The 288,358-nt window shown below is 41.1% G+C and overlaps 8 protein-coding genes, 4 long non-coding RNA genes and 1 pseudogene across 19 annotated transcripts; 9 read left to right on the plus strand and 4 right to left on the minus strand.

Moving 5' to 3' along the window:
- Positions 1-15,916: 15,916 nt before the first annotated feature.
- Positions 15,917-31,977, minus strand: sbk1 (SH3 domain binding kinase 1). Of its 2 annotated transcripts, none has more exons than XM_088322900.1 (4): positions 31,543-31,977; positions 21,209-21,432; positions 20,941-21,143; positions 15,917-20,832 (listed from the first exon to the last, which is right to left on the minus strand). In XM_088322900.1, exons 1-4 carry the CDS (start codon positions 31,578-31,580, stop codon positions 20,008-20,010), a joined length of 1,290 nt encoding a protein of 429 aa, XP_088179026.1. In that variant the 5' UTR covers positions 31,581-31,977; the 3' UTR covers positions 15,917-20,007. The 2 variants fall into 2 exon arrangements, with proteins under 2 accessions (XP_088179026.1, XP_088179025.1); XM_088322899.1 differs by having other exon boundaries at positions 21,209-21,435.
- A 5,200-nt stretch (positions 31,978-37,177) lies between these two features.
- LOC148347047 (retinol dehydrogenase 13-like) lies at positions 37,178-42,595 on the plus strand. Its single transcript, XM_088322901.1, has 7 exons — positions 37,178-37,377; positions 37,562-37,680; positions 39,845-40,000; positions 40,072-40,176; positions 41,191-41,403; positions 41,473-41,574; positions 41,637-42,595. Exons 1-7 carry the CDS (start codon positions 37,313-37,315, stop codon positions 41,912-41,914), a joined length of 1,038 nt encoding a protein of 345 aa, XP_088179027.1. The 5' UTR covers positions 37,178-37,312; the 3' UTR covers positions 41,915-42,595.
- Positions 42,596-42,875: 280 nt separating this feature from the next.
- On the plus strand, positions 42,876-54,168 carry decr2 (2,4-dienoyl CoA reductase 2, peroxisomal). 3 transcript variants are annotated; one of them, XM_088323475.1, is made up of 10 exons: positions 42,876-42,936; positions 43,228-43,329; positions 44,700-44,768; positions 44,835-44,886; positions 44,960-45,095; positions 48,727-48,851; positions 48,929-49,022; positions 49,750-49,854; positions 50,957-51,209; positions 53,924-54,168. In XM_088323475.1, exons 1-9 carry the CDS (start codon positions 42,899-42,901, stop codon positions 51,175-51,177), a joined length of 942 nt encoding a protein of 313 aa, XP_088179601.1. In that variant the 5' UTR covers positions 42,876-42,898; the 3' UTR covers positions 51,178-51,209; positions 53,924-54,168. The 3 variants fall into 3 exon arrangements, with proteins under 3 accessions (XP_088179601.1, XP_088179602.1, XP_088179603.1); XM_088323476.1 differs by having other exon boundaries at positions 50,957-51,145; XM_088323477.1 differs by having other exon boundaries at positions 42,881-43,055.
- A 1,066-nt stretch (positions 54,169-55,234) lies between these two features.
- On the plus strand, positions 55,235-92,764 carry rab11fip3 (RAB11 family interacting protein 3 (class II)). Of its 2 annotated transcripts, XM_088324366.1 has the most exons (15): positions 55,235-55,398; positions 55,500-58,286; positions 73,100-73,193; positions 77,936-78,012; positions 80,867-81,039; positions 83,158-83,310; positions 84,150-84,287; positions 85,721-85,756; positions 86,535-86,628; positions 86,699-86,943; positions 88,810-88,891; positions 88,967-89,104; positions 89,183-89,338; positions 91,042-91,182; positions 92,321-92,764. In XM_088324366.1, the coding sequence occupies exons 2-15, from the start codon at positions 56,478-56,480 to the stop codon at positions 92,432-92,434; spliced, it is 3,450 nt and encodes a 1,149-aa protein (XP_088180492.1). In that variant the 5' UTR covers positions 55,235-55,398; positions 55,500-56,477; the 3' UTR covers positions 92,435-92,764. The 2 variants fall into 2 exon arrangements, with proteins under 2 accessions (XP_088180492.1, XP_088180493.1); XM_088324367.1 differs by lacking the exon at positions 84,150-84,287 and having other exon boundaries at positions 55,235-58,286.
- Positions 92,765-98,719: 5,955 nt separating this feature from the next.
- On the plus strand, positions 98,720-116,638 carry telo2 (TEL2, telomere maintenance 2, homolog (S. cerevisiae)). Of its 2 annotated transcripts, XM_088323365.1 has the most exons (21): positions 98,720-98,797; positions 100,357-100,673; positions 101,715-101,992; positions 102,666-102,734; positions 104,185-104,332; positions 104,407-104,509; positions 104,663-104,731; positions 105,972-106,113; positions 106,172-106,308; positions 106,379-106,464; positions 107,814-107,921; positions 107,983-108,071; positions 108,137-108,228; positions 110,310-110,426; positions 110,496-110,567; positions 111,786-111,947; positions 112,925-113,016; positions 115,379-115,478; positions 115,546-115,610; positions 115,672-115,787; positions 115,939-116,638. In XM_088323365.1, the coding sequence occupies exons 2-21, from the start codon at positions 100,357-100,359 to the stop codon at positions 116,055-116,057; spliced, it is 2,481 nt and encodes an 826-aa protein (XP_088179491.1). In that variant the 5' UTR covers positions 98,720-98,797; the 3' UTR covers positions 116,058-116,638. The 2 variants fall into 2 exon arrangements, with proteins under 2 accessions (XP_088179491.1, XP_088179492.1); XM_088323366.1 differs by lacking the exons at positions 98,720-98,797; positions 101,715-101,992 and having other exon boundaries at positions 100,571-100,673.
- A 1,083-nt stretch (positions 116,639-117,721) lies between these two features.
- Positions 117,722-180,131, plus strand: ift140 (intraflagellar transport 140 homolog (Chlamydomonas)). Its single transcript, XM_088324156.1, has 30 exons — positions 117,722-118,000; positions 123,094-123,249; positions 123,307-123,528; positions 124,824-124,942; positions 125,016-125,146; positions 125,221-125,396; positions 125,461-125,552; positions 127,939-128,045; positions 128,109-128,251; positions 128,748-128,951; positions 130,165-130,237; positions 130,297-130,388; positions 130,457-130,584; positions 130,649-130,766; positions 133,923-134,044; positions 134,101-134,248; positions 134,331-134,462; positions 136,193-136,392; positions 156,672-156,849; positions 156,912-157,102; positions 159,474-159,569; positions 161,949-162,081; positions 162,147-162,290; positions 162,349-162,477; positions 163,675-163,857; positions 167,150-167,353; positions 171,892-172,101; positions 172,163-172,314; positions 176,616-176,751; positions 177,767-180,131. Exons 2-30 carry the CDS (start codon positions 123,106-123,108, stop codon positions 177,959-177,961), a joined length of 4,302 nt encoding a protein of 1,433 aa, XP_088180282.1. The 5' UTR covers positions 117,722-118,000; positions 123,094-123,105; the 3' UTR covers positions 177,962-180,131.
- On the minus strand, positions 138,779-154,939 carry tmem204 (transmembrane protein 204). The gene is made up of 3 exons (XM_088324165.1): positions 154,147-154,939; positions 149,954-150,109; positions 138,779-139,549 (listed from the first exon to the last, which is right to left on the minus strand). The coding sequence occupies exons 1-3, from the start codon at positions 154,379-154,381 to the stop codon at positions 139,329-139,331; spliced, it is 612 nt and encodes a 203-aa protein (XP_088180291.1). The 5' UTR covers positions 154,382-154,939; the 3' UTR covers positions 138,779-139,328.
- Positions 180,132-185,664: 5,533 nt separating the features above from the next.
- On the plus strand, positions 185,665-251,469 carry LOC148347053 (carbohydrate sulfotransferase 15-like). The gene is made up of 8 exons (XM_088324157.1): positions 185,665-185,684; positions 194,567-195,068; positions 217,070-217,409; positions 231,854-231,997; positions 236,019-236,178; positions 241,234-241,390; positions 246,556-246,703; positions 251,124-251,469. Exons 2-8 carry the CDS (start codon positions 194,610-194,612, stop codon positions 251,309-251,311), a joined length of 1,596 nt encoding a protein of 531 aa, XP_088180283.1. The 5' UTR covers positions 185,665-185,684; positions 194,567-194,609; the 3' UTR covers positions 251,312-251,469.
- LOC148347054 (uncharacterized) lies at positions 225,814-273,107 on the minus strand. 3 transcript variants are annotated; one of them, XR_015848134.1, is made up of 4 exons: positions 272,682-273,107; positions 249,190-249,479; positions 246,832-246,927; positions 246,549-246,731 (listed from the first exon to the last, which is right to left on the minus strand). It is a non-coding gene; the product is annotated as an uncharacterized LOC148347054 (long non-coding RNA). The 3 variants fall into 3 exon arrangements; XR_015848135.1 differs by lacking the exons at positions 246,549-246,731; positions 246,832-246,927 and adding an exon at positions 225,814-226,717; XR_015848133.1 differs by having other exon boundaries at positions 246,549-246,927.
- Positions 263,016-266,748, minus strand: LOC148347055 (uncharacterized). Its single transcript, XR_015848131.1, has 3 exons — positions 266,584-266,748; positions 263,899-264,009; positions 263,016-263,163 (listed from the first exon to the last, which is right to left on the minus strand). It is a non-coding gene; the product is annotated as an uncharacterized LOC148347055 (long non-coding RNA).
- On the plus strand, positions 264,407-271,842 carry LOC148347056 (uncharacterized). Its single transcript, XR_015848136.1, has 3 exons — positions 264,407-264,539; positions 269,361-269,471; positions 271,807-271,842. It is a non-coding gene; the product is annotated as an uncharacterized LOC148347056 (long non-coding RNA).
- Positions 273,108-273,157: 50 nt separating the features above from the next.
- Positions 273,158-273,321, plus strand: LOC148347057 (U2 spliceosomal RNA; annotated as a pseudogene).
- Positions 273,322-279,848: 6,527 nt separating this feature from the next.
- On the plus strand, positions 279,849-285,805 carry LOC148347058 (uncharacterized). The gene is made up of 3 exons (XR_015848084.1): positions 279,849-280,088; positions 283,063-283,173; positions 285,625-285,805. It is a non-coding gene; the product is annotated as an uncharacterized LOC148347058 (long non-coding RNA).
- Positions 285,806-288,358: the final 2,553 nt, after the last annotated feature.

The raw sequence follows: 288,358 nt of genomic DNA on the forward strand, positions 1-288,358 counted from the left end.
TATATATATATATATATATATATATATATATATATATATATATATATATATATATATATATATATATATATATATATATATATATATATATATATATATATATATATATATATATATATATATATATATATATATATATATATATATATATATATATATATATATATATATATATATATATATCCATCCATCCGTTGTCTTCCGCTTCTCCGAGGTCGGGTCGCGGGGGCAGTAGCGTTAAAAGGGAAGCCCAGACGTCCCTATCCCCAGCCACCTCCTCCAGCTCATCCCACGGGACCCCGAGGCGTTCCCAAGCCAGCCGAGAGACATAGTCTCTCCAACCTGTCCTGGGTCGCCCCCGGGGCCTCCTGCCGGTGGGACATGCCCGGAACATGTCCAGGAGGCATCCTTATTAGATGCCCGAGCCACCTCAACTGGCTCCTCTCAACGCGGAGGAGCAGTGGCTCTACACCGAGTCCCTCCCGGATGACTGAGCTTCTCACCTTATCTCTAAGGGAGAACCCAGCCACCCTGCGGAGGAAACTCATTTCGGCCACTTTTATCCGGGATCGTGTTCTTTCGGTCATGACCCAAACTTCATGGCCATAGGTGAGGGTAGGAACGTAGATCGACCGGTAGATCGAGATATATATATATATATATATATATATATATATATATATATATATATATATATGCATTAAGGGGGTACCCAGAGTTGAACTGGGGGCCTCTTGAGCTGCAGTCAAGTGCTCCAACACTGAGCTACACCCCCTCCAAGTCCATATAAGGGAATGGTAGAAAAATATCCCAAACCTGAAATGCATTAAATACAAGGAAAAGGTTAAGGGGTTACCTAGAATTGAACTGGGAACCTCTTGATCTGCAGTCAAGTCCTTGGGCAAGACAATGAATCCCTAATGCCCCTAATAAGCAGGTTGGCGCCTTGCTTGGCTGCACGGCCGCTATTGGTGTGTGAGTGTGTGTGTGTGTGTGAGAATGGGTAAGTGTGAAGCTCTGCTGTTTTGAGTTTTTCCAGACATTGAGGCGAGGTTGTGGAGCCCACGTGGGGGCTTTCCTGGCACGCACACCAGCTTGCGGAAAACCGTGGGCCGAAATAAGAAACATAAAAACGAGACAGGAGGCTCGACAGAGACTCGAACAACACTTATTCAGCTAATTCGGCCATATTTGATGGAGTTCACTTAGTTAAATTGTTTAGGAAATTAAATCTGCCCCCGTGTGGAAATGCTGGTCTCTTGCCCATCTTTTCCATCAAGAAACAAGCGTGCATTGTTAGGTGAATGTAGGTTGTGTTTGGTCAATGGAGTCAGATAACTAATTCGAACAATTTGGTAAACGGTACATTTTAATATTTAATTCCTAACAATTTATATACATGTATATGGTTTCTCAGTCTTATTACGCTAGCAACTGTGTGGACAGCAAAGTAAGAATTTCATTGTGCTGGCAAACGTGGTTCTTTACTGTGCATATGACAATAAACACTTTGAATATGGAAAAGCTTCTTATGATTTGGATGTATGAAAAAGAGCTCGGAGGGACACAATCATGGTAGTGACGACAACAGAAATCAAGCAAGCGTTCGCCTGCAGGGAAAAAATCCTAGCTTTTATCACAAAAAAACATCCCGATAAAGCCAAAAGCGGACATTCAATGGAGACGTTCGATGAAAACTGAAACATTTAAAAAACGTTCTGAGATCTATCCAGAAACAACAATCGCTGGTTGCTATTTTATGCGTCCAGCGACCAAATGACAATGAGTGGATAAGAAAGCTCTACAGCAGGGGTCGGGAACCTGTTCCATAAAAGCGAATTATTTTGATTTTTTTGAGAGAGAGAGCCATTCTAAATATTTTAAGACAAATTTCAGAAAAAAACCCCAAACCCGCTCAACAGACAACGCATTTTATTTCACCGTGTGATACAATTTACGAAATAAGAATAATGCCAGAGGCTTTGTCCTATATCAACAAATATACCATGTTAAACTTGTCCCTCCCCCTAACTTAAAAAAAAAAAAAAGTTTCAAAACAAAGTGCAGGCAGAGTTCTTTTGTAAAAATGTCACCAAATACTGCAAACAAGGATACTGATGTATTTACCCTCGGTGCAACAACACGGGGAAGGGAGAAGTGTATTGTGTGCATAGCTTCGCCCACCCTTACCAGTCAGCTAATCAAATTGCTCCGTGTGCTTGGTTGACGTTTCTGGTATAATTCTTAGTAGGAGGAAACCACTACTAGCAAAAACAAAGCTGCTCAATCTCATAAAAACTCTTAAGCTTGGGACCAAAGTGCTAATCTTTGAAATGGTCTTTGGTCAAAGCACACGTGTGCCGCATTCATTTATTCTCAGCTGACATTTTGAAAAAGCGCAAGCACCGTCCGTCAGCAATTGATTTGCCAACCGTGAGTTCCACTTCAATCAAGGAGACAGCGGCTGTCACATCCGCCATTCACAATTTTACAAAGCAACCCTGCAAAAAATTCTTATTTGTAGTAAAGGTGAATTTGTTAAAACGTCGTCAGGTAAATTTTAAAGAGCTAATTGTGTCAGAACCCGAACACACACGCTTTATTTCAAAGGGAGACGGGCAGTCATGCGCAGGAACACAAACGCAACGATTCGGCGATCGCTGGGCAGAAGAGATAGAAAACAGATACAGGATACACGAGCAGATACCGGACAGGACGGGACAGACTGGATCGATACCGGATACTGGAGCAAGATACCAGACAGGACGAGACAGGCGGGATCGATACCGGATAATGAAGCAAGATACCGGACAGGACGAGACAGACGGGATCGATACCAGATACTGGAGACTGGAGGAAGATACCGAACAGTACGAGACAGGCGATCGATACCGGATACTGGATACACGAGCAGGATACCGGACAGAGTCAAAACACAAGTCTTGTAAGTGCAGAGGTTCGTTGACGGACTGACAAGGAGTGAATGAGAACACTGAGTTTAAATAGGAGGGAAGCCGATCAGTCACGAGCAACAGCTGGCGCCAATCGGGCGGGCCCAAGTGAGGGCAATGGGCAACCATGACAAAATGTCACAGTCAGTCTTTGTATCTCATTCACTGCCATCCCAGTTCATTCATGGACGGCCTACCTAAGTGGAAAAAGGAGTCTCGACTCCTAAATCCATCGATGGGACTGAGTTTAAAATGGATTTTTGACGTCTGTATCTTTTATTCCTGGTTAATGACTTATGCAAGTTATTCCAAAGTTAACCAGTTTGTTGTGGCATAACTCATCCTCTGCAAGCCCAGTTAACTCATTGACAGTCTATTTAAGTAGACAATTAAAGATTGTTGTCTAAATCCGTCAAAGGCTCTGGATTTACAGTCATTGGCATTGAAAGGGTTAAAAGGTAGGTTATGATATGTACTCCCCATATTGATTGTGCCCATTACAGCTCCACCGTGTTGCATTCTGGGTAATACATCTTATATCTGTCAACGGGCTAAGGCTCAAGAGAAAACTCTGGCCCATTTTCATCCTCTAGCTGGACATATTTATCTTGGAACAACACGGATGAACATGAACGTTTCTTTCCCTTATTTTAAATGTATATATGGATATTTTTTTTATTGCAGGATTTATTTTTACACACTTTTAAATCTAGTTTTATTTCCCCATGTACCTTACATTTTTTCTCATATTGCTTCTAGAATTACGTTAAATGTACACATTTGATTGTTTTATGTCAGAACCCGAACAGATGGTGGACCCAAACGCATAACGTTTTCACACCCAGCTTCATTTTACGGAAGCGGGGCAGTCATGCGCGGGAACACAAAGCGATTCTGCGATCACAGAAGAAGTGGGGAAGAGAAGTCAGACGTGGGAAAACAGGAAGTCAGTGGCAGACGAGCAGGATACCGAACAGGACGGGACAGACGGGATCGATGCCGGATGCAGGATACACGAGCAGATACCGGACAGGACGGGACAGACGGGATCAAAATCTGAAAAAGGATGCACGAGCAAGATACCGGACAGGACGGGACAGATACAGAATGCACGAGCAAGATACAGGACAGGACGCATGTTGCCCCATATTAATTACATTTTTAAATAGTGCTTCTTAGGGTCTGGTGAGCTTCCTTCCACCGGGGGAGCACAGAGTGGGTATGGTACTGGGCAACTTGTCACAAACCAGGAATGGAGACGGGACCCAATAGCGCTCGTTTTCTCGGTTTTTATTGATAAAAGAGGGAGAGAAAGGCTTACTTCCACGATCCGCGGATCCACGAATACGGGTAGCAGGTGGTGGCAACGCGGAAGTGGCACTTCCGTGTCGAACGAGGAGGATCGGAGACAGGCGGGAATACCAAGTCGTTGGCCGGGACTGGAGATCAAAGGCGATGTCGAGTTCGTAAGCAAGGTCGGTAGCAGGAGGCAGGCAGGTAATGGGGCAAATCAGGTCAGGTAACAGGCAGGCAGAATGGGGTGTAATCAGGTCTGGAAACAGGTTAGCAACAAAGATCAGAAAAAGCAGGACGGGAACGGAGTCGGACGAAAAGGCTTACTGAGCTGAAGGCAACAGTTCGCGGAACGATCAGACGGCTTCCTCTTGGAAGCCGGGGGTTTAAAGAGAGAGTGACAGCCAATCAGCTGTCCGGGCTGTTGGCGCCAATTAAGCCGCCGCAGCTGCGCTTAATCGGCAATCATGACACAACTAGAAACTGTACAATGCATGTCCCTAATAATACCCACCCTTCATGAGGATATTTTGGACAGTACATGTAGATGAGTCAATTTCATTTCCACTGCCACGCCAGGTTGGTTTTCTTTTGTTTCTGATTTCTTGTTTGGACTTTTCGTTGTTTTATGAACTATGTTTGTCACTTTGTACCTCCTTTTGTTATTAAATCCCATCCCTCTTTTTGAGCACATCTGCCTCAGTTCCTACTTCCTCCACATAGGTCTATCCCACCAAAACTTAACAGAATGACCCAACTGCCAAAGAACCAATGAGGTGATTTCCACATCCATGTCCCGGCGACAGCTTTTTGGTGTCCTGTCTTGGCGTAGAGGAGAAGCCCCTCGGCCACACCTGGTTTCTTGTTTCGGCAGCAAGGAGAAGGCCCCTCAGCCGCTCCTGGATGACTATTTCAGAGGCGACGGGCAAAGACCTTCAGGCGTCCTGTTGATGCAGGCTCTGTAAGAAAGGTTTTTCTTTTTTGTGATGTCTGGGAACCAGCCCTTGAGGGGAAGGTTAGGGTCTGGTGCACCTCTTCCTACCAGGGGGCGCTGTGCGGCTTTGGAATTGGGCAGAGGGAAGTCCAAAATAAACACACCTGCTCCTGTTCCAAACCTGCTTGGCTCTCCCTGGCGGAAGGAGGCGGACAAGACCCTAACAATTTCTACCCAAGTCTCCATCTTCTCCAGGCGGTAATGACGCGCAATTCCTCGGGAGTGGTGATCAACTTTAGTGAGTGCATGTTGTTCTTTCGAGTCCATCCAGAAAAAGTCTCAAAAGTGTAAACATGCTGACTTTACCGACATGCTGCCACAAACTTAGGCCGTAAAGAGGTTACGTCAGAATCCAGACGACATACCCTCACGTCGTAGTTCCATCACATATGTTTCTGTGATTATTTATAGTAACTTATGTGAGAAAGTGCACCAAAGCTGCTGAGCGGTGCTGGGGGCATATGGCGCTTCCTCTGGAAATCGCAGCTTTTCCAGTAAGGGACCTTGTATGGAATAAATGTGAAAGATAATTAAATAAATAATCAATAAAAGTATGATAGTTTTATAGAAAAATTACAGAAACCACCAGTAAGCACTTTGAATTTTTGAAATGTACAGTATGACTGTAAAGCATTTGTATCTTGCCTATGAATAGAAAAATGAGTATTTATATGATTTTTATCGCCTTATTTGCTAAATCAGGGGTGGGCAAACTACACCTTGGGGGCCACTTACGGTCTGCCAAACGTAACTGGTAACATTCTAATGCTTATATGAATAATTATTGAAAACAGATTACAGTGGGACCTCGGTTATCGCGGTTAATGGGGACCAAAACCACCCGCGAAAAGTGAAAATCTGCGAAGTAGCGACGCCCCTTCAAAAATGCTTACATTTTATTTATTTATTTTTTAAATTGTTTTTTATTATTATTAATGTTATTTAGACCTGCGAAGCTCTGAACACACAAACGTGGAACCACGAAGTAGCGACGCCCCTTCAAAAATGCTTTTAAAAAAAAAAAATTAAAAAATTGTTTTTTTTTAAAAAGTATTTTATTTATTTATTTTTTTTTCTTTAGGCCCGCGAAGCTCTGAACCCGCGAACGTCGAACCGCGAAGTAGCGAGGTCCCACTGAATACAAATAAAAAAGTGTTGTTTTGGTGCTTTATCTTCATTTGTCATTCGTGTGTCCCCATAAAAACTCGTTTCATTGCACTCATGGCCAACATTCAAATAAGTCAGGTTTGTTTATATGTGACGCCCTTAATCACAAGAAGTTTCAAAGGGCTGCACAAATCACAGATTGTTGTAAACCACAGACTATTATGACATCATCCCCTGAGCTAAAAACTCCATTAGGTCTGTCTTGCCCTGTCCGGTATATTCCTCGTGTATCCAGTATCAATCCAGCCTGTCCCGTCCTGTCCGGTATCTTGCTCGTGTAACCAGTATCCGTTATTGATCCCGTTTGTCCCGTCTTGTACGGTATCTCAGTGTTATATCCGGTATCGATCCGGTATCTTGCTCGTGTATCGAGTATCGATCCCGTCTGTCCTGTCCCGTTTCGATCTCTTCTGCCCAGCGATCGCCGAATCGCTGGCGTTTGTGTTCCCGCGCATGACTGCCCGGTTCCTGTAAAATAAAGCTTGTGTGAAAACATTACGCGTCTGGGTCCTCTGTCTGTTCGGGTTCTGACAAATTAGAAATTAAATGACAACAACACACTACATATTCATTCATTCATTATCTGCACCGCTTATCCTCAGTAAGGTCGCGGGGGTGCTGGAGCCCATCCCAACTATCTTCGGGCAGTGGGCAGTAGACACCCTGAACTGCCGATTAACCTAACATGCATGTTTTTTGAATGTGGGAGGAAATCGGAGTGCCCGGTGGAAACCCACGCAAGCACAGGGAGAACATGCAAACTCCACACAGGAAGGTTCGATCTCATGATCTCAGAACTGTGCCGCACACGCGCTAACCACTGCGCCGCCGTGCTACACTATACATTATATTACAAAAAATCCTTACCTTATTGCAGTAAATAGGACTCATTTTATCGATCATTTTCCTTTAAAGGGACAATGTGAACTATTTAGCTCGTTCTGGTGGTAAAACGAATTCTTTTTAAAAAGTAAAAAGAGATTTGACTTAAATAACAGGCAAAAACATATGAGCTATCATTTGAATATGCATTTTTGAAAGTGCTTAGCCTTAAAGAAGTTAGCATTTATTTGACATATAATGATCCTCACCTATAGGGAGCCACCATATTGCTGCTAAAGCTACTGTCAAAACAAAAAAAGCTTTTTCTTCGTCTCAGCCTTTCTCACATAATTTTAGTTATTTTTCTTCACAAAAAAAACGGAAAATATTTAAAACGTAGTGAAAATTGTTTTACTATAAAATATTTTTTGCTCCTTTTTTCTTTTAATTGTGACTTCTTTTTCTTTTAATTCTATTTTTATTTTATCAAAATGTCATTATATATTTTCTTCTTATTTTACTTTCTTCGATTTTTTTCTCCTTTTTTCTGGCTTTTTTTCTCTTTTCTTTTTAATTTTCTTAATCTTTTTTTTTTTTTTTTGCCTTTACCTTTTTCTCATTTTTCCCTTCCTTTTATCTTTTAATTCTATTTTTTTCCATATTTTTCTCTTTATGTTCCTTTTTTCTTCTTTCTCTTTCCTCTTTATTTCTTTGCAAAAGGCTAGGATAAAAAGGGAGGGAAAATAGGGTTGTGTTTCGGTAACTTTGAAATGAAATGAAATGAAATGAAATGAAATGAAATGATCTGCATTTATATAGCGCTTTTCAAGTCAATGACTTCCCAAAGCGCTTTACAATGTGCTCCACATTTCCCAATAGCGGCCCTGCAGCCATGTAAGGCGCTAACCTGCTTATTGGGGGTATTAAGGGTTCAGTGTCTTACCCAAGGACACTTCGACATGTAACACGGGCGAGACGGGATTCGAACTGGGATCCCTTGATCCAAAGACGAACGCTCTACCACCTGAGCTACTGCTCCGTAGTTTGTAATTTTCTTTGTGCTTTTTAGCACTACTTTTATGGTTGCACAACACCATATAGAAACATCTAGTAGTCAAATATCACGCTCTGTACCTCGAAGATTTTTTTCCTGAAATAAAACAAGAAAAAATAACTTAAAATATTTACAAAACTATTTCATCCAATGACTTAATTAAGAAATTAAATAATTATGCTGCTGTGTGAATGGAATGAATGTGTCAAGGCCAGAACAAGAGGAGAACCCAGATGCTTAACGTTTACTCACAAGTTTATTGAGATAAAGAGGAAAAACAAGCGCCAGCGATCCGGTGCTCACTGGGAGAGGGAAGCAAGCCGTTCACAAGATCGGCGCGTGTTCGGAATGCGGAAGAGGATCTTCCGGAGCGGGAGATCGTAGCGTGGTCAAACGGGAAAAAGCGGGTCGTTAGCCGGGACGGGAGATCAGCACGTGGTCGGGGTAAAAAAGGTGGTCGTTAGCCGGAGACAAACGGGGAAATCAGGAACAGACAAGTGGGAAACGGGTGACAAAAAGGGACCGACGGGAGTCAGAGTCAAAATGCTTGTAAATAGAGGTTCGCTGACGGACTGACTAAGGGAGAGTGAAAGCACTGACATTAAATAGGAGCGCCATACGAGCGGGCACAGGTGAATGTAATAAGTAATCATGACCGAATGAGAATGCAGAGAAAAAGAGAGTTAAACAAAGCCATTGCGAAAGGAGGAGGGAAAGAACAAAAACAGTTAAAACTAACGCCCATCGGACTTCAATATTGTCCCCTGTAACGTGCAATATAAAATGCTTTTAAATAACATTTTAATCCTGCAAAGTAATCCTTAATTTAGAAAATACCTGTAATTTGAATAGGTCTTTTTTTCTGTAACTGTAACAGAATACAATATTTTTGTATCCTGACTACGTAACGCCGTTACATGTATTCTGTTATTCCCCAAGCTTGTTAATAAGAAGGCGTGCAAATTATCTCAAGCGATGATATCACTGAGATGAGCAGGTTTCGCTTTCATCTCAATCCGTCCCAATTTCTTGCAACCCCCCCGGGATGCTTATTAAGAACCTCTGACGTATTTCCACCACAAGAATGACGCAGATGTGTTGGTGAGAGCGGGGAAGGGGGGTGTTGTTTTCCATGGGAGGGGTGAGAATTCAGAAAAAAATGAGTGAGAGAAGTGAAGGGGAGCTGACAAAGAGGAGAGAATGAATTGATGAATGACTGTTTGAGCTAAAATATAAACGACTATGTCCTACAGCAGGGGTCAGGAACCTTTTTGACCCAAAGAGCCATAAAAGCAAAAAATGTTTTCAAAAGAAGTTGAGAGAGCCACATCATATATTTTCAGACAAAATTGAAAAAACTGCCAAACACGCTCTCTAGACAAAAGCTAATTCTTCAGCACATTTGATTTCACTGTGTGTCATTTGATGATTTAATCAAATGTATGAAATGATGATAATGCCAAATCCTGTGTCCCAAATCAATGTAAATATGCCATTTACCATTTGTCTTCCACCTTCAGTTAACAGTGTTGGGGCAATTTTTTCCATGAAATTTGTCGGTTTCAAAACAATGTGCATGCAAAGTTCTTTTTTGAAAATGTCACAAATTACTGCAAACGATAAGCATATCGTCATATTAACTTTCGGTGTAGACTGCACTGATGGGATCCGCCCACCTGTACTGCTCACCCAATCAAAGTCATTTGCCAGCGTTTTTATTTATCAGTTTAAATTGCTTCTTATCAAACTTCTGCATTAAGTCGCTTCAGCTTTATATGGACCAAAATCGGGATGAAATCACTTGACTTTGGAACGCCACAGAGAGATGTGCAATAGTTACATTTTGTTTCGGAGCCATATGTACTCATGAAAAGAGCCATATATGGCTTCCGAGCCATAGGTTCCCTACCCCTGTCCTACAGTAAGCACTCTGTTATCGTGGTTAAAGGGGTCCAGAATCCCCAGTCAAATGTAAACATTTTTGAAGAAGTGACACCCCTTCATAAAAGCACCCAAGGGTCAAATTTACCTCGATTTGATGTGAGAACAGGAGGAAGACCCAGATGTGTAACGTTTCTCACACATGCTTTTTTTTACAGGAATGGGGCAGTCATGCATGGTAACACAAATGCCATTGATTCGGCGATCGCTGGACGGAAGAAGTAAGGCAGAAGTCGTGGAACAACAGGAAGCCAGAGGCTGACGAGATCGATACAAGTTACACGAGCAGGTACCGGACAGATGGGGTCGATACCAGACAGGACAGGACAGACAGGATTGATATCAGATACAGGAGACTGGAGACAGATATCAGGCAGGACAAGACAGACGGGATCAATACCAGACACTGGAGACTGGAGATAGATATCAGAACGGACGAGACAGACAGAATCGATACCAGACACTGTAGACTGAAGTCAGATATCAAACAGGGCGAGATAGACAGGATCGATACCGCACAGGATACATGAACAGGATACCGGACAGAGTCAAAACACACGTCTTGCGGGTGCAGAGGTTCGTTGACGGACTGACAAAGGGTGAGTGAAAGAACTGAGCTTAAATAGGAGGGAAGCCAATCAGTCAACGAGCCACAGCTGGCGCAAAACGGGCGGGGCCAATTGGGGGCAATGGGCAACATTGACAATGTCCTTATTGACTGAGAGTATACAACTGTAACAAATCAGCAACCGTGGATCTACAGATAACACACAAAACACATAATTGCAGTCGAATAAATGGTCTTTATTGTCACTATACAGGGCAGCACGGCGGCGCAGTGGTTAGCGCGTGTGAGAGATCAAACCTCCTGTGTGGAGTTTGCATGTTCTTCCCGTGCTTGCGTGGGTTTCCTCCGGGCACTCCGGTTTCCTCCTAAATTCCAAAAACATGCATGTTAGGTTAATTGGCCGGTCCAAATTGTCCCTAGGTGTGAATGAGTGAGTGAGTTGCCTGTTTCTGTGCGCCCTGTGACTGGCTGGCAACCAGTTTAGGGTGTCCCCACTGCCCGAGGATGACTGGGATGGGCTCCAGCACCCCCGCGACCCTACTCAGGATAAGCGGTGCAGATAATGGATGAATGGATGTCCCTATACAAAAGTACTACAAAATTGAAGGGCTTCCCCTTTCAGTGTAAGAAAGCGATCTAGAAAGCAGCTGGCTAGCCTCCTGCTAGCATCGGGTAACCTCGAAATGGGCCAGATCACCTCAATGATTAAAATACAACCGTCCTTGATATAGTGGTTTCCCAAGAGTTGTAGCTTTAGGTCATCAATCTAAATCTCAAAGTTATTCAATAGTACACATCCCATTTTAATGACAATTTAAATGAATAGCAAGATTTATCAAATAAGAAAATCACCAAGATTTTCAATGGTTTAAGTAATTAAGGAATATTCCACGGAGGGAAAAGAACCTGGCCAAAACTCATCTAGATCAAGGTTCTCATCCTTTATGAGTCAAACTGCCTCAATTGCTTCCTTAACCTGATAATAATAGCAAAATCTCATGAAGTCTCGGCAAAAGCAGACGTCATTGGATCGTTTTTTCAAGAAACGCGGGGCAAAACGGGAAATGAACATCTTTATTATTTCCTTTATTATTATTGTTTGTTTTTTGCATTATGCGCCTCTTGTTTTATGTTTATTGTGTGTTAATCTATTTTTACTCGTATTTGTTTCATGTTCTGAAACAAATACGGGCCATTATGATTTATTTAAAAAAATATATCATACTGTACTTTCACGGGGCTTGGAAAGGATTAGTGGATTAATATTCAAAATGTGTCACTGCTCACAAAGATTTCAGGTTACAAAGCTACTCCTAGAGTGTATTAAATTGGTAGGTAGATGTACCTCTATATTATTATTTTTTAAAAATAATTATTGCCACATTTTCAGAATGGTACACTTGTTATTGTACATTGATTGGGGTCTGAAAATACATTTGGATTGGATTCGAAGTACCGTAATTTCCGCACTATAGGGCACACCGGGTTATAGGGCGCACCCCCCAAAAATAGTTTTTGGTCGTATATCTTCCATACAAAAGGCACACCGGATTATAAGGCGCTACAATGGGAACGTCGACAAAACAGTCAGATAGTTCAGTCAAACTTATTACCCCCTTAACATTCCGAAAGCTTGCAAAGAAGCAAATACGTGTCGTAGACACGTGCGGATGCGGTGTCCGTACGATGTCACTCAAATGCATCGTTACAAATATCATTCGGAAGGTTAAAGTCTTGGGATTCAAGAAATGCCAACCATTCCTTAGTTTCTATTTTCTTTTTCGCTCGCAACTTTACTGTGCATATGACAATAAACACTTGGAATTGAGTTTAATTTAAAAAAAGACCCATCACAGAAACATCGATATCACTCTGAAACAAGATACTGGGAAAATATATAGCCGGAGTAGCTCACCGAAGTCGTTGCGTTCAATAATAATGTGCAACCATGGTCCTCTTATATCCGTGAGTGTAGTAAATCCAGGAGAGTAAAATATTTACAAATACAGAATGGTAAAACATCTTTTCTTTATGCCGTAGACAACCAAACATGCTATTCACATTCATCTTTTTCGGCCAATTGCAGGCTTTGTTTTGCCCCTTTAGCCTATGCGAGCCTGTAAATGATTAAAAGGATCCGCCCCCTTTACCTCCGAATAACTTTAGCCAATACTGATCGATTCAAATGATGATTGACACATAAGCTGGGAAATGAAACGCCGGCATATGTATCCCAGCATACACCGCGGACCACATCGCCTACGAGGAGAAATCTAGTCGGCGGCTGCTTGCCTTTGTTGCGAGACCTTGCGACTTAATATTGATCCACATATAAGGCGCACTGTATTATAAGGCGCATGGTCAGTTTTTGAAAAAAATAAAGGCTTTTAGGTGCGCCTTATAGTGCGAAAAATACGGTACTCCAGAAATAGATATGGAAAAACAAAATCTTAACTACAAGGTCAAGCCGACAAGCTGAAGCACTTAGAAAACAATTAAAATTTAAACAGTTTTTTTCCTTAATCCCTCTCGCTGATTTGAGTTCAATGAGGTAAGCAGCTCCAGTTTTAGTTTATGTAACAAACCCGGTGGAATTTAATCAGGTTTGTGTATAAACCTGGAAGCGTTGGCTCCCTTCTTTGTCACGTCATATTTTTTTGATTCATTTCGATGTAAGCAATACTTTTGCGAGGATTTCTCCTCTACCTGGGAAAATGAAGTCAGGCCTAGGTCAGAGCAAGAAATGGATAAGCGTTCTCATTTTCTTGCATACCCTTGAAGTAGATTTGTGCTGCAAGATAAGCTCCTATCTCCAAGCCATCTGATTGGAACAGAGTGTGTGAAAGAGATTCCGCCATTGATTCAAGGTGACCTTCATCCAAAACGGCAGGTGGTCAGAATACAAACAAAATGGACTTTGTATATATTAGAATATGTGTTTAGTAGTTTACAGGGTTAGCAAATACTAAAAACCTATCCTAAGAACAACATTTTTCTCTTAAAACTACAAAAAAATCTCAAGTAATGTTCATTATTTGCATTTTAACTGTAGCTGCTATTCATTATTTGTATTGTGGCTTATTTATTGCATGTTTGCACAGGAGGAAGAGGAAGTAATTTCATCTGTGCACTGTTGAGTTGAGTTGAATTGAAAGTGTTAATTGTTACAATATTTAAGAGTTATTTTCACACTGAATTCATATATTAAACACCTATATGCAAGCCAAATTTGTTCAATATAGTTGATAATGATCACTACTTTTGTCACGGTCGCCATGACGACCAGTAAGCCACGCCCCCGAACTCAAGCTGAAGCAGATCAGCTGATTGCTGGTCTGCTAATTAAGGCTGGGTTGTGGGTTTGGCGGGCGCTGGCTCATTATATATACACATTCCCGGTCTGTTATGCCTTGTCCTGTTTTAGTTTAAAACTTTGTCCGTTCTGTTATGCCTTGTCCTGTTTAGTTGAGTTGGAAGAATCAACTGTTTGTTTTGTCATGTCCCAGAGTTTTGGACAACTTTTATTTTTGTGAATAAAAGTTTTTGGATCGTTACGCAATTGAGTTCTTCCTTCCTGCCTGCTGCCTCCGTTCCGGTCCGGTCACCCCACTCCACTCCACCACGCCTCGTGACAGCCCCCTTCGATTTCGTGACAACTTTGTTGTTTGCAGTTTTATTTTCTGCTATTTTCCTTTTTTTCATTTCATTTGATTTTTTTACTGAAAAAGTTTTACGATAAACATAGAAAAATAAGGAAAAGAAATATAGTAGAATGTCACGGTTGCTCATTACACTCACTTGGCCCGACACGTTTGGCGCCAGCTGCGGCTCGTTGCCTGATTGGCTTCCCTCCTATTTAAACTAAGTACTCTCATTCACTCCTTGTCAGTCCGTCAACGAACCTCTGCTCTTGCAAGACTTGTGTTTTGACTCTGTCCGGTATCCTGCTCGTGTATACAGTATCCGGTATCGATCCCGCCTGTCCGTTATTTTGTTCCTTTGTCAGGTATCGACCCTGTCTGTCCCGTCCTGTCCGTACCTTGCTTCAGTATCCGGTATCGATCCCATCTGTCTCCTCCTTTCCGGTATCTTGCTCCAGTCTCCAGTATGCAATATCAATCCCGCCTGTCTCGTCCTGTCCGGTATCTTGCACCAGTCTCCAGTATCCGGTATTGACCCGTCTGTCTCCTCCTGTCTGGTGTCTTGCTCCAGTCTCCAGTATCTGGTATTGGTTTCGTCCTGTCCGGTATCTTGCTGCAGTCTTCGCTATCCAATATCGATCCCATCTGTCCCGTCCGGTATCTACTCGTGTTTTCTGTATCGATCCCATCCGTTCTGTCTTCTTTCAATCTCGTCTGCCTCTGACTTCTCTATCTCACTTCTTCAGCCTAGCGATCGCCTGGCGTTTGTGCTCACGCGCATGACTGCCCCATTTCCGTAAAATAAAGCTAAAGCTTGTGTGAAAATGATACGCATCTGGGTCCTCCGTCTGTTCTGGTTCTGACAGTAGAATACAAAATTACGAAAGAATAATATTCCAAAACACTTTAATTATGAGGAAAAAAATCGATTCCGTCCATTTTTATCAAATTTAGGCAATGTAACGTCCTGTACTTGGATTATAAAGTTTGAAAATGAAACCGAAATACATTTTTCTTTAAAGGGACAGTGTATAACGTTTAGTGCCTCGTCATGGTACAAAAAAAAACCTTCATACATTTAAAAAACAAGCAAACGTTGATTTAAATAATGGGCAAAAATACATGAACTGTCATACCAATTTTATTTTTTCTAAATATTCATAGGTAGAGAAATTTGTATTTCTTTTACGAGGCGGAATCCATACCTAGTAGTCGCCGCCATGTTTGTCTGGCAACTTCCTGCTGTTTGCATTAGACAATAAGCCTACAGTGTAATTTAGTATATATTACACTATATACACTATTTACCTTTAAATATTTTCAAAGGAAAAAATGTTTTGTGGCAAGAAAGCATGAAATGCACTAATTTATATTGGATTAGAATAAAACCTAATTTCCATTAAAAAAAAAATAAGTATTGTTAGAATAAGACATTATCCATTGTCATCTAGAAATACTGCAGAAAAAGTTCCAGGAGTCATCAAAGTTGCCTGATAATTTTATTAAAGACACGGAATATTTACAAAATTCTACAACAGCGGCAGGAAAAATAAAAGTTTCCTTATTGCAATAGTTCCCAACATCCCAACATGTGCTGTGGAAATTCAGCCAACGATTTTTATTTTCATCTTTGTTCACGATTTATAATGACAGGGAGGAAAAAAAACAATCATCTAATTTTGTATGGTAAAAACTAGAGGTAGGTAGTAACAAGTTACATTTACTCCATTACATTTACTTGAGTAAGTTTTGAGACATTTTGTACTTCTGGGAGTATTTTTAAATCACTATACTTTTTATTTTTAATGAGTAGATTTGTGAAGAAGAAACTGTACTCTTACTCCACTACATAAGGCTACATTGAACCCGTGACTTAGTAACATTACTTTTATCTTTTAGTAACTCGATGTAAATAAGCAAATTTTTCCGAGTCCTCTGCTAGTCTGTTTAATCTACTAGAGGCACCTGGCTTTGGCAACATCAAGTTGACATATTTCAACCTGCAGCTTGTTTTTCTCTTGCGCTTCTCTGAGTGTTGTCTCGCGGGCCGGATTCAATCCCTTAGCGGGCCTGATCGGGCCCGCGGGCCGCCTGTTTGACACCTGTGCACTAGAAGATACTACCACTTTATGAATAAACTTCAGCGACATATTGTGAATCCGCATTGAGATGTTGGCTCCTCTGTGAGTTACAAACTAAACAAGTGTTCATCTTCCATGAATGTTTGATTTAATGAGACTCCGGGTGTCATGATTACCGATGTTAATTACCTGTGCCTGCTCCTTTGGCGCCAACTGGACTCGGATTGGCTTCCTGTCCCTATTCAAACCCACTCTTATTTGTCCCCTTTTGTCAGTCTGTCTGCGAACCTCAGTTAACACTAGGAAAGCAGTTTTCGACTCTGACTCCCACCTGTTTTTTGCTCCCGTCTGTTCCCCTGGCTTCGACCCATTTTTTATCCTGACCCCGTCCACCTCTTTTTGTTCCCCGACCACTTCTACTCTCCTTTCCTGGCTTACGACTCGCTTACGACCCCGACCACGTTTTTGCTCTCCGACACCGCCATCGCTCGCCACGGAATATCCACTTCCGCATTCAGAGCGACCTGCTTCCCGTGTCCAGCAATCAAGGGCGCAAACCTGTGAAGCCCTTTGAGACTCTTTGTGATTTAGGGCTATACAAAAATAAAATGACTTGACTTGACTTCTTCCAATAAAACTTGTGAGAAACGCAACGCAAGTGGGTCCTGTCTCCGTTTTGGACCTAACACCGGGTTTCCTTCCGCAGTGGTTTATTCCTCCGCTTCGTATCACCTGGTTGAATGCTAAATAGTGATGTGATGATGACATGCAGGTCACATTTTTACACCGCTACATATCGGATTTAGGACCACACGTGAACGTGGCCTGGTTCTGGCGTGAAAAAAGCGGATATGTTCCGTTCCGACGGACTTTAACAGATCAGATACAGCTCGCGTCCGTGCAAAAAAAATTCCCTGCAGTGTGAGCCTAACGTAGTCATTTTGACAATAGGCTAATATTGATACATACAGCATGCGTTGCAATCATTATAAGGCTTATATAAGGTTTCTAATTTTTTGCGGCTCCTGACAAAATTTGTTTCTTGGGTCCAATATGGCTCTTTCAACATTTCGGGGTGCTGACTCGTGGGCTAGTTTGTTGTTCTGCCTGTGGAGCCTGTTAAAAAAAAGTACTTGGGCTTTTTTGCTTAGTTTATTCCTTCGATTTATATTTTTATAATTGTATTGTTTATTATTACTGAGTATTTGAATATACCTTGATTATTTAAATCTATTTTTAAATTTAATTTAATTCATTGTTGATTTTTATGATTTGATGATCTAATTGAATTGTTTAAAAAAAAAAAAGAAGACCTTGGTACAGTTACTCAGTAATTGAATATTTTTTTCACAAAGTACTTTTTTTTTACTTTGAATTACTACTTTTTTACTTGAGTCATATTATTCTAAGGAACTCTACTTTTACTCGGGTAAAATGTTTACCTACTCTACCCACCTCTGATAAAAAACACAATCTTCCAAAAGTCAGTTTGGCTTTAAAGTCACATTTATAGCTTTAAATCTGCTCTAAAACATATTTACCAGCAAAGTTACCCAAAGTTGAAATTGGTTTACAGTAAACCTTAAACTCCAGAGTTAAAGTAGAGTCAAAGCTTTAAACCTGTGTGTTCTAAAGTTAGAGCAGGTTTAAATTTTAAACACGAACTCTAGTGTTGAAGCTTGATACCGCTTTAAAGCATGTTTGATTTCAGAGTTATCAAAGATTGAATTTGATTTTAAGTTTAAACTGTAGAGTTAAAGCTCCAAACTCCGGGTTTAAAGTACAAAATTGAATCGGGTTAGAAGCTGAAACTATCAAGCACATTTGAGGCTTAAACTAGAGTAAAAGCTTTAAACGCCAGGGTCAAAGCCATTGTAAAGTTAAAGCAGTTAACTTGATCTCCTGAAATAAGCTCCGAGTACCTAACACAATAAGTGACTGTGTTTTGAACATTTTTCTTTGATCCTGGTTTGGGGGATGATATTGGACTAATATCCACTAATAATCTTGGGAAATAATGTAATAATAATAATAATAAATAAATATTATATTTCATTTACACCCAGTGGACATTCTTTCACATTCCTCATAAACTGAGATTTTTTTTCATCTGGGAATGAAGAAGGACAGAAGCCCGACGACAGCATCTGTGTGGCAGCGTCGCCGTGGCAACAGAGATGACCGTCTGTCAGCGCTAAAACTTGCTGATGATGAGAACAACAGCAACACAAGCAAGAACAAGCCACGCTGCTCATAATTAGATGTGACACTTTGGGGTCCCATCCAAGCCAGCTAGTGAAGCAAGCTGAGGTGAATTTAGCTCCACAGTGACCATCTTCTTTATCCTCATCCCATTTAGCTGCTACATACGATGTGTAAACCTGACCGTGAGCAGATCCCCTGATTGAGTACAAGAGTACAGCTACATTATTGGACTACCTGATAGAACATTTTAAAGAACACCCGATGATACCAATTGAAATTCCTCATCATTGAGGAACATTTTGTGCTTTGGAAACTCACGCACTCCATCCAAACACGCGGTAGAAAAGAAAACAAAAAGATTTAAACTGATTCCCTCACATTTCTGGAAATCGAGCTGAGCAGTCCGACAGCTGTAGACAAATGAAAACACTCCAGTGTCCAGAAAAAAACGCTACGTGGAGGTCCATTTTATGGTTCTTGGACCATCTGAGGCCTTTGAAGTGACAGGAAGAAATCCATGGTTCTGGAAAAACCTGTACAGTAAAGTGACAAGTGATGGAGAAGTCTTTCCCATGGACTGTTTTAAGTTTACAAGCATTAGCACCAACACCACAGTACTGATACAAAAATGACTATTCTACCAGGGAGGAAAAGTCTGAAGAAGTTGGGCATCACCACCCAGATTTTGTTCTTGTTCCTGTTCTGGATGATGCGCCATTTAGGGGACTCAAACCTGGACCACCTCTCATCTACTTTGGCCATCATGTTTCAGCACCACCTTGTATTTTTAAAACCAGAATATTTTCATCCGCTCAATTAGAAAAACAAAAACAAAAGGAACTGACTTGGGTCGTCAGATTCACACTCATATTGCACCTTTGTCCGAAACCCCATTCCTTGACCAATCGTAATTAGATTCAGCAGTATATTGTAGAAAACATTATGCTATACATCTCCTTTCATTCCATAGACCATGACTGTCCAGGCTCTGTTGGGGACTGAGTGGATGGACCTTTGGAGTTGAACTGGATGGTTTCAGGTGCCATAGGAGGCTAAAGGAGTCAGGAGTTGATAAAGAAAGGTTGCTGGTGCTAGTGCACATTCCCAAGCTGGACCGATCTCCTGACTTGGCATAGTTGGATGTTCAAAGGTCTTTGGAGGTCAATCTGGCGTCCTTGAAGATGTTAAACCCAAGCCCAGGATCTGAAGAGGTGTAGTGTTTCACAGATCATCTCTTTCAGACAGACGATATGTATTGGGAATACCTGGCCACTGCCCAAAGTAGTCTGGTTACACGCAAATTTCAATGGCGGTGGCCATCACCATCTGGCTTTTGTTCTTGTCCCGCCCTGGAGGCTGTTGCTGCCCTGCCTCCTCTCTGGGTTCAGAGAGGACGCTTCGTTTTAGGGGTGTCGGGCGAAGGCAGGAGCCTCCCGTTTGCGTGGAAGGCTCTGGCTGTCTGTGGGTGGTGCGCGAGGAGGAAGAAGAAGTGGACGAAGATGAAGAGCAGTTGCCGGTGCACACCCCTGAGCTGGAGCGTTCGCTTCTCTTGGCACGACAGGACGGCCTGCGCCGGAGTTCGCTCACCAACTCGTACTTGACGAAGCAGAAGACATCCTTGACCCCGCATCGTTTCTCGGGCTCAGCGGCCAGGAGCCTCTGGAACATCCGCAGGGCGTCATCTGTGAAGCGACGCCACTGGGATGGGTAGGTTCCGGCGGGACAACCGGCCTTCTGCCAGCGCCGGAACTCTTCGTAGAATGCATCGCTCAGCAGCGCTGCCTCCCAGGGGAAGTTGCCCGTTAGCATGCAAAAGACCAGAACCCCGAAAGCCCAGACGTCCAAACTGGCGTTGACCAGGAAGCCCTCTGCCCGGCCTGCCCGGCACACTTCGGGGGCAGTGTAGGGGATAGTGCCGCTCACTCTTTTGACCCGGCAGCCCACCCGTCGGGTCATGCCGAAATCGGCTAGCTTGACTCGTCGGCACTCACGGTCGAACAGCAGCACGTTCTCTGGCTTGACGTCCCGGTGCACCAGATTTTTGCCGTGCATGAAGTCCAGAGCAAGGCCCAGTTGCTGCATACAGCGTTTCACCATCTCCTCCGGGAGGCCCACCTGGAAGGGAACACACACCGGGAGATTATATTAAGTTGTAAAAAACTCGATAGATAACATTGAAGTATTGGCGATTTGAAGGAGAAAGGCCAAGAGCAAAGGTGCCACCTGTGGAGGAATGATATCGAAGAGGTCCCCGGCTGGAGCATATTCTTGTCCGAAGACGTAGCTGTCCTCTGTCTCAAAGAGCACGTCCAGGACTTTAATAATGAAGGGGCTGGAGCTTAGCGAGCTGGTCAGGCTGTATTCACGCAGAAAACTCTTTAGCTTTGTCTTATTCTTGGTGACAAACTTCAGCGCCATCTTGGTGCCTGCAAAGAGGAGACCCAAACAGGATAAAGCGCTGCAGGACAAAGGCAGCAATATCACAAATCACCTTGACTGGTGTGCGCCACCAGGTCCACTTTGCCGTATGTGCCCTTGCCAAGCTCGCGGATGTGCTGGAATTGCTCAGCGACGTCCGTAGCCGAGAGCGAGGTGATGGCCAGCGCTTGCATGTCCTCCACAGGGACACCAACCCCACCGGGGGCTGTTTTGGACGTAGGCGAGCCCCCGCCGCTGCCTGCCCTTGTCGGTGAAAGGGACAGGCTGGCCTTGACGCTGCTAGAATATCAAAAAGAAATCTGTGTAATTTTTTTTTGCTCCTATCTTTGTTGTTCTTTGTCTTCATCATTTATTGTCCTTTTATGAAATTATTGAAGTCATAAATGTGACATGGGTCTCTGTTTTCATTCCCAGTAAATTAATAGAGGAGTTTTGCTGGTGGATTTGCAGGTTGGCAATTTTCCACCACTGTGGCAAAAGAAAAGAAGGAAGAAAAAAAGAAAGAAAAATAGAAAGGTCTTTGACGTAAATAACTGTCCAAGGCGGGGATTGAGCAAAGTCCTCAATATTCATTCAGGATTTATTCATATTTATAGTATTTCTTTGTGTATAATGCACACGCCGAAATTCTTGTTAACAATCGCAATAAAATATTATTGAAATTTTTATCAGCTCATACTAACCAATGAAAGTGACACACATTATATAAGTGTGGCCATAACTAAAATTATTTATGCAGAACGTAAACTAGGAACACAATAACAAGATCAAATTTACAATGTATTTTTGTCCTTCAAAGTCCTATTCACTATCAGATACACCAAAAAGTTGTTTCCATTCTCTGGTACTGTGACTAAAAATTGTGTGATAATGAGATAAACTGCCTTTTTGTATGTCATCTATATTACTGGTGGAATAGTGGTTAAGATTTGGCGCTCTCACCACCGCGACCCAGGTTCAAGTCTCTTTGCATTCAATGTTTTGTGATAGTGTTCAGCGATATTTTTCAACTACCGTAAAACATCAATGAGTTATTTTTAGGTTAAACAAATGGTCCATTAAATTGAAAATAAAAATAATTAGTGTTTCTCAAATATTTTGTATAGCTATTTTATATTTACATAATATGTACTGTTTATTAAGAGCTTTATTCTTTTCTGGCTCTTCCAGGTGTCGCTTGACATGTTTGACATGCTTTATGGAACCTTATCATGTTAATGTTTTCAAACATTGTCAATCAAATACAAAAAAAGCGACAAATCAGAAAGATGTATAAATTAAAGGCATATGTTTGTTGTTTTTTTGTCCTGGATTAAACAAAGCCCAAGGAAAAGTGCCTAGCGAACAGCCTTTCTGCCAACAACAACTTTTCATTTCTCCATCTCGACTTTCCACTTCCAGGTATGAAGCAGATAACGAGCTTCACTTAATTGCTCTCTAGCATGATCTCGTTTGGTGGTGTTTTCCCGAAGGGGCACTAACAAAAGAGTGATTTCAAGCCAGCCTCATTAGTGGGAAATCCATTTGAGAGGGATGGGCGGTCAGAAAAGACTGGTAGGCCTAACTGGCTTTACTTACTGGCAAAAAGCATTTGGGCTAGGAAGACCGATGGTTGCTGTTTAGATTTTTACTTCTGGGAAAGCTGACTTCATCGCCTGTTGATTTTACAGAATCAATGGCGGGATTACGGGATTTCACTTGACTGTACCGAGAACGAAAATGACATTTTCAAGTCAATTTTTTTCTTTCGCCGGCCGACTATTTTTTTTACTTTGCAAAAATTGAATGGATTTAACGCAAGGAAGTTGAATGACTTCATGTCTGCGAATATTGTTTTTGAATTTATTAAGTTATCGTGACCAACGATCTTCTCTTGGCAGTGGACTCTTGGCTTAGACACTGTGGACCCCAACATCTTACTATATCGGTTGGAAAAAATGGATTGGTCTCTCAGGAACTGTCCAATCGGGTTCAGTTCCCACCTCTCAGGTAGGACGTACTGTGTTAAATATAGTGAAATGACATCTGAGCCATTTAGTGTTACCTGTGGTGTTCCGCAGGGCTCAGTATTTGGTCTCCACCTTTTCAGCATTTATATGCTACTGTCAGATGATAGTCTTTTTTCTTCGTTTCCATTGATATGCAGACACTCAACTATCTGCCCAAAAAGGAAACTGCATCATTTTGCAACAGCTGCAAACTTTTGATACTATACTTCAGGAGCCTGGAGAGTTGTACATTACAATAATTGAGACTGGAGGTGATGCCGCACAATGTACATTGCAGCCTGGTCATCCTGGAAGGGGGGTTACCTCATGTGCGTCCCCTTCTCAAGGTTTCTACATTTTCTCGTACTGAGGTTTTTAGTTTTTACTTGCCCTCACGTAGGCTTTAGATGAAGGTTTGGTGTAATGGTAGTCGGTACAGCCATTTGAGACTTTTTGTGATCTAGGTCTAATAAAAATTAGCATGACTTAACCTGTCTTGGGTTTAATTTGTTTCCACAATTTACACCTTCAAGGGGAATTCCCCAAAATGTTTCCTCATATACAATGTATTTACATTTTTATGCCACGATTACCTTAGAGAAATGTATAATTGGAGTTCATTCAAATATAAATTGAATAAAAACTGTAAATATAAAATAAATTTAATTAAACAAAAATAAAAATGTCAACTTAAGAATTAATCTAAAAAAAGCTTAAAATACTTCACGAGGGAAAATATTAAAAATAGCTTGTTTTATTTCAAAATAAACTATTGTAATACAAGGGCTCAGGTTTGGTCTGGGCATTGGTGAGTACAAAACAATAATAATAATAATAATAAAGTAGTAATAGTAATAATAATGATAATAATGTAGGTAGGGCTGCATATGTACTTTGAAAACATCTTTCAGGACACTCAAGGTCGATGTACATATGGTAGGACACGGAAATAACACAAGTGTAAAACAAGCAAGTTATAAATAGCAAATAAAACACATTAGAGTTAAAAGGGGGTGGTATGTGAGGCAGATGGTCAAGAAAAGGTAAGTCTGAAGTGGTGAGTTTTGAGTGCAGATTTGAAGGTGGACAGGGTCGCAGAATTTCAGAGGTCAGGCGGCAATGAGTTCCAGAGCTGGGGGGCAGAGCGGCTGAAGGTTCTGCTCCCCATAGAGCTGAGGTGGGCAGGAGGTATAGTGAGATGGAGGGAGGAAGATGATCTAAGGGTGCGGGATGGCGTGGCAGTGTGAAGGAGATCAGAGAGGTAGGAAGGGGCAAGGTTACTAATGGCCATGATTGCTACATCTTCAATGGAATACCGCTTATCCTCAGTATGGTCGGAGGGGTGCTGGAGCCCATCCCAGCTATCTTTGGTCAGTGGGCAATGGACACCCTGAACTGGTTGCCAGCCAGTCGCAGGGCATGATGTAATAACAAAAATGCTAATTAATTCCAAAAATTAACGACTAACGACTTTGGTAGATGGGAACCGGCAATTCATATAATTTAAAAAAACGCATATGATATATATAGTAATAATAAAAATCCATTAATACCAATGAAATGAAAAAGAAATCGCCTTGAATTTGTGAATGCAGGAGACAAAAATCTGGCTAAGACTTTTTTTGGTCCCTGTAGGCAACACTCAGTCTGGTGTGCACAGTTGGCGCGAGCTGGCAACAGGATTTTCTTACGTAACATAATGTCGAAGTGTGATATTCGGCGCTACGCGCTCATAAAAATATTTCTATTTTCTGCAACAATCTTTATTTTCCTCCTTGACTGAAAACGGATGGAAAAGCCAAAAACAAACTTTCCACCTACAACTAGATCCAAATAGAATATAAAAAAAATGCAAATAGTCACATTTGTTGCTTTCTGTTTGCTGCTCTTTCTGTGCTGAGGACAAAGAATAAATGCAAGTGAGTAATGTGTTTGGAATATTTAGTGCCTCTTAGTAGTACAAAAAAACTCCCATTCAATTAAAAATAACATTGATCTGAATACTAGGCTAAAATACATGACCTATCATACAAAAAAAAAAAAAAAGTCGTGGGTAAAGATATTTGTATTTCCTTTACATAATGAAGTCGCTGACATGTTTGTCTGGCATCTTACGACAAAAAATACTACAAAAGAATACAAAACTAAGTATCAAATTTAATGCTTCAATACAGGGACATCATATATAATTTTGCTTTCCTTCTGAAAAAGAATTACTACATAATTACTACACAGATACTGCAGTCGAAATACAATAGTACAGAAATACTACAAAAAAACAACCACAGTAATATCACAACAATACTAAAGAAATATAACAAAAATGCTACTATGGAAATCCTACGAAAATCCTACAGAAATAATTTGAAAATACTTTTTACAGAAATGCTACAAAAATACCACTACAGTTATACTGAAATACAAAAATACTCCTCCAGAAATAACACACAAATACTAGTACAATAATGCCACCAAACGAAAAGCAGAAATACTAATACAGAAATACTAAAAGTACAAGAAAAATACTACTTAAGTAATACAACAGAAACACTACAAAAATACTGCAGAAATACTACAAAACAAAACATCAAACTAATTGCTTGAACTAAGGACCTAATATATTATTCTGCTTTAATTCTGAAAAGAAAAAAAGGAAAAAATACTATTACAGAAATACTAGAGTAAAACGATGAATCATTACTACAGTAATACAAGTCAAGTCAAGTCATGTTTATTTGTTCAGCCCTTAATCAGAAAGAGTATCAACGGGCTGCAAAGACCACAGATTATTGCAAAATCACAACAGAAATACTACAACAGAAATACCACAAAAATACACCTACAGTAACACTTTATGTTTCAAAACCAATTTGATGAAAGTAATCTATTAGAAAAGTAATATAAGAATGAATATAACATGTACAGTGACGAAAATAAGTATTTGAACACCCTGCTATTTTGCTATTTCTCCCACTTAGAAATCATGGAGGGGTTTGAAATTTTCATCGTAGGTGCATGTCCACTGCGAGTGAGGTAAACTAAAAAAAGAAAAATCCAGAAATCACAATGCATGATTATTTTTCAACAATTAACTTGTGTAATACAACTGCAAATAAGTATTCGAACACCTGTGTATCATCTAGAATTCTAACCCTAAAAAGACCTGTTAGTCCACCCATTAGAAGTCCACCTGCACTCCATGTATCATGCTAAATCAGATGCACCTGTTTGAAGTTGTGAGCTGCATAAAGACACCTGTCCACCCCATACAATCAGGAAGACTTTAACTCTTAACATGTCGAAAAACCAAAGAGCTGTCCAAAGACACCAGAGACAAAATTGTACACCTCCACAAGGCTGGAAAAGGCTACGGAGCAATCGCCCAGCAGCGTGGTAAAAAAAAGGTCCACTGTTGGAAAAATCATGAGAAAATAGAAGAAGCTAAACATGATGGTCAATCTCAATTGGAGTGGAGCGCCATGCAAGATATCACCTGGTGGGGTCTCAATGATTCTAAGAAAGGTAATGAATCAGCCCGAAGCTACACCATGGGAGTTGGTCAAGGACCTGGAAAGACCTGAGACCACCGTTTCCAAGGTTACTGTACTTAATACACTAAGACGTCATGATTTGAAATCATGCATGGAACAAAAGGTAGCCCTGCTCAAACCAGCACATGTCAAGGCCCGTCTTACCATTTGGAGAAGGTTTTGTGGTCAGATGAGACCAAATTAGAACTTTTTGGTCATAATTCCACTAAGCGTGTTTGGAGGAAGAAGAATTAAGAGTACAAGAATACCATCCCTACGCTGAAGCATGGGGTTGGTAGCATCATATTTTAGGGGTGTTTTGCTGCACATAAGACAGGACGAGTGCATTGCATTAAATAGAGGATGACTGGGGCCGTGTAGTGTGAGATTTTTGACAACAACCTCCTTCCCTCAGTCAAAGCATTGAAGATGGGTCATGGCTGGGTTTTCCAAAACGACAACGACTCGAAGCACACTGCCAGGAAAACCAAGGAGTGGCTCTATAAGCATATCAAAGTCCTCGCAAGGCCCAGTCAGTCTTCAGACTGGAGGGAGCTCAAACTCTGTGTTTCTCAGCATCAGCCCAGAAACCTGACTGATCTAGAGGAAAATCTGTGTGGAGGAGTGGGCTGAGATCCCTCCTGCAGTGTGTGCAAACTTAGTGAAAAAATACAGGAAACGTTTGACCTCTGTCATAGCAAACAAAGGCTACTGTACCAAATATTAACATTACTTATTTGCAGCTGTATCACACAAATAATTTTTTTTTAAAAATCATGCACTGTGAGTTCTGGATTTTTCTTTTTAGTTTATCTCTCTCACAGTGGACATGCACCTACGATGAGAATTTCAAACCCCTCCATGATTTCTAAGTGGGACACATAGCAAAATAGAAGGGTGTTCAAATACTTATTTTCTTTACTGTAAATGTCTGCAGGCTATATTTCTTCATGAATGAAAATAGGTCCCCAGGATCGGCCCCTCGGTCACATTTTTTTAACCCCTGACTCCAAACAGTTGCCCAACCCCTGCCCTAACCCTATAATATCTCGCTGCTAGATAAGAACATTTTGCTCATCAATTTGAAGAGGCTCAAATGTGGAAAACAACAACAAATGACATCAAAAGCATGCTTCAGGAACACACTGTTCCAACCCCCCCCCCCCCCCCCCTCGCTCCCCCACAATCATAATCCAGTAGCTCCACAAGGGAGCAGAACTGTTTGATTGTGGGGAATCCGAGTGTCCCTTTGTGCCACTTGCTTTCATGTGGAACACATATCTGGGGAAGGGGTGGTAAGAATGGAAGGGGAGCGGCATGGCAGAAATTGGCTCTAATAAACGAGAAGTTTCAGCATCCACATCAAGGCCTGCCTTATAAAAAGACTGCAAAATCCGAACAACCCCCCCTCCACCGTCTCATTAGGAAGTATCCGACTTGATTGCGGACACAAAAGAGGGCAGCCTGCTGTGCTCGCTGTCCTAATTGGAGAACTCTGCTAGCGCCAATTACGGATACCATTTCTCTGAATCAATCGGATCATATTTAACAAATGGTTCCTTTCTAGACGCTTGAAAGCTGTTGACATGCGCTAAAGCAGTGTTTCTCAACTGGTGGGTCGGGACGCAAAAGTGGGTCGCGGACCCTTTTTAAGTGGGTCGTAGTACTTTGCCTTGGCAAAATAACACAGAGAGAAGGAACAATATAACTAAGAGCCAATGAGAGTCACGATCTGCTGCGCTATCTTCCCTAAGAGGACGCCAATCGGCTATGGAACCGGACACACCAATCAAGTCCAATCGCGACAAACCTGTCCCTGATTCTACAAATAGATTATAACGACTGTTAGGACAGCTCTCTGATTGTGGTCTCATTGACATTTTCAGGCCCCTTTCATCCTGCTGTCTGTCACCATGTTATGTTTGGTTTCTTGTTTCTTTACTCCTTGCATTTTTCCAGTTGCAGGTTTGGTTTGGTTATTTTCTTAGTTGCTCGTTTTTTGGTACTTTGGTCCTAGTTTTGTAAATAAATACTTTAATTGTTTTTAGCACCCCTAGCTCCAGTTCCTGATTCACCAACATGGGTCCACTCTATTCAAAACATGATAGAATGACACAGCCCCCGAAGGACCCAGCAGGAAGCGTCCATATCCTTTGTTTTGAGCATCAAACCAGGGCATCAAACCATCTCAACCAGTGGCCAGAAGGTACTTGGCTGCTTCTTTTACATGAAGCCTGCGTGGCAAAGAGAACGTCCGTCGGTCACTTCTAGTTCCTGTCCCGGCGGCGAGAAGTTTGCTGTCCTAGCAGCAAGCTGAAAGTCACTCGGCCGCTTGTGGTCCCTAGAAAGGACAAAGACCCTCGACCACCCAAGTCCCGGTGGAAAGAAGGCCCCGGTCCTGGCGGTGAGAAGAAGAGTCCTCTGCTGCCTCTGGCCTAGTTTTCGGCGGGACCGACAAGGATCTTAAGCCGTCCCCTGTTCCGATAAAGGTCTGTTTGACGCGGCCTCCATCTTTTTGTTTTTGTTTATTTGGTCCGTTTAGCATTTGGCCCTTGAGGGGGAGGAAATGTCATGACCTGCTGCGCTGCCTTCGCCCAGAGCGCGCCAACTGGCTTTGAAACTGTACGCACTTGAGTCCAATCACGACACACCTTTCTCTAATTCTACAAAGCATTTATATTGAGTGTTGGGAAAGCTCTTTGATTTTCCGGTCATTGCCATTTCCTTGTACCTTTGTTACTTTACTCCTTGCATATTTCTAGTTCCGGGTTCGGTTTTTGTTCCTAGTTTCTTGTTAGGGCATTTTGTTAGTTACTTTGGTACTAGTTTTGTTAGTAAATGCCGTCCTTGTTTTGAGCACCCTTGCCTCCAGTTTCTCATTCCCCCACATGGGTCCATCACCTTCAAAACGTGATATTGACACTTCTTAAGAGTAGATAGGAATAATGTCCTGCAAATGTGAGTTCACACCTGCTATTTCAACCCACAGGAAAAATGCTGGTTAGGCTTGTTTACATATGCTAAGTATGGCCAAACGCAGATACAGTGGAGAATATATGAGACACAAGTTTTATTAAATTGGAGATAAAGTCAGTAAAGTGAAGCATTTCGGAATTCATAAAAATGTTATGTGAGTATTATTTTAAACTAGATGTCGCCGTATTGTGTAGTGCAACCGAAAACAAGTGTTAATTTGTCTTTCTTTTTTTTGCCCAGCCTTTCACGGTGCAATATATAAAAGAAGAAAATAATGAAGAAAAAACAAAATTAGGGAAAGAAAGGGGTTGGAAGAAAAAATGTGAAAGTATGAGTAAAAAGGAAAAAGTGAGAAAATTCAGAAAAAGAAAAACAGATTAAAAAGATAGAAAAAGAAGAAAAGAAGGATAAAGTGAAAATAAAGAATAAAAGAGAAAAAAAGACAGGAAAAACAGGGGGGGAAATAAAAAATGTGGGGAAAAAAAGAGGAAAAATAAGAAAAAAGCTAGACATAAAGAAAAGAGGGTGGAAAAAGACAGGTTTTTGTGTACCCCGAGCAGCAAGATGGCCACCAATGGTCAGCTTTTTAATCAATAAATTGTACCATGATTTGGGTCAAGACTTGTAATTAGGGTGGGGTGCTGGGTTCTCAAGTAAGACCAGTTGAAGACGACTGCACTAAAGTCTGCTCATTTTCTATTGCGGGTCAAAAATAATCAGACTCAAAGCTGCTCTCGAACAGTTTCTCAATTGATGGGTTGGAACCCAAAACTGGGTCAGGAACCCGTTTTCAGTGGGTCATGGGCATTTTGCTTCGCAAAATACTGCTAATAAGAAGAAAAACAGAAAGTCAATTACACTCCTTAACAGTAGATGGCGATAAAACTCTGCTCGATATCTTGTACCTGTTTGGTCAATTGGCGTTTTTGAAAGGGATCACATCTCACTTTATATTTTGTTTTGTTTCATTTCCTCTTTCTGCCCCTAACACTTCCCATGGGAAAGAAAATTGGAAAACAGTGACAACAACAATCAAATGGCAGAAGTAAATGATTGCGAAATACCAAAATATTGTATGGTTTTAAAATATTATATTTTTAGCCTTTTACCAGTATATTTATCTTTACTAATTGCATTATTAAATAATTATTGATGTTTATATAGAAGCGTTATATTATATTTTGAATTTTCTTTTAGTATGTGGCTGTTTTAAAGCAGTTTTAGGGTTTTTCTCTTTTTTCTCTTTTATTTGTCCTCATTTTATTTCTTCTTTTTTTGTTTTTTCTTTCCATTTTCTCTTCCTTATTTTTTCCTTTTTCTCTTTTTTCCCTATTTCCCTTTTTATCAGCCTTCTTTACTTTCCAAAAGGCCGGGCCAAAAAACAAGACGAAAAATGGTCCAGTTTGGTTGCTTTCAGTCTCCATAGCTTGTATTCTTACTTGTGCTTTATAACACTCATTTTTGGTTGCACCACACAATATATATATATATATATATATATATATATATATATATATATATAACACACTGTCCCTTTAAGTCCTTTATTCCATGGCTATCCTGGTGTGCCACTTTGTCTAACCTCGGTGTAAACTAGGTTAACTACGTTGCTATCAATCAGTCTTTTATTGTAGATTATTGTAATTCTTATTAATTATTCAATTCAATTAATTATCAACAATTAATTTTAATTGAATTGTAATTTCAATAGTGACTGAGGAGATTTTGGAGAGCAACCAAGCCTCACTTCTTCATCCTCAATGCAATACTTTGTATGCACTCGATTCGATTTTTAATACCATATTCATCTAATAGTAGTAAGAGAAAACAAAAATCATTGTTTTAAACAACATCACGCAAAGAAAAATGATGTCTTTGGAGAAGGTTTTGACCTGCTAGGAGCTTGTCTCTCTCCTCCATGGTCCTGCATCCTCCGCACGACGAGACGGACGGAACCTCGAGCACTCAGGTAAGCCTCCCCCCGCTTACACGCACAAAAAATAGACAATGAAAATCCTCTGCCGACGTTCTCCTTCAGTGGACTCTCGTGAGGTTCTCGGCTGGTCCGGAAGAGGCTGTGGCAGCGATGGTATCATTCTGAGGGGGAAGATGCGGGAACTCGGATCATCTCAGAGAGAGGAGAAGCAGGGAGGGGGAGGGAGGATGTGTTTATTATCCGCTCCTCCCGCCTGACCTACTCCAGCTTCAGTCATTCAAAAAATTAAATAAAACACACAAAAAAGGCAAAAGAAGCTTTTGGCATCTGTGTGAAGCGTCTAGTTCAGCTCTGCACTTGTGTCCGAGGGGGAGAGAAGGGTGATGCTTTGTGGCCGAGATGTTGTCCCCCACTACTCTGCTCTCCTCATTGTTTACTGGTCCTCACATGGTCCTAGTGCCTCCAAATTCATATAAAAGTGACCCTCCTCTTGTGATGTTTTCAGGTAACACACACGATGTTGAAGGGTCTTTATTATCTTGTGACGTGACCATACCACTGAAGTTCCCCTCTGCACACAGATGACAAATCTTCATAGGGTCCAAATACACTCTGTGGCAATGTTCCCTCTAAGCTACGTGTGTGCGCAATTGCGCACTGCCCAGAGCTTTTCTGCGCAGAAAAAAATCTAGCCAGCTCACAAAAATCAGGGATCGAATTTGCTAAATAAGAAGCGAATTAAGTCAAAGTTACAGTGCATGAAGGTAAAAATGCAAGGGTTCCCCTGACGTTGTGTTCTAAGTGCGGTATTTGGAAGTCGAGGTCGAAGTAGAACGAAGTTGAGTAAAGTCAGTAGAGTTTTTCGAGAACCGGCTTCTTCAGCCTGGCTCACTAAAAAGAACCGGCTCTTTCGGGTCCCACAGCTCTTCAGGTCGTTTTTGCTTCTTTAATCCCAACATGACCAAATATTATGTAAAATTGTGCACAAAATGACTTAAAGGAAGGGGGGAAATAGAATAAAAAAGAAAAAAATACCAAAAATAAAAAAGTAGAAAAGCTGAGAAAAAAAGAAACAAAGGAGAGAAAAAGAGAAAAAAAGCAGGACAAATTCAGAAAAAAATAAAGAAATAAAGGGAAAAGGAATTAGAGAACAAAAAAGCAAGAAAAATGTAACAGCTAGGAAAAAATAAATACAATGACATTTTTAAAATGAGTAGAAAAAAAAACTGGGAAAAAGAAGAAAAAGTTTGTATTGCATTCAAATAATTTCCAATTATATCAAGTCAATCTTGTTGCAAACATTGTACTTCCACTAAAAAAATATGATTAAATACAGTTCCGTATCGTGCAACCGACTAAATAAGCTACCGAAAATTTTAGTATTATGTGACAAAAGATACCAGGAAAAAAAAGAAATGGAAATCTTGTGAAAAAAATTGTAAAAACAAATGACGTTTGTAGACCCTACAACCTTTGCAATAGTACATTAGTCAATTCATTCAAAAGTGAAAAATAATATTGCATTGCCGGAAACTCAGCAAAATGTAACCTGACGTCAAGTTTTGGACATGTTTAATGTCAAGTCAAGTCAAATTTATTTACATAGCCCTTTAATCACAAAAATGTCTCAAAGGACTGCACAGGATTAAATAAATTTGACTTGACTTGACTTGATATTGATAATGATTTAGTTGCCACACTTAGGATTGCTGTTGCTCACCGTTGTTTCAAGCGTTGCTCACCGACTTTGTGTGAACGCTCAGACCCGTGCAAGATTAGAGGTAACATTGCTCTGTGGTGTTGCTCACTTGGGCTAAGTAGCTGATGTCTAGAACTTTCCTGTTGAAATCGCATCGCCGTGGCCTGGATTTTCTTTTCCAGTTTTGCTGTGAGAGTCCATGTCTTGCAAGCGTAGAGGAAAATGGAAGAAACCAGCGCTTATATGAATCTGATCTGCTATGCTCTTGTCCCTCCAGATGTGTTTAAGTCTGGCAAGTGCGGCTGTGGTTTTAAGCTATTCCGGCCATTATTTCTGGTTCTGACCCCTCTTTTGATATATCCAAGATATTGAGGTTCTAGCTCTCTGTGGTTGATGTTGATGTTTGTGGCGATACCTTGGGGATTGTTGGTCCAAGATTCAGGCATATTTCACTTTTTTTTCTATTCTTTCCTTCTCTAGCCACTCAAGTTAGCCACAGGGTATGACTTGCAACTATAATAATAATAATAATAATAATTTCCTTTGTATTGTCATTCTTTGTAACAATGTACACAGAACGAAATGTCGATACACCTGACCCGTTGTAGCGAGTCGATGCAGCCGCAGCCAACAGAGGGCGCCGCCATTTTACCAGCAGTTATTGTTAGCTGCTCCTGCTTTGTCCCTCAGTGTCACTTGTATTTCTTAGCTGTTAATGCAAGCAAACGTAGCCGAGTTCCAAGATTCAGGCTTCTTTCACTTTTTTTCAATTCTTTCCTTCTCTAGCCACTCATGTTAGCCACAGGGTATGACTTGCAACTAGCAGTTATTGTTATTGTTAGCTGCTCCTGCTTTGTCCCTCGGTGTCACTTGTATTCCTTAGCTGTTTATTCAAGCAAACATAGCCGAGTTCCAAGATTCAGGCTTCTTTCACTTTTTTCAATTATTTCCTTCTCTAGCCACTCATGTTAGCCACAGGGTATGACTTGCAACTAGCAGTTATTGTTAGCTGCTCCAAGTTTGTCCTTCAGTATCACTTGCATTCCTTAGCTGTTTATGCAAGCAAACGTAGCCGAGTTCCGTGTTTCGGGCATTTTCCACTTTTTTCCCCTTCTCCATCTATTCAGCTTAACAACTTGGCTGTAGGCTACATAATAATAATAATAATAATAGGTGAATTGGCCGGTCCAAATTGTCCCTAGGTTTGAATGAGCGAGTGAGTTGTCTGTCCCCGTGTGCCCTGCGATTGGCTGGCAACCAGTTCAGGGTGTCCCCTGCCCACTGCCCGATGATTGCTGGGATGGGCTCCAGCACCCGCGCGACCCTACTGAGGATAAGCGGTGCAGCTGATGAGATGAGATGAGATACTAATAATAATAATAATACAAGTATAAATTAATTAATGTTTTTATAAGAATAATAAATAAAAAAACATTCAATTTTTTTTAAATGGTAAATGGTCTGCATTTATATAGCGCTTAAAGTCACTGAAGACCTCCCAAAGCGCTTTACAATGTGCTTCACACTTACGCATTTGCACACACACACTCATACACAGATAGCGGCGTCAGCCATCCTTTAATCGCCTCCTTATTTGGAAACAATATTATTTATAGGCCAATTTGGAAATCCATGCCCGATTGGGTTTTGAACAGGAGATTTTATTTGCATTCTTTTTTGGGGGAAAATAATTCTGAAACCACTCTACAGAAGGATACGTTTTTTTTTAATTCAAGTGAATTTCATTGTTACTGACTGATATATTTTTATATGAGTTCTTATTGTAGGATCTTATTGTAAAATCTACTTTCAAAAAGAGTGGAATCGCTTTCTCTCGTGGAATCAGCCCACTCATGTTTTTCTTAAACATATTTCAAATAGGATTAGAAAGTAACAATATGTAAAAAGAAAGTCTGATTTTATTGATATTAAATCCCACACGACACAGTTAAGCAGCCAAGTCTTTCCACCTTTTATTTTAAATTCGATCAAGGATGGGAGAGAGACGGTGCTGCTATTAATCATACTCAAGGTCAAGTGTTCTTGCTGACAAAAGGGAGCAGCCAAGGTCACCTTGAAACTACAAACAGATGCTGCAGTAACTCCTTATTTAAGCTCCTTTTTGTCACTCGTCAGATCTTTGACCTGCTTTCACAATTTTTGAGTGTGTTGCCTCAAGTTTTCGTTTGGCCTTATTTTGTCAGAAATAGAACAGGAGGAGGACCCAGACGCGTAACCTTTACTCACAAGTTTGAGATATAGAGGAAAACAAACGACAGCAATCCGGTGCTGTCGTTTGTCGAGGGAAGCAAGCCGCTCACGGGATCAGAGCGTGATCGGAATACGGAAGTGGAGCTCCCGGAGCGGGAGATCAGAGCGTGGTTGGTGGTCAAAAACGGGTCGTTAGCCTGTAGCGGGAGATCAGATCATGGTCGGAGGTCAAAAACGGGTCATTAGCCAGAGCGGGAGATCAGCGTGTGGTCGAAAAGACAAAACGGGTCGATACCGGAGACAAACGGGAAATCAGGAAAAGACGAGTGGTATACGGACGAAAACGGGACAGACGGGAGCCAGAGTCAAAGTGCTTGCATTGCGTATGCAGAGATTCGCTGACGGACTGACAGGGAGAGAATGGCGTACTGGGTATTATTAGAAGGGAAATAATCAGGCCACAAGCAACAGCTGGTGCCAAACGAGCAGGCACAGGTGAGGGCAATGAGTAATCATGACACATTTCTTATTTTTGTTCCCAAATCGTCACGTCTTTTGTCCTATAAATGCCAGTGAAGTGACGCAAGCACAAGTTAAAATCACTTTTTTCATTACAGCATTGTGTGACATTTACCCTGTTACATTTATTTAACAGTTGTGGGAAATGTACTTCTGAGAGTATTTTTAAATCACTACAGTTTTACTTGAGTAGCTTTGTAAAGAGGAAACTGTACTCCTACTCCACTACATTAGGCTACATTGAACCTGTTACTTAAGAAAGTACGGGCATTCATCCTTTGCTTTTTTTCATCTCCTCTTCTTCTATGAATCTACAATGTGTATTTCAATGAGAGCCGGGCTGTGCATCCCAAGCAACGCAGGTAGCAAAACCGGCGCGTGTGTGTGTGTGTGTGTGTGTGTGTGTGTGTGTGTGTGTGTGTGTGTGTGTGTGTGTGTGTGTGTGTGTGTGTGTGTGTGATTCGCCATGGACCCCAAAATTAAAGAGAGAAAAATAACTGCAAAGAAATCAAACCTAAACAGTATTAATGTGATCGTATTTACTTTATCTTTTCAAAATGTCACTAATATATTTCTATAAATGGATGCTGCTTTTTATTGTACTCTTTTTGTTGCTTGGTAAGGGTCGAAGTATGCACCGTTGTTGTTGGTTCTTTTCAATCCCCGAAATAAAAATGACATCAAATATTATCAAAACAACGAAACATTCTGTAAATCATTAATATAGTATTGAAGTTAAAATTGAGGCGGAATCATACAAGGGAGAAGTCACGTCATTCTCCACAGGATATGCTACATCCAACATAGTCATTTTAATAGTAGGCTAATATAGCTACATACAACATGTTTTGCGTTCATTGTAGGGCTTGTATAAGGCTTTTGATTTTTGCCTTGTGTGTGTGTGTGTGTGTGTGTGTGTGTGTGTGTGTGTGTGTGTGTGTGTGTGTGTGTGTGTGTGTGTGTGTGTGTGTGTGTGTGTGTGTGTGTGTGTGTGTGTGTGTGTGTTTATTTGGCCAATTCAGTCTTATATCTAAGGTTATATATAAGTTGAGTGTTTTTTGAGTTGATTTTTTTGTGTTTGAAAGGTGCTGCCCAGTATAAATACATTTGGACTTGAATTACTCTTGTGACTTCCAACGGTTGCACTACGTTTCCCAGAATGCCAATGTCAACTCTGACGTCATCTCTTAGCGCCCATAACCTTGCCCTATCGTGGTAGTGCAGTGTTTGTATCCCCTGACAAAAACACACTTTAAACCTTTCATTTAGGATTAATATTTGTTGTTGTTTATGCGCAATGAGCAAGTATGTTTTGCCAGTTTCTATATTTGGAACTGTATTCGGAGGTGCCGTCTTACTAAAGTGAGTGGTTCTTATATAGACAATAAGTCACATTAACGTTGATCGATTTCTATGTATTTATTTAGGTTTTAACACTTATATTCATTAATGAATATTAAGTATACATTATGTTCACTCGGGAAAATCTATTCGAATTATGTTGTAAATGAGGTATCAGAACTCTTGATTTTTGTTTTTGTTGCAGGAATTACGTGACAGGCGGTCGCTGTCCCAGCAAAGCCAAAATAAACGGAAAAACTGTCATTATTACCGGGGCCAACACCGGGATCGGCAAAGAAACTGCTCGGGAACTGGCCCGGAGAGGTTTGCAAATTTTGGCCCGTAAATATTCATTTAAAATAAAATTTAAAAAAGCAACATTTTGCCTAACGTGTTTTTTTTAAACAACGTAAGTCTCCTGTAACCTATCTGCACTTAGTAAATGTACTGTAAATAATTACATGTATTATGTTTTTCTTGTTAGATTGCTAATTTATTTGAGCACTTGTTCTGCACACCGCTAGAGGGTGCCCGCACAAAACTAGCGCTATTAAACTGTTGAATTAATAGCTTGATTTTGTTCACACCAGTTGTAGAAACCTTTACTAGTATTATGTATTGAATGCAAAAAACCCAACCCTTTTTACAGACTCAAGTTTTTTTAACCAAATAAATGCACAGAATTTGGACTTGCCCCTGTTTAGAGAAATTACTCATTCCTCCCATCCTGCCCTGATCAGGCTTTTGAATCGTGATCAAAAATATGCCTAAAGTCCCTTGACAATCCGTATAATGATTGTGTATTTCCCTCATTTGCTACACTCTCAGTAATGTTCTCAGTAAACTCCCCTGCTCTCTTTTCTTTCTTACTTTCACACTCTGCATTTTATTCAAAACCAATTTCCTTGTTTCCCGAACTTACCTCCAGAGACCTTGATGGACTCCTTACTATCTTTTGACACCACTCAAAAATCCCTATTCTCAAAACTTAATACCTCAAATTTTAATTTTAATCCAACATCACTCATTTCTTTAAAGCCCCAATGTGTAATAATTGAACTCTAGATGGCACTGTGTTCTTTGGTACGAGCAAGGGCCAGTAATACATGGCACAGTGTGGTGGCGAGATGCCGGACAAACATGGCGCCGACGTAAGTGGGGATTCCAGTGTAAAAGAAATAATTTCTCTACCTAAGATTTATTCATTTTTTTATATTAAAAAAAAATTGGTGTGATAGTTCATTTATTTTTGCGTATTATTAAATCAATGTTTTATTTTTACTGGATGGATTTTTTTGTCCTACAAGGGGGCACTAAATATTACACATTGTCCCTTTAAAGTCTGTCTGGGACCAGTATCTCAAGATCCCAATTGAGATAAGCAGTGGGACCAAAATAATGTCCATTTTTCATCTATTTGCGCGAAACACTGACTCCTCCAATGTATGCACAGAAACCATTTTACCAATGCGAGATTAGCAAAACATTTCCCGGATAGGCCAGACTCTTGCAACAGATGCAGTCACCGGGCGATTACCTAAATATGTTTTGGTCTTGTCCCAAACTTAATTTTTTTGATTTTTTTTTTTTAACATTGAGTAAAGTCCTTGGCTTTCCAATAGACCCAATCATTGCTCTTTTCGGAGTACCGCCACCACCGTGCCAATTTAAACTATCATAAACTGTCATTTCCTTTTCTATGCTACTTACGAGAAGACTCGTACTCCTTAAACGGACACATACATTCCCTTAGACACACATGAGATAGATGTGAATCCTGAGAAAATAAGATTGTCCCTTAAAAGTTCCTTAAAGGCATTCCACAAGACCTGGCAACCCTTTTTATCACACATAAACACCCTGCAGGTAGGCATAGATGATCATTACCTCTGAGCTACCGCCCCCCTTTCATATATTTTATTTAATTATTATAAATGTATTTATTTTTTTGTTATAATCATTTATTTATTATCATTATTAAATTAAATTATTACGGTTCTTAACTATTGAATTTGTTTTATCATAACTATACATCTATCACCCCTTTTCTTATTGTATTTATTTAATTAATTGGGTATTTCAGTTTTCTGAATGGTGTGAATGTGTGACTGAATGTGTTGTTTAAGTGGGAATTGGGATATGTACACATTGTTTTTCAATGGACACACCTATATTTACAACCTGCTCAGTGTAAGTCCCCTCTGTCTCCCTTAATTGTCTGTACTACCAGTAAAGAGAAAATATAAATAACAATATTTGAGCACGAATAAAAGTGCATTATATACATTTTTTTCAATTAACTACTGTTCTGGCAAGTAATAGTTTTGATCAATCTGAACTAATTGTTTAGCCAAAAAGAATGCAGAACACAATGCACCAGGCGAATCAGGGAAGTAGCAAGCCCGTGATAAGTCAACAGCATTACAGCCATTATGTTAATTTATTTAATATATTTCTAATATGGTTTGACCTTTCCTTTCCTGAGCAGGCGGTCGAATCATTCTGGGATGCCGAGACATGGAAAAATGCGAGGCGGCTGCCAAAGAAATCCGCGGTGACACCCTCAATCCTCATGTTTACGCTTGCCACCTCGACTTGGCCTCCATCAAATCCATTCGGGAGTTTGCCGAGAGGATCAAAGAAAGTCAGTTCATTAAAATAAATGAAAAACATGTTATATTTGCAGTTTTGTGCTATTTTGAAGTTGCTTTACAGAGGAGCAACGTGTGGATGTGTTGATCAACAATGCTGGGGTGATGAGATGTCCTGCCTGGAAAACGGAAGATGGCTTTGATATGCAGTTTGGAGTCAACCACTTAGGTAGGGAAAAAATGTAAAAAAATAAATGAAATTGCAACTACGGTGGTACCTTCTTTTACAAGCTCCTCTAAACATGAACATTTCTGTATACGGGCTACAAAAATCTTGCTCACTATACGATGGAAAATCCAGTTCACAAGCAGTCCCAAAGGCTACCACTAGAGACCACCTACCGCTCGTGACTGCATCTGCTCGTCCAGTTAGCGTATGCAAACTATGACAGGCGAACTAATAAAAATATGTGCTGAAATTGTTTTGTTTTTACATACGTTTAAAGTTACAGTAACTGTAATTTTAAGTGTACAGTAAGTGCTTGCGTATCATCAAGTCTCTCGATCTCATACTTGTCAACCTCTGACAATTGCTCCCCTTGTCAATGTTTGGTATTCCCCTTACTACATGAAAATAAGACTTACAAACACAATGCGGCACCTTATTTTCAGCAAGACAGACTATGTAGAATACCGTAACCATTAGCAATCGACAATGATGTCGTCCTCTGCTACCTGTGACCGAGACGATTCAGATTAGAGATGAAATTGGCAAGACGAGATAAGTCTTTTAAAAATGTTTTCCCCCGTATAGAAATTGTTATACGGCGTAAAAAAAATGTAAATGATCAAAACACGTTAAAAATACCGGGAAAATATATAAGTTGACAGGTATGCGATCTCCATGACTCCTCCTTGCACCCCTGCCCTCTTCCTCTGCACCATGCGCACACATTCATTACGGTACTCTCAAAAAACTCGCATTTTGTTTCGTCAATATTATTTCAATGATTTTCTTCCTATATTGTTTATGTTTAATTACTATTTGAAAGTTTTTTAGTGATCAGAAAGATATTTTATAGCTGTTCATTTGAATGCTTTTTGGAGGACGGGAGCGGACCAATCAGTTTTTCTTTATTTCATATTTGGAAAATGTGCTCAATACACAAGCAAATTGAGTTACAAGCACGATCCTGAAGCAAAGTAAGCTCGTATGAAGATGTACCATTGAATTTTCTTCCAGGACACTTCTTCTTGACCAACCTCCTGCTGGATCGTTTAAAAGAATGTGCCCCCAGCAGAATCATCAACTTGTCCTCGCTGGCTCACGTCGTCGGCAAGATGGACTTTGAGGATCTGAACTGGGAGAGAAAAAAGTTTGATACCAAGCGGGCTTACTGCCAGAGCAAGCTTGCTAACATACTCTTTACTAGAGAGCTGGCTAAGCGTCTGCAAGGCAAGTGTAGCATATCCCTCGCTTTTATTGATTAAAAACTGCCCTGAAAAACCGCCATGTTTGTTGCAGGCACGGGAGTGACGGTCAACGCCATTCACCCTGGCGTGGTTTCCACCAAACTGGGCCGGCACACCGGTCTGCACCAATCCCAGTTTTCCACTACCGTGCTCAGTAAGCTTGACTCTTTTCCAAAATGAAAACTTGACGCTCCCTGATTGTTTTTTCTTCTCCAGGCCCTTTTTTCTCCTTCTTGGTGAAGAACCCAGAGCTGGGAGCCCAGCCCAGCGTCTACTTGGCAGTGGCAGAAGAGCTTGAGGGGGTGACTGGTCGTTATTTTGACGTGATGAAGGAAAAGGAGCCGGCACCCCAGGCCACGGATGAAGAGGCCGCTCGGAGGCTGTGGGAAATAAGCAGCAAGATGCTGGGCCTGGACCAGGACCAAGGACAGGAGCAAAGTCAGCACATGCATGGACAGAAGACTAGAGCGGTTCTCACAACGACAGGGACGTAGCATATCCCGGAGAAAGGACGGCAGAGGAAATAAATGACTTAGACACTTGTTCTCAAGACATCTTCTACTTTGGAATGAATTGAATGTCATTGATCAATTTAGCCATCCGGGAATATGTTCAAATATAATTTTATTCACGTTTCTGTGGTTTCCCGTTAGCCCAAAATTCAAGATATCGGTCTTGTACAAACATGCCAGAAGTGGGGAATTTAATGAATTACAGTGCTTGCAAAATATCTGGTGGCCAGTCTTTGCATCCAAATAACTGCAGACATTTTGATGTTATGACTGGAGAACTAAAAATTTTTGGGGGGAGAGCGCTGTGATGGCAATTTTTCCGTTTATTAGAGTAACACTGCAACTCTAAAAGAAAGTTATAATTGACTACATCGTTCTAAGGAAACGAATTTAGTTCGTATAGCAATTTGTTGTACGAGTAATGTTCCGAATTATTATTATTGTTTTAATGTCAAAAGCTTTACAAAAATAGAAATAAAAATTCAATAAAATATGCTGTATCAATGCCAAACGAGCCTGGTTTGGTAAAACTTTAACCAGTAGCGCCACCTGCCTGTCAAGAACTAGCCATATTGTCTCCTATTCTACGGGATCTACCTCATTTTTTCATTTCACTGTATTTTCAAATAATTATTACATGTTAATAAAACTTGCCAAGTCACACTTGTTTGTATAGCCCTTAATCACAAAAATCTCAAAGAACTGCACAAGACACAATTAGATAGATAGATAGATAGATAGATAGATAGATAGATAGATAGATAGATACTTTATACAACATCCCCTAACCTGAAACCTGCATAGTTGTTTTTAAAACTTTTATAAATGTAGAATTTTCTCATGTTAATAATGTTGGATATACATTCAAAACTCTTGTAGTTGTTATAAATGAACGCACCATATTTACTTAATAAATGTTCAACAGTCAACGCTACAATAAAACTCTTGCAAACTACATATCCCACAATGCCTAGAAGCAGTCTTCCGAAAAACTCGAGTCCAAGGTACAAACTAATCTTCCAACTTGACTAGTTTGGGGCACAAGAAAAAAAGTGTCATTGTTGGTTTAAGATCAAGCATTTCCTGTGAAAATTGACAGAATCAAATTTCTGCTTCTCGACAGGTAAGAAAAAACGGACGAGATTGAGTTAGCTTCGTTGTTAATGCTAACTTCAAGTTTACTTCGAAAATTTGGTAAACTTTTGTAATTGTAAGACACTTGGGGCAATCATCACCAAACAACACTTTATTTTCTATCGTTGAATTGATTTTAAGTTGTCCCATTTCTTCTCCAGAATGTCAGAACCTCAACGAATTTGTGATGCACTCCCTGAAGATGTTGCTTCTGACGACTGCCTGACTTCATATACTCACATTTACAGCCCAGATTTACTCAAGTAAATTCAACAATTATTGGATTAGGATCCTCAATTTAAGACACAGCCGTCCCTTGCCATACAAACGATAAAGAGATTCGAGGCAAAAATAGAAAAAAGTTTTTCCATAAAAAAAGTGCTAAGTATAGCAGGAATCTAAATAAAGCGGTTTTACGTTGATTTAGCAGAAGGAGTAGGGTTGGGAGAGAGTTCAGAATCCTCACAGCCTGATAGAAGAAACTGTCCTTAAGCCTGCTGGTTCTGGGTCTGAGGTACTGCAGTCCTTTCTGCATTCTGATTGGCTAAGCAGTCCCAAAAGAGTAGATATTGGTCGAAAATTAATCAACAAAAGTTTACAGATACAGTACAATCCACTTTTACTTGTTACAGGGACATTGTGTATTATTACGCACCCCCTAGTAGTAAGAAAAAAATAACAATATTGATTTGAATGGTAGGCAAGAATACATGAACTATCATGTCAATGTGCATTTAAAAATATATATATATTCATTCATAGGTGAAGAAGTTTGTACTTAGTTGAACATAACATGAGGCTCATTCACAGGGAGCTGACATCATTGTTGGCCATCTTGCTGTTAAGGGTAACCCCAAAAAACAAAGCTTGTTTCTCCATACCCCCTGCTTTCCCCCCATTTTCCTCTTTTTTTCTTGCTTTTTTTCTTTCATCCCCTTTTTTTCTTTCTTTTCTTCTTTGTGTCTGGCTTTTTGTTTTTTATTCCTTCTTTTTACCCTATTTCCCGATTGCTTTATATTCTTTCCTCCTTTTTTTTCTTCTTTGGGAAAGGCTGGGCAAAAATGAGAAGCAAAACGGTTCCGTCACTTTGAGTTCTCTATAGTTTGTATTCGTCATTGTGCTTTGTAGCACTCATTTTCGGTCGATCAACTTGGGTTACCCCTGACGACAGCTGAGGTGGCCGCGGACCTGTTCTGAAAATAGCTCACCAGTGCTCGATCATTGTGATTTTCTATTAAAATTATTGTTAAAGTGGTCAAGGGTGCCTAATTACCCTTCTTCCAATAATTAACCTGGTAATAACATAGTAACAACATGGTAATAAGATGATGAGTTGTTTTTTTAGATATGCATATCAAACTGAGTGCCCTTTGCCACTAATTAGTATTAAAAAGTAGCTCTTGGCTTGAAAAAGGTTGGAGACCCCTGCTCTAGACAATGCCGCGGCATCTAGAGGTAAAATATTATACACTATCCTTTTAAACAAATGATGGCTTGTTTGTTCTTTGCTTTCAGTGTATTTTATTTTATAATAATTTTAAAAAGTACTTGAAGTATTTGGCCTATCTTTGGGTTATTTTTGAAACGCTCCAATAAACCAGGCTTTACGGTTTTATTATTTTTTTCCTCCCAGAGATCAGGTAGCCTTCATCACAGGTGGCGGATCAGGAATCGGACTACGGATAGCGGAAATCTTCATGAGGTGACCAAAATAGTCCTCAGTAAAATTCAAATTATTCAATAACTTTTTGAGGGACTCTTTCCTCAGGCACGGCTGTGACACTGTCATCGCCAGCAGGAAGAAGGACAAACTCGAGGAGGTTTGAATCGATTTTCCGATGACTGTTGTATTCTTTCTTGGACGATGATGGCGGAACGTTAAGTATTCTGCAGGCGGCCAAAAAGCTATCGGCCGTTTCCGGACGTCGCTGCCTCCCTTTGTGCTTGGACGTCAGGCAGCCGGAGAGCATCTTGGCGGCAGTGGAGGAGACGCTCAAACAATATGGCCGCTTGGACATCCTCGTCAACAGTAAGACCAAAAGACAAAGTCACATTTGTTGAATTGAATGGAATTGTTTTTATCGTCATTGATATCAACATGGGGCAGCACAGCAGCGCAGTGGTTAGCGCGTGTGCGGCACAGTTCTGAGGTCATGAGATCGAACCTGCTTTGTCGAGTTTGCATGTTCTCCCCGCGCTTGCGTGGGTTTCCTCCCAAACTCCCAAAAACATGCATGTCAGGTTAATTGGCCGGTCCAAATTGTCCCTAGGTGTGAATTAGCGAGCAAATTGTCTGTCCCTGTGTGCCCTGCGACTGGCAGGCAACCACTTCAGGGTGTCCCCTGCCCACTGCCAAAGACAGCTGAGATGGGCTACAGCACCCCCGCAACCTTACTGAGGATAAGGGGTGCAGATAATGGATGGATGGATGATATCAACATAGTATGGAACAATATTAGACATGGCACTCCAGGGTATACACGTACTAAAGAGAAAAAGAAGAAAAAAGACCATCGGGATAAATAGGAAAAAATATTTACAATGGTCTCTGAACCTTTTGACCCAAAGAGCCATGAAAGAAAAAATGTTTAGAGAGCCACACCTACAAGTAAGACCTTGGGAAGGACCCGAAATTCCGGCCGGATATGGGCATGAAATGTCAAACATGAAGTCTGCCCGGGCGGGGCTTCGGTCTCTCGTCTCTCGTCTCCCATCGCTCTTCTCTCTTCTCTCTTGCTGATTTTTCTCTTTAAAAACTATCCACTCTTCATTTGTTCTGTTTCTTTTTCTTCGTGCAGGATATGCACAGCTCGCACCCCTCCTTGACGACCTCGGAAAGGGGATTTTTCTCTGTCTCCGACAAGCCATTTGTTATCAGAAACGGCAAATATCACGTTTTCGAGGTAGTCATGTTAGCGTGCATGCTGCGCACCTCAGGCTATTCGTTATCAGAGGCGGCCAAAATCACCTTTCCTCCCCACAAATAAAATGTGAAAAATTCAGGTTTTTGTCGCGCTCAGTCCCTTAAATCAAGTTAATCTGTGGGCCTCGGGCTGATACAGGCTTTTATACCCTCATACAGGCTTTTATAGCCACACCATATATTTCAAGACAAAATTCAACAAAACCGCCAAACCTGCTCTACGGATAAAAGCTAGTTCTTTAGCATAAAAACTAAGAAATAATATTGCCATAGCCTGTGTCCCATATCAATACAAATACAGGTATACTACATGTGTCGCCCTGTCGCAGTTACTTCAAAGCGTTGTGGGTCATTTTGATCGTCATTTTTGTCAAGTCAAGTCATATTTATTTGTATGGCCCTTTATCACAAGGAGTCTCAAAGGGCTGCAGAGACCAGATTATTGCAAATTACAGACTCTTATTACACCATCTTCTGGTACGAGCAAAGTTTTGAAAACATCACGAAATACTGCAAACGAAGAAACTGATATATTTACCTCTGGCTCTGACGGTGAGGGGGAAAAGGGGCTGGTGCCCTCTGCTTATAGTTCTGCCCATTACTACCACTCACCCCATCAAACTGCTCTGGGTGCATTGCTGGCGAATTTGGGTGTTTACAGTTTTTACTGTGGGTTTTCATTATAAAGTGTCTCAACAGTGAACATACATTGTTTAATGAGGCTTCCATATCAAGAATGCCTTAGTGATGTACAGCCAAAACAGGGTCTGTTCGTGTTACTCTTTGACTGTAAAGACTGTGTCTTGTATGGACAGATCCTCGTGATATCACAGTATTGTGCTGGCTCAGCATGTGCTAAAATCAGATTAGCATGTAACAATACAGAAAATATTCACACGAGATCAAGTTTATCTCCTGGCCAGATGAATTTATGTAAAGAGCCATATATAGCTCATGAGCAATAGGTTCTCGACCCCTTGCTTAGAGACTGGCCTATGTTATAATGGCAGTGTAATGAAAACAGTGCATCGTAACAATAGTGCCGGGAATTCCATTTTTTTCAGTGTTTGTTAAGTGTGGTGATAGCCCTTGGGAAGAAACTGTCCCTGAAACTGTTAGTCCTTGTTTTAAGGGACCTGTAGTGCAATACCAAAAGGACAACAGGTCAAAGGGGTGGTGGCCTGGGTGAGAAGAGTCCTTTATAATGTTGATGGCTATGCTGCGGTATCGCAAGCCGGAAAATTATCAAAGACTGGATTTTTCTTTGATGTTTTTTAAGGGAACTGTGTGTATTATTTAGTTTCTCCTAGTAGTACAAAATATTGTTTTAAAAAAGCAGTATTTATTTAAATAATAATCAAAAATAGATGGACTACCAGGGGGAAAAATTTCAGTAAAAGATATCAAAATATGTTTTCCTTTTTCAATTTTCTTTTACTGTTTTTTTTACCGGCATTAAAAAAAAAATACCAACACAGCCTACAAAGTGTTCTACACGTTATACAGCTATGTTAAAGAAAAACAGACCAAAGAGTATGTCAGTAAAAAAAAGTCACAAAACAAACAAAAAATCTCTCAGTACATTTTCAAATTTTTCAATACATTTTCATAGCTTTGAGTAGGATTTTTAAAAAAAAAATACTTTCAATACTTTTCAGTACTTTTTTAGTAATTTTCAGTAATTTTTGGCACTTTTTAGTACCTTTTTTGTACCTTTTCAATAATTTTTTAGATACTTTTCAGTACTTTTTATACCCTTCCGTATGCTTTAATTTTCTTTTTTTTTCATACATTTCAGTACTTTTTCATAGTTTTGAGTAATTTGTCATACAGTACTTTGAGTACTTTTAACTTTTTGTACCTTTCAGTAGGTCTTTCGTACTTTGCTGTACTTTTTTTATACAATTCAGTACGTCCATAATTTTTGTAGTTTTAAAAATATATATTTTCAGTACTTTATATTTCTTTTCAGTACTTTTTCATAGCTTTCTGTAGTCTTTGGAATGCTTTTCAGAACAGTTTTCATGCTTTTCAGTAGTTCTGCAGAGCTTTGAGCAGTTTCTCATACTTTCAGTACCTTTCATTAACTTTTTTGTACCTTTTAGTACTGCTTTTGTACTTTACTGTACTTTTTTCATACTTTTCAGTACTTTCATAATTTATATATATATATATATATATATATATATATATATATATTCAGTAGTTTTCAGTGCTCTTTCATAACTTTTTTGAAGTCTTTGGAATACGTTTCAGAACTGTTTTAATACTTCTCAGTACTTTCATAATTTCTGTATTTTATTTTACATAATTGTAGTACTTTTCAGTTATTTTCGTACTTTTCATTTCCTATTAGTTCTGCTCTGTACTTTTCAGTACTTGTATATTCTCAGCACATAGCAAAATGTTTCAATCCCTCATTCAACCCTGTTTCCAATAATTCAACCAAATTGTTTCAGCCTTTCTGCCTTCACATGCAAACTCAAGAAATTACATATTTTTAGTTCAAAATATTATTACAAGACTCTTGATTCCAGAACAGACCATGTCCAGTTTATTACGGTGCACAAGGTTGACTGCATGCAACCGGACTTGGAACAAAGATTGAGTGAGAGAAATGTTGGCTTAATCATCAACTTTCTTTTATTGTTTTCCTGCCAAGTGTCCCTTTATCCTTCTCCGCCAAATTGCTCATCTGCGACTGTAAACTAACACCAGATTTGTTGTCTTTCCACAGACGCCGCCGGAAACTTCCTTTGCCCCGCCTCGGCGCTTTCCTTCAACGCCTTCAAGACGGTGATGGAGATTGACACCATGGGGACTTTCAACGCCAGCAAAGTCGTGTTCGAAAAGTGGATGAAGGTACGAGTGTTGCCGCCTGAAGGCACAAAGCTATAAAGCTATTTTGATTCAGATTTGTGTTGGGTTTATCTTTTCAGGATCACGGCGGCAACATTGTCAACATCTCGGCCACGTTGGGTTACAAAGGACAAGCGCTCCAGGTGCACGCCGGCTCCGCTAAGGCTGCAAACGGTAATGTCTCCTTTTCGATTATATTTTTTATTTTTAGCCATTTTATCTTTTACATTTTTACCATTATTTATACCGCTGCCACTATTTGCTGCTGCTTAGAACATTTTATTATATGTTGTGTCTCATATGTCAATTGTTTACTGTATACTTCAGTATTAGCTGAAAAGAGTATTTTTTATTTTTATTGAGTATTATTTTAGGTCGGCAGCACAGCAGATGGGTGGTTAGCGTGCAGCCCCACGGTGTAGTGGTTCAGGGTTCAAGTCCAGCCTCCCTGTGTGGAGTTTGCATGTTCTCTCCGTGTTTGTGTTGGTTTCCTCTAGGCACGCCGGTTTCCTCCCACGTTCCAAAAAAACCATGCATGTCAGGTTAACTGGCCAGTCCAAATTATCCCTCGGTGTGAATGAGCGAGTGAATTGTCCGTCTCTGTGTGCCCTGCGACTGGCTGGCAAACCAGTTCAGGGTGTCCCCTGCCCACTGCCCGAAGATAGCTGGGATGGGCTCCACCACCCCTGCGACCCTACTGAGGATAATTTGTGCAGATAATGGAATATTTTAGTTACGGACTATTCTGTGCATTAGCACATTATTGTTTTTAATCGTTGTCTGCTCATGGGAGTGTGGGAAACAGAATTTCGGTTTCTTGTGTACATTTGAGAAATTGACAAATAAAATTGACTTTGACAATCATTGCTTTTCTCCACGCATTCTCCTGTTGCTTTTTTAGACGCCATGACTAAGCATTTGGCAGTGGAGTGGGGGCCAAGTGGCGTGAGAGTCAATGCCGTGGCCCCTGGGCCCATTTCTGGAACCGAGGGCTTCCGAAGACTGGGTACGGATATTTTGGATTTCAAAAGTGCCCCTTGGCGGCCATATATGTCCCAGAAACTAATTGAACAAGTCCCATTGCCGGCTACATACAGTAAATCAATTTGACTAAACTATTATCATGAAATATTATATTTTTCTCATTCTGAAAGGAAAAAAGAATTGTATCGAAAGAAAACTTAAAAAAAATATTTTAAAAAGTAGCATCGTCGTTTACATATGTCCAAAATTTATTTTTAGTAAACTGTTGAAGTGAAATGTTTTTTGTTACCCAAAAAAATGTTTAAAAGAAAAAATGCTATTGAAAAAAATTTTTTTTTTGACAACTGCCGTAAAGGGCTACAAAAAAAATAGTTTTGACAACCCAATAAACAAATGTTCTTTTTCTTAGGCTCAAAAATTGAAAAATGTGTTCCAACACGTGCCATTAATACAGGCTGTTAATGGCTACATAGGTAAAAAATAATTTAAAATGAGCTGTACGGAATTTGGAACTTGTTTTAGCCACAGCAGACATGCTTCTGTCAGTTTGTTCATGATGTGCATGCAAATAAGTGCATTTGCTAAATGCGCTCAATTTAACTCTTCTTTCATGTTTCTCGTGGTTTGGGTTGGTGTTTGGACTGAACTTGAAGCAGGCCTTTTCTTACTTTCACCATTTTAATCGTACACGAGCAAATTGAAAGAAAACAAAAAACCCTTGGGGAAATGCATGATATCACTCTCCAGCACTCCCACCCGGCCCCCATTCCTCATACCGAATTTGTTCTCCCCCAAACAGGTCTTCCAAACGTATAATAGGTGCACAAAGGCTCTTTGAGCCCAGGTGGGCATTGTTAACACAAACTTAAAAGAGAAAATATTAACCTTTCAACTATTTAAAGGATACTTTAAACAATGCACCACACCTTTAACTAAACGGACAAAAATTAAAATTTGACCAAGTTCCATAAAGGACTTCACAAATTAAAAATTGTTTTTGACTGCGCTATTAAAATAAACTTTTTTTTTCTCATAAATTGAAAAAGAAAAATTAATAAGTGCCATCGATGGCTACATGCGTCCAATATGAACTTAGACTTATTCCCTTTTCCAAATTACTTGAGGCGGTCCTCGAGGGGAGTCGGCCGGCCTGTTCCAGTCCATCCCCCTGCAGCGATCAGGCAACAAGACGGAGATGGCCCACTGCGCGCTCTTCCTGGCAAGCCGGGCCTCATCGTACGTGACAGGCGCCATCTTGGTGGCGGACGGCGGCTCCTGGCTTACTTCGGCCAACGACCTCTCCCGGCTGATGGGTACTGCCTCCTCTAAATCTGCTAAACTCTGAGCAGGGGCTCTCCTGTCCTCCTCCTGGCCCAGGTGTGTGGGAGGAGGGGCTCACTTTTAGGTCAAGAACTTCATTTGATCAGTGTCTCTTAAAGTAACAGTGCGTACTAATTAGCACTGAAAAACAGTACAGTTTGGTCAAGTTGCCTTAATTTTTCCTTGTGCTTCGTAGCACTCGTTTTTTTCTGTTGCACGATAGGATACAGCCACATCTCATGTTCAAATCATAAACTCTGTCCCTTAAAGCCAGGGGTGGGCAAAGTACAGTCGACAGGCCACATGCAGTCCGGCAGGCTTTTTGATCCGTCCCGCTGAACGAAAATAGTCCAAGTATAATTGAAATATATGTTTATATATAATAATAAAGTACTAAGAAGAAAAAGTAGTTTATTTTGGTGCCAGCTTGGTTAATCATTGTCCCTATGTGTGTCTACAACAAAAACACCACTACAGAAATACTACATAGTTACTACAAAACTATCCAATTTATTGCTTAAAAACAGGGACAATATATATTATTTTGCTCTTATACTGAAAGGAAAGAAATACTTCATAGATACTACTACACTATTACTATAATGCAGAAACACTACTATATAAATACTACCAAAATACATGGTCTGTAATTCTACAAAAATACTATGGAACTACTACAAAAATCCTACTACATAAAAACAGTAACAATATATATTATTTTGTTTGCAATTTGCAAGGAAAAATAATTATATAGAAATACTTCTACAGTAATACCAGAATTGAGTGACACTAGAATACAGAAATACAGCTACAAAAATACTCCTGCAGAAGTACTACAAAAATACTAGTACACTAATACTAGAATACAGAAACACTACTAAAAATGCTACTACAAAGAAATTGTAAAATATTACTTAAATACAGAAGTGCTACTACTGAAATACTGCAGGAGTACTGTAAAATACTGCCAGAGAAATAAAAAAAAAAATATGACTATCTACCCTGGTCATATCCCTCGAGGGGGGTGACCGACAGCAAGACAAACACATACAAAAACAAAGAAAATAAATAAAGGGAAAAGTAGCAAAAAACACACACAAAGATTTTTTTGACCCTGGCCAACCCAAACAAGTTAAACACCTCGGCACCCAAGTTGGTCATGCTTTCGTCCATCCAGATGAAACAGGACACAAGAAAGCGGCCATGTCACTCAGGGCAGGGTGACACGACACACTCTTCTGTTCAATAGCAGGGCCCGACAGCTTTCACTGGTTTACCCCTGCCGCATCATACAGGTGCCCCGCCCATGCCTTAGAACACGTCCAATCATCCCACTATCTTTTCACAACACTTCTCCACTCATTCCTATCACCAACAAGAACCCTAGCTTCCACTATATTTGGACCTCTTTCCTGCAGTGCACTCATATAACGCCATCCATCCACGTCAATCACGGCCTTCCTCTTGGTCTCCTTCCATTTACTTCTGCTCTGTAGATCCTCTTCAACATTCGCTCCTCATCCATCTTCTCCATGTGTCCAAACCAACCAAGTACTCTCTTATCCACACGCTTGCTCAGTTCCACGACTACTCCAGTTCTGTCTCTCACAATTTCATTGATCAATATATCCAATCTTGTCACTCCTAACATGCTCCTTAAACACTTCATCTCAAAAACATTTAATTTCCTTCTCAAATCTGCGTTCAGAATCCAAGTCTCTGCACCATACAACACAGTCGGCACAATCACACTCTCATACAGTCCTCTTTTAACATCCATACTCATACTCTTGTTTCTCATCACTCTCCTCAGAGCACCCAAAACCTTGCTTCCTTGATTCACTCTGTGCAATACCTCGCACTCCATTCCACCAACTGCAGCCACATCACAACCCAAGTACCTAAAGCTTTCAACTTCTTCCAGCATCTGTCCATGCAACCATATTTCTAACGCCATACCCACCACATCACTTCATCTCCTTACTCTTCCCAACATTCACACATAAACTTCATTACCAACCTTCTCAAATAATATGACACATGAACTATAATACAGAAATACTACAAAAATACTGCTACAGTAATACTAGAATTCAGAAATACTCCATAACTCTACGTAAATCTTATTAAAAACAAATAGAAATATAACTTGTAGATTTGTCCATACTGTCACAAAGCGGGTCGGGAAGCAAGAAGTTGGAACTCATTTGCGTAGACGATCTGTCACTTTAATTGAGAAAGAAAAGATGTCCAGCACACAAAGGGACCAAAAACAAAACAAAGCAGGCCCAAATGCAGGCAAAACTACAGACTAGGCATTTAACGGGATTAAACAGAACTTGTAGGAATCTCTCAGAATGTTACAACAAAGTCCAACAAGCACAACAAGAATAAACAGGTATCAAACAGGCATGAACAGGTTTTCAACAAGGGTAAACAATGATCTGGCAAAGGGCAGTTCCAAAAGGCACATTTAAGTACCCATAGGAATAATCATGAAAATGCAGGTCAGTCGGTGTCAAGGGGCGGGGCCAGCTGGGCGCCATGACAACCGTGCAGGACATGAAACATACATATATATGTATAAAATGTATGAGTGAAAAATCCGATATGTCTCCAGGATCAGCCTTTTCAATTAAGTATGGAAGCATATAACAGCAATTAGGAAATACATGAAAATGTTTTTGGTTCGTCCCGGAAGACTTTCATTTGTTAAATTTTAACACAATTTGATTGCAAATAATGTTATGTTTTTTCATCTTCTTTTTCAGGTTACTGGGCATCTGAAAAGCGAGACAAATAAAAGTGAACAAAAGACGAAGCTGACATGTTCCATGCTACACTATTATCATACAAGACTGAAAATTCAACTGGAATATGAAGATATGAATTTCAACGTTTCAAATGTTTAATTACTTTTAAATATGACCTGTCATTCATTTCATGGACGTTTTTCTCTCCACATTCCGACTTTTAAGTATTCATTCTGCAGATAAAACTACATGACTATTGTTCATTTTTTGTGTACATGTTTACTAAATGAGTACCGAGGTACGGTTACAAGTAAAGTTAACACAATCATTCCAGTGCAAATTATTCATCTTTAAATGTTAAAGCCACAGTGTGTAATATTTGACCACTAGATCACACTGTGTTGTCAAGTGCTAGTGAGGACCACGGCAGAGCGTGGCAGCGGTAAAAATAAAATACAATTTATCGACCTATGATTTCTTTTTTTTTATAAGAATTAACATTGGAATGATTGTTCAAATATGTTTGATTATTCATATCAATGTTTTTTTTTACTGGATGAAAGTGGTTTTGTAGCACTAAGACGCACTAGATATTACACACTGTCCCATTAAGCAGGTCGGCGCTTTGCAGGGCCGCTATTGGTGTGTGAGTGTGTGTGTGTGTGTGAATGGGTAAGTGTGAAGCACATTGTAAAGCGCTTTGGGAGGTCTCCATTGACTTGAAAAGCGCTATATAAATGCAGGCCATTTACCATTTAAGCTTTTGATTTGGTGTTTACACCATTGGAGGTGCAGTCCCTGTTCTAGCCATGTAACGGCGCTATAGTACTACAATTGATACACAATCCGCATTTGTGTTTGCATTTGTATAAAATTCGTCAATTTATTTTCATGATGCAGTTTAATTAATTAATTTGTTTATTTGTGGGAATACAATGAGCCGATTTTTGTAATATCCGGTATGAATTCTGCTGGTCGAACTAGCACAACAATTTTTAGTCAAAATGTTACAAAGACTCCATAACAAATGACCTAAATGGTGTTGTTTATGTTTGATCCCCTCTAAAAAATTATTTTTGCCGTTTTCCCAATTGCTTTTAGGAATGTGGCAAAAGGATTTACATTTTTAAATGAATGCATCCACACTTGATAATAATACAATTGATTTAAACGTCCCAGGAAAGGTACAATTCTTAATATAAACTACAATTCTGCATTCAGATTGAATAGATTTCGTACTTGGTTCGCAGAACATAAAAAGTGACATTGCGGAGGTTTTTCTAAGCGTCATCCGCGTCAGGGGGATGATGACGTACAGGAAAAGGAGGAGGAAGGTTGTCTGGATGATGCTGATGCGAGAAGACGCTCGACGTCAAATCATTTTCATGTTTTAATTCTATGTCAAATGTTTTTTTTTTCATCGGAGGCATTTTGTGCTAGGGTGATTGTAATTTACAGGACGGAGGGAGCCGATTCGTCACGTTTCGACACAGGTGGATCCCCGTCGCCTTAACAAAACAGAACCAACGACTACATCTGTGGCAATCAATTTATGAGGATTGTTTATTTTGCTCATTTCGATTTTTTTCTTCAGAACCGAAGACTTGCCAAATGACATAGCCCGCCGGGCTAACAAGCTAATTTGAGCTAGCTAAGCAGCTAGCCAATGACATCGAAGAGACCCGCAGGGATGCTGGAAATTAATCCTCGTCTTTTTCTCATTCCTTTCTGGATAAACGCTCCAAAATCGCTCAGCGAGGCTATTTAAATACCACTTTGGACTTTTGTTTCCCTCCTTGGACCGGTTTGGGTATTTTTTTCCTTTTTTCTTGATTAGAGGAGAGGACAACATGATGACTTGAACCAGCTAAGCTAATGTTTGAAACACTGCTTCCGATTTGAGACGCAATCAATTATTTAAAATATATATATATACGTTTTAACATCGTATTCTTGACGATGTTTAGGTCGAGACGGCAATATTTGGCAAAAACTAAGCAGACCTGCCAAGCAAGTCAAACCAGATTATATATTTCAACATTTAAAATGGCTTAGATCTATAAACGAAACGAAAAAAAATGGATTTAATATTCGTAAATTATTTCATGAGGTGTGCCTATCGTGTTGTTACCCAGCCAGCAATAACTGCTTGATAAGATGCTTCAATGTTCATCCAAACGACGTCTTAATTTGGTTGAGGAAATCGTCCTTTTTAAGACATCGAATATATGGTTTTGGAAAGTTCAGGTGGTAAGAATTTAGCCCCAAGTGGGGTTTTAACATGTTTTTTTAAACTAGGATGTCTCCAACGAACGAGAACCGATTTAGCCCTAAATTCAAAGTCCAAAAGACGCCTTGATTTGGTTGGGAAAAACGTCTTTCTTATGACTCCAAAAAGACGTCTTTGGGAGGTTCATTTGGGATATTTTAAACCCAAAACCAATTTTAAACAAATCATTTTGGAAAACATGACATTTCAACAGAAGCAGTTCAGATATAGCCCCCAAATTAATGTCCAAAATACTCATAGTGCTGTTTGGGAAAGTTAAAGTTTCTCTTCATCCATCACGTGATGGAACCCACGGTGGTGTCAAGCCCTCCGTGGGAGTCGGATCAAGCCTTTCCTCTCGGGTTCCTCAGCCTGGATTCAGACAATGGAGGTGTCCTATGTCAAAAGACCACTGGCCAGACTGGTTTGTGTTTTGACCAACCTGATCTCAAGTCCCAACAAAGCCCTGTGGACAACCTCTACCAGGATCAACTGTTGTACATCTCCGATTATCCCTGCCGAGATTTGTTTTTGGAGGATCCGGCGGATTCTGGGACTTCGTCTGGGTCAGAAAGAAGCAGTGAAGCTAATGAAAGCGGCGATTTGATGCTCTCGTGGCTTTTTTCACCCAATCTTGATGATGTGGTTGGGGGAAAAAAATCCTTTGAGGTGGGACACAATGGACAGACTGACATGATAGGTAGTGTTGCAGCACTCTCTTCCTCATCCAAGTGGACTTCTGAATTAAAGCCAGGAAATATTTCCATTGACCAGACACTTATCACCTCAGAATCTCCGGGATTGTTACACAATGTCAGAGACGGACTCGCAAACCTATCACAAGAGGAGCACAGTGCGACTTTGTCACGTGAAACCAGAGACAAAGGTTTATCCCTAGATCAAGTGACACCTCTGCCTGTAAACAGAAGTATGACTTCGCCAGGGCAACCTGAGAACAGTGTCACACTTAACCACATCAGCATAGCCCTGGCTTGTCCTCAAGGCTCTTTATTGGATTTTGGGGGTCCACAAACTGGCGACAGCCTCACCCTGCCTCTTGAGAGTACGATCGATTCACAGCTGGATCCAACCCAGGAATCTGACGTTGAATTTCTCACCCAGGCGCTGTTCAGGACTTTAGACAGCACACACCTGGCTTGTCCTCATGGATCTTTGTTGGATTTGGATGATACAGAACCTGGTAAGAACCCAATCCCGCCTCCTGAAAGTCCTAAAAATGTACAGCTGGACCCAAACCAGGAATCCAATGTCGAACACGTTAGCCAAGGGCCATTCAATACATTAAACAGCACACTCCTGGCTTGTCCTGAACGATCTTTGTTAGATGCGGAAGGTTCAGAACCTGGTAAGAACCTAACCCTACTTCCTGAGAGTCCAACAGATGCACAGTTAGACCTTACCATAGAATCGAATGTAGAACATCTCACCCAAGCGCTGTTCAGGACTTTAGACAGCAAACATTTGGCTTGTCCTCAAGGTTCTTTGTTAGATTTTAAGGGTACAAGACCTGGTGACGTCCCAACCCTGCTTTTTGATGGTTCTAAAGATGCACAGCTGGACCTAACCCAGCAATTGGAGGTTGAAGATATTACCCAGGGACTATTCAGGACTTCAGAACTCCAAGATGAATATGTCTTTGTCCACAGAGATTTTGCTGAGGAAAGTACTTCAAATGATTTGATGGAACCCTATATCTGCTCCAATGCAGAGCATCAAAGCAATGAGGAAATGGATTTGGATTTTTGCCAAATCACTGAGGAAAAAGACACTTTTACACTAAAGGAAGGAGAAAAACATGAAACCCATTCTGATGACACAAAACTGAGGAAAGAAGAAAAAGAGTCGCCACATGTTGACGATGTTCAGGATTTTCCGTCTCTGGAGTTGGGGAATTGTACTGATAAAACTGGATGGATGATTGAGCAGAACGTCACGCAAGCAAATGTTTCACTGCCATTGGTTACGGTTGTCAAGACCAGCGAAGATGCCTCTCCTCTGAAAACCGTCTTCGATGCTTTGGACCAGGACGGAGACGGATTTGTTCGCATCGAGGAGTTTATGGAGTTTGCTGCTGCCTACGGGGCAGATCAGGTACAATCCTTACCATATATTAATTATTGGAAGTTAAATAAAAACCTGGCAACTTTACTGAAATCGGTCAAATGCTCACTTTGGGGCAGGTTCAGAATTAACGATAAATGATGTTGGGTTATAATGGACAAGATTGTGGTGACAAAAATGGTAAGATTCGTAGATTGTCTCTTCTGTTCAAGCAGTCTCTGGACTGCATTTAGCTGCTATTTTGGTTGATGCAGCTGCTAGCCACATTAGAAAATAGCATTGCTTTTGTGGCTAGGTTTGCTTTAGCACCTTGCATCACTGTAGATGACGCTATTAAAAAGTGAAGGACTTAAACAAGATTGTGATCCTAGATCATCTTCTGTTTCAGCAGTCCTTGGACTAGATTTAGATCATATTTCCACTAATACAGCGGCTGGCATCATATAGCAAATAAACTCGCTTTTGTGGCTAGCTTTTCTTTAGTTGCTAGAATCATTGTATCTGACAATACTTAATTGTAAAGGTTTGAAACCAAATTATGTTCTCCAAAAATCAAGGGCTTGTCAGAAGGTCCCTCACTGTTCTCGCAATCTCTGGACTGGATTTAGCTCATATTTCCGCTAATGTAGCTGCAAGCCAGTTAAGAAAATAGCACAGCTCTGATGGCTAGCTTTGCTTTAACTGCTAGGGTCACTTTAGAAGTAAATTCTTAATAATATACAGGGATCAGAATTTTCCGCGGATCCGCGGATTTCCGCTGTTTTTGAACCCCAAAGGCATTCCGACTTTTTCACTTTTTCTCTTGCGTAGCAAACAAATTCAAAATCCGACTGTCTCACTCTTTCCTTTATTGCTCTGGCGCACCCTGGCGGCCGTTAGAAAAATTGGCCGCATTGTTGCTCAAGCTGCAGGGACTGAACTGCATTTGAACTTATCTTGCAGTATTTACAAAAAAATCATTTATGTGGGCGCCCTGCTTTATTCCTGGACCCTGGCTATTTCAGCTGAAAATGAAAATCTCCATTCTGATCCCTGAATATAGTATACTGTATATTTTACTATATATTTTTTAAAAACAGTTTTAATCATAACAGCATATATAAATCATCTTAAAGACGATATTACAAAATTGAAAAAGGACAATTTGTGTTTATGGAATCTAAATTTAGCAGGAAAATCAACCTCAGGTATGACCATTTTGCAACAGTATCATTTCTGAAATGAGTTGAATAGGAATTAGCAAGGTAGCATAGGCGGCACTTGTTTCTATTGGCTCCCGTTCTCTTCCTTCGTATGACTAGAACCACTACAGGATTATTTTTTTTTATGGATTCATGAACGCTTTCAGCGTGAGGATTTGCGTCTAAATGTACCCGTCAGGCATATTGCTTTCATTGGCCCGGCCATATGTCTCATAATGAGTGCTCATCTTCTCATTTGCATAATATTTCTGGGTGGATTATCCCCTGTCTAGAGTTTGATGTCCCCACCACCACTACTACCGTGCATGAGCCTTAAAGGTTTATTGCATTACAGAAATTATCCATCCATTATCTGCACCTCTTATGCTCAGTAGGGTCGTGGGGGTGCTGGAGCCCATCCCAGCTATCTTCAGGCAGTGGGCATGGGACACCCTGAACTGGTTGCCAGCCAGTTGCAGGGCACACAGAGATACACAATTCACTCGCTCATTCACACCAAGGGACAATTTGAACCAGCCAATTAACCTGACATGCATGTTTCTGGAATGTGGGAGGAAACCGAAGTGCCCGGAGGAAACCCACCCAAGCACGGGGAGAACATATAATATAATATATTCAATTGACTAGTTTTTGGAAATACATAAGAGTTTTTGGTTTGAACAAATTTATTGACACTAAAAACAGAAAACAATCATGACAATCTCAACAGCAATTAAGCACATTCACAATATTATATTCCAATATTACGTTTTTAACAGCAAACACAAAGTGAGGTTTGAACAAACCTTCTCGAAAATCAAACATATTCACAATTTCATTATATAACATCTTTGTTAGTGTCAATAGATCCGTCCAGGCCAAAGTCGATTGTCCTCGGTCTGAACAAATCCACCGACACCAACAGCAGCAAAACACAGCCATCAAGCATATTCACAATTTTTTATATTTGACAATATGACGTGACGATATGACGTTTTAACATTTTTTCCTGACATTTCCAACATCAATTAAACAATTTCAGAGTTATTTTCTTTTAACAGTAGTTAACCAGCGTGTAAAAGGCAATACTATTGTGCAAGGGCATAGCTCTGCCATCCCACCCTCCCAAGCAGCATTCTTCCAGTCCTCTGTGTGGGTCCTTTCCCTTCTGCGTGGGTCCTCTCCCTTCTGGGTTCCACAACCCAGGCCGTTGCTGCCGGGACTCCCACAGCGTAGCTCCGGCTCCCCCCTCCGGGTGGGTACAGACGAGTCTTCTTTATGGCTGCGTCCTAGGCCCGCCGCTCGCAGATTGTATGGTATCTGCAGCCATTTGGAGCACAGCCACGGGGGGGATCTGCCTGCACCTCCATACCAGCAGGTTTCTGGAGGTCCAGATGGCGTCCTTGATGGCGGCGAGAGTGAGCCAGTCCCTGGCAAAGTCGTTCCGATGCCTCCTCGACCGACTCACCCCGTAAAGCACGTACTGTGCATCAGGGACCTCTCCTGCTGGCAAGTCCGGGAACTTTCCTAGTTGTTCGGCCATTGTCCACAAGACCTTGGCAGCGCTGCACTCACAAAAAAGGTGCCTCACCGACTCCTGGGCGCCACAGCCAGGTCGAGGGCACGTCGAAGTCGCTGACATTCCTCGGTGGTGCATTACAGCTCTGACTGGGAGAACTTCATGAGCCACCATCCATGACAAGTCTCGTAGTCTGTTTGGGAGGGCAGGATGATTGACGTTGCTCCAAACCGTTGTGGAATCGCCAAACGCAAGCCCCCGCACAGGGCTTACTGTAGCTCGCTCTTGCACAATAGCAATAAGGGCCCTGTGGTTTTGTAAAGTGTGACATTCTTGTGTTTCCAAATCAAACTTCTTCAAAAAAACCCGAATAAAGAGATGTGTTGGTGGCAAGTTAAACGAAACTGGAATCAAACGATTGTTTGGTACAAGCTTTAGCTTCCGCAAATATGAGCCCATCCAAAAACGGGTCATTGCTTGACTTTTCGGGTTGTTGGGTGGGCCCACAGCGTTTTGGAAGTGGAGAGAGACATATTTGCTTCCCAGGAAAAGCTGGAGGTCAGGCACTCCTTTCCCCCCTTTTTCCTTTTTCTTTTTCATTGTATCTCTTTTTATCCTTTCCCACTTTGAGCCCCAGACAAAGCGAAAGATGGCTCGGTCCATTTGTAACAGCACGTTTCTTTTAGGCATAAAAATTAAACTGATTGACAAAAGCATTGGGAGGATGATCGCTTTGATGATTAGGACCTTCCCCTCTATTGTCAGTTTTCTTAGTGACCAAAAAACAAGTTTTTGCTTAACTTTCCTTGTCACGTCATCCCAGTTGGTCTCGCCTCCTCCATCCGCATTGAATTTTACCCCTAGGATTTTCTGGTCTGTCTTTAACACCGTCAGCGGGAGTCCTGCCTTTTCTGTCTCTTTCCACATTCCATAAAACTTCACTTGCGATTTTTCTCTATTTAGCCTTGAGCCAGACGCCCTCCCAAACAGGTCAGTCAAGTCAAGGGCTCTTTCAACAGATGCGCGGTCAGTACACAAAATATTAAAATCATCCATGTACAAAACACACTTGGTAATTTGTCCCCCACTTCCTGGGATATTGATGCCTTCGACAAATCTATCTTTTCTTAACATTTGTGCCAAAGGTTCAATGCAAAGAACATAGAGAAGGGGAGACATAGGGCAACCTTGACGTACACCGCAGTTGATCTCGATTGCTTCCGATAAATTCCCGTTAATCATGAATTTGCTGTAGATGTCTCGGTATAGCAGTCCTACCCAATTGATGTATTTTTGGGGGAAACCACATTTTTGCAATACCCTGAAGAGGTATTGGTGCGAGACTCGATCAAAGGCTTTTTCAAAGTCTAGGTTTAGGACCGCTAGTCGCATGTTTCTGTCTCTTGCATAACAAATGGTGTCACGGATCAGCATGAGACTGTCGCTGATCTTCCTTCCCACAATGGCACAGGTTTGGTCTGGATCAACCAAGTCTCCCAAGACAACAGACATTCGTGTTGCTAGAAGCTTGCTGAAAATTTTACAGTCTACGTTTAAAAGCGTTATGGGTCGCCAGTTTTTTAAGTCAATTTTGTCTCCTTTTTTGTGCAATAGAGTAACTATCCCGATTCTGAAACTGTCTGGCATATGGTCTCGACTGGAAAATTCGTTAAAAACAGTTAACAGATCTGGTGCTAAAATATCCCAAAAAGTCCGGTAAAATTCGAGGTTGAGTCCGTCCTCCCCGGGTGATTTGCCTTTTTTCATAGTCTTTATGCAATCATTCAGTTGGTCTTGGGTAAAGTCCGATGTTAAAAAGGGGTCTTGACGCACTGATCTTGAAATATGATCTAATACATGCCCCATTTCATTCTCATATGTTTCTTTCTTTTCAAATAATTTTTTGTAGTAGTCTTCGACCAATCTGGTTATTTCACTACTTTCCTTTGTTATTTGCCCGTTTTCGTTTTGAAGTTTAAAAATCCCCTCATTTTTGCCCATAATTTTTTTAAAAAAGTAGCGTGTACATTTTTCCCCTTCTTCTATTTCTCTTTCTCTGCTTCTTATTATGATGCCTTTGCTCTTTATTTCCGCCAAAGCGTTTAGTTCTTGTTTGGTCTCTTTGATTTCATCATTAAAGTCCATCCCCTTTTCTGTTAGGATGAAATAGCGTTGGAGTCTTCTTTGTAGTCCCGACATGCGTTTCATCTCTTTGAGTTTCTTGTTTTTCCCTGCATTTTTAAAAAAGGTCTGTGTTCGTTTCTTTGTCATTTCCCACCATTGTGCTCGTGAATCATACGAGTCTTGAAGGGTCTGCCAGTCTTTGTACAGCTCCCTGTATTGTGCGGCTAGAGCCTCATCCTCCAGCAGGGAGCAGTTTAACTTCCACAAACCCTTCCCAACAGTCATACCTGAAGGAAATGAGAAAGAGCAGGACAGTAGCAAGTGATCCGAAAAAAAAACTGGAATTAATCTTGCATCACTCTGTGCTAAACCCCTCGTAAATATGTAGTCTATTCGAGAGGCTCTGGCATTGTCACTACTGAACCAGGTGAAGCCCTCCTCTCCTGGATGTATGGATTTGAAACAGTCCACCAGTTTAAATGTCCGGCACATGTCTTGTAATAAAGTTGATGTTTTATCTACTTTAAACTCCTCATCATTCCTCTTTCTATCCTTCCTACTTAAGATGCAATTAAAATCTCCTCCCACGATTAGTGGTTGATGGCCTAGCATATACGACTGGATGTCCTCTAAAAGTTCGTACCTGAGTTGTCTGTCGGCATGGCCGTATATGTTAATGAGGTTAAAATCATTCCCTATATAAGAAAGTCTTGCTAAGATTGCGCGTCCGTCTCTCATCACAGTACTCCCCTTTATGATGAGTTGAGGGTTGTTTATTAAAATGGCTACCCCATCGTTACGGTTTTCATTCGAGCCACTCCATAATGACGGATATGGCCAAATCTCTTCCCACTGTTTATAATTTTTTAGAAAGGGGATGCAGCATTCCTGTAGTAAAAACACATCCGTTCTGATAGTTTTTAAGAACGATAAAACACTGTGAGCCTTAACCTTTGATCTCACACTTCTTACATTGATAGTAGAGAATGTAATGTTCATAATTGTTGTAAAAGTATTTAAACTAGTTAGACAAAACTGGGGGATCTGAGTCCATTCTTTGGTGATCATCGAGATCATCGAGGGTGTCACCTGTGTCAGACACATCACTTAAGAGTAGTACCTCATTTTGAGACTCACCGGGGAAAACTCTGGGACCCTCTGACTCTCTGTCTGTGGTTCCAGGTCTTCCCCTTTTTTCTGGGTTAGGGGGTGAGCCAGAGGACCTATCAAGGGGTCTCTTACTTCCTTGCCCACTAAGGGTCAGGTTTTTTCCCTCCCCGACTTCCTCCGTCTCAACTTCATACAGTTCCCTTGTGGGCTTATTCACCGGCAATCGGCTTTCTTCTAAATCTCTTATCTTTGTTTCTGGTTTTTTCACCACTCCCAATTTTGTCTTACTTTTACTCCTCTTTCCAGTGCCCGTATGGGTTTTTGGAGAGTCATTCGCCTTTTCGATTTGTTTGTCTTCTCCAAATCCCGGCAATGGCGTAGCAAACAAATTTGCTAATTTGAACTCTCTTCCAGGCCCTTCCTGATTAATATGTGTTTTCGGAGTGGCAGTTGCTTTTTCTATTCGTTTGTCATGTCCAAATTCAGGTATTTTATGAGAAATCGAATTAGAATTTCCAGGTTCTTTCTGTTTCAATTTTGATTCTCTGGTCTCTGCTCCAGGGGTTTTGGTAGGTACATCTGTTTTTTCAATTTGTTTGTCTTGTCCAATTTCTTTGTGCATTTCTTGATCAATTTCATTGGGTATTTCCATAACTTTATTCATTTCCTGTTCATCTTCATTGGGTATTTCTATAACTTCATTAATTTCTTGTTCATTTTCATTTTGTATTTCCATGACTTTATTAATTTCATTGTCTTTGTTATCTTTATTCACTTCATTGTCTTTGTGACAATTATTCATTTCATTATCTATGTTGTCTGACATAATTTCATTGTCTTTGTTATCTTTATTCACCTCATTGTCTTTGTGACATTTATTCATTTCATTATCTATGTTGTCTGACATCATTTCATTGTCTTTGTTGTCTTTGTTAACTGCCTTCCTAGCTTTCAATTTGTTAGCAAACGAATTCGGGCAGTTTCTAAAGAGGTGATTCGTTTCTCCACAGAGATTGCATTTTCTGCTATTGCTACATTCCTCAAAGGAATGTCCAATTGTTCTGCACTTTCCACAAAAAATTCGATCACATACCTCAGCCAGATGCCCATGCTCACCACATTTGCGACAGAGTTTTGGTTGCCCTTGATAGTGGATAAAGCCACGGTTTTCCCCCAGGAATATAGTCGACGGAATTTGTTTCAGTCCCTGAAAGCCCTGAGGATCTTGCCGTAGTTGGACTGGTACCCTCCAGGCACCATTCCAATAGCCTTTCTCACACCTCACCTTCATAGCCTGGCCTTTTACTGAGCAGTATCTACTCAACCAATAACAGACGTCATCAGCACTGATCATTTCACTAAACATTCTAACAACGACAATTTTGTTAGTATTATCAGTCAGCTTCTCCACTGTAAATCCTGAAAACTGGGACCTCACTCCCTCAAAGCGATTCCAAAACTCTTGATAAAGAGCTGCCGTTTCAAAACTCACATCAAAGCCTTTGCCAGAAGTCATTTTTATGACAGCATATACCTCCTCCTTTTTAAACTTCAGAATCTTTTCAACAAACTTGTTAATAAAATCCGTCCTTGACATTCCCTCCGAAACTGCCACAACATCTTTGAGCAAGAATCTCACGCAGTTACGTCTCCGCCCGCCGGTATAATGCCCGGCCATGGCAGGACTCGGCTGCTTTACTTCTAACTATGTTAAAATGGTTAGAATTGTAAAATTAATAATTAACAATACTCTTATAACCGACGCCAATGACAGTATAAACGCATAGAACGAGCAGTGCTAACCTGATGCGTCCACCATCAACCTAAGCGCCAATATGGTTTGCAATCATCTGTCTGTCCTTGTGATTAATTCTGTGTGCTAAGGCATGCTATTGTTAAGGAGTTAGTCGACATTCCACTCCATTTATCTTTGTGTTGTTGACTATTTAAGTTGAAAGGTTTAAATGAGAAATCGAAATGGACCTGCCCGATGTTGACACCATACTGACACTTATAGAACCTTCAGGCCTCAACAGCATCAATTAGCATGATTGTGAAGTTGAGCAGAGCGAAAACACGCCGTTATTTTACCCAGGAACCACAGAACGGTGACTTTTAGTTGTTCCATCTAGCACAAAGCTGGGCAAAAATTTTTGTTTTGTGGGCCACATTGAGATAAAGAATTTGGCAGAGTAATCGGGTTGATTTTCTTGTATCCACCGATACTGACTTGCTCTGATACCTCAGCCATGTGTGAGGATTTTTAAAAAATGTGTATCTATGAATGACTAATCATACTGACATTCATATGTACACATTACATTTCTATTCTATAGCATAAGAATAACCTATATTTTATGTTGACATTATCTTTGTATAATTTGTTATTGCAGCACGGTCAACCCGGAAGGGGCATTACCTCATGAGCGGTCCCTTCTCCTGGTTTCTTCATTTTCCTCATGTTGAGGTTTTTGAGTTTTTCCTTGCCCTCATGTAGGTTTTAGATCAGGGGATGGTGTAATGATAGTCTGTGGTTTGCAATAATCTGTGGTCTGTGCAGCCCTTTGAGACTCTTTGTGATTAAGGGCTCAACAAATAAACACGAGTTGACTTGACTTGGCTTCATTTTTGGGGCGGCAGTAGCTCAGGAGGTAGAGCGATCGTTTTAGGTTTAAGGGATCCCAGTTCGAATCCCGGCTTGTCCGTGTTACATGTCGAAGTGTCCTTGGGTAAAGACACTGAACCCCTGATACCCCCAATAAGCAGGTTAGCGCCTTACATGGCTGCACAGATCACGGCCGCTATTGGGAAATGTGAAGCACAATGTAAAGCGCTTTGGGAAGTCATTGACTTGAAAAGCGCTATATAAATGCAGATCATTTCATTTCATTTTATTAATAGACTATTTCATCATGTGTATGCAGTGAGAAGTTTTCATATTTAACAGTTTTTAAAAGTCAGAACTAAAGCAAATACTATGCACTAAATTTCTCAACATGCAATAATGTATTTAAATAGATCACATAATATATGAAAAGAAAAATTGCAATTAAGGAAAAATGCGCAATTAAAAATATACATTTAAAAAAAGATCCAGATGATAACTATGGAAACCAGTACTATCTGTTTCATGTGGTGGAGAAGACCCCTACCCCCCACAAAAATGGCTTCGAAAGCAACTGGCGCCACCAGGCTGTACTTGCCTGAGATACACCACAGAAAGTGGTGCCCTGACGACCCTGCCGGTTAAGGGATCCGTGAACTGTAGTCACATTGATGCTTTGCAAAAAAAAAAAATTTATTTAGTACGATGAAGCCACAAAGGACACTCGCTTCAAGACTGATACCGAAAACAAAACTTTGTATTCAGCTGGATGGATTAAAAACCTGGTATTTGGCCCTGCAGGCCTCATATTGCACTTGGCAGAATTTGTAAAATGAAAATGAAATGATCTGCATTTATATAGCGCTTTTCAAGTCAACGACTTCCCAAGGCGCTTTACAATGTGCTCCACATTTCCCAATAGCAGCCTTGCAGCCATGTAAGGCGCTAACCTGCTTATTGGGGGTATTAGGGGTTCAGTGTCTTACCCAAGGACACTTCGACATGTAACACGGACGAGCTGGGATTCGAACTGGGATCCCTTGATCCCAAGACGAGCGCTCTACCTCCTGAGCTACTGCCGAATATTGTAGGATAGGATCTAAAAAGCGTTGGCCAAGTAGAGCATTGTGTTTACATCCATCTTTGGCAGAGGATTGTGACTAGAGCTGCAGATTTATGTCGAGAGATAAACTACTAATCATTCAGATAAAAAATCGATGGCCTGGTTGCCAAACGGCTGCAGTTTGACCCATTTCCTTCATCATGAATCTGGCTGCAAGACAACAGTATTTTTACCAACGACTCCAGGACACGATAAACTGTAGAATAAAACAAGAGGTGGCCCTGTTATTTTAACAGAAAAATGTAGTAATTCATGACGTTTTTTTCCAATTCTCCAACTTCAGTTTGTGTTCTGTATTTGTGCTTGGCGGTGCCGTTACTACCGTTGCGGGAAAAGTATGCCAAGTATTCCTTGAAACGTGGCCACATTTGGAGTTCCTTTCAAAGCCCTCCTGGCAGCCCGCCGGCTTTGACCCCGATGGCGCACAAAAGCCAAACCGGACGGTATTGTGGCGGCAACTCCGTCCCTCCCCTCTGCTTTTATGCGCTGCCCCTTTAATCCGCAATGGAATGTTGAGTGGCCTGAATTTGGAGCTCTTCTCTGGCTTTTTTGTCTTCAAAGCTTGTCTTGTCTGTCAAGCTATTGATCTCTTGATGCGCTCGGGCGTGCCGCTACGCTGATTACATTCGAATACAGGAACGAGAAAATACACAAATTGCATTTGACTTGGGGCTTTGCATCATGTTTACTTTGGACGGCGCCTCAGAGCTTTGCTGTCAATAATTTACCATTGAATAGTAAAACTGTATTCCCTTAACCACTAGGGTCATAGGGGCACCATTTCTGATGGTGTGTCCTGGGCAAGTACAACATGATGGCACCCAAATGTTTCCACCCGGTCTCAAACCAGGGACTTTTGTCCTATTTTATTTTTAAAAAGGCACACCTAAAATCTACTCAAAATTTTTAAATGTGCCTTATAATACGGTGCGCTTTATAGAACGGAAATACGGTGAATAAAGTTGTAAATGCTTCATTACAACTAAATGCTTGTACATACGGTTACCATTTATGAATGAATCCATTTATTTTAGTTGAGAAACTAGATTTCCTAGTATTTCTTTTTAAAATATGTTCTTTTATTTTTTCAATGTAACTCCGGTTTTACTGTAGTCTAGTGCAGCTTTATAAATGAAAAATCTTTCACAGAGGAATCTTTTTGAATGTGCGCCTTTTAGTCAGGAAAATACAATATATGATTTAAGATACAATGAAAGAGATAACAGAAAATACAGTATTTTAGGACTTGGCCTTTCTAATAGCTAAAAATATTAATATTTGACCTTGATCAGCTTCAGTAACACTAAGACATCAACAATCCAATATTTATTTTTTTCCATTGATTAGTTAATTGAATTTATCAAAAATAATCTGCTTCATTTGATGTATTTCATTGTTTCCTATTGAATTTTGCGAGACCGTGGTGGGTGTACAGTCCAGGGGACCATGCCCCCAGATCACCAGGGGTCGGGAATCTTTTTGACCTAAAGAGCCATAAAAGTAAAATAATTTTGATATTTTTTGGAGAAATCCACACCATATTTTAAAACAAAATTCAACAAAAGCGCTAAACCTGTTCTCCAGACAAAAGCACATTTTATTTCCCTGTGACATGTTTGATGATTTGATAAAATCTATGAAATAATAATAATGCCAGAGCCTGTGTCTCATATCAATATAAATATCCCACTTAAAATTTGTTTCCCTCCCGCAGTTCCTTAGGAGTGTTAAGGCTTGTTTTGACCATCATTTTGTCCTAAACAGTGGTTTCAAAACGAGGTGCAAACAAAGTTTTTTGTAAGAATGTCACAAAATACTGCAATGCATTTACCTTTGGTGCAGTTCAGTGCTGGATGAGGGGGAGGAGTACACGTGCTGTGTGTATAGCTCTGCCCATTCCTACCACTCAACCAATGATATTGCTCTGTGTACTTTGCTGGAGTTTTGGTATGTTTACAGTTCGTTCCGTGGGTTTTCATCATAAAGTGTCTCATCAGGGAACATACATTGTTAAATGAGCTTTCATACCAAGGATTCTTTAGTGATGTACAGCCAAAACAGGGTCTATTGGTGTGCCACCTTGACTGTAAACTATAGTTGACTGTGCCCTGTATATACTGGACTGAACCCAATGGTATTTCAATCTAGGTCGTCCGTAGCAATACAGTAAATAACTGTGCAAGCTGTATCTTTGTGCCAGATATTCTCATGAAAAGAACTATATATTGCTCGTGAGCCATAAGTTCCCAAGCCCTGCCCTAAGAAAATGTTTTACATTTCACATTTAACTACATCACTCTAGTTCATTTTTAGAGCAAAATCAAGAAGATAGCTTTATGATCGATTTGTGCCCTTCTATTCTGATTGTAGGTGACAATTTGTCTCTGGTACCTGTCTAAAAATAATGTGATAATGAGATAAAACCGACTGCCTTGTCAAATGTTATTCATACCACTGGTGGTCTACTGGTAATAATTTGGTACTCTCACTGCTGCGCCATTGGTTGGATTACTGTTACATCCAACAACAACTTTTGAGCTGAGAAAAAGTGGGATGGATTTTAGGCTGATTGGTAATTTAAAAAAATGAAGGGTACGTGTCATGATTGCTCGTTGATTTTTTATGAATACAAGTTTGGGACTGGTGGGTCTGATTAAACTCTGGTGACCCGTTAGATTCTAGCGGCTAGAATCTTCCCCTGATATGGGAAACACTGTATTTGATAAGTAAATATACATTCATGAGTTTTTAGTGACTGATTTGACCTATATCGAAAACCTTTTTCATTTATATTTATATTCCATATTATAAAAAGCTAACGGGCTGCACAGTGGTTGGGTGGTTAGCGCGCAGCCCCACGGTGCAGAGGTTCAAGGTTCAAGTCCAGCACCGCAGCCTCCCCGTGTGGAGTTTGCATGTTCTCCCCAAGCCTGTGTGGGTTTCCTGCGGGCATTCCAGTTTCCTCCCACATCCCAAAAACATGTTTTTCAGGTTAAGTGGCCGGTTCAATTTGTTCCTAGGTGTGAATACGCGAGCGGATTGTCTGTCTCTGTGTGCCCTGCGACTGGCTGGTAACCCGTTCAGGGTGTTCCCTGCCCACTGCCCGTAGATAACTGGGATGGGCTCTAGCACCCCCGCGACTTTACAGAGGATAAGCGGTGCAGATCATGGATGGATGGATGGATGGATAAAAAGCTAACAGCAGGAGTCAAACAGGCAGAATCTAAATTGAAAGTCATCTTAATCTGAAAGATCAACTTGATTGCCATCTGATACCAAGTGATCCCCGAAAAAGTGTCTGAATTTAATCACGGTGTTTGTCATTTTCTCCACGTTCGGCCTTTGTCAGGCTGTTATTTGTGTGTGGATTCCACTTGTTTGCAAAAAAAAAAAAGCGTAGGCAGGTCGCTGCAAAGTGTTCACTGGCGATGGAAGCTGAACTTTTTCCTCACGGCCAATCTGCTCCCTTTTCACGTTATTTTTATTCTCCGAGGTGGCGCTGCGCCGGAAGCATGCTCTTGTTGCTAGGCAACGGCCTGCTGGAATATACAGTATGTAGGTGCACTTACGTAACCCATCTCATGCGAGCATGCAGGATTGTTTTTTTCTTCCTGTAATCTAGCGTATGCAAAAGGTTGTACATTGCACATCTCAACTACCTTGTAAAGTCTCAATTTTGCCATAAAATTCAACCTGCATAACAACTGTAACTTCCTTTTTATCTCTGGGTCATCTTGTGTTTTCGTCTGCCCGATAAACATGCATCATTTCGTTAGTCTATTTCTTATGTTGTTCAAAACATTTCTTTTTTGTAAATATTTTGAAATTGTTTCATTAATTACTATTATTTTTTTCTTTTTTAAAAACACCTGAATTACTCATTAGCTATAGGGGAAATTTGGGTGATAGCGTTAAAACGTGCCTTCTAACCTTAATTGGAAATACAGGCCTGGTTGTATTCCTGTTGGGCATTTTTGTCTGACAGGTGGAGACTGATATATTAACTCTTATCATAACATTGGTTCATCAATCAAGCGTGTGTGTTTGTGATTGAGAGAGAGCATAAAATGGACGCTAAAGTGGAAGGCGGAGTGATTAGCTGCTACCGTAACATTAATTACCGGTAGTCAATCTGGCTCTAAAACAGGAGTCCTCACACTTTTTAATTTTCGAGTGCCGTTAAAATTTCGTTTGCCTTTTCATTTTATGAGGTTTTTTTTTGCGATGCCTCGACTTTAATTAAGTCATGTTGGTTGTATTGACATTTTTGTCTAGTTGAAAAAAAAAACAGGGAGCTGTTTAAGTTTTATGTACCTTTGTATGATTTGCTGTTGAACCTAATTTTATTTCCTGCTGTGTTAATTTTTGGTTTAAGTGAAAGAATAGTCATGTTAGTTACTGTAAAAAGTTCATAGAGCTATTATTAGAACATTATCGGGGACCCCTCTCACCCCCATCATGGACTGTTCACTCTGCTAGCCTCTGGGAAGAGGTACTGCAGTGTGCGGTGCAGGACCACCAGGTTCCGCAGTAGTCTAGTCCCCCTGGCCATTAGACTGTTAAATGGTCAATCTAACATATACTGGTAGTTAACCTAAATCTAAACGGCTGCTAATTTGACTTTTTGCACTACTGGCAGTTCTTTATAGCTTGCCACTCCTTGCACAATTGCTCTCTGCACTATTGTACTTACAGCGTTATTGTTACAGTGTTAATGTTACTGTTTACCTGACTTGTTAACCTGACTGCCCATTTTGCACATCTGGTTAGCTACTCCTCTTGCACTATCGGCACTATGGTAAAATACTATACGTAGCCATAATACAATACAACTTTTACTTATATCTGTACATTCAAGGAAACTGGGCGGGTCAGATGTATCGACATTTCGTTCTGTATACACGTGTACTAGAATGACAATAAAGTAGATCTGAATCTGAATCTGAATCTATTAAAGTTACATTCGAATTTCTAAAAACATTTCTTTTGATTCTTTTTGCATCATTAACAATTTTAAGGCTTTACAGCAAATAAATACATCAGCTCATAATATCGGTTATTGGCCGTAAAAGGAATCGACAATCCAATACTGATGAAAGACTTTTGTTTGTTTTGTTTTTTTATTCCTGCCCTTCCAACTTCTTTTACATTGAATAGTTTTTTTCTGTGTTTGCCCTCCAGGTGAAAGATCTAACCAAGTTCTTGGATCCCAGCGGCCTGGGTGTCATCAGCTTTGAAGACTTCCACAAAGGAATTTCCGCTATCAGCAACGGAGGCAAGTGGGGCAATTTGTCAAGGTCATCTCAAGTACATCAAAGGTCCACATTGTCCTCCTTGAATCAATCCCCCGCCCCACTTTGATAGCAGTCGACTTTTTTTCCAGAGCCTTTTAGGTTGAATAGGTCCGGTTACTGCTCGGCATGAATAAGAGATGCGGTTGAAAGCCTGAGCTGCTTTTAGAGGAGGGCACTTGCTCCTTTTTGCTTCAATTATTGAGTGTGCCCCCCTCCTCCCTCTTGGGCTTGTCCAATGTTTTTTGGGCTGCCAAATACATGAGAAATCTCAGTTGTGCCTGTGCTCTGCTGTTTTTAGTAACAATTAGCAAAATAACTTGAGTTTGAAATTCACTGCCAGGCCATTTACACATTGAGCGCCACTGACGCCTAAATATGTCAAGAACCATGATTGCTAGGGATGCACTCAATATTCATCACCGAAAATGATTCTGCCAAAAAGTGCATTTTCAGTGTTGTTAGAAAAAATCAAACCGAAAACTGGCTTCGGAAAGAATGATGCTGTGATGACGTCACGACTGAAGTGCAGCAAGCCATGTGAAGCTGGCTTTCACTTGGGGTGGAGTTCGTGGACGTCACAGTTGCTTAGTTTTCATTTGCGCACAAGGAGATGGAGGACGCTTTCTCAAACGTTGGTGTGTCCCTGTCCTTCCACGTATTTGTTAGCTGCTAGCCAGACTTTGGCTAATGTTTACATGCTAAAACTACATACCTAACTTACTACATTTGAGCCGTTTTTATTGGTAAACACGTCATTTGTGTGTGACATTCATTCAGTTTGTCGCTAAAATTGATTAGCCGCTGACCCACATGTGAGAGAAATTTGATTTACTATTATAAATAATTCGTTTTGGTTTTTATGCAAGTGTGACCAGCGCACCATCATTATCATCAGATCCTGCCTTTCTGTAATTTTCTTGTCACTACCCAATCTACTGTCCATAATACTCTGCATCCATCCATTCATTATCTGCACCGCTTTTTCTCAGTAGTGTCGCAGGGGTGCTAGAGCCCATCCCAGCTATCTTCGGGCAGTGGGCAGGGGACACCCTGAACTGATTGCCAGCCAGTCACAGGGCACACTGAGACAGACGACTCACTCGCTCATTCACACCCAGGGACAATTTAGACCAGCCAATTAACCTGTCATGCATGTTTTTGGAATGTGGGAGGAAACCGGAGTGCCGGGAGGAGACCCACCCAAGCACGGGGAGAACATGCAAACTCCACACAGGAAGGTTCGATCTTATGACCTCAGAACTGTGGCGCACACGCGCTAACCACTGCTCTACCGTGCTGCCCTAAAACTCTACAATGCCCCCCAAAATATGTACTGTTCAGCGGAGCAGCTAGACGCTATTTATTTTCCTCATAAGCAGCCACTTTATTCTAAATACTAAAGTAGAATAAACTTGCTTGTGTTATTTGTATTTTTTCCTGCAGTTTTACTACATCCGTTACACTTTCTCTTACAACGAGTTTATTAAAGCCCTAAATTAATTTTACGAGAATTTATGAAGGTAGCTGAAGTCAAATCTAATATAAAAAGGATTACAGTACTAGAATGTTTTTTTTGCATCCATGACTGGAAGCTTTTCAATATCCGAGGTTGTTTGTGAGCGGGGAGGTATTTGTTTTTAATAAAAAGCTAGCTTGTGCCCTGCCAGCAGGTAATGGAAATGTCTCCTTCCTGAATGTCTCCAGTGTGTATGAGTATCACTCATGAAAGCACAGTCTACATTTCTCTTTTCTCTTTCACCTTTTTAACAGTTTCACTGTCTCAGGTTACATCACTTTTTGTCTATTTTTCCGGTACTTTTGCCTGTGCCCCGGTCACGTGGCGCTTTCTATATTTGCTGAAATTTGAGCGTCAATGTTACATAACGGGCTTTGGCTCCAAGGACGTAACCTCCAAAATATGCTGATTGGATTGTTTACTTGAGCCGTAGAATAACGAACAGTATCCATTTGTCAAATTGGAATTCCTCACACTTTAACAATGGATTTCTTGTTCTTGTTTGATTTTTTTTCTCACTCTGTTCATTCATAAGCAAGGTTACTATCAGTTGAAAAATTCTACAAGTTCACAATATTTGAAATGGGAAGAAGGGCTGACAGGGAAAAAGCTGAAGCGTATCTTGGTCCTGTCTTCTCAACTGTCTTGACGCCTGGTATACACTGGTATATTTAAGAAACATAATATCAGGGAAAAAGCTGGAAGAATGCTTTTTATCTCAATAGAAATTTAGATTCCCATTGACGGCTGTCTAACAGAGATTTCTTTTAATTAATTTTGAATTGAATTGTATTTGTAATTGTCTTTATTGTCATTGATAACAACGTAGCAAACACTGTACAGTATGCATCGAGATTAGACGTGGCACTCGAAGGTAAACAGGTAATAAATACTTAAAGGAGAAAAAAAGACAAGACTATCAGGATAAAAGACAACAAAGTGCTTAGAGACTGGCCTAAGTTATAATAATAAAAGAGATTTTATTAATCAATTTTGAATTGAATTGAAATCAATTGAATTGAATCGGCTTTATTGTCATTGATAACAATTTAGTAAACATTGTATGCATCAAGATTAGACGTTGCACTCCAGGGTAAACCTGTATTGACTAAGACTTAGAATGAGAAAAAAAGACATAACACTATCAGGATAAAAGGCAGAACAAAATACTTACAATAAAGTGCTTAGGGACTGGCCTAAGTTATCATACTAGTGCAATGTTTGTGAAAAACAAAGAAGAATAAGTGCGATAACATTTAGCAGCAACCAAATCCCCAAAGTAAGTCACAAAGTATATATTTTCACAGTTTTGTGCAATAACATTAAGCAGCAACAAAAAAGAAAAAAAAAACACAAAAAATAAGTCGCAGGATTTCACAGTTTTGTGCACTCGTCTAGTCTGGTGTTGGCCCTCAGGGGCCGGTCACACAGATATTTGCGGCTGAATCACGGCCAGAAATTTCTGCCTTTGGGGCGGACGCTATTGGACGCATTGAGATCGCCATTCAGACGAGATACAGCAGTGCTTAACACGAGGTCGGAAATTCGCGCGCGGGTGGCAGCGCAAATTAAATTTGCGCTGCTCAATTCTACAGAGCGCGGGTACACAGCCTTTCACGAGCGTATCAAGGCTGAACCACGGCCAGAATTTTCAGATGATGCTGTTGGGCGCAGTAGGACGTTTTGAGACCGCTATATAGACGAGATACAGCAGTGCTTTACTCGCGGTCGGAAATTCACACGTGGTTGGCCGCACTCAAAACTTTTGAGCTGCTCAAAAGTTTGAGCACGTGTTAAACCGCGTGCCGCACACGTGGTCAACACGAGGTAATGACGCGGAAATGACGTGCTATGGTCGCGGCCAGGGCGCGGTTACACATGGGTAGGACGGGAAATTTCAGCGGGTAATAGTGGGTGGAGCATGGTAATAGCATGTTCTGCGCCTGTATCGTGGTGTTATTACGTGAAATTAGCGTGTTACGCGTGTGACAGTCTTTCGCCTTTCTCTGCGTATATACAGCGCGATTTGCCGAGCACAAGCACACGTCAGTTGTGCTGGAGACGTCAAGGGGGTGAACATGGATCCCCGTCAGCGTAGTGACCTCGTCTTAATCCATTTTTATTTCTTGACATTTCTTTTCAAGATAATAAAATAAAAATGATGCCATAGCTTGAAATCTTGATCTTCACGGGACTGTGTCTTGAGCGGTAATGATTTCTACAGCCCGGTGCATCCCTGCCGAGATTTGCATACCCTCGCTACTACAACCACTTTTACCTCGTTTTATCTCACTTTTAGGGAATGTAATGGCGAACATATAACCAAAACCACTTCGTCTTGCATTTATTGGGAATTTAATACAACTTAAACCATTCCGTCTTTGTTTTTGTTGTGAACGTAATCGAACGCAACACGCCCAACCCCCCACCCCCTCGCGTGAACGCGCATTCTGCTGCGCTTCCAACAAAAGCGATCGTATTCTATATAAAACGCTTATTAAAACAATAAAGTGAGCTAATTATAACAATTGGGAGATCCTAGTCTATATAACGCGTTTATTTAAACATTAAGTGCGATTGTATTCTACAAAATGCGTTTGTTAACGCGGATGACAACAAAAGCGATCACAGCAGAATGTGCGTTCACGCGAGGGGGTGGGGGGGGGTGTCTGTGTTGCGTAGGAGTCGGATTTGGGCACAACACCGGCTCGGGAGCTTTTATATCCGTGGTCCACACGAGAAAATGACGCAGAAATGACGCGATGAGGAAGCGGAACAGTCGCCGGCGTCTTTTTTGCGGCCATACACCGATGAACAGCGGGGTGGCCCGTTTTGCGCATTTTCCATCGCGGGCAACCACGGGCGAAAAAAAATCGCAAAATTTTGGCCGTGATTCAGCCGCAAATGTCTGTGTGACCGGCCCCTGACATACACAATGGACAAGCAAGGGTTTTCCTCAGCTCTCTTTTCCCTTCAGGCTTTTTTGCTATCTTTTGATGAGCCTAGGACATTGCTTGAAAGCAAAAGTGGAGAGTTTGGAGATGAAAAAATAAATAAAACTGCACCTTCTTCTTATTTTCAAACTCAAGCACTCAAGTGTTTTTTATGTGGTTTGAAGAAGGCTGTTTGTATTGCTTCCCTCATCTGTTTGTAGAGCTTCCTTTGCATAACGACGTCATGTTTACACACAACGTGTTTTATCTGCAGGTCCTGAGCTGCAGCTGTACGGCACCAACTACAGTCCAGGAGACGGGGCTGAGGGCTGCCCTGAAGAATATGACGAGGTGAGGCCTGTTTTGCAGCCACTTTTTCCGAAACGCCCACCTGCTTCGGCATCTGGCAGGCTGACCTTCTCAGGATTCCTTGAACTGGGTGGATCACAAAAGTGTGTTTTTGCACTTGCGGTTAGCATATCTGACATTCCCTTACCCTTTATTTGTGTAGTTGAGTATTGTATTGTTGCTGGCATCTGCAAAAATGTTTCTGTGGGCATTTTGCACTATCAAGTGTTGCTTGAACCTTCTCCTAGTGTCCGTTTCGGATTTTGCTTTATTTAGCCAAGCTGGATATGACTCATTGCATACTGAGATGGCAACATAGGATGGATGGTCTAATTAAAAATGTTAGCTTGATATGAGTTAGGTCAGTCTTTTGGGGGCCAATTTTGATATTTAGGTTGATTTTTTTTTTTCCATTTCTTTATTCCATGGGTTGGCAAACAACAGCCTGCAGGCAACATACACCTTTTAAATCCAGCTTGCAAACGAATATGTTGAAAATATTTTCTAAAATGGTTTTAAAAAGTACCATTCATAAAAATGGGTTGGGTTGGTGCCACTCTTAGTGCCCCTTTGTGTGTTTTCCCTACATAAAAAATATGTTTTACATTCAACAATAATGTGTACTGCACTTAAAGTCAATATTCACATAGCGAGCTGCATTCTTCTGTTCTTGCTAATATTTCTATCATGCATTTAATATTTCTCAAGATATTTATAACATTTAATGAAAAAAACAACTTTGAGCTAGCCCTAGGGCATTTTGAGTTTTTATTTCTATCCACACTTTCACATTTAGTGCCTTAAGAAACGGTCATAGTATATTAGTTTTCTTTAGTTCAGAGTCTTTCAAAACTAATTATAATGAAATGCTCAAGCTATTGCTAACATGTAGATTGTTCATTACTAATAAATGCCTATAATATCTGCTATTCAACAAAGTTTCTTCGCCATTTTTTGTATTTTTATTTTTATTTGCACTGTTCGTACAGGTGCCTGGAATCCTTAAAAACGCTTGAATTTTAATGTTGTGTTTTGAAGGATTGAAAAATGCTTACATTTTGGTGAAGTTGTCAGGACCAGAACAGAAACACAAGTTTTATTTAAAGAGAGAAGAAGGGCTGCGCCCACGATCCGGTGTTCGCTGGGTGCGGGAAGCAAGTCGCTCTCGCACTCTGATTATGATCCGAACACTGAAGTGGATCTTCCGTAGCGAGCGATGGCGGTGTCAGGGGAGGAAAATTGGTCAGTAATTGGTCATGACTGAGAGAGCAAGACATGGTCGGGGTCGGAAACGAGTCGTAAGCCAGAGGAGACGTCGTCGGGAACAAAAAGGGGTCATAAACTGGGACGGGAGAGCAGACGTGGTCAGGATCCAAACAGGTTGTAGCCAGAGACAAACGGGAGCAAAAACGGGAAAGGCGGGAGTCTGGGTCGAAAAAGGCTTGCCCAGTATACACGGAGATTCGCAGACGGACTGAAAACAGGGGACTGACAGGACTGGTTTTAAACAGTGACAGGGAGCCAATCAGAACCCGCGGAGGTTGGCGCCAAATGAGCGGGCGCAGGTGATTCCCATCAGTAATTATGACAGAAGTGCTTGTAAATGCTTGAAAATCTTGCCATGTTTCTCAACAAGCCTGCTTAAAAATGACAGCCGACACTCCGATCTGGCTGCTTGGGTTTGCCATTGCATTTCTTTTTCCCTCGTGATTAACGGCAGCTGTTATTAGTTTGTATGGCATTGTCCTATGAACCATCATCACCCTATACGGGACACGTGCATGCGATACCTAATCAGGGCGCTATGGAATGTGTATTATTGCAAGGATTACTTATCAATTTTGGACATTTATTATGAGCCATTCAAAAAAAAGGTAGCGCTACCCAGTGGTAAATTCAGAACTTCCTGCACCTGAAAAGCTACAATTTATTTTTCATTTTACCCAACACTCATATGGGAAGAGATTTGTCTCAAAAACAGATATATTTGCACTTTACTCAAGATCTAAATATCATCTGTCGAGATTAAAAATTGCACATGTAAATCATATATTTGTGGCTCTGCAAGAAATATATTTTTTAATAGTGTTGGCGAAATTGGAATATTGACTTTGAAACTCCTTGCTTGAATTTTCCCATGAAAAGGGTGCACGCTGTATGTGAAATGAGAAAAATGTGTTAAAGCTACATGATCTTTGTCCTCAATGTTGACATAAAGAAAAATACAAATGGCCAGAAAAAACACATTTTTCAAATCAAGGGAACCATTGATCAGTTGCCGATGCCATTTCTGAGCATCTTTTCCACAGACTTGTTTTTCTGTCTCCTCAATGGCAGCAGTGTTCTGCCACTGTTGACTTTCAAAACAAGCCTGGTGGTAGACTGCGTGTATCCCAGGGCACAAGGCTCCTTCGACTGCCGTTTTTCCTTTACATTTTAGAATCAAGTTTGTTTATAATGTGTAACACGCCAGCATACGGCAGCGGCGGTTATGTAACGTGTTAATTTTATAGTTTTAAGTGTAAATCCGGTCAGAATTATCAGGAAATTATATTGTTGTCATGGTGTTTTAATGGCGTCTGATTACCGAACGCTGCTCTTTTGGACTTTGGTCTCCGCCCCTTTGGAACTGACTGTGCAGATACTACTTCCCTCTTTTTCAAAACAGCTCAGTTTGCAAAGGATAAGGAAGCATTTTAGGATGCTTTCCTGTTGGTGATTCTGCCCTGGGAGAATGCTTTTGGACACGGTGGGGGGATGACTTTAAACTCAATTATCATCATTATCCTATTTGTGTTCTCTAGCTTTATAGAATCAAATGATTTTTAGGTTGAGCAGAGCTTTTTTATATTTCCAGCAAAACGAGGTGACGGACAGCGCCTACCTGGGCTCGGAGAGCACTTACAGCGAATGCGAGACCTTCACTGATGAAGACACAGGTGCCCTAGTGCCCCCCGAGATGCACGAGGATGTGGACACCGACAGTGGCATCGAGGCTGCGCTTCATGACCCCGAAGAGGCCGTCAATAGGTCGGTTTCGAGTCGCATGAAATGTTCTTGTATCTCTACCTGTTCTGACCAAAAAGTCTGTACTGCTGTAGGAACTGCCAGGATCTCTTTCCTCTTATTTGTTGTACCTTTCGCTATTCATGCTTGCATTTATAGATGCAAATATACGTGACTAGATGACTTTATAAATGTAATTGGAGCATGACCTTTTGTTTGCTGGGAATATGCCAGCTAACAGCCAAGCTTAGAAGAGCCACTCTACTGACCCTTCACACTGATCATGTGATGCTGGTGCTTCCCGAGTTCGATTTGGGTCAGCAGACCGGCAGAATAATGAGAGACGGTCGCTGTTCTTGTGCCATCACAGCAAAATCAAAGTGAGAGGAAGCCAGCAGTGCCCAGATGCTTTGCTATTGATGTTTTTGAGATACCATTTTCCCAAGATCACTTGTAATGGAGGACTTTGACCAAAGAGCTTCTTTCACTTGTGTTAAACGAATACATCTGTTGTATTGCTTTTTTTTGAGAATATAATAAGATGGAAAGATGCAAAGGAAAAAAAATGTTTTCAGTTTGGCTGAGATGTTTGTTTGAAAATAGGTTGTCTCTATTGTTAAAACACTAACGACAAGTGCTGACTTTGCAGTACGTCCCTGATGACTGATGTTTCAGTTTGGCCTTTTGTCCTCCAACCTTGAATTCCAGGAAGTGTTGAGCTAAGCTCTTTGCCTGTTTCCCATCTTTTTTTCCCTTTTTTCTCTCGGAATAAGCCGATTTTCCCCTATTGAGCTGACGGGAACATTTTTCCTAAGTTTTGATGTCACCTCTTGTTCCTTGGTGCCAAGTATAGAACCTCATTGCTAGATTGAAAATCAATTCCTTGTTGATTCCTTTCTGGCAGCATCCTCCCTCGGTTGATGTTCTGGCAAGAAAATTCTCAGGAAAAGTTTTTTCCCACTTTAACCTCACACTCGGGCGATTGAGGTCTTGCTACTCAACTTTGTTAGCTAGGCCTTAAACCGGTCAAAAAAGCACAATGTGTGTTACTATTGCCTGGCAGGAATTAAGACGATAACAGGATTAGTCTCTCTGTGTTGGGCATCAGCTGGACTGTCTGTTGGCTGTTGCTCAGCCTCAAATCTGATTAGCCCACTCGGCGTCCACCCCGGACTCGCTTGCCCATCTTGACTTGAGTCTGGGGTCTGGGGAAGCTCGCTTTTGTTGGAAGTGAAGACTTCAGAATTCCGCTCTGGTTGGCTGGGGTTTTACCCCCAGTCACCCTTAGGGTTTCTCGCCGGAGAATCGGAGGGTGCTTGGCAATGCCTTCTTTGTCTTCATCTAGCTTTAGTTTGGAGCCGTGCCCCAGGAACCTGGCTAAAGGGTGAGTGCCTTGGAACCATTGATGTGTTCTTCAAGTTTTTTCTTGTAAATCATGATTGTTTGGGTCCTCATGGCTCACTGGTTCGGTTGAATTATTCGAATCCTATCTCATTAAATTACATGTTAAAATGCCTATTTTTTTCTTGGACTATATAGTTGCGTAGTAGTAAGAAAAATAACCTCAGAAAGTGTCAAATTTATTTTGCGATTCAAACCATGCATCCAAAGTTGTTTCGAGGGATACTTCTCCTATAATAAACTTTTGGCTTCAACCCGTCATCCCGTTATCTTTTCAGATGATTTGTTCTTTTTGTGATGTGATGTTTGCTGCAACATGCCTGAAAAGAAAAAATGTGAAAAAAACAAAAAAACTATTTTTGGGGCTGTTTTATCGCAAAACAACATTGGCAATACTTTTATTTGTATCCTGAGAGCTAGGTTTTCTGTTGATTCAGACATCTTCATCTTTATTTTCAGTGTTTTTTAGTCAACATATTGCAGGACAATGAAGAAAGCGCCTTATTTATCGACATCGAACCTCCGCAAAGACTCATTCATCCGTTTTTCATTCAGGAAGGCGACATGTTTGGTTCCAGGCAAAGCTGCCTGGCGGATTATCGCCATTTAGCAGATTAGCCATCACTCCACTTGTCTGTATTAATTACACTTGATTGAAATTATTCTCTAAGGTTTGTCTTCTTGAGTCTTCAAGTTAAAAAAACAACTACTAAATCAGTGTCTCGTGTTGTTGTTTTGAAGGTTCTCTGTGAACTCTGAACCGGTCATAGGCGGTGAGGAAGAGCATTTTGAAGATTTTGGGGAAAGCAACAACTCTGAGCTGCTGGAGGATGCCCCGGATGTGGCCAACGACTCGCCTCAGCAAATGGACGTGGCCGCTCTGCTCTCGCCCAGGTATGCTCTTCAAACACTTCTTGCATTGACTCCATTAGGAAATGCAACGTGTAAATATTATAGATCCCCACATATGTCTGAGATAAGACAACTTGTGTGAGAACTCAACTTTTCCCACAACTGATTTCTTGAGTCTGAGGTCAAAACATGATAAGATATCTACAGGTGTCCTGTCCTGTTATGGTCATGGCCAAGATTAGAGAAGTTCATGATTTCCATTGAAACTCTTCAAATTCAGCAACTCTAATCTCTTTTCAATGACGGACCAATTTATTATGTCATTTTTCTTATTTTAAATGGTTATAGAAGTTTTGTTATATATAAATTGACTTTGATGAAGTCACGGGCAAAGGTGACCCATAGATGTTACTAATTGGGTGTGAATGTGTCACAGCCCGCATTTCTTGCTATGTACATCGTGAACTCTGTCTCTCAGAATTTCCAAGGCATGTTTTTTTTTGTCAGCGGGACGAAAATAACAGGACCAAGTCGCTGTTTACATCCGCCAAGCGACCAGCGTCAATTTTGACGCTGCAAACTTGCAGACGCTCGCATCCTAGGAAAAGCTGACACACTCCTCGAATCGACAATCATCTTGTAGCATGGCCATGAGGAGTGTGCTCAGGCTTCACTTCTTTTTATTTCTACTGAGGAAGAGTTTGAGTGTGAGCAGCTCTTCTCAATTTATTCCGACCCCTCAGCAACAATAAGAAAGGTTATCTCCTCTGGAAAGCTTCCTGCCACTTTTCCCTCGTTCTTCATTCCTCTGCAATTCCTAACGAGTCTTTTCCCGTCACTCACCTCTTCTGTCCTTTTCCTTCCTTTGCTCCTTCCTTCAGTTCACCCGCTCCTCTTCCTGACTGCTTCCAAAGCTTCCTCAAGAAAGAGGCGCTGGATTTTTTCTGTAGCCAATGTCACAAACAAATAAGTCGCCTGGAGGACCTCTCCACACGTCTCAATTGTCTAGAGATGACTAGGTAACGCGCTCGCTCTCCGCTTGCCGTGTTGCCATGCCGTGGTGTGTTTCATCAGTGCTTCTCAATATTTTCCTTTGAGGCTATTGAAGACAAAAAAACCTCTCTAGTTTTAAACAATCATTATTCTTTTTGCTGGTTGTGTTGATTTAAGATCAAAGATATGGGGAAAACATGAAAAAATACAACAAGATGTTTAGTTTTATAAAATGCTTTCTTTTGGTTCTACAAAATTCTATGCTCTTTTGACCTTTTTTGGTTTTGTTCCTTTACCAACGGGAATATTGATGAAACAATTCTAATTTAATTGTAAACTTCAAATTACTTAAAATAATTATCTATTAGTTAATGCTATCTATTGGTAGACGATTTTTCTCATTTTGAAGCTTATTCTTACAATTTACAATTCATTTTAATAACTATTTGTAAATAATAAATTTTTTTTAAAAATGAGCTTCTGTCTAATTTTTTTAATAACGATTATTTTAAAGGTGGGGTGTGTTGTTTGAGATGTCTTTTAAAAGTATCAAATTAAATATTTTCTTGATTATGTATGTGTTAAGAATGCCTAACTTAGTTCAAAGTATATCTATTTTTTCACCGCGCCTTTCTACTTTATCATCGGTGTTTCAACCATCTGTAAACAGATGGTAATTATTGTGAATACATATTTAAACACTACTACTAGAATACTTGTATGTATTCATTTTCTTATTTTACATGCAAAGTAAGTTTAAAATATGTTCAAATAAGAAAAACGTTTATCCATCCATTTTCTGTACTACTTAACCTCAGTAGGGTCACGGGGGTGCTTGAGCCCATCCAAGCTATCTTCGGACAAAATTAGCAAAACGATCTGGAATTCTTTTTCCATGTACGAGTAAGATGAATACCGACGTCCTCAGTGTATTAATTTTAAGAAATGCCCTTCTTGGATTTGATTCAGAATAGTCTTCCGAATATAAGAATTATTTCCCTAAAATAATGATGACACAATCCAATGCCAAGAAGTTGGATGACTTCATTTGGGAATCACTGATGTTGAGGTCGTGTGCATGCTATGATGGAATAGCTGACCTTCGACCTGAAACTTTTTCAGCTAGCTTTGGTGTCTTTTATTTTTAAGATCCTTTCAGCTTCTCCATCTTCATGCTGTTTTGTTTATAATTGTAAAATACTTCATGTATCCCACCTTTTTTGTAGTTTCATATTACAGGTGAGTTATACCTTTATTCCTCATTGACTGAAGCTTTTCAAAGAAAAAAAGACTTGATTATCCAGGCTTACTGGCAAGTAGCAGACTTCCAGTAACCCTGAAATGCTCTCTAATCCGCAGTTATAAGAAATATGTACCAGACTCCATTCATATAGTTTTTTGTTCTCTTTTTGTTGAAAACCTACTAAGCACTTTCCTGTTGTCATTTTTCTCCCTGTAGTGCTGGCAAACGGCTGTCCAGCAAGAAGGTGGCCAGGTAAGTGAAAGCGGCATATTTGAATTCCATACCTGTCAACCTCCACAGCTCCATGCCCTTACATATTCTTAACAATAAAATAGAAAATAAAATAAGAAAAAACTAAAAAAAATCAGGAACAATTTTTATCAGCGTAACTAAAATATCCTTTAATAACACTTTAAATTTAAATTTGTAAATAAAGATATTTTTGGAGGAAAAAATTAATTGGCATTTCCATTTTGTAAACCAAATCACAATTTTAACCATTGATGCTTGTATTTTAAATTTGAATGAATGAATGAATGAACACTAAAATAAAAACAGAACAAAAACAACAACACAACAACAAAATAATGTTTTATTGTTTTAATAAGCTTATTATATAGAATACGATTGCTATTGTCGGAAACGCAGCAGAATGCGCGTTCACGCGAGGGGGGGAGGATTTTGCAGGGGAGTTGGAATCAGGCACTACAGCGGCAGACGCATGCCCACAGTAGCATCAAACGCTCGCTTCGTTTGCAATGAAATTAAACGATACCAAAATAGAGGCTAGTGCAGCGAACGCGTTTGACTTTATTGATTTGCCGTTCCGTGATAGTCGGTGTATACCAGATGGTACCCATAATTGTCAAATTTGTGTTTTTCCATATAGATTTTATTGTACGTCTTACACGTCTTAAAATGCATAAAAAACGTACTTTGTACGGCAAAAACGTACAAGTATGGACAGGTATGGAATTCAGTTTTCCGTTGCCAACATCTGATTTGCCAATTTACCCCACTTCACGTTTAGACATCTTCTGCAAAACAACTCCATTACACTGGACACAGTGAGCGACCTGACCCGGGACATTTTGGAGCTGGCTGACAATGACATCACGGACAAGGTGAGCAAAGAAACGTCCGATTTGAATCACTGGACAACACCCCAGTAAGTTTCCCGGTTACTCCTGTCAGATGCTCCTGCTGGAGCGCCGCGTGGCCGAACTGGAGAAGGAGTCGGAAACGTCGGGGGAGCAGCACACTCGCCTTCGGCACGAAAACTTGCAGCTGGTGCACCGCGCCAATGCCTTGGAGGAGCAGCTGAAAGAGCAGGAGCTGATGGCCGACGAACAGCTGCAGCAGCAGAGCCGCCGCCACAAGGAGGCGCTTGGCAAGTTGGAGAGGGAGACGGGCTTGGAGCTGGAAAACCTGCACGCCAGGTATGGACCCTCACATTGCAAAAGCACTGCAAACAATTTGGCAGCACATAGATTATGCCAAAAATAGGAATCAGTATCTACAGCAGAACGAAGAAATCTTTTTTAGGCTGACAGCTACTTTTTTAGCACGAAGGGCTACCAGTTTAAAGTATGTATGTTCACGTTTCAGACACTTTATGATGAAAACACACAGAATAAACTGTAAACACCCAAGCAGAGCAATTCAAAGATCCGACAGCGCTTGTTCCAATCAGAAAGTGAGGCAGACGACAGCCAGGGGCTACCGATTTAGGTCGACCATCTTTGTATCACATTTGATCAACAGACTTGTACAGTGGTACCTCTACTTACGTACGTTTTTTAGTTTTGTAACCTGAAACATTTGTAAGAAAAGTGTTATGTATCAAAATGGTTCGAAGGTGTATTTTGGGCTCTTGTTGATCGATGGTATCCGGGACAATTGGTCGGGGTGAGGTTTTTGTCCGTTTTCCCCAGCCAACAACTAATTTGGTGTGTTTGAAATGGATAAAGGGATGCGGGCACCCTCACACTCAAGTCAACGTGCCAAGGATTGATGAGAACTGGAACAAAATTATTTGTTCTTCAGTAAGTGTTTTATTTTTATTCAAATAAAGTTTACGCTGCTGTCGGGTCGGTTACTTTTCAGTAAGAGAATAGGCTTCTTGACGTCACGTTAATTTGGTATATTACAATGAAATAGAAACCTAGACACGCCATAAAAAGTTACTTAATGGGTTCGTTCTGTCATTGACCATTTTCTACTGACTATTGAGATAGGTTTGCATAATAAGGAAGACATTATACGGCAATGCTATCAGAAATAGCGACTAAAGAATCGCTCGCTGTGGTTGGTTTGGCCGCCATATTTGGTCAGCTTGTGATTTTTGGATACTCTAATTAAGGTGGGCGTGGCTTAGTGCTCTGTCGGATTTATGAATTTGATTGTGTGAGCGGTAGGGGTGGGTACACATAGTGCGCTGCCCAGCGCCCCCTGTATCCTTGTTTGCAGTATTTTGTCACATTTTTACAAAAAAACTACCTGCACCTTGTTTTGAAACTATTACTTACGACAAAAATGACGGTCAAATTGAGCCTCAACTATCTTAACTGCGTCACAGACACTTTTTAAGTGGTATTGTGGTTGATATGGGAAACAGGCTTTGGCATTATTATTATTTCATCAATTGAATCAAATCATTAAAAGTCACACTGAAAAATTACCTTTTGTTTGGAAAGTGTGTTTGACGTTTTTGTTTTTCAATATATGGTGTTGGCTCTTTGGGTCAAAAAAGTTCCCAACCCATGCACTAAAACATCATGCCAGTTTGAAATCAGCTTTCCTAAAAAAACACAAATTGACTAATGGCTGGTGAGCCATTCTCGGAACGAGTCTGCAGGTTTCTAGGTGTTCGGGGGCGCCACCTTTTGCCAACGGACACCACCTTGGTGACCTATGAACTATCAAATACCATACCAAAATTAATCTCACTGTAAATGTAAATGTACACCACCTCAATCCCACCCTTAGTCCAGGCCTGGCCGCAGCCGGTTCGGGTGCTAGCCCCCTCTCGGTGCAAGCTGCCCTTGCAAACCTAATGTCACCCGCTGTCCCACATCTATATGCCAGAATCTGTTCGAGATTGGTCTTGAATTTCATTGGATATGGTTTTGAAAAGGCCTTAAAAGGTCTTAAGTATGAATGGAAAAATCTTGGCGGAACCCTGGTTATGACAGATGGTTGCACCATAAATGTGTTTCTTTTTTTTGAGGGTGGGATTACAATAAACTAAAATATTGGGGGAAAAAAACATTTCTTGGGCGCTAATGTTGAAATGTTCTCCCCAGGTTGCAGCAACTGGATGAGGAGAACAGCGAGCTTCGGTCCTGTGTTCCTTGTTTACGGGCCAACATTGAGAGATTGGAGGAGGTCGGTGAAGTGGCTTAAACTTTTTTTCTTTTTCAACCACATTCAAGGTTGATCTCTTTTTTTTGCCTGTTTTAGGAGAAGCTGAAACTGGAAGATGAGGTAGACGCCACGTCGGACAAGTGGCGGGAAGAGATGGAAGCCCGGCAGAAGATGGCCGACAAGCTGAGCCACGAACGACACCTAAACCAAAAGGAGAAAGAGAGCATGCAGGAGGTGGTTGGCCTGGCCTGCCTGTCTGTAAGATCACATTTGAGGGAAAATCAAGTGAGCATTTTTTTTTGTATCCTGCAGCTGATCGAAGACTTGCGCAAGCAGCTGGAGCATCTGCAGTTGTATAAACTGGAAGCGGAAGCCAAACGAGGGCGAACTCCCGGCGCCGGCCTGCAGGAGTACCAAACGCGGACTCGGGAAGCCGAACTGGAGCAGGAGATCAAACGACTCAAGCAGGTTTGACATTCAGATTTGTTTTCTTTCCCCTAAAGCAGTGGTCCCCAACCTTTTCTGTACCAGAGGACCGGTTTAATGTATGACAATATGTTAAGAGCCAGGCCCAAGGGTGGGATTAACTTATTTAATGCCAGACGTTTCAAATGGGAAGAGCCAGACAATTACTGCCATTTTGACTCATTTTTGAAGGCGAACAGAAATTTTAGTTCGATCACCGAAAATCGTTTTTCCCATTAAAAGTAATGTAAAATCGTTTTAATCCGTTCCAACACCCTGAATGCTTACCATGAACGTAAACATGAAGCTAACCCAGGCTTATCGTACATTCGTGTTAGCGTAATCTTCCGTACGAAAGATTACGCTAACATGAACGTGTACAACTAAAAAAATCAGGTTGTTTACACGTCATTTAGCACCCGGGTCTCCACAAAAAGTGGTGAGCGGTTAAAGGATAAAGAAAAGAATTATGAATAGGATTTCTTACCTTTGTGAAGGTCTGCAGAAGCCATGCTCTATTCCCTCGAAAGAAGGGAAACCCGCACACCTTCTTCATATTTTGCTATTGTTTCTTTCTTAACTGCAATAGTTGTACGCACTACCCTTCTTTTTTCACGTGTAGCAACTTTGCTGCTTGCACCGAACTTCTTCGGAGGCATAATTAGGGGCTAAAACACTCCATTCACCGATATCTAAAGCGAAAGCAAAAAGAAGTGCGCGCACGTCATAACAGTTCTTCACGAGGGGTGGGGGCAATCTACACCCGTACGTCGCTCAGCATCGCCCCTAGCGTTCCGGCGTTCGAACTCTGATTTTTTGAACGAAAAGTGAAGCAAGAATTTCTCGAAATTTTGGGTCGAGAGCCGATCTGTTCGAACTGAGAGGCGTTCGAAAACCGAGGTTCCACTTTATTAGAAAAAAGTATGTTTATAGCTTTTATTTTTCTTTAGCAGACAACAGTTGAACATTGATAATTTTTTTGTGAAAATACTCGTTCCCAAGAAAACGTCTGAGAAAAATGGCTTTTTGTGGAAGAATGCATTTCAAGCAAGACTTTCATTACAATGTTTTTTCCATTTGTGATACCTACTATATCTAAATAAACACAAGGGCACATTGCTTGCCAAATACATTTATTTGCAAGAACACTGAACTTATGCATGAACGATGCATGAACTTTGCAAGAACTTTTCAGCGCCAGATGTTTCCGGTGACGTGATATCCTGATTTTGGTCACCATGGTGATGCACAAAACGTCATACTTCACTTGGCCTGATTATGACGAAGGGTCATCCTTTTAGAAAGAAAAGAGCTCGAAGCGTTAACAGTCTGTACCTATCCATATATTTGCTACTCTGACCACACTGCTTCACTAAGTCTATACTTGCCATTCAGTCGCTTGATACAAGAAGCAAGACTAGGAAGTGGGGGCTCACTCGAATTGTGGACGGAAAAAACTGGGACAGGTCGGCCAATATCCCCCTACCTCCTCAAATTGTCCTCATAAATAAAATATTACATTTCCGGGTTTGCTCTGCGCTCGGTTCCTCAAATCAGTCTCCGGCTGGATCGGGCTTAAATACCTGCAGTTATTGGGCTGAACTTTATAGACCCAATCTTACCTCTGCCCTGCGCTAAAGAACTATTTTTGTTAAATGCTATAAAGTCTGCTTCTTTGTAAAAATTATGACTGACTTTGCGTGCAGGACAACCGCATCCTGAAGGAGCAGAATGACGAGCTAAATGGGCAAATCATCAACCTGAGCATCCAGGGAGCAAAGAGTCTCATGTCCGCTCCCTTTTCCGACTCACTGGCTGCCGAGATCAACTCCGTGTCCCGCTCTGAGGTCATTTATAAAACATCTGTTAGAGATTTCCAGTTTTTTTGTGGCTTTTATCGATTTATTTTAGATTTAGGCACAGCGCAAATTTTTCATTCAAGATATCATGCATAAAACTGACAGTAAAGTACCTGTAATAATAAATATATGTAGAAAGTAGTTTAAGAACAAATCAATTTGTTTCCAAACTGCTTAAGCTTTATAAAGTTCAACCTTTTACTAGAATCAATTATAAAAAACACACTGTAAAATCAGAAAAAACATGCCTACTTTAAGTGTTTCTTTCTTTGCCTTCATTTTCTCACAATCGTTTAACTGAAGTTTTTGCAATGTTTTTCAGCTCAAACGTAAATTAATAAAGAAAATCAGTGACCAAAATCATTCCAGAGGTCTATTATAATAGGAAAAAGATCTTACTGAAATGACAGATATTTTCCGGAATTTTAAACCTATTTCTTACGTTGAATATTTAATGTAATTCTTAAAAAATGCTAAATTGGTCGTTCACTGCCACACGAGATGGTTTTCTCATTTTATGGATTTTCTTTTTTCTTTTTAAAAATAAGCGAAATGAAAATTCATTTTGCAGAGGAAATTCAGGTTTTTGCAAATCCACACTACTAAAAGTAATTATAAAAAGAAATATAGTAACCTAAGAACACATATTTTAAAGGTATAGTAAAATAAGAAAAAAATCTTTAAACTTAAGTTTAAATTTAAGTATACACTCAAAATAAGGAGAAATAAAACTGACAGATTTTGAACTTTGGGCAGGGAGGGAAAGCCTTCATATTAGTTATTTCAACCCCGTTTTAAAGTGCGGTCATCCCTCTTTTTGTTTAGTATTCAAGGTTACAAAAAGTAAATAAGCTCTCTGGGGTGTGGAAAACAAAAAACAGTAACACGATTGGCCGATAGCGAAAGTAATGTGATGGTCAAAACAACAAGCGTTGCACAATAATATCAAAATAAGGAACTGACATCCTATGAAATCTCCTTTGCAGGCATCCTATATTAAAAATACAATAAACTTATCAGAGAAGAATGTCAGATTCTTTCAACTCCACACTGCAAAATTTCAAGTTAAGAAGAAATATAATCCTGGAGATAGATTTTTTGATGATTTCTTGTGTTTAACCTGCAGTTGATGGAGGCTGTCCACAAGCAGGAGGAGATCAACTACAGACTACAGGACTACATTGATAAAATCATCGTGGCCATCATGGAGTCCAACCCTTCCATCCTGGAGGTCAAATAAAACATCAAGTAACCCCACATTTTCACACCAGACCTTTAGATTAGCTCCCCAGGTGGTGCTAAACCTGAAGGAACCAGTAATATCACCCTTAACATTTGGACTGGAGCAGGTAACGACAAACCTCCAAGGCCTTAAACTCGCACTCGGGATTCGGACCAAGATGCTGACTTGAGGGATGAAGCTATGGTCACCTTCTTTATGATTTTTTTTGTCAACCCATGTGAGGGACATTTCATTCCTGAGGGGTTTCTGTTGTGTATTTTTTTTTTCTGTGAGTAATTCATTGCATCAGACAATGAAACTAAAAGAGAAATATAATAGAAAGATGAATTTATGCTTACTGACATTTATTGAGCCAAAGCGTCATTAGCTCTAACGAAGATCTTGCTCAAAAAGCAGCTTCAGATCTTCTAATCCAGTGGTCCTCAACCTTTTCTGTATCACGGACCGGTCTAATGTTTGACAATATTCTCGCTAATAATAACATTAGTGATAATAACCATTATTATAATAATCATAATACAAATAAGCCTAAATCCACTGTGTAATCAATCACTAGATCAGTGGTTCTCAACTGGTGTGACTTCAGGACCCACCATCCCACCCTAATGACAAGTTGCTAAACAAACCAAGAAAACATTTCAACCTCTCCAATTTATTGGATAAAGGATTGTGCAGTTTCAAGCGGAGAAACTGTTGTAATATATTTTCACCTTTTTTTTAAAAAAAGAAAAAAAAAAAGAAAATGACCAGCAAAATCAAAATGACTCCCAAGTTCCATATATACTCACATACAAGCCTAAATCATATATAAGAGACCCCATAAAACTGCTTTAAATTAGCCACATTCTAAAAGAAAATCAAAATAATAATAAAACATATCCCTAAAAATGATTAGTATCAAATTGTGCAGATAATAAAGCTGAATATACTGGTAAGGGCCAAACACTTAACATTTTTAAACCATTGTCTGCACCTTCCAGCAGTGCTTCACTGGCAGACACCCGTTCACTATTCATTTACTTATTCAACTCGATTGTTTTGTCACTTTTTTCCACTTATCCTTACCCTTAAAATTAAATTTCTGACCCATTATTATGTACAGAAAAAGGGAATAAAACCAACCAAATCGCAAAAGAATTAGATTTGGTCCCTTTCAAACACAATTGAGACTGCGCAGATTGACTGCCAGAAAGAAGAGATTGAACAAGACATTATCACCAACTACGGTAAAGGAGTGTAATTGACCCTTTTCTTTTAGCATTATTAAGGCCGGCAACCCGCTGAATATGGGTCCGGTACCCAATTTTGGCTCCCAACCCACCAGTTGATAAAAACTGCACTAGATTACTAGGGATGTAGATGACATACGAAAAGGCATTAGGTTTTATCTCATTATCATAACATTTTTTGTCACGGTACAGTCCTGAGAGATATAATAACCGCAAAAAGGATGTTGCATCGGACTGTCCTAGTCCACTTAGAGGACAATTCTAGTATTGTTATGCTCTATACGTTAATACAGGATTTTAAACTGGTTCTCAACTGGTCTGACTCTAGGATTCACTATCCCACCATATTTATAAGACTTGACCCAAATTAGGAAGACAAATTCCACTTCTCAAATGTATTGAATAAGAAGCATTTTAAACAAAGATAATTGAATATATTAACATGTTATTAAATAACAAAATGACCAGATAAACCAAAATGATTTCAAGTAAATGTATTCCCTCCAATGCTCAACGAGCTGAATTTTGAATGAAATCTAAAATGCTTCCACTTTAGGTACTTCAGCAATTTTTAACAGACTCAACATGCACAAACGTGAGATTAAAAAGTTGCGGCTCTTCTGCTGTTATGTCCACCAAAAAATTAACTGCAATCATGCTGCTGTGATCCATCATCCACTATCTCGTATTGCTGCGACCAGAGACCAGCAGGAACGCACTTTTAGCAGGCCTGGCGGCTCTTTTTTGCCGTTACTCTATTTCAATCTGAATTTAACTGCACTCATGCGGCCACAATCCATTATCCCCAACTCCAATTTCTACGAAGAGGCCAGCACTAGGAAATGTTGTCAAGGGGCATCCCGTCCAAAATTGAAATGCGCAGATGTTGCTGCGATCGATTATCCCCAATCGACTATTGCTGATGGCGGGGGCCGAGAGAGCAAAATTGTATCACGTGTGGCAGCTTGTTTTTATATATTCTTTCCGCTTAAACACAGAGCACCTCTACACGATTCATTGTCTCCAGAGTGCATGTTTGAAATGCTACTTGGTGCATTTTTACAATATCGAGAGGCGTTCCGGTCCTCAATAACTGAAGGCAGATCCGCAACCCACCAGTTGAGAATCACTGATATCAAAAAATTGTGAAAACTAATCCTTTTGTTTTTTGGTTGCGATTGTGAATTCTTGTCAATGAAACTGTAAAGAAGTCGAACGGTGATGTGAAGAGGATGAGGAGTGATTGAGCATTTCATTCTTTCCGCTCTACACGAAAGCTTCAAGTGCAGAATTTTAACTGCAAAAAGTCAACAACAAAAAAGAAATGCTCTAACGTTGTTGTTTTTCATGCTGACGGTTGCACTTTGCACAACATTTTGTTTGTGATTTTGTTTGATTTTTATTTCATGAAAGGGATCAAAATGGGGCTCATGCAATGACCAGATCACAACTGCCACATTTCACACAAAAAGACTGAAGAGATATCTTGTTTTTCCCCTTTTAACCACAGACTTTGGGGGACAGACAAAAAAGGGAGCTTCTTCATGTAATGTGATTGCAAATTGGAAAGAAAATGGGGAGGGGGGGACAGTCTCGCATTTGCTTTGTGCACAAAACGCTCACCTGGTTGTTGCTCCTCGGAAGGGAATTGTAAATGACTTGTAAAGTTTTTTTCTACAGGCGCTCGATGTAGGTATTTTTTTAAGTCACAACAACAAATCGTTTCACATCTTTAAAGGCTGCCTAGGTTTTCTTTTCTAGCATGTAGCGTGTACAGTTTGTTTTTTCTCTCGGATATTTATTCCAGATTCGTGTTGGGTTTTGAGGCAATTCATCTCGGTGTGTAAGAATAATTTGCTGCAAAATCGGAGGTATTGTGTGAATCTCCTTAACCTCTTTTCTAGTTTTGTCTTCCCGTAATGGAGTCAGGTACTGCATGAAGATTGATTTTCTTCTTTCTTTACTCGTTTTAAAAACAATTTTGCCCTGACTTGACTCACTGAGAAGTTCTTAAAGGGGCAGTGTGTATCATTTAGCGCCTCATAGTGGTACAAAATCGTTATTTGTAAAACATAAACAATATTGATTGGATAATAGTCGAAATTACATGAACTATCATGTGAACATGCTTTTTTTTTAAATTAAAATTTGTATTTATTTTACATAAAATGAGGCTCAGCAAGAGGGAGCTTACATAATTGTCGGCCATCATGTTTCTACGGGACCCCAAAAAAACAAAACCCTGTTTTTTTGTCTTATTTCCTTTTTTCCCTAATCTTTTTCTCAATTATTGGTTTCATTCTGCGACGCAGTGGTTAGCGCGTATGGAGCACAGTTATGGGGTCATGAGATCGAACCTCCTGTGTGGAGTTTGCATGTTCTACTCGTGCTTGCGTGGGTTTCCTCTGGGCACTTTGGTTTCCTCCCACATTCCAAAAACATGCATATTAGGTTAATTGGCCAGTCCAAATTGTCCCTAGGTGCCCTGCGACTGGCTGGCAACCAGTTCAGGGTGTCCCCTGCCCACTGCCCAAGGATGGCGGGGATAGGCCCCGCGACCCTACTGAGTATAAGCGGTGCAGATAATGGATGGATGGATGGTTTCATTGTGTCAATTTTTCGTTGTTCTTTTTTTCCTTTTTCCTTTCCTTTTGTTATTTTGTTTTCTTCTTATTTATTTTTATCTTTTATTTTGGTTGCCTTTTTTTGTTTTTTTTTCCCCATTTGCCTTTTTTTCCATCCCTTTTTCTTTCGAATGAGAAAATAAGTGCTGTTTGGTCACATCCATAGTTTGTAATCTTGTGTTTTTTAACACTCTTTTCTACTTGCACTACACAATACAGGGACATCGAGTGGTCATATGTTACACACTGCCCCTTTAAGCTGTTGACACCAAGCAATTCTCTCACCTGCCGCTAGAGAGAGCCCTTCTTTTCCGCATTCTTTTTAGAAATTTGGTTTAAAGTCAAAACAGCTCCACGATTATTTTTCAGAAATGGATGCACTTTATTTTTTAATTATTTTTTTGGGAACAATTAAATCCCAATGTAACCCCTGATGATCTGGTTCCACAAATATCACTCTGCTAGTCAAAATCACTGCGTCTGTGTTTCAAAAAATGATATTAAAAGCACTGAGCATACTACAGCCACATTGATAAGTAATCAATCTGTTGTAAATAAGAATTTGACTGACTTTCTGTGTCCAAAGAAAATTGAAAGCATCACTACATGACATGGGAAATTGAGATATTGTAAAAAAACATATCCATATTTTAGAAATAAATTATATCAGTATTGCTTAAAGCTCTATTTTATTTTTATGTCTGGTCGAAACGACGAAAAGGGGTGGGGGCATATTATTTCTGTCACTGTAAAAAGAGAAATTATTCAAGTCAACGTTGAGAATATGAGTAGGAAAATAAAAAGTATACAATAATGTCTGAGGCTAATTATTTCATTTGCTTTTGAATTGATACTTTACTATGAGGAAGAGAGTAAGCGACTCCACTTCCTGAGGGTTCTCAGGAGGAACGACCTGGAACAGAAGCTGCTTGTGTCCTACGACGTCATCAAGTGGTATGCTGTGAGCACGGCAGTGCAGAGGAAAAACATACGGAGAGTAAACAACACAGCCCCAGAGATCATAAGCTGATCTCTGCCCATTTAAGACAACATTGGCAGCCTGTGATTCTGTAACATAGCTATCGGCATTACAAGAGACACTCCCCACCACCTATTAGACTTGCTGCCCTTTGGTAGGCGCTACAGCTCCCTTGAAACAAGGACAAACCTGCTCACTGACATCTTTTTCAACAGGGCGATAACCACCCTAAACAAGGGCAAAAAACTGAATACATATTGCAACTTTTTTTTTTCCTATTTTGTTGCTGCCAAATGCTTTTGCACGAAATGGTAAACGGTGTGCATTTATAAAGCGGTTTTCAAATCACTGAAGACCCCCCAAGCAATTCACAATGTGCTTCCCACGTACCCATTCACAGACACACTCACACACCGGAGGCGGCGTCTGCCATGCAAGGCACCTACCTGCTTATCGGGGGCATTAGGGGTTCGGTGTCGCGGCCAATTAAGGATACTCAGACATTGAAAATATTTTGATTTTTTGTTGTTGCTGCTAGATGTTGTTGCACTATTTTTATTGCACCATTCTTTTTCATTCATAAACATCGCTCTATTATTATGATTTAGGAAAGTCTCTTAGCACTACGAAGTTCGTGTAAATATTTTTTCTGCCTTTTATCCCAATTGTCTTTTATCCTATTTTTCTCTTTGAAGTATTTATGAAGTGTTTATCCTGGAGTGCCAAGTCTTATCTCGTTGCATAGAGTGTTTCACCACGTTAATATCTCATCTCATCTCATTAGCCGTACCGCTTATCCTCATTAGGGTCGCGGGGGGGCTGGTGCCCATCCCAGCCATCTTCGGGCAGTGGGCAGGGGACACCCTGAACTGGTTGCCAGCCAATCGCAGGGCACACGGGGACAGACAACTCATTCGGTCATTTACACCTAGAGACAATTTGGACCGGCCAATTAACCTGAAATGCATGTTTTCGGAATGTGGGAGGAAGCCGGAGTGCCCGGAGGAAACCCACGCAAGCACGGGGAGAACATACAAACTCCGCACAGAAAGTCTGGAGCTGAATTTGAACCCACGACAGGTTCCCATGACATGAACTGTGCCGCACAAGCGCTAACCACTGCGCCGCCGTGCTGCCCTCAAGTTAATATCAATGACAAGAAAGAAAATATAATTCAAACGCGTCAAAGTGCAGAAAACGCGATTTTGTAGTTTGTCAGACAGTTGGAAATTATTTTAGAAAATATCTGTATTTAAAAGTTTTGACTTATGGTAGGTCACGTCGACAAAAATCCATTTTTCAACGTTAACAAAGACAGTTAACTAAATATGTTCTAACGTAAATAAAAATGGTGCAGATGACTGTCACATGGGGCAGTAGCGAGCAGCAGACTGAAAAAAATAACAGAAGAAGGCAAGCGGAACTTACTTTTCATTTCCTTAGTACCACGAGCTTATTTTGAAGAAGCACAGGATCGACATGTCGTCTTTCTGCCATTTTTTCTCAAATATTTTCTGAATACGACCAAGTAAGATATTATTTTTGCCGTAATCACTCAGACGAATTGATTATCTTTAATTTTATGAAATAAATTGACATTTAATTGGAAAGTTTTGCGGGTACGAAGATGCTAAGGAAATTTAATATAAGCATAAATTAGTGCTACTGCTGTTTAAAACAATAGTAACTGTATTTGTAGTATTTCTAGATTTATGTTTGGTTACCTAACAAGTTAAATTTTATTTTTATCAAACTAAATTTTCTCAATCCCTTTGCAGTCTTTCCAATACAATGCTACCATTTTTTTCATTCATTCCTCTCAAGCCTAAAACGCACACGTTTTCGACATATTTTCATTATATTGTTATAGGAACACAAACATAAATATTAAATATTGTCATATAAAATGCATATCGGTCATTTGTTTGTGTCTCTTTCTAGTACTTTTAAGGTACAGTGTGTGTTATTCAGCGCCTCTTGGTAGTTAAAATAAACCTTAATTCATTTTAAAAAAAACACACAATATTGATTCGAATAATAAGCAAAATACTTTAATTATCACATAAATGTGCTTTTTTTAAATACTCGTAAGTTGAGAAATATTCGATTGATTTGACATAACATGAGGCTCACCTAGAGGGAGTCAAGTCATGTTTGTCCAATGGTCTGCATTTATATAGTGCTTTTCAAGTCACTGAAGACCTCCCAAAGCGCTTTACAATGTGCTTCACACTTACCCATTCACACACACAAACCGACAGCGGCGTCCCGCACGCAAGGCAACTATCTGCTCATTGGGGGCATTATGGATTCAGTGTCTTGCCCAAGGACACTTCGTCATATAACACAGAGGAGCTGGGAATGGATCTTTACCTCCTGGCAAACCTGTCTTATTTGGTTTTGATTGCACTACACAAATATTCAAATATTGCACACTGTCTCTTTATAGGGCACAGTTTCAACTCTTATAACATTTTTTTTTTCATTACACACTTTTTCACTCACTAAACGTGGAGTTTTCTTTCTGACCTGCACACATTTTTGACACATGTTTGAGTTATTTTGACATGAAACCACTCATAAGTATAAAACAATTTTATACACAATGCACAGAGACAACTGTGGTTATTTTGGTGTCTGTGTAAAGTGTGTTTAAAGAGTCATTGTTTCAAATAACATAGTAACTAATATTTTGTTTTCATTTTGAACCATTTTTTTAAATCAAAGATTGAGTTTTTTTCTCTATTTGCACAGATTTGTGACACATTTTTTTATTTATTTAAAATAATATCATGTAAAATGCCCAGAGACAACTGTATTTATTCTTGTGTTCTATTTAGAGTGCCTTTAGAGGTGTGGTTTAGACTCAGATAATTATTTTTTTTCCTTTATTATGAACTTTTTTTTTTTAATTCCTCACATTTTCTACACAATTTTATGTAATTTTAATATAAAACCCCAAATGTGTATAAAATTATATCATATAAAATGCATGTGGGTATTTTGTTTTATTTATGTTTCTATAAGAGGCGTTATTTGAACTATAATAACGATTTTTTTTCATGGTAAACTCTTTCTTCACAAAAGATGGAGTCTTCTTCCCGACTGGAAGTGTCCCAGTGTCTGAGGAGTTTGACCTTATCAGCATCAAAAGAAGATGCCCTCCAGGCCCTTGGATGTCTGCGCTCTTACTTGGACCCAACTGTCGAGAACTCCATGGAGAAGGCCGATTTCCGAAAGTCTCATTTTACCCGCACTCTTCAGTTCCTGGTCAAGAACATCCAGGCCGACTGGTTCCATGGGCTAACAGTGGAGCAGCGCTCAGAATTGTGGGATGCTTTCTTCTTGCTGGGGCCTCCTGATCAGGCTCTGCTGGTGCTAATGGACGGCATTTGTCAGCTCAGGTACAAAATTCTTTGTAACAGATAATTCTAATGCAGTGGTCGATAACCCTTTTTAATTGGAGCGCTTCTTTTGTTATTTCTGGCACGGGAGGTTACCAGTTTGATATGTTAAATGATATCGAAAATGACAACTTATTATGTTATAACTATGTTGTTTCCGGAGCGTAAAGTCACAAAAACAAAAATAATACGTAATGAACAGGAAAAATAACAGAAAGGGGTCCTACTGGAAGATCATATTTCTCATTTTTTGTCCTTTTTCTCATTTTACTATTAAACAAAAAGATCAAAAATCTAATAAAACTTTAAAAAAGGTTCAAATAACTTAAAAAATATGACAAAATTAGTTTCCAATATTATTTCCCGAGACAAACGTTGCAACAAAGAAAAATCTTAATAACTAAAAATGTAAAGTGGTCCCACTGGCTGATCATATTTATAGTTTTCTATTCTATTCTATTTGTATTTTTTCTCTTCTACTAGAAAAAAATAAAAATTTAGTAAAACTAAATAAATAGATGTGTGTGATAGCAAGTTTTTAAAGAATTGGAAGTGCATATTTCTGTGATTCCCAGTGCTGAAGGGGACTTTCAACTCAGAGGGCACTTCTTTCCCGCTTTTTTTTCGAATAACACTCAAAGCTAGCGAATAATTTACTAAATCAGTCATGTAGTACATTCGCTTTCGCGAGACTTTTAAACGTCACCGCTTACATCATCAATACACACCTCGGCTTGCAGTTCATGAACCACTCATCTAAAATACTCGGGAAACGCTTCAGGGATTCGAGCTGCGTAGCACATCTCTAGATTGCAACAAAAAATTCTAGCTTTTGAGGACAATTGATAAGCACAAATTGCTATTTTAATTCCCTGTTTTAACAAAAAAAAAATGGGGGGCGGAGATTGAAAATATTACAAAATGAGACCGGAGACAAGAAAGACTTTTTTTTCAACATTTTAAGATTTTTTGTCAATGAAAAATGTACGCCTTGGATCAGAAAAGTTTGAGAGAGACTGATGTAAACGCTTTCCTTTCCAGTCCGAGTTCAAATCTGGACCATTTAGTCAACGTGATGGAGAGGTTCCTCAGGGAGGGTCGACTGGCCGAACTGTTGTGGTCCTTCTGTGGGGAAACCGGTCCCGTGGACTCCCCCCAACTACGAGAGACACTTTTAGCTCGTATTGTGGCGCTGCCTGACATCACCGCCAACAAATTGCAGCTCCAAAACAAGCCAGACTTTCTCCCACAGCGATATTTTCCTCTGCTGGCCCGAGAGATGCTCACGATCTTGGAGCGGACTTGCCAGGCGCTCAAAGGTCAGGCCCTATCTTCTTTGTAAAACATCGACTAATTAAGGAGTTGATAACGTATGGTTCACGAGACAGATATGACTTATATGACTTTATGATGCAAACCCACAAAATAAATTGTAAACTCCCAAAAACTTCAACCAAGCACCCATAGCAATTTGATTGGGTGAGCAGTAGGGACTGGCGAATCTCTGCACACATAGCGCACACCCCTTAATACCACACATCCATATCCTTCCAAAGACATGGCTCATTTCATGAATACAACTGGCTCGGGGATGTAAATGGATTCAAGCATATATTATTTGTGTTGTAAGAATTATTCAGGGGCAATTTAAGCACATGCAAAACCAAAGCATCAACACGATCAAATTGGGTTTGGTCAAGTGTCCATATAGGGTACAGTCTCAACTACAGTTTACAGTCATGGTTTCACACCAACAGATCCTGTTTTGGCTGTACGTCGCTAAGGAATCCTTTATACGAAAGCTCTTTAAACAATTTATGTTCACTATTGAGACACTTTGTAATGAAAACCCATAGAACAAACTGCGAATACCCTTAAACCCCAGCAAACTACCCAAAGCTATTTTATTGATTGAGCGGTAGAGATGGGCAAAAAAGTTCCTTACACTTGGATTTATGCAACAACCTGACTTTCTTGTCTTGAATTTTCCAGGCGGTACTAGCTGTACTTTAACTTTCGTGGCTCAGACGCTTGGAAAAGCATGCGCCCAAGGACATAGCGGTAAGTGTTTTTCAGTATCGGTACTCAACCTGTGAAATGTTACCAATAATATCAGTAATAGAGAACCAAACCTGATGTGGCAACGACAACAATCTTACAACTTATGCTGTAGAAGCCAGACAATAAATTTAAGGAGCTGTAATAATCAGGTGCAGGGACACTGAGTAAGCACAAGAGGACGCTCTCAGCTACACTCCTCCAGGTTGGTGCCCTCTAGGTGTGCCAGATCGTGACAAGTTGAGTCATATATAGATAAACAATCAACGATCATTCCTAATTTGTATGGTAAAATTGCATAAGATGATTTATAAATTGTCTTATTGTGTCATTTTTAGTGGGAAACTTTTAAAAATTTGATATTGGTCAAAGATGATATTGAAAGTATCAATCGATACCTCAAAAAATCCTCATACTTAAATCTTCTTTGGCACAAGTGCCTCATTAATATATCATCCAAATGATGAATCTTTCTTTCCAAACACTAAAGTAATGAAATGTTCCAGATTTCCAGTGGGGAATGATGATGTGATTGGCCAGAGGTTTTTTTTCATTGGCTCATTCTGAAATTTGGCAGTATAAAATTAATCTTGAATACAATGAAAATAAATAATATAATGAATTAAACAGAATAACTATAAAAGTGAACACATCCATCCATTTTCGCCAAAGGTACCATGTTCAAGACCAGGTGGAAACAAATGTTGGCTGGAAAGAGGCGGGCAATACCAGGCTGTACTTGCCCAAGACACACCACAGGAAATGGTGCCCCTACGACTCGAGTGGTTAAGGGATCCATCAAACCAACCATCCATTGTATTTTTAGTGTGTCTGTAGTGCACGTAAAAGGTCCCCGGCTCGAAACCAGGTGGAAACATATGTTTGCCTCGAGAAGGATGGACGCCACCAGGCTGTACTTGCCCAAGACACAGACTAGGAAATGGTGCCCCTACAACCCTAGTGGTGTGGTTTTAGTGTGTCTGTAGTGCAGTGGTTAGCACATTCACTTAATACGTGTAAGATCCTTGGTTTGAGACCAGTTGGAAACACATGTTTGCCTGAAGAAGGAAGGATGCCACCAGGCTGTCCGTGCCTAAGACACATCACAGGTAATGGTGCCCATATGACCCTTGTGGTGAAGAGATCCAACCAACCAACCATAAAACAAATGGAAACAAATGAATGGAATCAAAAATACTACAAATAATAAAACAATCAATAATTTTATTTTTATGAAATGTACTTAAGTATTTTTATAAAAATGAACTACAGGCAAATTATTTTGACGATAAAATATTTAATAGTTAAAGAAATCAGCTTTTTTGCATGAGGGTTGAAAGATTTGATTTCTTAAAGGTTTTAATGTATTAATTACAAGAAAAAAAATATGCGTTGTCACCTGCAACCTAATTGATGAATTTTACAAATCTGTCTTTTTGCACTTTTTTTGCAGGTTTATTGTTGGCTGTGCTTACTCCCAAAATGTCGCGTTTGACCTGCACAAACATGTTGTGGCAAAGAGTTTGCCGGAAGTTGCTAGAAAACGTTCCCCAACGCTGGATGGAGAGCGTCGTGTCTGGCCTGGTGCGGGCCGTCCGCGGGTGAGGGCGCCAGACTATAAGTAAAATATAAAAATCCCCCAGAAAAAGATGGAAAATCATTTTATTTTTCTCAGGCCTGGCGCGCTTTCGCGAATCCTGGGAAACCTGGTGTTGACCAATCAAACGGCTCAGTTTGTTCTCACGCATAAAGTGCTTCTGTTGCAATACAAATATGAGGTTAGTAAAGACTTGAGGACTTTATAGGAATCACATCAGCTCAGGTAATTTTTTGTCCGTCTGTGTAATAACCTGTGAAGCCTTTTGAGACTCTTTGTGATTAAGGGCTATACAAATAAAAATGACTTGACTTGACTTGACTTGTGTGTGCAGACTGCCACGTTAAGAGTTGTTCTGGGTTACCTGGCAGCAGACGAAGACAGAAGACATCTGCTCATCCAAGTCAGTTTTTCACAGATGATGTTTCTGGTTGTGTCTTAATGGGATGATAATCTTTAATCTCTAAATTATCGCAGTTAACGCAGACCAAAACCCCCCATACAATGTGAAAAAATCTGTAAAGCTGAGTCACTCCCTTCTATTTTTAACATACACTCTGCCGTGCCCTGATTGCAGCAACAGTTGACTGGGGATCGCGGCCAAAACTGTGCAGCTCATATCAGGCAGGAAAAAAAAGTGCCAGCATACATGACGACTTTGGTGTCTCTGGCCTCCCCTCTCATTTCACTAGGGGTAATGGGTCACGGCCCAAAAAGTGCAGTTCATTTTAGGCGGAAAGAAAGAGAGACCATGCATTATATAAATTTGGTCTCTCTGGCCCCGCTCTCAGTTGACCATGAATAATGAATTGAGGCCCAAACACCACAGTACATTTTAGGTGGGCCACAATAGCACGTTCCAGCGGCCTGAACCGTTGATAATGACTCGCTGCCAAAACAGTGCCGTCTACTTTAGGCGGAATCAAATAACTACAAATCATGACAAAAAATATGGTCTCCCCGCCCTCACTTTCAGTTGACTGAGATATCGGATCACGTCCCAAAAAAATGCAGTTAATTTTAGGTGGGCCACTGTGGCACGATTCCTGAAGTGAAAACAAAAGAGTTCTGCTATCCCCTGCTCTCATTATTTGTCGCCCGAGGATAACAGATTGCGGCCAACTTCATTTTTGGTGGACCAGAATGGCAGGCCTCCTAACAAAACTGTCTTCTGTCTATCCTTTCTTGTAGCAGTATGCGATTAGGGATAACGGATTGTAGCTGCATGAGTGCATTTCATTTTAGGCAGGCGACAAAGGCACTCCTGACAAAAGCGCCTTCTAGCTGTCCATACATGCAGCAATAGTCGACTGGGGATAATTAAATACAGCCCAAAATTTTTTTAAAATAGACGGGCCAGAACAGCAAAAAAGAGCCGCCATGCCAGACAAAAGTGCGCTCTGACAGTCTGCATTCACAGCAATATCCAATAAGAGATAATGGATGGCAGTTGCATGAGTGTCTTACATTTTAGGTGTAATTAACAGCAAAAAAGAGCCGCCAAGCCCCAAAAAATGCGCTTTTCCCACCCCTGCTCTCAACAATATGCGATTGGGAACATGGACTGTTGAATATTTTGTAAACCAGCGATGCACATAGGGCAAGAAGTAGCAAAGGGTTACAGTTTTCTGTTGTCGTCTCAGGCTCTGCGTTCCCTGTGCCAAGCGTGGGCCAACCCGAGCGCCGTCAAGCACACGCCCGTTGAGCAGCAGCTACACGTTAGCAAGGCGCTACTGCTCTGCGTGGCCATGCTCAACGACGGCGAGCTGCAGCAGCTGCAGTCAGGTAACACATTGGACATTTTAAGTCCTGAAGGTGTGATTCCACTTCCTTTTCGTCTCAGAGCTCCTGCAGTGCATGCTGGGAGGCATGCAGAGCCACCTGGACAGCAACGTGGTGCGCGTGCGCCACATGGGCATGGCGGTAGGCGAGTGCCTCAGCGCACGGATCAACATCCACGGGAACAAGCTTTCCTTTCAGGTTGGTCGTCTAGAGTCATCTGTGGCAATGCTTGAAATCAGGACGAAATGAATTTTGTATTGCACTCTAGTATGAACAAGATGAGGAAACACGAGAGCTGCTTTCTCTTCTGACACCCGTCAACTTGGAGGCAGAAGAGCTTGAATCGGAAAACGGGTAAAATTATTTACATTACTATTCCATTTAATTAATCCATTAATTATTTCGTTTATTGCACTTGAGAAAGGGGATATTTTAAAATCATTTTTCATTGATGACCATATTTTTAGGGATATGAGGCACACCTAAAAAAAGTGACAGAAATTAGAAAGTGCGCCTTGTAGTCAGGGTTGCCTTATAGATCTGAAACACATTATATCAAACAGAAATCCATAACAATATAATAAAATGCTTATACATACGTTAACCATTTATGAATTTAGTGAAATTAGATTTCCTTATATATGGATAATATATGTATTTTTAAATGCAACCCAGTAGTTTTATTCTCATGCACCTTAAAGTCAGGTGCGCCTTATATGTGGAATAAATTGCTCACAGTGGAGTATTTTGAGGGTGTGCCTTATAATCAGATAGGTCTTGTAGTCCAAATGGATTGGGTTATGCTATCCATTTTCCTCACGCATATTTCCCCAGGTGAAAAAAAAGCAATATGCTTCTGTAAAATATGTTATAAATTGTTTTACTTTAAATCTTCTTTTTTGGTCTGTTGTATTCAACACGTGCAGCACGGCAGCGCAGTGGTTAGCGCGTGTGCGGCACAGTTCTAAGGTCATGAGATCGAATCTTCCTGTGTGGAGTTTGCATGTTCTCCCTGTGCTTGCGTGGGTTTCCTCTGGTCACTCCGGTTTCCTCCCACATTCCAAAAATATGCATGTCAGGTTAATTGACCGGTCTGAATTGTCCCTAGGTGTGAATGAGCAAGCGAATTGTCTGTCCCTGTGTGCCCTGCGACTGGGTTGCAACCAGTTCAGGGTGTTTCCTGATAGCTGGGATGGGCTCCAGCACCCCCGGGACCCTTTGGAGGATAAGCGGTGCAGATAATGGTTGGATGTATTCAATACTGTAATTGTATTTGTATGTTTTGGAATTTTTTTCTTTGTTTTTTAAAAATGTATTTTAAGAAATAAATCTTGAGAAAATACCATAAAACAAACATTTTCTTCCCCCATTTTCTTAAGTGAAACTTACTAGCCAATCTTTTTACTTTAAAAAGTTGTAGATATTATCACATACTCTATTTAAAGGCATGAAAAATAATCTGTCTCCAAAATATTAAAAAACAAATCGCTTGTTTAAAACCAAAAGTTTTACCAGAATGGAAATCTAATGTGATGGCTGGAGCCATTTATTCACGTACACTTTGTCTCGCTTCAAGATAAGGCAGCCATAGACTAAAATACTGGTGTCAGGTTAGGATTTTGTTGTTGTTTATATTTTAAAAACAGTAGTGTTGGGGAGTATGAGTGTAATAAGTTTTATTTCTTTTTAAACATAACATACAGGGTGGCATCTCCTGACAAAATCCCAGAAAATCCAAATCCTACAAATTCCTCATCAAAGGAAGAAAAGTGCGAATCCTCCAAAGCTACGTCCGACTCTGACCTGGACAGGTAAGTATGACTTGTTTTGTTTTTTCTCTCTGGTCTCCATCCAAAGCTTTTCCAATTTTAGCGACGACGAGTTGACGCCGTACGACATGTCCGGAGATCAGGAAATGAGGAAAGTGTCGCCGCCACGCTACCTGCGAGATTGTCTGGAAAGTAAGCGTTTTCATTTTTTTTATCGATGCTACGGCATCATCAGTTCATCTGGTGACTTTTCTTAGGTTTGATTTCTTCTGAGGATCCGGAGCGGGTGGAGCTCAGTCTGCGGGCTGCCGAGGGCCTGGTGAGGAAGAACACTTTCGCCGCCAAAGAGGTAACACTATAGCAGAGAACGGCTTACTTTCACCCTTGTCCTGTAGAGCACTGGTCAGAAACCACTGCGCCGTGGGAAGTTTGGTACCGGGCTGCACAGAAAGAAAGAAAAGTTGCCTTATTTAAAGAAGAAAAAACTGCCTTTTTTTTTTGCTTATACCATGTACAGACGCTCCCCTATTTACGAACATTCGAGTTACAAAAAAAGTCGCCTAACTGTTGAAGCTCATCTTCCAAAAGTAAGTTGAACTTAACTTTATTTATCTTTATAGAGAATATTATTTTATGAAATGTTTATTTTGTAGTACAAAACAATACAGGTTACTTATACAAGCCTTAAACATACAAAATATAGCACTGAAGCAACTTAAAAACAAATTCAACTTACGAACGATCGTCTCGTAAATAGGGCAGCGTCTGTATAACGCAGTTTTCCTTTACCCACAACAAAATGTCAAGTTTGGGTGCGCATTATACACAAGCTTTTAAGATAGTATATTATTGTACTTGAGCAATGATTGATTATTAAAAAATATCGATTGCCACATTTGCACAACATTGGATGCAACAGGAGTCAATCCTGGATCAGAGCTGTGAGAGTGCTGAATCCTAACTATTACGCACTAGGAATTTACAAACAAGGACAAACGGGTTCAGAGACAGTTTCTTCCCCAGGGCTATCACCACCCTAAACAAACACGCAAAACATTGGAAAAAAATCTTGCGACTTAGTTGGAAATTTTTGTTGCTGTTAAATACTATTGCACCATTAGATCTGCAACCTCAGCGGAACTGTTGAAATCTAGGCTTAAAACACACTTCTATTCTATAGCATATGAATAACCTATATTTTATGTTGACAATATATGTGTATTATTTGCCCTCATGTAGGTTTTAGATCAGGGGATGGTGTAATAATAGTCTGTGGTTTCCAATAATCTGTGGTCTGTGTAGCCCTTTGAGGCTCCTTGTGATTCAGGGCTTTACAAATAAACGTGTTTTTACTCTGCACTATTCTGAGCTAAAATAGTGTGATGATGAGATATATTCTAATGCCTTTTCATATGGCATCTTCAATTTTTCATCCCCAGTGGTATAGTGCTAGGGTTCTCCAAACTTTAAGAGTTGTAGGGCCACATTTGTTTGAAAAATAGCTGATGTATTTTATTTTTTTGTATACGCTGAGAGTCTTAAATATAATATGAAACCAAGATACATGAGGAAAATGGATAGCATAAGCCAATCAATTTTTTCACCTTCGCATTTACCTGCTAAAGTTGTATTTCATTGTGTATTTGTTTATAAAGGGACCATTTAATCCAATTGGTTTTGAAACACACAAATTATACAAATACATGTATTCATTTTCAAACACAAACACTATTTAGGAGTAATAGCAGAGCAATATCTCCCTTTTTAAGCCCTAAATTTGATTATTTGCATTGGAAAAACTCAATGCAAAAAGGGCTACTTCAGAAGTATTTTTTCGCATGAAATTCAATATTTTGATTAATGAATCTGATATTAAAAACATTTACTGAAAAAAATGTATTTGAATGCTGGCAATGAGCACACAATGAAATATATAGTTTTATGGAGTAACAAAGGGACACAGGCTAGGAAATCCAGGTTGGTGCGTTTGTATTAATTTAAACAAAGACTTCTATTTTAAATCAAATAACATCTGAATGAGCGTTTGCACAAATGTCTTTGTTTGATAAATGGTAGTCAGATTACAGTATTGTATGCAGTCCAACTACAATGAGTGGCTTTGGTGACATCCAGTGGACATATTAAAAACTGAAGGTCATTGATGAGAAGTGGCTTTTTTTTAATTACACACCCCTCAGCATCATCTTGTCGGCCGGATTAAATCAGTTGGGGGGCCTGATACGACCTGTGGTCTTAGTGATTACACAGTGAATTTAGGCTTATTATTATTATCATTATCATTATTATTATTATTATTGGGCTGGGCCGCTAGAATATAGTCAGATATTAAACCCGTCCGTTGTTCAGAAAAGGTTGGGTACCACTGCAGTTTGGGACAGCATTTCATGACTCTTGTCCCTGATTTTACAGGTTAGTGTCCAGCTCAGCAAAGTCCTTCTCCACATGGAGGATAAATACAAGACGATGGGCTTCCTGGCACTCAGGCAGGCCGGAATGGTGGCCCTCGTGGTCTGCGACATCATCCCAGTATGTTTAGCGACTTCTCACATAGAAAAGAAGCATATTTTGTCTTCTAATTTGTTTTGTTTTTTCTAGGTGACGGAGTTCCTCATCACAGAGTTCTACTCCTTAAACTACAGCCTGCGCCAGCGACTAGATATTTTAGAGGTTGGTCAAGTCAAAAAGGCAACACACAAAAAAAACATTCAGTTTATTTATCAGAGTATTTTTTTCAACGTTTTATTGAATGATTGGTTAATTTTTTTATGTTTTGCAGGTACTTTATGCGTTTTTTCCTGAAAATTTGTCCCTAATTTTTTTTTTTTTTAACTATTTTTTTCATAATTTGTTTTTCTGTATTGTCATTTACTGCTTTGGGAATTTATTTCTGTATTTAATAAAATATTTTTCAATAAAATTATTTTGAAACACAAAAACTGAGAAGGCATTAAAAATGGAAATAAAACTGAAAACTGAAAACAATTACACTCAGAATGAAAATAACAAAAAAATATAGACATTTAATGAAACACAAAGAAAACTATCTAAAAAATGAACAAAAAAAAACTGTAAACAATGCTACTGAAAAAAAGAAAAAAAATACACAAATCTGAAAATAATATTCTACAAAAAAAAAGGATCTGCATATATGACAATTCTGAAAACTAAAGAAAAAGATATTGAAAAGAAAAAAAAATTAAAACAAAATTATCAACCTGTACAAAATAATACTCAAAAGGAGAACAAATTGTAGACATCTAAAGGAAGATTTATTATAACTGAAAAAAGTAAGTATCTGGGAAAAATGATACAGTACTGAAATGAAGAACAAAATTTTAGAAATTTCCCAAAATATTGGAGAAAAAAAAGGAAAAAACACAAAGCAATTATCTGAAATAAAACTGAAAAATAATACTGAAGAAACACTTGAAAAATGTTTATAAAGTTCAATACTTTTATTTGTTGTTTAAGAAGGTTTTTTTCCACCTTAACATTTTTACGCCACAAAGTTATTTTTCAATGACGTCCACATGATAATATCACCTTAGGTAAAAAAGTGGATGGTGTCCTAAAAGAATATAACCCCCTATTTCATATCAAAAGTGCAATATAGCAGCCAGATTGTTTTGAAATATTTTAACTTCTGTGCTGTCAAATTATTTGTAAAAAATAATAAAAATCTAACAGTTATTTTATTTGTTCGACGAATGTTTGGACCGGTAAATAGGGTTTGTTTTTTGGTTTCAATTTATAACAATTTTTTTAATAAATTCATTAAAAATATGTATACTATTGACTATCGTGGGTCCAACCCCTGCTACTATACATTAACACCCCCAAAGAAATGCAAATTAATCGTGTCGAAAATAATATGTTCTCCTCCAGGTTCTGGCTTTAGCAGCTCAGGAACTGTCCAAGCCAAACTCTAGCAATTCGGTAGTGAGCTTGGCTTCCGATGTGATGCAGAACACAGCTTCAAACGACACCGCCCACTGGCAGACGGTTGTTGAGCGGCGCATTCGAGCCAAAACAAGGCGGCTCCGGAAGGTATAACAAAGTCACTAGCGCTGAAAATTCAGGTCATATTTCTATGTACAGCCCTTAATCACAAAAAGTCTCAAAGGGATGCAAAGACCACTATTACAATGTCCCCTGATCTGAAACCTTTGTCTTGAGAAAAAGATTAGCTGGATATCTTGAGGAAAATACCCAGAAAATGAAGAGTTTGTCGTGTTTGGAGAGGGAATAACATGGAGTGGGTGACCGGAATATCTATAGCTAAGGGTGGAAAATTGGCTGATTGGGAGCACCTAGAGTGGAGAGTGACACTGGAAAATAAGGCAATGCTGCCATTACTTTATAGAGGGGAGGGACTGCAGTCACTGAACCATGACAGTTGACCAGCATTTTTTGAGCGGAGGCTGAGAGTAGGAACATTGGAGGCATTTAGATGAAAAATAGCAAGTCCATGCAGAGACTGCTGGTGATTAAGGGCTATACAAATAAACATGACTTGACTATGTGTTAACAAACAAGGAGCTCTTACGATTTATTTTCCAACGCGCCTATTTGCTCATATTTTACTTTAAGCAAAGCTGTTCGGGGCGGAATACATTAGGTAGGACGAATGTAGGTGGTGGCGGAATAATGGAGTGTGAATTTATACTTGTCCCCGTGGATTTTTTTGTTTCTATTTCTTAGTGTAGCATGAAAATGGTCCAAGTAAGAAAAGGCCTGCTTCTAGCTAAGTCCAAACACCAACCCAAACCCCAAGAAAGATGAAAAAGAGAAGTGTCTAATAAATGCACGTACCTGCATGTGCATCAGGAACGAGCTGACACATGCTGCAATGATGAGACAACCCAAAGGTGGTAGCCGCGAGTAAAAACGTTCCAAATTCCGCACGGCTCCTTTAACGTGTAACAAATCAAGGTCAAATGTGACACCCCATTTTTTTTACCTAGTCACTCAGTGTGATATTGAATTGACGTTTCTTATTTTTGTATTGGCATCCGTTTTTTCAGGGCGTGTCCCAACCTGCAGCTCAAGCCAGCCCCAACCGTTACGCGGCCGTGGCCGGCTACTTCTTCTTCCCATTACTCCGGAATTACGACAAGTGAGTCCCTGATTGGTTTTTCACCTCCTTTTAGCAATACAATAAACCAATATGGGCTCCAGCACCCCCGCGACCCTACTGAGCATAAGCGGTGCAGATAATGGATGGATGGATAGGTGAAGTTGATTTAATCATGTGTCAAATGATAATAAACAAAAGGAAACTTGATAAAATGAAAACTTCTTCTTTTATTGAACCTACTGCAGATCTGTACTAAAATTAGACATAAATGCTCTATCTAAAACCAGTTGTGCCCAAACCATGGTCAGTGGGGACATCCATCTATCCATTTTCTGCACCTCTTATCCTCACTAATGTCGCGTGGGTGCCGGAATCCATCACAGCCAAATTTGGCAGTTTCAATTTTGGACGTGCCAATCAACCTGCCTAGCATGTTTTTGGAACGTGGGAGGAAACCAGAGTGCCTGTGGGAAACCCACACAGGAACAGGGAGAACATACAAACTCCGCAAGGGGACCCGGTAGCTGTAATTTACCCCTGGACCTGCGCACCGTGGGGGTGCGCGCCAACCACCTGAGGTGCCCCTTAGAGACATAAATCCCTGAATCAATTTTTAGGGACAGGCAAATAAATATTAGACTAAAATTAAGTCAACATCTTGTATCCCTTCACACCAAGAACAGGCTCATTAGCAGCAGTAAAACATTGAATAAAATAAATATGTGCATTTTGTGAAGTGCATTTACTGGTCAACTGCCAAGTCTGTTTTAAAAAGAATAATTCAAAATTAAATACTTAACAACTCACGTTTGTCGTTTTTAACGTTTTATCAAATTACGTTTGTTCTTTGGACTATATGCATTTAATTTCAAATACGTTTGTCAGGCACAGTCTGACATCATACTGAAGCTCTTTAAAACGAAATGTGCGCGCATAAAATGTACAGTGCATGTCATCAAAACCACATTGGATCTAATGTTGCTTGAATCTTACTGAGGCAGGTCAGTCTTCGTTTTGTTCAAAAGTCCGACTTGATACTTAAATGTTCGTGTGTCACCGTGCTACTGCCATGATACGCAAGGTCTGCTTTGCAAACTTTGCATGTACAGACGCTCCCCCATTTACGAATATTCGAGTTACGAAGAACGGTAGATACCAAAATGTTTTTCGGGGTGACGTAAAATATCTGGACATTGCTGTAAGTTCGATTTTGTATTGTGTGTGACTTTTTCCAAATGGAGGACAGTACTGTAGTGCTTCTTTCCACCGCTACCGGCTTGTGGCGATGTTAGAGCTCACCCGGCATCCACCGGCTTTCTACTCCTAGTTTGTTTGTAAATATACTGTACTGTATCTCCAACGCTAAGAACTTTGACATTTTTGTTGTTAAATATCTTGTGCATCAATTCAATATGGTTGGTGTAAAGTGTAAAGAAGAGGTGAGCCATTTCAATTGAAATGAAGGTGGAATAAGAAAGATTGATGTGGTTGAGAAAATGGTAGGATCGCTTTTTTTTGGCCACTTTCTACCACGGAGGAGTACCTCTTGAAGCGCATCTTCCAAAAGTAAGTTAAACTTAACTTTATTTATCTTTATAGAGCATATTATTTTATAAAATGTTTATTTTTTAGTTCAAAACAATACAGGTCATTTATACAAGCCTTAAACATACTTGTATAAACCTTAAACATACAAAATATCGCACTGAAGCAACTTGTGAACAAATTCTACTTACGAAAGATTGTCCGGAACCTATCTCGTTTGTAAATAGGGCAGCGTTTGGATAACGCCGTTTTCTTTCATCCACAAAAAAATGTCAAGTTTGGGTGAGCCATTTCAATTGAAATGAAGGTGGAATAAGAAAGATTGGTGCGTTTGAGAAAATAGTCTGATCGCTTTTTTTGGCCACTTTCTACCACGGAGGAGGACCTCTTGAAGCGCATCTTCCAAAAGTAAGTTAAACTCAACTTTATTTATCTTTATAGAGCATATTGTTTTAATGTATATTTGTCAGTACAAAACAATACAGATCACTTAAACAAGCCTTAAAATACTTATATAAACCTTAAGCATACAAAATGTTGCACTGGAGCAACTTACGAACCATCTTGTTCGTAAGTAGGGCAGCGCCTGTAGTCTTTTCATTTGCCGTATCCAGGCTAAAATGCTCCCAAACTCTACAAGTTCGGGTACATTACTTCATTTTGATACGTCTTGAGCGACTTTCAGCAGAGATTTCAAACATGTACAATGCTTCACTCTGTTGGAAAAACGTGTCTGGCGACCACAGCCAAAAATGGAATTAATTGTTGACTATTTCTATTTTCGATTTCTGTGGACAAAGTCGACTAATCGTCACAGTCCTACCCCTTTGACGCTTTTTGACACGTTGTGTGCTAGGCCTCAAGTAACCTTCGACCTGCTGGGAAAGGATCACTTGGTGCTGGGCAGGTTGATCCAGACTTTGGGCGTCTTCATGCATTTGGCCGTCAACGCACCGGTGGGTAGCAATCAAAAATCGGCGTTTCAAATCCAAATCCAGTCCCATGTTCTGCTTTTTCTGTCAGGTGGCTGCACAGATGGGCCGAGCTCTGCTGGACTTTGTGTGGTCGGTGCGGTACCACACTGACCAGTAAGTCATTCTGAAAAAGTCTCCTTTCATTCAGCAATTCATATTTTTTATGTTTTTGAAGGATGGTCAGACGAGGAATCCTCTTTGCCGTTTGCGCCGTCTTCATGAGCACGCCCGGTCAAAACCTTCTGGTGGACCTCGCCGACCAGATTTTAGAAACCAGAAGCTGGTTGGCAGGTCATTGAAAAAAAATATATCCTTTTAGTATAACAGTTGTGTAAATTTCTGGGATTAATTCAAAGAACCGTCATTGATTAATTTCTCTTTGATTTATTCTTTTGCCACTCGAAGTAGTTTCAATATCGTAACCAGCATTTTCTGTCTCAAGACGTGGCAGAGGGCGACGTAGACGCAGACTGCCGAACGTTAGCCATGCAGAGCCTGGTGGTCCTCGAGAAGAGCCTGAAGAACCAGCTTCAAAGTCCCCAAGGCCCCGGCATCAAATAGTGACAGAAAACAAAATCAACCAGCAAGACAGCATCTGTCAATCGTGACAGTCCAGTAGGCGAAGACGCCATCCCTGGATACAGGCTGACCTTTTCACTTCCTGGAAACATCAAGCAAGCCAAAAAAGATTTTCTGTATTTTGAGACGTTAAAATCTTGAGGTAAAAAAAGACCCACTATGCATTTTGATGTGTAAACAAAAGCCTTCCCCCAGTGTCTTCCCTGTCCAAGTAGGCCTCGTTTTTGGTCTTGTTTGCTGGCGAAGGACATAAGACACACTTCTATTCTATAGCATATGAATGACCTATATTTCATGTTGACAATATCTTTGTATTATTTGTTATTGCAAGGTCTGTTGTACCCTGGTCATCCTGGAAGGGGATTACCTCATGTGCGGTCTCTTCTCAAGTTTTCTTCATTTTCCTCATGTTGAGGTTTTTGAGTTTTTCCTTGCCCTCATGTAGGTTTTAGATCAGGGGATGGTGTGATAATAGTCTGTGGTTTGCAATAATACGTGGTCTATGCAGCCCTTTGAGACTCTTTGTGATTACGGGCTATACAAATAAACATGACTTGACTTGACATCCTATGATTTCTTTCTCGAAGTTACGTTTGTTGTAAGTGCACTGAAAAAAGAAATCTTAAAAGTCCCATTCCATTCGTGATTGCTCAGATAGTGCCAGCTCAAGATTTTTTTTTTTTTATGATGTCATGTTTTCGATTGGGGCAGCACGGCGGCGCAGTGGTTAGCGCGTGTGCGGCACAGTTCTGAGGTCGTTAGATCAAACCTTCCTGTGTGGAGTTTGCATGTTCTCCCCGTGCTTGCGTGGGTTTCCTCCGGGCACGCTGCTTTCCTCCCACGTTCCAAAAACATGCATGTCAGATGAATCGGCCGGCCCAAATTGTCCCTACGTGTGAATGAGCGAGTGAGTTATCTGTCTCTGTGTGCCCTGTGACTGGCTGACAACCAGTTCAGGGTGTCCCCTGCCCACTGCCCGGGGAAAGCTGGGATGGGCTCCAAAACCCCTGCGACCCAACTGAGTATAAGCGGTGCAGATAACGGATGGATGTATTTGATTGCTATTATTCAAAAAAAGCATTCAAGCGTTTTTAGTTGGGTTTTTTTTTGCTTGCGTGAGCGCATCGAACTTACATTAATCACAAATGAATGTGACATGCAATGAGGGATTGGCAAGTACAGATATGTTATTGGTATCAGTGCCTATTTTTGAGTACAGTATCGGCACTCACGATGGTGGGCTTACATTTAACAATCAAGAACTTAAAATTCAAGAATTTATCATATGGAGATAGTTTGTTCACCGTTGCCGTCACCACCAATAACAAGCGAGCTAATCGGAAAATATCTTAATCGATGTTACCACACTCCGATTCGGACGCATAATAAACCTTGTCAACAAATAGCGGGATTTATGATTTGTAAAGAATTCCAATAATATAGATTTGACGCTTTTTTTTTTTTGCATAGTGTGACATTTTTACGTGATAATTGTGACACAAAAATATTATCCTATTTAAATTTGCCCCTTATAAATATTTTGCGTACGGAAAAAAATCGCTTCTGTTATCAGCACTTCGGGCCTTTCCGTTAACTTCCGTAATTCTTCCTCTCGGTTGTTGTCAGGGGCAACAGCTAGGGACGCCGTCTTTTGCTGTACCCGGGCGGGCAAAACATGATCCTGGTATAACTGTTACCCACAAATATTTCTGTCGCAAAATGTAGGTATTAGTGGTGGGTTTTTTTATTTAGAAGGGCGCCACCGGTGATTTGGGCTCAGTTTATATAATTTTCCCAAACCAGCCGAGGTGAGAAAATCCAAAATGGACGCCGCCTGGAGAGCAGTTTTCAGGCTAGCTTCTTGGACGTAAATGACGACTTACATACCTTGGAAACATTTTTAGGAAGCAGAGAAACTGCCGGGGGTAAGTTTGTTTTCTCTGTGGAAAAACATAAACTTATGAGCACTTTGGCGTTTTATTAGGAATAGTTGTTTTCCCCCTTCTACTATCGTAATTTGCCAACATCGATTTTATCATTCCAAGTCATTTGTATAGCCTTTAATTGTCGCTTTATTTTATTTCTCTCAGTTCACCCAAATGCAATGTTTCAATGATTATCAGTCCTAAACAAATAGCTTAATAGCAGTTTAAGTGTTAAAAGCGAACTATGAAAACGAAGTTAAAAAAACAATGAACATTTGCTGATTTTGAAATAGTGATTCAATTCATAAGAGCCATATGTGGAAAAAGTAATTCCCCCTGGACCTAATAGCGACTTGGGTCACCTTCCACAACGATAACAGAAATCAGTCGTTTACGATAATTGGTAATGAGTGTTTCTCGACATTGTGGAGGAGTTTTGGCCCACTCTTCTTTGCAAATTTGTTTCAAATCTGCCATATTGAATGTTTTTTTTAAGCGTGAAATGCCTGTTTAAAGTCATGAAGCATTTCAATTGGAAGAACCTTAGTTTTTTTTAACAATTCAGAGGTGGACTTGCTGGTGTGTAGTGGTTTGTTGTCCTGCTGCATGTGTAGCGACCCTCTTTCATGCACGACACAAGGTTTCACAGTCTCTGTGTTTATTGCCTGCATCCAGTAAACAAAACAATACAAAAGTCAGGGGCATCTGTTCACGACTGCAATTATCTTCAGCGCTTACAAATTCACTTAAGCTACAGCAAGCAGACAACATGCGAGCACATTAATAATGAAACTTCCATAATAACAATGAACATAACTTTCCCACGTACCTGCATTCAGTAAACAAAACAATACAAAAGTCAGGGGCATCTGTTCACGACTGCAATTATCCAAAATATTAAAGATACAAAAAAACGGGTCATCACTCAACAGGCCGCACCTCGTGGCGTGTTTGCATCAAAACACGTTGCATCATCGTTTCAAGCTGTATTGCTTTACTTCTTATTTAGTGCTTTTTTTAATATACATCATTTAGCACAACTTATATATCTTTATATACAAAAATAATTTACGAAAGCAGCTTATATGTCTTGCAAAATATGCATTTTTTATCCAACTGATATTGGGCACATCTTACCTTCAGCGCTTACAAATTCACTTAAGCTACGGCAAGCGCTGAAGCCCATAAAGTGCCAAATGAAAAAGACAGTCGCAGACGCCCATGACTTAACAACTGAATGAGGTACCGGAATATTAACAGTAATACAACAAAAACACAGATTTTGTGAGAATTCAAAAAAACATTCAAAACAATCAAATTTCAACTCTGTTACACATGATCCAAAAGCTTTAGAGTTTGAGGGCACAAACTACTAGACGGAAGTTTTCCATTATTCTGTCAACCACAGCAGGTTGTCCTGGTCATGTGGTAGCAAAGCAACCCATGACCATCACACTGCCACCATCATTCTTACTGTTGGCAACATGTCCTTTTTGTCAAATGCTGTGCCATCTTGAATAGTGCTATATAGTAGAGCAAACACGCTGGTAATTTCGCTTGCTGGCTATTTTCATCCTCTCACTCACTAGATAGATAGATAGATAGATACTTTGTTCATCCCCGAAGGGAAATTCACATTTCCAGCAGCATCCCTGAGCTGAGAACAAACAATCGAGAACAATCGAAAATCACTATTTGGGTGTAATTGGTTTATTAGCTAATAAACATGTTTATGCATAGTCTATTGGATGATAAACATGGTTTTGTCTTGCCCCTGCGCACCTACATTCCCTTAAAGCACAGGTGTCAAAGAGGCGGCCCGCGGGCCAGATCAGGCCCGCTAAGGGATTGAATCCGGCCCGCGAGACAACACTCGGAGAAGCGCAAGAGAAAAACAAGCTGCAGGTTGAAATATGTCCACTTGGTGTTGCCAAAGCCACGTGCCTCTCACAAAGACACTGTACTTGTATTTAATTATTTATTTCTCTCTCTCTCTCTCTCTTCCACCCCTTTTCTCCCACTCTGTCTCTTTCTCTCTCTGTGTCTTAACCTCTTTTGCTCTTACTTCCTTTTTTTCCTTTTCTCTCTTTTCTCTTTCTCTCTTCATACCCTTCGCGCTTTGTTTTCTCTTTTCTCTCCTTCTGTCTTTCTATTTCTCTTTGAATTTCTTTCTCTCTCTCTCTCTCTCTCTCTCTCTCTCTCTCTCTCCCACACCTTTTCTCCCACTCTGTCTCTGTCTCTTTCACTCTCTGTGTCTCTCTTTTTCTCATCCTTTGTTGCCCTCTGTCTCCTTCTCTCTCTGTGTCTTTTAACCTCTTTTGCTCTTACTTCCTTTTTTCCTTTTCTCTCTTTCTCTCTTAATACCCTTTGCACTTTGTTTTCTCTTTTCTCTCCTTCTGTCTTTATATTTCTCTTTAGATTTCTTTCTTCCCCTTCTTTTCTTTTCCCCCTCTCTCACAACTTTTTATCTTTTGTTTCTCACGCTCTTTCCCTCTTGTCTTTTTCTTTCTTTGTCCCGCCCTCTCTTCTTTTCCCTCCCTCTTTCTCTTATTTCTTTATCTCTCTTTTTCTTTCTCTTTAATCGACTAGTCCGGCCCCCGACAGAATGTTTGTTCTATGGTGTGGCCCCGAGTTGAAATGACTTTGACACCCCTGCCTTAAAGGGTTGAGGGAGTAGTTGAATGATCTACAGTGAACTTTTACCCATCGCCTGTCTTTTTTTGGGGGTTTTTTTTTGGAGGGGGGGGTCTCAAGCACCCCTAGTTTCAACCCAACAACCCCCAAAATAACATAATTAAAAAAAAAAAAAAACGTTTTCTTCATACAGGACAGGATAGGTTTAAATATGATGAAAAACGCTTGATAAAAAATATTTTAAAAAAGCAAACAAAACAAAAATGTGAACAACGCAGCATCGGAAATACTCCCAAAAAATACAGCCCAACCTGACCAGGGTTGCGATTTAGCCCAACCCCGATTCATTTTCTTGTTTTGAGGGATCAAGCCTGAATAAAAGACCAGAATTTTCACATTTTATTTGTGAAGAGGAAGGAGGGAGAGGTTTTTTTTTTTTGTTGTCCAATGACTGCGTAGACGCGGAACAGGATGAAATCCATCGCACAGATCCTCATAAAAAAAGAAACTAAGAACAATGGCAGGTGTGTCATGAATTTACAGATTCATGGAAATCAAGTCAATTTCATGTTATTTGTAGAGCCCACAAAAAGTCTCAAAGTGCTGCACAGATTTGAGGCAAATTTAAACGCCGCACCCCTCCTTTTAACTGCTATTTTCAAGGGATTTTACATTTTAATATCTGACAAGCAGATCGGCGTTTTGCATGGCCGCTATTGGTGTGTGAGTGTGTGTGTGAATGAGTAAGTGTGAAGCACATTGTAAAGCGCTTTGGGAGGTCTTCATTGACTTGAAAAGCGCTATATAAATGTAGACCATTTAGCATTTACCTCCCACCAGGGCCAACTGTTTTTTGAAATTGATATTATTTGGGGCTGCTTGACCAGGGATAAAACAATTTAAGTAATTCACATTTTATTTCAATAAGCAAATGAATTAGATAAACATAGGTTCCATCCTGTTGAGAGGCATCTATCAAATAACACATGCATGTGTATTAGTATAACATACAATCATTACATTGCAATGCTTCTGCATGTAGACTGACTTACTTAACTCGGTCAATGCCATTACGTATAAGTCTCATCTCATCTCATCAGCTGCACCGCTTATCCTCAGTAGGGTCGCGGGTGTGCTGGAGCCCATCCCAGCAATCATCAGGCAGTGGGCAGGGGACACACCCTGAACTGGTTGCCAGCCAATCGCAGGGCACACGGGGACAGACAACTCACTCGCTCATTCACACCTAGGGACAATTTGGACCGGCCAATTCACCTGAAATGCATGTTTTTGGAATGTGGGAGGAAACCGGAGTGCCCGGAGGAAACCCACGCAAGCACGGGGAGAACATACAAACTCTAAGTATGTTTACAAAAGCATTGTCCCGTAAAGAGGAACACTTGTTTATTACACGCAATAACCAACATGGCAACGCATTCAACTGTATTTGAATAACGTCACAAAAGAGAGTCGTCACTGCCGTAAACAAGCAGTGGCGCTCATTCTTAAAGCGAAAGTAGTAGTTAACAACACTAACATTTAATCACACCACAGGCAATGTTCCCTTTAATTTTCCACGGGTCTGAGCGTTCACACAAAGTCGGCGAGCAACGCTTGAAACAACAGTGAGCAACAGCAATTCCAAGTGTGGCAACTAAGTCATTAGTAGTACGATACACAACTGTATTTAATCACATTTTTTAGTGGAAGTACAATGTTGGCAACAAGATTGACTTGATATAATTGGAAATTATTTGAATGCAACTTTTTCCCTGTTTTTTCTATTTTTTTTTTTTAATTCCTTTAAAAAATCTAATTGTGTTTATTTTTTCCGAGCTGTTACTTTTTTCTTTTTGTTCTCTATTTACTTTTTTTTCCTTTGTTTCTTTCTTTTCTTTCTGACTTTTTTTCAGAATTTTTCCTTCTTTTTTCTCTTCCTTTTGTTTCTTTTTGTCTCAGCTTTTCACTACTTTTTCATTTTGGTATTTTTTTCTTTTTTGTTCTATTCCCCCTTCCTTTAAGTCATTTGGTGCATAATTTTACATAATATTTGGTCATATAGGGATGAAAGAAGCAGAAACAACCCGAAGAGCCGTTTAGGACCCGAAAGAGCCGGTTCCTTTTAGTGAGCCGAGCCGAAGAAGCCGGTTCTCGAAAAACTCTACTGACTTTACTCAACTTCGTTCTACTTCAACCTTGACTTCATAATAAAATAAAATGGATAGATTTTCTTGTGCGCTGAGAATGTGCGGGCAGTGCACGATTGCGCACGCGCGCAGCTTAGAGGGAGCATTGACCACAGGGTGAATAATTTTTTCAAAAGTCAGTGAGCGAGAAATCTGGTCAGGCCCAAACGTCATGATTGACATTTTAGGCTCGGTCTGAATTAAGGGACGTGCTTGGGCCTATGATCTGACCTCTAATCCCTCGTGATATTTTCTGCTCACAAATCGGTCCAGTGAGGAGAGTCCATGGCGGTGTACTTCGACCACCGAGTGGACAAGCCAGAAAAGTGCAAGGAGCCGTCTCTCTTCACGTGGCACCCGGCTGTGCCCTTGCTGGCCGTGGCCTGCACAAGTGATCAAGGAGGAAACGTCAACGTCTACCTGCAACAGGTAAGTACGAGTCCGGACAGCCAATCGTTCCCCCAGTGAAATATTTTGACGATGCAGGGAGAACATGAAGAAAGATGCCAGGTGGAGCGTATTCAGCGCCCCACGGCGCTTGGCTGGCATCCGGCCAAGGCCGTGTTGGCGGCCGGCTGGGAGAATGGCGAGGTGCAGCTGCTGCAGCACCCTGACGGAGAACTGAACGTCCTGCCTTTTGCGCACCCCACCGCAGTCACGATGCTGGTGTGGAGCGGCGCCGGGAGCCGATTGGTCACCGGTGACCAGGTGACTCTCACATTCTCTTATTCAGTGGCCTCGCTCTTTTTCTCTATAAATATTTCTGTCTCTCTGGCTTTCTTAGTTTTGCTCTCTCTCTCCTTCACTATTTCATTCTTTGTTCTTTATTTTATTTGACTCTCTCCACTTTGCTCTTTCTTTTCAATTGTTCTTTCTCTCTCTCTCTCTCTGTCTCACTTTCTTTTCTTTGTTTATTCTTCCTTTCCCCCCTTCTATTGCTCTCTTTTAGTCACGCCCTTCTTATATCTATCTTTATTCTTTCTTTCTTTCTGTCACTCTCTTGCACCATTTTCCTGACTCCCTCTTCATCTCTCTCTTTATAAGAAATAAAGAGATATTCTTTCTTTCGCTTTCAGTTCCTTTCTATGGCTCTCTCTCTCTCTCTCGCCTTACTTATTTTGCTCTCTTTCTCCCTCACTCTTTCTTTCTTCATTCTTCGTTTTATTTCACTTTCCACTTTTCTCTTTTTCTATCTTTCTTTTTCTTTTGCTTTCTCTCTCTTTTTTGTTTGTGTGATCCCTCACTACCTCTCTAATTCTCACCCCTTCTTTTCTTTGTTTATTCTTTCTTTCTCTCACCCCCCAATTGCTCGCTTTTGGTCTCTCCCTCACTCCCTTCCTACTCCAACGCTTGTTCTTTCTCTCTCTCTGTCACCCTCTTGCACTATTTCCCTCACTCCCTCTTGTCTCTCTCTCTTGATTTCTTTATTCTTATTTTCACTCTCACTTTCTTTTTTTGGCTCTCTCTTTCTCACTCTCTCACTTTAATTATTTTGCTGTCTCTCCCTTCCTCTTTTCTCTATCTTTATTTCTCTTTCTCACTATATCTCTCACACTTATTCTTGCTCTCTCTACCACCCTCCTTTTCTCCACCTTTTTCTTTCTCTTGTTCTTTTGTTCGTTAGCACTTTCTCTCTTTCTTTTTTTTTACTCCTTCGCTCTCCCTCCCTTTTTCTCTCTCGCTTTCTCTCTTTCTTTCTCTCCCTCTCTATCCCTCCTCTATTTCCCGTTGTCTTTATACGGGAGCGGCCATTCAAGTTCCTATCAAATACCGTGTTTAAAATACGCTGCAGATGGAACTTGTGTTGAACTAATAAGTTGAGATAGCATAATATCTATCTTGTGCTGGCCATGGTAACATTAAACTTACGTGTTACCGCAAAAAAAAACCAAAATATCTACATATGACCCAAAACAAGTTCGTGGGCTGCAAGTTTGGAACCACTGTCTTATGAGTCATTTGTCAGCAAAATCATTTTTATTTTCTATCTAATTTTTTTTCAGAGCGGTGCGTTAGCGGTCTGGAAGATGGACGCTAGAGGGCGACTTCAAGATCATCAAGTCAAGCACTCATACAACTCCCCCGTCACTTGCTGCATTTTCCAGCCTGGTTCGCCCGGAGAGTAAGTCGACAACTTTCACCTAGAGAAAAAATAATCTCATCGTTTTTCCATTTTTCTTTTTTTATCGCGACAGCGACGTGAAGACCCTGGCCCGAGCGTCGGTAAGCGGAGACCAAGAGGCCTTAGACATGTTCAGCTGGAAGGGCGCGCCTCTCAAAATGGGGCCGCAGGAAGGACTGGCTTTCTATGTTGGCACTGAAGATGGTAGGGAAGAAAAAAACTGTTAGGTTGAGTGCCACCGACGGTTATTCAGGTCGTAACGCGCCGTCTCCCACCAGGTAACGTGCACGGTGTGGACGAACACGGCAAAAGCAGCATGCTCCTAAGCATGGACGGTGCCATCAAGAACATGTTCTACCTGGTGAGCGGGGAGGTCCTCACCGTCGTCACGGAAACCATGATGCTGTCGCAGTACACCCTCAGAGCAGAAGGGGGCGCTCAGGAACTCCGCAAGGTGAGCTGGGAAAATTCCCGCTGTTGCAAATGCCTTTGACTTTGACCTTTTTGAACATTTCAAGGTCAAGCTGAGCAGCAAGAGCGGTCCGAGCGTGGACATCGTGCAAGCACAGGACGGGCTGGTCGTCACGGCGTCGGGCGAGCAACTCATCAGGTTGGTGAATGAAGAAGTCAAAAATCATTTACCGTATTTTCCAGCCTATAAGATGCAAATAAAAGCCCCAAATTTGCCAGAAATTTGAAAGTTCGCCTTATAATATACTGCAAAATACAGTGGATAGATTAATAATGCATTCAGTGTTTTTACGTGTGCATTACACGTTACTACGTGAGCTTTTATGGTATTTGTGCAATGATTGATCAATCAAAAATATCGCCGACCAAAATCTGACCCAAATAGCAAATTATTTTATGCAACAGGAATCGAACTCAGGTTGCTGTAGTGAGAGCGTCGACACTTAACCAATTGACAATTAGTGACCAAAAGGCATTATATTTATCTCATAATCACATTGTTTTTATGGTGCCAGAAACAAATGTTAGAGAAGCGAGAAAACAAATAGTTGTCCTGAAAGATATGAATAAATGCAAAGTCCAATTCATAATCAGATACTCCAAAGAATTGCTTTTACTTTTTTGCGCTTATTCAAATCTTTCAGGACGACTTTCTGTTTCTTCCATTCTCTAACATTAGTCTCTGTAACCGTGAGTAAAAATAGTGTGATAATGAGATAAAATCTGACGTCTTTTCATATTGTATCAGTAACACCAGTGGTCGTGTGATTAAGTTACAGTGCTCTTGTCACCGCAACCCAGGTTCAATTCCTGTTGCATACAATGTTTTTCAAATTTGGTAAGCAACATTTTTTAACTGATCAATCATCGCACTAATATATACCATAAAATGTGCTACAGTATACACCATTAAATACGGTATGTTTTACTGAAGATTTAAATCCATGTGCTTTATAATCCACTGCGCCTCACGTATGAAAAAACAATGATAGACCATTTTTTGGTCTTGCGCCTTATAGTGCGGAAAATACTCAACTTTTCGAACAGAAATCCACATTCTTAGGGGAATACTTTATTTATTTTTCTATTAAAATAAAAACAAATAATATTAGCAAACTTTGTTTTTTAACATACAATTAAACATATTTTTCTTTATTCTACAATTGTTTTATTATAACATAAGAAAACGACTTAAAATGATCATAATTAGCCACCATCTCTTCCATATCAAACAATTGTGCTAATTTCAAAGAATTTACCTTATTTTTACTACTAGAACAAAATGTATTAAAATAGTCATTTTAGGTTTTCTTTTAATGATAAAAAAAACCCACCAGTTAAGATATTGTAAAATAAGAAAAATAGCACTTAAAATAGCCGTAGGAGATTGTGTTTTTGGCTACATAATCCATCCATTATCTTCACCGTTTATCCTCAGTAGGGTTACGTGGGTGCTGGTGCCCATTCCAGCCATCTTCGGGCAGTGGGCAGGGGACACCCTGAACTGGTTGCCGGCCAGTCGCAGGGCACACAGGCACGGACAATTTGCTTGCTCATTCACACCAAGGGACAATTTAGACTGGCCAATTAACCTAACATGCATGTCTTTGGAACGTGGGAGGATACCGAAGTGTCCAGAGGAAACCCACGCAAGCACGGGGAGAACATGCAAACTCCACACAGGAGGTTCGATCTCATGACCTCAGAACTGTGCCGCAAACGCGGTAACCACTGTTCCGCCATGCTGCCCTGGCTACATAATATTCATGTTAATTTTATACAGGATTTTTTCAAATAATATTTATTATTACAAAATTTATATATTGTTATGTTATAAAATCATACTTATCATTAGATCAAGTTTTGACTAAAGGATGCAATATTTTTTGGGCAGTGTCAGGTTGTGTTCATAGTATTATCTTCATTTATCATTTGAGTACTATGTAAAAGAAATAACCAAAGCTCCAAAATGTATTCAAATTAAAAAAATAATGTCAATATTTTTTAACTTTAGTTAGCCAAAAATCTTTCTGCTCATCATGGGTCCTGGAAATTTTTTTTAGGTATTATTTTAATTATTTTACAAGAGAATTACTGCGATTGGCTGGCAACCAGTTCAGGGTGTCCCCTGCCCACGGCCCGGAGATGGCTAGGATGGGCTCCAGCCCCCCCGCGACTCTAATAAGGATAAGCGGTACAGCTAATGAGATGAGATGAGACAAGAGAATTAACAGTTGAGATATTGTAAAATAAGTAAAATAATACTTATAATGGGACCAACTTTTGCTCAAAAGATGTAATCCTTTTTATGCAGTTTTTGTTCATAATATAATTTCAATTAATTATAATCTTAAAATAAAATACCTTTTTAGTTCCAAATGTTTAGATTAAAATTATATTTCTTAATGTAACACAAAATGTCTTACTGATAAGGGGTCAATCAAAAAAAGACACAAATAAATGAAGAAAAATAATTGTTCTTTCCAAAATATATAATACTGTTCTGTCGTGTTTGTTTCTGGTAGGCTGTGGGACCTGGAGGGAAACGAGAACTACGCCTTGTCCCTGGACGAGAACTTGGGCTTCGAGACGAACGAGACGCTCAACTGCGTCTCGTACTGCGCAGCCAAAGGTAAGGAGAAAAGTCTTTTAACATCAGTACCCAGAAGTGATATTTGCTATGACTTTGGCACAGAAATTCTGGCCGCCGGCACCAATCACGGGCGCATCGCCATGTGGAAGCTGGCACGGTGTCCCGAGGGTGACCGAGGTCACGCTCAAGCCCGGTGGAAGCTACAGACCCCCACCGACATAGAGGGCGAGGTTATTCAGCTGCAGGTAGCTCTGATTGTCATTGTTGGAACGCAATTACTGTATTCGGTAACGAGGACTTTAACACGTTAATAATAAAGTTTTGTAACTTAAACGTCTTTGCAACATGGTGCTTATTAAAATAGTTCACACATTTCGACGTCATCTATCCACTTGTTCTCTACTCGTTTGACTTAAGGAACCCACCAGAGACAAAATAAAAGTAGTGTCTCCGCTAAGTGTTTGTTTGCAAGCTCTCAAGATGACACAAGACAAGGAATATGAAGGCTTCACCGCTTCCGCAGATTGGTGTACCGTTTTTTTTTTATTTCTTTAGCGATGTGACCATTTTTAAGCAGTTTCATGTGGTCGCCTTAAGGCAGGTATATACAGTCTATGTAACTACAGAGGGTTTCACTATTTCGGAGGTAACAAAATTGTTTAAATGAAGTCATATGTAACTGGAACTCATTTCTTTTTTTCTGTAACGTGCCCAAATGGCTGATGGGTGGCGTTCTCATAGTGGGGCGGCGGCCTGGACCTGTTGGCGGCCAACAACTCCAAGACTGTGGTGATCCTGCACCAGCACTTGATGTCGGCCCACTGCAGCCAGCAGGTTGCGGCCGTGCAGCTGACGCCAACGCAGCTTAGCATCACACTCTTCCACACAGCCGCTCATCTGGCGCTGCACTCCCAGAATCACATCCGGGGCGTGTGCGTCACACAGGTGAGGTGACTGCTGCGGGCTGTGGTCCAAAGCCGACTTCCCAATAATTGGTACCATTTTATACAAGCACCTCTAAACACGAGAATTTCGATATACCAGTTTTTTCCTCGCTGTACAAAATAAAATCCAGGTCACGAGCAGTCCCTGATGCTACTGCTTGAGCAGGGTTCTTGAATCTTTCTGACTCAAGAGCCATAAAAGCAAAAATATTTAGATTTTTTTTTTAAGGGAGCCACAACATATATTTTAAGACAAAACTCAACAAAACCGCCAAACCCACTTTTCACACAAAAGCTAATTCCTCAAAACATTTATTTCACTGTGCCATGTTTTATGATTTGATCAAATCTATCAAATAAGAACAATGCCAGAGCGTTTGTCCCATAATATAAAAATACCACTTAAAATGTGTCTCCCTCCCACAGTTACTTAAAAGTTTTGAGGTTCATTTTGTCATTTCTGTCCTAGATAGTGGTTTAAACAAGATGCAAGCAAAGTTTTTTGGTTAAAATGTCACAAAATACTGCAAGCAAGGATACCAACGCATTTACTTTTAATGCAGACTGCGCTGGGCATTCTATATAAAAGTAAAAACTTTTTTTGAGACCTCCATCCAAAAATTTCCTTTTGTTAAATAAAAGCCCAACTCAAAATGAATTCCTTTTTAAAGGAGGAGTGCGTATTGTTTCAAAATTCAATGTTGCTATATTGTGTTGTGTAACTTAAAACAAGTGCTAATAAACACATGGAAAACAAACCACGAAGACTCAACATGATCTGAATGTACCATTTTACTTTTTGGCTGTCCCCATAAAAAGGACAGCGGGTATTATTGAGTGCCTCTTATTTGTATCAAAAACTTCCCAAAAAAACAATAATTTAAAAAATAAGCCAAAATGCAGTACAATGCAATACTCTTGTATAAAACTTGCCTTTTGTAAATAATCAAGAAATGTGCATAACTTGAGGCTCACCTAAAGGGAGCTGTCATTATTGTCTACCACCTTGCTACAAAGGCTACCCCCAAAAAGGTGAGAAAAAGGTGTGCTTTGGTCATTTTGAATCTCCGCAGTTTGTCTTCTTCAATTGTGCTTTTTAGCACTTGTTTTCAGATTGGCTAACCTATACAGCAACGTCTAGTGGTCAAAAAATATACACTGTCCCTTTACCCTCACGACAAAATGGTTGACAAAACATCAAACTGATTTGACAGGATTCTGCAACGGTTTGGAGCGGCAAGCAGGTGACTGTCTTCGAGCTGTCCAAGTCTGGCCTTCAAAATAAAGGTACGCCGCAAACTAAGATTTATTTTTCTCCCAATTTATTCATTTTATTTTCTGTGCAGGATCTTTCCCTTGTGAAAGCCACTTGGTGGCCGTCCACTGCGACAACCTTTATACTGTGGAAGCCAACCAAGTCCAGATGCGGTCGCCACAGGTTGGTGTTCTATTTTCGGAGAATCTGCTGAACTTTTCACTCTTCAGCGTCCTTTTTGTCCTCCTTAGGGCAACGTCAAGCAGACAATGGCCTTCTCCAAGGTAGAGGGCAAGCCCATTCTACTCAGCATCTGCCAGGCCTACCTGGCGGTGGGCACCGACATGGCGCACATCAAAGTCTTCAGCCTCACGCGAAGGTTGGTGCTCTCCGTTGGTGTCCCATGCGACATTTTTATTTGCTTTGAACGGTCTTTTTTGTAGACTGGCCAAAGAGCACTGCACCGCCAAAAACCTGACCGAAAAAATTCCCAATTTGGGAGCCCTTCGCTCCATTAAATGTAACGCCAACGGCACCCGAGTCAGCATCTTGATCACACAGGTGAGAATTCCCACTATTCTTAGCAACTCAAAAAGTAATGATTCCAAGTCCTCTTCTTGGGGTCTTGTTCAATCCAGAACAATGAAGACAGACACACACGCTCAATTGACCCATGCGGGACAGTGGCATTGAGCACTTATACTGATTTGCTGCTCTCATGGTCTTTTATCGAGAAAGTTTGAAGCATTTTAATGTGATCATAACATGTAATACAGGTAATCCCTGAATGGGAAATTTCACAAGCTGTATCGCACATCCTGCATGTCTTGACACACCAGGAAGAGGCCCCAAAAATGAAGCCCTTAGTTATACGAGAAATTAGTAGGGGCGGCACGGAAGCGCAGTGGTTAGCACGTATGCGGCACAGTTCTGAGGTCATGTGATCGAACCCTCCTGTCTGGAGTTTGCATGTTCTCCCTGTCCTTGCATGGGTTTCCTCCGGGCACTCTGGTTTCCTCTCACATTCCAAAAACATGCATGTTAGGGTTAGGGAGACACAAAAACAAAATCAATGGTAAGATTGTGGATGATCAAAAAAACAAAATCAACGTGTAACCAGGAAGAGACCCCCCCCCAAAAAAATAAATAAAAATAAAGACCCCACATGTCTTGTGACATAATGAAGAGGCCCTAAAAATGCTAGAAATGAGTAGATGGTTGATAACTAGAAGCATCACGTACTCTGAATGTCTTGTGACATCAAGAAAAAGGAAAAAACAAAAATCAATAGTAAACCCCCACATGTCTTGTGAGTCCAGGAAGAGGCCCTAAAAATGAAATCCACCCTGCATTTTTTGTGACACCAGGAAAAGGCCCCCCAAAAAATCAGTAATAAGACTTAGCGTGTTTTGTGACACCAGGAAGTGTCCAAAAAACAGATATTAATTGCAAAGAGTATAGTTTTTTTATCGTCGTACTTAAGTTAGTTAAGTTAGTTAGTCACTCCACAATAATGATGTCAAATACAGTCAGCCATCTAGTTAGTTTATTCATTGACTCAGTTTAGCCTAGAGAAACCTAATACAAGAGACCTAAAAGATTAAGTCTCGCTGCATTGAACACATTATTTTCTTTGATAATATTAATAAAAGGTTGTTTTTGAAATTACATGCATGCATTAATGTATTTTTTGTTGAAGAAAATAAAATTATCAACAATTACTTTTCATTCTTTAAGACTTAATTGCAACATCACAATAATACAGCTGCAATACTGTACTACTGCAGCAGAGATCAGTAGGGAGATGAATGAAACACTAAGTTGTGAAACATTGTGTGACACATAGTATCATTTTACTCATCACTAGTTGACAGTCTTAAATAAGGATCGGGGAAGTACTGTATTTTCCGCACTATAAGGCGCACCGGGTTATAGGGCGCACCCCCAAAAAATTGTTTTTGATCCTATATTTTCAATACATAAGGCGCACCGGATTATAAGGCGCTACAATGGGAACGTCGACAAAACAGTCAAATACTTCAGTCCAACTTATTACCGCCTTAACATTCCGAAAGCTTGCAAAGAAGCAAATACGTGTCTCAGACATGTACGGAAACAGTGTCTGTACGATGTCACCAATCACTCAAATGCATCGTTCCAAATATCATTCGGAAGGTTAAAGTCTTGGGATTCAAGAAATGCCAAACATTTCTTAGTTTTCATTTTATTTTTTGCTGGCAACTGTGTGGACAGCAAAGTAAGAATTTTATTGTGCAGGGAAACGGGGTTCTTTACTGTGCATATGACAATAAACATTTTGAATTGAATTTAGTTTAAAAATAGACTCATCACAGAAACATCAAGATCGTTTTAAAACAAGATACCGGGAAAATATAAAGCCGCATAGCTCACCTAAGTTCTCTTGCAGCCATCACGTACAATAATGATACGTAACCATGGTCTTCTTATAACCGTGAGTGTAGTAAATCCAGGAGAGCAAAATATTTACAAATACAGAATAGTGAAAAAATGTTTTCGTAATGCCGTAGTGCAACCCAACGTGTGATTCACATTCATCTTTTTCGGCCAATTGCAGGCTTTGTTTCGCCCCTTTAGCCTATGCGAGCCTGTAAATGATAAAAAGAATCCGCCCCATTTATCTCCGAATAACTTTAGCCAATAGTAACTGATTCAAATGATGATTGACACATTAGTTAGGAAATGAAACGCCGGTATATAAATCCCAGCATACACCGCGGACTACTTCGCCTTCGGGGGAAAATCTAGTCGGCGGCTGCTTGCCTTAGTTGCAAGACTTTGCGACTTAATATTGATCCATATATAAGGCGCACTGTATTATAAGGCGCATGGTCAGCTTTTGAAAAAAATAAAGGCTTTTAGGTGCGCCTTATAGTGTGGAAAATACGGTCACTAAAGGAACTCCGAGGAGGACAAGAAAAACAAAAACCCAGTCCATAAAAAGGCACGGCTGGAATAGAGTTTTACTAAAGCAGCGAGGCGGAGAGGGTTTTTTTTTGGGTAGTGCGGCCCGGTATAAACATCAGACAACCCTACAAAGAAAGTCAGTCAAAGCTGTCTTCAAAGGAAATTAAAAAAGACCGGTTTCCTTTTTTCAATCAGGCATAGAAATTAATTCTCCAAGTAGACACTTTGACAACATATCCCCTAGAGCTCCGACGTCACGTAAGACAAAATGGAACAAAACAATGGCGAGTCCCGTTGAAAAACAGACAGCAACTGCAGTAATCAGCGCTCATTTTTGCTTGGAGTAATCGGAACTTTGCCTACAGTGTCGCTGGGGTACTATTTTGTCTGGGTTTCGTGCTTTGATCATAAAAAGCTGCGTGGGGTGAGTTTACTTGCTGTCATGTACAGTGTGCATTCTTCTTTTTGTCTTTGTCTCCTATTAGGTTTGTGATTGTGAGTTTTCCTTTTGTGTTTTTCGCTGCGTGTCTTGTAATTAATATAATATTGTCCAAATAGCTCCCCCGTTATTGTGCGGGCTCCCGAAGGCTGCCACGTTAGCCCTGTTATCAGTCGGCTAGCTGGCTAGCCTGCCGTGCTAATAGTATTTGTTGCAGTAATGGTTTTTAGTTTTTGACTTCCGGTTATCCTAGCGGCTTACTGCATGTACTTGGAGTATATGATCAATGAGTTAACTCATCCGAGTTAATTGCCATTTCTTTTTCTCGGCAGGCGAACGGTCGCCCTGACCACAAAGTTTACTTTTACGACATTGAGATGGACACGCTCATTTACTTTGACTTTTCCAGCGGCCGACCGTCCAGCGGCCCCTCGCAACCTGAAGAAAACCGAAGGTCTGTCAAATTGTTTTTTCACCCTTGACCGATTTCACCGATTTATTATTTTGTAGGCGCTCCAGCAGGTCACCGTCAGAGGAGAGGGAGGTGAGCGGGCGCTTTCCTGTCTCGCAGTTCTGGGACGAAAACGAAGCCCGATTGTTCGCCTGCGAGACTGTGCCGCTCGGCTCAGAGGCGTCCTGGTCTGGCGACTGGGACATGGTAACGACCGTGGGAATAATCAGTGAAAATCAGCAAAATTAGCAATCCTGTTTTAGATTAAAGGCACCTTTTCCATTGGCAGGAGGACGTTCTGGTGGTAAGCTTTTTCTGCACGGAAGAGCACGGCCTCCTCCTGCAGGACCGTTACCCCAAACCAGCAGAACTTCAGGCCATGCTGGCCCTCCATGTGCCATATTATTATTTTAGCTGCAAGGTGATTGCCCACAAACGTCTCAAAAACCTTTGGCAAAAACAAACCTTTTATTCTCCTCTGATATCCCAGAAGAGGCGCGGAGTCTTTCAAACCCAAGTACCATATAATTTCGGACTAAAAGGCGCAGCTTAGACCTGGAAATTTGCAAGCATTCCTAATTATTTTAGCTGCAAAGTGAGCACTCAAAAAGGTCATCTGTGATTCCCTTTTGCCGTATTTTCAGGTCCATTAAGGAATACTTAGAACCTGAATATTTACAAGGTGTTTACACCTTATAATGTCATATATTTGTCAAACAGACCCAAATACAGGACAATATCGAAATACATTTAGGAACATGGTTTTCTCTGGATGGATCAGTCATCGCCACTCTGGACATCTTTCTCCACTGTTGACGGTTCCTGAACTGTTTGTGGGTTGTGGCAAAGTTCTTTCTGGTATTTCTCTCTTCTTGATCCATGAACTTTGCCCTGGAGAATGATCTTGGCCAGTCCTGATGATTTTGTGACGTAACGATACAATTTAAGTTTTTGTCTGCATACTGTTGAAAACAGTTCTTCGTAGGGTCCGATGTGCCCTCTAATGGTGTTGCGCGATGTTTTGTCTGCCACATGGGCTAAGTAGATGATGTCTAGAAGTTTCCTGTTGAAATCGCATCTCCATGCCCTGAATTTTCCCTTCTAGCTTTGTTGTGAGAGTCCATGTCTCACAAGCGCAGAGGAAGATGGAAGTAAGAAGCGCATGCATGAGCGTGATCTTTGATGTCACTGCTATGTTCTTGTCCCTGTAGAGTCTGGGAAGTGCGGCTTTGGTTTGAGCTATCCTGGCCCTGACTTCTGGTTCTGACCCCACTTCTAATATGACAGCTCCAAGATATTGCAATTTGATGACTGGGTCAAGCTCCTGGTTGATGGTGATGTGTGTGGTGATACCTTTGGGTGTATTGGTCATTACTTTAGTTTTTTCTGTTCTGATTTTCATCCCATACTGGGCTGATGCTTTGTCCAGGCGATTGACCAATCTCTTAAATTCCAGTTCGCCTCATGTCAATCCGGCAATATCATCAGCAAAACGGAGGTTGGTTATGGTGTGTCCCCCAATGCTGACTGTACCTTCATGTTACTCCAGAGCTTCGGACATGATCCTCTCCAGGAAGATGTTGGAGAGAGAATACAGCCTTGTCTCACACCGACTGAGGTTTGAAACCACGCTCCAATGATGGCATTGGCATACAGCTGTTTAATGGCTTAAGTTAATTTCTGGCCCATGTTGTACTACCGCATGGTGCCCCATGAAGTGGCTTACCAAACACCTTCTCAAAATGCATTAAACGAGATAAAGGTTCGTCTGGTGTTGTTGAAACTTCTCACATAGGATCCGCAGATTAAAAATCTGTTCTGTGGTGCTGTTTCCCTCCGTGAAACTGCCTGTTCCTCAGCTAGGATGTTTTCAGCATGTGATTTCAATCTGTTCAATAGGACCTTTAGCATAACTTTACTTGCATGGCTTTGACACTAATGGTTCTGTAGTTTGACCATTAATGGTTTCCTTTCTTTTGTAGCATTCTTGTGATTTGAGCCATGCAGATGGCCACTGTCCTTTTGCCAGATCTTTCTCCAAATCTTTGTCAAGATGAGCTTACCACAATTTCACGAGTTCTGACGGGATGTTTCCATTTCTGAGACTTTCCGGAGAAGTTACTAAAATGTAATTTGCCATTTTTTTTCAAGGAAGTTTCCACCCCGTCGGCAGCGGCCAATCAGGAGCAGACGTGGCTTTTCCCGCAAATGGTGTCCAGGCGGCCATTGCGGGACTTCCAAGGCCTGGAGGACTGCGAGCAGTCCACGAGGGACGCTATGCTGGACTTCAGCTTCTACCTGAGCGTGGGACACATGGACGAGGCCTTCAAGTCCATTAAGCTCATCAAGAGGTAAGGACAAATTTTGTCCACTTTTGTCCACTGTCCTCCAGGTTTGTGCTTCAGTTTTGCGGCAAAGGGGGACTGTACGATTGTGCGTCGGTTTCCAAACAATGGGATTCGGAAAAATGTCCCTGCAGATATGCCATGGACCGTAATAGAACCGACGACAGTTTTATGGAGCTTTTCGTTGAAGGAATTATTTTCCAAAAAGAAAAAAGAAGGTCAAGAAATGTGTATTTATTCGACATAAGATAAGGCTCACCTTGGCCATCTTGCTGCTAAGGATACCCCCATATTTTCTTTTTCTTGTTTCCAGTTTTCTTTTTTTCTCTGTTTCTCTTTTTCTTTTTATTCTTCTTCTTTTTTTGCTTAAATTTTCCTTCTTTTTTGTCCTTTTTTCATTTTGTCTTCTTTTTTCTCGTTTTTCTCGTTTCTTTTTTTACTTTGTCTTCATTTTTCTTATTCGCTTTTTTTCCTCATTTTCTCTCTTTTAAATATTTGTAGCAGTATTGACACATTGGTTAAAATGCCAAAGCTAAAATAAAGCTTTAGTTAAGAAAGGTTGAACTAGTTCAGATTAATTTACGTGAAACTCAAAGCTTTAAAGCAGGTTTAATTCTTGAGTTATAGATCTAAAGCTGCCTGAACGCAAGCGTGACAGCTTTTTAACTACATTAACCCATTGGTTAGAGTGATGAAATGCTTAAAGCTTAATTAAAAAAAGAGATTGAAAGCTTTAACAAAGTTCAAGTTAATTTATGCAAAAGTTAAGGCTTTGTAACTGCATTACCGTAACTCATTGGTTAAAGTGCTAAAGCTAATTTAAAGCTCAAGGCAGAAAGTTTTACGTGGAAGTTAAATCTTTAACTTGGTACAAGATATTTTACATCATGGTTAAAGCTCTACGGGTGCTCGGGTTATATATCTAAAGCAGCCTAAATGCACAAATTAATTCTTTAAACCTGCAGATCTACCTAAAGATCAAAGCGGCGCTGCCAAGAGCGGCTGCCTTTTCCAGCAGCTGCCCTGTTGTTTTATTGTCTGCTCCTATCTTCGGTGTTTTTTCTTCCCGTTTTGACAACTACACTATGGATTACTTCTATCCTATGGACATGGGTTTCAACGCACAAGAAATGCGTGTATTTCAACTCCTTGCCCTGAGGAATTCTCGTGCCGGCGTGATGAAGGGGCCCATGGTGGAAGAAAAGCCGAAGCTAGCGAAGCGGCTAGCGGCGTTATAAGTCTTCGGTACCATCCGTAATCATGGTAAATGCGAACTCACGACCAAATATGATCATCGAGTGCTTTTTGAAATACATCGAAGCGCACAGGGAGCGCAGTTGCTGTGTTTTGCGGAAACGTGGCTCACGTTTAGCATTCCGGACGCTAACGTGTAGCCACCCGGAGCCACCTGGAGAAATCCGGCTTCAACGTCGCTAAACAGAGACATGAAAGCCGGGGGGAATCGGAGAGGAGGCGGACTTGCTAACACGAGGTGGTGTATCCCTGGATTCTCACAAAGAAAAGATTTCCATCTGCCGCAGGAATGTCGAACTTTTGGACTGGCGTGACGTCATCCACTCCGCTACAAGCACCCTCGGGCATCATGTTAATCTGTTAATAAACAACGGGGTAGACTGCTGGAAGTGTGAATTTCCCTACGGGGATGAATAAAGTATCTATCTATCTATCTATCTATCTAACTTGTTGGTAAAAGCTCCTCCATTCTTTGACATAAAAAAAAGTATATTCTCAAAGTTTCTGAGTTTTGGCACAGGTTGTCTTGGTCACATAAATGCTTTTTTTTATGTCAGACATTGTCTGGAATGTGACGGTTATTTCCGCTCATTGACGACGTCCTTGACCTGCCAGGTTATCGCCCATTTAAGTCTCAAGGAATTTCCAGGAAATAGAAATCAATGTGCCCACCACAATTGACAACAAAGAATATAATTCAAAAGATATTATTTTATTACACACGTCTAGGATTAAAAAAAAAAAACCCTCCATAATACGGCACCTTAATGACGTGCTTAAAATACTATGAAAGACTGATCCTGCCAGATATAGAAATAAATGTATAAATAAATACCTACAAATCTATGTCATACAAATAAATCACGTAATACTGCAATAAATGACATAAATGCAATTTATTCATTTATTGATCCATTTTATCATTTCTTTTGTCTTTTTTTCTATTTTGTCGAGCATTTTGTTCTTTACTATTTTGTCAAAACATAGTTTTATCCAAATGAGGGGGCGTGTCGAACTAGTGGAGCTTTTCACCTATTGGTTGATTGACAAGTGCACTGATCATTTGTTATGCCTTTCTTCCAATAGGTGTAAAGTTTGACCCCCCCCCCCGTCATTTGAATATTTTGTTGTGACAAAATACATGACCACAAAAAAGACAAAATACATGGAAAAATACACTACTAAATACCCGAGAAAATACATGACTAAGTACACAACAGTATACATGACAAAAATAGTGAAAAAGTAAATAACAAAATGCAAAACTTTATGAATAAATTGCATTTATGTCATACATTTAGGTATGATGTGTTCATTTTATTTATCTGGCATATACTTGTTGCTATTTGTTATTCATACATTGTTCTACATATGGCATGATCGCTCCTCCATATAATGCAGCATACTAATATTAATATTAAATTAAGATATCAATGTACCACAAATAAATGGATTACAAGACTGAGTCCCTCCTGAAAAATCGGGATGTGTATTTTGCCTGTTTGTAATACGTTTTCCATCAACATATCCGGTGCCATTGACGGATTAAGACGTCAGAAGTTCCACTTCAACTGAAGGAAGTCTGTCTTTTCCTCCAAACCCCGAATCCTAAAAAAAGTGCCAGTCACAATCAAGGTCCAGCTTGATTTCCTGCCGCCGCATCATCAAAAGTCGGGTTGATTTAGCGCTCAACAGGGCGAGTCCACGTAATCATTGTCCACGCGCGCCACAATGATGACGGGCGGCGCTAGCGTGCATTCTTCACGGCGCTGCAAAATGTCCCAGATGAGCACGGCGGCCGCTAGCGTTGCCAGCAGGCAGGCGGCGATTTCGGCGTAGCACGAGTATGATAACGTCGTGTACGGCCCAATCCGGTAGAAAGTTACCAGACCGATCACCAGCGAGAAACCTGGAGCGGGAAAGCGGCGGAGTTAATTTTCAGATCACATTGAAATGTATTTGGAAGGCAATTTTCAGTCGGCAAAGTTCTGTAATCCATTAATGCTTGAAAAAAATAGTAAACAAAGTCCAACAAATAATTTCAAATGATAAAATTCATTAGTTCAAGTAGGAATGGCTGAGTAGTGAGTACCGATACCAGGTGTTGATATCAGGCTGCAATCTGAAGATCGGTGCATTTACTGCTGTTTTATGATGGAGGGAAATGTTATTGTTAGGAATCTGGGTCTAGTTTGCTTTTTTTGTCATGTATAAAAAGTGATATCATTGGAGGTATCGCTAGCAGGGGCTATTTGTCGTGGTATCAGTCTGAAGAAGGACTTGTTTTTAACATTTTGGATTTTGAGCTCCACTTGTCCATAAGCAACCATTAACGGTAGTGTGCATCATTTGAGGTGAAGCGTTCTCTCTATAAAGTATGTGTTAACAATTCCCAACTTAGTTCAAAGAGCCCTTCGACTTTTTTTGCACCACCCACTCTGCTGTTAACTTATGTGTAGCAAAGCTGTTCGGGGCGGAACACATTTAATAGGAGGAATGGGGCGTGAGGGGAATGCAGGAGAGAGATGTCATGCTCGCCCCTCTGGGTTTATTTTGGGTTTCTATTGTTGATGTAGCTGAAAACGGTGTAGGTAAGAGGCCTTCTTTAAGTACAGTCCAAACGCCAACACAAACCCCAAGAAAGATGGAAGAAAAGAAGAGCTTTTTCAATCGCATTTAAGAAATGCACTTACTTGCACCATGCATACTGAATGAGCTGACAGAGCCTGCAATAATGACACAAGCCAGGAGATGGCGTTTGCGAGTAAAAAAAAGTTCACAATTCTGTACAGCTCCTTTAAAAAACAGAACGTCGATTTTCCTGTGGGATTTCCCATGCTTGCAAAATTTTCTCGGGGCGAAAATAAACTCAAGGCTGCTATTTTTTTTCAAAAACTTTCTTAGATCGCAGGTTTGCTTTTGTAGTCTTCATCTTTGAAGACTGGCTCCATTCAGAAAATAGAGCCGTTGATGAGAACTTTACAGTCCCCTTTCCAAAAGAATCCCTGGATATCCGAGCTCCACTGTTTAAGATTGTTGGCGCGAGGATGTAAAGGGGAGCGATCTGACGTCCAAGAAAAGGGCCGGGCTGTGTCAAACTCTTTTTGGCAGTCGCTTATCTGGTCCTCTTCCTTGACCCCCCCTGTCTTCCTCTTTTCATCGTTCCGTCTTACCCTGCCCCCCGCTGGAAGCTTTTACTGGAAGTTCGATGTACATCAATGGGTCCCGCCAGCCCTTTCAAAACGGATAATGGATGTCTATAACAGTCACTGGCATTATCTTGAAGCTGAAAATTCAATCCAATTCCAGTAGCTCAGGAGGTAGAGCGCTCGTTTTGGGATCAAGGGATCCCAGTTCGAATCCCGGCTCGTCCGTGTTGCATGTCGAAGTGTCCTTGGGTAAGACACTGAACCCCTAATACCCCCAATAAGCTGGTGAGCGCCTTACATGGCTGCAAGGCCGCTATTGGGAAATGTGGAGCACATTGTAAAGCGCTTTGGGAAGTCATTGACTTGAAAAGCGCTATATAATGCAGATCATTCATTTCAAACATTTCAACTTTGGAATGGACAAAAACAGAAAACTGAAAGGACAGAAATCTTTTCAGTTCAATGTTTGGCACCTATCAAAATAAAAGAAGCCGATGAGAGTTTAAAATAATAGGCATCGATACCATAACAAAAGCCCCTTATATTACCTTAGACTTCGGACTAAATAGCCACATGATTAAAAGCCGCGTACGAAAATCTAAGAAAGCCGCACTGGAATTCAACCTTAAAAAGCCACACAAATGAACTCGTTCCCATCCATTTTTTACATTTTTAAAACTCAGTGGGTAAATGTCTAGTACAGAAAAGTAGCACATTAAGTCCATTTCAAAAATGGACGTGCCTTCATTTTATGGCAATGGTTCCTGCTTGTAAAATGGCTTCTTAGATGCAGATGAAACAACTCCTATCCCCAGTAAAATTACCTGTATTTTGATTCTGTATCTATTTGAAAATGTGTGATGATATATTCCTTATTCTGGGTGTGGAGTGACGTCTCACATGTTAGCATGAAGCTAGCTGATTTTCAGGTATGATTTAGCCTTTCTGTGTGGTAGAATAATTTAATTTATTAAAAATACAAGTATCGATTCAAATAGTACTCAAAAATACATGAATTATTATACATACATGCATTTTTTAAAATATAAAGGAATTTGTATTTGTTTAAAAAAACATGAGCTTCACCTAGAGCAGCAGTCTCCAATATAGTGCCCACGACCACAAACTGGTTCTGAAATTATCTCCTAGGTCATCTTGATTTTTAAGGAAATTTGATTTCTAACTGGCATGATGTTTAGTGGTTTACTGCGCCTATTTTGACTCCTAATAATTACAACCTGGCAATAACAGTAACAAAATAGTAACGACATTGTAATAGATAGATACTTTATTCATCCCCGTAGGGTAATTCACACTTCCAGCAGTATCCTTGTGTTGAAAATAAAACAATAATAAAGTAAAAAGAATATAATACATAAATACCCAATGCAACATGTTGATACATACAGGGAGTGCAGAATTATTAGGCAAGTTGTATTTTTGAGGATTAATTTTATTATTGAACAACAACCATGTTCTTAATGAACCCAAAAGTCTCATTAATATCAAAGCTGAATATTTTGGAAGTTGGAGTGGGGCTTTTTTAGTTTTAGCTATTTTAGGAGGATATCTGTGTGTGCAGGTGACTATTACTGTGCATAATTATTAGGCAACTTAACAAAAAACAAATGTATACCCATTTCAATTATTTATTTTCATCAGGGAAACCAATATAACAGCTCAACATTCACAAATATACATTTCTGACATTCAAAAACAAAACAAAAACAAATCAGTGACCAATATAGCCACCTTTCTTTGCAAGGACACTCAAAAGCCTGCCATCCATGGATTCTGTCAGTGCTTTGATCCGTTCACGATCAACATTGCGTGCAGCAGCAACCACAGCCTCCCAGACACTGTTCAGAGAGGTGTACTGTTTTCCCTCCTTGTAAATCTCACATTTGATGAGGGACCACAGGTTCTCTATGGGGTTCAGATCAGGTGAACAAGGAGGCCATGTCATTAGTTTTTCTTCTTTTAGACCCTTTCTTGCCAGCCACGCTGGGGAGTACTTGGATGCGTGTGATGGAGCGTTGTCCTGCATGAAAATCATGTTTTTCTTGAAGGATGCGGACTTCTTCCTGTACCACTGCTTGAAGAAGGTGTCTTCCAGAAACTGGCAGTAGGACTGGGAGTTGAGCTTGAGTCCATCCTCAACCCGAAAAGGCCCCACAAGCTCATCTTTGATGATACCAGCCCATACTAGTACCCCACCTCCACCTTGCTGGCGTCTGAGGCGGACTGGAGCTCTCTGCCCTTTACCGATCCAGCCACGGGCCCATCCATCTGGCCTATCAAGACTCACTCTCATTTCATCAGTCCATAAAACCTTAGAAAAATCCGTCTTGAGATTTTTCTTGGCCCAGTCTTGACGTTTCAGCTTGTGTGTCTTGTTCAGTGGTGGTCGTTTTTCAGCCTTTCTTACCTTGGCCATGTCTCTGAGTATTGCACACCTTGTGCTTTTGGGCACTCCAGTGATGTTGCAGCTCTGAAATATGGCAAAACTGGTGGCAAGTGGCATCTTGGCAGTTGTACGCTTGACTTTTCTCAGTTCACGGGCAGTTATTTTGCGCCTTGGTTTTTCTACACGCTTCTTGCGACCCTGTTGACTATTTTGAATGTAACGCTTGATTGTTCGATGATCACGCTTCAGAAGTTTGGCAATTTTAAGACTGCTGCATCCCTCTGCAAGATATCTCACTATTTTTGACTTTTCAGTGCCTGTCAAGTCCCTCTTCTGACCCATTTTGCCAAAGGAAAGGAAGTTGCCTAATAATTATGCACACCTGATATAGGGTGTTGATGTCATTAGACCACACCCCTTCTCATTACAGAGATGCACATCACCTGATATGCTTAATTGGTAGTAGGCTTTCGAGCCTATACAGCTTGGAGTAAGACAACATGCATAAAGAGGATGATGTGGTCAAAATACTCATTTGCCTAATAATTCTGCACTCCCTGTAGTATTTAAATAGTGCTATATAACTGTAATAAAAATAGGGTGATATGCAATGTGGGGGTGTGGTTTATTGTGGGCTTTTACTCCCCCGGTGGAGTTAAAGAGCCTCATGGCATGAGGAAGAAATGATCTCCTCCAGTCTGTCCGTGGAACAAGACTGTGACAGCGGTCTGTCGCTGAAGCTGCTCTTCCGTTTGGAGATGATGTTATCTTAGAAATGCATATCAAACTGGTAGCCCTTCCCGCTAATCAGTAACACAAAGAGTAGCTCTCGGCTCTCGGCAACACCTGACCTAGAGGAATCTTATGTGATTGTCGGCCATCTTGCTGCCAAGGGTACCCAAAAACCTAGCAAAATATTTAAAAGAAAAAAATTGCAGTTTGTTCACTTTGATTCTCTGTAGTTTATATTCTTACTTGTGATTTGTAGCACTCGTTTTCAGTTGTACAATATGGGTGTCAAATCTTTGTAGCTCAACCTGGTTGAAAAGAAAATTGCTAGGCCTGACTAACAGATTAAAGAGAAAAGAAAGGACAATACGAAGGGGAAAAAAGAGAGAAAGGTAGAAGGAAAATGAGGGCAAGCAAGAGAAAGAAATAATTTGAGAAAGAAAAATGAGAAAGAAATAGGAATAGAGAGAGAGAAAGGGAAAACGGAAAAAAGAGAAAAAGAAAGGGGGAAAGAAAGAAAGAGGGAAAGAAACACTAAAAGAAAAAAATAGCAAAATAAACTCAAAGAGAGTGAAAGAAAGACAGCTAGACAGAAAGGGAGTAAGAGAAAGACAGAAAGAACAAGAGACACAAAGAGAGAAATGAGGAGGAGAGAAAAGAAAAGGAGAGAAACGAGGCAAGAAAGAGATAGCGGAAAGAGAGTAAGGAAAAGAGAAAAAAAGACACAGAGATAAAACAGAGAGATAGCAAGAGTACGTAAGACAGAGGGAGATACAGAGTGGAAAAAAGGGGAGGAAGAGAGAGAGGGAGAGAAAGAGAGAGAGAGAAAAAAGGAAGCAAAAAGAAAAAGAAACACAGAAAGAAAAAAAGACACAGACTGAGAGATAAAAACGAGAGAACGAGAGAAAAACACAGCTCCAGTTTTTGAGAGTGGCGCCTGGCTTTGGTGACATATTATTAGAAACCTGGAGTGGGCGTGGCCTAATCTTAATGATACATTTTATCGTCTGGATTTTTCAAAGCCAACTTGGAAGTTAGATGAGTAACGACAATCGGGCTAAGTGTTGTAGTTTTTTTCCTTTCTAAATTGATCCGGGAAATATTTGCACGCTGTTCCCGCGCTACTTCAGGGTTCCCGCGGACTCTTTGAAGTCTTAAAAGGCATTGAATTCATTATTTTAAATGTATTAAAAATGTGAACACAACTATATAGTAATATTTAACTGTTCTCATTCAGAAGTAAAAATGGTTTTCTTCCCAAGCACGAGTTTTTATGATGCTACACTCAAAATTAGTCACGAATGTAGCAGTTTTGTTTTGCACTTAAAAAGTCTTTAAAAGTCTTTAATTTAACTTGCCTTAAGCTAAATGAGCTCTGTATTGTAAACCCTGGCAAAGACGTCGCCATTGATAGTCAGCTAAACTCAAAATAGGCGTGTGACATTGTCCACTCGCATCTCAGCATTGAATGGGGAAAAAACAGGCATTTGTTACTTTATGCCTTCTGGGTTTCTGAAAGAAATCAATCGAGTTTTTCTTTCCCGTCGCATTTCCCTGTTGATCTCGGCGGCTTTGCATAACAGGTAGTCGCAGACGTTTCCTGGTCCCGAGCGAGCGAGCGGGGAGGGATATCCTGGCGCCCGCCAGTCGCTCGCCGTTTGCCCAAGGCCGAGCGCTCCCCATCTAAATTTAGAAGACGCTTTTCTCTGCTCGGACAAAAGTTTTATAATGACCCTCGCAAGATCTTTGTGGCACTCAAATTTCCATTCCCGGGGATAATAATCCTCTTATAAATCAATTCCAAAATAGCTTATAAATATAATATGCCTAACAAGTGTCAAAATAGGGAACTTCTTTTACACCAACGGTCGGCAACCACAGGGCCGGGGACCGGTACTGGGCCGTGCATGGTTCGGTACCTTGCCGCAGCGAAAGACAAAGCAATTTTTTTTATTATTTTGCTCAAACTGTATTTACAGTGCCATGAAAAAGTATTTGCTCCATCTATCCATCCATCCATTATCCGCACTGCTTATCCCCAGTAGGGTCGTGGGGGTGCTGGAGCCCATCCCACCTATCTCCGGGCAGTGGGCAGGGGACATCTTGAACTGGTTGCCAGCCAGTCGCAGGGCACACAGAGACAAACAATTCGCTTGCTCATTCACACCTAGGGACAATTTGGACCGGCCAATGAACCTGACATGCATGCTTTTGGAATGTGGGAGGAAACCGGAGTGCTCGGAGGAAACCCATGATCCCACGATGCCACCTTGTACAATGTTGCAATGGAGATCTATGGGAAACAGTTTAGCCAAAATAACGTTGTACAATGTGGTACTGTGAGTAAAAATATTGTGATGTTGAGATAAAAAGAAATGCCTTTACCTATGTTATCTAAATCCTTAGTGGTCTAGAGATTACACAGTGGATTTGTTGTTATCTGTACTAATGTTACTATTGTGCCAGGCCGCAAGAATATAGTCCTGTCCAGCATCTTTCTCCAGTATCCGGTATCGATCCCGACTGTCTCGTCCTCTCGGGTATCTTGTTCCAGTATCCGGTATCGATCCCGTCTGTCTCGTCCTGTCCAGTATCTTCCTCCAGTCTCCAGTATCCGGTATCGATCCCGTCTCTCTCGTCCTGTCCAGTATCTTGCTCGTGTATCCAGTATCCGGTATCGATTCTGTCTGTCCTGCCCTGTCCGGTATCTTGCTCCGATATCAATCCCATCTGTCTTGTCCTGTCCGGTATCTTGCTTGTGTAATCAGTATCCGGTATCAATCCCGTCTGTCCCTCCCTGTCCGGTATCTGCTAGTGTATCCTGTATCTGGTATCGATCCCTTCTTTCCTGTCCCGTTTTGATCTCACCTGCCCAGCGATCGCTGAATCGCTGGCTTTTGTTTTCCCGCACATGACTGCCCCGTTCTTGTAAAATAAAGCTTGTCTGAAAACGTTACGCGTCTGGGTCCACCGTCTGTTCAGGTTCTGACAGGCAGTGATAACAGAAATCAAACGTTTACGATATTTGGTAATGAGTCTTTTGCAACGCTGTGGAGGAGTTTTGGCCCATTCTTCTTTGCAAAATTGTTTCAAATCTGCTATATTGGAGGGTTTTCTCAAATAATGTGCCTGTTTAAGGTCACACCATAGCATCTCAATTAGATTTAAATTTGGACTTTGACTTGGTCACCTCAGAACTTTCATTTTGAGTATTTTGTTATGCCATTCAGAGGTGGACTTGCTGGTGTGTGTTTTGGAAAGTTGTCCTGGTGCATATAACAATCAGTGCTGTTTTTTTTTTATCAAAGACTGTATGAAGAAATCAGCACGTTTTCCAATACAAAGCTTTACACTGCTCCTTAGCGTAGTGAAAGTGTAATTGCACTTGATGCAAGGAGAGTTAAAAAAGTTACCCGATGTTAAACACGCACGCGCCCCCCTTGACAGAGCCTCGTGCCACCCCAGGGCACACGCCCCACTATTTGAGAACCACTGGAATATAGTATTACGGGTTCGTACTGGAGCTTAAAATCCTTGAATTTTAATGTTGTGTTTTCAAGTTTGGAAAAGTACTTGCATTTTGGGCAAAGTGCTTGTAAATGCTAAAAATTGTTGCCAGCAGCCTTCCTCGATACACCACGCATTAAAAATTGAAAAAAGTGTCTGCTTAAAAATGAAAGACAAAAATAGAAGAGTTTATTCCAGAGCATTGAAGAAATACACGTACTTTCACACGCATCATGAATGATCTGACTGCAATGATGACACAACCCAAGGGAGTGACAAAGTTCCAAATTCCGTACAGCCCCTTTAAACTTTCGAATAATTGATTTTCTTTGCCTAGCACCCTCCTTACAGACATTGTTAGCGTTTGTGGGATCAATAACAATAATGATAACAACAATTAATCTTTAATCATTATTATTCACAATAATGTATTGTTTATTCTTTGAATGGTACTGGAGAAATTGGAAAATTGGTTTTGAAAGTCCTTAAAAAGTGCTTGAATTTGGACATGAAAAAGGTGTACGAACCCTATGTAATCCCTCTGTTATCGCGGTTAATGCGGACCAGAACCCCTTCCTGAATAAGTGAAGATCCGCATAGTAGCGTCGCACCTTCATGAAAGCCCTCCTGAACCTGCCCCTGTGATCGCATTTGCTGCTTGCTCAGAACGCAATGCGCGATACGTTGACATCAATGACAATAAAAACAATTGCAAAATCTGTGAAGGAGTGAACCAGCGATAACTGAAGCGCGACATAGCGATGGGTCTCTTTTCACGTTTATTTTTTTTTTCACCCAAACAAACCTAAGAGTTTGGGTGCGCTTCATAGCAAGGGTTTACAGAGGTATATCAAATATTGCTGACTTCATTTGCTCAGAATTAGATGCAACGAGAATCAAACCCGGATTGCCGCAGTGAGAATGCCGAATTATAACTACTAGGCTACTATGATTGTAGATGACTTAGGAAAAGGCATTACATTGTATCTCATCATCACACAATTTTAACTTACGATGCCACCTTGTACAATTTTGCAATGGAGATTTATGGGAAACAGTTTAGCCAAAATAACGTTGTACAATGTGGTACTGTGAGTAAAAATATTGTGATGTTGAGATAAAAAGAAATGCCTTTACCTATTTTATCTAAATCCTTAGTGGTCTAGAGATTACACAGTGGATTTGATGTTATCTGTACTAATGTTACTATTGTGCCAGGCCGCAAGAATATAGTCAGACATTAAACCGGTATGTGGTAGAGAAAAGGTTGATTTCGATCCGAGTGCTGATACCATTGGTACTCAAAATAACTCAAATTTATGAAAATGTTATATCTCCCATTATGTTTTATTTGTGTGAAATGGAATATTTGACATGTGTATCACGTAGTAAATTGTTATAGTTCAGAATTATCTTTTGAACGATACCACTGCAGATAGCTGTGATAAATACTGATTCTTCGAAACTCAGCATTGTCTCGGTTCAACACAGACACTTGGTAGTAGTACTGTTTATAATATTAGTAATTAAAGTTTCCCCAAACGACATGTTTATAAATCGCAAATGATACTAATTTGAGATCTAGAATGTGGATTGATGTTGGTCCGATACAGATTGGGTACTCGTCTTTAGATACAAGTTCTCAACTGTTTGGGGCTATACAATAGTGATCCTTAATCTTGTTGAATGGTATTATTTTCCAAATAAAAGCTGTAGAATGCATTTGGAAAATTATCAGCTTCATTATTGTTTGGGCCACTAACACGGTGACAGATAGCAGTACCGATAGCTGATATCTTGGATATAGCCTGGTCTCAGTGTGATACATATATCGGTACGGTAAATACTTTGAAATCAATAAAATTACCCCAAAATTAAATGTCCATAATCTCAAATAACGCTCATTTGAGATCTTGAAATTTAAGATCGCTCCTTTGACATGATTAGTTAGGGCTAAACAATTTTGATCCTAAAGTCTTTTTATGATATTTCTTCTCAAATAAAAAGTCTAGTTTTGGTTATAACACCCAAAAGAAGGAATTTCTGGCTCATTAAAGGGTTTGATTGATACAGTACCGGTATTGATAGCAGCAATAATTACTGATATGTTGATAATTAGTCTCGTCTATGTTTAATACTTCGTATCGGTACAGTTAGTACTTTTAATAAGAACATCTATATATCTCAACTAATATCGATCTGGCATCGTGAATTGTAGCCCAGTCTTTTGCCGATACCGATAGCTGGTATCTGTATTCAACCTTAGATTTGAGTTGGTTGGTTAGTTGGTTGGTTGGATCTCTTAACCACTAGGATCGTAGGGGCACCATTTCCTGCGGTGTGTCTTGGGCAAGTATAGCCTGTGTACTCAACTGTTTGGTGCTCAACAATAACGATCCTGAATAAAAGCCCTATTTTGTTTAAAACACTTAAAAGGAGGTTCATCAAAGGCGACAACCGATAATGGCGCTGATAGCAGTTGCTTCGCATACGCCCCCAACGGTTAGAGCTTTTGACTTACTGGCTAGCTGGAAGAGCGCAGCGACGGCCTCCTCCCAGCAGGGGGAGCGTGGCGCCAGCGAGGGCGGTTCCACCAGGCCTAGCAGGAAAACCAGCTGGCCTGCCGTCAGCGCCACCGTGGCCAGCAGGTTGCACGCCCGCATCATGTCCAGCTGCACTTGGGGGCCACAAAAGAGAAAACATTAGCTTAGCGTTAGCATCCGTGTTTTTTTCGCGCTCCGAGAAAAACGGCGTTTTGAATCTGCTGGCCTCAAATGAATTTTTACTAAACCTTAAGCAACTTCAGTGCAATTCAAAAGGTAGCTTAAAATAAGAGAATATTCCTTCTTTAAAATTCTTTAAGAGTATTAAATATATTTTTTAATTCTTATGCTGTTTTTTTATATTAATTTGCCTCATTTTGTTGTTTATTTTTCTTATTTTACTACATATATTTGTAAATTTATTTTTTTGCCGTTTTAAAATATATTTTTTTTATTCATCTCCAGCTGCACTTGGGGACCCCAAAAGAGAACAAATTAGTATTAGCGTTAGCATTAGCACTTTACTGCTTTGCACCTTCAAAATTCAAGCCATGTTTATTTGTATAGCTCGTAATCACAAGGAGTCTCAAATGGCTGCACAGACCACAAACTCTGCAAACTATAGACTATTATGACAGCATCCCCTGATCTAAAACCTACATGAGGGCAAGGAAGAACTCAAAATCCTTAACATGAGGAAACTTAAGAAACTTTATAATTCTGTAAAATATATTTATATTTATATATATTTTTTTTATTTCTTATAGTGATTTTTTTAATCAAATGGTTTTCATTCATAATATGTTCTGCTTATTTTCTTATTTTACAATACTTTCCAATTATGCTTCATATCACACCTTTTTAGTTTTTTTATTATTTCTAATTTTCCTACAATTTCTGTTTATTTTTCTTGTTTTACTACATCGATATTGAAATATTTTATTTTTATTTGAAAATATATTTTCAAATAAGCTGCACTTGGGGGCCACAAACAAGAACATAAAAGCATTGGCATCCATGTGTTTCTCAGTTGCGTTTTCTTCACAACTTACTTTCCAATTATTTTAAATAATGTAATTTTTTTAAGGGTTTTTTTTCCTCATTTGGATGGGTTTTTTATTTTTATTTTACTGTATATAAATATAATGTATTGTAAGTTTTTCATTCATTTTAAGCTGCACTTGAGGGCCACAAATGAGAACATTTTAGCGTTAGCATGAGCATTCACGTTTTAAACCTGCTGGCCTCAAATTCGCAAGTTTCTAGACAATTGGAATTGGTTTTTTTTCTTACTAAACAATATTTTTGTAAAAATTTGAGATTTGGATAGTTTTTGATTATTTTTTTCTCCTTTTTTTATTTTTCTATTTACTACATATTTTAAATAGTTTTCTTACCATACATTTTCTGTTTTGTTTTTTTATAGATAGATAGATAGATACTTATGTTACTAGATATACAGTGGGACCTCGCTACTTCAAGCTTGGACGTTCGCGGGTTCAGAGATTCGCGGGCCTAAAAAATAATAATAATAAAATATTTTTTTTATTTATGTTAATTTTATTTTTTTTTATTTTTTTAGCATTTTTGAAGGGGCGTCGCTACTTCGTGGTTCCACGTTCGCGGGTACAGAGCTTCGCAGGTCTAAATAATAATAATAACAGAATAAAATAATTTAAAAAAAAAAAAATATATATATATATATATATATATATATATATATATATTTATTTTATTTTTTTCTAAGCATTTTTTAAGGGGCTTCGCTACTTCGCAGATTTTCACTTTTTGCGGGTGGTTTTGGTCCCCATTAACCGGGTCCAAAAATAATAATAATAAAATAAAATAATTTTTAAAAATATATATGTATTTTTTTTTTTTTTAGCATTTTTGAAGGGGCGTCGCTGCTTCTCAGATTTTCACCTTTCGCGGGTGGTTTTGGTCCCCATTAACCGCTATAACCGAGGTTCCACTGTATATCAAGTGTTTTTTTCCAAGTTATAAAATATATTTGGGTGCCACTAATGACAACATTTTAGCGTTAGCATCAGCTTCCACATTTTTCCTGCATTTTCTTGGTACTCTACTCTTATTTTTTTTTTTTTAAATCCTTCATTTATGAATAATTTTCTTACATTTTCTCTGTACTTTTCTTTTTACTACATATCGTTAAGTATTTCATGTATACATATATACATTTTTCATTCCCAGTATCTTTTATGCAATAGCATATATTTTTTTATTAATATCGAGCTGCACTTGGAGGCCACATATGAGAACATTTTAGCATTAGCATTAGCATCTGCCTTTTTCCTGCTTCTTGAAAGACGGTCTTTTGCCCTTGCCGGCCTCAAATTCTCAATTTTTAACCAAACCTTTGGTTGTTGACGTGCACTTCAAAACTAGGGAAAATTCTTACTTAAAATTACTGTAAAATTAAAAATGATACGATAAATTAAGAGGAATGATACTGGTTTGAATGAAGTACTGTACTTTGGAGGTCCCCCCCAAAAAGAAAAAATAATGTATATGCTAAAAATATTTCACCCATAGTTAGATATTTTAACTTGTTTAAAAAATATTGAAAAATGGGAAAAATAATTAAACATATTATAAATCTAAAACTTAAACGAGTAAAAATATTTTTTTAGGAAAACATTCCAAAAGAAAATAACGCAATATATATAATATATATATATATATATATATATATAATCTTATATGTACTAAAATAATAAGAAAATGGGAAATATATGTTTATATAATAGCTCATGAAATTTATCTTATTAATAAAATCAATTTTACAACTTTTTTTTTAATAAATAAATATATTTTTTTACCACTAGGAAGTGTTAAATAATACTCAATGTCCCTTTAACTTTTCTTATCAACAAGCTCATCGCTTTCCCCCACAGTGTTTCCCGTAGAATGTTGTGAGACCCTGGTGGGTGGACAGTATAGGGGAAGAAAATGCTGTACAATTTAAATTCAAACACTACTACTGCATTTTTAGATAAAATCAAGAAGCTGGATCTATGATGAATGAGTTATGAAAGCATGGTAAAATGAGATGGGTGTAAAAATATGTTCATCACCTAATTAGACTGAAAATAACTACTCTTGTTCTGATGCCGGCGCTCTACTATTTTATTATACCGGCAAGTAAACAGACCAAATAACCGATATGAGTTTTACATTTAATTAAGTGTTATACTTCCATAGGTGATTTGGTGGATTGCAGTATTAGATATCAGTACTGCTGCTTTTATGATTGCTGCTCTTACAGGAAGACAGTTCTTCTTTGATGGTTTACAGGAGGTTTTTGTAACATGCAACTTAGAGCTTCTGTTAGGGCCTGTGTTCACAAAAGCGTTTTCCTGCTCTGAACAAATGTCTCCTAATTTCAATGGTCAAGGTTTTACGCTCACCGGCAGTGCAACAAGGCGCTGGGCAAGTTTTCAACGCGGAACATTCGGTCACTGAGAGTTGAAAACTGTTCCTCTTGGCGAAAATGCAACCCCTGTCAATGTCACATTTTACCCAGCCCTCTAAACACAGTGCAGGTGGGGCGGGACAAACACAGTAACAACTGAATGTCATCCTGGGTGAAGAGGTTGACCGACAAAGATTCCTGCTGTCTGTCAGAGATACGTAGCACAGATGCACACTAATGGCGTTTGCGATCATTTATATAATGGGAAAGTTATTTTTATTAACTTTGCTTTTGATTGAAAATATTCTCTTACTTCACTTGACCTAGGCCAAAAGGCAGAGAAGTGCGTCAGCCCCACAGTTGAGAGGCCCTGGGTTCAAATCTAGCTACAAAAATTCCCTGTGTGTTGTTTGTATATTCTTCGGGCACTGCGGTTTTATCTCACATTACAAAAACATGCATGGCAGGTTAACTAGCAGGTCCAAATTGCTCCTAGGTGTGAATGGGTGAGCAAGTTGTCTGTCTCTGTGTGCCCTGCGACTAGCTGGCAACCAGTTCAGGGTGTCCCCTGCCCACTGCCCAAATATGGCCAAGATAGGCTCCACCACCACCGCAACCCTAGTGATGGTAGGCGGTGCAGAATATTGATGGATTATATATTTTAATAATAAAAGTTTATAAGACTCTGGTGACACCAATCAAACATTTCTATGTTTCGGAAACACTGTCCCAACTTACATTTTACGGAGCTGCGGGACTCTTGATATCCGGCATAGTCGGACCCCCATCCCAGACTCTGGCACTCCTGGCGGCCCCCAGCAGCCGGGCACATCCTCCACAGCCCCACGCTCCTCCTGCGCCCATCCTCTAGCGCCTGCAGGACCCAACTGGGGGTGAAGGCCGCCACGTTGTTGAGCACCAGCGACAGCAATGCCACTGCTGCCGCCGCCGCGACAAGCTTGCGACCCCCCATACCCGCCAGGCCCCCCCCCTTCGGCCCAGAAGCGAGCCTGTCCTCCTCGTGACCTTCAGCTAGAGGACATCACCGTTCATTCTTAACCGGGACCAGTCAGCCTTCCTCTTCTGACCGCACCGACGGGGACTTGGGATCGGTCCTAAAGGCTCCCGGTTCCATTTCACCCACTAAGTCCTGGATTTCTCCAATACAGATCCCTGTAAACAGAAAATTCCTGAAACCACCTCCTTCTCACGATCCCCCACCACGGCAAATTCTGGATTAGTTGCAGATGGTGCATAAGAAGCCAGCTGCAAATGCGCTCCCTAAAAGACGTCAGTGTTGCCGATTTCTTTTGTCTGCAGCTCAGGAGATGAGATGGGGGGGTCTGAGGGGGGCGTTGACTTTTTATCCTCTCCTGTGTGCAACAAACACGTCGCTTGCCCGCTCGACAGGATGCCTTTCCTGAGAGGAAGACTAAAGTGGATGTGGACCTCCTCTGCTCTTTCCTCTCTCTAGATGTTCTTTCTTTTTGTTTTCCGTCTGGTTCTGGTGCAGAACTCAAAAGATCCGATTGTAATGATTTTGGCCCCTCAAGATTTTTCCCTTTCCTGTTACTCACATCTGTAACTGCTAAAGAGAGGCGGGGGCAGTTGGAGTCTCCAAATAAAGAACAGATGACTCAGGAATTCCCAGTATGAAGTCCTGTTTTTATCAGAAAGTAAACAATCACACTGTTAAAGAGCAATTCTTTCGAAATCAGTACTAATGATAATGTCTCATACCAGTATTGGCAATCCTCCTTTTTACAATCAGGAAGTTGAAATTAAAAAAAGGAAAACTTATTTATTTTATGTCATTTTAATATAACCTTTTTGATTTGAAACAAAAACAGTGTTACAGTTGTCATCATTGCAATATTACATGGGTTGGTTTGGGTTGGATCCCTTAATCACTGGGGTCGTAGGGGCACCATTTCCTGTGGTGTGTCTTGGGCAAGTACAACCTGGTGGTACCCATTCCTTTCCAGGCCAACAAATGTTTCCACCCGGTCTTGAACCAGGGACCTTTCTGTAAAGATCCTTTCCACATGACATGATTTATCCTGCATTTTTAACAACTTATTAGATAGATAGATAGATAGATACTTTATTCATCCCCGAAAGGAAATTCACATTTCCAGCAGCATCCCTGAGCTGAGAACAGTACAATAATACAGCCAAAAGAATACAATATACAAATACCCAGTGTGACGTGCAAATGCCCACTGTAGCGTGTTATATAGAGTAACTAAATAGTGCTACACAGAATACATAACTAAATAGTGCTACACAGAATACATATTGCAGTAAGATTCGGTAATATCCAATGTAGGTGGTGTGGTTTAATTATGTTGTTACTATGTTATTACCAGATTAACTATTGGAAGTCGGGTTAAAGAAACTCAACCACGGAAAAAAAATCTTTTACTAGAAATTCACAGCACTGGCACTGATACCAGATCTCAGATTTGAATCGATACCTGGGCAGATTTGATGATATCAGTACTTGCAACATATTGTTTTTTTAGTTATGTCAATTTATTTTGTATGCGTTTTATACCAAAAGAATTACTATTTTATAAATATAATGGCTTTGCTTTGGGCTATTTGTTATGTATTAATAGCGGAATTGAATACTCTTATTGGTATAAAGAACGGGTATAAAATATCCCCTAAAGCATGGGTCACAAACTCAGTTTAACCGGTGGCCGCTAGAGATAGGGCCTAGGTGAGGTTGGCCAAACTAGGGTTTTCTACCCTTTCATTCTGATGAAAACATTCCACTGTTCTCAGATATTGATCAATAAAATTGAGCATGTGTGTCACCAAAAAGTTATCTAAAATACAAATCAAGATTTGGAATGCCAGGGTCAAATGATTGCAAACACTTAAAGTGATTAACTAAGTAGTTTTTAATGCAGATTTTAGATAAAATGCAGACATGAAATGTTACTACAAACAGAGTAATAAGTAATACATTCAGAGTTATTTATAATGAAGGAATAGTTACATTTATTTGATATACCAATCGGTTACATTTAGGTACATTCATAAGTTGCATCGATACCACTTTCTCCAATCTGATATCGATACATAAAACCCAAAGTCTTAATTATGTGAGTTATTTCCACATATACTTTTGACTCAAATATGATAGTCTTATAAAAAACAGCTTTCCTACTTTTGGGGGGAAAAGGAACGGTTTCAGTATCTATAGCAGCTTTCATTGTATCTGATTACTAATGTGCTTTTTTTGTTGTTGCCAGCAAAGCGGTGTGGGAAAACATGGCACGCATGTGCGTGAAGACGCGTCGCCTGGACGTAGCCCGGGTGTGTCTGGGCAACATGTGCAACGCCAGGGCGGCCAAAGCCCTGAAAGAGGCCGAGGCCCAGCCGGAGCCCGAAGTCCACGTGGCTGCCCTTGCCGTGCAGCTGGGCATGCTGGTACGTCGCCTGCTGCCGCCCGCTCATCGATTTCTCTGAATAACATTCCCATCCCACCACAGGAGGACGCAGAGAAACTGTACCGGAGCTGCCGCCGCTTTGACCTCCTGGGCAAGCTCTACCAGGCGACCGGACGATGGGAGGAGGCCATCGAAATTGCCCAGAACCACGACCGTATCCACCTTCGTGCCACCTACTACAATTACGCTCGCTACCTGGAGGCTTTTGGTAGCAAGAGCACCGCTCTGGACAAGTAATATGAATTGTATTTGGAATATTGACTGTTTGACAACCTTATCTGAGCCACAGACCGATTTAACGCTTTACAATATACTTGAGGCCTGGCCCAATAATAAGATTAGTAAAAATAACAATAACTGTATATAATGAACCTAAATCCACTGTTTGATCACTAGAGATGTAGATGACATAGGAAAAGGCACTAGGTTTTATCTTATTATCACACTTTTTATGAACGGTACCATCCTGAAATATGTAAAGAAAAGAAAGAAACAACACGGGAAACAGCTCTTTGGTGTATCTGCTGATGAATTAGACTTTAAAAAGTACTGCAAGTATACAAAAACTACTGAAAAATATGGTCAATGTTGCTGAAAATGATGGATACATACTGAAAATCCAAAGAACTGGAAAGTAGGAAAAAGTATGAAAGGTCACCAAAACTACTGAAGTTATAAAATTACTGAAAAATATGAAAAAGGTTGCAGGAAAGTAGTAAGAAATGACAATGATAGAAAAGTACTAAAACATATTGACAATAAAATGTAAAGTGCAAAAAACATACTAAAAAGTAGAGACAAGTACTGAAAAAAAATTGTACCCTAAAAAGTAAAAAAAGGAATGAAATTATAAAAAAACATAAGGAATGTACACTATTTTTACTTACAGTACCAGATACTGATGTTAGAGTTGTCCTAAAAGATATAAACAAACACAGAAATGACATGACAAGGGGAAACAATTATTTGGTTCATCTGACTCTCTGACTTTGAGGGACATTTAATAAACACATTGTAAATTTTATTTCAGTATTGTGTTAATAGTTGTCAATAAATGATTGTAATCATGGCCCCATGTGTTCAACAACATGGAACCGCTAGTAAAAATAACCTGATGATGAGATATAATCTAAAGCAGGTTTGAGGCAGGCCATATAAGTTAATAATTAATTTTTAATTAATTTAATTTTTAGCTTTTTTTCAGTATTATTTTTTGTCATTCTGCCTACATTAGTAACTTACCATACATTTTGTCACAACAAGGGATCTTTTCTAACACATTTATTCCAAAACAATGGGAAAAAAAGATTGGCATTGAATGCATTAACTGCTTTAACAGTTGAGCGAATGCAGTTTTACTCCTGAAGCAACTCACCTCGCTATACAAACTCAACACTGCCCTCTCGCAGGTTTACATTTAAAAAAAAATCATAGCTTTTGATAAAAATTACTTAAAGATTCGCTTTCTTTTTTGGCGTACTCCGAAATATATGGTGGGCTGGATCAAATCCTCAAACGTGCCGGATTCAGCCTGCAGGCCATATTGTTGACATGATTGATCCAAAGCCCTTTCCCTTGTCATCCATATCCCCTGTGGTCTAGTTGTTAAAATTTTTCATTCTCACCACCGTGAACCGGATTTGATTCTCATTGCATCCAATGTTGTGCACATTTGGTCAGTGATATTTTTTTATTGGTTAATCAATGCTTAAATGCGGTAATATACTACCTTAAAACCTTGTGTATAATGACCACCCAAAGCGTTGAGTTCTTTTTTGGGATTCAAAAAAATGTGTGTTATGTCAGGTTCAAAGCAATGTCAGGATGAAATAAGCGACTCTTTTTGTGTTACAAACAAACGTATTTTTTCGAGAAAAGCAAGCACAAAACACAAAGCGACCGCACTCTTAGATTACTATGAAACAAATTTTACGGACTGAAGCGTGAGCACCTTTCTTATTTTGTTACAAGGATTTTGATTGGAGGATAGAATAAATCACATGCACGTAAGAGGCATTCTGATTGGACGGTTTCTTTGGTTACATGGTGCGATATACACTGCTGGCCTCTAGAGGGCACTCTAACCTAGACTTTTCTAATAGGGGGCAAGCTAACATAACAATATACATGGAAGGCCGTACATTTTTAAGCGGATCACAGACTTCCTTTTTATCTAACGGTTCCCAGGAGCAGAATGATTTATGTGATAGGATGGCAAAAGGAGTTTTGGAGACCACAGTAGTGAATTGTCTGATAACAGATAGGAGTAGCCTAAGAAGCTGCTAGTGGCCTTTCAAGTTTTAGCTTTTTAATTAGAGGCACATTTTTGGTGCCTGGGAACTTATTCTTTTGAAGGTGCTCGTCTCTGAACACAACTCGAAATTGTAAAATCACACACTTATTGAGTATACTACAAAAATATAAAGATATAATTATATAAGAGTGCAAAAGTTAGAGTATCTAAAGGGATAAGAGTATAAAATATTGTATAAAAGGCACATTTAGACCATAATTTCCCTTAGAGTTATTCACAAATACCAAACTAGTGCGGACCACTAGTTTACGTGACAGAAAGGGTTTCATATTTTTTTTTTCTATTTGCAGTTACGAAAAGGCCGACACACACCGGGTAGACGTGCCCAGGATGCTTCAGGATGATCCGTTGTCCCTCCAGATTTACGTCAATACAGTGAAAGACAAGTAAGTCCCAAAAAATTCAAATTAAAATCTATAGAATGGTATGAAAAAGTATCTGAACCTTTTGGAAACGCTCACATTTAATTCACTCATCAGTGATCGGGAACATACCTTACTTAAATTCTTTGGTAGAAATTGGTTGAATAGCTCTTTAAGTCTCCTTAGACAGAGAGTTCAGTTACTTATTCCTCCCCTTTTTGTCTTTGTTTACTTGCTATTCTCATTATAATATGAAAACCAATAAATGTTTGGGTGGTTTTAATAAAAGCATTGTTTTGTTTTTTTCATCTGTGTGATGTTGACAAAGATCAGATTATATTTAATGGTGATTTCATTAACCACTGTACATTCAATATTCATCATATGCTCATTTCAAGTGTTATAATTCCTCAACTTCCAAATTTAAATATCAGAAAATAGGGGGGAATGGACTCCAATCCTTTTGCTCATTCCACGTAAAATAAAACAAGACAAATAATAAAATAATAATAATAATAATAAATTAAATTAATAATAAAATAAGAAATATTTTATTTCAAATGATAAGATAGGGCAGACAACAACTCATATCTCTTAATTTTATGTTCTTTTTCTTAATTTGAAAACTCAAAATAAAAAAACTAGCCTTTTTTATTAAAAAAAGATACAATAAAAATTATATTATTGAAATAAATAGCAAAATGATATACATTATTTGACGATGTAGCTTATTTTATTTTTGAATAATTAAAATAGATAACCGCGATCCTAGTGAGAAAATGGATGGATCAATTAAAAAGATGAAGAAAAAAATAGCAAAATGATAGATAGATAGATACTTTATTCATCCCCGTAGGGAAATTCACACTTCCAGCAGTATCCTTGTGTTGAAAATAAAATAATAAAGTAAAAGGAATATAATACATAAAAACCCAATGTAACGTGTTCATATAAAGTATTTAGATAGTGCTACATAAAATACACCCTGTAATAAAAACAGGGTAATATACAATGTGTGGGGTGTGGTTTAACGTGGGCTTTTACTCCCCCGGGTGGAGTTAAAGAGCCTCATGGCATGGGGAAGAAATTATCTCCTCAGTCTGTCGGTGGAACAAGACTGTGACAGCAGTCTGTCGCTGAAGCTGCTCTTCCGTTTGGAGATGATGCTGTGTAGTGGATGTGATGAATTGTCCATGATTGACCGTAGCAGTTATCTGCATTATCAGACAATTTAGCTTTTTTTAAATTCATATATTAGAGCATATTTTACTCTTTAAATAAATAGAATAGATAATAATTTTTTTATTTAAAAAACAACAGAATGATCTGCACTATCAGACAACATAGCTTACTTTTTATTTCTAAATAAGTAAAATAGTTAAAAATAGCTCAATGATCTTCTTTATGAAACAATATAGCTAATTTTATTTTTATTGAACAAGTCACATAATTAATGAAAAACGCAAAATAATATCCATTAGCAGACAATATAACTTATTTTATTTTGAAAAAATTAAGATAGATAACCCCCACCATGATTAAGATAAGCAGTGCAAAAAATGGATGGATGGATAAAATAAATAAATAAAAATAGCAAATCATGGGGATTTTTTAAAAGGTAATTAAATAGATATTTTCAAATAGAGATTAAAAAAATAGCAAAATCATCTGTATTATCACACAATATTAAGAAAATAATTAAACTGGATGATTTTTTAAAAAATATATAAAATACCCATATTATCACACAATATAGCTTATTTTATTGTTTGAATAATTAAAATAGATAATAAAATATAACAAAATCATCTGTACCATAAGACGATATAGCTTAATTTATTTATTCCAAAAAGTAATTAAAATAGATCATTTAAATATAGCAAAATGATCTAACGTATCAGACAATTGACTCGACTTGACAATATAGCTTTTTTAGAAATAATTAAATAAATTAAATAAAATGGAAAAATGATGCATTATCAGAAAATATAGTTTAAATTTTTTTTTTTTTAAATAGATAATTAAAAAATAGCCAAATTATCCACATGATCACACAATATAGTTCATTATCACTTATTATTATAGTTTTTATTGTTGAAATAATTAAAATGGATAATAAAATAATATCAAAATTATCTGTAATAGCAGATAATATAGAATAATTTATTGTATCTAAAAACAAAATAGATAATTTAAAAAAAATGCAGACAAGAATGTATTTTTTAAATAATAAAAATAGTAAATAAAAGTGGCAAAATCATCTGATTCATCAGACGATATAGCTTATTTGAAATGTTGGGGTAAAACTTAAAAGAAAAAAGTAATACCAGAAATGAGCGAGATGTTTAGCCAATGAAAGGTTATTATTTCATTTGATTTTTTTATTTAAATGTTTGACGGCAGGATCCTGTACAAGTGGTGGGCGCAGTACCTGGAGAGCCAATCGGTAATGAAGCCGGCTCTGGAGTTTTACGAGCGGGCCCAGGATTATCTCTCGCTGGTCCGTGTTCACTGCTACACGGGCGATGTGGAAAAGGTGAAGGACGTTCGCCAAGGTCGCACGTGCCAAATCAAACTTTTTCCCGTCACTTTTCCCATCAGGCCTGCGAGATCGCTGTGGAAACAGGCGACCGTGCGGCGTCCTACCACTTAGCCCGCCACTATGAAGCTCACGAGGACGTCAAGAAGGCCGTCCACTTCTACACGAGAGCTCAGGCCTACAACAACGCCATCCGCCTCTGCAAGGTGAGGATTTGCCTTCAGTCTGTCTCGACCTTGAAGACTGATCCAGTGACCTTGACAGGAGAACGGCCTGGACGAGCAGTTGATGAACTTGGCTCTGCTCAGCAACCCGGAGGACATGATGGAGGCTGCCTGCTACTACGAGGAGAAAGGCATCCACCTGGACCGTGCTGTCTCTCTCTACCACAAAGTAGGGAACCTCCCGACACAAGAGGGCGCTGTCCGTTGACATTACTGTGGTACCTCTACATGGGTCGAATTGTTCGAGTAGCTAGCAAATTTTTCCGTTTTGCCCTTTCCTGACCTCCCAAATACAATAAAAAACACATCTTTCTGATCAATAAAAATACATTTAAATACATTGGCTTGCAAAAGTATTGCCCCCTCAAGATTCTTTTCACATGGTGCAGTATTACAGGGTTCAAACTTATTGATAAAAAAATATATATTTTCTAAGAATCATCAACAGATTTATTGAAGATGTTGTATCATGCTATTAAATGAAAAATTGAAGGTAGGCATTGTAAAGGTATTGGTCCCGTTAGAGTTAATACTTTGTATAACCAATCACAGCCACAAGTCTTTTTGGGTATGTCTCTAAGTTTTGCACATCTTGAAACAGATATTTGCCCATTTTTCCCAACAAAACAGCTAAACTTAAGATATGGGGGTGATCATTTGTGCTGAATATTTTTCAGATCGTTCCACAAATGCTTTATAGGATTGAGGTGTGGACTTTGACGTGGCCATTCTAACACCTTTATATTGTTAGTTTGAAACCATTCCATTGTAGATTTTGCTGTATATTTAGGGTTGTTGTCCTGTTGGAAGATGAACCTGAGCCCCATTTTCCACAGATTTTCTTTTCTTTTATTTTGCTCCATCCTTCTCCCTTGAACTCTTAACGATCTTTCCAGTCCCTGCTTAAACTAAAGTATCCCTAGAGCATGATGCTGCCAACATCAAGTTTGGTAGTAGAGATAGTGTTTTCAGGGTGACGTGCATTGTTACTCTTACGCCAAACGTTTTTCATCCAGGATGCCATTGTCATTGTAGATGACAAGCAAGCATACATAGCTGAGGTGGGACATTCTTTGCAAAAGAAAACTTTAATTCATACTCTGCATAGATCTGCCCTTTATGGAAGAGTGGCAAGAAGAAAGCCCCCTTTGAAAGAATACCATAAAAAGGCCTTTTTGGCATTTTCAAGAAGCCACATGGGAGACACAAATAACATGTGGAACAAGATACTCTGGCCAAATGAGACCAAAATTGAACTTCTATTGGTAGCCTCTGGGACTACTCGTGAACTGGATTTTATTGAAATTCTCATGTGTAAAAGTGCTGTTACAAAGACGTCCCACTGTATTTCTGCCCCCCCCCCTAGGCAGGTTACGTCTCCAAAGCCCTGGAGGTGGCCTTCGCCAGCGAGCAGTTCGAATCCCTGCGATTGGTCGCCGAAGACTTGGACGAAAATTCAGACCCCGCCCTCCTGTCGCGATGCTCCGACTTCTTCGTCCAGCATTCTCAGTATCATCGGGCGGTGGAGCTTCTTGTTGCCGCCAACAAGGTACACTGAAGAAAAAAAAAATCTTTTTTATTATTTTGAGTATTGTTTTTACTATTTTTCCGAGTTTAAAAATAAAGCCCCTAATCATTTTACTAATTTTAATAAGTTGTTTTCTTATTTTGCTATCGTGAATTAACAGATGATCGGTTTAATCATTTCAAGTATTAGTTTTCTTATTTTTCTTTTTCAAAATAAACTTGATAAATTTTCTTATTTTAGGTATTAGTTGTCTTAGTTTTCCATATAGAAAAATGGGATAATTTGACTTATTTTACCTATTAATATTCTTATTTTGCTATATTAAAAACAGCCTGTCAGTTTAATAATTTAAGGTATTAGTTTTCGAATATTTTTTAGTTAAGAAAATTATCATTTTACTTATTTTAAATATTAGATTTCTTATTTTGTCAAATAAAAAAACAGCTGATCAGTTTAATCATTTAAGGTATTGTTTTTGTTTTTTTATATTTAAAAAAAAACCCTGATTAGTTTACTTATTTTAAGAATTAGTCTTCTTATATTTCTATGTTAAAAAACTGGATCATTTTACTTAGTTTAAGTTTTGGTTTTCTTATTTTGCTGTTATAAAATCAGCCACTGTAATTATTGTAAGTATTAGTTTTTTGTTTTTTTTTAGATTAAAAACAGGACCATTTTATTAATTTTAAGTATTATTTTTCTATGTTTTTTTTCTATAATTAAAAAAGGATCATTTTACTGGTTTTAAGTATTATATTTCTTATTTTGCTATTTTAAAAAAACAGCCGATCATTTTAAGTATTAGTTTTCTTATTTTTCTGGATTTAGAAAAAAACAGGTTCATTTGAATTATTTTAAATATTAGTTTTCTTCTTTTTCCGTTTAAAAAAAACAGGATCATATTACTTATTTCAAATTGTATTATTTTGATATATTAAAAAAGGTAATTTTACTTTTTTCAACTATTAGTTTTCTTATTTTGTTGTATTAAAAAAACAGCCCATCAGTTTAATCATTTTAAGTATTATTTAATCGTTTTTATTTCGAAAAATATTATTTTACCGTTTAAAAGAAACCGCTGATCATTTTACTCATTTTAAGAATTAGTTTTTTTGTTTTTCTATTTTAAAAAAAAGGTTTCATTTTACTTATTTTAAGTAGAGGTTTATTTATTTTGCTCAACAAAAAAAAGAAAATGTTTAATTGTAAAATAGGAGAAATAATATACCAAATATTTAGTTTTATCAAAATGATAACTGAAATGGTCTTTCAACATAAAAAGGTTTTACTAGAGTAAATATATAACGACATTTTTAACACAAGACACATTTTTCTTATTTTAAGTATATTTTAATCAAAAAAGGTTATTTGTAGTAAAATACAAAAACAATTCCACCAAAACCTAGATATAGTAAAATACAATTACTATCTTTACTTTTTTCCGAGTAAAATGAGAAAAATAATATGAAAAAACAATGGGATAAAATAAGTCAAGTAATTGGATTTAGCAGATTTGTAATTAAGCTGATTTATTCATATAAAGTATTTCTTATTTTACTTAAATGCAGGTTACATGAAAATAAAATACAAAATATGATACTTAAATCTTATATGCCTTATTTTCTTACTTTGTAAATAATTTATATCATCATATAGCAGTTTTGTCAAACTCTTGCGGCCCTCGAGAGCTCAAAATTTGCTTTGACCAAAAAATACATTTCCAACAACACCTGTCGACTATGATCCCTGTGAAGTGCCACTACATGGCACTGTTTCCATATTAATGCCAATGAGCTATTTTACATGAAGGAGTAAATAGTATATGGTCTGCATTTATATAGCGCTTTTCAAGTCAATGACCTCCCAAAGCGCTTTACAATGTGCTTCACACTTACCCATTCACACACACACACACACACACCAATAGCAGCCATACATGTAAAGCGCCGACCTGCTTATTGGAGGCATTAGGGATTCAATGTCTTGCTCAAGGACACTTCGACATATACCACGGAGGAGCTGGGAATCGAACCTGTGACCCAAGACGAGCGCTATACCTCCTGAGCTAATGCCGCCCCAGTAGTCACATTTGTTTTACATAAATTATATTGATTATTATTAATATTTCTCATTAATGTTAATCAATATAATGTTTCCGTTTTTTTCTAGATGTCATATTTATTTTTACAGGATTTGTACAGGTGCTTGAAATCCTTAAAAATGTCTCAGTTTTAATGTTGTAATTTCAAGGAATCAAAAGTGCTTGAATTTTCAGTAAAGTGTATGTAAATGCTTGAAATTTTGGCCATGTTTCTCAACAAGTCTGCTTAAAAATGACACCGACACTGCTCTCTAGTGGCTTCATTTTGCCGTTACATTTTTTCTTCCCTCATGATTAACTTGCATTATTTTTTTATGGCATTGTCCTATGAAGCGTCGTTGCCCCCTACGGGTTGAAACCTACAATACAGGTGCATGCTACACCTAAACTGGGCACTATAAAATGTGTACTAATGCTGTGACATGTATCAATTATGGACATTATCCATTATCTGCACCGCTTATCCTCAGTAGTGTCGCGGGGGAGCTGGAGCCCATCTCAGCTATCTACGGGCAGTGTGCAGGGGACACCCTGAACTGGTTGCCAGCCAGTCACAGTGCACACAGAGACAGACAACTCACTCGCTCATTCACACTTCGGGACAATTTGGACCAGCCAATTAACCTGACATGCATGTTTTTGTGGGAAGAAACCAGAGTGCCTGGAGAAAACGCACACAGGCACAGGGAGAACATGCAAACTCCACACAGGAAGGTTTGATCCCACGACCTTAGAACTGTGCCGCACAAGCGCTAAACTCTGCGCCGCCGTGCTGCCCAATTATGGACATTGATTTTAGGCTAATGTGAAAAATTAAGGTAGCGTTTGCCAGTGGTAAATTGTAATGGCAAAAACATTTTTACCCAACACCTATATGGGGAGATAATTATCTGAAAAACAAATATATTTACAACTTACTCAAGATTTTAAAATATTATGTCTTGATAAATTCACACGCAAGATTATAATGTGCATGCGAAAATCGCAGATATATTCGTGGCTTTGCAAAATACATGATTCATATAGGATATTCTTCTTTTCGTGGTCCTGGAGAAATTCGAAAATTGTCTGCAAAAGTCCTTAAAAAGTGCTTGAATTTGTCCTTGGAAAAGGTTTACCAGCCCTGTTTTATCTTGGCACAGAAAAAGCAAAAGATTTGGCTTACACTTTTTTATCATAGGCTGAATTTGATCAGATGTTTTTGTTTTTTAGTCCTCGGCAGCTCTGGAGCTCTGCATCCAAGAGAACCTTCCTATCACGGAGCAGTTGGCTGAGAAAATGGCGGCGGCCGATTCCCGCGTCTCATCGGAGGAGGCTCACAAGGAGCTGCTGGAGAAGATGGCTGACTGCTGCGTGCGGCAGGCCGACTACCACCTGGCCTGCAAGCTTTTGGCACAGGCAGGGAACAGACTCAAGGTAAAAGTCACAGAAAACTGCCGTCAGGTATGACCCAAAAAAGAAAGTATCTAGGTCGTTTCTATCAAAAGTTATGATTTTTCAAATAAATACGTACCAAATTCTCCCTCCAGCCAATGGAGGGCAGTAAATTTGTAATAAAGCTCATGCCCACCATGCGGACTCAGTGTTTCGCATCGAATTTTGTGAGGCCCTGGTGGGTCTAGACGAGACTGGGAAATGCTCCTCCGAAAGAAAAGTGTGTAAATTTCAAATTAAAACACATCAATTTGGAGCATTTTTAGAGCAAAATCGAGAAGCTTGATCGATGATGAATATGCGCCCTTGTAACTTATTGAATTATGAATACACTAGTTATCAAAGGCGCGACGATCCCCGGCTACAGAAACTGGCTTTTGAGACATGGAACGTTACCTCTCTGGCAGGGAAGGAGCCCGAGTTGGTGTGTGAGGGTGAGAAATTCCGACTAGATATAGTCGGACTCACCTCTACGCACGGCTTGGGCTCTGGTACCAGTCCTCTCGAGAGGGGTTGGACTCTCTTCCACTCTGGAGTTGCCCGTGGTGAGAGGCGCAGAGCCGGTGTGGGCATATTAATTGCTCCACGGCTCGGCGCCTGTACGTTGGGGTTCACCCCGGTAGACGAGACATAAGGGTGTCCATATGTGCACTTGGCACCAGGACACCCTAGGCCGTAGTTCGATGATCGACTTTGTCATCGTTTCGTCGGACCTGCGGCCGCATGTTCTGGACACTCGGGTGAAGAGAGGGGCGGAGCTGTCAACTGATCACCACCTGGTGGTGAGTTGGCTTCGATGGTGGGGGAAGATGCCGGCCCGACCCGGCAGACCCAAGCGTGTTGTGAGGGTCTGTTGGGAACGGCTGGCAGAATCTCCTGTCAGAAGAAGTTTCAATTCACACCTCCGGCAGAACTTCTCCCATGTCCCGAGGGAGGCGGGGGACATTGAGTCCGAGTGGACCATGTTCCGCGCCTCCATTGTCGAGGCGGCTGATCGGAGCTGTGGCCGTAAGGTAGTCGGTGCCTGCCGCGGCGGCAACCCTCAGACCCGTTGGTGGTCACCGGCGGTGAGGGATGCCGTCAAGCTGAAGAAGGAGTCTTATCGGGCCTTCCTGGCCTGTGGGACTCTGGAAGCAGCCGGCAGGTATCGGCTGGCCAAGCGGAATGCGGCTTTGGCGGTTGCCGAGGCAAAAACTCGGGCATGGGAGGAGTTTGGCGAGGCCATGGAAGCCGACTTCCGAACGGCTTCGAGGAAATTCTGGTCCACAATCCGACGTCTTAGGGGGGGGAAGCGGTGTGCCATCGACACTGTGTATAGTGCCGATGGGGCGCTGCTGACCTCGACCCGAGACGTTGTGAATCGGTGGGCGGAGTACTTCGAAGACCTCCTCAATCCCACCGGCACGTCTTCCTCTGGGGAAGCAGAGCCTGAGGACTCTGGGTTGGGCTCTCGTATCACTGGGGTTGAAGTCACCGAGGTTGTCAAAAAACTCCTCGGTGGCAGGGCCCCCGGGGTTGATGAGATCCGCCCGGACTTCATTAAGGCTCTGGATGTTGTGGGCGTGTCATGGTTGACGCGCCTCTGCAACATCGCGTGGACATCGGGGACAGTGCCTCTGGACTGGCAGACTGGGGTGGTGGTTCCCGTCTTTAAGAAGGGGGACCGGAGAGTGTGTTCCAACTACAGGGGAATCACACTTCTCAGCCTCCCTGGTAAGGTCTATTCAGGGATACTGGAGAGGAGGGTCCGCCAGGAAGTCGAATCTCGGATTCAGGAGGAACAGTCTGGTTTTCGTCCTGGCCGTGGAACACTGGACCAGCTCTATACACTCTTCAGGGTCTTTGAGGGTGCATGGGAGTTTGCCTGTCCGGTCTACATGTGTTTTGTGGACTTGGAGAAGGCATTCGACCGTGTTCCTCGGGAGGCCCTGTGGGGGGTGCTTCGGGAGTATGGGGTACCGCACAGTCTTATCCGGGCTGTGCGGTCCCTGTATGCCCGGTGCCAGAGTCTGGTCCGCATTGCCGGCAGTAAGTCGGATTCGTTCCCGGTGAGGGTTGGGCTCCGCCAGGGCTGCCCTTTGTCACCGATTCTGTTCATAACTTTTATGGACAGAATTTCTAGGCGCAGCCTTGGCGGGGATGGAGTCCGGTTTGGGGGCCTCAGCATTGCGTCACTGCTTTTTGCAGATGACGTGGTGCTGTGGGCTTCCTCAGGCCGTGATCTTCAGCTCTCGCTGGAGCGATTCGCAGCCGAGTGTGAAGCGGCCGGGATGGGGATCAGCACCTCCAAGTCCGAGGCCATGGTTCTCAGTCGGAAAAGGGTGGTATGCTCCCTCCGGGTCGGGGAGGAGGTCTTGCCCCAAGTGGAGGAGTTCAAGTATCTTGGGGTCTTGTTCACGAGTGAGGGTAGGATGGAACGGGAGATCGACAGACGGGTCGGTGCAGCATCTGCCGTCATTCGGACCCTGTACCGGTCTGTCGTGGTGAAGAGGGAGCTGAGCCGAAAGGCAAAGCTCTCGATCTACCGGTCGATCTACGTTCCTACCCTCACCTATGGTCATGAACTTTGGGTCATGACCGAAAGAACTCGATCCCGGATACAAGTGGCCGAAATGAGTTTCCTCCGCAGGGTTGCTGGGTTCTCCCTTAGAGATAAGGTGAGAAGCTCAGTCATCCGGGAGGGACTCGGTGTAGAGCCACTGCTCCTCCGCGTTGAGAGGAGCCAGTTAAGATGGCTCGGGCATCTAATAAGGATGCCTCCTGGACGCCTCCCTCGGGAGGTGTTCCGGGCATGTCCCACCGGCAGGAGGCCCCGGGCGCGGCCCAGGACACGTTGGAGAGACTATGTCTCTCGGCTGGCTTGGGAACGCCTCGGGGTCCCGTCGGATGAGCTGGAGGAGGTGGCTGGGGATAGGGACGTCTGGGCTTCCCTTTTAACGCTGCTGCCCCCGCAACCCGACCTCGGATAAGCGGAAGACAATGGATGGATGGATGGATAGTTATCAAAGGCAATGACAAGTCACACTCACAAGCCTGGTAAACGAGAAAGGAGTTCAATGAATTAAAAAAAATCTGCTTGTCATCTATCCATCCATCTATTATCTGAACCGCTTAACCTCAGTAGGGTCCCGGAGCCCATCTCAGCTATCTTCGGGCAGTGAGCAGGGGACACCCTGAACTGGTTGCCAGCCAGTCGCAGGGCACACAGACAGACGACTCGCTCACTCATTCACACTTAGGGACAATTTGGACTGGCCAATTAACCTGACATGCGTGTTTTTGGAATGTGGGAGGTAACCGGAGTACCCGGAGAAAACCCACGCAGGCATGGGGAGAACATGCAAACTCCGCACAGGTAGGCTAGTAGCTGGATTTGATCCCATGACCTCCGACATGTGCCGCGGATGCACTAACCACTCAGCCGCCGTGCTGCTCGTCATCTAATAAGATTAAAATAAGAAGTGTTGTAATACACATATTAGCGATTTGGTCAATTACAGTATTAAATATCAGTACAGCTGCTTTTGTGATTGCTACAATCACAGATGCCTGTTCTTCTTTATGGTTTACAGTTGGTTATTGCAACACACGACTTATGAGCTAGGAGTAGGGCTTGGGTGGCATTTTCCTGCTCTGAGCGAATTTTTCCAATTGCTTCCATCAGTAGGACTGCGTTTTTACATTCCCCGGCAGTGCCTCGAGGCGCTGGACAGGTTGTCTACGCGGAACGCTGGGTGCTTAACCTTTTTTTCTGTTCGTAAAAAATGTAAAAAAAAAAAAAAAAATGCAGTGCTCATCAATGTCACATTTGACTTAGCCCTTTAATCCTAGTGCAGGTGGGGCGGTACAAACACAGCAGCAACCAAATAGCATCACAGGGGAGGGGCTGACTGAGCAAGATTCCTTCCGACTGACAGATTCATAGTGCAAATACACACTATGGTGTTCCTGATCATTGATGTAATAATGTAAATCTAAAAGTTATTTTGATTAACTTTGCATTTATACACAGTGATCCTTAGGTTATCGTGGTGGGACCAGAACCTCGCAAAAAGAGAAAATCCGCAAATTAGCGATGCACCTTCATAGAAGGCCCAATGGTCAAACTTACCTCAAGCTAACATCCTTACCGACTGAGAGTATATGACTGTAACAAAATAACAACTATAGAGCTACAAATAATAACAGAGAACACAGAACTGCAAAAGTAAGACCCAATTGAAGGGCTTCTCCTTTTAGTGTAAGAAAGCCATTCAGTTTTCCTTAAAGGACACACTGGTGCCTGCGAGCACCACATTGGAGAACCCTGATCTAGATTCTAGAAATATGAAGTGAACTTTAAAGCCTCACCCCGCACCGAAACCCCTCCCCCGGCGAAGGTACATAGGGCGGCCGGACCGCGATGGCACCGGGCCGCGGACTAAAGGTTTTAGTTGAAATTATTTAAGTGATTCGGCCGAACAGTCTGAAAGTCTGAATACGGCCCCAGAGCCAAATTGAGTTTGATATCCCTGCCCCAGGCCATGCGGGCGCTCCTGAAATCAGGCGACACGGAGAGGATCATCCTCTTCGCCAACGTGTGCCGGCAAAAAGAGCTCTTCGTTTTGGCCGCCAACTACCTGCAGTCGGTGGATTGGAGGAAGCCAGACATCTTCAAGACCATCGTAAACTTCTACAGCAAGGGCCGAGCGCCGCACCTGCTGGCCGGCTTCCATCAGATGCGAGCTCAGGTGAGGACGTGGCGCCATCGCCGTTTCCAACTCGTTTGAGAATTTTGCCGATGTGTTTTAGGTGGAAATCGACGACTACCGCAACTACGACAAGGCGGCAAGGGCCTTATTGGAGGCGCTGGAATGCTTCTCTAAAGTGCAAGACTCTGAGGCCAAAATGGCCGAACTGCAGTTAAAAGTTCGACTAATTGAGAGATTTGTCAGCGCTCGCCAGTAAGTCTCGTCTTATGAACAAATGACTGAATGAAACTTTATTTCGAACATGGTAAAAACAAAAGCAGTCAAAAAACAAAAACAATGTGGTATATGTCCGAGAAGCAATAGGAAGAAGCATATGCTTATTTAATCCTACCCCCAGACTCCCTAATAGTTGTGTCTAAATCTCTTGTCAAGTCATGTTTATTTGTATAGCCCTTAATCACAAAGAGTCTCAAAGGGCTGCACAGATCAAAGACTATTGCAAACTACAGACTATTATGACACCATCACCTTATATTGTCAACATAGAATATAGGTTATTCATATGCTATAGAATAGAAGTGTATTTTAAGCTTGGATTTAAAAATGTCCACTGAAATTGCAGATCGAATCTCAGGGGGAAGAGCATTCCACAGCAACGGGGCCCGAATGGTGAATGCTCTCGAACCTGCAGATCTCTTCTTGGCTCTTCTGATCACTAGTAGACCAGCATTTTCAGAGTGAAGGCTCTGGACAGAAACATGGGGGGAAATTAAATCTGAAAGATATGAGGGAGCAAGTCCATGCAATAATACCAACAGAACCTTAAAAACACATCTTAAGCTAACAGGGAGCCAATGCAAGTTAGCTAAAATCGGGGTAATCTGGTCAAACTTTCTTGTCTTAGTTAAAAGCCTCGCTGCAGCATTTTGTCCTTGCTGAAGGCTCTTGATTTTGGACTTCAGGAGACCGGAGAGTAGTTCATTACAGTAATCGAGACGGGAGGTAACAAACACATGAATTATAATTTCTGCTTCCGACTGAGACAGCATAGGGCAAATTTTAGCAATGTTGCGAAGATGGAAAAAAAGCTGTTTTAGTAATATTCTTAACATGTGTTTGAAAGGACAGATCTGGGTCAAATATGACACCTAAATTTTTGACTGAGTCACTCTGGGTGATATTACATTTGTCAATGTTCAGAGCTGTTTTTGAGAACAAGTCAATGCATTTAGATGGACCAATAACTAGCATTTCGGTCTTCAGAGTTAAGGCGCAAGAAGTTGAGTGAAATCTATTCTTTTATCTCAGTAAGGCAGGCCTCCAAATTTCCACAGATTAGTGAAGCAGATTCCTCCATCGGAAGATATAGTTTAGTGTCATCTGCGTGTCAATGAAAACTGATATTATACTTGCGAATAATACCACCTAATGGAAGCATGTAAATGCTGAAAAGAAGGGGGCCAAGAACTGAACCCTGCGGAACACCACAGGTAACACTAAAGGGCTCAGATGTCATTTCACCATAATTAACACAGTAAGTCCTATGTGAGAGGTAGGATCTGAACCATAAGAGGACGGTTCCTGAGAGACCAATCCATTTTTCCAAACGGTCTAGTAAGATATTATGGTCCACAGTGTCAAAGGCAGCACTAAGGTCCAGCAGCAGCAAGAGTGATGAAGCGCCGGAGTCCATTGCCAGTTGTGTAATTTTGTGTAATTACATGTATTAGTTATCTTTCTCTCCTTGGATTAGAATTAAAACTACCATGAGAAGTCATTGATCAATGTCTGCAAATATATAATCAATTCCTTCCAAATTATTTTACAGTAATCCCTCGCTCTATCGTGGTTTACTTTTCACGGTTTCATGACTTAGCTAATTTTTATTGAGTGTTGTTAGTTAAACAGCCCCCCCGTCCCTTTCCTCCCTCTATCTGCCTGTACGTATAAAATGATGCAGTCTGGTCAAAGTTTCACGTAATATTTTTCAATTTCAAGTTTCTCTCAAAGCCGATATGTCAACAAAATGCTTTAAAATCCAGAGAAAGATGTTTTTTATCGCAGGAAAAAGTTGGACTTGTCGACACATTAGCAGGGGTCAGAAACCTCTCTGACCCAAAGAGCCATAAAAGGCAAATATTTGGATTTTATTTTTTTGGACAGGGCCATACCATATATTTTTAGACAAAATTTAGCAAAACCCCCAAACCCGCTCTCATTTTTAGCGCATTTTATTTCACTGTGTGACGTTAGATGATTTGATAAAATGTATGAAATAGGAATAAGGCCAAGGCCTGCGTCCCAATATTAACAAATACTGTATACCTTGTTAAACTTGTCTCCCTCCGGCTGTAACTTAAGATTGTTGAAGCTCATTTTGACTTTCATTTTTTTCATAAATAATGTTTTTAAAACAAAGTGCAAGCAGAGTTCTTATGTAAAAATGTCACAAAATACTGCAAACAAGGATACTAATGTGTTTACCTAGGGTGCAGACAGCCCTTTTTCAGGCCGATGCTGAAACCCAAATAAGAAAAAAGAAAACAACTGAGAAGGAAAAAATAAAATAAAGAAAAGAAAAAAGAAGGCAAAAAGAAAAAAGAAAGTAAATAAAAAAGAAGAAAAAAAGGCAGATTTGTGGGTCCCAGGAGCAGAGGATGGCTGATAAATATGTTAAGCTCCCTGTAGGTGAGGCCCCAGACAAAAGTGAGTACATGAGCTGTGTGCATAGCTCAGCCCACCCCTTCCGCTCAGCTAATCAAATTGCTCTGTGTGCTTGGCTGATGTTTCTGGGTGTTAGAGTTTGTTCTATGGCCTTTTATCATAAATTGCCTCAACAGTCATCCTAAATTGTCTAGTGAGCTTCCATATAAAGGATTCGATAGCAACATGCAGCCAAAATGGGGTCTGTTGGTGTGACACCTTGACTGTAAACTGTAGTTGGGATTGTGCCCTTTATATACTGGACTAATCTTCTGTATACCGGAGTTACGTCGGTTATGCACTCACCAAACTTGACCTTAGCTAATTAGGAATGGAATGCTTTAGATTACTTTTGCATGATCAGAATTTTTTTCTCTGAGCCATAGGCCCCGGACCCCTGTGCTAAATAAAGGAAGGTTAACATATTTTTATGTCCACATGATGGAGACAAAATATCATCTGAAGTAAAAATAAGTAATGTTTGAAAATCATTTATACCCCTTTTTGGAATCCTTAAAGCAATACAGTTTAGCAGCAAAATTATTTTAGAATTAAAGTTTGACAGTAAACAAGTTATATTTGTTTTTTCTTAAAAAACGTATTAAGTTCAATACAGTACTTCTGTTAACCAAATTCGATTCCCGGCTCCTCCACGTTATATGTCGAGGTGTCCTTGGGCAAAACACTGAATCCCTAATGCCTCCGATAGCAGATAGTTGCTTGCATGGCTGACGCTGGTATTTGTATGTGAGTGTGTGTGAATGGGTAAGTGTGAAGCACATTGTAAAGCGCTTTGGGAGGTCTTCATTGACTTGAGAAGCGCTATAGAAATGCAGACCAATTGCATTTACATTTACAAATGATTGAGTCTGTAAATATGAGGTTTGTTCTTTGGTTCCAATGTATAAGTAATCTATAGTTTTTAATAAATAAACTAATAAGGGTTTTCTAGCACTATCTTGGATCCTTTTTGGAACCCAACCCTGCGAGAAATGAGGGATTATTGTACAAGAGTCCCTTAAAAGGACATTGAGTTTTTAGCGCCTCTTTGTAGTCAAAAAACTTGGTTCCTTAAAAAGAAAACCTACTGATTTAAATAATAAGGGAAAAAAACAGGAACTATGAGATAAATATGCATTTATCTAGGTGAAGAAATTTGCATTTATTTTATATACTGTAACATGAGCCTTACCTACAGGTAGCTGACATATTTATCCGCCATCTTTCTGCTCCTGGACCCCTAAAAGTCTGCCCTTTTATTCTCCTGTTTCATTTTTTTCTTTTCTTTATTTTTCTTTTATTCCTTGTTTTTCTTTCTTACTTTTCTCTTTTTTTTCTTTTTGTCATGTTTTTTCTCTTCTCTATTGTATTTTTTTCTTCTTCGTTCTTCGTTTTGTCCCTCTTTTCTTTTTTCTTCTTTGGGTGTCAGCATCGGCCTTAAAAATATGTGGTATTGAACTGTCTTTTTACCTAATTCTTTTCTATTAGAAGTCTTAATTACGTGTTTATCCAATGTGCAATGTTGTCAAATATGCTTTATGCACAGCAAACAGCGCATATGAAATTACTTTATTTTCCCCGCGTGGAAACAGGCAATAAATAGGGCACAATATAAATAACAAATAGCAGCAAGGTCAATAAAAAAGGATGCATATAAAAACATATAAGGTTTGGAATAAAGAATATGGGGGGGTAGTTCAGAGAGAGTTCAGAGTCCTGACAGCCCGATGGAAAAAGCTGTCCTTGAGCCTGCTGGTTCTGGCCCAGAGACTCTACAGTCTATTCCCTGGTTGTAAAGAATTTTCACCTATTAATAACAATAAATACAATTGTAATTGTCTCTTGTGCAGGTCGGACTCAGAAGACGAAGCGCTGAGCATCTGCGAAGCTTTACTGGAGGAACCCGAATTGGACGGCGCAGTCCGGCTCGGTGACATTTACGGCTTCATTGTCGACCTGCACTGCCGCAAAGGGAACTTCCAGGCTGTAATTGTCTTTATTTTGACTAGATCTTTTATGTTTTTTTTATCTATTATCATGCTTTCCCTTGGAGTTGCCTTTAGAAGACACAAAGTCAATTGCCAAAGTAACGCAGACGTCACCCAGCTTTAAATCGTTGTGTCCCCTGATGACCTAAGTCCTATAGAGACCCTTTTAAAATGCATTTTAGATATTGAGTCATGGATGGCAGATAACTTCCTCCAGCTCAACCAGGACAAAACAGACGACTTAGTCATCTGTCATTTCTGTGCATTAATTTCTCATATTATTCTATTTACGATACATTTTCTTAATCTTTATTTATGTTGGTTTCATTTGTTTTGTTTAATTCGAATTGACGCAGTAGCCTAGATGGTAGGGCGCCCACTTTGAGACTGGGAGGTCGCTGGTTCGCGCCTCGGCCGAGTCATACCTAAGACTTTTAACATTGGTAAAATGGCGGCGCCCTCTGTTGGCTGCGGCTGCATCGGCTCGCTACAACGGGTCAGGTGTATCGACATTTCGTTCTGTGCACATTGTTACAAAGAATGACAATACAAAGGAAATTATTATTAATTATTATTATTATTTAGTGGCTACAGTTTTGATTTTTTGATTTTTTTTTTGCTTTTATTTTTGATATTGGGGTGGGGGGGTTATCTTAAGTTTTTATACGTTTTTATCATATTTTGTATTTATTTCTTAGTATATGTTTTTTTAAAACGATTTTTATTGTTAATATTATAGTATTACATAATATATTAAATCTTAGTCATTGTAGTGCATAGATTTTAAATGTTTTATCTATTTGGTTTTATTTTTTGACTTTTTTTCTTTTTTGGTTGGGAATGTTTTATTTTTGTATTTTTTATTAGATTTACTTATAATACATTTAACTTTTGATTCACTGTTGAATGAGGTTACTTGTTTATTGGCTGAAAACTCAGCTGGGTTTATAGCTGGGTTTATTCTCCAGTTGCTGTTGAATCCTAAATGTGTTTTTTTTTTTTTTTTTATTCAGGCAACTATGAAGTTGAAGGATCTCCGGAAGGTTTTGCCATCGGGCAAGGTGACTCATTTTGTACAGAAGGCCAGTCTGGAGGCCTTGCGCAAGAATGGCGGCTTCAGCGATCCGTTCGAGGATCAAGAAAATCTCCCACATCCCCACGAGGAAGGCGATGACGAAGTGGAGGAAGACTTGCCCTTGAGTCCCTAAAATCCCTGAGCTCTAAAGAAATGTTTCTCAACTGGTGGGTCTTTACCCGAAAGTGGGTCGCAGAACCCTTTTCACTGGGTTTCAGCATAAAAAAGCATAACTGAGTGTCATGTAAACTCCTTAACAGTAGATGGCGACAGTTCGATGCAAATGCGAGTGGGCACTCACCGTTTCACACCCCAGAAAAAACATGGCCGAACTTTGTCACAGAGGAAAAAACAATGCAGTGCAATCTGACTAACCAGAATATCTCTAGTTTTAGTATATTTTTTATTGTTACATGCCAAACAAGTTACCAGTACTTGTAGTAGATTCTCAGAAAACAAACAAGACCCAGCAGTCATAATAGGCTTGTCGGAAGGCTGTGCAATTGGGCAAATAGTTCAAAGGAGTGTGTTCAAAAAAATTCAGTGTAAGCTGTTGACTGTACAAACTCAAAACTATTTTGTATTTCAAAAACAAAAAGGTTGGATTTAACTGCATGACCACAATTTTTTATAACTGCTTCATATCTGTGTGGCATAGTCAACCAACTTATGGCACCTTTAAGTTGATTTTTTTACTCCATGATTGCTTAACAACATTCCACAATTCATTTACACGTCTCTGTTTTGCTTCACAAACAGCATTTTTTGGTATTACCCGACAAGTTCTCGAATGGATCAAGATCTGGGGATTGGACTGGCCACTCCACTTTGCTCGTCTAGTGGTGTGTTTGGGGTCATTGTGTTGTTGAAACACCAACTTCGAGGACATGTCCTCTTTAGCATCAGGCAACAAAACCTCTTCAAGTATCTTGACATACACAAACATACGGGAGAGGGATGTGAACCTTTTGGTGGTCGGGTCATTGCCATTGTCATCCATATTGCCATTTCCCTACCACTCTCTTCCTGCTTTCTGTCACCACTTCAGGTTTGGTTCATGTTTATTGCTTGAACACTTTTCTGGTTGCTCTAAGAACAGGCTTTTTTTTAAACTTTGTTATTCCTGTTTTTTGTTAACATATACAATCCTTTGTTGACCTTCCTTCTTTCCGGCTTCCCTTGTTAGGGTCCACCACCACATATGTGACAAAAAAAATTGAGCATTAAGGAATATTATTACTTGAAGTCGTTTTGGTTTTGCTGGTCTTTTTTATGTGAATATATTTTATCTATTGGTTGAACTGCACAACCCTTTTATTCAATACACTTGGACATTGGAATTTCTTTGGGTTGCGGCTTGTCATCAAGGTGGGATTGTGGGTCCTGAAGTCAAACCAGTGGAGAACAAATCCCTCTAAAGGAAATATCTATTTCTTTCACTGGGTGACGCTGTTGTCTGCAGTGCTTGCAGCGTAGAAGATAACCAGTGACTTGCGGTTGGTGCCCGGTGAGGCACATCTACAAATAAATGTGTCTTTTAATTAGTTGAGCAGAAAAAGAAATATATAATTTTTAGCTTAGAGTACAAGTTGTATTGTTTTACCTTGTAAAAGGGTAGACGAGCTGTTCCTTTAAAATAAAAGTAACAATAGATTGGAAATCCTCCATTATGAAAAAATGACTTGATGGCTTGACTTGCAGTGGGCATACCTGAGGAAATATTTGTTTTCCCTGTATTTCATGTGTGTTTTTTTTATCATTTAAAATTGTGTATGTCGTATATACATTTTTATGAGGGAATATTTAAATGTTATTTGGTTTCGATTTTTTACTTGTTTTTTGTTCAACTGATCTTGTCTTTCCCATTTCAACTCTGATCTGGATCATCCCAGTCACTGGTAATAGAAGACATCATTGTAAATTGCTAATATCGTTGTACTAAACTAGCAATTGTTATCGCCGATCAAGCATTTATTTTTCATGTGTATCGTTTGCCTTCCTCACTCAAATGCCAACAGAAATAGTTTTCATCCATGTGACTGCAAGGAAAGCAAATACAGAGTATAAGACAAAGAGGACTGATATTCTGACATCTTTGTTGGAAATTAAACTATATTGTGAGCGTTTTTGTTACATAGAGTAAAACCGTCTGTAGATCAGATGAAGTCTGTGAAATGCTGCACTGCTATGAATAATAAGCAACACATTATTTTCTGCAAGTGGGGAAAGAACTAAGGAAGATTCTGAAATAATTATTTGTGTTGTTTATTTTCTAAATAAAAAACTCATTTTCTTTGCTTTTATTCTATATAGTCTGTCTTGCTGTGAATAAGAAGATGCTGCATTGTGTTTGTAATGATTGTTATCGTTTAATAACAAGAATTGTGATCATATAACAGCAAGTGAGTCAGGTTGACAGGTATGGAACTTAAAACATGTAGATGTTTAAAGGTGTCAAGATGCATTTGTCAATTCCTTACTTCCTACCAATAGGTGTCCTGATACTTTTGTTATTCCCTAGTTCCAGTCTATAGGTGGCCCAATACTTTTTTAGATTCCCTTATTCCTGCCTATAGGTGTACACTTACTAGTGTTGATTCTCCTAATCCTAATGCTTGTCTACAGATGTCCGAAAACATTTTTTTAAATACCCACTCCCTGTTTATAGGCGTCCCAATACTTATGTTATTTTTAATCCTAGTTCCGGTCCCTGGGTGTCCCAATATTTTTGTAAAATCCCGAGTACTTTGGTCAATTCCCTACTTCCTGTGTAGATGAGTCCCAATACTTTTGTTTACGTCTTTCTATCCCTCTCACACACACATCCATCCATTAGCTGCACTGCTTATCCTCAATAGGGTTGTGGGGGTGCTGGAGCCCATCCAAGCTATCTTCGGGCAGGGGACACCCTGAACTGGTTGCCAGCTAGTCGCAGGGCACACAGACAACTCATTCGCTCATTCACACCTTGGGACAATTTAGACCAGCCAATTAACCTGACATGCATGTTTTTTGAATGTGGGAGAAAACCGGAGTGCCCAGAGGAAACCCCCACAAGCACGGGGAGAACATGCTAACTCCACACAGGAAGGTTCGATCTCATGACTTCAGTCAGAACTGTGTCACACACACGCGCTAACCACTGTGCTGCCGTCACACACACATAAACATGTATAATCTGAAATGGCCAATTAATCTCTCTCTAACTATCAATGTATTTTTTTATTTTTATATTCCCTTGATGATAAGGGAGGCACTGCCGAACCTGCCTCCCCTGACGGCACATCACTGAATATGTATAATAGTGAGATACTCTGATGCACTTCATTGGTGTATGCAAATTTGGACTTTTCATGAACGTCCAATAACCTCCACTCATGTGTCAATAAATATCTTCTTACTTTGGTACAATGTTTTGTTGTGGAGACTCTTGTTGTCCACGGTAACCTTCTAATCCATAAGATGGAGCCAAAGGGGCCTCGGCCGTCTTCAAGTCCACTACCAGAGGAAAAAGTGAGTCCGTCATTTACTAAAAATAAAAATCAATGCAATACTGTAATGTAGCTTTTACTTTTAGAGCAAGCATCAAGATTCCATGCGAGTGTCCTTGGAGAAGAAAGTGAGCCGTCTGTCGGCTTCCAATGCCGACCTTTCGGGCAGCCTATTTCACTGCCAGAAGGAAAAACTGAAGGTGGACCGCTTAGTTGTTTTGCAAATAAAGCCAATTACCGTATTTTCCGGACTATAAGGCGCACCTAAAAACCCCAATTCGGCCAGAAATGTCAAAGTGCGCCTAATTACTTGGTGTGCCCTCTATATCACAAATACTGGTGGCAATACACACAGAATGTATTCATATGCGTTTCTACACATAGTTTTGCAGTATACTGTATTCATGCAATGATTGATCGTTCGAAAAACATTGCTTTGTATGCAATGGGAATTGAACCCAGGTCCCGGTGGTGAGAGTGTTGAACCCTTACCATGAGACCACTAGTGATACAGACAATGTCTGACAAAGCGTTAGATCTTATATCATGACAATATTTTTTTTACTCGGTTCCAGAATAGAGAAAACAAAAAGTCATTTGGTGAAAAAAAGATAATTAAAAAAAAAATTATATATATATATATACATACGAAGTCCGATTCATCATCAGATACACCAAATAGTTGTTTATATTTCAGGACGACTTTCTGTTTCCTCCATTCTCTAACATTCGCTTCTGGCAACATGAGTGAAAATAGCTTCAGAATATGAAAAAATCTATACCTTTTCATGTGTCATCTGTACCAGTGATGGCCTAGTGCAAGCCTGTCAAATAATTTTCCCTGTTCTGTTGTAGTATTTACTAAAGTGGTATTTTTGCAGTATTTTTCAAGCATTTCCATGGTATTATTTTTGTCGTGTTTCTGTAGGATTTCCATAGAAGTATTTTCGTAGTATTTTTATTATTTCTGTAATAAAACTGTAGTTGTGTATTTATAGTATTACAATCGTAGTTTTTCTGTAGCAGTATTTATGTATTATAGTATTAATGTTGTAGTATTTTTGTAGTGCTTATGTAGAATTTTTTCTTTTTAGAATGATAGCAAAACAATATATGTTTTAAAGCACTAAATTTTATATTTAGTTTTGTAGTATTTTTGACATATTTCTGTAGTAGTAGTTTTGTTGTAGACACCCAAAGGCACAATGGGGACAAACATTTTTTTTCTTAGTATATTGTCATTATATTTTGACCATTTTGGGTTGGCGGGCTGGATAAAAAATCCTGGCGGGCCACCTGTGGCCCGCGGGCCGTAGTCTTTTCACCCTTAAACGCAGTTTAAGGTACAGTGTACGGTAGGTCTCACTGTAACTTTAAGTAAATGTGCCTTATAGTCCAATAAGTTTTGTATTTGAAAAAATATGACAAAATGCTATTTTTGAGGGGGGGGTTCTACATAATTCGGTGCGGAGAACTTTCTTGATGAGCAGATCTCGAAGGAGCTGGTGGAGGAGAAGCTTTAGACGGACAAAGTTCGAGCCCAAATGGAAGAAGAAACATTTAAGCTGAAAACTAAGGTCAAGTTCTGTCTCGTTAGTACAATGTGCTATCAATCATTTGAAAATATTTTAAAAGGGTCCAGTCAAAAAAAAAGAAAAGAAAACGTCATTGCATTTATTTAAATTTATATTTTTATACTTTAATATTTTCTAAGGTATTTTTGCAGCGTGAAGCCTAAAGCACACAGAAGAAAGAAGAAACATGTTTTTGAATTGACTGTATTTGAAAAACAACATTCTTTTTTAATTCTGTAGTTAGGACATACTCCAAAAAGTAAAAAAGATTGTTTTCGTTTAAAGTAATATATACTTTTGTGTGTGTGTGTAAGGTTACAAATAAGGTCCTTGAAAACATAATAAAATACAAGTCATTTTATAAAACATAGTAAAGTAAGAAGGCAGCACGGTAGAGCACTGGTTAGCGTGTGTGCGGCACAGTTCTGAGTCCATGGGGTCAAACTTTCCTGTGTGGGGTTTGCATGTTCTCCCATTGCTTGCGTGGATTTACTCCAGGCACACCGGTTTCCCCCAACATTGCAAAAAAAATGCTTGACAGGCTAACTGGTTGGTCCAAATTGTCCCTAGGTTCGAACGAGCGGGTGAATTGTCCCCTCCCCACTGCCCGAGGATAGCAAGGATGGGCTCCAGCACCCCCGCGACCCTACTGAGGATAAGCGGTGCAGAAAATGGATGGATGGATAGTAAAAAAGGGAAAACAGTATCTATTCTGTATTTAACTACAGTTGAAAAAATACATACATATTCGTTTTTCTTTTTTTTTAATTTTATATTTGTAGCATACTTAAAAAAATGAAAACAGGGAAAAAAAAGTTAAGAAATACATGAAATACAAAATATGTATTGAAATATTATTAAAAGAGTAGAAATGAGAAAAGAGAAAAAATGTCTCCAAAACGAAAGAAAAATATTTTTTAAAAATATATTTTTTTCTGGGTTTTTTCTAAATTTTATGTATGAAGCACACTTAATAATAATCCAAAAAATGAAATATAAATAAATCAATACCAAATATATGGCAAATTTATAGTGAAGGTGAGCAAATGTTGTGCCAAAAAGAAAAACATTCATCCATCCATCAATCCATTATCTGCACCGCTTATCCTCAGTAGGGTCGCGGGAGTGCCGGAGCCCATCTCAGCTGTCTTTGGGCAGTGGGCAGGGGACACCCTGAACTGCCAGTCTCAGGGCACAGAGAAACACACACCTCACTTGCTCATTCACACCTATGGACAATTTAGACTGGCCAATTTACCTGACATGCATGTTTTTGGAATGTGGGAGGAAACCGAAGAGCCCGGAGGAAACCCACGCAAGCACGGGGAGAACATGCAAACTCCGCCCAGAAAGGCTGGTCACTGGATTTGATCCCAATTTTCATGACTTTCAACAGGAAAAATATTTTTGTGTGGAGTGTAAAGAAATGTATTGACATTTGAATGAATCAATGGCCTTTATAGTCATTATACAATATTACAATGAAAATTCTTCTTACAGTGCAACGTAAGGCAAATAAGTTAGATAAAATGCGTCAATGTATAAAAATGTACAAAATAACAATATATAATAAATTTACGTATATTCACAGTGGAAGTTGTGCTGTTGTGCAACTTCTCTGCTCTTCAGATCTTCAAGCAAACGGAAGAAATAAAAGAACTGCGAACTGAGCAGGAAAATCTTCTGTCTAAACTGCAGTCAGCTGAGGCCGGCCTCAAAACCGACAATCCAGACTTTTCCCGGCTCAAAGGCAGCTACCTCGCCCTGGCCGAGGCCCACCACCAACAACTAGCCCAGGGCCAGGAGCTGAGCGCCGAGCTGGGTGGGAGTGTTGTATTTCTTCACAAAGCGGAAAGTAGAAAATTGGAAATGGCCACACATTTCTCTGTTTGTCGAAAAATATGCACAGAACGCTTACGCCTATTATGTTGCCCGGTGAACATTACGTGGCCAATTTTTATGGTAAAGGTGTAATTATGATGATGTTGCGTTAGTTGAAATCAGACATGGGGACTTGAGACTTAGTGACTTGGACTCGAGTCGACTCGAGTCGCTGTTTTTATGACTTGTGACTTGACTTGGACTTGGCAATCTAAGACTCGGGACTTGACTTGTGACTTGACTTGCCCAAGAAAAAAATACTTGGGACTTACTTGGGACTTGAAGGTGAAGACTTGAGACTTACTTGAGACTTGCACATGTGTGACTTGGTCCCATGTCTGGTTGAAATAGGCTAATGTGTATTCGGAGATTTGCATTGGATTACTGGGGACACTTAAACGGCGTAAACGGCGCCCACGTTTAGCACACTGCGTGTTGAGTTGCATCCGCTCTGTGCAGCTGCTGCTGACTGCGATAATGATAATGGTTAAACAACAAAAACTAAGGGAAAACATAGTTTTTAGATGGAAAAATGACTAAAATATGACTCACGGACGTAGTCGATTGTTGTCTGTTGTTGTTGTTGTTGTTGTTGTTGTTGAGTCACTCAAGGCGCCTAAGGATAATCCTCAGTAGCGCTAGACTCGCTTGTGGGAGGCTCCTTAGTTCTCCGAAGGAGAATCCCAGCTGGCGGTGGTATCGGGCAGACTGGAGTGCTGGGCACCGCAGCCAGAGATGCTCGGCCGATTCTTCGTCCTCACCGCAGAGACGGCACCGATCGTCTTCGCATTTCCCCGTCAAATGTTGCCATCTTCGGAGGGAGAGGTGATGACCGGACCGGAATCGTATAAGATCGACAAGGTCTTTCTTTGAGAGCTGGGATTCTTCCTCCGGGTTGTGGTGGGAAGAGGTAAGAGAAATGAGACGTCGGTGGGTAGATGGGGGGGGTTTGCAGCTCCTGCGAATAATGGCGAGCCAAGTTTGTGGGTCTAGCGGGGCGGTAGGTTGAGGGAGGGCTGAGCCTAATTTAGCCTGCTCGTCTGCAAGGTCGTTAGCCGGGAGGTTGCAGTGACCCGGGACCCAAATAAGCCGGATGCTCTTGGATGGGGAGAAGGCCGCAATTGAGGAGTTAAGGGACAGGAGGGAGGGGTCTGTTATATTAGGGTTGGAGAGAGCTTGGAGGAGGGACTTGCAATCCGTGATGATGGAGGCTGAGGACAGGTCGTTATTGTGGTCTAGCCAGGCGATTGCAGCGATCATGGCAGACTTTTCGGCCTGAAAAGAACTGCTGAAGGCCCCGGTTGGCGCATGCCAGGAGTGGATTAGTGTGTTGCCTTTAAAGATGACAACTCCATTCTCCGTACCGTTGAGGGTGGAACCATCGGTGAAAATATACAAGTCGGTTGGGCCCAGATCCGCAAGTGTTTCCTCTGCAGTGGCAAGTTGTTGGGCAGGGGATGCGGACTTTGGGACGGGGGTGAAATGAATGGGTGGTGGGGGCGCCAGAGGCCACGGAATAATAGGGTCATGTACAGACTCCGAGTCCTCTGGCGTGAGGTTGAGAGAGGATAAAATGGGGGTTGTGGAATTACGCCAGTCCTCTCTCTTGAGGCGTTTAGGACTGTGCTTTTGGAGGAGTACTCTCCTGTGATCGTTGGGAGGGAGGTGGAACCTTTCCTAAGGCTGGCAAGCTGAAGTCGGAGGAGAGCGGTGGGAGCTGGGCTTCATGGAGGACAGCGTCAATGGGAGTAGATCGAAGTTGGCCCGTAATTGCTCGAGCCGCGTCCGATTGTGCCCTCTCCAGTTTCTGGATATTGGTGTTGGAGGCCCAGGGCGCCCAGGCAGGAGCTGCATATTCAGCGAGCGATCTGATGGTGGCAATGTAGTTCGTCCGCATCTCCAAGGGCTGCCATCCCCAAGACGTGCCGGTCAGTTGTCGCAGGAGATTGGATCGTTGCTTCATGACTTGGCTTAAGTGCCGGACATGCTCATTGAAGGTCAGTCGCCGATCGTATCGAACCCCCAGGAAAGTAGGAGTAGGATTCATCTTGAGTCTCAAACCCCCTACAGTGATGTTTGGGCACCAAGAGGATTCCGCAGCGTCCATGGAAAAGAAGGCGACTTCTGACTTCGCCGTGTTGAGGGTGAGATGATTAATAGTGGCCCATTGGTTGACTTTGGCCGCCTCTGACTCTAGTCTCACCGCCACTTCTTCTTTATTACGGCCGCTACAGACCAGCGCCGAGTCATCAGCATAGCCGGAGACGAGGGTGGAGGATTCGAAAGGGTCAAACAGAGTTCCCGAATGTTTGATCTTACATTACACAGTCCAGCGTTTTTCCGAATTGCTCAGTCCACAATTAGTAGATTGGGGAGTCCACAATTGAAAGGATTTGGGAGTACAGTCAATAAACATGCCCGATTAAAGTCGCCGTCGACGATAAAGCTCCGTTGGGGTAGTGCAAGCTGATGTTTAGCAGCGGGCAGGAGATATAGCGCTATGCTAACGTTAGCATCTGGTGAAACTGTTAGCGGTGGAAAGTATACAGCAAACACAAAGACCACAGTTAACTCTCCTGGTACATAACTAGAAACTCCATATCGAGTGAGCATTGTGTATCAATGGTTCCGCTATTATTGTAGCGCGTAGTCTCCAAACCCTGTTTTTACCGGAGTCTTCGTCTCGTTCGAGCCGGTGATGTAATGCGGCGTCGGGAAAGCCAAGACTCCGTGATGGCAAAAAAAAGTCCTCCAATTCCGGACGTTGTTGGTGGCGATCCGCAGCTCAATTCACTCATTGTGGACGGATGGATCTGGCGTTGGTTGAACATGCTTGGGAGCGCTGGTCTGTGTGGTCGCCTTCTTAGCTTAGCTCAGCCTTTTCTCCGTCGTTGTCATTGTCGGCAGGCAGCAAATCTTCCAGGGAGATCCGGTGGTCTCTGTATATCCCTCGGGATGTAGTGGATATTATTGTAAGTGCGAAGGGAGTCGAAGGGAAAATAAGAGGGATCAGGGGACACTGAAAAACAAAAGACGAACTGGAGCCCGAGCCGCAGCGTCTAGTAGACGCGCCGCCATCTTGACTTGTTTTATGTGGATTATATGTATTATTTGCCCTCATGTTTTATGTGGATTATATGTATTATTTGCCCTCATGTAGGTTTTAGATGAGGGGATGGTGTCATAATAAAGTATCTATCTATCTATCTATCTATCTATCTATCTATCTATCTATCTATCTATCTATCTATCTATCTATCTATCTATCTATCTATCTATCTATCTATCTATCTATCTATCTATCTATCTATCTAGTCTGTAGTTTGCAATAGTCTTTGATCTGTGCAGCCGTTTGAGACTCTTTGTGATTAAGGGCCATACAAATAAACATCACTTGACTTGACTTGACTATAAAAACGGCCTTGGCAACTGCTGCTGGACAAAAGTGGTACTACACCTCTCGGCGTCTCAGCAGACTTTTGAGCATTCTTATTTGCATTGATGTGGCTTATAAATCACGTGATACAATGAATCAATGATCCAATTAATTGCCAACACTTTAAATAATCAATTTGAATTGATTTTATTGATTAATTGATGCAGCGTACAGTTCTGATGTAATTAGTTCAAATCCAGCCACAAGCCTTCCTGTGTGGAGTTTGCATGGGTTCCCCATGCTTGGGTGGGTTTCCTCCGGGCACTTCGGTTTTCCTTCACATTCCAAAAAACAGCATGTCAGGTTATTTGGCCGGTCTAAATTGTCTGAATGAGCGAGTGAGTTGTCTGTCTCAGTGTGCTCTGCGACTGACTGGCAACAAGTTCAGGGTGTCCCCTGCCCACTGCCCGAAGATAGCTGGGATGGGCTCCAGCACCCCCGAAACCCTACTGAGGATGAGCGATGCAGATAATGGATGGGTGGATGATGCAGCCGTACTCAAAACACTCAATAAATCAATATATTTTTAATTTTTAATTCCATGATGACAGGTGAGGTCACCCGCCTCCTCTGCACGTCAATGACTTTATCCCAGGTGCAAAATAAGTTGAGCCTGCTAAATTATTAATTGGGAGAAGCGGATGCATTGTTTTGCACGCATCCTTGAAAAAACACACCTTATTTTTATTTAGCTGATTAATTATGCTGTTCTTGCACGGGCCTCCAGTGAAACAAAGGATGAATAAAAGATAAGTTGGAAGCCAAGTGCCAAATGCGGGGAGCCACCTGAGCCGTCGTCCTCAAACACATCCTAGTTTCGAAGCAAAGAGGCCGACAGTGAAAATAAAGGTGCCAATGGGATTTCTGTCTTTTTCAAAAATAGAAAAGATTAGAAAAATGGTGTGCTTTCTTTCTATGCCCACTTCCATTGTGTGTTGTTTGCCCTTTCCCTGCCAAAACTATAAAAAGAACTGCTCTTGCATCCTTTTCATTGTTTCTTTCGTGCAGGTCAGTCACATGACCACGGCCTACTGAAGAACTTCTGATCGTAGCAAGCGGTGGTGCAGAAAAAAACAACATTTTTTCTTAGTTTTAATAGATTTGAGTACCGTGTTTTCCCGACCATAAGTCTTTCCCAAGTATAAGTCGCACCAACCCAAAAGTGACTGGTGCGACTTAAAACATATTAGTCGCAATCAGGTATAAGTCGCATTTTGGGGGGAATTTTATCTGATAAAAATTCAACATTAAAAACATACATGCCATCTTGAAAGGGACGGTATACTAAAGTCAAACGTACGTGCAAATTTTAGACATGCTCTTTTATATCAGTTATGAGGTGAAATATTAAGAGTTATTCAGATAAATCTGGTATATAGAATAGAAAATGCCTACCAAAATATTAGCTTCACTCCAATCACAAAATCCTATGAAATCCTAATGTACTATTGCAGGGGAGTCCAAACTTACGGTATATAAACTGGTCCAGGTTTGAACAGCCGAAAATGTGTCAGGGCCGAATATTCAAGCCTGGCATTCTTTGAACAGTCTTAAACAAATACAACCTTTTGTAAAGGTTGCAGTGCTTGGCGATCACCGTTGCGACCTCGAAGCTCGCCTTGGTAGCATTCTCTTTTGACTCTCAGAATTCCGTAAAAAAACGCTGTTGCGCCGTTAAAACAGCTGCTTGTGGTTTCCTCTTTTCACAGTATTTGTTTCCAGTTAGCTTTTTGTAGTCACCGTGTTTCCTCTAGAAGTGGCTCTTGATATTATCTTTTAAAACGGCCACAGTCCCTTGGAAAATTAGGCAGATGGTGTCTTTTTCAATTTCTACTTGTCCTGGAAGCAGCGGTCCTTAGAGTCAACCCTTCCTTTTTTTTAACTCATAGTCGCAATGTCGGAAATGGCTAAAATTCTCACAGCCAAAGAACTACTTTCATCATCGAGGAGTGTAGGCAAAAAGATTGACTTCGATGATATATTTGTAAATCACTCGAATGGAACACCAGATTTTTCAGCAACCGCCAACCCAGGAAAAAGAGAATTTTTTTCATGTAAATGTGAACCGTCAGACACCTGTGACGTTTGACAACACAAGAGAAGCAAAAACATGTCAATAACTATCGTCGAGTATAAGAAACTTACGTACGTACAAGTTGCATCCAACAGTTCAAGAGCTGAGACGATCTCCTCCATTACCCCTGCTTCTCCAGTACTACCACAGCTCCAGCTCACATATGCACTTTCTTTGTTTTACTCAATCTTGTGTTGGTATTGACTTCAAAATACCATATTTAAAACACACAGAGGGGACCCGCGTTGTTTTTACTTGCATGCACTGTAATTCTGGTCAAATTTGCTAGGGAACTAATTTTGCAATTTCCAGCCCCGATTTTTATGCACTGGATAGATTTTCTTGTCTGCTGAGAAGGTCTGGGCAGTGCACAATTGCTCGGAGGGATTATTGGTCATGAGTCACCCCTACATGGTCTCTTATCTTGTTGATAAATGAGAACTAGTATAGCAGTGTCTCGTCACTGCCATCACGTCCGCAGAAAGGACATATGCGGCTGTTGCGTTCACTGACTTCCATTATCTGGTAGTTTTTTTCTTTTGCAGAAATTCCTTTTTGGATGATGGATCTGGGTAAGAAATACAATTTCCTGATGGTATAATAACTCTTCCGACTCACACAGATTTTGTCCGATTGAGTCTCCGACCAAAGCTTGCTGCCCTTGGGAAATTGTCTCATGTTTCCTCATCACTTTTTCCAGATCGTGTGTGAATGGAGTAAAAGTGTGGCACAAAAGAAAACATTCCCCCCTCCAAATGTAAACTCTAAAAACACTTGTTCATGAATAAAGCTAGATAAATTTGATCAGATTGTCTGCATTTCAAAAAGAAATGACATTTTTGGGGTTATTTCAGCCAACCCTTCAAAAAATATAGTAAAATCCAGAATTACTCCAAAATTAGTCACCAAAATTAATTACCGTATTTTGTGCACTATAAGTCTCTCCGGAGTATAAGTCGCACCAGCCAAAAAAGTGCATAACTAAAGGAAAATCTATATGTAAGTTGTACTCAGAGAATAAATTGTATTTTGAAAGCATATACAGTGCATCTGGAAAGTATTCACAGCGCTTCACTTTTTCCACATTTTGTTATGTTACAGCCTCATTCCAAATTGTATTAATTTAATCTCTTTTCTCAAAAATACTCCATTATGACAATGTGAAAACGTTTTGTTTTTTTTACTTTTTTGGAATTTATTAAAAATAGAAAACTAAGAAATCACATTTACATAAGTATTCACAGCCTTTGCCATGAAGCTAAAAATTGAGCTCAGGTGCATCTTTTTTCCACTGATCATCCTTGAGATCTTTCTACAGCTTAATTGGAGTCCACCTGCAGTAAATTCAGTTGATTGGACATGATTTGGAAAGGCACACACCTGTCTATATAAGGTCCCACAGTTGAGTGTGCATGTCAGAGCACAAACACCAAGCATGAAGTCAAAAGAACTGTCTGTAGACCTGCGAGACAGGATTGTCTTGAGGCACAAATCTGGGGAAAGGTACAGAAAAGGTTCTGCTGCTTTGAAGGTCCCAATGAGCACAGTGGCCTCCATTATTCGTAAATGGAAGACATTTGGAACCGCCAGGACTCTTCCTAGAGCTGGCCGGCCTTCTAAACTGAGCGATCGGGGAAGAAGGGCCTTAGTCAGGGAAGTGACCAAGAACCCGATGGTCACTCTGTCAGAGCTCAGCGTTCCTCTGTGGAGAGAGGAGAGCCTTCCAGAAAGACAACCATCTCTGCAGCAATCCACCATTTAGGCCTGTATGGTAGAGTGGCCAGACAAAAGCCACTCCTTAGTAAAAGGAACATGGAACCCCGTCTGGAATTTGCCAACAAGCACCTGAATGAGAAACAAATTTTTTTGGAGGAAACCAGGCACCGCTCATCACCAGGCCAATACCATCCCTACAGTGAAGCATGGTGGTGGCAGCATCATGCTGTGGGGATGTTTTTCAGCAGCAGGAACTGGCAGACTAGTCAGGATAGAAGGAAAAATGAATGCAGCAATATATAGAGATATCCTGGATGAAAACCTGCTCCAGAGCGCTCTTGACCTCAGGCTGGGGCGAAGGTTCATTTATCAGCAGGACAACGACCCAAAGCACACAGCCAAGATCTCAAAAGATTGGCTTCAGAACCACTCCGTGAATGTCCTGGAGTGGCCCAGCCAGAGTCCAGACTTGAATCCGATCGAACATCTCTGGAGAGATCTGAAAATGGCTATGCACAAATGACTCCCATTCAACCTGATTGAGCTTGAGATTATTGCAAAGAAGAATGGGCAAAACTGCCTAAACATAGGTGTGCTAAACTTGTGGGATCATATTCAAAAAGACTTGAGGCTGTATTTGCTGCCAAAGGTGGATCAACAAAGTATTAAGCAAAGGCTGTGAATACGTATGTAAATGTGATTTCTTAGTTTTCTATTTTTAATAAATTCAAAAAAAGTAAAAAAAAACAAAAAACTTTTTCACATTGTCATAATGGAGTATTTTGTGTAGAATTTTGAGATAAGAGATTAAATCAATACAATTTGGAATGAGGCAGTAACATAACAAAATGTGAAAAAAGTGAAGCGCTGTGAATACTTTCCGGAGGCACTGTAACTGACCAATTTTTCTTCCACTGTTCTTGTTCATCAATAAACTAAAAAATGGATGTGAGCAACATGTGGAAAGGACTGTAGCCATCCATGACTTCAACATTTTTCCACTAAAATTAACCAGAATCAACCATTCTTCATCAACAACGTATTACAATCAAAAACAAGTGATATGGACAGCTACCATACCATTCATCAATGAAATCTTATTGCAGAATGTATTAAAACTTGAAATAACCGGATCAAGGCAGAAGGTTACTTGAAAATTAGTGCGACAGAAATAACAGCTGATTTGGTCGCAGATATAAAATGGTTTTCCGTGCTTTGCTATGCAGTGAGCAATGTGATAACTTGCTTCATGGTGGTGATTTTAGCAGTGACAAAGGTTTTCAGAGACTGTGTTTGTTGGCCGTACTTGTACACAGCGTGTTTTAATGTATCCACCTTGTCAGACTTATCCTTGAATTCACGTTCATGTTTTGTCTCGTAATGACGTTTAACACTTGATGCGCGAGGTACAACACTCTTGAGGCATAATGCACAAACAGCACGGTCCTTTTTTGCACAAAACCCCAGTCATTTGTCCACGCTGGCTGAAAACAACGAGATTTTTTCGCTGGAGGAGCCGTCATGATAGTTTCTGTGGCTGCGTTAAAACACAGATCTTTCCTCCTCTGCGAGGTGCGGCGCAGACACGCACTCACACACGAAGAAGAAGAAGAGGGGCGCTACCGTAAACAAGGCGCGCAACTGAGAATGTCTGAATTTCAGGTAAAAATGCGCTTTAAAAAAAAACACCTTATTATTTGTATTATTTTGCCGTGCGCTCGCATGCCTATGGTTAACCCCTCGCGTGCCACTGCTGGCACACGTGTCATAGGTTGCCGACCCCTGCTCTACACAGTTAAACATGTCCTTTCTTTCAGGTTTATTAATATTATTTGGTTATTTTCTGATTTATTCCCCCTGTACTTCTACACAACTTTCTGTTCCCTTGAAAATGGTTCTCTTTGTTTCATAATGAAACAGTCGAACACTACAAAGTTAAAGATTGTATGCCAATTTTGTTGGTAGTGATGCAATGTTCAGTCAAAAAATAAAAAGATGTAAACAAAAATCAGATTTTTTATAAAAACGGAATTTTATGCACTCCTTTTCGCATTGATTTAACATAATTAATGGCTCATAAATTATGTGATACAGAATCAATGATCTAATTAGTTGCTAATACTTTAGTCATCGATTTTAAACGATTTTTTGGGTTTAATTCTTGCAGCCCTAGTCTGTAAAATACGGTATAAGACACAAAGGAGATAAAAAAATGTCAGGATGAATGACAGTGATCAGCAGTAGTCTAAATAAAGAGGTGCCATTTAATCTCCTTTGCAAGTGTCCAAAAATGTAAAATAGAATAAACGTATGACTTTTGAAATAGGCTAAGGGTTAAATAAGTGAAAATGAGTAATACTGCTTAACCCCGTCGCTCGTGGATATCGAGAATCTTTTGCAACTCTTACAAACGTCTTCTGGCACTGAGTCACAAGCTTGGTAACATTTTTTACACTGTCAGAACTGCAACTTCCTGTTTTTCACTGTGGATTCCACCAACTGGACTTTTATTGCAAACGCACGTTGCGGAACACATCAATCAATCAAACTTTTTATTATGTTTCAGAGAAGCATCCGCGGATGAGGCAGCCCTTGGTGACTGCCTCAATATGGACAGTCACATGAACTTCTCGAACATCTGGGCTCCGAGGCAGCAGTCACGGACTCTGACCCACATGGACTACAAGTACACCTTTCTAGGCTCAGTAGAGGACCAGACAACCATGAATCTGTTTGCATTCCTGCAGGTGAAACCTGAGATTCTGAGGAACTTGCGAGCGCCGGGGCGGTTTTGCAAGTTCTGCCAGTGCGGGGTCCTTCTGAGCTTTGCCATCATCTTTGTGGTCATGGCCTCTTACATTCTGACGGGGGACCGGAAGGATGTGGTGCTCACGCCATCGCCTTATCACCACTTGGTTAACCCTCCGGGACCTTTCATGTCCAATCTGTCCTCGGCCAAGAATTTGGCGCAACTTCAGATGGTGGTCAGTTCCATCGAGTCCAAGGTGCATTTCCGGAGAGGTCGGCGGCTACCTGAGCTCAAGGCTCTGGTTCACAGTGAGCAACATGTAAGTTTCCATGGCCACTTTTCACAAAAATAAATTAAAGCGTGATTATGATCTAGAACAGGGTTTTCCACCTTTGTCAAGCTGAGAGTTACTTTTTGGTCCTAATTAACACAAAGGGCACCAGGTTTGATATACATTTCTAAAATAGCAACTTAGCTAAATGGCTTGCTAAATAGCTAAAAAGGAAGCTTGAAAGTTAGCCGGAAAGGTAAACAGGTAAAAAACTAAAAGGGAGCTCGAAAACTAAATAAAAGAGTACAGGACAACCTACTGTACAATGTATGTGACACGATTAAACATTGGAATTCAGGATGAACAAGATAAATGGGTAATAAAGACTGAAAACAAAAAAAAAAAGAGAAAAGAGTATCACGATGAATACCCCAAAAATATTTACATGGTAGCACTTTGAGTCTTGGTCAAGTTGTAAGTGCAATTTCTTTTATAATAATAATTGTGCAATTAAAAATAATTCATCATAACAATGGTGCAATGAACAGAAGTGCAATAAGATTTAGCGGCAACAAAAAAAATCCCAAATAAATCTCAAGGTATTCAGAGATCCCTTGGTACTTTGCGTTCCAGTTTTTCTAGTTCACTCTTTCGCAGGAAAAATAAATAAATAAATAAATAAATCAAACTGCCAGCCTAGTTTCAAGCCGATTGGCCAGCACCTGTTGACTTGAGATCGCCGATGCCTTTTGGATGATATTGTTTTTTGTACTGTTCTGTGAGCGGACACCTGCTCCGCGATCCTCTGCATCTCACTAAAAAGAGTTTGTGTCCCAGGCCTTTGTCATGCTGCTTAAACCATGCGTTTCTCTCTCCATCTCTCTATCTTTTTCCATCTCTCCACTCTCTCTGTCTCACTCACACTCTTGCACGCACTGCTTCTCTCTCCCTCACTCAGAAAAGCTTTTAATCAGGATGCGGCAAAAAAAATAACATCGACTTATTTAACATCTGACCAGTATCAATTTGTTCTCTCTCTCTCTCTCTCTCTCTCTCTCTTTCTCTGTCTCTCTGTCTCTCTGTCTCTCTGTCTCTCTGTTGATAAGTTGGTAAGAAGGCATGTCCACTTAAATGAAGCATAATGTGGCCATTGTGGTAATTGTGGTAATTGTCATTTATGATGTTAATGTCTATGCAATTGTATCGGAAGCCGTTAATATCTTCTAGGCTGGGTAGAGAATAGTATAATAAAATAGTATGATATTTTGGGCTCTGTTGATTACTCGCTGTATGTTTTTCCTGTCTGCTGCTGTGCTCCCAGCATATTACACGGTGATACCTTATGCGAGAATGCTCTTCACTATTGCTTGGTAAAAGGACACCAGCAGCTTCTATTCCAGGTTGTTCCTCCTGAATGTCCGCTGGGCCTTCCCTGACACAGCCCTGGTGTTGGCAGACCAAAATAGGTCATCTGCTGCACCCACCTGCAACACCACCCCTAGACATTCTCCACAAAAACTGCCAAAACTTGGATGAAAACACTCGTAACCTATTTGACTAATTAACACATAAAGGAATATGGTGACTGGCTTGGGAGTTTGCTGTGTTACCCGGATTGTCGCGGTTCCCATGGCGCCCAATTGGCCCGCAAGTGTGGCGCCAGCTGCAGCTTGTTGACAGATTGGCTCCCTGTCAGTATTTAAACTCTGTCCTGTCAGTCCCCTTTTGTCGGTCTGTCTGCGAATCTCTGTTTTCACACGGCAAGCCCTTTTTCGCCCATCCCTTATTTTTGCTCCTGTTTGTCTCCCGCTATGATCTGTTTGATCTCGACCACGTCTTGTCTCCTGTCCTGAATTACGACCTGCTTTGATCTCGACCACGTCTGTTCTCCCGTATCGAATAATGACCCGTTTTTGATATTGATCCCGTCTACTCTCCTCTCCTGGCTTTCGACTTTTTTCCTTTCCCGACCATCGCTCGCCACGGAAATACCACTTCCGCGTCTGAGCAACCCGCTCCCCGCGACCAGCGATCTCCGGATCGTGTGTGCAATCCTTTCCCTTCTTCCCAATAAAACTGTGAGTAACGTTACGCGAGTGGGTCCTGCTTCTGTTCTGGTCTCTGACATGGATGACATCACAGCTCATGAAGTCAAAGACGTGACAGGCTGTCTTCAAAATGTATTATCTCGAAAAATAATCGAAATAGAGCATAAAATATATAGATATCATACAAAAAACACATAGTTTGTTCGCATTTAGCATGTTTTAGACTGGATATCCACATTTATCATTTTTCTTTGAATTAGTGGAAACAATGATGCATTTGGCTTGAACATTGATGATTACAATTTTTGGGTTTCCAGGGTTTCGAGCAACCTGTACGGAACATGGCATACAGAAAAAAGAGAAATCTCAAAGTCATTGTAGGTCTTGCATCAGAGCTGCTGGCTTCCTGCCTACCCGAACTTCATATCAGATCGGCCATTAATTCCAATGATAATGACTTGTGCTTTGGCTGTTTGCGACATAACTCAGTTCAACTTTGATGCGCTAATGAAACGGAGCACGGCGCCCTCACAGGACAATCAATAATCCGCGTCTGACGTGCCGTTAATTGCGCTTGGAGGAACCTTGTTAGAATTTTGATAGGGAGGCAATCCGGTATGTAAGGAAAGTGGGGAAAATGTCAGTTCAGCACTATGGAAATCATTTTCATTTATATTTATTGCATATGAAATGAACCAGATCGATCTAAACATGATTTTACCTGGTTGGGAGGGATATTGATCAATGTAGTGTAATTGATAAGTTTATGGCGTAGTAGATAAGCAAAATAATGAGGGAAAACATCAATCAATTTTGAGCTTGCAAAGAGAACAGAAGAGAACCATCAAGATGCAAAAAAATACAACATGCTCGGAGGGTCCTCTCTTTGACCTCTCTATTTTTACTTGGTTGGGAGCGATGTCAATCAATAAAAGTGTAAGATAAGATGGTGAAGTAGATACTCAAAATCAGGAGAGAAGACATCATTACATTTTGAGCTTGCAAAGAGAACAGGAGAGAATCTTCAGGATGCAAAAAAATACAACATGTTCGGTCCTCTCCAAGATCTCTCTTTTCATTAAATATCCTTGGTTACGAAAAGCATATCCATCCATCCATCCATTATCTTCACTGCTTATCCTCAGTAGGGTCGCGGGGGTACTGGAACCAATCTCAGCTGTCTTCAGGCAGTGGGTAGGGGACACCCTGAATTGGTTGCCAGCCAGTAGCAGGGCACACAGAGACAGACAAGTCACCCGCTCCTTCACAATTTGGACCGGCCAATTAACCTGACATGCATGTTTTTGAAATGTGGGAAGAAACCGGAGTGCTAAGTCAAGTCAAGTCAAGTCAAATTTATTTATATAGCCCTTAATCAGAATAATGTCTCAAAGGACTGCACAGGATTACAATGACACAGTTACCTGATCTTAAACCAACATGTGGGCAAGGAACAACTCAAAAACCTCAGCGTGAGGAAAAAGAGAAACCTTGAGAAGGGAACTCGCAAGTAGTATCCCCCTTTCAGGATGACCAGGGTGAATTATATTTAGTATTACAGTACACAAACATAGTAAACACTAGGTAACATGTTAAAAAATTGTCCGGAAAGTGACAGGCTGCAGCAACGCCCCCATCCTGTAAACTAGTTCAGAAAGTCTATGACGGCCATGACGCAACTTCCCAACTCTGCCAGCTGGTCCATGCAGGCGTTCACATGCTTCAGGTCAAACGCTGGTCCGCTGACTCATCTCCATTCGTCCTTTTCCTTGGTATCACCACTAGGCAGGCAGTCGGAAAAAGACAGGACAATACAGAATATGTGGTGGGCATCATAAGCTTTGGAATAGAAGTGTGTCTTAAGCCTTTATTTAAAAACTTCAATTGAGGTTGCAGATCTAATCTCCGGAGGCAGGGCATTCCATAGCACCAAGGCCTGGCTGGAGAACTCTCAAGAAGCTCTCAAGCCTGCAGACTTCTTGGCTCTCTGAGTCACCAGTAGACCGGCATTTTCCGAGCGCAGACTCCGTGCAGGAACATAGGGGGAATCAAATCAGAGAGATAAGAGGGTGCAAGTCCATGCAAACATTCATATGTTAATAAGAGAACCTTAAAGTCACATCTTAAGTGGACTGGGAGCCAGTGCAAGTTGGCCAATACAGGAGTAATATGCTCAAACTTTTTGGTCTTAGTCAAAAGTCTAGCTGCTGCACTCGGAACCAGCTGCAAACTTTTGATGCTAGACATTGGGAGACCAGAAAGCAATACATTACAGTAATCAAGCCGAGAAGTAATAAACGCATGAATTAAAACCTCTGCATCTGATTGGGACAGCATCGGACTAATCTTCGCAATATTACGGAGGTGGTAGAAAGCTATTCTAGTAATATTTTTCACGTGTGACTGAAACGACAGATTAGGATCAAATATAACACCTAGATATTTGACCGAGTCACTATGGGTGATATTACATTTGTCTAGGTTCAGGGTAGTGTTTGAAAACAACTCACAACAGTGAGCTGGACCAATAATTAACATCTCATTTTTTTTCTGGTTTAAGGCGCAAAAATTTAAGTGACATCCATCTTTGAATATCAGTAAGGCAAGCCTCCAGATTTCTACAACTTAACTGTCCAGTTGTCTCCAGTGGCACATACATTTGAGTGTCATTTGCATAGCAATGGAAACTAATATTATTGTTGCTCACCAAGCGGGATCATATAAATACTAAAAATAAGGGGGCCAAGTACAGAGCCCTGTGGAGCACCACAGGGGACATTAGATTGTTTAGAGGTCAGATTGCCATAGTTAACATATTGCATCCTGTCTGACAGGTAGGACCTAAACCATGAGAGTACAGTTCCTGAGATACCAATGTATTCCAGACGAACAAGTAATACATTGTGGTCGACAGTACCAAAAGCAGCACTGAGATCCAGCAGCAGTAACATTGATGAGGCACCGTAATCTATTGCTAAAAGGAGATCATTGGTTACTTTAGCCAGAGCTGTCTCAGTAGAGTGATTTGCCCTAAATGCTGACTGGACAGTTTCAAAGAGGTTATTTTCTGACATGAAGTCATTTAACTGCTGTGCAGCGACCTTTTCAAGCAATTTGGCAAAAAATGGCAGATTTGACACTGGCCTATAATTACCTGGGCTTACTGGGTCCAGGTGAGGTCGCTTAAGTGTGGGTTTAATGACGGCAGACTTGAAGGCTACAGGAACAATACCCGAGGATAGCCATATATTAATAATATTTAAAACTGATGGTCCTAAGATCCCAAACAGATCCTTCACCAGTTAAGCTGGAAACGGATTAAGCAGGCAAGTAGTTTGTTTGGCCCTACTGACCATCTGTGTTAGACTATCAAAGGACAAATCATTGAAACTGGAGAATGTTTCTGAACAACCGCCGACACAGTCCTTACCTAACACCTTCACATCTTTGAGATAGGAGGAGGTTACAGAGCGTTCTTTTAAAATTTCATTCCTGATTAGTTGAATCTTTTCATCAAAAAAAGTTTCGCCATTGTGTCAAACAAAAATTTCGGATTATTCTTATATTTAACAATAATCTTAGAGAAAAACGATGCTTTAGCTGAGGCAAGAGCTACTTTATATTTAAGCAAGCTTTCACACCAGGCCAGTCGGAAGACCTCCAGCTTTGTAGTACGCCATTTTCGTTCAAGTTTTCTGCAACCTTGTTTGAGTGACCTGGTTTCCTCAGTAAACCAAGGTGTATGCTTCTTAGGTCGAAATTTTTGCCTTAGGGCCGCCACAGAATCAAGAACATTAACCAAAGCAGTATTAAAGTTGTTTGTAAGCTAGTCAACAGACCCATTGTACGAAGGGAAGGCTGCAGTTACCATAGGTAATAGTTCTTTTAAAGCTAATGCCGTTGTAAGGCGGATAATGCGACTGCTAAAGCCTATATTTTCCTTATCACAGTAAACATTAAACAGCACCTCACACTTAACAAGATAGTGATCAGAGATGGCACTAGGATACGGTAACACTGTAACATTTGAGGCTACTACGCCACGGGCCAGAACAACATCTAGAGCAGACCTGGGCACTCCGGTCCTGGAGGGCCGTATGTTCAGCATGATTTTTGAGGTTTCTCTGATCCAATACGGGTGATTCCAATCACCAGTATCGTTAACGAGCACTTGCTAGCTTGCTAACGAGGTTATAATTTGTATCACCTGAGTTAAAGAAGAGCAAACTTCAAAATCTGGCAGGACGTATGGCCCTCTAGGACCGGAGTGCCCAGGTCTGATCTAGAGTGTTCCCATCTTTATGAGTGGGCACATCAACTATTTGATTAAAACCAAATGTATCAATCAGTGACTTAAAAACAATTTCAAGGGAATTTGATGGGGATTTTATATGAACATTAAAATCACCAATAATTACAACATTGTCCGCATAAGTTACTAAGTCTGTTAACAGTTCCAAAAATTAATCCAAAAAATTGGAGTATGGTCCAGGTGGGCGATACACAACAACTACATAAATTGGTGTTGACATTAAGGACCTCATAACAAGTGCTACAATCGTTTCAAAAACAGTAGGGGTACCAGGAGTAAATTTCAACTTACCAGCCGATATAAGAGCAACGCCTCCACCTTTTTTGCATGGTCGTGCCAAGTGCGAACTCACAAAGTTAGGCCACATTTAACACTAAAAACTCATTTGGTTTTAACCAGGTCTCACAAAGTCCAATAAGGTTAAGATTGTGTTCATTAATAAGATCATTGACAAATAAAGATTTGGAGGCTAGTGATCTAATATTCAGAAGGCCAAGCTTCAGCACTGTGGACTGAGATGAACCCTTTGCCGAGTTTTGAACCTTGATGGCAACCTTAGTGGTAACCTCCACAGGATTATACTGCTCTTGTGCCTTGATGGCAGATGTGGCCCGAATTCCATACCGCAGGAATATTGTTGACAGGTGGTGTAGCAGGATTACTAGTGGTAGAAAATAATGTTATGTCTTCTCCCTCCTCACCTAACAAGGGAGAATCAGAGGTAAGAAGCACAGAGGAAGATGCTATAGAAGAGTACAGATCAGCGTGTGTGGTGCAGGCAATGGAACACTCTAAACTACAAAAACTATGTGAATTGCATGAATCTAGCATAGCGCTAGTTAGCTCTAGCATTACAGACTCCACACCCGTGGTTACAGGTTCACTAATCACCCGTGACCTGCCCTGCACTAGTGTACCCTGTCATGGAAGGCTTAAACAGTAATTTATATTTTTAGAAAGAGTGAGAGCACCTTCCCAGTTAGGGTGAAGGCCGTCTCTCCTTAGCTGGTCAGGTCGGCCCCAGAAAGCAGGCCAGTTATCCACATACCTAAATCCCTGCTGACTACAGAAACTTTCCAGCCACTGGTTTAGTGAGACTAGTCTGCTAAACCTCTCATCATTGCCTCTCGCAGGCAAGGGGCCAGAGACAATTACTCGATGCTGACTCATCTTGCTGGCGAAATTACAGGTCCTAGCAATATTTATCTTTGTAATCTCAGATTGCCTCATTGTAGTATCATTAGAGCCAACATGAATGACTATATCAGTGTAGCTAGCCCTATCCTGGTGTCTAGATTATCATGTCAGCTCCCTCAAATTAGCCTCAATGTCGGGTGCTCTGGCCCCAGAAATACACATAACCGTGGCTGGGGTGCTAAGCTTTAAGTTACGGGTGATGGAGTCACCTATAACTAGGGAGCGGGAGCCAGTAGACCGGGGTGTAGTAGGACTAGCTAGGGGGCTGAATTTATTATGTGTCTGAATTGGCTCACCGCGATTAGCATGCCGTTTAGGCCTCGTGCTAACCGGACAAGCAGATTCGCTACAACCCACGCTAACAGTGGTGTCCGCGGCACCTAACATTTTCTTTTTAAACTGCTCTAGCTCATGGACACGTCCCTCTAGAAGGGCTACCTGCCTACGGAAGCGGGACCCACTTTTACAACAACCCATACTCACTTGTGAGCAGTCGGAAGCCGAACAGCGCCTTAGCAGCCGTGGGAGGGGTTGCCCTTCACCAGCGATGGGCAGCAGCGCGACTGTACAACAATTCTGCGCGGCACTTACCTTATGCCAATCGTCCGATATACTTACCTGTAACTTTTCATCTGTTCGAGATCAACAGCCCACGCAAGCACGGGGAGAGCATGCAAACTCCACACAGGAGGTTCGATCTCATAAACTCAGAACTGCGCTAACCACTGCATCGCCGTGGTGCACGAAAAGCAAATCAGAGAACAAAATGATTGGCCAATAATGAGAATGATGTAAACAGATTATAATAGTCAAAATAATAAACAGTCTTGGCATCTTAATCAAAATACTTTTAAGGTGTCCGAAAGTAAAAACAGAAACACATTCTTTTTTGTAACCAAGCTGAATTAAAATAAATCCGAAAGAACAATAGATGTTTCACTTATGAGTACAGTACTTTAATGGGAAATTTTATATAGCGCTTTTCAAGTCAATGACTTCCCAAAGCGCTTAATGGCCTTGAACTTTAGTAAAGTTCTTCTCTTGTATTTCAGAAAAAAAAATCGTACTTTGGAAAAGTCATGAAAATTATTTTATATATTTATGAATGGGATTTAGTCCACAATTAAACCAAAAATCCAGTTCGCTAAAATCTAATCGATACTGAGATGTGACGTAATGTGATCGTGAAATTGCAAGGTACAAAATGGCACCGTTTATTTAAATTGAACCCAATTAAGAATCCAGTAAAATTCACCCTAAATCCCAACCCAAGACATACCTAAAGCAGTGTCTGGAATAACGTTTGCCCGGACGCCGGGGGCGTGCATTGTTTACGTCGGGCGTACAACTTACAAAACGTCTCGCCCGGGTGGCAAACAACTTTTTCAAGAACAAAAAAGAAAAAAACAATTAAAAAAAAAAAAAATCAAACGTTTGCTGTATTCCGATTTTGAAATCTTTGCTCGGTTTGGAAATTAGGGAATTTCGGTTCGTTTGACAATTGGCATACTCGGCAGCCAATCAGAAGCCTGCATCGAATAACTTCGTGCTTCCGGACTCTCCCGAGCGTTATAAGGTCGGCCATTTGCATATCATTTTCCAAAGTAGACAGAGAACACAAGAAAAATGGATAAGTGGTTAGGAATCAAGCCAAAACCTCAGCCCCAGAAGACAGATTCAAAGGAAGCTAACAAAATTGATGACGCTACAAAACGTAAACGTACATTAAAAGCATCGTGAAAGAGGAGTTCACGTGGCTTGTAGCAGACGACGCAACGCAAACATTGCATGAATGAAGATGAGTAAATACAGGTACATACTGATGGCAGATGGAAAACAGCAATGTCATATACATGCAATGAGTGTTATAAGTAAATTTATAATAAACTTACATTTAAAGTGTTGGTCTGTTATATATTCTGATGATCAATCCTTAATACTTTGCAACAGTGTTTTTTTGTGATTAGTCGTCTTATTGTGTTTCAAGTTGTGAAAAATGGGGCAGGCAACGTTATGGCTGGGCAGGCAACTTTTCAGAGTTGTCTGCCCTGCTGTCCGCTAACTTTTTGACATGAGTTTCAGACACTGCTTAAGTAAATTAAATGCTGTGGTTGAACCGTTTGGAAAATCTTGACGGTTTTGATCTCTTTTGAACGGTAACACTTTGAAGTTTTGTCCCCAAACAATCACTACAATTGCTTCTAATGTTGAGTAATCTAAGTTGGAATACACACAAATAGAGGGTGTTTACTCTCGCCTGATTTTTTTTGTTGCAATAATACCGTGCAGATGAGTGTAGCATGGTCATCTTAGCTGGAAAACAGCGGGGACAATAGCATGAAGCCTTACCTGGTACCAGGTCAAAGTCAATCTTAATCTGAAAAACTAACCAGTAGTATTTCAATTTGTGTCAAGAACAGAACGGAAACAGGACCTACTTAGGTTACGTTTCTCACAAGTTTCTTTTGGAAGAAACAGATTTGGTGGTCGCTGGACTCGGGAAGCAAGTCGCTCTCGTACTCGGATTGTGCTCCGATCGCGGAAGTGGATCTTCCATAGGGATGGAAAAAACGGGTCGGTAGCTGGGATTGGGAGAGCAAGGCGTCGTCGGGGGTCGGAAGCGAGTCTTAAGCCAGAACGGGAGAGTAGACGTGGTCGGGGAACAAAAAGAGGTCGTAAGCCGGGACGGGAGAACAGACGTGGTCAGGAGCAAAACGGGTCGTAGCTGGAGACGGACGGGAGAAGAAACGGGACAGGTGGGAGTCAGGGTCGAAAAAGACTTGCCTAGTATTCACTGAGGTTCGCAGATAGACTGACAACAGGGGATTGACAGGACTAAGTTCAAATAGTGACAGGGAGCCAATCAGAACCCGCGGCGGTTGGCGCCAAATGAACGGGCACAGGTGATTCACATCAGTTATCATGACAATTTGGACAATATTGTTCATATGTTGTGACAAAAATCAAGTTAAACCATATCTAAAGCAGCAAGTGCAATTAATTGTCGTACCATTGTGTGTGCCTGTGCAGTCTAGCATAAGCTGTCTTTCATTTAGATCTACCGGTGAGCAACGACACCGACTGGTGGTGTCCCGCGGGATATTTTCACTGAAAAAAATGCGTATTTTCTCACTAGTGCAACGAAAAGAAGTGCACTGTTTCCAGTGTTATTCAGGGAATTAGATTTTTTTTTTTTTTAAATGTATAGTGTATTCTTGTATTGCAGGTTGCTTTGTCTCTCATCTCTCATCTCATTAGCTGTACCGCTTATCCTTATTGGGGTCGCGGGGAGGTTGCTTTGTGTGAAAGTTTAAAGAAATTAAACGTTGACGGCACAGTGGAAAAATAAACGCTATTAGAATTTAATAGAACAATAGATTTTTATAAAACCTACAAATTTATTTTGGTTAGTAAGATACTGAAGAAAATGACACTCTTCTCCTGCCTCTCTCTGTCCCTATTCAAACCCACTCCTTTCTGTCACCTGTTGCCAGTACGTCTGCAAACCTCTGTGTACTCTAGGCAAGCATTTTTGACCCTGACTCCCACCTGTTTTTGCTCCCGTCTGTTTCCCGGCTTCAACCCGTTGATCCTGACCGCGTCTACTCTCCTATCCTGGCTTTCGACTTGTTTCCGATCCCGACCACATTTTTTGCTCTCCTGTCCTGGCTACTGACCCGCTTTTTCCGTTCCCGACACCGTCATCGCTCACCACGGAAGTCCCACTTCCGCGTTCAGAGCGACCTGCTTACCGCGTCCAGCGAGCACCGGATCGTGGGTGCAACCTTTTCCTTTGTTCCAATAAAACTGAGGGAAACAGAACGCAAGTCTCTGTTCTGGTCCTGACAAAATGTATTTTTTTCCTTTTCTTTTTTTCTTTTTAGATTTCTTTCCCACCAAGCTTTTTACTTATTTTCCCCTCTTTTTTGTTATATTGTTCCCAATTTTCCTTTTTCTTTTTTCATTGCCTTTTAAATCTTTTCTCTAGCCTTTTTAATTACTTAATTTGATTTGATTCTTTTTCTTTATTTTTCCTGTCTCCCTTGTTTTATTCTTTTTATCTTTTTTATTCTCTTAATGGTTTTGTTTCTTTTTTTCCCCTATATTTTACTCTTTACTTTCTTTATTATTTTCTTCTTATTTCTTATCTTTTTCCTTATATGTTTTGATTTTTTCTTTGTTTCTTTTTTCCTAGCTTTTTCTATCTTCTTCTGTTGTCCTTTATCTTTATTTCTACTTTTTGACTTGTTTTTTTATCGCTTTATTTTTTTGTTTGTTTATTGTCTCCTTTTTCCTTTTTATTTTTTTCGTTTTGTTTGGTATGTCCTTTACATTTTCAGACTCCCCTTACCACTACATCCGTTTCTCTTTGGGTGGGCAGAGCATGTCCATAGTTGGGCAATATTCTCCCCCCCCAAAAAAAACAAAAAACTGCTGAGAACAGAGGTTTCAACCTTTTTGGACATATTATTTTGCATTGATTGCCATTGCAAAAGGATTTCCTGAATGTTTGGTCTGAAGAGAGAAGTTTCCAGCAATGGCGGTTGCAGCTGAGTATCAGTGGGAAGTGAGGGAAAGTGCGATTGCACCACTTCTGGAAAAGTTAGAGGAGAACAAAATCAATTTCAGAAGTGGATTACATCTTTAAACTCCACTAACCCCTGAAGTTTTGTTGCAACCGGGGAAATAATAAAGCATGGAAACCGTTCAAAAGTGGTGACAACATGAAGGAGTTATTAATCACTTATGTGCAGAAGAACACTTATGTGCATAGTTTAAGCAGAGTTTAAGAACAAAAATAAAATAAGACAGAAAATGGGATGCACGGAAAAAATGACTGACGTCATCATCGTTCAGCAAATGCTTGATATTCAGGGGATGCTGCTGCATTTTGCTCTTGCAATGTCTTGTTTTGCATTTGCTCAGAGGTCAAACTGTATAAATGTGTTTTTATATACTTTATCTTTTTAAAAGGTTGCCAGTTTATTTGGAATGATAAATGCTGCATTTTACTGACTCTGTTTTTAGCCCATATAATGTGTACGTTATGCACCTTCCATCTATGTGTCATGATTACTGATGCATACCTGTCAACTTCCACGGCTCCATGTCGTATTTTCCCGTACAAAATACAAAATAATCGTACACCATATATACTGGACTGTCTCAGAAAATTTGAATATTGTGATAAAGTTCTTTATTTTCTGTAATGCAATTAAAAAAACAAAAATGTCATACATTCTGGATTTATTACACATCAACTGAACTATTTCAAGCCTTTTATTATTTGAATATTGCTGATTTTGGCTTACAGCTGAAAAAAACTCAAAAATCCTATCTCAAAATATTAGAATACTTCCTCAGACCAAGTAAAAAAATAATTGTATAACAGCAAAACTAAATCAAACATTTGAAAATGTCCATTGATGCACTCAGTACTTGGTTGGGAATCCTTTTGCACGGATTACTGCGTCAATCCGGCGTGGCATGGAGGCAATCAGCCTGTGGCATTGCTGAGGTGTTATTGATGCCCAGGATGCTTCGATAGCGGCCTTCAGCTCATTTGCATTTGTAGGTCTGGTGTCTTTCATCTTCTTCTTAACTATACCCCACAAATTCTCAATGGGGTTCAGGTCAGGGGAATTAGCAGGCCAATCAAGGACAGTGATGCCATGGTCAGTGCACCAGTTACTGGTGGTTTTGGCACTGTGGGCAGGTGCCAGATCATGCTGGAAAATGAAATCCTCATCTCCATAGAGCTTTTCAGCAGATGGAAGCATGTAGTGCTCTAAAATCTCTTGGTACACAGTTGCATTTACTCTGGACTTGATGAAACACAGTGGACCAACACCAGCAGCTGACATGGCTCCCCAAACCATTGCTGACTGTGGGAACTTCACACTGGATTTCAAGCAACTTGGATTTTGCTCCTCTCCAGCCTTTCTCCAGACTCTGGCGCCTTGACTTCCAAATGAAATGCAAAACTTGCTTTCGTTTGAAAAGAGGACTTTGGACCACTCTGCAACTGTCCAGTGCTTCTTCTCCATAGCCCAAGTCAGACGCTTCTTCTGTTGTCTTGAGTTCAGAAGTGGCTTGACCATGGGAATACGGCTATTGTAGCCCATTTCCCGGACACGTCTGTGAACTGTGGCTTTTGATACCTGGACTCCAGCTTCAGCCCACTGTCTTTGAAGCTCCCCCAAATTCTGGAAGCGGCTCTTCTTCACAATTTTGTTAAGGCTGCGGTCATCTCTCTTGGTTGTGCAGCGTTTCCGGCCACATTTTTCCCTTCCAACAGACTTTTTGTGGATATGCTTTGAAACTGCACTCTGCGAACAGCCTGCTCTTTGAGAAATTTCTTTTTGTGTCTTACCCTCCTGATGGAGGGTATCAATGATGGTCCTCTGGACAGCAGACAGATCAGCAGTCTTCCCCATACTTGTGATTTAGTTTACTGAACCAAGCTGAGTGTTTTTAAGGCTCAGGAAACCCTCGCAAGGTGTTTCGAGTTAATTAGATGATTCAGGTGATTAGTTGAATAGACTACTTGTATACTTTTTCATGATATTCTAATATTTTGAGATAGGATTTTTGAGTTTTCTTAAGCTGTAAGCCAAATTCAGCAATATTCAAATAATAAAAGGCTTGAAATAGTTCAGTTGATGTGTAATGAATCCAGAATGTATGACATTTTTGTTTTTTTAATTGCATTACAGAAAATAAAGAACTTTATCACAATATTCTAATTTTCTGAGACAGTCCAGTATATATATATATATATTTTTTTTTCGGAATAATGGATGATGGGAAATCCCCAGGCGGCAGACGCATGCGATTGACAAATTTGCGATTTTCCGTACAGATTTCCTTGTACGTCGTACTCGTCTTAAAATGCATAAAAAACGTACTTTGTTCGGCAAAACCGTATAGGTTGTGTCACGAGGCGTGGTGGGGGGAAGGAGTGATCGGACCAGAACGGAGGCAGGAGGCAGGAAGGGAGAACTCATATGCGTTGACGATCATAAGTTTTATTTAACAAAATAAAAGTCGCCCAATACTCCGGGACCAAAACAGAACAATACAGAGTTCCTCCGGCATGAACTCAACAGGACAAGGCATAAAAGACGGAAAATGTTTAAACCTAAAACAGGACAAGGCATAACAGACCTGGGATTGTGTAATGAGCCAGCGCCCGCCAAACCCAAAATCCAGCCTTAAATAGCAGACCAGCAATCAGCTGATCTGCTGCAGCTGAGTTCGGGGGCGCGGCAGACTGGTAGCCATGGCGACCGTGACAGAGCCCCCCCTTTAAGGGACAGCTCCTGAGGTCCCCAAAAAAGGAAAAAAAAAAAAAAATACTACCTCACGCCCCGGAATGGTTCGACGCTCGGCAGGGTTGGGGGGGGCCGGCAGGCAAACTGGACCGGCAAACACGAGGACAGACAGGGAATCAGAACCGGCAAACACGAGGACAGACAGGGAATCAGAACCGGCAAACACAGAGGACAGACAGGGAATCAGAACCGGCAAAGACAGAGGACAGACAGGGAATCAGACCCGGCAAACACAGAGGACAGACAGGGAATCAGAACCGACAAACACAGAGGACAGACAGGGAATCAGAACCGGCAAACACAGAGGACAGACAGGGAATCAGAACCGGCAAACACAGAGGACAGACAGGGAATCAGAACCGGCAAACACAGAGGACAGACAGGGAATCAGAACCGGCAAACACAGAGGACAGACAGGGAATCAGAACCGGCAAACACAGAGGACAGACAGGGAATCAGAAACGGCAAACACAGAGGACAGACAGGGAATCAGAACCGGCAAACACAGAGGACAGACAGGGAATCAGAACCGGCAAACACAGAGGACAGACAGGGAATCAGAACCGGCAAACACAGAGGACAGATAGGGAATCAGAACCGGCAAACACAGAAGAGAGTCAAAATCGGAACCGGCAAAACAGGAGAGAGTCAAAATCAGAACCGGCAAAACAGGAGAGAGTCAAAATCAGAACCGGCAAAACAGGAGCAGCGGAGTCGGACTGGCAGGCAGCGGAGTCGGACTGGCAGGCAGCGGAGTCGGACCGGCAGGCAGCGGAGTCGGACCGGCAGGCAGCGGAGTCGGACCGGCAGGCAGCGGAGTCGGCCCGGCAGGCAGCGGAGTCGGCCCGGCAGGCAGCGGAGTCGGAGTCGGCCCGGCAGGCAGCGGAGTCGGAGTCGGCCCGGCAGGCAGCGGAGTCGGAGTCGGCCCGGCAGGCGTCAATTCCTCCCGGGACCCCATTCGAGGCACAGCAATGGCCACGACGGGCGGGGCCGTGGTTCGAACGGGCAGGGAGTCGAAGTCGGACTCAGTGGGCGCTTGCCAAGCTGCGTTCTCCAGGTCTCCCCAAATCGCGCTGGGATCGTTCGCTGAGTTCTTGTCGTGGCTGGCTCATTCTGTCACGAGGCGTGGTGGGGGGAAGGAGTGATCGGACCAGAACGGAGGCAGGAAGGGAGAACTCATATGCGTTGACGATCATAAGTTTTATTTAACAAAATAAAAGTCGCCCAATACTCCGGGACCAAAACAGAACAATACAGAGTTCCTCCGGCATGAACTCAACAGGACAAGGCATAAAAGACGGAAAATGTTTAAACCTAAAACAGGACAAGGCATAACAGACCTGGGATTGTGTAATGAGCCAGCGCCCGCCAAACCCAAAATCCAGCCTTAAATAGCAGACCAGCAATCAGCTGATCTGCTGCAGCTGAGTTCGGGGGCGCGGCAGACTGGTAGCCATGGCGACCGTGACAGAGCCCCCCCTTTAAGGGACAGCTCCTGAGGTCCCCAAAAAAGGAAAAAAAAATAAAAATACTACCTCACGCCCCGGAATGGTTCGACGCTCGGCAGGGTTGGGGGGGGCCGGCAGGCAAACTGGACCGGCAAACACGAGGACAGACAGGGAATCAGAACCGGCAAACACGAGGACAGACAGGGAATCAGAACCGGCAAACACAGAGGACAGACAGGGAATCAGAACCGGCAAACACAGAGGACAGACAGGGAATCAGACCCGGCAAACACAGAAGACAGACAGGGAATCAGAACCGACAAACACAGAGGACAGACAGGGAATCAGAACCGGCAAACACAGAGGACAGACAGGGAATCAGAACCGGCAAACACAGAGGACAGACAGGGAATCAGAACCGGCAAACACAGAGGACAGACAGGGAATCAGAACCGGCAAACACAGAGGACAGACAGGGAATCAGAACCGGCAAACACAGAGGACAGACAGGGAATCAGAACCGGCAAACACAGAGGACAGACAGGGAATCAGAACCGGCAAACACAGAGGACAGACAGGGAATCAGAACCGGCAAACACAGAGGACAGATAGGGAATCAGAACCGGCAAACACAGAAGAGAGTCAAAATCGGAACCGGCAAAACAGGAGAGAGTCAAAATCAGAACCGGCAAAACAGGAGAGAGTCAAAATCAGAACCGGCAAAACAGGAGCAGCGGAGTCGGACTGGCAGGCAGCGGAGTCGGACCGGCAGGCAGCGGAGTCGGACCGGCAGGCAGCGGAGTCGGACCGGCAGGCAGCGGAGTCGGACCGGCAGGCAGCGGAGTCGGCCCGGCAGGCAGCGGAGTCGGCCCGGCAGGCAGCGGAGTCGGAGTCGGCCCGGCAGGCAGCGGAGTCGGAGTCGGCCCGGCAGGCAGCGGAGTCGGAGTCGGCCCGGCAGGCGTCAATTCCTCCCGGGACCCCATTCGAGGCACAGCAATGGCCACGACGGGCGGGGCCGTGGTTCGAACGGGCAGGGAGTCGAAGTCGGACTCAGTGGGCGCTTGCCAAGCTGCGTTCTCCAGGTCTCCCCAAATCGCGCTGGGATCGTTCGCTGAGTTCTTGTCGTGGCTGGCTCATTCTGTCACGAGGCGTGGTGGGGGGAAGGAGTGATCGGACCAGAACGGAGGCAGGAGGCAGGAAGGGAGAACTCATATGCGTTGACGATCATAAGTTTTATTTAACAAAATAAAAGTCGCCCAATACTCCGGGACCAAAACAGAACAATACAGAGTTCCTCCGGCATGAACTCAACAGGACAAGGCATAAAAGACGGAAAATGTTTAAACCTAAAACAGGACAAGGCATAACAGACCTGGGATTGTGTAATGAGCCAGCGCCCGCCAAACCCAAAATCCAGCCTTAAATAGCAGACCAGCAATCAGCTGATCTGCTGCAGCTGAGTTCGGGGGCGCGGCAGACTGGTAGCCATGGCGACCGTGACAGGTTGACAGGTATGCTGCTGTGACTCAGCCGTGCCCGCTCCTTTGGCGCCAACTACGCGGGTTCTCATTGGCTCCCGGTCAGTATTTGAACCCAGTCCTGTCTGTCCCCTTTTGTCAGTCCGCCTGCGAACCTCAGTGTACTCTAGGCAAGATTTTACGACCCTGACTCCGACCTGTCCTGTTTTTTGCTTCCGTTCTTCCCCGGCTTCGACCACTTTTAATCCTCAACTCGTCTGCTCTCCCGTCCCGGCTTACGACCTCTTTTTGTCCCCAACTACATCTTCTCTCCCGTCCTGGCTTACGACTCGCTTCCGACCCCGACCATGCCTTGCTCTCGCAATCCCGGCTACCGACCTGTTTTTCCGTCAACGACACCGCCATCACTCGCTACGGAAGTTCCACTTCCGCGTTCGGAGCACCATCCGAGTACAAGAGCGACTTGCTTCCTGCGTCCAGTGAACACTGGACCGTGGGCGCAGCCCTTTCTCTTTCCTCTAATAAAACGTGAGAAACGTAACGCAAGTGGGTCCTGTTTCCGTTCTGGTCCTCACAATATGTTGTTTTTGAAAAACCTCAAAATAAAGATGGCCCAAAAATTTTTTCGATTTCTTCATTGCATTTTTTGATTTGATTGAAGCAATTAAATGCACTGTAATTCTTAAATTATTTTGGGTGCGTTCACGTGTATTTTTGTTTGTTTCTAAATAGAATAGAATAGAATAGAATAGAATATACCTTTATTGTCATTGTTACAAAATGGGTTAACATATTGTGACAACGAAATTGGGCATGACACTCCAGTTTTACACATTCACAGTGAGGTATGAGCCAAGAAGATAAAGGAACAGAGAAGATAAGGTTATAAGAAAAGGGGGATAAGGCTATAGTTATAATTTAGATGGTATTTACACAAGAAATGTCGGCATGTGGGATGTTACATACAGTGTTATCGTTTGGTGCAAAGTCATCATAGTGCAAAAAAATAGTCAGCATATGCATTGGTGCAAACATAGACATCATAGTGCAGAAAAAGGAAATGGTCAGACATTGTGCAAGGTGAGCAGTAAACGTAGTGCAGTCGACATGTGCAAGAACATAGACATGAGTACCATTATATTCGTATGAGGTAGTGTTGGCATGAGTTTTCAGTTTTTTTGTGCGGTGTCTGTTTTGAGCAGTGAACAAACATAGTGCAGACAGCATGTACGTGAGTACCATTTTACATTTGTGTGAGGTAGTTTTCTGCAACAGTTTTCAGTTTTTTGTGCGGTGTCTGTTTAGGGTGGTAATGGCTGTGGGGAAGAAACTGTCTCTGAGTCTGTTTGTTTTTGCTTTGTGTGACCTGTAGCGCTTGCCGGAAGGCAGCAGGTCGTTTTGTTTTGTGGGTGTTTACGTACACTTTTGTGTGTTTTAGCGCACATTTTTATGCGCGGTTACCTATGTTTTTGTGTGCTTATGTACATGCTGATTGTGTTTTGATTTTATTGTTTACTGTTTCTTTTTGTTGCACTTCAAGTGTAGGATACATCTATACGGCTGTACGTTTTCGTGTGTACTTACGTATGTTGGGTGATTACGTATGTTTTCCGTGTTCATATACATTTTTGTGTGTTTTTGTTTATCTTTGTGCGTGTTTACGTAAGTTTTTGTGCGTCTTTACGTATTTTGTTTACTGTTTTTTTTGTTGCACTCCAAGTGTAGGATAAATCTAAACGCCCGTAGGCTTTATTGTGTATTTGGTGGAAACCGTAACCACTAGGGTTGTGGGGGCACATTTTCTTGTGGCAAATACAGCCTGGTGGGACCCAACCTTCTCCAAGCCAATCAATGCTTCCACCTGGTCTGAGTTTACGTACGATTTATGTGTTCACGTACATTTTTGTGAGAATTTACATCTTTTCGGTGTGTTTATGTACGTTTTTGTGTGTTTACAAATGGTTTGTGTGTTTACCTACGTTTTTGTGTGTATTTACGTACATTTGATGTGTTCAGGTAAGTGTTTATGTACATTACTTATTTTCATATTTTAAGTGTAGGATAAATATTTATTTCTCTACGTTTTTGTATGTATTTACGCATGTTTGATGTTTTTATGTTTGTTTTGTGTATGATGTACGCTTTTGTGTGCATTCACGTATGTTTTGTGTTTTTACATACGTTTTTGTGTGTATTTACATTCGTATTGTGTATTTATGTTTTTATGTGTATTTACGTACGCTTTGTCTATTTACCTATGTTCTAATGTGTTTTTAGTACGTTTTTTGTGCGTTTTCATGAACATTTTCGTGCTTGTTTACGTATGTTTTTGTGTGTGTTTGAGTACATCCTGACCATTATTTTATTATTTTGTTTACTGTTTACTTTTGTTGCACTTCAAGTCCAGGATAAATCTGTTGCTGGTGAGGTGCAATCATTATTACAAGGTTTTATCACACAACTTCCTGTCTGTTCAATGACAGTCTCAGTTTAATTGCACCTGCTTTGTAATTGGCTCAGAGGTTTGTGAAAGGAGACACTGGAGCACAGTCAGCATTATGATGACCCAATAACACACCAAAGTTATGGCAAAGTTAACTCATTACTTGTACTATAGAGCAGGGGTCGGCAGCCTATGACTCGCGTGCCACTGCTGGCACTGGGTTAACCAGTGGCATGCGAGCGCACGGCAAAATAATGATTCTATTTTAAAAATGCGCATTTTTACCTGAAATTTAGACATTTTCAGTTGTGCACCGTGCTATTTAGAGGCTTTACGTTAGCGCCCCTTCTCCTCTGCTCTGTTTGTGAGCGTGTGTCTGCGCGGCACTGAGGAGAGGAGTAGAGATCCGTGTTTTAACCCAGCCAACAAAACACACGCGCGATAAATGAACAAATCATGACGGCTCCTCGAGCGAAAACATCTCGTTCTTTCCAGCCAGCGTGGACAGACGAATGAGGCTTGGTGCAAAAAATGACCATGCTGTTTTGTGCATTATGCCTCAAGAGCGTTGTACCTCGCACGGCAAGTTTTAAGCGTCATATTACGAGACGAAACATGAACATGAATTCAAGGATGAGTCTGACAAGGCGCAGACATAAAAACACGCTGTGTCCAGGTACGACAAACAAACACAGACCCTGACAACCATTGTCACTGCTAAAAACACCTCCACTGAAGCAAGCTATCACATTGCTCACTGCATAGCAAAGCACAGAAAACCATTTACTGATGGCGAATATTTTAAAGAAGCGTGTGTGTGTATGCATGCGTGTGTTCTGCTTTGCTGCTGTTTTTTCAAGTTTTTATATTTTCTGCAACAAGATATTATTGATGAATGGTGTGGTAGCTGTCCATAGCACTTGTTTTTGATTGTAGTTCATTGGTAATGAAGAATGGTTGATTCTGGTTAATTCTTGTGGCAAAAAGTTGGAGTCAATGATGGCTACAGGCCTTTCCACTTTTAGTTGATTGATGAACAAGAAGATAAATTGGTCAGTTATACCAGTGTTTTTCAACCAGTGTGCCGGGGCACACTAGTGTGCCGTGAGACCTTGTCTCGTATGCCGCTGGAATTTGCCCAATTTTATCTTTCCAAAAAATCAGGCCATTATTCAGTATTTTTGCAATTTTCAGACGAGGAACTGTAATAGTCATCCGTATCAGTAGGTGGCAGTAGATTTTTATATACTTTTTATGTACTAATTATCTTCTGTTGAGGTAGCACAGTACATTTAATAACTTAATTTGTTTAACAAAGTGGTTTAAGATTGCACTGTAACAAATAAAAGTAAAGCAAATCATTCCTTTTTATTTTAAGTATTATTTTCCTCTTTTTATGTACTAATTATCTGCTTATGAGGTAGTGAAATGTTTGACAACTTCATTTTCAAACATTTCGACGGACGGTCTGCCTTGGAACTTTTTTATAAATAAAAGTGTACCTTGGTTCAATAGGGGTTGAAAAACACTGAGTTATACGATTAATATGTATATCCATATTGTATATTTGGACTGGTGTAAAATGACAGCTCTGTTTCATATTAAAAAAATGTTGTGGCACACTGATTTACTGGGAAATTTAAAGTGGTACCCCACACCAAAAAGGTTGCTGACCCCTGATCTATAAGTAATTCAATTATTAAATCAGTCATTTTTTGAAGATGTAGTGAGTAGCTATAATTACTTTCCTAACGTAATATTCCCAACAATATTCATTGTGTCCTTTTAGATGTTTTCAGTCATCCCCCGCCAATTCCTCTCTGATTTCCGCAACCCCTGCTGGTACGAGGAGTACACCGGCAACTCCACCTTCGGCCCGTACCGAGACAATTTGTACACGAGCTATGCACGCAGCTTCCGTGCCGTCTTCCAGAATTTGAGGACCGCTTTCCCCAGGCATTTACAGAGCCACGATGGCAAGGTGTACCGCATCCGCTGCTTGCCTTATTTCTACATCATCGGACAGCCCAAATGCGGCACAACAGATCTCTACGACTGCCTGCGGCTGCACCCTGATGTTAAGTTCTCCACCGTCAAAGAGCCCCACTGGTGGACCCGCAAGAGGTTTGGTGAGTCGGCCAGATGTTTCGAATTTATTAGGGAATTTGTTAAAAAAAGCCTGTATTTAAATCGGAGATGATTAGTAGAGTGTTTTGTTGCAACCAGTTCCTTGCATGCACCGACATAAACATATACTTATACTTTGCAGTGTGTTGTGGTGGGGTTCGTTTCTGGTGAGGCACAGTAAGAGGTAGGTAGGGAAGGTAAAAATTGGACTCAAGTAAGATGTTTCAGTTTCTCGCTGCATTCATTACCTGTGATCTTGTCATATGCGTCAGCATGTTTTGTTTGGTATTGTCGCTTCACATTGAAGTCTTTAAAAACAGCCACTGTCTCTTTACAAATGAGGCGGAGACAGTTGTTACGTAATTTCCACCCATCCTTGAACTGTCGGCCCTCGCAGACAACTTTTCTCATTTTGTTAATTGCCGCCATTTTAGAAAAGTTGGGGGCCTCACATACTAATTTGCTGTTCCTATTTGAACCGCTAAATGGCAGACTTAGAACACGCAGGTAACAGCGCTGCTGCTCAATGTATTACTGGTACATAATTCTACACACGGGCCAAGCGTTATTGATTTTATGACGGAGGCTGCGGGCTGGATGAAAATTGACCAAGGGCCACATTTGGGCCCCGGGCCGGACTTTGGATATGTCTGGCCTAGAGGAAAGGTGCCTAGGGGAGAACATGTAAACTCCGCACAGGAAAGTTGGTAACTGGATTTGTAGAGAAGCTTTCAGATCAGAAAGTCCAACCTGTTCTAAAGTCACTCTCCTGAGTTCTTTCTTTTTAATAAATATCTTAGGTTACAAAAGTAAATCCACCCCAAAGGGTGTATAAATCACAGAAAAGAAACATGATTGGCCGATGGTGCCAATCATGTATATGTCAATCAACGAAAAAATGCTGTGCGACAAAAGTCAAAATAACGTACTGGCATCCTACGGTACCTCATTTACAGGTGTCCAATATTAACAGAATAAACTCATCACACATAAAGATTTACAATTGAATTCTTATTCACCATTTGATTGGCACATTTTCCAAGATGACAATGCATCATGCCACAGAGCAAAAACTGTAAAAGCATTTATTGGACGAAAAAAGATGCATTCAGCCAATGTCATGGCCGGAAAATAGCCCAGATCTCTACCCAATTGAAAACCTGTGATGGAAATTGAAAAAAATTGTCAACAGCAAGGCTCAAAACTGCAAAGATGACCTTGCAGCCGCAATCAAAGAGAGATGGCACTAGATTGATGAAGAATACTGTTTGTTATATTTAATTTGATTTAGTGATTCGGAGTGAACCAGATAATTTGGTAAGCATGTTCTTTATGTTAGAGTTCTGCCAGTATCTGTTTAACTCCTAATATGTTACCCCAGTAAGACATATTCGAGCGTGTGTTAGATATGCAAATACTTGTAACGTTAGTAGATTGTCAAATACATTTCCTCCAAAAATGCAACCTATCCATGTTTTTCCTTCTTCACTATGCATTTTTTGGCTGGTGCGACTTATACTCCAGAAAGACCTATAGATCGGCAAGTACAGTCAACTAAATTTAATTGGTAGAGCTTCTCAATTTTATTTTGTCACCAACCGACCCCTGCCCACCTCCATCTTTTTCTCAAGCGATCACATAATATGTGTGGGGACAAAACAGCGATTGCTTGATATTTGTTGGTAACGCGTCATCTCCTTTCATAGCTTCTTATTAGCATTATTGGGTAGGTAGTAAAGTGACGGCTTCATTTTTTTTGGCTTCATGCTGTCCTTTGCCAACATTTAAACTTAGAAAGCACACTGATCTTTAACAGTCTCTCTCTGTGATCGCAGTGAAATGCTACGTTTGCTTCATCAAACTCTTTCATCTTGACTTTCAGGGGGACACCTTTCTTTGTTTCCTAACCCCGTCTTTCTCAGCCTGTCTCTGCATTCTTCTGAATATTTTTTTCATGCGGTCACTTGAGGGTCTACTCCACGGTGGTCTACACTTCATACTAAATGCTGAGATTCTGGGGTCTTTGAATTGCATGGAGGATAAATCTAAACAGAACTATATACCAAAGAGAACACCACTGCACTCTAGTGTAGTGGAGGTGCAATTGCACACTACTCTAGGAAATTAAAAAAAAAAAAATCCCAAAAGTCAATCGCCCCTGCGCCAACCTTGACTGAGCCCCGCGCCCCCGCAGGGTGGCCAGCTCTGCTATTTGAGAAACAATGGTATTAAGGCAAGTCAAATGAAATACCTTGTAGTTATTTGACGAATTTAAGTTGGTGAGTACATTAAAATAAATAATAAAAGTAGATGAAAAACAAAAAAAGATCAAGAAGAAAATGTATTGCTTTAAAGAAAACTTAAATGTCATTGTAATGTCATTGCAATATTTCAGAGTCAGGTCAGAATCGCTTTTGACTGCACCCCTGGTGAAAATCAGACTCACAAAACTTAATTAATGCATTGATCACTCTGCACGCAATGCTGACTTCAGAGGGACACTTAAAAATTTTATTTAATTTAATCCGTCAGGGTTTTTTTTGCTTACTTTTAACAATACTTTAACAATACCTTGAGTTGTCTGGTCACAGCACTTCTTTTGTATCTGTGACATGGCACATATTCAAAATATAACCACCATCTGTAGTATGTACAGCGTGGGTCCCCAAACGTTTTCGAGCTGAGAGATACTTTTTTTGGGGAATTACTGCAAAGTGCACCCAGTGTGATATGCATTTTTAAAACAGAAACTTAGCTAAATTGCTAAATAGCTCAAAAGTCAGCTTGATAGTTAGCTAGAAAGGTGAATTGATAAAAACAAAACAAAAGGGAGCTAGGGATAGCCAGATATATTGATAAAAAAGCTAGGTAGCTAGCTAGAAATGAGGCCAAAGTTTAGCTTGATAACTAACGAAAAAGGTCAAATTTCATGATGACGGAAGACACTAACCTGTGCCTGCTTATTGGGCGCCAGCTGCTGCTGGCTACCTCATTGTTTCCCCATCCTACTTAAGCTCAGTCCTTTCACTCGTCTAGGTTTAGTCCATCAGCAAACCTCTGTTTTCACAAGGCAAGCATTTTTGACTCTGACTTCCGTCGGTCCCGTTTTTCACCCGTTTTCAACCGTTTCCACCTGTTCTTACCTGATTTCCCCGTTTGTCTCCTGCTACCACCCAATTTTTGACCCAAACCACGTTTTGATCTCCCGTCCCGGCTAACGACCTGTTTTTCCATCTACTACACTACGATCTACCGCTCCAGAAGATCCACTTCCGCATTCGGAGCACGTTCCGATTCTGTGAGCGGCTTGCTTCCCGCGTCCAGCGAGCCCCGGATCGGGGGCGCTGCCTTTCCTTTATATATCAATAAACTTGATCAACGTTACGCATCTGGGTTCTACTTCCCTTCTGGTCGTGACACAAATATTAGCTAGATAGCATGTAAAAATTTGAAGAAGCTAGCTAAATAGCTAAAAGGTAGTTTGATAGTTTGATAGAAAGTTAAAAGACTAAAGGGAAGCTAGATAACTAGCTTAACTAGTAAAAAGTTGACTAAATAGCCACATAGAAAGCTAAAAAGCAAGATAGGTATCTCAATAGGAGGCCAAAATTTTGCTTGAAACTGACAAAAAAGGTAAAATTTAAGCTGGATAGCATGCACAAACATGTAAAAAGCCAACCACACACAAAGAAGCGAAGATGGCTAGAACAGAGCTAAAAAGGTAGCCAGATAGCTAGCTTAAAAAGCGGCACATTATTTGCTATTTGCTTTGTAAGATCCATAAATTGGAATTTAGTTTTTTGTATTTCCTGTTAAATAAATCAATATAAATATAAATACATAATTGTGTTTAATACATGAATAGATGTTTGTTATTTTCTCTTAATCTATTGCTTAAAAATAATAATCAACACTTGAATAGTTTTTGCGCGCCCACAATCCGGTGTTTGCGGACGTGGGAAGCAAGTCGCTCTCGTACTCGGATTGGATCTTCCGTAGCGAGCGATGGCGGTGTCAGGGATGGAAAAACTGGTCGGTAGCCGGGACTGGGAAAGCAAAAAGGTGGTCTGGGTCAGAAACGGGTCGAAAGCCAGGACGGGAGAGCAGATGTGGTCGGGATGGAAAACGGGTCGTAAGTCGGGACAGGAGAGCAGACGTGGTCGGAATCAGAACGGGTCGTAGCCGGGAGCAGCAACGGGACAGGCGGGAGTCAAGGTCGAAAAAGGCTTGCCTAGTATACACGGAGATTCGCAGACGGACTGACCAAAGGACAGTGACAGGACTGGGTTTAAACCTGGTGGTGATTTGGCTTCGATGGTGGGGGAAGATGCCGGTCCGACCCGGCAGACCCAAGCGTGTTGTGAGGGTCTGTTGGGATCAGCTGGCAGAATCTCCTGTCAGAAGAAGTTTCAATTCAACTTTTCCCATGTCCCGAGGGAGGCGGGGGACATTGAGTCAGAGTGGACCATGTTCTGCGCCTCCATTGTCGAAGCGGCTGATCGGAGCTGTGGCCGTAAGGTAGTCAGTGCCTGCCGCGGCGGCAACCCTCAGACCCGTTGGTGGTCACCGGCGGTGAGGGATGCCAACAAGCTGAAGAAAGAGTCTTATCGGGCCTTCTTGGCCTGTGGGACTGGATAGCAGGTATCGGCTGGCCAAGCGGAATGCGGCTTCGGCGGTTGCCGACGCAAAAACTCAGGCATGGGAGGAGTTTGGCGAGGTCATGGAAGCCGACTTCCGAACGGCTTTGAGGAAATTCTTGTCCACCATTTGAAGTCTTAGGGGGGGGCAAGCGGTGTGCCATCGACACTGTGTATAGTGCCGATGGGGCGCTGCTGACCTCGACCCGGGATGTTGTGAATCGGTGGGCGGAGTACTTCGAAGACCTCCTCAATCCCACCGACACGTCTTCCTCTGGGGAAGCAGAGCCGGAGGACTCTGAGTTGGGCTCTCGCATCTCTGAGGTTGAACTCACAGAGGTGGTCAAAAAGCTCCTCGGTAGCAGGGCCCCAGGGGTCGATAAGATCCGCCCGGAGTTCATTAAGGCTCTGGATGTCGTGGGCGTGTCATGGTTGGGGTGGTGGTTCCCCTCTTTAAGAAGGGGGATCAGAGAGTGTGTTCCAACTACAGGGGAATCATACTTTTCAGCCTCCCTGGTAAGGTCTATTTAGGGGTACTGGAGAGGAGGGTCCGCCAGGAGGCCTAATCTCGGATTCAGGAGGAACAGTGTGGTTTTTGTCCTGGCCGTGGAACACTGGACCAGCTTTACACACTCTGCAGGGTCTTTGAGGGTGCATGGGAGTTTGCCTGTCCAGTCTACATGTGTTTTGTGGACTTGGAGAAGACATTCGACCGTGTTCCTTGGGAGGCCCTGTTGGGGGTGCTTCGGGAGTATGGGGTACTGCACAGTCTTCCGGGCTGTGCGGTCCCTGTATGCCTGGTGCCAGAGTCTGGTCCGCATTGCCGGCAGTAAGTCGAATTTGTTCCCGGTGAGGGTTGGACTCCGCCAGCGCTGCCCTTTGTCACTGATTCTGTTCATAACTTTTATGGACAGAATTTCTAGGAGCAGCTTTGGTGGGGATGGAGTCCGGTTTGGGGGCTTCAGCATTGCGTCACTGCTTTTTGCAGATGACGTGGTACTGTTGGCTTCCTGTTGGCAGCGATTCGCAGCCGAGTGTGAAGCGGCCGGGATGAGGATCAGCACTTCCAAGTCCGAGACCATGGTACTCAGTCAGATAAGAGTGGCATGCTCCCTCTGGGTTGGGGAAGAGATCTTGCCCCAAGTGGAGGAGTTCAAGTACCTTGGGGTCTTGTTCACGAGTGAGGGTAGTATGGAACGGGAGATCGACAGACGGGTCGGTGCAGCGTCTGCCGTCATTCGGACCATGTACTGCTCCGTCGTGGTGAAGAGGGAGCTGAGCCGAAAGGCAAAGCTCTCGATCTACCGGTCGTTCTACGTTCCTAAACTCACCTATGGTCATGAACTTTGGGTCATGACCAGCGTTCCCCCTAAGCTGCGCGCGTGCGCAATTCCGCACTGCTCGCACATTCTCAGTGCACAAGAAAATCTAGCCAGCACACAAGGGTCCTAAATGGCTCTTAAGGTTGTTTTTGCTTTTTTAATCCCAACATGACTAAATAATAATGTAATGTAATGTTTATGGGGCAGCACGGCGGCACAGTGATTAGTGCATGTGCGGCACAGTTCATGTCTTGCGAACCTCCTGCGTGGGTTCAAATCCAGCTCCAGACTTCCTGTGCGGAGTTTGTATGTTCTCCCCGTGCTTGCGTGGTTTTCCTCCGGGCACTCCGGTTTCCTCCCACATTCCAAAAACATGCATTTCAGGTGAATTGGCCGGTCCAAATTGTCCCTAGGTGTGAATGAGCGAGTGAGTTGTACATCCCCGTGTGCCCTGCGATTGGCTGGCAACCAGTTCAGGGTGTCACCTGCCCACTGCCCGATGATTGCTGGGATGTGCTCCAGCACCCCCGCGACCCTTCTGAGGATAAGCCGTGTAGTTGATGAGATGAGATGAGATGTAATGTTTATTGAAAGTATTGTTAGATACATTAATCAAAACATGATACAAAACTAATGCTGAGAGTGAGCATGGCCAAATTTTGGTCACCTTACGCCCCCTCACCTAAGAAAATTTGAAAAATCTATCTCTGCCAACCTTTGCTTAAAAGTTTGCACTGAAATTGCACTAACAACCCGGTCAGGCAAAAAATTCCAAATTTTTGGTATCCTGAAAAAAATAAAGTTTCCATGCAGGTTGCTGGTAGGTCTAGGCACCTTATATCTGTGGCCACGTAAACCATCAACACGACAGAACTCAAAAAATTGATCAAAGGGCACATTGATCATTCCATGTAGTACTTTGAACACAAAAATTAAATCAAATCAAATCCTGCGGAGCTCCAAAAAGTCCAAGTTCAGCCTTTGTAGTCTTTCCGGATATGACAAACTGTGCATCGCAGGTATCCGCTTCGTATACCGACGTTGAACTCCTTCCAGTTGGTTGACGTCTTTGAGTAAGTAAGGTTTCCACACAACGCTATTATATTCGAACCCAGGTCTAACATACACGCAAAACATTCGAACTAAGAATGCTGGGTTCTTGTTGTAAAAAATTCTGTAAATGTTTGATGCTACGTTATTGGCTTTGTTGGTAATTTTGGCGATATGCGTGATAAACTTTAGGTTTGAAGTAAGAGTGACACCCAGATCCTTATGTTCAGTAACAACATGCAAATCATGATCATTAATGCTATACAGCGGAACAGAACCATGAAAGAATGACCGTGCTAAGCATTTGTGAGATGACAGTTGCAGTTGCCACTGTTCGGCCCAAAGAAAAACTTAATGTCATTTTGAAGAGAATCAATTGTTCCTGCAACCTGGGTTTTTGGTAAGAAAGCCGACAGTTTAGCATCATCGGAAAAAATTGAGATTTCACTACTTTGAATGACCTCGGGTAGGTCGTTCACAAAAAACAGGAATAATAATGGTCCTAGTACTGAGCCCTGCGGTACCCCACTACAAACTTCCGACCACGCTGAAAGAACATCGTCAATTTTTACGCATTGTTTACGATTTGACAAGTATGCAGTTATCCATTCAAGCAGTTTTCCACTAATACCATAACACTTCAGTTTTTGTAAAAGCTTGACATGAGACACTTTATCAAAAGCCTTGCAAAACTCTAAGTAAACAACATGACCAGCCATATTGCGAACGAAAAACATACTGGTAATATTATTCAAATGAGCTATCAAGTTAGTCATGGTAGAATGTCCGTACCTAAACCCATGTTGCTTAAAGGTAAAAAGATTGTGCTCCTGTATAAATTTCCATATGGCATCTGAAATAATTCTCTTACTTTACAGACGCAGCTAGTCAAGCTAACTGGTCTATAGTTAACTGCACTTGTTGTGCTCCCCCCTTTAAAAATGGGTATAACAATAGCACTAAGCCAGTCCTCAGGCAGCTGTGAATCCTCAAAAGATCTAGAGTCTAGTTTAAGGTTGATGTATGAAAAGAATTTACGAGTATTATTAGACTCTAAAACTTTATTTTCCTCAGCCACCCTTTCCCGACTTATGGCCCTCCGCAGTTCCCTTGAAGCATCTTGATAACTTTCCAAGTATGCCAACTGATCATGTTTATAAGGCTTGTGAATAAACTGCTTTCGCCTATGCAATTCAGCTATATCACGGTTGACGTGAGGTGTAACAGAAACTAAGGGTACGTATACAGATATCAAGGTGTCAACAACAGATTTAAATATTGCCCACATTTCTTCAATATTCCCACAATTATCAAACAAGAGATACCAGTTGACTCTGGACAGAAAGTCTCTCATGCCGTGTAGATCACAGTCTTTAAAATGTATGTAATTTTGAGCAATGGTGTCTTTTTTAAGAGCTAGGTTGAGTTGGAAAGTAACAGAATCGTGATCACTGGTAGAGAAACTTGGCCCAACGGCAATGTTTTTAATCAGATACCTGTCAGTAGAAAACACAAGGTCTAATATGTTGGACTCCCTGCTTGGTTTATCGTCATGTTGAAAAAAAAACAGCATTTGAAACCAAATTTTTAAACATTGAAGTTAGATTAGTATCAGAATTTTGAAGAAAACTGTGGTGAAGGTCAGGAAAGTTAAAATCACCCATAAGTACAATTTGCAATTTAGTATCAAAAATAGAATTCAGATGTTCGAACATAGCGACGTTGGCATGAAAAGAGCTCAGACCTGAGCGATATACAGGCTCCCCAGAAATAAAAATATCACAACTCAATACCTCAATTCTATCAAATTGATAATTAGAGACAGAAAGCACAGATATACCATGAGAAATCAGGAGCAAAACTCCTCCATGTTGAGCATTTTTTCGGTCAGTTCTATTGGTTTGATATTTCGCTATAGTTGGCCCTGTGTCACCAGCGGAGTAGTTTCTGTAATTGCCAAAATATCAGGGGTGTAGAAATTGATGTAAGAGACCAAGTCATCTGCCTTAGAAGTCAAACATTAGGCATTAATGAGATGAATCGAGGGACTGTTCAATAATGGCGAAGGCGACCTTAGGCATTTCCCGGCTTGTCAATAATTTTCCCGTCCCGTTTAATAATATTTACTTCACCTTCGTCCCGACGGCGCTTAAGTTCGTCCTGTAGTTCCCTGTCGCGTTCCCTTTCTTTTGGTGTCATATCTGGACGAACAAATCCGGAGGACAACGTCGGAAAGGTACTTTTCACCCGATTGAATCCACGGAGAAACGCCAGCCTTGACATTGTATTCCGGAACCGGATCTTCAAAAAGAAGAAAAAGTTTGTGTTGCATTCAAATAATTTTCAAATATATCAAGTGAATCTTGTTGCCAACGTTGTACTTCCACTAAAAAATGTGATTAAGTACAGTTCTGTATCTTACAACCGACTAAATAAGCCCCCAAATATGTTAATATTATGTGACAAAACATATCAGGAAATAAAAAGAAATTGATATCTTGTGAAAGAATTGTAAGAACAAACGACGTTTGTAGGCCGTACCTTTGCAATAGTACATGAGTCAATTCGTTCAAAAAAGAAAAATAATTTTGCATTGCTGGAAACTTAGCAAAATGTAACTTGATGTCAAGTTTTGGACATGTTTGATAATTAATTATCTTGCCACACTTGGGATTATGGTTGCTCACTGTTGTTTCAAGCGTTGCTCACCGACTTTGTGTGAACGCTCAGACCCGTGGAAAATTAGAGGGAAGATTGGTCATGACCGAAAGAACACGATCCCGGATACAAGTGGCCGAAATGAGTTTCCTCCGCAGGGTGTCTGGGTTCTCCCTTAGAGATAAGGTGAGAAGCTTAGTCATCCGGGAGGGACTCTGTGTGGAGCCACTGCTCCTCCGCATTGAGAGGAGCCAGTTGAGGTGGCTCGGGCATCTGATAAGGATGCCTCCTGGGCGCTTCCCTCGGGAGGTGTTCCGGGCATGTCCCGCCGGCAGGAAGCCCCGGGGGCGACCCAGGGCACGCTGCAGAGACTATGTCTCTCGGCTGGCTTGGGAACGCCTCGGGATCCCGTCGGATGAGCTGGAGGAGGTGGCTGGGGATAGGGACGTCCGGGCTTCCCTTCTAAGGCTGCTGCCCCGCGACCCGACCTTGGATAAGCGGAAGATAATGGATAGATGGATGGATGGATGGATGGACCTCGTTTTCTCCAGGCACTCCGGCTTCCTCCCAAATTCTAAAAACATGCATGTCAGGTTAATTGGCCGGTCCAAATTGTCCGTAGGTGTGAATGAGCGAGCAAATTGTCTGTCCCTCTGTGCCCTGCGACTGGCTGGCAACTAGTTCAGGGTGTCCACTGCCCGTTGCCCGGAGATAGCTAGGATGGGCACCAGCACCCCCGCGACCCTACTGAGGATAAGCGGTGCAGATAACAGTATCGGACAATAACGATCATCACTAAACAATATAAAGTGAGCTTCAAAACTATAATATTATTCTCACAACCTTAGATAACTGGTCATGTACCCATTGGCAAGTGATTTAAAGGTATTTTTTTCACAACAAAACTCAATTGCAAAACAATATGAACTGAACTGAGTGAATGGTTTGACAACAAAAAAACACTGCAATGTAATTCTAAAAGACCGAGAAAAACATGAAATTTTTGTCTTTGTCCATCATCTAAGGAGCCAACCAGACTATCCTACCCCTTCTCAAACCTGTGATTTTATCTGAGGACCAGAATATTCTTAAACCTTGCTTCAGATATCTTGTTCCTCAACAAAAAAGACCCTTTAACCAAGGATTAACAACAAAGCATCTTTCGCATAGCACAGCTCTCGCATAGCGCTACCGGGTCTTATGATTTCCTGACAACGCAAGAAATGCAATACAGGGAGTGCAGAATTATTAAGCAAATGAGTATTTTGACCACACCATCCTCTTTATGCATGTTGTCTTACTCCAAGCTGTATAGGCTCGAAAGCCTACTACCAATTAAGCATATCAGGTGATGTGCATCTCTGTAATGAGAAGGGGTGTGGTCTAATGACATCAACACCCTATATCAGGTGTGCATAATTATTAGGCAACTTCCTTTCCTTTGGCAAAATGGGTCAGAAGAGGGACTTGACAGGCTCTGAAAAGTCAAAAATAGTGAGATATCTTGCAGAGGGATGCAGCACTCTTAAAATTGCCAAGCTTCTGAAGCGTGATCATCGAACAATCAAGCGTTACATTCAAAATAGTCAACAGGGTCGCAAGAAGCGTGTAGAAAAACCAAGGCGCAAAATAACTGCCCGTGAACTGAGAAAAGTCAAGCGTACAGCTGCCAAGATGCCACTTGCCACCAGTTTTGCCATATTTCAGAGCTGCAACATCACTGGAGTGCCCAAAAGCACAAGGTGTGCAATACTCAGAGACATGGCCAAGGTAAGAAAGGCTGAAAAACGACCACCACTGAACAAGACACACAAGCTGAAACGTCAAGACTGGGCCAAGAAAAATCTCAAGACGGATTTTTCTAAGGTTTTATGGACTGATGAAATGAGAGTGAGTCTTGATGGGCCAGATGGATGGGCCCGTGGCTGGATCGGTAAAGGGCAGAGAGCTCCAGTCCGCCTCAGACGCCAGCAAGGTGGAGGTGGGGTACTGGTATGGGCTGGTATCATCAAAGATGAGCTTGTGGGGCCTTTTCGGGTTGAGGATGGACTCAAGCTCAACTCCCAGTCCTACTGCCAGTTTCTGGAAGACACCTCCTTCAAGCATTGGTACAGGAAGAAGTCCGCATCCTTCAAGAAAAACGTGATTTTCATGCAGGACAACGCTCCATCACACGCATCCAAGTACTCCACAGCGTGGCTGGCAAGAAAGGGTCTAAAAGAAGAAAAACTAATGACATGGCCTCCTTGTTCACCTGATCTGAACCCCATAGAGAACCTGTGGTCCCTCATCAAATGTGAGATTTACAAGGAGGGAAAACAGTACACCTCTCTGAACAGTGTCTGGGAGGCTGTGGTTGCTGCTGCACGCAATGTTGATCGTGAACAGATCAAAGCACTGACAGAATCCATGGATGGCAGGCTTTTGAGTGTCCTTGCAAAGAAAGGTGGCTATATTGGTCACTGATTTGTTTTTGTTTTGTTTTTGAATGTCAGAAATGTATATTTGTGAATGTTGAGCTGTTATATTGGTTTCCCTGATGAAAATAAATAATTGAAATGGGTATACATTTGTTTTTTGTTAAGTTGCCTAATAATTATGCACAGTAATAGTCACCTGCACACACAGATATCCTCCTAAAATAGCTAAAACTAAAAAAGCCCCACTCCAACTTCCAAAATATTCAGCTTTGATATTAATGAGACTTTTGGGTTCATTAAGAACATGGTTGTTGTTCAATAATAAAATTAATCCTCAAAAATACAACTTGCCTAATAATTCTGCACTCCCTGTATTTACATACCACCCCATGGACAAAACAAAAATTACAATGAATGGCACACATACATTTTGGCTCCTACGGGTGCTATTCTCGAATGTACAGGGATTATAAACAGACAGATCAGAGTAGACTCACTACGGCTTGTGATTTCAATATATTCTAAGTTACGCACGACTTTGGACTGTCAATCACGGTAACGGCGTTGTAACCGCGGAAAAAATGGTTAGATTTCCCCACTACTGAAAAAAAAATCATGTTATTCCCAACACTGAACATGACATTTAACAACCACCGGTTTTCTCATTATTTGTATTCTACTCACCCACTCAAACTATTTCTAATTGAAACTACGGTGCGCAGTTAACGGAGATCAGTGTCGGACGCATTGCTGAACAGCAGTAGTTAGAGTTACAAGTTACTTCATTTAAAAAGTAATTCCATTTCCACCAAATTGCTGACACCAAAAAGAAGCCCATGACTCTAAAATTAGCTATCTATTTACAAATTATTGTATACATTCACATTGAAGGCGACACCCAAAAACTGCTTTAAAATAGCCATATGAAAAAAAAATAGAAGAAAACATTCGACAACCTGTGAAATCAGTTGGCATGTGCTGTCCATCTCCTTCTCCAGGAGATAGCAGCATTACCCCATTTTCCTGTCCCCCTCACTACAGTGGGACCTCGGTTATTGCGTTTAATGGGGACCAAAACCACCGGCGATATGTGAAAATCCGCGAAGTAGCGGCGCACCTTGAAAAACAAAAAAAATTTATATATATACATATATATTTTTTTTAAATTATTATTTTTTAGACCTGGTTAATGGGGACCAAAACCACCCGCAAAAAGTGAAAATCTGCGAAGTAGCGATGCCCGGCCTCAGCGCCGAGCCCACGACCTACCCGGCGAGTCCGGTCGCCGAGGCGAAGGCCCTCGCGGCCCGAGTGGGAGATGCCGGGCACCGGCCTCCGCGCCGAGCGCCCGACCCGCTCGGCTTGTCGTGGTGTCGTGCGTATCGCGCCCGAAAGTACCCGCGCCGCGGGTTAGGGGCTCGCTCGCGGGAGCGACCGAACGGCACCCGCGGTGCGGTGCAAGTAAACATTTTTTTAAAATTATTATTATTTTTTATTTTTTTTAATCATTATTTTTTAGACCCAGTTAATGGGGACCAAAACCACCCGCTAAAAGTGAAAATCTGCGAAGTAGTGACGCCCTTAAAAAATAAAAAAAATAAAAATTAACTATTACAGGCCGCGAAGCTCTGAAGCCGCGAACGTCGAAGCGCGAAGTAGCGAGGTCCCACTGTATTCCTCTTCCTAGGGGATTCCAATCAGAAAATTGGCCACCTCTACCATAAATACTCCAGGCTCCCAACTCACTTTGCTGCATCTTTTTGATTCCTGAAGACGTTCACTCGACAAGACGACTAGTTTCTCCTCCCGTGACTTTTTTCTTCAGTTCCTGCCACCCCAACTACCTTCTTGAAGGTACACCCTTTCAAGATTTTAAGCAACTTTTCCCGGACCTTCTTTCCATGTTCCTCCTTGTCCCAAGATCCTCCTCTCTAGCAATCCTTTTCAAGATTTTCTCCACCCAAAGACCCCTTCTCAATTTTCCCTCTTCGGCAGTTCTGGTCCCACACTCCCTTCTCTCTAGTAAAGTTTGTTGTTGTTGTTAAATTAACGCCCTCCCCCTCCCCCAGTTGGGGGTAAATCGCGGCCCTTGTTTTCCGTCTAATTGTGTCCTGCATTTGGGTCTGGAGGAGAAGCTGTTCACTAAGCGAGTGAATGTCATCAGAAAGTAAAACGTCTCAGGCAGTGTGAGGTAAGAGTCTGGAGCATATATAGTAGTGGTTGCCAATTGTCTAAATTGGAAGCACCTAGGGATTACCATCTTGGAGAAGGAGATGGACTGCAGGCTCCAAACCATGACATTTACAATGTTTTCATTAGCATTTAGCTTTACATTTTCTCATTTCGTGTTGCCGTCCAGGGCTCATCCGTCCGAGCGAGGGCTTTCACAACCGCTACCCAGTGGAGGACTACCTAGACTTGTTCGACCAGGCCGCTTATCTCATCCAAGGAAGCCTAGTGGCCAACGACAGCAGTGCACCCAGTCGGCCTGACATAATCATCGGTAAGGTTGTGCTTGCCATTATAACTTTTTTATACAATAACCCTGTTTGACGTTTTTACTCTGGTGGTATAAATCCAAGAGTTCAATTGATACACTTATGAACTTTATCTAGCTCAACAGGGATTTAGCAAGTTAGATTAAAATTTAACATTCTTTTAAATTACGGCTAGATGAGTACCACACCAGGTATCAGCATCTGAAGAATTTTTTTTTTATAAATGTTATTCCAATAATTGTCGATACAAGAATAAGATGCATCCTAATACGCATTTAACAATGAATAATTTAAAAAATGGTAAATTGTCATGATTACCGATGTGATGCACCTGTGCCCGCACCTTTGGTGCCAACTGCCTCGGACTCTGATTGGCTCCCTGTCACTATTCAAACCCAAGTCTATCTGTCACCTGCTGTCAGTCCGTCTGCGAACCTCACTGTACTCTAGGCAAGATTTTTCGACCCTGACTCCCACCTTTTTTCTTTCCCGTCTATTTCCCGGCTTCGACCGTTTTTTGATCCTGACCACGTTTATTGCTCTCCGTTTTTTTCCGTTCCTGACACCGCAATCGCTTTTGCGTTCAGAGCGACCTGCACCCCGCGTCCAGCGATCACCGGATCGTGGGTGTAACCCTTTCCTTTCTTCCAATAAAACTGAGAGAAACGTAACGCAAGTGGGTCCTGTCTCCGTTCTGGTCCCCACATAAATAGTCATGACTCATGATATAAAAGGCAATATTACAGAATGTTGGGATTTGAAGCGATTTCCTCGAAAGGACATATACTGTATGTTGTTTTCCAAAAGACGGATTGTTTTTCGTACCAAATCAGGCTGCGAGATCACATCCACCTTTTTTAATGGCAAAAGGTTGGCATGTATGCATCACTGGTAAAGACCCTTGCTGATGACTGAGGTGAGAGATGTTTTAGCATAGTTAGCCATTGTGCGAAAGGGGTATTCCAAAATCCAAGGGTCACAACCAGGCGCTGATGAGAAGCCTTCCCCTCGCTGCCAGAACAGGAAACCAGCCGCAGCCGAGAGGCCTTCTCCTTGCCGCCAAAATCGGGAACAAGGCGCATCCGAGAAGCCTTCCCCTTGCAACAAGGACAGGAAACCAGTCCCAAGAAAAGAGATTTCTTCTCACCGCCAGGGCAGAAAACCAGACGCTGCAAAGGAGCCTTCCCTTGCTGCCAGGACAGGAAACTAGCCATTGACGAAGAATCTTCTCCTCGCCTCAAGGAGAGGAAACCAGCCGTGGCTGAAGGAACTCCTTCAGCGTTTATCTCTATCATCCAAGCGTTGGTGTCACAACCATTGTTTGCGGTCTAGCCGGCTATTCTTATTTGTTCCTCACTTTAAATAAATAATGCCAGGTAAGGCGCCAAATCCGCCGATCAGTATTTACACACCGTGCCTCAGAGGCTAGAGGTACGCCCCGCCAAAAAGACAGTTGACCGCATGGCTGACTTCAACATTGACGGCCAGATTATCGTTTTTTTGAGCATTCTCTATTTTCTGCGCTTTATATTAAATGGGAAAAATGTTTCCTAGAGTTTTTATTTTTGATTTGTCGGTTATGCTCTAGAAAAATTCTTACCTGTCAAACTCAGCCAATTGCTCCCCTTATTAATGACTGCAATTGCCCTTATTGAGCAATAATAAACCTTATGAACAAAACTTGGTACTGTCGTGATTGCCTACGTAAAGTCACCTAGGGCAATCGTTTGGCGCGCTGGAGCGCACTTCCTGATTGGCTGACGTTCTCCTCTTAAGCGTCCAGGACGTCGGATTGTACTTTTTGTATCCCCGTGTGTTTCTCCAGACTACAAAGTACCTACGACTCCTCTTGCCTGATTCATGCCTGCCTTCCGTTTTTGACCTGTTTCCGTTCCACGTTTTTCGACCTGCTCTCCCGCCCTGGCCATCGACTTACCTGCTAAGCTGTACCTTCCACAGGCACCTGTTTACTCACAGCAAAACAGACTATGTAGAACAGGCTTCTCAAACTCTTTGCCTGGGGCCAATTGCAGCCCCCAGGGTGATAGTTGAGGCGCCCTACTTTATGAGACAGTTGAAAGGAGTGTGTATTTTTTTCCAACTAGAAGTTATATTCGGTCCTATTCTGAAAATGAGGGCTGAAAGGACATTGGAAGAAGACAAAATGCGGACACTCCAAGTTACCAAAATCGTATTACTTTTGATAAGAAGAGAAGAAAGAAAAGAAAAAAGGAAAAGAAAAAAAAGACAAAAAAAAGAGAAACAAGAAAAAAAGGAAGTGAGATAAAAAGTAAAACTCAAGAAAAAAGGGGATAAAAGGGAAAAATAAAAAGAGAATGAAAAATATAATATAAATAATAATAATAATATAATTGTAAGACCAATAGTGAAACTAAAAAAAAGGAAATAAAATGAAAAAAGAGAGAAAAATGAAAAAATGAAAAGAAAACAGAAAAATGTCAAGTCAAGTCAAGTCATGTTTATTTGTATAGCCCTTAATCACAAGTCTCAAAGGGCTGCAAAGACCACAGGTTATTGCAGACCACAGACTATTATGACACCATCATCTCATCTAAAGCCTACATGAGGGCAAATAATACACAGATATTATCAACATAAAATATAGGTTATTCATATGCTATAGAATAAAGGTGCGTTTTAAACTTAGATTTAAACATTTCCACTGTGGTTACAGATCAAATCTCAGGGGGAAGAGCATTCCACAGCACCGCGGCCCGAATGGAGAACGCTCTCGAACCTGCAGATCTCTTCTTAGCTCTTGGGATCACTAGTAGACCAGCATTTTCAGAGCGAATGCTCCGGACCAGAACATAGGGGGAAATTAAATCTGAAAGATATGAGGGAGGAAGTCCATGCATGATTTTGTATACTACCAACAGAACATTAAAATCACATCTTTAACTGACAGGGAGCCAGTGCAGGTCAGCCTATTTCAAGGTAATGTGATCAAACTTTCATGTCTTAGTTAAAAGCCTCACCGCATCATTTTGTACCAGCTGAAGGCACTTGGTTTTGGACTTCGGGAGAGCGGAGAGTAGTGCATTACAGTAATCGAGACAGGAGGTAACAAACGCATGAATTATAATCTCCGTATCCGACTGAGACAGCATATGGAGAATTTTAGCAATGTTGCGGAGATGGAAAGAAGCTGTTCTAGTAATATTCTTAACGTGTGTTTGAAAGGAGAGATCGGGGTCAAATATGACACCTACATTGTTGACTGAGTCACTCTGGGTGATATTACATTTGTCAATATTCAGAGCAGTTTTTGAGAACAAGTCATGGCATTTAGATGGACCAATATCTAATATTTCGGTCTTTTCAGAGTTAAGCCGCAAGAAGTTGAGTGATATCCATTCTTTTATCTCAGTGAGGCAGGCCTCCGAATTTCCACAGTTTATTGTGGCAGATTCCTCCATCGGGAGATAGTTGAGTGTCATCTGCGTAGCAATGGAAACTGATATTATACTTGCGAAGAATATCACCTAGTGGAAGCATATAAATGCTGAAGAGAAGGGGGCCAAGCACTGAACCCTGCGGAACACCACAGGTAACACTAAAGGGCTCATATGTCATTTTACCATATTTAACACGGTGCGTCCTATCTGAGAGGTAGGATCTTAACTATAAGAGGACGGTTCCTGAGAGACCAATCCATTATTCCAACCATTATAGTAAGATGTTATGGTCCACAGTGTCAAGGCAGCACTAAGGTCCAGCAGCAGCAAGAGTGATGAAGAGATGAAGAGAAGCCGGAGTCCATTCCCAGTAGAAGATCATTGGTTACCTTAATCAGGGCTGTCTTAGTAGAGTGGTTAGCCCTGAATCCTGATTGCATATATATATATATATATATATATATATATATATATATATATATATATATATATATATATATATATATGTTGGTCCTTATATTTGTAATACGACATAAACTTGTGACCTCAATTCCAAATACTTAATTGGAAGCCATTCTTAAAAAATGTGGTATTTTGTGTTGAACAGGCGAAGCCAGCACGTCAACCATGTGGGACAACAACGCCTGGGTGTACTTCTACGACAACACTACTAACAATGGGGAACCGCCCTTCCTCATCCAGGACTTTGTGCATGCTCTGCAGCCCAATGCCCGTTTTATTGTCATGCTCAGGGACCCAGTGGAAAGGTTCGCTTTTCCTTGTTTTTTTTTTTTTTGTTTTTTTTACCAATGTTTACTATTTTAGTTTTTGGGCATTTAGATAGTATTTCAAACACTTAAAGTGCTGTGAAAAATGATTTCCCCTTCCTGATTTCTGTGTCTTTTGCATATTTACCACTCACAATCAACTCATTTTTAACATTTCACAGAGTCAAGGGAATTCAAAATGTATTTTTGAAGTGTTGATTCCATTTATCAAGGCACAATAAAAATCAAAACCTTTCTGGCCCTATGTGAAAAAGTAATTGCTCCCCGAACTTACTCACGAGTTAGCCACTTTTTGCAGTGACAACAGAAATCAAACCATTACGATGATTCAAGTCAAGTCGTTTTTATTTGTATAGCCCTTAATCACAAAAATGTCACAAGGACTGCACAGGATTACAATTACACCATCGCCTTATCTGAAACCAACATGCGGGCAAGGAAAAACTCAAAACCTCATCATGAGGAAAAAAGGAACCTTGAGAAGGGGCCTCACGGGTGGTAATCTCCCTTCCAGGATGTCCAGTCTTTCACAACGTCATGGAGACATTTTGGCCCCCTTTTCTTTACGAAAGTGTTTCAGACCCGCCATATTGGAGGGTATAACCTGTTTAAGGTCAGACCATAGCGTCTCAAGTAGATTTAAATTCGGACTTGGACTTGGATACTCTAAAACCTTTATTTTGCGTTGTTTTGAGCAACTCAGAGGTGGACTTGCTAGTATTGTCACAGACCAGGAAAGGAGACGGGGTCCAGTTGCGTTTGTTTTACCCAGCTTACACCCAGGAAAGGGCTTACACCCACGATCCGGTGATCGTCAGTCACGGGTAGCAAATCGCTGGGAACGCGGAAGTGGCACTTCCGTGTTGATCGAAGGCAATGTCGAGAGCGAGAAAAAACAGGTTGATGGCCGGGACGGAGGAGCAAAAACGTAAACAGGTTCAGAAAAGAGGTCAGCAACGGGAATCAGATGGAAAACAGGGCAGGATAGAGTCAGGAGTCAAAAGAGCTTGCCTTGCGTGTAGCTAAGGTTCGCAGTCGATCTGACGAATGTTGACAGGAAGGCGGGGGTTTAAAAAGAGTACAACAGCCAATCAGGCACCGCGGCTTTTGGCGCCAACGGAGCAGACTCAGGTGACCCGCATCAGTAATCACGACAGGTATGTTTCAGATCGTTGTCCTGGTGCATGATGCAAGAGCATTCAAACTTTAGGGCGCAACCTTATGGCCAGACCTTCTCCTTCAGAATCGCTTAGTAAGCACCAGAATGTATTATTCCGCCAACCACAGAAGGTGGTCCTGGTCCTGAGGAATCAAAACAGCCCCAGACCATTATACTGCCACCACCATGCTTTACTGTTGGTATCATGTTCTTTTTGTCAAATGCTTTATGCCACATGATGCACACTTTCCAAAATGTTTTGACTCATCAGACCACATAATGATTCACCAAAAGTCTTGATGCTCTATGGCAAATGTGAGATGACTTTTTGTTCTTTTGTGAGAGCGGTAGTTTTTGCATGGTAACTCTCCCATGCAGGCCATTTCGGCCAGTGTCCTTCTTACAGTGGAGTCATTAACACTGACCTGAGAGCAAAAAGCCTGCAGCTCCTTGAATGTTTTTCAAGGTTCTTTTGTAACCTGAGTAAGCTGTTGTTGCACTCCTGGAGTAATCTTTGTTGAACGACCACTCCTGGGAAGGTTTACCACTGTTCCCAGCTTTCTTCATTTGTGAATAATGGATCTGACAGTGGTTTGTCAAAGCACTACAGCCTTGGAAATGTGTTTGTGACTTTTTCCAGACTGATAGATTTAAATGATTTCCCTTTATTTCTTCTGGAATTTCGTTCGATCATGGCATGCCAATTGTATTCGTGAAATTTTGTAGCCTACTTCACTAAGGACAACAGGTTCAATTTCAGTATTTTTTTTCCATTCAAAACAGGTGGTGTCCATCATTTTTCGGTGTGGCTCTGTCACGGTTGCCATGGCGTCCTATTGGCCCCCCGCCGTGTGGCGCCAGCTTCTGTCACGGTTGCCTTGGCGCCCAATTGGCCACGCCTGTGGGCGTCAGCTGCAGCTTGTTGACAGATTGGCTCCCTGTCAGTATTTAAACTCTGTCGTGTCAGTCCCCTTTTGTCGGTCCGTCTGCGAATCTCCGTTTTTACACGGCAAGCACTTTTTCGCTGCCCTTGTTTTTGCTCCTGTTTTTCTCCCACTACGATATGTTTTAAGCTAGACCACGTCTGCTCTCCCGTCTCGAATTACGATCTGTTTTGATCTCGACCTCGTCTGTTCTCCCGCCCCGAATAACAATCAGTTTTTTTATCTCGACCACGTCTACTCTCCTCTTTTGGCTTTCGACTTTTTTCCATTCCCGACACTGCCCTCGCTCGCCACGGAAGTCCCACTTTCCCATCTGAGAAACCTACTCTCCGCGACCAACAAGCTCCGGGTCGTGTGTGCGCTCCTATTCCTTCTGTGAGAAACGTTATGCGAGTTGGTCCTGTCTCCGTTCTGGTCTTGACAGGCTCGTGGAAAGGAACTCGGTTACTCTGTGATTTATTATGGGGCCAGATTGTTTTGGATTGTTTTTGTTTAATAAACGGAATTGACATTTCAAAAGTGCATTTCACATTTCCTTTGATTGTCTCTGTGTAATATTTGAATATGCAAAATACTCAGAATTCATGTAGGTAGTACTTTCTGTAGTTTTCCTGCCAACAACGAGGATTCTTTCGCCAGCTCGGTAACCTAGATGGTAGGGCGCCCGCTCCGTGACTGGGAAGTCGCTGCTTCAAGCCTTGGCCGAGTCATACCTAAGACTTACAACATTGGTACTCATTGCCTCCCTGCTTGGCGTTCGGCATTAAGGGTTGGAATTGGGGGATTTGGTCACCTAATGACTCCCAACACAGCAGTTGGGTCTAAAATGGCGGTGCCCTGTTTGGCTGCGGCTGCATCGGCTCGCTACAGTTTAACTGTACGGGTCAGGTGTATCGACATTTCGTTCTGTGTATGGTTACAAAGAATGACAATAAAAAGTAAATTCTATTCTATTTTTCAAGGCACTGTAAATCCACTACAAAGAAAAATGCATAAGTGCACTAGCAATGGATTTATGAGTTAAAACTACCAAATAAAATAAAACAACTCAAATTCAAGCAGTGACTTACAGTCAGGGGAGGTGGGAGAGACACAATCTCATCATGGAAATATTAAATTAGATATATATTTAATGGTTGAACCATGATACCTTGTTTATCTTTACAATTATTTAATTCTATGAAATAAATATTTTTAAAAAATGGTATAATCTTCAAATCGTGAACATCCATCCATCAATCCTTTATCTGCTTCACTTATCCTCAGTAGGGTTGCCGGGGTGCTGGAGCTAGTGGGCAGGGGACACCCTGAACTGTTTGCCAGACAGCCGCAGGCCACACAGGGACAGACAACTCACTCATGACATGAATGTTTTTTTGGAATGTGGGAAGAAACCAAAGTGCCCAGAAGAAACCCACGCAAGTGCAGGGAGAACATGTAAACCCCACTCAGGAAGGCTGGAAGCTGGATTTGATCCCATGACCTCAGGGCTATGTCGCGGATGCGCTAACCACTAGTCCGTGCCGCCATCCTGAATATCATTAGTACAATCAGTATGTAACGTATTACTGTGCTAAGCGTCTGCAGAGGCAGAGTGAGGCACACAATTCTCTTGCCTCATGGCAGAGGGCGATAGTGAGGCCAACGATTCGGATTTGGTACACACCCCAGCCCCGAACAATAAAATTAGTGATAGTATTAGAAAGCTTACCGCAAGTAAAGGCGTCCAATTTTTTTATTTTTTTTTAATTGTTGAATGGACTTTTTTTTTAATATAATTTCAGGACCAGAATGGAGACAGGACCCACTCGCGTAACGTTTTATTTGAAGAAAGGGAAAGGGTTGCGCCCACGATCCGGGGATTGCTGGACTCAGGAAGCCAGTCGCTCGGAACGCGGAAGTGAGACTTCCGTGGCGAGCGATGGCGGTGTCGGAACGGAAAAAACGGGTCACTAGCCGGAACAGAAGAGCAAAAATGTGGTCGGGATCTGAAACAAGTCGAAAGCCAGGAGAGGAGGGTAGACGTGGTCGAGATCAAAAATAAATTGTTATTCAGGACGGGAGAACAGACGTGGTCGAGATCAAAAACAGATCGTAGCGGGAGACAAACAGGGGCAAAAAACAGAACAGGCGAAAAAGGACTTTCTGTGTAAAAACAGAGATTCACAGACGGACCGACAGGACAGAGTTTATTAAATACTGACAGGGAGCAAATCTGTCAACAAGCTGCAGCTGGTGCCACACGGGCGGGGCCAATGGGGCGCCATGGCAACTGTGACATATAATGGATGATTGTCTAAATATTGATGCTTTTATGCAAAAGGAGCAGTGCATAATCTGAATTCTTAAGTTAACACGATCAAAAAAAAATTCTATGCTACAGATTATTGATAGCTCAATAGTTTTCTTCTCTTCTCCCTCCCATCCTTGCATGTTGGTCAAATTTTGTGTGATGAGAATGTTGCTAGAATCAGACGCTGGTGATGAACTGCTTTTTGTGATTTTTTTTTAAAGGCAGAATATTCTGGACACCATTGTTATATAGACAAAGGCTACATTCTGCCAATAGTGTACAAGTGGCAATTGAAGCGAGCTTTTTACCACCATGAGTTAAATAATACACAATGTCCCTTTAAGTCTTTATTACATGTTAATCCTGGTGTGCCATGTTTAATCTAGTACGGCTAGTATGGGTGCTTGAAATCCTTGAAAATGCTTTACTTTTAATGTCGCCTTTAAAGGTCAGGAAAATGCTTGAATGTACATATATATATATATATATATATATATATATATATATATATAAATGGATGGATAGATAGATAGATAGATAGATAGATAGATAGATATTTATTTATTTATTTATTTATTTATTTATTAGATATGAATTCCTGCATTGTGTAATTTTCAGGTAGCCTGTTGTTTTTTCAGGCTCTACTCGGACTACTTGTACTTCGGAATCACCAACAAGTCGGCAGAGGATTTCCATGAGAAAGTGTCCGAGTCTTTAAATCTTTTGGATGGCTGCCTGGCCGACTCCACGCTACGTTCTTGCGTCTACAACAGCAGCATCAACAACGCCATGCCAGTGAGTGTTGCACCACGCCACTCAACGGGATTGTTGGCTGCGTTACTGAAAAAAAGTCGTTACAGACGCTGCCCTACTTAGTTTGGCCATGAATGCGACTTAAACTCCATTGAAACTTATTTGTAAAATTATTAACACTGTATTACGTCAATATCTAAAATAACATCTGCCCGGACGCCCGGGGCGTGCATCTTTTACGTCGGGCGTACAACTTACAAAACGTCTCCGCCCGGGTGGCCGACAACTTTTTTAAGAAAAAAAATCTTTCGTTCTTTATTTTTTTCATTTTTACAGGATGGAATGGTAGCTTGTTACATGTTTGCTTTATTCCGATTTTGAATTGTTCGTTTGGATTGGAAATTTCGATTAGTTTGGCAATATGCATACTCTGCAGCCAATGAGGAGCCTGCATCAAATAACTTTGTGCTTCCGGATTTTCCCGAGCATTATGAGGTTGTGCATTTGCATATCGTTTTCCAAAGTAGACGCACCGAGAACAAAATGTGTGGTTAAGAATCAAGCCAAAACATCAGCCGCAGAAGAAATATTCAAAAGAAGTTAACAAAATTGATGAAGCTACAAAACGTAAACATACATTAAAAGCATTGTGGAAAGAGTTCACATGGCTTGTAGCAGACGACGCAACACAAACATTGCATGAATGAAGATGAGTAAATACAGGTACATACTGATGGCAGATGGAAAACAGCAAAGTCATATACATGCAATGAATATTATAAGATTTATAATAAACTTAAATCTAAAGTGTTGTTCTGTTATATATTCTGATTATCCATCCTTAATACAGCCCGAAGGGACGACGTGGGACCCTCTTCCCATGGGCTCACCACCTGTAGGAGGGGCCAAAGGGGTCAGGTGCGTAGAGAGCTGGGTAGCGGCCAAGGGAGGGGTCCTTGGCATGACGATCCCCGGCTACAGAAACTAGCTTTTGGGACATGGAATGTTACCTCTCTGGCAGGGAAGGAGCCCGAGTTGGTGTGTGAGGTTGAGAATATAGTCGGACTCACCTCCACGCACGGTTTTGGCTCTGGTACCATTCCTCTCGAGAGGGTTTGGACTCTCTTCCACTCTGGAGTTGCCCGTGGTGAGAGGCGCAGAGCCGGTGTGGGCAAATTAGTTGCCTCAATGGCTTAGCGCCTGTACGTTGGGGTTCACCCCGGTAGACGAAAGCGTAGCCTCCCTCCGCCTTCTGGTGGGGGGACGGGTCCTGACTGTTGTTTGTGCTTATGCACCAAATAGCAGTTCAGAGTACCCACCCTTCTTGGAGTCCTCAGAGGGTGTGCTTGAGAGCGCGCCCCCTGGGGACTCCCTTGTACTGCTGGGAGACTTCAACACTCACGTGGGCAATGACAGTGAGACCTGGAGGAGCGTGATTGGGAAGAACGGCCCCCTTGACCTGAATCCGAGTGGTGTCTCGTTATTGGACTTCTGTGCCCATCATGGTTTGTCCATAATGAACACCATGTTCACACATAAGGGTGTCCACATGTGCACTTGGCACCAGGATACCCTAGGCCGTAGTTCGATGATCGACTTTGTTGTCGTTTTGTCGGACCTGCGGCCGCATGTTCTGGGCACTCAGGTGAAGAGAGGGCCGGAGCTGTCAACTGATCAACACCTGGTGGTGAGTTTGGCTCCGATGGTGGGGGAAGATGCCGGACCGACCCGGCAGACCCAAGCGTGTTGTGAGGGTCTGTTGGGAACGGCTAGCAGAATCTCCTGTCAGAAGAAGTTTCAATTCACACCTCTGGCAGAACTTTGCCCATGTCCCGAGGGAGGCGGGGGACATTGAGTCCGAGTGGACCATGTTCCGCGCCTCCATTGTTGAAGCGGCTGATCGGAATGGTGGCCGTAAGGTAGTCGGTGCCTGCCGCGGCGGCAACCCTCAGGCCCGTTGGTGGTCACTGACGGTGAGCGATGCCGTCAAGCTGAAGAAAGAGTCTTATCGGGCCTTCCTGGCCTGTGGGACTCTGGAAGCAGCTGGCAGGTATCGGCTGGCCAAGCGGAATGCGGCTTTGGCGTTTGCCAAGGCAAAAACTCAAGCATGGGAGGAGATTGGCGAGGCCATGGAAGCCGACTTCCGAACGGCTTCGAGGAAATTCTGGTCCACCATTCGGCGTCTTAGGGGGGGAAGCGGTGTGCCATCGACACTGTGTATAGTGCCGATGGGGCGCTGCTGACCTCGACCCGGGACGTTGTGAATCGGTGGGCGGAGTACTTCGAAGAACTCCTCAATCCCACCGACACGTCTTCCTCTGGGGAAGCAGAGCCAGAGGACTCTGAGTTGGGCTCTCGCATTTCTTAGGTTAAAGTCACCGAGGTGGTCAAAAAGCTCCTCTGTGGCAGGGCCCCGGGGGTCGATGAGATCCGCCCGGAGCTCTGGATGTTGTGGGCGTGTCATGGTTGACCCGCCTCTGCAACATTGCGTGGACGTCGGGGCCAGTGCCTCTGGACTGGCAGACTGGGGTGGTGGTTCCCCTCTTAAAGAAGGGGGACCAGAGAGTGTTTTCCAACTACAGAGGAGGGTCCGCCAGGAGGTCGAGTCTCGGATTCAGGAGGAATAGTATGGTTTTCGTCCTGGCCGTGGAACACTGGACCAGCTCTACACCATCTGCTGGGTCCTTGAGAGTGCATGGGAGTTTGCCTGTCCGGTCTACATGTGTTTTGTGGACATGGAGAAGGCATTCGACCGTGTTCCTCGGGAGGCCCTGTGGGGGGTGCTTCGGGAGTATGGGGTACCGCGTCTTATCCGGGCTGTGCGGTCCCTGTATGCACGGTCTGCCCGGTCCGCATTGCCGGCAGTAAGTCGGATTCGTGCCCGGTGAGAAGGGTCCGTCGTGGTGAAGAGGGAGCTGAGCCGAAAGGCAAAGCTCTCGATCTACCGGTCGATCTACGTTCCTACCCTCACCTATGGTGATGAACTGTGGGTTATGACCAAAAGAACACGATCCCGGATACAAGTGGCCGAAATGAGTTTCCTCCGCAGGGTGTCTGGGTTTTCCCTTAGAGATAAGGTGAGAAGCTCAGTCATTTTTCTTTCCGTGTCTGTATGTTCCTTTTTTGCTTTCTTTCCCCCTACTTTTGTTTATATTCCGTTTTTATTTTTTGCCTCTTTTTTTTATTTTTTCTTGTCTCCATTTGATTCCTTTTAAAAAAACAAAAACTTTTCCCTTACTTATTTTTGGAGCAATGCTGTGTAAAAGAAAAATAATATTTTTTGCTCACTTTGAGTCTCCGTAGTTTGTAGTCTTCTTTTGGCTTATTTTAGGTTGCACTACACATAACAGCGACTTCTAGTGGACAAATATAAAGCACTGTCCCTCATAGAACAACAGAATGTTTTTATCAGCGCTGTTTTTGTGGAAAACCCCTTTTGGCCCAATCTCACCCAATTCTAAATTTCAGCTTGGGGCGGCAGTAGCTCAGGAGGTAGAGTGCTCGTCTTGGGATCAAGGGATCCCAGTTCGAATCCCGGCTTGTCCGTGTTACATGTCGGAGTGTCCTTGGGTAAGACACTGAACCCCTAATACCCCCAATAAGCAGGTTAGCGTCTTACATGGCTGCAATACAACGCCGCTATTAGGAAATGTGAAGCACACTGTAAAGCGCTTTGACAAGTCATTGACTTGAAACGCGCTATATAAGTGCAGATCATTTCATTTAATTTCATTCAGCAGCTGACTCAATTGAGTTTTTGACGTCTAAAGATTGCCTGTGAACGATGAGATGGAGAGGTTGTTACTTGTGTGGATTAAGGGACAAAAAAAACCCAAAACTACAGGACGCAAAAAACACTGCTGAGGACCAGTAAACAAAGAAGGCCAGTTAAAAAGTACGAGAATATTTTTATTTATTTCCTTTCTTTGAATTTTTACATCGTGTGCCTCTCGTTTTAAGTTGATTGTTTGGTATTGCAATTATTTTATTAACTTCGATCATGTTCTGATGCTTTTTTAATGTTTTATTAAAAAAAATCATACTTTTGCATTTCTTGGAACGCATTAGCGAATTTACATTGAAAAGGCGCCTCGACTTACAAATTTTCAGGTTACAAATCTACTCCCGGAACAAATTAAATACGTAAGTAGAGGTATTGTCAAGACCAGAATGAAGACAGGACCCACTTGGGTCCGTTTCTCTTAGTTTAATTAGGAAGAAGGAAGGAAATCTTTGATCGTGGGGAGCAGGATACTCAGACGCGAAAGTGGTATTTCCGTGCTGAGCCAAGGCAGCGTCGAGAGCGGGGAAAAAAAGATCGATGGCCGGTAAGGGGGACCAAAAACGTAGTCAAGTTCAGAAAAGGGGTGCTGTATCGGAATCAAACAGGAATCTTGGAAGGAGAGAGTCAGGGTCGAAAGGCTTGCCTAGCGTGAGCTGAGGTTCTCAGACGGACTGACCACCGGTGACAGGAAGACGGGGGTTTAAAAAGTGACAGGGAGCCAATCAGCGATTGCCAAAGGAGCAGGCTCAGGTGCCTCGCATCAGTAATCATGACAGGTATGACTGTATCAATCATGGAAACCACACATAGCGATACCAGGTATTGGTATCAATCTTGATACCAAGCTTTTTCAATAGTAAAAGTACTCAAGGTGGTAGCCATTGCCAATATTGGCTGCCTTTTAGTGACTATTTATTTCAGGAACCTGAAATGAGAAGAATGGTGAATTACAATTCTTTCAGAAGGTAATGGACAGACCCAAATGCAGGACAACAAGGTGACAGAATGAGAACCTAACCAACCCCAACAAGGAGATTTGGGAGTTTCTTTAAAAATGTAGTTGGAGTGGCACTTCTTGGTGTGGGTGAATTTGGAACAAGGAGGGTCCTGAAGAAAGTAGTCGTGGGAGGCGAGGCTTGTAGTCTTGGCGGGTGAATGTCGTCAGGAATCAAAAAGCTTCAGCGTGAGGTGGGAGCCTGGAGTATTTTTGATGGAGGCGACTAATTGTCTGATTGAAAATCACCTAGGGAAAGGAGTAGTCAGTGGGACTGAAAAATGGGGTAATGCTGCCATCTTTAGAGAAGGAGAGGGTCTGCAGGTGCCAAACCATGACAAATTAAGAGAATGTATTTTCAAAGAAAATATTTTATTGACTAAAAGTAACCCAACTAAAAGTTGTATGCTAGTTATTTTGTTTTTGCAGGTGCGACTGCAGGTGGGCCTCTACGTGGTCTACCTGTTGGACTGGTTTAGCGTCTTTGGGCACGAGCAGATCCTGGTTTTGAGGCTTGAGGACCACGCTTCCAATAGGACGTCTACTATGCACACGGTCTTCCAGTTCCTCGGCATAGGTAAGTGCTCAAGGTCGAGCCATAAGAGCTATTAAATCGAAAAGTCAGCTCAATAGTTAGAAGCGTCCTTGGCAGAAATCTGGAAATCTGCTGTTGCTGGCAGAGTCTGCTCCTTTGGCACCACCTACCTCGAATGCTGAATGGCTGCCTGTCGCTTCTAATACCCCCGTCTTCCTGTCACCGGTTGTCAGTCCGTCTGCGAACCTCAGCTTTCTTCAGCAATACTATATTTTCCACATCATAAAAGAACAAAACTGTAAAGAGCAGCTTTTAGGGTAGCAACAAATGATTACTTCAATAAGCAAGTTGATTATTCTTTCACTTAATTGATGCATCAGTATTTTAAAAATCTCATTTTTAATATCCTCAAATATCCATCAGTCCATTATCTGCACCGCTTATCCTCAGTAGGGCTGCGAGGGTGCTGGAGCCCATCTCAGCTGTCTTCGGGCAGTGGGCAAGGGACACCCTGAACTGGTTGCCAGCCAGTCACGGGGCACACAGTGACAGACCACCATTCACACCGCTCATTCACACCGAGGGACAATTTGGTTAGGCCAATTAACCTGACATGCATGTTTTTGGAATGTGGGAGGAAACCGGAGTGCCCGGAGGAAACCCACGCAAGCACGGGGAGAACATGCAAACTCCACACAGGAGGTTCATTATCATGACCCCAGAAGAGTGCCGCACACGCGCTAACCACTGCGCCGCCGTGCTGCCCCGATGCAGATTCATTCAAACAGTATATTCAAATATTGAAATAGAGGTTGAGATAGATATATAGTGGACCAAACAGAATAGTGTATAATTTAAAACAATAAAAAATACAAGTTTTTTCAAATGACTTTACAATAAACGAAAATACATACTCACGCTCCCCTACTTACTACATTCAAAAAAAGAACAACAGTACATACAAACATTTTCTTCGGGATGTTCAAAAATATCAGAAAATAGCTATTAGTTAGATTTCGTATTGTGCACCTTTTTCCTAGTACAGGACAGTGCTATAGCGCTTCTGCCAGCGTGTGGCGCTGTGAGAGCTCACCCAGCATCCATCCCGAAGAAGAAATCCGGCTTCCTCTTCCTAGTTCGTGTGTAAACATACTATACTGCATCCCCAGCGCGCTAAGAATTTTGGCATTTTTATTGTTCGATATCTCGTGCATCCATTCAACATGGTTCGTATAAAACAGGGCTGTTAAACTAATTTTAACTCAGGGGTCATGTGATAGAACAAACATTCTCTTGGGGGCCGGACTAGTAGATTAGAGAAGAAGAAAAAAGAGAGAAAGAAATAAGAAAGAGAGAGGGAGAGAAAAAGAGAGAAGGTGGGACAAAGAAATAGAGAGAGAGAGAATGTGCGAAACAAAAGAGATAAGAGAGAAATAGTGAGAGAGGGGGAAAGAAAGAGAGAGAAATCCAAAGAGAAATAGAAAGAGAGAAGGAGAGAAAAGAGAAGAGAAAGAGAGAAGAGGCAAAAGAGAGAATGGGAAAGCAAGAGAAAGAGCAAAAGAAGGTCTAAAGATGCAAAGAAAGAAAGAGACAAAGCAAAACATAGAAAGAGAGAGAGAGAGAGAGAGAGAGAGAGAGAGAGATACAAGTGCAGCATTTGTGGGAGGCAACATCAAGTGGACATATTTCAATCTGCAGCTCGTTTTTCTCTTGTGCTTCCCTCAGCGTCGCTCGCTGGCCGGATTCAATCCCTTAGCGGGACTGAATCCGGCCCGCGGGCTGCCTCTTTGTCACCCCTGGTATAGAGTGTAAAGTGGAGGTGAGCCGTTTCATTTGAAATGAAAGTGGGATAAGAAAGCTTGATGCGAGAAAAAAACGGTAGGATCAATTTTTTTCGGCCACTTTCTACCACGGGGGAGGACGTAGCCTAACTTTTTGAGCATATTTCTAAAAGTAAGTTAAACTTCAATTTATTTATCTTTGTAGAGGATATTATTTTATTAAATGTTTATTTTTTAGTATAAAACAATAGTTTACTTATACAAGCCTTAAACGTACTTATAAAACCTTATACATACATTCCATGCAAAAATAGCACTGAAGAAACAAATTCAACTTACGAACGATTGCCCGGAACGTATTTTGTTCCTTTTGAGCACAGGAAATTATATCCAGTGACAGTGCAGGCAGGTGAAAACAACACGGGTTCTCTTGGTGGTGTTTTGAAATGCGGTATTTTGAAGTCAATGACGAGGCTGCATGAAGTTGAGTAAAGTCAGCAACATCTTTCGGCTCAGCTCCCAAACTGCCTTTCAGGTTGTTTTTGTCGCTTTAATACATATGTTATTAATTATGTAACATTATGCACAAAATGGCTTAAAAGAAGGGGTCGTTTTTGATGCTGACCATGTCCACTCACTCCCGGCTTTAGACCTCTTTTTGTCCCCTACCCTGTCTACTCTCCTCTCCTTGCTTACGACTCGCTTACGACCCAACCACGTTTTTGCACTCCCTTCCCGGCTACTGACCTGTTTTTCCGTTCTCGACACCGCCGTCGCTCGCCACAGAGATCTGCTTCCCGACCTGCTTCCCGCGTCCAGCAATCCCCGGATCATGGGCGCAACCCTTTCTCTTTCCTTTAATAAAACTTGGCAATTGGGTCCTGTTTCCGTTCTGGTCCTGACACAAAATGAAAAAAGGGAAAAGAGAGAAAAGAAAAAAAGCAGGATAAAAAACAAGCAAAAGAGGAAAAAACAAAGAAGAGAGAAAAAAATACAGAAGAAAAGAAGAAAAAAGGCAATATTAAAAAAATGGAAAGCTTGAAGAAAATAAACAAAACGAGAAAATAATACAGTAAAAAGGGATTTTTAAAGAGAAACAGAGTGGAGAAAAACAGGGAAAAGGAGTAGAAAGTCCAGAAAAAGAGACAAGAAAGACAGTTTTTTTGGGGGGTGTCTTTGATAGGTCTTGTGTTGTGCATTCAAATAATTTCCATATATATCAAGTCAAGCCTGTTGCCAACAATGTAATTCCACTAAAAACTGTGATTAAATACAGTTCTGTATTGAGTAACCAAGTACAAACTCCACAAAATTCAATATGGCGGCGCCCCTGTTCGGCTGCGGCCACATCGGCTCGCTACAGTTTTTTACACGTCGGCCATAAGACCCAGTCTTCGACTCAGTTTTGACGGCGCACAAAGTCGGCTCGAACTGCAGATTAAGATACGATCGCAGTTTTTTTTGCTGGATATGCGATCATCCAGACATCAAGCGCTCGGTGCAACGACCACTCGGGAGTGTTTATTAGCCACGGACTGCTATGTCAACAAGACCCAGCGGCCTACAAAGCAGCGAAGCAGAGTGGCAAGACAGCGGCGTGACCGCCGGACGAGGAAGCAAGGTTGTCGGGCCGGGCCAACAGCTAGGCTGAAGGCTAAACCCTGCAAAACCCCTCTCCCATCCATTTTCCTCTCCAACGTTCGCTCTCTGGACATTAAACTGGACCATTTAACAACTGGAAGTGGCATCGAACCGCGAGATGACGAACTGCTGCGCTAAAATTCTGACGAAGACATGGTTAATCTTATATATCCCGGCTGACGTTCAAAGAAACTGTGGGGGTCAGATGTATCGACATTTCGTTCTGTATACACGTGTACACGAATGACAATAAAGTAAATCTAAATCTGAATCTGAATCTGAAAATGTTATTATTTTGTCACAATAGTTGGAAATCTCATGTAAAAATGTTTGTAAAAACAACCGTACAACTTTTCCAATAATGCAGTAGTCAATTTATTTCATACGCGAAAAATAATTTGGAGAAGCTTAAACCCTAGAAAGGAAGATCTATGAGTACCTTACAAAATGAGTTTGAAGTGGCAGGTCTTGTAGTGGGTAAACTAGTGGGATGAAGGAACTCATGGGAGGCAAAGCTTGTAGTCTTGGCAAAAAACCATCAGCGGCATGATGTGGGAGCCTGGAGTATTTATGGCATAGGTGGCTAATTGCTTGATTGTTTATGTTAAACTCTCCTTAGTGGTGCGGGAAGACTCCGTTGTTGTTTTTTTCCCGATCTTCTCAATAGTTTTTACCAAAGTAATAGTATTAATTTCATCACATGTCGCGGCTCATCTCTATAGAACACATTGCATTGAAGAACAACGGCGCCCAGATGATGTAGATGCTGTATCTGAATCAGATCAGTAGGCTTCTCCTGCTACTGATAAACATGGGGACCATTGCTATTTGTTTCATGTAGGGGGCACCGCCAGGCTGAACTTGCCCAAGACACACTGCAAAAAGTGGTGCCCCTATAACCCAAGTGGTTCAGGGATTCATGAACCATGATTTAAATCTTTATTTTTTATTACTGAATAACATTTTTGTACAACTAGGAGGCATTAAGTATTACACACTGTCCCTTTTAATTAGAAAAAAATGTGGTATTTCACCAACAGGGCCCCTGAGCCAGCCAATGGTGTCAGAGCTGAACAGAAACCCCGCCTCCAACAGCAGAAGGCCAGCTGACAAGAACCTGGGCCCCATGTTACCGGCCACACGACATATTCTACGCCACTTCTATGCGCCTTTTAACCACAAGTTGGTGCAACTATTGAGAAACGAAGCCTTCCTCTGGGACTCATAAAACAGACAAAGACTCTGCTTTTGTTGTGTCTGTGGATGTGACAAAATAGCATTAAATCACTTTTTTTTCCCCGAGGGAGGGGTGTCAAATTTATTTTAGCTGTGGGCGACATGATAGAACAAAATCTCATGGGGGTCACATGAGTAGATTTAACAGAAAGATAAATAAAGAAAGAGGGGGAGAAAAAACAAGAGAGAACAGGAGACTGCGTAAGAAAGTGAGATACGAGAACAGAGGCGGAATAAAAAAGAGAGGAAGAAACAGAAATAAAGCAAGAAAGACAGATAGAGATCAAGAAAGAGAGGAGAACGAGAGATGAAAGAGAGAGTAAAAGATTGAGTGTGAGAAAGAGAGAGAGAGAGAAAGAAAGTAAGAAAAAAGTTAAACGAAGAAAAATATGGTATCAAAGCGGAAAAAAGAAGAGAAAAAAGAAAATACTACAGGGAGTGCAGAATTATTAGGCAAATGAGTATTTTGACCACATCATCCTCTTTATGCATGTCGTCTTACTCCAAGCTGTATAGGCTCGAAAGCCTACTACCAATTAAGCATATCAGGTGATGTGCATCTCTGTAATGAGAAGGGGTGTGGTCTAATGACATCAACACCCTATATCAGGTGTGCATAATTATTAGGCAACTTCCTTTCCTTTGGCAAAATGGGTCAGAAGAGGGACTTGACAGGCTCTGAAAAGTCAAAAATAGTGAGATATCTTGCAGAGGGATGCAGCACTCTTAAAATTGCCAAGCTTCTGAAGCGTGATCATCGAACAATCAAGCGTTACATTCAAAATAGTCAACAGGGTCGCAAGAAGCGTGTAGAAAAACCAAGGCGCAAAATAACTGCCCGTGAACTGAGAAAAGTCAAGCGTACAGCTGCCAAGATGCCACTTGCCACCAGTTTTGCCATATTTCAGAGCTGCAACATCACTGGAGTGCCCAAAAGCACAAGGTGTGCAATACTCAGAGACATGGCCAAGGTAAGAAAGGCTGAAAAACGACCACCACTGAACAAGACACACAAGCTGAAACGTCAAGACTGGGCCAAGAAAAATCTCAAGACGGATTTTTCTAAGGTTTTATGGACTGATGAAATGAGAGTGAGTCTTGATGGGCCAGATGGATGGGCCCGTGGCTGGATCGGTAAAGGGCAGAGAGCTCCAGTCCGCCTCAGACGCCAGCAAGGTGGAGGTGGGGTACTGGTATGGGCTGGTATCATCAAAGATGAGCTTGTGGGGCCTTTTCGGGTTGAGGATGGACTCAAGCTCAACTCCCAGTCCTACTGCCAGTTTCTGGAAGACACCTTCTTCAAGCAGTGGTACAGGAAGAAGTCCGCATCCTTCAAGAAAAACATGATTTTCATGCAGGACAACGCTCCATCACACGCATCCAAGTACTCCACAGCGTGACTGCCAAGAAAGGGTCTAAAAGAAGAAAAACTAATGACATGGCCTCCTTGTTCACCTGATCTGAACCCCATAGAGAACCTGTGGTCCCTCATCAAATGTGAGATTTACAAGGAGGGAAAACAGTACACCTCTCTGAACAGTGTCTGGGAGGCTGTGGTCGCTGCTGCACGCAATGTTGATCGTGAACAGATCAAAGCACTGACAGAATCCATGGATGGCAGGCTTTTGAGTGTCCTTGCAAAGAAAGGTGGCTATATTGGTCACTGATTTGTTTTTGTTTTGTTTTTGAATGTCAGAAATGTATATTTGTGAATGTTGAGCTGTTATATTGGTTTCCCTGATCAAAATAAATAATTGAAATGGGTATACATTTGTTTTTTGTTAAGTTGCCTAATAATTATGCACAGTAATAGTCACCTGCACACACAGATATCCTCCTAAAATAGCTAAAACTAAAAAAGCCCCACTCCAACTTCCAAAATATTCAGCTTTGATATTAATGAGACTTTTGGGTTCATTAAGAACATGGTTGTTGTTCAATAATAAAATTAATCCTCAAAAATACAACTTGCCTAATAATTCTGCACTCCCTGTATATATAAAAATACAGAGAACAAGTAAGAGAGAGAAAGAAGGACAGAGAGATAGAGAAAAATGGAGAAAGAAAGAGAAAGCACAATGCAGAGAGAGAAAGCACAGTAGTGAGAGAAGGTAAAAGGGAGAGAAGAAGAGAAAGAAAAAATGAGAAAGGGGCAGAAAAAGAAAGAAAGGAAGAAACAAAGAGAAATACATTGAGACCTATTGAGATAAAGAAAAAGAGGAGAGAAAGCAAGAGTAAAAGATTGGGTGTGAAAAAGACAGGGAGAGAGTCAGAGAAAAAGGAGTGAGAAAAGAGGGGAGAGATAAGGTGATTAGAGAAAAAATAAGACAGAACAATAAATAAATAGAGGGAGAGGGAAAGAAAGAGGAGAGAGAAAAATAAAAAAGAAAGAGATGAACAGTGAGAAGGAGAAAAGAGAAAACATAATAAAAGTTATTTCCCTGAAATGAATTATTTCGCAATTTTGGAACCATTCCTGATTTTTCAAGGTTCGGACCATACTTTGCCAACATCATGTTTCAGGGGCCTCGGTGCTGCGCACATAACTTGTGTTAGCTTTCAGGTAACACGCCACATTTCAGCGAGTTGGTGGAGACCCATGTCTTAAATCAGCTGTGAAATACACTAAAAACATTAATACATCATCTACTTATCTCTCATCTCTTAATTTAGTACTATAAAAGGAACAGCTGAGCAAGAGGCCGCTGGTGATATTCAACTGTTTCACTATAGAGTTTACTAACCTACGATGTGTCAGTGTGGCCTCAAGCTGCACAGTAGCAGACAGGATGAGGCTGCAGAGGGTGACAGATACTGCACAAAAAAACCCTGGCGTCCCACTGCCTTCCTCACATGACATCTACAATACCAGATGCCTGAACAGAACAAAAGCCATCATTAAGGACATCACTCACCCTGGTTTCCATTTGTTCAGCCTGCTACCCTTTGGTAAGCATACAGATTCCATACATCCATTATCTGCACCGCTTATCCTCAGTAGGGGTGCTGGAGCCCATCCCAGCTATCATCGGGCAGTTGGCAGGGGACACCCTGAACTGTTTGCCAGACAGTCGCAGGGAACACAGGGACGGACAATTCGCTCGCTCATTCACACCTAGGGACAATTTGGACCGGCCAATTCACCTGATATGCACGTTTTTTGGAATGTGGGAGGAAACCGGAGTGCCCGGAGGAAACCCGCGCAAGCACGAGGAGAACATACAATCTCCACACAGGAGGTTCGATCTCATGACCTCAGAACTGTGCCGCACACGCGCTAACCACTGCCCCACCGTGCTGCCCAGATACAGATTCATTTGAGCCAAAACAAATAGACTCAGAGACAGCTTTTTCCCCACAGCTATTTGCTGCACCTATTTGTCAAGTCGTGATATGTATTTGCACCGTAAATAACAAATCGTCTGGTGTTTTGTAATGTATATATATATATATATACCAGTATATATATATATATATATATATATATATATATATATATATATATATATATATATATATATATATATATATATATATATATACATTAGAATAGAATAGAATAGAATATACCTTTATTGTCATTGTTACAAATGGGCTAACATATTGTGACAACGAAATTGGGCATGACACTCCAGTTTTACACATTCAAGTGAGGTATGAGCAAGAAGATAAAGGAACAGAGAAGATAATGTTATAAGACAAGGGGGATAAGGCTATAGTTATAATTTACATGGTATTTACACAAGAAATGTCGGCATGTGGGATGTTACATACAGGGTTGTCGTGATAACGTCGGTATCGTGACGGTTGTGCAATATTGCATTTGGTGCAAAGTCATCATAGTGCAAAAATAGTCAGCATGAAACAGGAAATGGTCAGACATTGTGCAATTTGAGCATTAAACGTAGTGCAGTCGACATGTGCAAGAAAAAGACATGAGTAACATTATATTCGTATGAGGTAGTGTTTGTTTTTTTTTTTTTTGTTTTTTTTTGTGCGGTGTCTGTTTGAGCAGTTGATGTGTAATGAATCCAGAATGTATGACATTTTTGTTTTTTTAATTGCATTACAGAAAATAAAGAACTTTATCACAATATTCTAATTTTCTGAGACAGTCCAGTATTTGTAAAAATAGAAAGAATTTCAACAACGAGTGTAAAAACAGGAACAATTTACCTGCAATGAGCGACACAACATACACACATCATGTGATTAGCACCTCCGCTGGTTCTCAACATCCGTGAGGGAAATTAGCATTTCGATACAGTACAACGTATGGCAAAATTAACATACATGGCGACAGAAACAAAACAAAAATAAATCCAAATAGCTTGACAATATAAATTAAAATACTGTGTATGTTGCGAGATTTGTCAGTTGTGGTTTTAATTTTTGCGGAGCACCAAAAGATCGTGGCTTACCGTTAGTGTCATGATTACTGATGCGAGGCACCTGAGTCTGCTCCTTTGGCGGCAACTGCCTCGGACGCTGATTGGCTACCTGTCACTTTTTGTACCCCCGTCTTCCTGTCACCGGTTGTCAGTCTGTCTGCGGACCTCAGCTTACGCTAGGCAAGCTTCTTAACCATGAATCTCTCCTGTTCTGATTCCCGTCTGTTTTCCCGGCTCCTGATCTGTTTTTTCCACTCTCGACACCGCCATCGCTCGCCACGGAAATACCACTTCCGCGTCTGAGCAACCTACTCCCCGCGACCTGCGATCTACGGATCGTGTGTACAATCCTTTCCCTTCTTCCCAAAAAAATGAGAGAAACGCACGCAAGTGGGTCCTGTTTCCGTTCTGGTCCTGACAGTTAGCAGCGCGCTGGACACTGTCAACAATATCTGCATTCCGGTCATAAAATCAGAGGCTAAACTAAATTTTACCCCATACCAGCAAGTGGCGTTGTTGGACTCGTCATTGCAGGACACCTATTCACAACTATACAAAAATATTTCAGTAGGAATTTCAACGAAACAAGTTATTATTACACCCGTTACATGGAAAAATATTTGAGTCTGCCTTCTTGGCTCAACACGTCAGGCTGTTCCTGTGTTGCAACGTGTTTATGTAGTTGTGCAAGGGTTTCCAGTCGTAGGAATATCATGAAGGTCCTGCTTGTCACTCTAGTCGTCATCATGCTGCTGAGCCAGGGTGAGTGCGTCAAATTTCCACTCTGTTATTCCCAACCTGACTCCAAACATTAAGCCCACAGCACAACAAAATATTTGCAAAGCTAAAAAAAGATACAAAAGAAAAAAAAAAACAATTGAAATAATTTATATCGTCATCATATTTAAAGACAATGTAACCCACCTGGAAAATGGGGGTGAACATACTATTTAATTTGTATTCTTTTTAATGAGTATTTTGTGTTTTAGTGAAATAGAATTTTGTTTCGGAAATCAAAAGTTTTTGGGGGGGAGATTGGAAATTGTGTTCGCGATAACTGCCACTAAGTGAGATATCGCAATCACACTCCTCACATCTCTGTGAGATATTTAAAACAAGAAAAAGAAGTCCACCAAACCCCTGGGAATCCATATGACGCACCTTCCAATCAGGAAAGACCCCATACCTTGGTCAGGTTTTTGAACTGATGTGATTCAGCTGTGCCCGCTCGTTTGGCGTCACTAGCCGCGGGTTCTGATTGGCTCCCTGTCATTACTTGAACCCTGTCCTGTCAGTCCCCTGTGGTCAGTCCGTCTGCAAACCTCAGTGAATATTAGGCAGGCCTTTTTCAACCCTGACTCCCACCTGTCCCATTTTTTGCTCCCGTATGTCTCCGGCTACGACCCGTTTTGATCCTGACCACGTCTGCTCTCGCGTCCCGGCTTACGACCTCTGTTTGTCCCCGATTACGTCTACTCTCCCGTTCTGGCTTACGACCCGTTTCTGACCCTGACCACGTTTTTGCTCTCCTACTAACCTGTTTTTCTGTCCCTGACACCACCATTGCTTGCTACGGAAGATCCACTTCCGTGTTTGAATCTCAATCCGAGTACGATAGCGACTTGCTTCCCGCGTCCAGCGAACACCGGATTGTGGGCGTAGCCCTTCCACTTTCCTCCAATAAACTTGTGCTTGTGAGAAACGTAACGGAATTGGGTCCTGTTTCTGTTCTGGTCCTGGCAGCAAATAATTTAAAATTGAATTGAATTTAAAAAGTAACATAACATCTACAAGTAGTGCAATTACCGATGTGTTTACATACACATACATATATATATATATATATATATATATATATATATATACACACACATATATATATATATATATATATATATATATATATATATATATATATATATATATATATATATATATATACACACACACATATATATATACACACACATATATATATATACACACACATATATATATACACACACATATATATATATATATATATACTGGACTGTCTCAGAAAATTAGAATATTGTGATAAAGTTCTTTATTTTCTGTAATGCAATTAAAAAAACAAAAATGTCATACATTCTGGATTCATTAAACATCAACTGAACTATTTCAAGCCTTTTATTATTTTAATATTGCTGAATTTGGCTTACAGCTTAAGAAAACTCAAAAATCCTATCTCAAAATATTAGAATATCATGAAAAAGTATACAAGTAGGCTATTCAACTAATCACCTGAATCATCTAATTAACTCGAAACACCTTGCGAGGGTTTCCTGAGCCTTAAAAACACTCAGCTTGGTTCAGTAGACTAAATCACTGCTGATCTGACTGCTGTCCAGTGGACCATCATTGATACCCTCCATCAGGAGGGTAAGACACAAAAAGAAATTTCTCAAAGAGCAGGCTGTTCACAGAGTGCAGTTTCAAAGCATATCCACAAAAAGTCTGTTGGAAGGGAAAAATGTGGCCGGAAACGCTGCACAACCAAAAGAGATGACCGCAGCCTTAACAAAATTGTGAAGAAGAGCCGCTTCCAGAATTTGAGGGAGCTTCAAAGACAGTGGGCTGAAGCTGGAGTCCAGGTATCAAAAGCCACAGTTCACAGACGTGTCCGGGAAATGGGCTACAATAGCCGTATTCCCATGGTCAAGCCACTTCTGAACTCAAGACAACGGAAGAAGCGTCTGACTTGGGCTATGGAGAAGAAGCACTGGACAGTTGCAGAGTGGTCCAAAGTCCTCTTTTCAGACGAAAGCAAGTTTTGCATTTCATTTGGAAGTCAAGGCGCCAGAGTCTGGAGAAAGGCTGGAGAAGAGCAAAATCCAAGTTGCTTGAAATCCAGTGTGAAGTTCCCACAGTCAGCAATGGTTTGGGGAGCCATGTCAGCTGCTGGTGTTGGTCCACTGTGTTTCATCAAGTCCAGAGTAAATGCAACTGTGTACCAAGAGATTTTAGAGCACTACATGCTTCCGTCTGCTGAAAAGCTCTATGGAGATGAGGATTTCATTTTCCAGCATGATCTGGCACCTGCCCACAGTGCCAAAACCACCAGTAACTGGTGCACTGACCATGGCATCACTGTCCTTGATTGGCCTGCTAATTCCCCTGACCTGAACCCCATCGAGAATTTGTGGGGTATAGTTAAGAAGAAGATGAAAGACACCAGACCTACAAATGCAAATGAGCTGAAGGCCGCTATCGAAGCATCCTGGGCATCAATAACACCTCAGCAATGCCACAGGCTGATTGCCTCCATGCCACGCCGGATTGATGCAGTAATCCGTGCAAAAGGATTCCCAACCAAGTACTAAGTGCATCAATGGACATTTTCAAATGTTTGATTTAGTTTTGCTGTTATAAAATTATTTTTTTTACTTGGTCTGAGGAAGTATTCTAATATTTTGGGATAGGATTTTTGAGTTTTTTTCAGCTGTAAGCCAAAATCAGCAATATTCAAATAATAAAAGGCTTGAAATAGTTCAGTTGATGTGTAATGAATCCAGAATGTATGACATTTTTGTTTTTTTAATTGCATTACAGAAAATAAAGAACTTTATCACAATATTCTAATTTTCTGAGACAGTCCAGTATATAAAAAGGATGATGATGGTTAAAATTCAGATTAAAAAATATGTCGAGTTGAATTCATTGTAAAAGTGATGACCACTACATGACCACTTGTTAAAAGTATCTTGTTGAAAGGGATGTAAAAATTATCTTAATAGTTGATTTTCTTAACTGTATTGGATGTCAACTGAAAAGAAAACTATTCGATATGCTTACGATGTTGAGAAGCAGCGGAGCTGCTGACCACATGGTGTGTGAATGTTGTGTCGCTCATTGCAGTCTCCAGCGCGCTGCTAACGCAACTGCAATAAAGGCCTCATCGAGTCCAGCCTGAATGTGGGTCCTTGGTGGGACGGGTACACAACAGATACATCTAGACTAAAAATCTGAAGACCATTTAATGGTGTAAAAGAGAGTACCTGAGTTTTTAAAATGAATTGAATGAAGGAGCGGAGGCAGGCTGCTGACTTTTTAGCACGTCCGCCTCACCATTCGATGGTGATTTGTAAATATTTTGTTGTGCTGTGGGCTTAATGTTCGAAGTCAGGTTGGGAATAACAAAGTGGAAATAATGTTTTGTGAATGTGAGTGGGTTCTTAACTCTATCCACCTCCCACAAGGGTGATATGGCTTTGGTGTACCTGTAGATAGTTAGATAGGAACTGACTCAGCAGTAGATAAAGAGGAATGGTTCAAGATGATTATTTATTGTTATTTGTCATCATTCAGCTAAAAGGTTGCTGGCATTATAACCAGTTGCACAAGCCAGGCTCCGGGCCTTTGGTGAATTTTGCATATTTACGACTTAAAAACGTCTCATATCAACAAACCAATTTAATATTACAGAGACAATCCCGAAAAATACAAGTTTTAAAATCTTGATTCCCTGGCAGAAAAAAAACTCTCATGGGTACAAGTAGATTAAAGAGTCAAGTCATCCATCCATTCATCCATTACCTTCACCGCTTATCCTCAGTAGGGTCGCGGGGGCAATGGAGCCCATCCCAGCTATCCTCGGACAGTGGGTATGGGAAACACTCTCAACTGGTTGCCAGCCAGTCGCAGGGCACACAGAGACAGACAATCCAGTCGCTCATTCACAATTAACCTGACATGCATGTTTTTGGAATGTGGGAGGAAAACGAAGTTCCCAGAGGAAACCCAGGCAAGCACGAGGAGAACATGCAAACTCCATACAGGAGGTTTGGTCTCATGACCTCAGAACTGTGCCGCACACGCGCTAAACACTGCGCTGCCATGCTGCCCAGAGTCAAGCCAAGGCATGTTTATTTGTATAGCCCTTAATCACAAGGAGTCTCAAAGGGCTGCACAGACCACAGGTTATTGCACACCACAGACTATTATTACACCATCCCAAGATCTATAACCTAAAAAGAAAGAAAGAAATGAAGAGAGAAAGAAATAGAGAAAGAAATAGAGGAAGAGAGAGAACAAGAAAAGGAAAGTTACAGAGAAAGCAGCTTTTGAAGGCTGCAGTCTTGATTGGAAGCGGCTCGAGCTGGGTTGATTCTGATCCCACCAACCTGTGGTGACTTAAGTCAAGACAAGTCCGGTTTATATTTATAGCCCTTAATCGCTGGGCCAACAATAAGGAGTAGGCACACTTTTGATTTCCGAAATAAAATTACATTTCACTAAAACACAAAATACTCAAAAAAAATACTAAAAAAAGAATACAAAATAAATAAAACACAAGGCTGGCCCAACAATAAGGACCAGGCACAGGGGACCCCTGTCTTCGTGGGGGCATGGCATAACAGAAAGGGTGCAGAAAGTCTCGGTTTAAATCCACCGGCTCTGTGATGGGCTGTCCAGCCCGCTGTTCAATTTTTAATTTGTTAAAGTCACAGTGTGTAATAAATCACCACAAGTCAAGTCAAGTCATTTTTATTTTGTATAGCCCTTAATCATAAAGAGTCTCAACGGGCTTCACAGGTTATTACACAGTTTAGGTTATTCATATGCTATAGAGTAGAAGTGAGTTTTAAGCTTAGATTTAAACATTTCCACTGAGGTTGCAGATCGGATCTCAGGGGGAAGAGCATTCCACAACACCGGTGCCCGGATGGAGAACGCTCTTGAACCAGCGGAACACTTCTTGGCTCTTGGGATCACCAGAAGACCTAAAATAATTTATTTTAGTAATTTTGTTGTACTTCTGCAGTAGTATTTTGTAGTGGTTCCGTAGTAGTGTTTTTGTAGTATTTCTATGGTATTTCTCTTGTAGAATTTGGGAGTATTTTTGCAGTATTGCTGCAGTTTTATTTTGTAGTATATTTGTAATTATATTTCTGTGGCATTTTTGTTGTATTTCTTTTTGATTATTTCTATAGTAGCATTTGAATTATAATATTACGCTAGTGATATTTTCTAGTGTTTTTCTAGAAGTATTTTTTAGAGTATTTCTGTTTTATCTCTGTAGTATTTCCATAGGAGTGTTTTTGTCCTATTTACATAGAGGACTTTTTGAAGTGTAGCTGGAGTATTTTTGTAGTATTTTAGTCTCGGAGCCTATCCCAGCTATCTTCAAGTCAAGTCAGGGCTGCGCAGACCACAGATTATTGCAAACCACAGACAATTATTACACCACCCCCTGATCTAAAACCTACATGAGGGAAAGGAGAAATGCAAAAACTTCAACATGAGGAAAATGAAGAAACCTGGAGAAGGGACAGCACATGAGGTAATACCCCTTTCAGGATTACCTGGCTGCAATCCCGTATCGATCCCGTCCGTCCTGTCCTGTCTGGTGTCTTGCTACAGTATCCGGTATCGATTCTGTCTGTCCTGCCCTGTCCGGTATCTTGCTCCAGTATCCGGTATCGATCCCGTCTGTCTTGTTCTGTCCGGTATCTTGCTCGTGTAGCTAGTCTCCGGTGTCTGTCCTGCCCTGTCCGGTATCTGCTCATGTATCTGATATCGATCCCATCTGTCCTGTCCGGTTTTGATCTCTTCTGCCCAGCGATCCCCGAATCGCTAGCGTTTGTGTTCCCGCGCATGACTACTCCGTTCCCGTAAAATAAAGCTTGTGTGAAAACGATACGCGTCGGGGTCCCCCGTCTGTTCGGGTTTTGACATACATTTGATGTTTCATTTTTTATTATTACTGTAGTTTTATGTTTTAGTATTTCTGTAGTATTTCTACAGTTGGATTTTTGTTGGATTTCTGCAGTGGTGTTATTGTAATATTTTCATAGTAGTATTTTTGTAGTTTTTCCATAGTAGTATTTTTGTGGTATTTCTATAGTAGAATTTTTTGTAGTAGATCTGATGAATTGTTGTAGTATTACTGGTGTGTTTGCTGTGTTTTGTTGTCATAGTATTCCGTTGTATTTTGTCGTATTTTGGTGTATTTTATCGTCGCCGTTGTACTTCGTTGCCGTTGTACTTTGTTGCCGTTGTACTTTGGCACCTGTGTCGTATTTAGTCGTCGCCGAATTTCGCTGTCGTCGTATTTTGTCTGCCTCGTATTTTGTCGTCAGCGTATTTTATCCTCGTCGTTTTTGGTCATTCAAACAAGGGGGCGGGTCAAACTAGCTAAGCTATTCACTCATTGGTTGATCATCACTAATCTGAAAAACGACAATATGAAAGCAAAATGACATAATACCACAACAATAAAATATATTTTTTTCACATTTACTACAACTTTGAACTTTCAAAAGGCAATGAAAAACAATCACATAGGGTCAAAATGTTTTTTATTGGTCTCCCACTAAAAATGAACTTTATCTGTTGCATAGGTCACTGCTGCAGCAGTTGACCTTGGAGGTGTTGGGACCAGTCACCCTCTGGCAGTAACTGGGTGTGCTGCACCCTTTAAAGCTTGGGTCTGTGGAGGAAAAATGAGGAACTTTTAGAGATAAAACAAGGATAATATAAAATTTATGTAAACATTTCAAGGCACACTATCCTCCGAAAGTGTTAAAAAATCAATCCCCGGCTCTGGTTTCATGTTATTGTATCTTATAGCTTATATTACCAGCTATCTAGCTATATGCCATATCCCTGTAGTGAAAGTTGGCTAGAGTCAAGAACACACTTACACTCACCAAACATGCATTCCAATTCGCTTTTCCCAACCAGACACCGAACATTAAGCCGACAGCACAACATCCTACCATATTGCTTATATTAAATATATAGTTATATATCTTTCATGGTTACAGTGGTTTAGGAGATAACACAGGTTATCATCCATGTTATAACGTTTCTCTGGTCTCCCGAAGTCCAAAATCAAGAGCCTGCAGATGTATACCAAAAAAAATTCAGGCGAGAATAAAAACCTATTTCTGTGTGTTCCAACTTAGATTACTCAAGGTTAGTAGCACTTGCAGTGTTTATTTCTGTTTGGGACCAAACTTGGGTGCGTCACCTTCAGAAAGAGACCAAAACCGTCCGTATTGTCCAAACGGTTCACCAACAGCAAATTACTTTGGGTACAACAAGGTTAGGATTTTAGGCACATTTTACAGGAACGTTAAGGGGTCAAAACCGTATCTCTTTACTCAAGCTCTAAAACTGACTGCAAATTTTTCAATTATGACAAGAAAGATTTAATACTTACAGGGTGGATAAGAAAAGTGGACACTAGCACAGACAGTGTCAGATCTGCTGCAGGTCTCCACAGATTGAGGACAATGGCGATTTCCTCCACAGTGACACCTCAAAGCCTCTCCTGGGTAAGGAAATACGTTTTGATCAGTCATGGGTTGTCTAACAATGTATTTTTTTGCCATTACAAAGCTGTTACCTTTACTGATGGTCAGAAGCGGTGCGTTACATTGAATAAATTGAGTAAAGTAAACCATAACATACTGTAATGTCTGCTATTTTTGTTGCTGTTTGTGTTCACGCATGGACCCTTTAAGGTCGGATGTGATTCAAGGGAGAGGGAAGGCGACAGATGCAGATGTTTTGTGCTTTGAAGTCAAATGTTATTAGCTGCGTCCAACAGTAACTTTTGTGTTTATACCGATCACATCGAGGGGCATTGCAATACACTTGTAAACATTTGGGGACACACCGTGCGTGCTCGGTAACAATGTGGCATCATGGGTAAGTAGTTCTGATGTTTTTTAAGCACATGACATCACATAAAGAGAAGGATTGGATAGTCATTCTATATTGCATTAACGTTGACTTTTGTTGTGAAGAAAATATTTGACATGTGGATCCCTTTTTATACTTGACCAGTCGTCTCAGGTTGTGAGTTTGATTTATATATTTTACACTGCAGTGTTAAACGCACTTTATATTGTTAAACTGTTTTCTTTTGTTGTGTGAAAGTAAGTACAGTAGCATAGGTGTACTTGTGCATTCGTCTGACTACAGATTGTGATTCATTCTATAGTGAGCATTTTGCTGGGTGGCATTAGCTCAGGAGGTAGAGCGCTCGTCTTGGGATCATGAGGTCGCAGGTTTAATTCCCGGCGTCTCAGTTTTATATGTCGAAGTGTCCTTGGGCAAGACACTGAATCCCTAATGCCCCCAATAAGCAGGTAGGCGCCTTGCATGGCTGACACCCTATTGGTGTGTGTGTGGATGGGTAAGTGTGAAGCACATTGTAAATCGCTTTGGGAGGTCTTCATTGACTTGAAAAGCGCTGTATAAATGCAAATACCATTTACCACTTCGAGTGTAGGATAAATCTGTTGGTGGTGAGGTGCAATAAATATTACACGGCTCTATGAGAAAAGTCCCTGTCTTTTCTTCTTCATTCAACTGACTCAAATACTGCTCAGGAAATTTCAAATTCTTTGACATACAACAATTTCTTTTAAAAATAATACAGGTTATCATCCATTTTATAACATTTCTCTGGTCTCCCGAAGTCCAAAATCAAGAGCTTGCAGATGTATGCAAACAAAAATTCAGGCGAGAATAAAAAACTATTTCTGTGTGTTCCAACTTAGATTACTCAATGTTAGTAGCACTTGCAGTGTTTATTTCTGTTTGGGTATAATATATAAATGCAAATACCATTCTTTGACATACAACAATTTCTTTTAAGAGTAACGAAAAATAGTAACTTGACTCTAGTTACTTTGATTATACAATAATTCAGTTTCTACCTCAGTTACTTTTTGGAAGAAGTAGTGAGTACCCTAAATTCCGGACTATAAGCCGCTACTTTTTTCCCAAACGTTGAACCCTGCGGCTTATTCAGTGATGCGGCCAATTTATGTAATTTTTCTAACAGCTGCCAGCGGCGCTCGAGTTCAAGGCACATGACGCAGCTTACAAGCTAAACGCAATCGAGCAGCCCGATAAAGAAGGAAACAGAGCTACTACACGCACTTTACCTTGCGAGCGTGTTTCTAACGTGTTTTTGAATAAGGGAGCGTGGGACGACTTCTATATGACAAAGTCTCTTTCCCATGCTAATGGAGGACAATTTTAATGACGACAGTTATAGGGAGGAAGATGAGAAATGTTTACCGTGGTTTCTACATGTACGGTACGTTTTTTTTAACAGATCCGTCAACTGCATTGCGAGCGTGTGGTTAGTAGCGTTTTGCTACCCTTCACTGAAAGTTATAATATTGTTATTAAAGCTTTGAAAACTCTCTCGGTACCATCTTTCTTTGTAAATATGTGTAACCATGTATGATATGTATTTGCAACTGTATATTTTTGTAATGTATTTATTTGTATTTTTTTTGGACACTTATTCTGATAAGTCTTGCACTGACCAATTAAAAAGAAGGGGCGTAACAGACGCGGGGGATGACGGGAAGTGGGAACCGGTAAAGATGATTGTTTGTGGACACGGCAGACAAAAGTGGATATATATTTTTCCCACCCTTACCTTTAGAAATATACACTTTTTTTCCTTGGATTACTTTCAATGGGACCTGGACTCTGCAGGTCTGCATCATATCTTAAGTACCAGTATCATTTTCCGTATATTTCGCCGGCTGTAGTTGTTGAACTGAGTACTTTATGCTGAGTTAAAATCACGGAACTCAAAGTAGGGTTTGGGATAAGTTGTTTATTGTGTTACAAGTTTTAGTGTGGGCGCACGCGGCTTATATACAGGTGGGCTTGTGTAAATAACAAAGCGGTTATCCTCTTAAAATGTGGTGGGTGCGGCTTATAATCAGGTGCGCTCTATTGTCCGGATTGCTCTATAGTCCGGATTTTACGGTAACTGTAACTAATTACCTTTTCAAAGTAACTTGCCCAACACTGTTTTTAAACAAGCACTAAGAAAAAAACATTTTGTGTCAATAAAACTGGATGGACTCACCCTGGCCGAGGATCACTAAGAGGAGAAGAGCAGCTAAGATGAACTTCATCTTGGTCAATGGACTGGATTGATTTGGTTCTTTTACGTGCTCTTTTTTATATGCGGCCTTTTTCTCTTTTAAACTTTGAAATCCAGCAAACACCGGGTTAAACAAACACTAATACTTGGTAAAGTAAAAATATCAACAATTCGTTGCAACACGCTGTTGACCGATTGATTACAATGTTTGGATTATCACGAGATTTTTTTAAAGGTCGTTTCAGGCAAGAGTTATTCTAACGAGGGGTCTCCAACGTGGTGTCTGCAGGCACCATAGTGCCCCCAAAAGACATTTGAGGTGCCCACGGACATGTTCTGAAAATAACTCATTCGTGCTGAGTCATTGTGATTTTCTAGTAAAACTGATATTCAATGGTTAGCCGCGGCACAGTGGCTGAGTGGTTAGCTTGTCCGTGGCACAGTTCTGATGTCATGGGATAGAATCTAGCTACCAGCCTTCCTGTGCTGGATTTGCATGTTCTCCCTGTGCATGCGGGGGTTTCCTCTGGGAACTCCGGTTTCCTCCCATATTCCAAAAACATGCATGTCAGGTTAATTGCCTAGTCAAAATTGTCCCTGGGTGTGAATGAGTACTCACTCATTCACACCTAGGGACAATGAGTTGTCTGTCTCTGTGTGCCCTCTGACCGGCTGGCAACCAGTTCAGGGTGTCCCCTGCCCACTGCCCGAAGATAGCTGGGATGGGCTCCATCACCCCCGCAACCCTACTGAGGATAAGCGGTGCAGATAATGGATGGATGGATGGATGGATGAGGGAAACTATGAGATGAATGAATGAATTAATTAATGAATGAAAACTTTATTTCTAACATTATAAAATAAAAACAGGACAAAAACAATGACTCAACAACAAAAATAATGTTAACATGATATGTTCGAAAAGGGGTAGTAAGAAGCTGGCAGTTGTCTGTCTCTGTGTGCCCTGTGACTGTCTGGCAACCAGTTCAGGGTGTCCCCTGCCCACTGCCTGAAGATAGATGGGATGGGCTACGGCACCCCCGCGACCCTACCAAGGATAAGTGGTACGGACAATGGATCAATTCAAATTCATGGCCCCAAAAAATATACTCAAATATGGATAATTATTTTTGAGCAGTTTATCAAGACAATAGATTGACAATCGATATATATATTTAACTTCCAATTTATGTATTTTTCAAAGCGAACGAGCAAAAAATGTTCATTTGTTTTAGTTAGCTATCTGACGACAAAATTGGCTTTTTACTTTTTAGCTAGCAATCTAGATCCCTTTTAGTTTTTTTTTAACTTGTTTACTTTTCTAGCTGACCCATTATCTGCACTGCTTATCCTCAGGAGGTTGCAGGGCTGCTGGAGCCCATTTCAGGCAGTGGGCAGGGAACCCCTAAACTGGTTGCCAGTCAGTCGCAGAGCACACAGAGACAGACAACTCACTCGCTCATTCACACCGAGGGACCATATCCATCCATCCATTATCTGCAGCACTTATCCTCGGTAGGGTCGCTGGGGTGCTGGAGCCCATCCCAGCTATCTACGGGCATTGGGCAGGGGGACATCCTGAACTAGTTGCCAGCCAGTCATTTTCCACCTTATTTTTTCTACCATCAACAATATTCAGTCTATCCTGCTTTCCGAGGTTTGTTTTTTGTTTCTGGTTATGACAGTTACACTTGTTTTTGAATGCTTGTTTGTTACAATGTGGCATTATGGGTAAGTAGTTCTGACGTTTTTTAAGCACATGACATCACATAAAGAGAAGGATTGGATAGTCATTCTATATTGTATTAACGTTGACTTTTGTTGTGAAGAAAATATTTGACGTGTGCGACCTCATGATCCCAAGACGAGCGCTCTGCCTCCTGAGCTAATGCCACCCAGCAAAATGCAACAAAATAAACAATATGATAAAATAACAATCAGCAGTAATTAACATAAAGTGAGTTAAAAAAATCAAATCTAACTCTCCAACCTGAGACAACTGGTCAAGTAGACATAAGCTACTGTACTTAAATATTTTGTTCACAACAAAAGTAAACTGTAAAACAATATAAGTGAGTTTCTCACTATAGAATGAATCACAATCTGTAGTCAGACGAATGCACAAGTACACCTATGCTACTGTACTTACTTTCACACAACAAAAGAAAACAGTTTACAAATATAAAATGCGTTTAACACTGCAGTGTAAAATATATAAATCAAACTCACAACCTGAGACAACTGGTCAAGTATAAAAAGGGATCCACATGTCAAATATTTTCTTCACAACAAAAGTCAACGTTAATGCAATATATAATGACTATCCAATCCTTCTCTTTATGTGATGTCATGTGCTTAAAAAACATCAGAACTACTTACCCATGATGCCACATTGTTACCGAGCTTGCACGGTGTGTCCCCAAATGTTTACAAGTGTATTGCAATGCCCCTCGATGTGATCGGTATAAACACAAAAGTTACTGTTGGACGCAGCTAATAACATTTGACTTCAAAGCACAAAACATCTGCATCTATCGCCTTCCCTCTCCCTTGAATCACATCCGACCTTAAAGGGTCCATGCGTGAACACAAACAGCAACAAAAATAGCAGACATTACAGTATGTTATGGTTTACTTTACTCAATTTATTCAATGTAACGCACCGCTTCTGACCATCAGTAAAGGTAACAGCTTTGTAACGGCAAAAAAATACATTGTTAGACAACCCATGACTGATCAAAACGTATTTCCTTACCCAGGAGAGGCTTTGAGGTGTCACTGTGGAGGAAATCGCCATTGTCCTCAATCTGCGGAGACCTGCAGCAGATCTGACACTGTCTGTGCTAGTGTCCACTTTTCTTATCCACCCTGTAAGTATTAAATCTTTCTTGTCATAATTGAAAAATTTGCAGTCAGTTTTAGAGCTTGAGTAAAGAGATACGGTTTTGACCCCTTAACGTTCCTGTAAAATGTGCCTAAAATCCTAACCTTGTTGTACCCAAAGTAATTTGCTGTTGGTGAACCGTTTGGACAATACGGACGGTTTTGGTCTCTTTCTGAAGGTGACGCACCCAAGTTTGGTCCCAAACAGAAATAAACACTGCAAGTGCTATTAACCTTGAGTAATCTAAGTTTTAACACACAGAAATAGGTTTTTATTCTCGCCTGAATTTTTTTTGGTATACATCTGCAGGCTCTTGATTTTGGACTTCGGGAGACCAGAGAAACGTTATAACATGGATGATAACCTGTGTTATCTCCTAAACCACTGTAACCATGAAAGATATATAACTATATACAAAACTCAATTCCAATGAAGTTGGGAAAGTGTGTTAATTGCAAATAAAAATTGATCCAAGTAAATTGCAAATTCTTTTCAACCCATATTTAAATGAATGCACAGCAAAGACAACATATTTATTGTCTTCACTCATAAACTTTATTGTTTTGGGAGAAAATCATCAACTCTGTAATTTGATGACAGCAACACGTGCCAAAATAGTTGGGACAGGTGTCAATAACTACTCAGAAAGTGGATGAATGGAAATCAACCAACTATTTGCAGGTGAACAGATGAATTAGCAACAGGTGAGAGTTGTTACTGGGTATAAAAAAGGGAGACCCGAACAAGCTAAGTCATTCACATGCAAGGATGGGGCGAGGTTCACCTCTTTGTGAACAACTGCGTGAGCAAATTGTTGAACAGTTTAAAAACAACATTCCTCAAAGTACAATTGCAAGGAATTTAGGGATATCATCATCTACAGTCCATAATATTGTGAAAAGGTTCAGGGAATCTGGAGAAATCACTGTGCGTAAACGGCATGGCCGTAAACCATTATTGAATGCCCGTGACCTCCGAGCCCTCAAGCGGTACTGCATTAAGAACCGACATCAATGTGTAAAGGACATCACCACATGGGCTCAGGAACACTTTGGAAAACCACTGTCAGTCAATACAGTTCGACGCTATATCCGTAAGTGTGGGTTAAAACTTTATGTTGCAAAGCGTAAGCCATTCATCAACAACATCCAGAAACGCCGCAGGGTTCTCTGGGCCCGAGCCCATCTAAAATGGACTGATACAAAGTGGAAAAGTGTTCTGTGGTCTGATGAGTCAGTTTTCCAAATTGTGTTTGGAAATTGTGGACGTCGTGTCCTCCGGTCCAAAGAAGAACAGAACCACCCAGACTGTTATGCACGCAAAGTGCAAAAGCCAGCATCTGTGATGGTATGGGGGTGCATGAGTGGCCAAGGAATGGGTAACCTGCACATCTGTGAAGGCACCATTAATGCAGAAAAGTACATTCAGGTTTTGGAACAAAGTATGTTGCCATCCAAACAGAATCTTTACCATGGGCGCCCTTGCTTCTTCCAGCAGGATAATGCCAAGCCACACACTGCACGTCTCACGACAGCGTGGCTTCGTAGTAAGAGGGTGCGGGTGCTTGACTGGCCTGCCTGCAGTCCTGACCTGTCTCCCATTGAAAATGTGTGGCGCATTATAAAGCGCAGAATAAGACAAAGGAGACCCCGGACTGTTGAACAGCTGAAGCTGTACATAAAGCAAGAATGGGAAAGGATTCCACTATCAACGATTCAACAACTAGTCTCCTCACTTCCTAAACGTTTATTGAGTGTTATTAAAAGGAAAGGTGATGTAACACAATGGTGAAGAAGCCCCTTTCCCAACTACTTTGGCACTTGTTGCAATTATAAAATTCTAAGTTTATCATTATTTGCTTATGGAAATAAAGTTTATGAGTTTGAACATGGATAATCTTGTCTTTGTGGTGTATTCATTTAAATATGGGTTAGAAAAGGTTTGCAAGTCATTCTATTCTAATTTTACTGACATTTTAAACTTTTTCCCAACTTCAATGGAATTGACTTTTGTATTTAATATAAGCAATATGATAGGATGTTGTGCTGTCGGCTTAATGTTCGGTGTCTGGTTGGGAAAAGCGAACTGGAATGCATGTTTGGTGAGTGTAAGTGTGTTCTTGACTCTAGCCAACTTTCACTACAGGGATATGGCATATGGCTAGATAGCTGGTAATATAAGCTATAAGATACAATAACATGAAACCAGAGCCGGGGATTGATTTTTTAACACTTTCGGAGGATGGTGTGCCTTGAAATGTTTATATAAATTTTATATTATCCTTGTTTTATCTCTAAAAGTTCCTCATTTTCCCTCCACAGACCCAAGCTTTAAAGGGTGCAGCACACCCAGTTACTGCCAGAGGGTGACTGGTCCCAACACCTCCAAGGTCAACTGCTGCAGCAGTGACCTATGCAACAGATAAAGTTCATTTTTAGTGGGAGACCAATAAAAAACATTTTGACCCTATGTGATTGTTTTTGATTGCCTTTTGAAAGTTCAAAGTTGTAGTAAATGTGAAAAAAAAATATTTTATTGTTGAGGTATTATGTCATTTTGCTTTCGTATTGTTGTTTTTCAGATTAGTGATGATCAACCAATGAGTGAATAGCTTAGCCAGTTTGACCCGCCCCCTTGTTTGAATGACCAAAAACGACGAGGATAAAATACGCTGACGACAAAATACGAGGCAGACAAAATACTACGGCAGCGAAATTCGGCGACGACTAAATACGACACAGATGCCAAAGTACAACGGCAACAAAGTACAACGGCGACGATAAAATACACCAAAATACGACAAAATACAACGGAATACTATGACAACAAAACACAGCAAACACACCAGTAATACTACATATATGATATTTAGTGGCAAGTAGCATTATTACGTTAATAAATGGGTACTACTGTCGTGATTGCCTAAGTGAAGTCACCTGCTGCAATCGTTTGCCGCGCTGGAGCAGACGTCCTGATTGGCTGACGTTTTCCTCTTAAGCAGTCTACGTCCAGAGATGAACGTCGGATTGTACTTTTTGTATCGCTGTGTGTTTCTCCAGACTACAAAGTACCTGCGACTCCTCTTGCCTGATTCATGCCTGCCTTCTGTTTTTTTACCCGTTTCCGTCCTACGTTTTTCGACCTGCTCTACCGCCCTGGCCATCGACTTATCCGCTAAGCTGTACCTTCTACTTACCCGTCACGGAGCTGTCATTCCGGCCAAAGAGGTTGATGACCGACAAGCGCCGGCGTCACAAGCCAGCTCCAACAACTCTTTCCAATAAAAACTCCTTTGAAACAAACGCTATTGGATCCGAGAGTCCGTTCTGGTTCTTGACAGAACAATCCGACCACAGCATGGATCCAGCGGCGTTTCTCTCCCCCCGGAGAATGCGGAAGTGTCGATCAGCCATCCGCGTTACAGCGCCTACTCCAGACTGAAGGCGCGGTACAGCAAATTGCCCAAAATGTCTCCACCCTGGTCCAACAAGTGCAACGACACCAGCACTTGTTTGAACACCATCAGCACCATCAGTTTACCTGACACGTTAGCACAACAAACAACGTCACCAGGGCATAGCAATTCTTCCTCGGGTACACGGCCACGTTATCCGACTCCGCCCCTGCTTCACGGCCAGAAATTATTGGCCGTAGCAAGGCTTTAATGCTAGGACCTTAGCTTGGCCTTTGATGCTAGGTCCTTAGCTTGGCCTTAGATACCAGGTCCTTAGCTTGGCCTTTTGATTTTTGCATTCCGGAGATGGAATAAGAGCTTGCTCTGTCCACTCCACGCATCGGCCCGGTATTGCAGTACCTCCGGGAACGGTGCATTCGCAATGATCGCAACAAGGCTTTAGGGCTAGGACCTTAGCTTAGCCTTTTGGCTGAGAGTAAGTGTCCCGGCTCCTAGGCTTTGTAGCATATAATGAACTGACCGATAACGGATAATGGATAATGAATAACGAAGATAGATCAATAACCCTTAAAAACCCCAAACCCCCCCTTCTAGATCAGCTCGGCGCCGGGTATGCTGAACCAAGAGTGGACGCGCTGGAGAAGTTCTGTGGAGATCCCGCCCAGAACCGTCGCCTCCTTGTAAACTGTCGGCTAATATTTGAACTCCAGCCCCGCAACTTTGCGACCGAAGCGGCGAAAGTGGCCTTTTTTATAAATCATCTGTCTGGAAGAGCCCGTCTCTGGGGAACGGCCGCATATGAGCGAGGCGCGATGGCATGCACCTCATTTAGTCTCTTGGCTCAAGAGACGACTAAAGTTTTTGACTCTGGTTCTTCGTCGCCTGACACCTCCCATTCGCTCATGAACATTCGCCAGGGGAGGTGTTCCATTGCTAACTACACAATCGACTTCCGTACTCTAGCAGCCCAAAGTCATTGGAATGAGGAGGCGCTGGTCGACGCCTACCTCCACAGTTTGGCCGGTTACCTCAAGGATGAATTGGTATCCCACGCTCCTCCGGCAACACTTGACGAAGCGATCGATTTAACCGCCTGGATCGACCGTCGGGTTCAGGCCAGCGCTTGAAGTGGGTAATGTTCCGAACCCCACAATCGCGTCCACCACTCCCTATGAGAAGAGGGAGGTGGATCGTACATCCCTCTCGGCCGAAGAACTCGCCAGCACAGGCGTTCCGTGCAGTTATGTTTTTACTGCGGCAGCCAGGGACATCGGGTGGTCAATTGTCCGTTAAAAGCCAACGCTCGTCGGACATAGGGGACGTCCGATTGAGCTCGGCTTTAGTTTCGTGCCCCAAGACTGCTAGACCGGTCCTCCAGGCCCATCTCCTTCTTCCCGGTTCACCTCAGACGTTGCCTGCCCTGATCGATTCTGGCGCTGAAGCTAATATCCTTGATCTGTCCCTCGCACGCAAACTAGGGATACCCGTGAAACCCCTTCCTAACCCGGTATCAGCCCGAGCTTTAGATGGTCACCCGTTGGGCACCGTTTCTCAAATAACGGAGCCCATTGAATTAAAGTTGTCTGGAAATCACAGAGAGAAGATCCGGTTCCATCTACTCCACTCCCCGAACCAACCCCTCGTTCTGGGCCATCCATGGCTGGTCCAACACAACCCCCACTTTGACTGGCGTACTGGGTCAATACTGGAATGGGGCATGGACTGTCACCAAACCTGTCTGCGAGCCGCTCCTTACCCTGACCATTCTACTTCCCCGAAGGCACCACCCGATCTGTCTAAAGTCCCAGCTTGCTACCACCACCTAAGGTAAGTGTTCAGTAAGGCTAAGGCCTTTTCCCTACTGCCTCATAGAGCCTACGACTGCGCGATTGACCTTCTACCAGGATCCACTCCTCCTCGGGGCCGCCTCTACTCCCTGTCGGCAATGGAGGAGTACATTTCTGATGCCCTGGCGGCAGGTATTATTCGGCTCTCATCTTCACCAGCGGGGGCGGGGTTCTTCTTTGTCGGAAAGAAGGACGGGTCACTCCAGCCCTGCGTGGACTATCGAGGGCTCATTGACATCACGGTTAAGAATCGTTACCCTTTGCCTCTGCTTTTGAACTTCTACAGGGGGCCACGATCTTCACTAAGCTTGACCTGCGAAATGCCTACCATTTGGTCTGAATCCGGGAGGGAGATGAGTGGAAAACGGCGTTCAACACATCCACCGGTTATGCCATTCAGCTGTAACATTGATTACACAGACTATTTTTCAGCCAACGAGAAGACTAGGTTATTCATATGCTATGGAGTAGAAGTGAGTTTTAAGTTTAGATTTAAACATTTCCACTGAGGTTGCAGATCGGATCTCAGGGGGAAGAGTAACAGTAGGGGTACCAGGAGTAAATTTCAACTTACCTTCCGATATAAGAGCAACGCCTCCACCTTTTTTGCATGGTCGTGCCAAGTGCAAACTCACAAAGTTAGGGGGATGAAGCCTCGTTTACTACTACAAACTCATTTGGTTTTAACCAGGTCTCACAAAGGCCAATAAGGTTAAGATTGTGTTCATTAATAAGGTCATTGACAAATAAAGCTTTGGAGGCTAGTGATCTAATATTCAGATGGCCAAGCTTCAGCACTGTGGACTAAGCTGAACCCTTTCCCGAGTTTTGAACCTTAATGGCAACCTTAGTGGTAACCTCGGCAGGATTATACTGCTCTTGTGCCTTGATGGCAGATGCGGCCCTAATTCCATACCACAGGAATATTGTTGACAGGTGGAGTAGCAGGATTACTAGTGGTAGAAAATAATGTTATGTCTTCTCCCTCCTCACCTAACAAGGGAGAATCAGAGGTAAGAAGCACAGAGGAAGATGCTATAGAAGAGTACAGATCAGCGTGTGTGGTGCAGGCAATGGAACACTCTAAACTACAAAAACTATGTGAGTTGCATGAATCTAGCATAGGGCTAGTTAGCTCTAGCATTAGACTCCACACCCGTGGTTACAGGTTCACTAATCACCTGTGACCTGGCCTGCACTAGTGTACCCTGTCATGGAAGTAATCTATATTTTTAGAAAGAGTCTGAGCAACTTCCCAGTTAGGGTGAAGGCCGTCTCTCCTCAGCAGGTCAGGTCGGCCCCAGAAAGAAGGCTAGTTTTCCAAATACCTAAATCCCTGCTGACTACAGAAACTTGCCAGCCACCAGTTTAGCAAGACTAGTCTGCTAAACCTCTCTCATTATTGCCTCTTGCAGGCAAGGGGCCAGAGACAATTACTCGATGCTGACTCATCTTGCTGGCGAAATTACAGGTCCTAGCAATATTTCTCTTTGTAATCTCAGATTGTCTCATTTTAGTATCATTAGAGCCGACGTGAATGACTATATCAGTGTAGCTAGCCCTGTCCTGGTGTCTAGATTTGCATGTCAGCTCCCTCAAATTAGCCTCAATGGGTGCTTTGGCCCCAGAAACACACATAACCGTGGCTGGGGTGCTAAGCTTTATGTTACTGGTGGTGGAGTCACCTATAACTAGGGTGCGGGAGCTAGTAGACCGGGGTGGAGTGGGACTAGCTAGGGGGCTGAACGTATTATGTGTCTGAATTGGTTCACCACGATTAGCATGACGTTTAGGGCTAGTGCTAACCGGACTAGCAGGTTTGCTACAACCCATGCTAGCAGTGGTGTCCGCGGCACCTAACATTTTCTTTTTAAACTGCTCTAGCTCACGGACACGTCCCTCTAGAAGGGCTACTTGCCTACGGAAGCGGGAGCAACCTTTACAACAACCCATACTCACTTGTGAGCAGTCGGAAGCCGAACAGCCTCTTAGCAGCCGTGGGAGGGGTTGCCCTTCACCAGAGATCGGCAGCAGCGTGACTGTAAAACAATTGTGCGCGGCACTTACCTTATGCCAATTGTCCAAGATACTTACATGAAACTTTTTAACTGTTCGAGATAAAAAATCTCAGTCCAGAATTCTGCTATAGTAGGAATCTGAATCGATCTCGTAGTCGCGACGACGTGAGCAACACAAAAACTCGCGCCACTCGATGACTATCCCAGCCATTTTTGGCCAGTGGGCAGGGGACTCACTGAACTGGTTGCCAGCCTGCCAGTCGCAGGGCACACAGAGTCAGACAACTCATTCGCTCATTCACACCTAGGGATAATTCGGACCGGCCAATTAACCTGACATACAAGACTCCTTACCCTAACCCTAGTGCCTGGAGGTAACCCACACAAGCAGAATATGCAAACTTCACACAGGAATGTTTGATCTCATGACCTCAGAACTGTGCTGCACACGCGCTATCCACTGCGCCGCCGTGCTGCAGTTTCCTTCATACTTCTATTATTATTATTTAGCACCTCCTAGTGGTAAAAAACACTTCATCCATACAAAAATCAACATACATTAAAATCATAAGGAAAAATACACTAAAGGTTGGGTTTGTAGTTTTGCGTGTCTTTAAAAAGTATGAAACTATTTTTTTTTCTATTAAGTAAGTGTAGAGAGAGTCCACTCGTTCAAATTCCTGGGCGTGCACATCTCCGACGACCTCTCCTGGTCTGCAAACACCAGAGCGGTGGTAGGGAAGGCCCAGCAGTGACTGCACTTCCTGAGATTGCTCAGGAAAAATAACCTAAAACAGCAGCTGCAGGTGTCCTTCTACAAAGCCACAGTGGAGAGCATCCTAACATACTGCATCACGGTGTGGTATGCTGGGTGCACAGCAGCAGACAGGAAAAAGCTCCAGAGGATCATCAAAACAGCCCAGAGAATCGTCGGCTGCTCTCTGCCCAGTCTGGAGGACATTGCCTGCTCTCGCTACCTCAGCAGAGCAGAAAACATCATCAAGGACTTTTCTCACCCCGGCCACCATCTCTTCGACCTGCTGCCTTCCGGCAAGCGCTACAGGTCACACAAAGCAAAAACGAACAGACTCAGAGACAGTTTCTTCCCCACAGCCATTACCACCCTAAACAGACACCGCACAAAAAACTGAAAACTGTTGCAAAAAAACTACCTCACACGTATGTAAAATGGTACTCACGTACATGCTGTCAGCACTATGTTTGTTCACTGCTCAAACAGACACCGCTCAAAAAAAAAAAAAAAAAAAAAAAACAACCTGAAAACTCATGCCAACACTACCTCATACGAATATAATGTTACTCATGTCTTGTTGTTGCACATGTCGACTGCACTACGTTTAATGCTCAAATTGCACAATGTCTGACCATTTCCTGTTTCTGCACTATGATGTCTATGTTTGCACCAATGCATATGCTGACTATTTTTGCACTATGATGACTTTGCACCAAATGCAATATTGCACAACCGTTACGATACCAACGTTATCACGACAACCCTGTATGTAACATCCCACATGCCGACATTTCTTGTGTAAATACCATGTAAATTATAACTATAGCCTTATCCCCCTTGTCTTATAACATTATCTTCTCTGTTCCTTTATCTTCTTGCTCATACCTCACTATGAATGTGTAAAACTGGAGTGTCATGCCCAATTTCGTTGTCACAATGTTAGCCCATTTGTAGCAATGACAATAAAGGTATATTCTATCTATTCTATTCTAAGTGTAAACAATGCTTTACTGAGTTCAAATAGCCTTCATATTTTTAATAGTCCTTTTATCATCTGTGTTCTGGCCACGTAGCGCATTAGGCTTGAGCTAAGGAGGTGCGAGGGGTGGAGGGAGGAGTCTGATTCCATGTGTGCGCTTGTTGCTTTCTTTTATATGAGGATGTAAATGTGAAAGTAAGAAAAATGACTGTTTCAAATACAGTTTAAATGCAAACACAAACCCCCAAAAAGATGAGAAAGGAAGATTTTATTGGAGCGCATTCTAGAATTTCACATACTTGCACAAACAACAAAAGGAGCTGCAAAGATGATGTTAGCCAGAAAATGGCGTCAGCAAGTACGACATTTTTTAACTTACTTGCACCACCTTCAAGGTTGAATTTTGCAAGATTTATCAATAGTGTTAAGTATTAACTATTTAGAATCCGGCCCCCAAGACACCGCTGAGAGAAGCACAAGAGAAAAATGAGCAGCACATTTACATATGTCAACTGGATGTTGCCAAAGGAGCCATTCACAAAGCAACTGCAGTTGAATTTTCTCTCTCTTTTCCCTTCTTTCTTTCTTTCTTTCTTTCTTTCTTTCTTTCTTTCTTTCTTTCTTTCAGGCCTTCTTTCTTTCTTTCTTTTTTTCTTTCAGGCCTTCTTTCTTTCTTTCTTTCAGGCCTTCTTTCTTTCTCTCTTTCTTTCTCTCACACTATCTCTTTTTTGCTCTTTCTCCCTCTCTTTTTCTGCCTCTTTTTCCTCCCTCCCCTCTCTTGTCTCTTTGTCTCTCCCTCTCTCTTTTTCTCTCTCGCAACTCCCTCCATCATCTCTTTCTCTTCTCTCTTTCTCTCATTTTTCTTTCTTCTTTCTTTCTTTTTCCTCTTTTTCTTCATTTTTTCCTCTCTCTTGCTCTCTCTTTTTCTTTTTGTATCCTTTTCTTTCTATTTTTTCTTCCTTTATCGCTCTCTCTTTTTCTTCTCTTTTTCTTTCTCTCCTTTTTGTCTCTTTATTTCTCTTTCCCCTCTCTCTCTGTTACTCTTTCTTTTCATCTATAATTTCCTTTTCTCTCTGTCCTTTTTTCTCTTAATTCTATGTCTTTTCAAGCTTTTTCGAGTGCATCTAATACTTGCCTACGCAACATAAGGAGCTGCACTGATGACTTCAGCCAGAAGATGGCATTAGTGTTTAAAGTTATATACAGGTACACCACCTTTAAGGTTGAATGTTTAAGCTTTAACAGTACAGGTTAGTATTACCTATTTTTTACCTATTACATATGTTATATACTTACATAAAACACAAATTTAGGCTAAAGTTTGAATAATAAAGATTGCCTCATCCTTCAAATAGTGACTCAGCCAACAGTATGTTGCAATGAGACGTTTTTCTGACTATGGTGTAAGAAAGTAATTTCCCTCAAAAACAGAACAGTTAGTTCTCTTGATGCCTCAAGTGAATATATTAGGGAGGCCGTATATAAACCAGAGCATCCACTAGATCGAGCAGCAATTCCAGTTGGATTCTTTATCGGAAATCATGAAATTCGTCCTCGTTGCTTTTCTCGTTTTTGTGCTTCTCAGCCAAGGTGAGTGTCATACTTTCACTCTAACGATTTTAGTTACTCTTGTTAAAGCCCCTGTGCGTGATATTTGACCAATGAATGGCCCTGTTGTCTAATGAGTGTCATGAACCAGAACAGGATCAGGACCCAAACGCGTGATGTTACTCACACAAGCTTTTTACTTTACGGGAAATGTGGAGTCATGCACGTTATGCAGCAGTGTGGCATGATATGATCGGAAGCCAGAAGCCGACAAGATCGATATCAACTGCCTGATTTGCTATCGGACTGATTGGGTCAATAACGGACAGGACGGGACAGACAGGATAGATAATGAAGCGAGATATCGAAAATAAACAGGACAAACTCAACTGGAACGGAAACTGGAGAGAATAATGAATAGGACAAAAATAGACGGAAACAAAACTGGAAACCGATTTTAAACAGGACAAAAATAAACGGGAACAATACCGGACAGGAAATGCCAACAGAAAACAGGACTGAGTCAAAACCCACCTCTTTCGGGGCAGCGGTTCGTTGACGGACTGAAAAAGGAAAAATGAGAACACTGAGCTTAAATAGACGGAAAGCCATTCTGTCAATGAGCTGCAGATGGCACCACACGGGCGGGGCAAATTGGGCGCCATGGCAACCGTGACAATAAGAACTTAAACAAGTGCCACAGCCAGCAACAAAACAGCCGACAAACATGGCAGAGACCTTTCACTCAGTAAAAGTAATACAAGTTTCTTGACCTAGGACTTTAAAACTTAAAAAAAAAAAATACCAGTGGTGGCGGTTGAGTGGTTAGCGCGTCAGCGGCACAGTTCTGAGGTGATGAGATCAAATCCTCCTGTGCAGTTTCATGTTTCAGAGTTTTCATGTTCTTCCTGTGTAAATGATGGATGGATTGTAGTTCATGTATTTTTGCCTAATATTCAAATCAATGTTTCGTTATTTTTTTGTTTTTGTTTTTTTACTCAATGAATGTTTTGGTACTGCTAGGATGTATTACATATTACAAAATGTCTCTTTAAGGGTACATTGTGTTATATTTGACTGCTACGTGTGATTGTATTGTACAAGGCGAACTAAAATCAGTGTCAAATGAGTAAAGCGTAGCAACAATATGCAGACAATAATGGTGGTGACTACTAAATCCTTATACACATACTTATACATATTTCTCATACATATTTCTCCACCTATGAATATTCATAAACAATAAAATTGGTTATGACAGTTTTATATATTTTGGCCTGTATTAAATCAACGTTTGTTTTACCGAATAAAGGTTTGTTTTTTTCTACAACTATGAAGCACTAAATATTACACACTGTCCTTTTAATCCAGGGATGTCGAACTCATTTTAGCTCGGGGGACCCCAAGTAGGAAAAAATAACTCTCATGGGGGCTGGACAAGTAGATTCAAGAGAAACAAAGACAGAAACAAACAAGGAAAAGAAAAAGAAAGAAAGGGAGAGAGGGAGAGGGAGAGGAAGAAAGAGGGAAATATGAATGAAACAAAGAATGAAAGAGGGAGAAAAAGAAATAAAGAGCGGGGAAAAGAGAGAAGGAGGAAGAGAGAGAGAAAGATAGGGAGGAAGAGAGAGCGAAACAATTAGGGGAAGTGAGATGAAAAGAAAGAGACAGAGAAAGGAAGAAAGGGATAAAGAAAGAGAGAGGAATTAAGAAATAGAAAGAGAAGAGAAAAAGAGGGAGTGAATAAAAAAAGAAAGAGAGAGAGAAACCAAGAGAGGAAAAAGAAAGAGGGAAAGACCGATGGGAGAAAGACAAAGAGAAAGGAGGAGACAGAAAGTGAGAAAAATGGAGATAAAGGGAGTAAAAGAGAGAGGGAGAGAGAGTACAGCTACAGTTGCTTTGGGTGTGGTGCCTGGCTTTATTTAGGACAGCAGCTAGTATTTTGACCCTTTTTTTCTCTTGAGCTTCCCTCAGGCTTGTCTTGCAGGCCGTATTCAATCTATTAACTTGCCTGACCTGGCCTAAGCTTATGCTCGCAATTGTACCAGATGCCAGGATCAGCTGCCTTCTACTGAAGACAATTTTCAATATAAAACCCCCCCGAAAAAACGAATATATAGTGATCTTTACATCTTATTTTAGTTTTTAGTATTTTTACAGTCCAGTATAGTAATGAATTAAAAGCGCTATTTAAGGTTGAAAGTGCTTTTTAGTCAATGTTATCTCTTAAAGCCCCAGTGTGTCATAGCCAACCACTAGATGGAACTGTTATCTAATGCCAGGAAAAACCTGTTGTCAGGACCAGAACGGAAACAGCACCCAATTGCGTGGCGTTTACCACAAGTTTTATTGAAGGAAAGAAGAAGGGCTGCGCCCACGATCCAGTGTTGGCTGGACGTGGGAAGCAAGTCGCGCTCGGATTCGGACTGTGATCCGAACACGGAAGTGAGCCATTCCGGTGTCAGGGACGGAAAAACTGGTCGGGGTCGGAAACGAGTCTCAAGCCAGAACGGGAGAACGGACGTAGTCAGGGACAAAAAGAGGTCGTAAGCCGGGACAGGAGAGCAGACGTGGTCAGGATCAAAACAGGTCGTAGCCATAGACAGACGGGTAGCAAAAACGGGACAGGTGGGAGTCAGTGTCGGAAAAGACTTGCCTAGTATACACTGAGGTTTGCAGACAGACTGACAACAGGGGACTGACAGGACTGGGTTCAAATAGTGACAGGGAGCAAATCAGAACCCACGGCAGTTGGCGCCAAATGAGCGGGCACAGGTGATTTCCATCAGTAATCATGACACCTGTGCCACAGAGCACAGCGTAGCAGCAAGATCCCAAACAAACATGGCGGAGATTCCACTATGAAACAAGAAAATACAAATTTCTCCACCTGTGAATAAAAAACAAAACAAAAAACATAGGCATGATAGGTATGTATTTTTGCCAAATATCAAATCAATGTTGAATTTTGTTTTACACTGGAAAGGCACTAAATAATTCACACTGTTTTGTCCAGGTGAGGCTTTGCAGTGTCACTGCGGAGGGAGGCGTCGTTGCCGAGGCTTGGTGGAAACCTGCAGCTTTTCTGACAATGCCTGTGCCAGCGTCATCTTTGAAGTGGGCTCGGGTCAGTATTTTCTTTGTGATATTATGAACAACATGAATATTATACCCAGGGCTGTAACCAGCCCATTTCTTTCTTCCATTTGAGAGCATTTTTTAATCTTTCTCCTAATAAAGGACAGGATAGGCTTAAATGTAATGTTTGATTATTTCTCAAGGTGAAACTGTCATGAACCAGAACAGGTTCAGGACCCAAACGCGTGACGTTACTTACACAAGCCTTTTATTTTACGGGAATGGGGAGTCATGCACGTTAGGCAGCAGTCTGGCGTGAAATGATAGGAAGCCAGAGGCCGACGAGATCAATTCCAATTACCCCGAGTTGATATCGGACGGATGGAAGCGATACGGGACAGGATGGGACAGACAGAATTGATAATGAAACAGGATATCAAAAATAAACAAAAACTGGAGAAAATAATAAACGGGACAAAAATAGACAGGAACAAAACTGGAAACCGGAATTAAACAGGACAAAATAAAGGGGAACAATAGGAAATACCAGCAGGAAAGGGACAGGACTGAGTTGAAATCCACGTCTTGCGGGGCAGAGGTTCGTTGACGGACTGACAAAAGGTGAGTGAGAGCACTGAGCTTGAATAGAAGGAAAGCCAATCTGTCAACGAACCGCAGCTGGGGCCACTCGGGCGGGCCAATTGGGCGCCATGGCAACCGCGGCAAAAACAAGACAAAAATGCGAACAATGCAGCATTAAAAATATTCCACTGCCTTGAAATTTTTCAGTTCATTTGATTCCTATCGTTCAATATTTAGTTTTGTAGATTTACGAGAGTCATTTTTTAAGTATTTTTGTAGAATGTCTGCAGTCACATTTTTGTAGTTTTTCTGTATCAATGTTGTATTACTGTAGTTTTATGTTGATAGTATTTTGCAGTATTTCCGCATTGATATTTTTGTACTATTTCCATAGTAGAACTTTTATAGTATGTCTGTAGATTCTAGTAGTATTCCTGTAGCAGTATTTTGTCGTATTTCTCTCGTAATAATTTTGTAGAAGTACCTCTGTCATAATATTTATGTGGCAGTATTTTTGTGTTACTTACTATTACTTGATCATCTGCATACCTTCTAGGACTTATTCGATATTTTAGTCCAGGGGTGGGCAACTGTTTGGAGTGAGGGGCCACATTGCGTTCTAAATTGTGGCCGAGGGGCACAGGTTTCAGCACCCATTCAAATTTTTTCACTTATAAATAAATATACCTGCACACATTTACATGGATTATTTCTATTGAAATGGATTTGTCTCATCAAATTGCTTTTGAAACGATAACCATTAAAGCAAAATGATATATTAGGTCCCTGTTTTGAGCACTTCATTGGATAATTCGTTTTGAAATGTTTCTGTAGTTGTATTTTTTTAAGTATTTTTTGGGTGGGTAAAATATGGATATTTTCATAGATCATTTTTTTATAAGGTTATTATTAATGCCTTTATATTTGTTGCTGTAGCTGCAGTAAATGTTTTAAAACCCTAAAATAGTTGGAGGGTTGGATTGACTCAGATGTAACGTAGCACTACTAAAGTCAGTCCCTGAAACTCACTAACAAAAAGTTAGCGAACACCAGGGCAGACAACTCTAAAAAAATTGCCTGCCCAGCCATAAAGTTGCCTGCCCCATTTTTGTCAACTTTAAACACAATAAGACGACTAATGGCAAAAAAAAAACAATTGTTGCAAAGTATTAAGGATTGATTATCAGAATATATATAACAGAATAACACTTTAAAAATAAGTTTATTATAAATCTACTTATAACATTCAATCTATGTATATGACATCGCTGCTTTCTAACTGGCATCAGTATGTACCTGTATTTACTTATCTTTATTCATGCAATGTTTGCTACAAGCCACATGAACTCCTCTTTCCACAATGATTTTCATGTCTGTTTATGTCTTGTAGCGTTATAAATTTGATAAGTTTGATCAAATGTTTTCTTTTTTTTTTTTTTTTTAAAGTTGTCGGCCACCCGGGCGGAGAAGTTTGTAAGTTGTACGCCCGACGTAAAAGATGCACGCCCCGGGCGTCGGGGCAGATGTTATTTCAAACACTGCTAAAGTCCTAAGACTAAAATGCATAGCCTACCAATGGTAAAAGATATACAGTATTTCACCATTAAAAATGGGAAAAAAGACTGGTATAAACGTCATCCAGCTCAGTAGCCCTGATGGTAAGGCGCCCGCTTTGAGACTGGGAGGTCGGTGGTTCGCGCCCCGGCCGAGTCATTCCTAAGACTTAAAATGTGGTCGGCGGCGCCCTCTGTTGGCTGCGGCTGCATCGGCTCGCTACAACGGGTCAGGTGCAATCGATATTTCGTTCTGTGTACATTGTTACACAGAATGACAATACAAGGAAATTATTATTATTATTATTATTATTATTATCAGGCTCTTGCTGTATTCATTTTTTTTGGTCCTTTTCTGTCCACAGCTGTAAGCTACTTTAAAGGTTGCAGCTCTCTGCACAACTGCCAGCTGATGAACCGGCCCAGGATCTCCACGGCTGTCTGCTGCACCACTGACTTGTGCAACAGATAAAAGTTCATGTTTACAAATGATAAAATTCAGTATTTACCTTGAAAAATGATCAATAAAAGTGTGCTTTGACTTGATATCGGCTTGATTTTTGTACTTTTGGATGGTTGGATTTGTACATTTGTTTGTTTACTTAACATCACATGATTCAGATATTTTTTAAACCAGAAAAGAATGCCTTCCAGGCCTTCATGGCCCACCATTGATATTATATATATATGTATATGTACATATATATATATATATATATATATATATATATATATATATATAGGTTGGTAGCGACTAAGCAGGGACTGTCCAGGGTGGCTTGAGGGGGCCCGACCCACATTACCTTTAACCATGGGCAATTAATGTTATAAGTAGATTTATAATAAAGTTAATATCAAAGTGTTTTTCTGTTATATATTACTATTATCAATCCTTAATACTTTGCAACAATGTTTATTTTTTTGCGATGAGTCGTCTTATTGTGTTTCAAGTTGTGAAAAACTTTTCAGGGTTGTCTGCCCTGGTGTCCGGTAACTATTCCTCATGAGTTTCTGACACTGATATTAGTGTTGTTTTCTTTTGTTCCTGTATAAGTCACAACAGAAGAGTGTGTTGTGTCATCCTGACCCGAGCGACATAGCCGCTTTCTTGTGTCCCGTTGCATCTAGAGGGACAAAAGCATGACCAACTTGGGTGCCGAGGTGCTTAACTTGTTTGGATGTTCAGGCATTTGGGTTGGCCATGGTCCCCAAAAAAATCTGGGTGTTTTTTGTTACTTTTTCCCTTTTTTAATTTTCTTTGTTTTTGTGGATGTGTTATTCTTGCTGTCGGTCACCCCTCTTGAGGGATATGACCAGGTTAGGTAGGTAGGTAGATAGATAAATAGATAGATAGATAGATAGATAGATAGATAGATAGATAGATAGATAGATAGATAGATAGATAGATAGATAGATAGATAGATAGATAGATAGATAGATAGATAGATAGATAGATAGATAGATAGATAGATAGATAGATAGATAGATAGATAGATAGATAGATAGATAGATAGATAGATAGATAGATAGATAGATAGATAGATAGATAGATAGATAGATAGATAGATAGATAGACAGACAGACAGACAGACAGACAGACAGATAAGTCACGCACCTATCCCAATGCTCTCCCTACCAATCGCTTATGGAGACACATCACCAAATATGTTCGTATAAACTGCCTCCAAGTTTGTGGAAATTATCGATATAACAAAAAAAAACATTGCCCTCATTATCTGCTTGAGACAGCGCCACTGTAACTGTAATCCAGAGATGTCAAACTCACTAAAGCTCAGGGGTCACAGGGTAGAAAAAAAACATTCACATAGGGGCCAGACTAAATGATTAAAGAGAGAAAGAAAAGAAAAAAGAAGGAGAGAGAGAAATAGAGAGAGAGAGATGATAAGAGAAGGAGAAAGAGGCTAAAAGAGAGCTAATTTACTAAAAAAAGGAGAGAGAAAAAGAGAGACAACAATAGAGAGAGAAAGCGACTAAGAAAGACAAAGAAAGACACAGGGATACATATAGAGAAAAAGAGACAGAAGCGGGAGAAAGAGAAAGCAAGAAAAGAAGATAAAAAGAAAGGGAAAGAGAGACACTATAAGAAAGAGAGAATATAAATAGAGAAACTAAAGAGGTGGGAGAAAGAGAGAATGAGGGAAAGAGAGACAAATACAGTGGTGCCTGGCTTTGGCCCCACTAAGCGGCCAGACTTTAAACCAGAAGCTTGTTTTTTTGCTCTTGTGCTTCTCTCAGCATTGTCACCTGGGAAAATTCAAACCCTCGACGGGCCTTGTCGGGCCTGCAGGCCACATGTTTGACACCCATGCTGTTGCCTGTAAACTTTGTGTTGTGTTGATAAATCATGAGCGATGGAGTGACAGATTGTGATTAGAGAACATTGTTACTTGTAATCTGTCCTTTGTAATTAGCACACTATTGTACCATATTGTAACGGCAGTCAAGATCCATTATTCTACTAGTAATGCATTTCACTACTTCATGATCTGCTAACTTACCGTTGTGGTGGAGTTTGTGTTTCCCAACGATCCTAGGAGCTCTGTTGTCCAGGGGCTTTAAGCCCCTGCTAGGGTCACCCATGACAAACAGGTTCTAGGTAAGGGGGCAGACAAAGTGCAGACCAAAGACCCTCTATGACAACAAACAACTTTGGTCAACAATTTCACTTGCCCGTAAGTGGGTTACCGGGGCTGCCTTCTGGAGCCAGGCCTGGAGGTAGGGTCCGGTGGCGACTGCCTGGTGTCCAACAGCATTCAATTGACTTTGAGTATGTCTGGGATTAGGATTTAAGGGGTAGTGTACAGAATTGTTAAGGGATATAAAACTGGGTTACCTTTGTGCTAATTAGTGACAAAAAGTAGTTCTCAGCTTGAAAAAGGTTGGAGGTCCTGCTTTAAACTGTGCCCACTGCTCGGACACCAAGAAAACGAAAAAATCTGTCCAGTGCATAAAAAAAGAAAATCAAAGCTTGAAAACATTAATTTACCAGAAGAGATGCCAGATAATATGTCCTAAGTTATATTTCTGTATCTATCTTTGTCTTAACTTAGATTTGGAATATTGAAAAGATGAGTATTT

The sequence above is a fragment of the Urocampus carinirostris genome, chromosome 19 (assembly GCF_059441175.1).
Source record: "Urocampus carinirostris isolate Australia breed hairy pipefish chromosome 19, RoL_Ucar_1.0, whole genome shotgun sequence".
In the NCBI taxonomy this organism is placed as follows: Eukaryota; Metazoa; Chordata; class Actinopteri; order Syngnathiformes; family Syngnathidae; genus Urocampus; species Urocampus carinirostris.

Excerpts from the sequence above, each read along its gene's own strand:
- sbk1 (XM_088322899.1), bottom strand. The coding sequence starts at position 31,580 with ATGCAGGACCATGGAGGAGAGAGACAAGCTCCTAGCAG. Across the intron at positions 21,436-31,542 it reads GAGAGACAAGCTCCTAGCAG|CAGCGTCAAGGCCAGCCTGT; the intron begins GTCAAAACCTTC and ends TTGATATTCTAG. Across the intron at positions 21,144-21,208 it reads GGTGGCGCACACCAGTCAAG|GCACCAAGATGGCGCTGAAG; the intron begins GTGATTTGTGAT and ends TCCTCTTTGCAG.
- LOC148347047 (XM_088322901.1), top strand. The coding sequence starts at position 37,313 with ATGAGCAAGTATGTTTTGCCAGTTTCTATATTTGGAACTGTATTCGGA. Across the intron at positions 40,001-40,071 it reads TGCCGAGAGGATCAAAGAAA|AGGAGCAACGTGTGGATGTG; the intron begins GTCAGTTCATTA and ends GTTGCTTTACAG. Across the intron at positions 41,575-41,636 it reads GTTTTCCACTACCGTGCTCA|GCCCTTTTTTCTCCTTCTTG; the intron begins GTAAGCTTGACT and ends TTTCTTCTCCAG.
- decr2 (XM_088323475.1), top strand. The coding sequence starts at position 42,899 with ATGCCTAGAAGCAGTCTTCCGAAAAACTCGAGTCCAAG. Across the intron at positions 44,887-44,959 it reads AGAAGGACAAACTCGAGGAG|GCGGCCAAAAAGCTATCGGC; the intron begins GTTTGAATCGAT and ends AGTATTCTGCAG. Across the intron at positions 48,852-48,928 it reads TGTTCGAAAAGTGGATGAAG|GATCACGGCGGCAACATTGT; the intron begins GTACGAGTGTTG and ends TTATCTTTTCAG.
- rab11fip3 (XM_088324366.1), top strand. The coding sequence starts at position 56,478 with ATGGAACCCACGGTGGTGTCAAGCCCTCCGTGGGAGTCGGATCAAGCC. Across the intron at positions 81,040-83,157 it reads CCCGAAGAGGCCGTCAATAG|GTTCTCTGTGAACTCTGAAC; the intron begins GTCGGTTTCGAG and ends GTTGTTTTGAAG. Across the intron at positions 91,183-92,320 it reads ACTCCGTGTCCCGCTCTGAG|TTGATGGAGGCTGTCCACAA; the intron begins GTCATTTATAAA and ends TTTAACCTGCAG.
- telo2 (XM_088323365.1), top strand. The coding sequence starts at position 100,357 with ATGGAGTCTTCTTCCCGACTGGAAGTGTCCCAGTGTCTGAGGAGTTTG. Across the intron at positions 106,309-106,378 it reads GGAACAAGCTTTCCTTTCAG|TATGAACAAGATGAGGAAAC; the intron begins GTTGGTCGTCTA and ends ATTGCACTCTAG. Across the intron at positions 110,427-110,495 it reads TGGTCTGCGACATCATCCCA|GTGACGGAGTTCCTCATCAC; the intron begins GTATGTTTAGCG and ends TGTTTTTTCTAG.
- ift140 (XM_088324156.1), top strand. The coding sequence starts at position 123,106 with ATGGCGGTGTACTTCGACCACCGAGTGGACAAGCCAGAAAAGTGCAAG. Across the intron at positions 128,952-130,164 it reads GGGGCGTGTGCGTCACACAG|GATTCTGCAACGGTTTGGAG; the intron begins GTGAGGTGACTG and ends CTGATTTGACAG. Across the intron at positions 130,585-130,648 it reads GTCTTCAGCCTCACGCGAAG|ACTGGCCAAAGAGCACTGCA; the intron begins GTTGGTGCTCTC and ends TCTTTTTTGTAG.
- tmem204 (XM_088324165.1), bottom strand. The coding sequence starts at position 154,381 with ATGGGGGGTCGCAAGCTTGTCGCGGCGGCGGCAGCAGTGGCATTGCTG. Across the intron at positions 150,110-154,146 it reads GTCCCGCAGCTCCGTAAAAT|TGCAGCTGGACATGATGCGG; the intron begins GTAAGTTGGGAC and ends GTGGCCCCCAAG. Across the intron at positions 139,550-149,953 it reads TGCGCTCTTCCAGCTAGCCA|GTTTCTCGCTGGTGATCGGT; the intron begins GTAAGTCAAAAG and ends TTCCCGCTCCAG.
- LOC148347053 (XM_088324157.1), top strand. The coding sequence starts at position 194,610 with ATGGACAGTCACATGAACTTCTCGAACATCTGGGCTCCGAGGCAGCAG. Across the intron at positions 231,998-236,018 it reads TCGGCCTGACATAATCATCG|GCGAAGCCAGCACGTCAACC; the intron begins GTAAGGTTGTGC and ends TGTGTTGAACAG. Across the intron at positions 236,179-241,233 it reads CTCAGGGACCCAGTGGAAAG|GCTCTACTCGGACTACTTGT; the intron begins GTTCGCTTTTCC and ends TTGTTTTTTCAG.